At 42.7% G+C, this 254,646-nt stretch overlaps 5 protein-coding genes and 4 long non-coding RNA genes across 17 annotated transcripts in view; 6 read left to right on the top strand and 3 right to left on the bottom strand.

The window, feature by feature from the left end:
• Positions 1-18,414: 18,414 nt before the first annotated feature.
• Positions 18,415-73,229, bottom strand: UMODL1 (uromodulin like 1). The gene is made up of 21 exons (XM_010308192.2): positions 72,968-73,229; positions 67,939-68,181; positions 59,758-59,919; positions 59,259-59,365; positions 57,092-57,284; positions 56,034-56,171; positions 55,136-55,255; positions 53,452-53,706; positions 51,923-52,035; positions 49,579-49,798; positions 46,078-46,215; positions 44,791-45,525; positions 42,200-42,312; positions 35,319-35,532; positions 33,675-33,812; positions 31,312-31,769; positions 30,498-30,640; positions 29,077-29,313; positions 28,074-28,233; positions 24,920-25,004; positions 18,415-22,198 (listed from the first exon to the last, which is right to left on the bottom strand). Exons 1-21 carry the CDS (start codon positions 73,128-73,130, stop codon positions 22,011-22,013), a joined length of 4,323 nt encoding a protein of 1,440 aa, XP_010306494.2. The 5' UTR covers positions 73,131-73,229; the 3' UTR covers positions 18,415-22,010.
• An 8,164-nt stretch (positions 73,230-81,393) lies between these two features.
• LOC142600120 (uncharacterized) lies at positions 81,394-91,533 on the bottom strand. The gene is made up of 4 exons (XR_012833573.1): positions 91,225-91,533; positions 81,935-82,001; positions 81,557-81,736; positions 81,394-81,452 (listed from the first exon to the last, which is right to left on the bottom strand). It is a non-coding gene; the product is annotated as an uncharacterized LOC142600120 (long non-coding RNA).
• Positions 91,534-97,510: 5,977 nt separating this feature from the next.
• Positions 97,511-100,061, bottom strand: LOC142604650 (uncharacterized). Its single transcript, XR_012838503.1, has 2 exons — positions 99,925-100,061; positions 97,511-99,413 (listed from the first exon to the last, which is right to left on the bottom strand). It is a non-coding gene; the product is annotated as an uncharacterized LOC142604650 (long non-coding RNA).
• C2CD2 (C2 calcium dependent domain containing 2) lies at positions 99,965-175,739 on the top strand. Of its 2 annotated transcripts, none has more exons than XM_075772591.1 (14): positions 99,965-100,200; positions 139,904-140,002; positions 150,145-150,264; positions 150,689-150,790; positions 154,166-154,288; positions 154,595-154,715; positions 157,824-157,932; positions 163,133-163,194; positions 164,446-164,585; positions 164,851-165,022; positions 165,827-165,940; positions 168,365-168,492; positions 169,626-169,938; positions 175,282-175,652. In XM_075772591.1, the coding sequence occupies exons 1-14, from the start codon at positions 100,084-100,086 to the stop codon at positions 175,506-175,508; spliced, it is 1,947 nt and encodes a 648-aa protein (XP_075628706.1). In that variant the 5' UTR covers positions 99,965-100,083; the 3' UTR covers positions 175,509-175,652. The 2 variants fall into 2 exon arrangements, with proteins under 2 accessions (XP_075628706.1, XP_075628695.1); XM_075772580.1 differs by lacking the exon at positions 99,965-100,200 and adding an exon at positions 137,347-137,800 and having other exon boundaries at positions 175,282-175,739.
• Positions 100,096-121,632, top strand: ZBTB21 (zinc finger and BTB domain containing 21). 3 transcript variants are annotated; one of them, XM_075772548.1, is made up of 2 exons: positions 100,096-100,200; positions 118,304-121,632. In XM_075772548.1, exon 2 carries the CDS (start codon positions 118,317-118,319, stop codon positions 121,491-121,493), a length of 3,177 nt encoding a protein of 1,058 aa, XP_075628663.1. In that variant the 5' UTR covers positions 100,096-100,200; positions 118,304-118,316; the 3' UTR covers positions 121,494-121,632. The 3 variants fall into 3 exon arrangements, with proteins under 3 accessions (XP_075628663.1, XP_075628674.1, XP_075628683.1); XM_075772559.1 differs by lacking the exon at positions 100,096-100,200 and adding an exon at positions 100,965-101,105; XM_075772568.1 differs by lacking the exon at positions 100,096-100,200 and adding an exon at positions 117,347-117,464.
• Positions 175,740-183,065: 7,326 nt separating the features above from the next.
• On the top strand, positions 183,066-219,803 carry PRDM15 (PR/SET domain 15). Of its 6 annotated transcripts, XM_075772472.1 has the most exons (25): positions 183,066-183,131; positions 188,063-188,109; positions 191,495-191,588; positions 194,763-194,916; positions 196,271-196,523; positions 197,707-197,829; positions 200,404-200,502; positions 201,249-201,473; positions 202,271-202,406; positions 203,497-203,678; positions 204,384-204,478; positions 205,414-205,501; positions 206,974-207,141; positions 208,421-208,515; positions 209,626-209,757; positions 210,693-210,827; positions 212,795-212,958; positions 213,412-213,491; positions 214,094-214,213; positions 214,938-215,069; positions 215,574-215,657; positions 215,856-216,031; positions 217,233-217,313; positions 217,691-217,903; positions 218,412-219,803. In XM_075772472.1, exons 2-25 carry the CDS (start codon positions 188,073-188,075, stop codon positions 218,886-218,888), a joined length of 3,543 nt encoding a protein of 1,180 aa, XP_075628587.1. In that variant the 5' UTR covers positions 183,066-183,131; positions 188,063-188,072; the 3' UTR covers positions 218,889-219,803. The 6 variants fall into 6 exon arrangements, with proteins under 6 accessions (XP_075628587.1, XP_075628615.1, XP_075628593.1 ...); XM_075772500.1 differs by lacking the exon at positions 183,066-183,131 and having other exon boundaries at positions 187,399-188,109; positions 203,554-203,678; XM_075772478.1 differs by lacking the exon at positions 183,066-183,131 and having other exon boundaries at positions 187,399-188,109; positions 203,500-203,678.
• A 4,885-nt stretch (positions 219,804-224,688) lies between these two features.
• On the top strand, positions 224,689-238,912 carry LOC142600119 (uncharacterized). Its single transcript, XR_012833572.1, has 5 exons — positions 224,689-224,984; positions 229,323-229,476; positions 230,589-230,803; positions 234,789-234,900; positions 238,791-238,912. It is a non-coding gene; the product is annotated as an uncharacterized LOC142600119 (long non-coding RNA).
• Positions 238,913-243,817: 4,905 nt separating this feature from the next.
• On the top strand, positions 243,818-246,108 carry LOC142600118 (uncharacterized). Its single transcript, XR_012833571.1, has 3 exons — positions 243,818-243,923; positions 244,727-244,842; positions 245,447-246,108. It is a non-coding gene; the product is annotated as an uncharacterized LOC142600118 (long non-coding RNA).
• Positions 246,109-253,508: 7,400 nt separating this feature from the next.
• The window catches only part of RIPK4 (receptor interacting serine/threonine kinase 4), a 23,274-nt gene continuing 22,136 nt past the window's right edge, over positions 253,509-254,646 (top strand). The window contains exon 1 of the mRNA XM_075772525.1: positions 253,509-253,767. Coding sequence (XP_075628640.1) covers positions 253,586-253,767 — 182 coding nt within the window. The 5' untranslated portion in view covers positions 253,509-253,585. The remainder of the gene's footprint in view (positions 253,768-254,646) is intronic.

The raw sequence follows: 254,646 nt of genomic DNA, 5'->3' as shown, positions 1-254,646 counted from the left end.
CTCTGTAGAATCAAGCAGGAGATCAATTACTAAAATTTGTCCCCTGCTGTTATTCTTTTTGTCTCAGTTCTTTAGAATGCTCTTTTCTGTCCTCACTTTCTTTAATTTGGTCTGATTTGCTCTCCAGAAGGATATTAATTTCATAAATTTCTGTCTTACCATCTGACTTTGGAGACCTTCTCCTCCACCAGCCTTATCTGTGCATAGCTTTCAAAATACACATATAATAACCTGGCATCTTCATCTAGCAAGGATAGTCCCAGAAATGGTTGATGCAGTAAAGGGATCTTATTCTAAGCAAATTTAGCTAACGATCCTTCTCTAAAGCATAAATTCTTTCCAAAAATGTCTTCACATTCCTATATGAGCCCTGCAAAGGAAATAAGCTTGAGAAAGTGCAAACCAAAAATCAGACCCAGTACCTGGAACAGATTGGGTTTTTTGAATCTAGTTATAGCTACAGACCTCCTCTTGAATCCCTCAAGTATTTAAGCATTTTGTTGCTTTTTGAAACATTGGTAGTTTAGCAGAAATACTGAATGCCCTGTGCTCACTGTTATCACTATGACTTTGAAAAGTCATACCAGCTTACTGATAATGCCATAGCCGCTTCAGGGATCTAGATAACCTGCATGGCAACACGTTGATAGTGAGGATCACAGCTTAGAAAGGCACTGGAGTGTTTAAGTAAAGGCCAGAAGCACATGTTTACAATCAAGCAGGTACTGCTGGATTACAGCTTGACAGCACAGAGCTGAGTTAGGAAAACATTTCAAGCATAGAGTGCACAGGATAACAGTATCTATGATTGCTGGCAAATAAAACAATATTAAAATCATTAAAAATATTAACAATTAGCTTAGCAAACTCCAAGCCTTCCATGACAGTGCTGATATTGGCAAAGTCATTTGACTTCAATGCCTAAGGATTATGAAATGCAACCTTAAAGTTTGTATCTCTATAGCACCTGCTATTTGAGATTTTCAGAATGGTTTACAAACATGATTTGGCTACATTTTATAATGTGTCTGCCCCAAGGGTTTCTAAGCTTCATTTCTCTAATTTTATTAACAGAGAAAATGAGTGGTTAGATATCTGGCTCAAAGTACTTACACAAAAGCATTCCTGAAGACTATGAATACCACTACTTAGAGGCTAGAAGTCTGTCCATTTCTGCCAAGGATAGCTTTCTAGTTAATGAGTGCAGCAGAGCAATTGGTACTACAAGATATGGAGAACTGGTATGTTGAAATTTCAAACACTTGGAAAAATTTTTGTTTCCTTTAAGAAAGCTTAAAAGCTTTCCTTTAAGAAAACTTAAATGTGATTAAACAACATGAGGATATATATCCTGTTTATTTACTTCTGCAATAGAAATGCAAGTTGGGGAGAGCTGTAGGTAGAAAACCTTACTATGTGGCAGGTCAACAGAAATAGAGAAACTTTAGGAATACTACTATATTCCTATATTAAGAAAATCCCATGTTTGGTTTTGAGAAGAAAGCTACAACACTTACGATTTTTTTACAGTCATGGTGTGAAACCAGCCATTCCACTGAATGAATTCAAGTTTTAGACATTTCATTAAATGACTGACAACACAGAAATTTTGTTACAGTATGTACGATAATCTGTTTCTCTCAGGCATTTTATGTAAGATGAAGCTGACATTCCTGTTAGTCCTGGTATGAACCTTGGCTCTACAGGCATCCTGTTGCACAAAGATTAGACAGAGAAATTCTTTGTGGGACATTGCCTGACATAAAAATTTCACTTGAGACCCCACAATATCTAACTGATCAGATATGGGTAGAGACAAGCCCCTAGAGTCCCATTATCTGATTACAATGGATGATACTATAACAAAGCTAGCAGTATGTGATCTCTGCCCCTGTGCAGGAAGACTGATCACCGAAGTGATCTGAACATCAGTTCACTCTCAGCAAAGTCTTCCCAAAGGGTAATAGTAAGGTGGGACTGAAATGAGAGATCCTAGCTTTCAGAGAGCACTTAGCCACTCTAGGATTTTTTTTTTTTTTCCTCTTCATGAAGCAGCTTTTCTGGCATTTATTTCTCCAGCAAGGAAAGTAGAGAAAATCCAGATATTGAAGGCAGATCCCTCTAACACTCTTCTTTCAAGACAAGGTTTCCTTGAGGATCCTCTTCAAGTTCCAAAAGTTATACCTGAGCCATGCAGTTCACTGGTTTATGCATCCAGAGCCAGGGCATTGCTGCAGGCACTGGATGTTAGAAGAGCACTGTCCTTTGGTCACACAACAGACACCTACTTGAGGATCTTTGTGGTTGCTTGTGTCCATGCCAATACTAATCTCTATATTCAAATTGTCAAACTGGATGATAGATTCACTTGCTATGAAATCACTAAGCTGGATCAATAATCAATCATGGTACATTGCAGAAGAGGTCAGAATACTTCTATGGCCTCCCTGTAGAAGCTAGAAAGAGTTTCTAAGAAGTTTCTAAGGTCTTTATGGCATATGTGTATTTACAGTATACAAGTACATAGGAAATATATAAATATATGCACATGTGAAATATAAACCACAAAGAACACTAGCTGTTGATAAGTAACTTCCCTTTCTACGACACATATTACTGTATGGGAGACATTACTATATGGCTTAAAAAAAACATAAAACTTTTTTAGATCAGCAACTGGGTATTTCGCATACTGCTTCTTTCTTCCACTGTCACTTTTTATACTGAAACCTCTTTGGGGAAGGGACGGTCATGTCCTACAAAGTGTTCAGCACCGAGCACAGTGACTCTACAGTCAGTCTGGCCTCCCTGCTCTACTATAACACAAATTATTAAAAACATTTGTTTAGCATTTCTGTCAACCTTTTTTCTAGTTACTGTTGAAGATATGAAAGTACCTGTGAACTCAGTCTCAAGAAGTAGAAACTGGCTGCACAAACCAGCTGATTCCAAATCAATCTTGCACCAAGCTGCTGACAGCTCCCTGTTCAGCTCTGCTAAGTAACAAGGGTGGGGAAAATTACACTGGTGGTTGAGGTGAAAGGGAATGGGGAGACAAGCCAAAGAAGGAGCCTGTCCTTCATTGTATAATCCTGAGCACACACCTCACTTTGCAGTGCTAATAGTGAAGTGAAAACTGCCTTCTAACCTCTGCTTATCCTGTTAGTGACTCAAACAGTAAGTGAAAAAAAATTATGGGAAAAGATTTATATACAAGTGTAAAAGAAAAGTACACACCTGGGGTATTTAAAGAAATACAATAATACAAGTGTTCATGAAGTATACTTCTTTATAGGTTTCTAAGCTGACTGCAGGATTTGATGACCAAGTGAAAGTATTTTTATAAACCTGACTCCAAATTTTCAATATAGGGGCTATCCAAATAAGCAACACTACCTGAAAGTAGTGGATTTACTGATCACAAACCATGCCTCACCAGCCTTCTACAATGAACCATCTGGCTCTGTGGACAGGGAGAGTAGAGCAGATGTCATTAACCTGGGCCTTAGCAAGGCTTTTGACAGTTTCTCTCACAGCATCCTTGTATCCAGCCTGGGGATGTATGGACTAGATGGGTTGACACAAACAACTGTTTCCTCTGCTTGGAAGTTATAAGGCCACAGTAGGAGTTTTGTGTTCAGTTTTGGAACTCCCCAGTACAAAAGAGACATTGTGAGACTGGAGCAAGTCCAGCAAAGAGTTACCAAGACAGCTCAAAGGCTGTGCACATGACATTTTGGGCCTTGAGAACGTCCCTAATCAATAGGCACAAAAGAGTCCTCTCGACATTCTGCCAATAAGTTAGGTCTGAGTACAATGTGCTCACACGCTGTACTTTCCCCACAGCTCTGTAGGCAGTGCTTTGGTATGGGTGCTTCAGGCAGGGAAAAGGAGATGGAAACTGTGTCATCATGCCCTGCTGGAAGACATTGGCCTAGCCTGTGCTTTGTTCTTGTACTGGCAAATGATGTCAGCTCAAGGTGTCTCTTTTTTACCCAAGGGAGATGTACTTGGATACTCTACAGTGCAAGTGTGGCTAGATGAATATGAAGGTGCCTTAAGCTGGAAGAGCTTCTGTCCTTTTCCATGTAGCTCACTAATTCTAGTCTGAGTGAATCCTGGACAGGGGGTTTCTCCTTTCACTACTCCAATACAAAGAAAGATGACAATACTAGTGTACAGAAAAGGGGCATTTCTGTTTTTAGAGAAAGCAGGGAGCCTTAGTAGGTGTCTTCACTAAGGCCATCAGAAGTTCTGGTAAATGGGTGATTGCTATTCAGCAACAACTACATAGCCTCTACTGTTTCCCAGACACTATTACTCTCCAACTGAACATGTTTTTTGTGAGATCCACTCCCCCCTTCCTTCCTCCCTGTTCATCTGTGACCAACATTGGAGTGGAATCCATGCCTACTCACACAAAGAGCCTATGAGAAGAGATGTCAACAGCACAAAGATTAGGTATAACATAGCAAAAAAATTGTCTATTTTTCTGGATCAGTCAGTGCATGCATGAATTGAAAGAAGAAATATGAGTACACATTTATAAGTTATTTGTTCAGAAACTGTCTATTTGATTTGGTGTGTTAAAATAGCTTAATCCACACTGGCACTGCTTAGTCCATGCCAATTTGTGTTCCTGTTTGCACATCAATTTATTCTTTACAGGTCGATTAGCTGTCCATATCTATAGCCAGGCTTCTAGTTTTGCTTGTTTCCTGCATAGCAGTACTGGGAAGCAACACTCACTCAAATTACATTTGACTCACATCACTTGGAATTGATAGTTATTAGTATTGCTGCCAATCCAGAAGTAAAGGGGGGTAGTGGAGCGGGGCTTCCTTTTCTAACTGGAAAAGCATGTTTTCTTTCTTAGCTGGTCTTCTCTCTGCTAAGTTATTAATTCAAAGACATCATCTCATAGGATCCTGGAAAGGATCCATTCTTACGCCATGAAGCCTGAGATTTGACTCATTTTGGTTGGCTCCCCAAAATCCCTTAACTTCCCAAAGCTATTCCCCTTTTCTCCAAGTAAAATCTTCACTTGTCCGAGCTTCTCTCTGCAACTGAGAGCAAAACCATGGAGGGTTCTGGTGAGGTTTACCACCCAAACTGTGGCCTCTTACCACCACGGGTGGGTTCATTTGGCTGGTGTAGAAAATTTACCTGCTACACTCCAGCCCTGCCAGAAACTCAGTATTCTAGTTTTTCAAAGTATTTTCAGCCAAACTATAGTTGGTTGAAGGGGGAGAGGAGTCTGACCACCCCAAGAGAAAGGGGGGAAAGAGGGAAAAAGGGAGAGCTTTGAATCAGGAATGAAAAAGCAATTTTCAATAGTGATGCAATCACACAGCAAGATACCTCAAAAAGGTAGAGCTCTAAGTGCATTCCAGTTTTCATTAAGAAAGTTCCTGCTCACCTTTTAGCAGGTCAAAACTGGGAAAAAAATGAACAGGTGTAGGACAGAACTAACAACACACCTAATCTTGATGTTGGCTCACTCATACCTCTCCTGGACTTGTTCTAGCCTAGGGAAATTGCCTGTAACAATGTTAGTAGACAGTTAACAGGTTTTCCTGATGATTATCAACAGAGAAGTACAACTGAGTCATTTTGTCATCTCTAAAGATCAGTGATAAATAAATGTTTTATTCCATATAAGTATGGGAATGTGCAAAATACATGCTCATCCACATACGTGAACGCAGTAGCTGGAAGAGCTAAAATATTGCATATATGCATCAGGCCTCAAATCCTTTTTAGGCCATGGGATGCTTTCCAGAGAGGTCATGGGCAAATGAGCAGGGAATACATTCAAGAGCACAACAGAGGCAAAGCTACATCAAGGAAGGCTCACACTGTCCCTGCCCTCCAAAACTTCAGCCTTCACTTCTACCAGAGGTCATACTGTGTACTACAGAGGGCTGCATTTCCTCTTTGATTTCACCTCGTATGACCATAAATGCTCAAGTTGTGTCACTAGCTGCAGTAAGAGGAGTTCTCCAGGTGACTTAAAGCTATAGAACACGATCCATATTACAGAAGCTATTTCCATTTGAAGAAGTGTAGAAATGGCTCAATATGCAGTTCTGTAAAGTGATATGGCCTGTGATCTGTATGGCAGATAGATCCATAGATAGATGTATAGAATGTGTCATTCGTCACAGTACCAAAAAAAAGAAAGGTGCGGAGGAATGAGCGAGAAATTTTTTTCCTGAGGTCAGAACCACCAGCACATACCTAAAAGGTAGTTACAGATCAGACAGCTAGGGAAAAAGCTCTTTACATTTTTTGTGTGTGACCTCTGTATCACACATAGATTATCAACAATGAGTTTCTTGTGCATGGCTCTGCAAATCCCTTTAACAGTTAAAACCACACATTGAGAATTTACATAGATCTGTGGTACAAAAGAATATGACATATATTATGCAGCAATAAATGCACCCTGCCAAGACATGCCAAGTCATTAAGCTTTAAAATCTGCCAGAAAATACTTCAAGTAGTTTGTACTGGAAATATTAAACATGTTCACAACAGGAAAACCAGTTTTTGTTTACCTGTAAAGAATGTGGTAACCTGTGGTATTCTTAGCATCTCTATCTAGCACCTACTCAGCAATACAGGAATATTTAGAGGCTAAGCATTTGCTGCAATCCAAGTTAATGTAAAGCTTGTGAGGACACTCAGAGTTTCCCTGTCAGCAATTACCAAGTGAGCTTTAGAGGCAATTACCACTGGCTTTGACAGCCTTCCTCCATGTCTTTTAGGATTAATTAGCAAACATCTCATTAAGAGTACACCTCATTTTTGCAGGCCTTACAAAGACAGCAGATAGTCCCTTTCTAATAAGTATACATATATCTCCCAGACAGAGCTTTTAGTACATGTGCAGCTTTCTCACAAGTACAGGAATTCTGCCACCCTCAGCCTTGGTGATTGTTAAGCATAATGCAAAAAGTGATTCAGTTACAAATGGGAAGATCAACTTCTCCAACAAAGGTCCGCTTTGCTTAGTATTAAATGTTATAATATTTATATTAATTCATTTATCCACCATCCATATCCTATACTCAGAAAATGAAATTAAACATGCATTGATTGATATATTTTGGGCATGGTTTCAAACTACTTTGAACAGTTAGTTATATGTTGCCTTCTGCTTAGCAGATAAACAGGAATAACATGCCAAATCACTAGAAAATTCTCACTACAAAATGAAATACTGTAGTGAGAATGAAACAATACTTTCATTTCAGATACTGAACAGCTTCCACCTGCTGCTGGGAAGGAAAATCCATCAATCCAAAAATCACATGGCAAGGAAGTAACACAACAAAAACACTTTCTCCAGGCATAACTCATTACTGGCTTACCTTAGCATATGTAGAACAGTTGTGTCCCCTGTTATTATAATTATGAAATCTGGAAAAGAAAAGAAGGCAACTCAGTTCATAGGGTTACACAGTAGGGCAAGAATTAGACATAAGAGATGAGCTTTAAGGCTTGTTTATACTCCTGCTGATATGAAGGGAAAATTTAAATGCTTTCCTCACCAACCTTTCTCAGCTGAAGACATTTATCTTGATAATGCAAGTTTACTACTTTAACAGCCCTACCAATCTTTAACTACAACTTTGGGTCAATGCAGCCTCAGAGATGTCCCCTTGCTAACTTCTTTTAAACATGCTTATCACGCTGTCTTGTAAGTGGGATTAGTCACAGTGATTAGAACCATCATCATTATCTCCTCCTCCTTGTCTGGCTACTTTCTATGAAAAACAGCAGGATCAGATCAGAGGTGCCTAGCTTCTATTAGGGACTCCAGAGTCTGCATGCTGAGTAGACAGAGGATCCTCATACCAAGCTCTAACACAGATAACCAAACTGCAGAGAAGGGCAAGACCTCATACTGGTTTCTTCATATTACTTGGCTGCAGGCTCTAGGCCCTGCTCAGCATACCAGCTTCTTACGTTTTCCTCGGAAGGGACTGCAGAGGGTGTTTAATACCTGCCAAGGGTGGTATCCTGCCAGAGATACATACGTACATTTTAGCGCTTGTGACAACACCAAACACCTGGGCAGTCCACATATTCTGTTACATCTTAATGAGTACTGGTAAAATCTGTCCCTGGAATGAAGAAGGTGATATCTTACATAAGGGGATGTAAGATATAAAATCCCACACAGAATCTCATACTGTAAATTTCATGTTTCTGTGGACATGGCCCTGACAAAGTGCAGTGTTCATGGTGGGGCAGGCAGCTGAAAAGAGAAACTCTCAAGTCCAGAGGGAACCCCACAAACATCCACAGCGGCCTCTGCCCTGCCTGTGGTCTCAGGCCTCTCCCCATCCCTGCCTCTCAGAGAGCCAGGCGATTCCTGCTACAAAACCCTCGCTACACTTCTCCTCCATGGGCCCTGCCTCCTATGAGGGGGGAGATCTCCAAAAACATCTCCCAGGTCCTCAGAAGGGAGACAAAAAAGACCCTTTTATGTCTGTCCTGCCCCAGGCCAACAGCCCCTCTAATCTTGTACTGCAGGCCTCCACAGGCGCTTCCCATCCACCTCCCCACCGTGGCAAGCAGCAAGCAGACACCCTGTGAGCCACCCGGCAGAGTGACCTGGCCGGGCCTCAGCCTGCCCAGTGGGTCATTCACCCTCTCTGCCCACCTTTGGGTGCTTCCCCACTGCTGGCACCACCACACGACAAAGCTATGGCAGGACTCGGGTGAAAAAAACAAACCCAATACAGCTGGCTGGAGGGAAAACAACATTCATGTGGGAAGGCAGAGGAGGCCTTGCCCTCTCCCTTCAGCAGGAGCTGCTTGCTGCCAGCCGAGCATGGGCAGGGGTCAGGGACTGAATGGTTGATCCTCAACTAGGGGATCTCCAGGAGGCTGGAGCAGCCCCTGAGTCCTCGGCTGGGATGGAGGCGATGGTTCCAGCCCCTGCAGCAGACCTTATGGCTGGTTGCTGCAGGAACAGCCTGAGGGCAGAGCTCAGCAGGGACACTGATCCCTGCTGCCATCATGAGGGCCCCTTGTTGGGGTGAAGTGCCTCCTGCATCATCTGAGGCAAACCCAGGCTCAGGGCTGGACCCCAAGGCCATCGACAGCCATCAGCGCTCAAGGCAGGGCTGGAAGGCAAGTGGGGTTTGAGGAGGCAGGAGGGCAGCTATGACACTGCCAGGGCTGGCTTCGGGGTGGGCAACAGGTTGGCGTGAGACCGCAGGCAGGGACACCAGTGTGGTGTGAATCATTTGTCAGGACCAGTCCCTGGCTTTCATCCAGACAGCGGCAAGGGGGAGCAGCCGCTTGGCTGGTCTGGCTGGGGTATGGCCCTGTCAGCCGGTCTCCTTGCCCTTCTGCTACATGCGCGGTGATTGACACCAAACCACTCACCTTGTCTGGCAAGGCACTGCTCTGAAAGCAAATTGGGGTTTTCTCCCTCCTTTTTCAGAGGAAGATGTTGTATTAGCTGCCAGACTCCCAGCCTATGCCCGTTCAAATCCTTCTGTGTATCTTACATTCCAAACAGGTGCATACAACTGTATGGCTGTGAGGAGCTGCTTCCTGTGACTCTGAAATCTTTGTCCAGCAAAGCAGAGGCCAAAAGCACCACCGTGTGTCCCCAGGAGACAGCACAGAGAAATGGAAACAGGTACAAAACATTAACTCACTCAGTTGTGCTGAGTGTATTAGTCAAGGCTGCACTTGCAGGAAAAATGCAGTAAAACTTCCCATGAGGTTGTACTTAGATATATTATTAATGTATGGTTGGTTTTCAAGGGCACCATGAAGCACTTCCTAACTACAGCAGCTGTAATTGCAGATTTTGTATGTAACTAGATACATGCAAGTAACTAAACCTGTGTCACTAAATGTGCAGAGCATGGCTAAGTGATTCTGTCAGAAGCAGGTTAGCAGGGTCCATCTTACTCCCTGAGGAAGCTCTAAAAGAAAAGGCAGTTCCGTTTGTACCTTTATGGGGACTGGGGAAGAAAACAACCTCCTAGCAAGCGTGCATAGAACACAGATACATTTTGTTCAGCTGACAGTCACTAACACGTGTTCCTTAACAAAGGAAAAATAAGCCATACAATCATAGAAAGAATTTAAGGGCTTGTTCTGTCCTTTATCAGATCTCCTGTTTCACGCATCATCTACCAAATGCAGCAGGAACTCCAGTAAGAAGCTGACAAGCAGACTTACCTCAAATATCAGGAACTTGCACAGAGTGAGGTTGTATTTTTACTCAGCATCTCACTTTCAAAAAGTCCAGGCTCCATCACACTAAGTTCGATTGCATTTCTTACTCTTAATTTCAGATTTAATTTGCCTAAATGAAACTAATTGAGCAGATGCCTTCATAGGTCTGAATAAAGGCTTCTTTGAGGCAATATGTCACATTTTGCTCTCAGTGACAATTGGCTGAGGCAGTCACAGCAGTTGAATGACTATGAATGGCACTATTGCTTTGCTGGGGAATTGAAAGCAGTAAAAGCAATGATGCACTATACTAAGAAATGGTACAAATATCCATTGCTTGTATCAATGGGAACACACTACCGGTTGTGATTACAACAAAGGAAGGCAGTAAGTCAATAGCATAGGCCATCTTAGGTGTTCCTTTCTCTGATGTGTATTTACTCCATGAAAATACCAGTCTAAGAAACAAATTTTGGAGGAAGAGCTAGAAATAACAAACCTGGAAGTTATTAAATATATATCTTCCCAGGGAGGCCATGCAACCTCCAATGGTCTGTATTAGGGAGTACCAGAAGAGGGATAGTATGTTATCTTCAGTAGTACTGTCTCATAAGAGAAGTCCAGGATATAGAATATCCAGGATACAGGACAAGGACCACAGCCTGGACATCCTGGCATACTGACTTTGGATTTCATAAAGGTCAGGTGAGAGTCAGATGTCATTTCAGGGGAGACACTAAACTTTACAAAGTGGTGCTTCTCATACACCTGTAAGCCAACAGAGGTGCCTTCCTCCTATTTAAGAATAAGGTGTCACAGCTGTAGCCAAACAAATGAAAAGAAGGAAAACAGGTAGTCAAATAGATGCTGAGAAACTCAGGAAACTGGCAGCAGTATCTAATATCTCCTGAGAATAAATCAGCTAATTTTTAAATGGACTGCAAAATGTAGCCTCAAACAACCTATCAGCTGAAAATCTTTCTGGGACATGAAGAAAACACCTCCAGAAGCCAATAGCATCTTGTTCAACTGTTACTCCTGACTTATGCCTTACTGACATAGACAAGAGCTGTGGCATTTGGTTTGGTTTTGTCCTCCGCAAAAACTGTTCTGTAAAAATTAGAGTTGGATTCATCCCATTCCAAATTCCAGTTCAGCCTTATTTTCACATTCTTTACTGAGTAACAACGTACGTCCAGATATGATACAGTGTGCAATTAAATATGCTAGACTAAGCTTAAGAAAGCTCTTCATATATAACAGTAATTAGTCTCTCAAGGCTGGCACCAGAACAAACACAAGACCCTTCTGTTTCCACATACGAGTAATAGCCGTATCTGTTCAAAATATTGATGTGAAGCACTTCATCCTTTCAAATTGCCACATGCCAAAGGCAGCTAATAAACGGGAGCATTGAGCATTGTTTGTGGCTGGCATTTCATATCAAAGCTCTAGGCAGTACAAGAGGCAAAGCTAGACATTTCCTGAGTGGATTTGAAGAGTTTAAGTATTACTGAACATAAACCATGAAGAACCCACACTGTCAATAGTGTATTAGCTGCCAGCACATTCCCAAGGATATTGTTTGCTGGAAAGACTACCTAGATGAAAATTTTACTCAATTGTCTCTGTCAGGCAGTCTCTTCTTGGAATTCAGAGTCACCTTCACAACCCTGGAGCGAGCAAGGCTTCTTGGTGCTTTGGGGTGGATTTGTGTCAGACTGTTGAGAATACTGCTATCCCATAACCTACTGCACCACCTATGCCTGTTCCACTTCCAATTATCAGTGAAAGTAGCTCCATATTGCCACCATACTTGGAGTTCCCCAACACTCCTCAAGGCTTATGTCAAGCTTTCCTATTTTTCCTTTGGATTTTCCCAAAGTCTCCATCCAGGTGAGGAAAAAGTAAAATCTCCCATGTAGCAAGGTGCCAAATACTCACTGCACCATCCAAATGGGTGGTATATGGGGCATATGGGGCATATTTTCTCTTCTCATTGTCCTTAGGTTCTGATCCTCATCAGAGTTATCTGTAAGCAAGAGCAGACACAAAACAGTCAAAGAAAAGCAACTGTCAAGAGATTGTGTTCTTTATAGGATTAAACAGAAAGATCATGGAAGAGAAATGCCACTTTTCTTTTGAAATTGATTGCTTCCATAGTAAAGCAGGAAAAGAAGAAAATCACTATTCAAATAAAGGTTTATTACTTCATCTGTGCCTACAAATACTTGCAATTTTCCAGAAGTTATCAAATATTTTTATACCTGAGAAACTTGCATAGAAAAAACACTTCTACTAATACTTTCTCTGAAAGGACAGGAAGAGAAAAAGGGACAAAAGTGGGACCAAATCAAGCTCTCTGCACTGTGTAACTGCAGTATTCCTAAACATGCTGAACATTGTCTAACACACACCTGAACAAAGGTAGGTTGATAAAATTACTATTTTTTTTTCATTTCTTATTATTGCAACAAATCCAGTTTCTAGGTAGCAATACACATTTACCCTAACGATCCCAATACTTTTATAGCCTTCATCATAAGTAGGGCTGAGCACCAGCTGATTTAAAGAGAATAGTGTGAGTGGACATTTTGGGATCCATTGTAAACACTACACCGGTGATTTGTTACTGACACTTCCATACAGCATTTGAACTTCATTGTTTTGGTCCTTTACTGCTCTTTCCCTTGCCATTTCCAAACATTCTATATTTTTCTCGATTCCTCTTTTATACTTGTGTCATGATTGGTTTTAGTGTACAAGTCTTTGTGTCTTTGTGTCTGAAACACTTCTTTCTGTGGATTTCAGAGGAAAAATCTGTTTTAGGAATGAAGGGCAGGAGAAGCAGAAAGCACTTTGAGGGGAATTTGCTGCATGTGGAAAAGTGCTGCATTGACAAGTCTCCTGTGTTGCCCCCTGGCAAGGAGTGTCACATCCAGACTATGTACCCAAGAGTGTCTTTAGCACAAAGTGATAGGTGCCCACACAGCTAGAGGGGGATGAGTTGAAGAAACAGGCAGAGATTCCCTGAAAACTCTAGGCTGAAGTGCTGTCCACAGTGGGCCTTTTAGGATCAGGAGAGAGCAAGGAGAGAAGAGAAATCTAAAAAAAAAAAAAAAAAAAAGGGTCTTGAAAGGTAGTACTTCTACATACAGAGTGGATGCTACTCAGTCATAGATATGCCACAAGCCCTGCGGAACAGACCCCCAGGCAGAGTAGATGTTGCAGACCAAATCAAAGAAGCCATTAGGCAGCTCTGTGCTCTAGGCTTTTTACCAAATTGTAGCCAACATCATGTTTTTAGATCAATTGGCATTACACGTTTTCAGTTCCTTTAACTTGTTTCCTTCCGCAGCCTACAAGAAAACTTTCCAAATGGGCATTAAAAAGTCAGCTCCTTTATATTTTAATAGACAAGGAAATTTTTCAATTATCTCAGCTTTTTCCCAGGCCTACTGGGACCAAAGTTTGGCAATATTATAATAGGAGAGAAAGGACTAACAATGAGTGTTTTGCACCAGGTGTCAGCAGTGTTGTGTTTTCAGTGAACAATAGGGACATTGGGCACACATACCGCTGGTCTAAAGTGCTTCTCAGGAAACAATTAAGAGGTCAAAACTAAGCCTTCAGATTTTATTTCTACGCATTTTTCAGCCATTGTCTCAAATAATTATCTAGAGCCAGTGCTTCATTAACAGAAAAAAAAGTGGGAAACACCAGAATGGAAAGGGGAGATGGTCAGTGCTGCTCCTCTAGAAGATTTCTCCTTAGTTTGAGAACTACTTGTTTGGTGAAATCGCCTGATCACTGATGTGGGGAACTCACCACAGCAGTCTAAAATGAGCCCTCCAAAGCCAACAAACCTTGTCTGAGCAGCAGATGGGGTGAAACAGTAGGGACAAAGGGATCCTACTGCACCTCATACATTTCCTCATTCACAAGAAACACGTGTGAAATGCCACAAAGGAATTAGGGTGTGTTTCTCTAAAAAGGTGACACCATTGATAGCCCAAGCTATGTGCCTCTGTACCAATGCACTCAGAATGGGTAACAAACAGGAGGAGTTGGAAGTCTCTGTGCTGCTAGCAAGCTACTATCTAATCGCTATCACTGAAACGTGGTGGAACAAATCGTATGACTGGAGCACTGCAATCGATGGCTATAAAATGTTCAGAAGGGACCGGCAAGGGAGGGGGGAGTAAGGAGATTGCCCTCTGTATAAAAAAATTTGATTGACTGCACAGAGCTGCCTTTGAAAAACAGCAGTGAATGGGTTGAGAACTTATGAGTAAAAATGAGGGGCCAAGCCAACAAAGGAAACTTTGTGGATGGTGTTTACTATGGGCGCCCCAATTAACGGGAGTCTGTTGACAAAGCATTCTTGCTTCACATTTTCAGGCTCTGATCCTGCTGGGAGACATCAATCACCCTGACATCTGCTGGAAAAGCAGCACACCAAGCTGTAAACCATCCAGAAGACTCTTGGAATGCATCAAGGATAATTTCTTAAACCAGGATAGACAGCCCAACCAAAGGAGAAGCATAACTAGACCTGCTGCTTTACCAACATGGGTGAACTAAATAGAGATGTCAAGACTGGCAGCAGCCTAGGCTGCACTGACCATGCCCTGGTGGATTTCACAATCTTGAGGCATGTGGGTCAGGTGAAGAGTAGAGTCAAGACACTGCAAACTTTGCAGGAGAGGAAACTTTCAGTTGTTTAAGGAATTAGTAGATGGGACCCCGTGGGAAACAGCTCTCAGCGATAAAGGAACTGAACAGACCTGGCAGCTCTTTAAGGACGTATTTCTTAGAGCACAAAAGCTCTCGATCCCCACATGTAAGAAATCAGGAAAGGAAGGCAAGAGACCAGCATGGCTGAGTAAGGACCTTCTGGTCAAACTAAAGCGTAAGAAGAAAATGCACAGGCAGTGGAACCAGGGATGTGTATCCTGCGAAGAATATAGGGATGCCGCCCAGATGTGTAGGGATGGGATTAGGAAAGCTAAGGCATAGCTGGAGCTGAATTTGGTAAAGGATGCAAAGAATAATAAGAAGGGCTTCTATAGGTGCTTTGGTCAGAAGAAGTACCCCCTCCCCGCCCCCAGTAAATAAGACAGGAGAACTAGTGACAACCATCACAGAGGAGGTTGAGGTACACAATACTTTGTTTTGCCTCAATTTTCAATGGTAATCTGCCTTCCTACATCTCTCAAGCTCCTGAACCATAAGGCAAGGACTAGGGGAATGAAGTCCCTCCCATCGAAAGTGAAGATTGGGTTCGAGACCACCTGAGGAACTTGAAGTCAATGGGACCCAACAAGATGCATCCCAGGGTCCTGAGGGAATTGGCTGATGTAGTTGCCAAGCCACTCTCCATCATATTTCAAAAGTCATGGCAGTCAGATGAAGTCCTCAGTGACTGGAGAAAGAGAAACATCACATGCATTTTTAAAAAGGGTAAAAAGGAGGACCCTGGGAACTACCGACTAGTCAGCCTCACCTCTGAGCCCAGTAAGATCATGGAACAGATCCTCCTCAAAGATATATTGAAACGTAGGGAAGACAGCGAGGTGATTTGAGACAGCCAACATGGCTTCACCAAGGGCAAATCATGCCTGGCTAATCTAGTGGTCTTCTATGATGGAGTGGCTGCATCAGTGGACAAGGTGTTGTGGATTAGCCCCAGCTGGCACCATGCAGCTGCTCGCTCACTCCCCCCCTCCCTCCCAGTGGGATGGGGAGGAGAATGGGAAGGAAAAGGCAAAACCTTGTGGATTGGTATAAGGACAGTTTACTGGGATAGCAAAGGGAGAGGGAAAACAAAAAAAACGAACAAAAAAAACAACAAAAAAACCCCCAGTACTTAATAGAATATACAAAACTGGTGATACATAATGCAGTTTCTCACCCAACAACCATACAACTCAGACTGCACACTCAGACCAGTCCCAAAGCCGGACCGTCTCTGAGCCACGCGTCCTGGACCTGCTGTTGCCCCTCCCCGACAAGTCCCGCTTTTATACTGAGCATGATGTCACATGGTATGGAATACACCCTTTGGCTAGTTTGGGTCACCTGTACTGTCTATGTCCCCTCCCAACTCCTTGTGCACCCCCAGCCATCCCACTGGCAGGGCAGTGCGAGAAGCAGAGAAGGCCTTGACTCTATGTAAGCACTGCTCAACAACAACAGGTCCATTTAACAAAAACATCTCTATATTATCAACATTCTTTCCAGGACAAATCCAAAACATACCCCCATAATAGCTACTCTGAAGAAAATTAACCGTCTCAGCTGAAACCAGGATACAAGGGAAGAGCTACAGATATCATCTACCTGGACTTATGTAAGGCCTTTGATACAATTCCCCACAACATTCTTACTGCTAAATTGGTGAGATGTAAGTATGATGGATGGACTGTTAGATGGATAAGGAATTGGCTGGATGGCTGTGTCCAAGTTACAGTCAATGGCTCAATGTCTGAGTAGAAACCAGTATTGAGTGGTGTCTCTCTAGGGTCAGTACTGGGACCAGTACAATTTAATTTCTTCATCAATGACATAGACAGTGGGATTGAGGGAACCCTCAGCAGATTTGCCGATGACACCAAGCTGAGTGGTGCAGTTGACTCACTAGAGGGAAGAGTTGCCATCCAGAGGAACCTTGACAGGCTTGAGGAGTGGGCCCATGTGAACCTCATGAAGTCCAACAGGGCCAGGTGCAAGCTCCTACACCTGGGTCAGGACAATGTCCAGTACCAGTACAGACTGGGCTATGAATGGATTGAAAGCAGCCCTGCTGAGAAGGACTTGGTGATGCTGGTGGATGAAAAGCTCAACATGAGCCAACAACGTGTGCTTGCAGAAAGCCAACCGTATCCTGGGTTACATCAAAAGGAATGTGGTCAGCAGGTTGAAGGAGGTGATTCTCCCCCTTTACTCTCATGAGACCCCACCTGGAGTAGTGTGTCCCTTTCTGAGGTCCCCAGTACAGGAAAGACATGGACCTGTTGGAGCAAGTCCAGAGGAGGGCCACAAAAATGATCAGATGGCTGGAGCTTCTTTCCTGTGAAGATAAGCTGAGAGAGTTGGGGTTGTTCAGCCTGGAGAAGAGAAAGCTCCGGGGACACCTTATTGCAACCTTTCAATATATAAAGGGGGCTTATAAGAAAGACTGAGAGAGACTTTTTACCAAGGCCTGTAGTGACAGGACAAGGCACAATGGTTTTAAACTGGAAAAGGGTAGATTTAGATTGAATATAATGAAGAAATTCTTTACTGTGAGGGTGGTCAACCACTGAAACAGGTTGCCCAGAGAAGTTGTGGATACCTCATCCCTGGAAGTATTCAAGGCCAGGTGCATGGGGCTTTGGGCAACCTGGTCTAGTCAAAGATGTCCTTGCCCATGGCAGGGAGGTTGGACTAAATGATCTTTAAAGATCCCTTCCAACCCACACCATTCTGTGATTCTATGATACCTCAGCTGAACAATCTGTTCTGTGCCTCAGCATGAAAAGGAGACACAAAGGGACACAGTGCTGAGAAAATGGTGACTGTTAGCCACTGAACATATAGCATAGAAAATAATGACAAATAAAGAAAACAGGTGGCAGTTGTGCAACACTTTTGCACAGGGATGAGAAAGGAAGCATTTGGAGCAAGTGCTGGTGTTCCTCCCTGCTTTTCACACTCAGGTCCAGACAAGTCCACTAATGTCCTCAGGGTAAGCTTCATTGAGGGTAAGCTCTGAATATGCTTCTTTTGGAGCAGCTGTCAGAACTGTACAAATCAAAAGCCCAGGGAAGCTGGTGTGACACTAGTTTCAGATTGGATCACCACATTGCTGCAATACTATTATTGGGCTAGGAATGTTGAATACTCTTTTGGTTGTCTTTGCTGCAAAGCATGAAACTAAAAAACTGTTTGCCCTTTGTAATGCTGAAGAAAGAGACCCTTAGTAAGTATACATATGCAGTTGTTGGAAATTGCAGTCCATTGGTGTCTGGATAAGGTCATCTATTGTGTTTTGAGTGATGTTTGAACATTATACTGATACTTGAACAGTTCTTCAGAAGCTGCCACATCCACACAATGCACATCTTAATACCTGTGACTAAATCATAAAAGGAAAGTATAACAGTACAAAAGTCAACAATAAGTTACAAGAGAGCTTTTATTAAGATACTGAAACTCCACTAAGACTCAGATAGTCACAACAGCAGTTTCCACTGAGCATGCAAGGTATCAAATACAAACTACCGTTTTGCATTTCATCCTGAAGGCTGGTGCTCAGCTTTTGTAAATGGCATAGCTCCACTGAAATCAATAGGCAAATCTCTAGTCCTGTCACTTTCAGACAGTTTGGGATTGCAAGTACTAAAAACTAGAAAAATATTTATGGTAAAATAGCTTATCCTTTCACTGGGTGCAGAAGGCAAACACATTATATATTTGAGAGCAAATTGAGCAAACTCTTACATAATAAAAATCTAATGGTTATGTTCTTCAGACTATAAGATTGCAAAGATAATTTGCAGTTTCACTAATGAATTGTAACCAAATGGATCTATTGTTGTATCAGGATTTGGTAACTGATTATTTCAGCATGGAAAAGACAAGTCAAAGGTTTTTACTCCTTACAGATTTACTTAAATCAAAAGCAGAATGCAAATGATTATTCTGGAATTTATTGATGTATTTAGAAGGTGTATATATAACCTCTAAAATCAATCAGTATGACCTTTTGCAAAATGTAGAAGTCTTCCACCCAGTAATCTTATTACCTATCAGAAACTGGACTAGGGGGATAGAAAAGCAGCTTTCAAATGCTATTCTGTACCAAAATGCTATGGCTACTAAGAGTATTTGTGAGTTCAAGTTAATTACTAATTTCCACTGAAGAGTTATTTATAATGGTGTCCATTGAGCTTAAAGAAGAATTAGTTTGTTCACTGTAAATTACCGAATTACATGTGACCCAGACACAGTAGACTCTACCACTGTGTGAGGAGGAGAGTGTGCAGCAACCAGAACTAAGGGATGGTGGGGACAAGTTACCACATCGCTTTACTCTCCCATTGTCTAACACACTCACTGAAGTGGAGGTTTGAGGCAGCAGAGTGAAGAAGAGTGTCCCGGGAAAGAGTCCTGCAGGCAATGATTACTGTGTGGAAAAGAATTTTGTTCCAGTTTATCCAGCTAACCAGACTGTTGTTGTATCCAATGGACCATGTAAGCTAAACCTTTGCTGCTGTAGGGTCTTGCAGACAGGCAAAATTCAGCTCAAATTTATAACTATTCTGTTGCAATTGGAGTGCTCTCACTTAGGCAGGCAGCACACTGTGGCTCAACTGCACAGTCATTGTGGTCTAATTAAACAGAATACATAGGTACCAATTGACTTATCAGGAAAAACATGGGCTGCCAGTAGCAAAACCACTTTCTTTCTTCTTTTTTTCTTTTTTTTTTCTCTGAGTCCTTGTTGATTAAAGAATTTACAATCAAATCTCAAAAACTCATGCTGAAGAACACTCTGAGTAGATTAAGCCCCAGATTCATGGTGCCTTTTCTTTATTTGGTAGCAAATCCAGCTTCTGTATACTTAAGGCGTTGCACAATTAGGTCTTCAACATTGCTGCAGCTCAAAGTTTCAACCTCACCTTAAGTAAATAGCGAATTACAAACTGAAAAGGAGATGTCTCTAAGGGTTTGCTGATTTACTTTCTGGAATATTTAAACATGCAGCTTGTCAATAGTAGTGGCACAAGTGATGCTAAGATGGGCACATAGCAACATGGCACAGTGGGAGAGACAAATGTTGGAACTTGACTAGAGAACTATGAAGTCTTTCTTTTTTCCCGTCTGTTTTATCCACAGAAAAAACTGCCAAAATTCACTTCAACCTGGAGCTGCAGTCACAAATAGTTCTTAGGACACCAGGGAAGAGCCAGATTGTTAAAAAAAAAAAAACCAAAAAAACCAAAAAAACCCACCAAACCAAAAACGGATACAGAGGCCTTTTATATGTGACATTAATTTGAAGAGTCAGTGTTGCAAGCAGTCATGACCACCATTGTGAAGAGTAATGAAAGCCAAATTTTGAATGCAGACAAGCTTCAGTTTTCCATGTGAGGAGACATGATCCAACTAGAAAAAATAAAAAACAAACTAATCATGATTGAGAAAGGTAATCAATTACCTTCCAAAGAAATTAAATACATAGGAAAGAAGAGCCTGAGTAGTTCCAGCATCTAAAAGGAGCCATTAGCTGAGACTCCAACATGCTGATTATGTATAAGTGTTAGGATCCTGACAGTATCCTCTGTGCTACAACCTCATTGCACAACTCTGTAATTCCCATTACTATCAAATATTGCAATCACTCGTGACCACTCATGAGAGCAGAATGATGAATGAAGACAAGCCATTCTCTCTGTGGAGAGACTCAGAGGTTTCATATGTAGGTTTTAGCTTAATGGACCTAGACATGCCCTTTACACTGGATTATGGCTCCCTAGTGGGATCTGTACCACTGATACTGTACAGCTGCTGGAGCTGTACCAAGGAGTCCTGGATCCCTTCCCTTTGGGCTCCTAACAGGCAGCCCTGCCCAGCCTTTTGGAAGCAATCAGCCTCACCTACAGCGATTTCTCAGAAGCTGCCCCTCTCAGAAGCTGCCCGTAGATGACTACAGAGGGTGGTCTCTGTAATGTAAGACTAGGGGGAAAAGAGCTAACAATGAATATTCGAGATGTTACAAGCAGATAGCTGCGATAGTCTTCCCTGTCCTTTCTCCCAGATATATGTTAAGAGTTATTGTACTTAGTGAAGCAAACTAAATTATCTGGAAATACCATCAGGATGAGTCTAGTGAATTTACTGTGGTTGTGGCAGCTGCATTGTCATGTGTGAGGCCTCCATCAGCAAAGAGTTACTCGCTGACTCTGCTAACAACGTCAAATAAGCAAGCCTGTTCCCAGGAACAAAATTCGATCTGATCTGAAGTAAACATCCTTGAGTTGTGAGGCAATGTTAGGTGTTCTTTTCCATCAAGCCAGCTTTCTCACCTGCTTCTTTTCCTCTTAAAGGGACAAACATACAAATGGTGGTGAGCAGCTAGAACGCACTCATTTTACAGAAAAAGTGCTGAATCTTATGGCATTCTGGAAAAGAGTTAAATTCCCAAGTTGCAGAGTCAGAATGTGTTGTAGTGGTTAACACTCCTCACTGCTGTCTTTTCAGACTCCTTGCAGGCACTTGTAAGCACTGCTTATTTCAAGCTCTTTATGTCTAACATCCCACTATTTTCTTGAAAAACAAGCCCCCTCCCAAAAGAAAATTAAGCCCAAGCTTTTGTAGAAAGAGATAATAGCTTCCCTTCTGAAGCAAATTAGCTTCTGAAGCAGATTTATAAAAAGAGTGGTAAAGTTTCTCTACTTTATTATACTAATCCAAAACCAAAAGTGATATGTTTTTTGTGGAAATGGTTATTGGTGATCTTCTAAAGTGGTGCATCATTTAGTCTGACTGAGACTGAAACCATGAAGGAAGATGAGGAAGAGAAGGCTGTCTTTCTCCTCTGTAGTCTGCAGCATTTGAAAACAGGCAAGAATAGTAGGAATTTCACTTTTACTTCTATGACCTTCACCCACAGAAAACAAGACAGGAGGTTCAAAAACCCTTCAACGGAGGATGCTCATTTTGCAAGTATATAGCCATTTCAGGAAGAGCCAAACAGCTAAAAAAAGTAACTGATCATGATTCAGTATTTACATCTGGTAACCTGGAAACTGCTAATCATAGAACACTTGGTAGCTGAAGTTGTCAGATTTGATTCTGAAGTTGTATCTTCCCATCTTTCGCTGGTACTGGAACATGAGAAGGCTCACAACTCCCAGCACAAAACCAAACACAGCAAAGGCAATGAGGATGATGTATCCAACTCCCATCCCAGCCTCCTTCTCTCTCTTCAAATCAGATTCTGAAAAAAACAAGAGATGAGAGAAAAAAGCTCTGAAATTCCTAAATCTTTTCCTAGTGTAAGAAACCCACCCTACTTACACATGAGCCAACGTGCATGTTGAAGCACAAAGCTGTGATTACAGAAATGAATCAGCTTCTTGGGGAGGGTGATTCTCATGAAAAGGTCTGTCATCCACAGTCCATGTTCTCTTTTTACATACATGTGTAGAGTCCCTGCAGACATGAGTGTGATGTGTCTTTGGAATTTGACTCTACAATTTCTGTTAAAGTAAGAACTAAAGGATCAGCACTGGTGACTTTTTGAAATGCTGCCGTACTTTCAAAATGACTCTAGAGGTGAAGCATTCTCCCATCTTAATCCTGCCCCCATTCATCTATGATTATTAAAAGCCGCTTGATTTGCTTTTATCTTATATGTAATACTTCTTTAAACACAAAGTGTTTAGGGAAAGATTTTCTCCATGTGTGCTGGGTTTCTAAGCTCCCATTCTAGTCAGAGAGATCTGACTGGTGCAGTCAGTGGAGGCAGGTAAGTGAGTCACACTGAAGTGGTCACAGTGGGCTCAACCCTGTAGCCTAAGCATAGGCATCTAGTGCCACCTGAGAAGCCCAAGGGTGTCAACAATGTCTGCACAGGTCTGGCAGACTTGATCTGGGACCTTCAGGAGACCTGTAATCTTTTGGAATAGCATCCAGACACCGAGGGGAAGGAAAGAATAGGGCACCATGGGTCATGAGCACTCATTGCCTATGTGTGGGCAGGAGTCAAGTCCCTCATTGCCAGTTGTCTCCCTAGGCTCCACTGACCTTCGACAGAACATGTTCGCCTGGTTCACGTGTAGACACTTCCATGTGTTTGTCCAAATCTGCAAGCAGAATCCCCTCACCTTTTAACATTATGTCTCTATTCATGTTTGGACATGTAGTCTTGCACACTTCTAATTCATTCTTGTAAACGTTTGATGCACCTACAAAAACATCTGTTTGCATACATTTTCAGGACAGCAGTTATTTAGCCAAGCACTTGTGCAGTACCTGAGGTGCACAGAAGACAAATGCTAATACATACATGCCTGTAATTAAAGACAAGATCTTTGGCCGAAGGGCACTGTTGGCAGCTACAGAGGTATGCAATAGTGGTGTCCAAGCTATGTAACATCCAGGGCATCATTCCAAGACAGGCCAAGGCAGTGTTGCATAATATATTTAGGCTTATTTCTGAATTTCAGTATGAACAAAAAAGAAGATGCACAGTAGAAATGGCACCCTGAAGCCAGACACAGACAGAACAGGCACACCTGAGGACATGTGTCAGTGGTTGTTGCTATAGCATGTGGCCAAGCAATATAGGCAGAGCAGTTAAAGCTTTTCTCATATTTCACTGCAGCAGCTTACCTGACATCATAATTCACGTTGTCTCCTTCAACAGAGATGCATATCACTGTCTAGGTCTAGCCTCACAACTTAAAATGTGAGTATCCAAATTGGAAATAGGAGAGAACATCTAGTAGTGCCACCTTTGCCTAGATACAACACAAATAAAGCTCTCCTCGCCAGAGTTCCTTTTGTATAATGACCATTTTTCAGTATTACAAATGTATTGGGGTCTCCAGTGAAAACGGGAGTGAGATCTACTTGATGTCAGTGCTGTACAAAGAAAGCTGTACCAATTGCTAAGTTTTAAAAAAAGAACTAATTCAAAAATGAATACTGAAGGCCTATTCTAACAGACTAATATGCATATAATGCATATAATGGAAGAAAAATACAATACGCTAAGTCAGAGCCAGTTTCTAGGTCCAAAAGAACATTGTGACAGTCACAGCAGAGGAGAAAAAAATACCCTGAACCCACTAACAGTCCAGCATTAACTTATCTCCATAGTCAGAAGAGCATTAAGTGACTAGCAAAACAGGCAACCAGCAGGAGGAAAGGGGGTGACTTCTCTCTATTTGCAGTAGACGTGTTAAAACTCTGATACCAGTGTGTACAAGTACTCTCAATGAATGTTTTACGCTAATAAGATATCAACACAAATGGTTAGAGGAGGCCAAATGACTGAAAATTTTAAAGGCCACAGGTGCCCTTGAAAACATCACTTGGGGTAAATGCAGAAGATGCAGGTGCATAACAAATTAGACCTTGCTTGTACACAGTGCTGGCGTTCACTCTCTATTAACCTGTACTGTGCCACTGCACCCGATTAACCAAGGTGCTGTACATCAGCTGTGCTCTGCTACCTTCCCTCGCAATAGTAATGAAGTCAATACCAGGGAGTCTAAGGAAACACAATAATACAATCTCTTATCTCCTCTGGTTTTGGAATTCAGAGCTCACTATAATTGTGGTTTAACAACAGCGTAAACACTTGAAAAACTGATTGCAATCTGAAAGATTCAAGCTGCTTTTTTCACACTTTACAGTTGTAATAACTGTTTGATTTTGTGGCTGTTGTACTTGCTACCCTGTGCAAATAGCTACATGAAGCATTTTCTCCTCTCCCTTTCTACATTCCTTTGACAATCACTTCATTGAGGAGGGCACATGCTTTTCCACACTGCCACATGGCTTCAATAGAATGCCTGCTCCTCAGAAAAATATGCAGAGGGGCATGAAAACCTTGTATCACAGGTCTTCAGGTTCCTTTGCCAGTGAAAAAGAATCTTGAAATTATAGTTACTCTGTGTCCCCTTTTTGTAAACCTCTATTCATAACTCACCAGCAGATTTACATAGGGGTCCCCAGGGTGTTCTGTGCATAGCGATGGTTTCACCAGTCTTCAGGGATCGAACTGCATGGCATCTCTGCAACAATCAATTCAAACTCCAACAAGTAATATGGCTTACAAATTAAAAATACAAAGCCTTCTGATGAGTATGTGAAAGCCCAGTGCTATTCTCATTCATTGGGGTTTTTGTTTCTTAATGTTATGCTTTGTTAAGCTGAAATCAGCATCAAATGGAAGTTCAAAAGAAATATCATTAGGGAAACATCAGCACAAAATCTGCAATTAGTCACACTGGAAAGCACTGCTGTGAACAGACATTTCACACAGACAATCTCTTTCTTTTCATTAACTTTCTCTTTTAGAGAAACCTTATGGGAAAATAAACTTCTCACTATTTCTCTATGCCAGGGTTTTGCAAACATTTTCGTTTGGATGTTTCTACTGCCCATGATGGGCACAGCAGTTGCTACAACCAGCACCAGCAAAAGCAGCAGCAACTTTCTTTCCCTGCCAAGCTGTGTGTCATTTTGAAGACACACACCGCTCCTCAGTGACATGTGAACTACTGGGAACTACTAGCTTGAAAGCCCTGCCATGTGAAATGTTGGGATTAGCTGCTTTAGCTTTGTGTGAGAAACACTTGCAGAGTATATAGCACACTCATCTTCTGCACACTTCCTCTGTACCACCATTCAGTTTGTTTGCTACCTTTTTGGTTTAAGTTGCTGCTAAAGGTCTCGGCTGGAAACCATAGCTGTTGAGGTTATTCAAAAGGTACTGTGGCTCTCCTGGAAGTGCACATAAAAAGAGAGAAACTGCAGTACTGTACTACAATCAGCAAAAGAAAGCAGGGAAGTGCAAGGGTGTCTTACCAGCTTGCCTACACAAGACTATCTCACCAACCAGCCTGGTTACACTGAAACTCTACAGTCCACTGTCAGCAACAGCGTCTTTAGCTGGCTCAGCCCCCCATAAAAATGCCCATGTAGGACTTTGGCCTACCCTCAAATAGCTTTTCCATCTAGGCAGATCCATAAGAGAATATGGTTACATAGGTGCTCCCTGACGTCAATGATTTTTTCGGTTCCACGTGGCCATGAAGCAGCCACGTTCCACCACACATATACTTGGTGATGGCACATCGCTCCTCTTCCCATTCAAAGACATGTTTCTTACTCATTTCTTACTACATTGCTCCCCAGCCCATCTATTTTTTTCTACTCTAAACTTTAGAGCACTTTACCCTTTTCCACCAAGAAAACAATGAATAAAAAGACTGGATAAGAAGAAATAATACAAGATGTAAGTCTCAATTTTGTGGGCAAAGAGCTGAAGCAAATTTGCCCTGAAGCAAGTCAGTATTCTCCGGAGTAGCAGACAGATCAGAGGATGAAATCCCAGACCCTGTGCACTTCCCCAGCCATCTCACGTTATTTCCAAATATACTCTGTTCTTGCTCCAATTTTCCTTGATCTTTGCACGCCCTGCAGCTCCCCTCTGTTCTTTCTAAAAGCCATTGTCATCTTTTGTAGATGTGCCTAGCACTTGTCTTCTCTGCATAACATTTTAATCTCAATCTAAGATACTGGATTTACTAACTTTTCATAGGGGGTAAATTTTGCATAGGAGAAAGAACAATATATCTCAAATATATTTATATATGAATGATATGGAAATTAATAATATAGAATATATGAAAGAAGAGGGCCTAACTGATTACCTCTGCTGTGCCTTATTGACTACAGATGTCAATCTCAATCAAACCTCATCTTGGCCTAGCAGAATTACCCCATCACAGACCCCTGTAATTCAGATCAAAGCCAGTCCTTTAGTTAACCATGTTCCTATGCTCTAATCCATACAGCTAAAGCCTGCTCTAACAGCAAACCCAGCAGCTCCTAGGAAAGCAACTGTTTGATTCCTTACAGCAGCCATACCAGCCCATGCAGTCCCTGTCCCCTGCCTTGCACCTCCCACCACGTCCCTGCTCAGCTATGCAGGACACACAATGAACTTGGGGAGGGCACCACCTCCTTCAAAGGAGGGCATAGGCGGGGGGTTGCTGAAACAGTGATTTTTAACATGCAAATTCAGCTGTGAAAACTGGAGCCATCTTTCCATCTGTCAGTCATGTTTCCTGTCCCTACTTTTCTTTTTTTTTTTTTTTTTTTAAACTGGAGGAAGCTTTATACTTTGAGAAAGGAAACAAATATCTTCTGCTAGCCATTTTTAATCTTTTAGGAAGAGATCGTTTGCTTTATAATGGGCTTAAACTGAGTTATTTAGAGCTAGAGGAAAGTGTTAAACAATGGAGAAACACCAAACTGCTAACAAAAACATCCTTAATAGAAAAAGAGCCAGGAAGATTGGCAGAGGGAGAGGAGAATTCTTGTGTGTCGGCTACAAAGGGAAAAAAAAGGAATCAGCAAAACCTATTTTTTCTTATTTCTATGGTAGCAACACATTTTTAGATGAAGCAATGTGTATCACTTAGAAGTAAAATGAAGCAAAGCAATGCTTTGGCACACAGACAATTAGAAACTGAAGACAATTAGAATCAGAACATTGCTTGGTTTATTGCTTTAAAAAGCAATAGGGTTTTAAAAAGCCATGATAAACAGTCAGCCCTAGAAATTTAATGTCACTGAGCTTCCTTTCCTGGCACCTAAACTCTCATCTGGAGAAGCAAATCTCTAGGGGAAAAAAAAGAACAGAAAAACATCCCAAATCAATTTACTTCAGACTTTCCTGCTGACACTGCCAATATGGGTGCTCACTTTTTTGTGACATGCCCATCTGAGCTGACACATTTCTGAACAGCCTATCTTATTGTGATGTCTGTTCATTGCCTTCTAGTCACCCCTACGCAGAGGCAAAAGGTTCAGTTTCTCAGGTTCCCCAACCTTTTTTCCCCATTTCTGTGTAAGCTTCATGCTTTTAACTACAAGGATGAGGAACAGGAAGAAAGGTGAACACTTCCATATGGTTGTAGTTCTTCCCTGCTCCTCTCTGCTCTCAGCAGAGAATGAAGGAAAACTTCAAGAGCCATTTTAAACCCTGTTTGGAAACATTACTCCTTCAACTCCATAGCAGGACTGGATATAGCACGTCGGAGAAAAATAGCATATCAGAGCAAAACACTTACTGTTCTGCAGGTGCTTTCTGGTGTCTCCATACAAATACGAATTTTGCAGTGTAGGTAAACCACAGAATTGTTGACAAAGGAAAAAATTTTCATCTTAAACTGTGCTTTGCTTGAATTCCCATTCTCTAGCAGTGTGGTATACGTATTTGGGACGGGACAGCTGAAAAGGAAGAGAAAAAACATACATAGCAGCTAGGGCTATAGAAGGCATGTTGTGATTACAGCACATAACTCAGGCTGTAAGTCTTCTTTAGAAAGCCACAGCCAGACCCCTCGATGAAGCAACTCTCCAGCAGTGCTGGGGTGATACAGGGCTATTTACTGCTTTAAATAGAATAGGAGATTGGAGAAGTGGTTGGAGAGTTGGAAAAGAAAGGAAAGAGTGACAGAAAGAAAGATTTAAACTTGGCTTCACAAAACACAAATTGAAAGAACATCCTATTAAAAGGAATATCTTTTGTTACTGAGCTAAAGGACTATCCTGTATTTTAAGGTGGCAGGTGAGCCCAAGGAATATGACATTGGGGTGAGATTAGGGATCCAGACAAGAACAAACCTCCTCTTTTACCAGAGGCTGCCTTAATACTGTGTGTGAGTCGCAACATATAGGAATCAACTAACCTATGTCTTCATTGACAAGAGGCACGTAAGCTCTTGGCAAAGCTGAACCACAGAGAAATAGATGGAGCATGCACTTTTCAAATGCTCTTTCACTACTGACTGCCAAAACCTATTTCTTCAGGTCAAAAGTACAATTCCTTTACAAAACTATGGAGAAGACAACCAAACTCAAACAACTACCACATTACCCTTTGAAAACATTTTCTTTTCATACCTACCTTTCTTGTTCAAAGAAGGTGTGACCAGTCCAAATGGTAAGGGACTGTGTATATGAATGATGAGAACGCACATAAAAGGCATTTAAAATATAATACATTAGTAGTCAGCACGCCTGGAAGATCTAAGGTATGGCACATGCTATTTGCAAGTGGCATTGCTGTACCTGTTGCTGATAAAAACAAATGAGAGGGGATCCACTGAATTATTAGTTGGAGTCGCCCAGCAGTCAGTGAGGACCACCTTGAGCTTGCTGTCTGCTCTCTGGATCCCCACTTCAATCAGTACATCGTCACTGGCAGAGACGCTGAAATTTTTTGGTATTGGGGAGTTTCCAATAAACAACTGCATTTCTGTTCTGAAGTGTCCAGATCCATGCAAATCCTCAAAGATGGTGTAAAGTCTGAAACATCAATTAACCTCCTTTAAAGACCACAAATTTGACCGTGTGTTTCTATAAGTCATAAATCAGTGTCTGTTTCTCCACCTTTTGTGCATTTAAGTAGTGAAAAGTGATCTGCAGTCCAGGATGTTAGGACACTATTCAAGAGGAAAGGATGAAAATGCATCAGGTTTTTAGTTGGAAAGGTAGGGAGCATGGAAATGCAAGTGGGAAAATCCAAAGAGTGGAATGCCTTGGAATAAAAATAGAGCAGAGAGAGATATTTCAGTGGAGCAGAAGGGGAACAAGACTATAAGCTGTCTCAAAGTTCAAAATAAGGAGAGTAAAGGCTTAGTGCAGAAGAGAAGAGACAAAAAAAAAAAAAAAAAAAGAGAAGGAATAAATCTGAACAGTAAGTGAGGGACATGAGAAAATTATAGAGCTTAGAGAGAAGGGACCTGACAAAGACTTTGCAGGGGGATAATAAGGGAAATAAAATGTCTGGACAGAGTTAGGAAACAGAAAGTGGATTTGGTGATGATAGCTTAAGCATGGTGCTAGGCAAGAGACAGGAGGTGCATGTACGAAGGGAGAACATTCCCCATCAGAGCAAAGCTTGTGCTGCCACATTTTCTGTAAGTGTGGGCTTGATTTTCTATGAACAGTGGATTTGATTCCATCTTACTTGAAGATGGGGCCTTCCATAAAAATGAATTTGCATTACACATCTCTTTTTTTCCAAGTTGGTCATATAAGGATTTGTGGGGGTTAAAAATTGCCATCCTCAGAACTCACATAGCAGTCTGCATGCCTGCATCAGTTTAAAAGATACATCATTGTTATGTTCCAAAAGCAGGAAAATACTGTTATTGCTACACAGGATTGCCCAGGAAGGCAAAGAGAAGTCAGGAATTCTGACTCCCAAACCTGCACCATTGGCTCCCAAAGGTTTACTTTCATTTATGGTTTAGCTAGGTAATGGCCAAGCTTGGGGGCTGTTGGATCTATTGACACATTAGATGGAGTAGGAGAGAAGCACATAGCAAGGGTCACCTGAGCACACGACTCCCAGGATGGCAGACTACTTAGCATAGCAAGTACTGTCACGAGATACAGCTAAGGTCCCTGGGGATTTGGGGATTTTTCCAATGCAGCAGCTCTCAGTCGCACAACAGCATTTCAAAGCAGAGAGAGTTGTCACTTACCCTTGTGCAGTGTATCCAGAGGAAGTCAAGAGATTGTTTTGAAACACACAGTGAATGGGACTGGCAACTTTTAAGTGGTGGATTACTCCCTGAGCAGAAACATCATTCCGAAGGATGGTTTTCACTACAGTATTAGTCATGTTCTGCAATACAGAAAGAACAAAGCACAACTTGTGAACATCACTGTTTCTAGGAATATAGCAGAGCTACAGGCTTCCCAGCTTCAAGTGCTTAGGTATTCTCCATTTTCCTTGCTGCAAAAATCAAACAGATTAAACTTCTAGTATCTTAGTTACTGTAGAGTGAGACAATGAAAATCCAGCAACCTTCCTCCTCTTCCTTAGTCTGCAATGATCATTACTCCACAAGGGAATTTCTGTACTTTGGCATGGCCTGAGAATAGCCTTTGATTTGGGATCCAAAGAGACAGCCATCACTCTTTGTCCCCACTACTAGTAGTAATTGGAGTATTTGTCTAAATACAGTTAGGAAATTGCTTTTAAGAAAAGAGAAGCTTCTGACAGCTGCCAAAGGAACCCAGAGAGGCATGGGAAGTGACTCTCAGTTTGAAGAGGGCCTTGAGATTTGCTGCCTGATCCCAAAGATTCCCCTTCTCTTTCTTGCTTGCCCCAAACAGAGAGGTAACTTTCCTTCACAGGAAGGAGGTTTCTTTCTCCAAAGAAATGTCTAACATTTCAGCAACTAATGGACTGTACTTCTAGCTAAGGATCTGACATTGCCTCTCCCCTCACCACCCCCCAAGAGAAAAAAATGCTTCAGGACTTCTTCTCATTCACCAGCTTAAGGGACTTACGGTTTCAACTTCAGTGCCACAGTCACTCCAGCCTGCCTGCAACACAACATGAGTGCCATTGCTGATGCTCACGTTGCAGCGAGGCTCCCCCAGGTACAGGGAGGTTTCTGGGATAGACTCCTGCTCTAAAAATCTCTTCTGGACAGCAAGGACGATCTTCTCAATTTCACAAAACACACTCACTGCATCTTTAATGGAAAACTCCTGGGCAGGTTTAATGAGGGGGACGGGAGATGCTTGAGGAGAAAAATCAGAAGTTGACACAGGATCAATGGTGAGAGGAGGCAGCATCATGCTGGAGAACGTGGTGTCCTCCAGAGCTTTGTGCTCAGGAGCAGAGAAGTCCAATGAAGCAGAGGAAGAAACACGAGTTGAAGTTTGCAAAGATGTTGCAGGTAAAACTGTATTGTGTACAGGTTTCTTATTCATCACTGGAGGCTTCCAGCTGACAGGAAATGCTGAAGAGTGCCAAAAATAAAGATACTGTTGTAATTTACAGGTTCAGATTGATTTCATAAGGTAAAAGCAAACTCTTAGGACGAAACTCACAGTTACTGGCAGGAAACTAGCTTCTTTTGTTTTTTTTTAACCTGATCTACTTACTGCCAAAGCTGTGGCTTTTTTTAAGAGCCCAAGAGATACATAAAGTGCCTGTGAGTAAAGCTGAAGTGCTTTATTTCCTGAGAGCTGCAATAATTAGTGTGGTCAAGCAAAGCATGTATACATAGTGCTTGCAAGAGATGCCCAACTGTAAGCTGCTCAGCAAGTGTTCATATATTTTTCCCTAGTACTGTAGGAGACTGCACACTTCTGGATAGGGGATATAAACAGGAGCAGAGTTTGTTAAAAAACCTGGCCCCATTTGTGACCAGTTGGTACCCAAAATATGTGACCCTGAGCACTTTGGAAAACCTATTTTGGGGAAACTGCAGGACAAACCTCATGTAGCAGAATCACAGAATCACAGAACAGTAAGGGTTGGAAGGGCCCCTTGGAGATCATCTAGTCCAACCTCCCTGCTAAAGCAGGATCACCTAGAGGAGGTGGCACAGGATGGCATCCAGGTGGGTTTTGAATATCTCCAGAGAAGGAGACTCCACAACTGCTCTGGGCAGCTTGTTCCAGTGCTCTGTCATCCTCAGAATGAAGAAGTTTTTCCTTATATTGAGATGGAACTTCCTGTGTTCCAGATTGTGCCCGTTGCCCCTTGTCCTGAAGGCCCACATTGCACATATGTGTCCTGAGAGACACAGTGGGGAGTTGAACAAACGTGTTAGTAGCAATCTTTAATGGTTCCAGGAAGAAAACAAACAAGGAAAAAGGGGAAGCAGACATTGAGATCAATGTGTATGTCAAACACTTGATATCCAGCACAGGCTCGGGGTTACCCTATGGCTCTTTGCTGGTAGAAACAACCTAAGTATTCATCCACCACTGACTTAGAGAGTACCAAGATAATAAACTCCATTTGCGGTGAAACACAAAGGATGTGTCTCATCACACAAAAAAATCTCCTAAATAATTTTAATGGGTTGTACATACAAATAGCATCTATTTCCTAAACAACATATAAAATCTGTACATATATATATATATATATCCTTCCGGAACTCCCCAGCTTTTGGAAATGCTCCAAATTAAAAAGTTGCTGATTTGAACATAAAAGAAAGAAAAAGAGAAGTCTGAGCTCTTTCAGAGCTGAATTCCCCAAAAGCTCATTATCATAATGTTAAATACTTGGTTAAACAAAACTGAGCAAAGGTTAGTATCAGTTGACAAATCCTTGTGACTTCAGCCAAAGAGTAGCTTATCACTGTGGTTACAAAAACAAATACAAATTACTGAAGATGCCTAAAAGAATTTAGGAGCTTAAAGACCCATCATACGTCAGCTAACAAATGATTTAAGGAAATAGAGAAGCTAGATCAATTTACTCATAACAAAATGTAATTCGTAATACCAACATTTCATCCCTGCTGCCATAGAGGTCAAATCACCACCCAGAGCTTTCTGTTACCTTCTCTATTATCTCTGCTGTCCCTTTGCTACTGCTAATGAAAATGGCTAACAATCTTGACAATCCTATCTAATTTTAACAGTAAATATGAGAAAACAGAACTGTTAGAAGAACCTTACAAATACAGCATTAAATTTTAATATAGTAAATTCTCATGGCAGAGTATCACAGTTAAAAATGCTTAAAGTCTGCTGCAAGACTTTTCCCATTAGGATTCAGCTGAAAATAATGAACCAGATTCATCCCTGGCAACTTTCAAGACCTGTGGCAAGTGTGACCATGATCCAATAAAGATCAGATCACTAAGCGTTCAGTTAGCCATTACATAATAAAAAATTTTTTTTGCCTTCACAGCTTCTTCCAGGCCTTTCTGGATGCACATCAGCAAATCCTTCATTGCAGCTGCACTGGTAAAACCCAAGTGTGTTATGGCACGATGCATCTGGGGAGCAGTCATCTTCTTTGCTTTTGCACTCATCGTAATCTGTTGGGTATATTTAAGCAAAAGGCAAAGGTAGACAGTGTATAAATGAAAATGTGATAGTTCTGAAACTGTAGCACAGTCATATCATCATGATATCATGGTGAGATTACACCTCTTAGGTGTGATACTCTATGTGTCAGACAGCTGCTGGGTCTAGAAGAGGTGGGGAACACAGCCTAGAGGGCTAATTGCAAGGCACTGACAAAACCGTCCAGGAGCTGTGCTACCCATGTTGCTCAGCAGATACTCACTGAAATGTAGGCACCCTGCTGCAGAGCTACTACACTCCTAAACTGATCAACAGCCCAAGGGGATGCTTCTAACCCAGGGGGTCTTCTCAGCTGCCTCCCCTCATTCTGCACTCCTGAGGAGATGGTTAGTAAATGTCCAGCATGAGTGAAGCAGAAGGTTTGTGTGACTGGTCCAAGTTTCAGTCTAGTTGCTTTCTTAATTTTTACCTGGCCAAAATTTTCACTTTTGAAAGGATAAATATGCTTTACATCCCTTTCTCTTCCCAAGGTGCAAATAAGGACGTACCGCCATAGGTGGGACTCAGAAAGTAGCACTAACCACCTGCTGTATGGAGACCTGTCCCTGAAACAAACCATTTGTTTTAGCACAGGTTTGAGGGGGGCAGGCACTCTACAAAGCACTACCATAAGATAGTCATGATCTTACTAATTAATGGGATATGTAACTTTCCAGATTCACAGCTATAAGTGTAACAGGCAAAGAGAATGTACAGGGCAGACCATACACATCCTTCTGAAGTCATTTTGTGTGAGATTCTAATTGACAGCTTGTAATAATATTATTTGGACAAATGTATCATGTTAAGGGTATCAAATTTGCTATTTTTTCCAGAGATGACACATCAATTTGTGAAACAGAATTCAACAACAGTTAGTCAGGAGACTAATGTTTCTTGTTCATGACTTAAATTATGTATAAAGGAAAAGAAGTTGTGCAATCAGTCATTGTGCTGGTCTTGGTAAGGTGTGGACTTTCATCTGAACTCCCAACCCACAGGTGTGTGAGGGAAACATATACTCCCAGTGCATAAGAATTCACATGCTCATTTATTCATTTCTTAGGGTTTCTATCTCATGCAAAACTATCAGTGCAAAGCAGAAGGTAATGTATTTCAAAATTATTTTAAACAGAGCTAGTTATATCTGTTTCCACTGCTAGCTTATAAAACCCTCAGTTTGTGACCACTGTTTCTAACATGTCCATATCTTCTTCTCTATAAAATTAATGCTAGCTATAGACAAAAAGACCAGCCAATTTTTCCTTTTGGACCAGGAATACCTCACTTCTTATTTCATCTTTTGATGTTCTCTGAAAAAGCTTATTGGATGGATAAGCAGGAGCAATGTAAGGACAGAGAATGGCATTTCATCCATCTGTTTTACAGATACTTTCACCTTAAAAAATACAGATTAATAAGAGGCTCTATCATCTTTCTAGTTCCGAAGAACTATTGGGATACAAGCTGCTCCTTACCGTTTATGGAGACACTGCTCTTGTCAACTGTGAAATAGGAGCTGTGTTCAAAGGCATCACGAAAAGTGGTGATGATGTAGTAGATATCCACATCTTCTGCAATCAGTAAATTGAAACTCACTACCGTGCTCCCGTTAGTAATACCTGTTATTAACACTTTAATCAGACCAGCATCCATCTGCTGAAGAATGTCAAGGGGCAGAGATTTATGTACCTGGAATAAAAACAAAATGCATGTGGAGATGGACAGATAGAAGCAATTACATTTTAGGCTTTGTACACTGCCCAGAAGAGACCATTATGCATTACAATTGTGCTTCATACTCTGGAGGGAAGCAGCAAAAAATTGACCTTTTGCTTTATAATGTTTCCACTCTACAGCAGTTGAAGGATATGGTATATATTTAACCACGAATATTAAACAAACTAAGATATTAAGATACCTTATCTGTCATTTGACACAGGTCCTTGCCTCTGGTAACAGCAAGGGAGGGAGGAGACTGCGGGGAAGCTCCCATGTTCTGCCTTTCAAAATGCCTCCAGGGAGAGGGGGCAACCAAATACAAGGAGGAGCTGCTGATGGAAGTGGAGATGCCTCCTGACACTCCACGCTGCATATACATCTCAGAAGGCTCCCTCAGCTCAGGTATATTATAGCTTAGAGCAGACCACCCTCAAGCCTTTCTTCACAGGTGGTTTCTCACCAGAGCCAAGCAAATAAGCAGAATTCTCCTGCTTATCACTGAGTGTAAACCTTCCTCTTCTTAAGTGCCCGGAGCAGGGTAAAGAAATCAGAAAGGTGTTTCATGCCATCAGCACTGCAACGGAATTCAACCGTCAAGTCGGTCTCCAATTTGATTTCAGAAATATTTCATTAAAGTCTTCCCTGAGGAATATCGTATTATTTCTGCAAATTCTGACTGTCATTGAGGCACACAGTCCCGACTCTCAGTCCTCCTCGAGAGTCCAAGATCAGGGCTAGGAAATGGCTCTGCACTATTTTGAATGGGAACAGTCACCCCCAAAGTATAGCAGCACCAAATCACAGCTGAATTTAGGGCAGTCTGGAGAAATCAATAAAATAAACATTCACATTCTGTACACAGCGACCTTGGACTTCAATAGCAGACTGAGAAGAAAATGCCACTTTTTCAAAGCACACTGACCCTTATTCACGATAGCCCCAGAAGCAGCCGCCTTTACCACACAGGAGAGCAGGGCAGTCTGCTTTCTGTGGGATGGGAAGACACAGCCCTGTGTGAGCCTTTGCATCAGCTGGGCTGCTCAGCCTCTCCACCATTCAGCTCAGATGGAGACACCAACTGCTCTTGAAGAGATAAGCAGACTGGAGCTGTATGTTCGACCTCTTCCCTTTTCACCCTCCAAGGCTGGGTGGTACCTCTGGAGGGCAGCTGCCCATGGGAACATCTCCTCCTCCTCCCACAGGAGTGCAGTCCATGGGGAAAGGTACCTGGGCATACACAGGAGCTCAGGGCGGGACATGTACAACCACTTTTGCATTTCCAGCACCTTTGCCGTTCCTCTCCAGGCTAAGCAGCAGCCACAGCAGGAGCAGACACAGGTCCCATCATCTCATGGGACCAACTCCAGACAAAACACAAGGCTAATGTTATCTCAGCTTTAAAGAACATGTTGACAAAATATTATGCACAGAAACACAGGCCTATTTCTAAGAAACTCACCTCAAAGAGAAACTAGTAAGCACCCACAGGTGCTCACCTATCAGTCCTTTTCCTCTAGTCGCCCAGAGAAGGGGTCCAACAAGACTGCACTGGACTCCCTGCCTACCTGCATGTCCCAAGGGAAACCAGGGCACACACACAGGCGCATGCACACACACATACACAGGTTTGCACGTCAGGCCTTGCCCCAACATCTAACCACAATGCAGGTAGAGCGCATACCTGAAAATCAGATGCCAGGGTGAGCGCAGGCTGAGCGATACCATCTATCAATGTCGTGAATTTTCCCAGTAGAATTGTATATTTTCTGCTCTCCTGTTCTCCAGGAGATGCTCACTGATCCTCTGTTTCTTAGTATCTTTTGCACATGCCTGGGAAGTCTTTTTATATTCTTCCACACTTGCAAATAAAAAGTGCAGCAACAGAAAGTGTGGGACAACTTTCAAGCCTGCATCAGGCAGGTAGCACAGGCTGTTCTGAGCTATTGGTATTAAAATCGCTCTCAGAAACTGCCAGCAACAGTGCAACAGGAGACTGCCCATGGTAAGAGAGCAGCTCCCAGCAGCACACAAAGGACAAATTCCATGCCATTCCTGTCAACCCTTCTGAGCCTGGGATACACATAGCTTCCTCGTACATAGCAGCTACTAGCTTCAATGCAGGACACAGAGATGGAAACAGCCACAGAAACACCTAAATTTTTGTGATTTCTCAGCATACTTGCTCTTTGCCTTCACCCTCCCATGGCTGTCAAGCTCCCAGGGGATGCCAGCAGAGAGGCAGGCACAGAGTAGCAGAGCAACCGCACCGTAAGGGCCAGACGAGCAGCACTTGGCCCAGGTGAGAGCTGGTCCATTGCTGCCCTGCACAGGAGAGTTGCACCTCTTTCCCAGCACATTGCTCTGCTTTAGGCCCTCTCTTTAGGGTACATATCGCTCACTTTCTTCCCTAGCTCAACTTTCCAGAGAATTAAGGGGGGGCAGGCAGGAGTTACGTTGCTGTCACCTCCAACCCCTTCCTCTACACATCTTCTACAGGAAATATCTGGAGCAGCAGGGCTGGATTTCAGCCATGAGTTTAAGGCAGACCTTATGACAGCGGTGTAATGCTCAGCGATGCAGGCAGTGACTCCTACCAGGGAGAGCCCAGGGAAGAGGCAAGGCAAGGGTCAGCGGTAGGAGCCGACAGGAGAAGCAGCCTCATTTCTCTTGCGACCATGTACAGAGCTCGTGCATTTTGTGCTGGCTTCTCCTAGCTGACCACAGCTCTCGCTCAGCTACGTGCCAAGCCTGACTTACCTGTCTGCTGTGTGTTATCCAGCCCCGACTTACTTGCCTGCTATGTATTGTCCAGCCCTGCTGCCAGGCCCAGGTTTCACAGGTGTGCTGCAGCCCTTTTCTGAGCTGTCAGAACTGATGTGTGTTGCGTGTGCTCAGTGGAAAGGTAACATGCATGGGGCAAACCTCCTGCACACACCTGGAAAGGGCTCCCACGTGCCTGGAAGTCCCACACAGCAAACCTTGCAGTGCCCCATGGGGCACGCAGGCAGAGCTGGGAGGATGGAAAGAGCTAACTTCCCTACAAAAGCCTGGGCAGATCACAGGCTGCACTAGTCAGCCCCAAAATCTCCCATTTCACCAAGCCAGGGGGCTCTTGGGCCCCTTCTCCTCTCTCTTTCTGGTGTTTCACAAGCAGGAGGCATCCCTAAGTTTTAATCTTTCATAGTTTTTGTCTGAACTTCTGGACATTAAATACACACACCTATGCCATCTTCTTAGCCTATCCCAGATTTTACCTGTATTCCCCTCTCATCTGTCCTGAAGATTTTATTTTATCAGTGCCTCCTTTTACCTAAGGCTTGGGATTCTTTTTTTTAGTCTGTTTTTGCTTGTTTGTTTGTTTTGTTTCCATCCTTATTCATATTTCTCCTCATAAACCAGGACTCAGAGGCTGAGAAGTGTCAGGGGGACATTCACGGTATTTGTATTTAGCCACTAGGTGACACTACAAAACCCTTTATCCAGAAGGCTACATGATTTCACAACAGGTACCACACCCTTGGTTATCAAAATTATCAATTATCAAAAACCGTTATCAACGGTTATTGAAGTGGGGCCAGAAAAAAAAGGAAAAAAAAGAGTGAACTTTTTAGAAGGAAATATTCAATATACACTACCCTTGAGTATGAGGTTTTCTTACTAGACAAATAAATTATCTTGGGATCCATCATTGTATCTACAATTTCTGTAGTACACGAAGGAAACACTAGCAATGCCAGACCAGGAGAAATCGGTACACCAGAAGAAGAGTCACCAGAAAGGGAGAGAACATGAGCAAAATTAACATCAGCATCGAGGGAAGGGAATGTCCCTTGCTCAGGCAAGAAAAACAGGAGGCAGAAAAAGTCCAAGTTCAGGGCCAGATGGAAAGCACACTAAGACCCATTTAACGTGATGGGAAAGGCCAGTAGGTTTTTTGCAAAAGGAAAGCAGCAAGCTCAGGCAGCCAGGCTCACCCATGGGTGGCTGTGGCATGTTTGGCGGGTTTTCTCAGACCACCCATCCATAGGTCCCAGGCAAAACATCAGCAGCTCTTTGGAGCTATTGTGGGTACCTGCACAAGCAGCCTGCGTGGCTGGCAGAGCAGGGAATGCGCTGGCAGTCTGGAAACAGGAAATAAGTAAGCAAAACGTACATTAATTTGAACAGAACCCTGCATGAAGTCATTTTTTTTCACTCAAAGAGAAAAAAATCCTCCACACTGTCAGTACTTTGGCAGCACTTTCAGAGAGAAGGTACTAGAGCACACATCTCGCAGCCACCATCACCAGCAGCTTTAAGGATCTCCCAAACTGGGAATAAACTCAAATTACCAAAAGGGGTGAAATTGCACTGAAATAATGAAACTGCCTTAATCCCTGTATCAACAGTCATTCCACATTCAAATAGCTTTAACTGCAATTATTTTAAGATTGCTAAGCTACATCAAACAAAGTCTGTGCTTCTTCTGAATGAGGGAGTCACCTTGATAAGGTAATATAATTTATTAGTTTTACACTTTCTGTCAACGAGTATTTAAGACACCTGAATTCAAAACAACCTTTTCCACTCAGCAATTTAATGCACCTCAGTGAGTGCATTTTCAATTCAAACCTTTTGTTTTCCTGATTCATTTTCCTGAGGACAAGCCCTGGCTGTCACGATGTTATTCTTGGCTGTTGCAAAAGATGAGCTAGGCAAAACTGAAGAAGACTAAAATACTCTCTTGCCCTTAGCTATGTTGTTTTTCAGTTGCATTGCAAGGAGGATGGTGAAAGAAGCCTGGACAATGACAGTGCAAGTTGTCACATCAAGCTTTTACCTCATTCTCATCTACACGTTATTTAAAGGTTGGTATTTCCATTTGCTGTGCTGCCAATTTAACCACATGGCACTTAAGTGCTGAGGCAGCTCTACACTCAAGAACATTATGCACATTAAGATTTATAAATCCTCTGAATGGTAGATGGTGACTCCAAAGAGTTTAAGAAAATCTCCGGCAAAGTTTATTTAACTGGAACTTGATAGTGCTTTTAAAGCCCATGAAGCTTTCCTCACTCACTTTAAAGGATCAATTTCTGGCCCTTATGACCTGAAAAGGAAATATGCAGATCTTTTTGTTTTCCTAAACTTCCTTTTCTTTGGCATCTAGAAACACAACATTTGTAATAAAACACTGACAACCTATTTTGCCATATACAGTAGCTATGATTCTGTAGCCTACATACAGTGGCTCAGAGGTACATGGAATCAATACTAACACATGTCACCAGCTGATACACAAAACTGATACACTGGAAAAAGGAGTTAGTTCCTTATAATTGCAAGTGATCATTTTCTGCCTGAAACTTTGAGAACTGGGTAAAACTGACACAAAGCCTTACTTTAGTTTCTTTATGTAATCATTGTCCAATCTTTCCAAATATATTTGTATCAGTGATTTTCTGGATTAAGGTATCTGACTGAATAGCCCATGAAGAAAATATATTCATTTTAGTCCATTTTAATACTATGCTATTCAAAAATAGCCTCCAGCAGAGAGTGATGCTGAATGAGAGTGAGGACAATGGAGAATTGCTCCCTTTTCACTTTGCTAACCACATCACTCTGATTTTGTGATTATTTTTCTGATGTGACAGCTTGGGGCCAAAACAACTCCGCTAATACATCCAGAAAGGTGCAAACCGGTAATGACCAGTAGGAAACTTATTTGATATCCAAGAAAACGTCGTGCACAGCTAAACGGATTGTGCTTTTCCCTCCTTGCAGTTGTCTCTAATCCCACACTGGGCTGACCTCTGCCTGAACAGGCACCGCTGTCAGCACACCCGCTGCGGACAGCTATATTTCAGTGGCAGGTTGTAACTCTGTACACAGCAAGAGTTTGGAGGGGCTTCTGTGGGATCTGAAAATTCATATGATTGTCAGAGATGGATTTATCATCACAGTGATGAAGGCATCTAAAAATGCAGGCAGTTACGGGGAGATAGGGAAGGCAATAAAGCAGCCCAGCATAACCAGCGGTTTTCCAAGCCATAGCTGTGTTTGAGTAAACATCAGCGGGAACAAACTTCTGATAAATTCACTAAGAACTCAGGAGAGTGATACCGTCAAAGGCAATGCCTGAGAATTATGACACCGTTAGAGTTGCAGCTGATATTGCAGTGTGCTTTGATATCCTGCGCTCTAATTAGAAGTGAGGGCAGAGGTGACTTACAAGAAACCACTCCCTTTCCAGATACAGGGCTACAAAACCAAGGATGGCTATAAGAAATGTCAGCCTTAAGGTATTATGACAAAGGGTAATAACAATCAGACAGTTCATTAATATACAGCTGTGCAGGGCAAGGATATCAGAGCACTTCACGAATACCCATTAACTTTTCACCACACCCCTGGAGGAAATCAATAAGCCAGTATAACTTGGTGTGAGAAGCAGAGGATACACCAGAGAATCCCCAAATCCTGATCTCACTGTAAAACACAGCTGCACAGTCATCGTGCAGTCTGACAGTCAGGGGAACTCAGATCTTACAGGTGTGTCAAGGGACACATGTGGCATACAGCCTTCATGGGAAAAAGATCACACACTTGGTTTCATGGAGACCGGTAACAGATCACGTCCTACTTAGCCACTTACTTCATCAACAAAGAGCTGTGCAAAGGTTTGGTATTCCTCACTGCTTGTATTGCTAAAGCCCAGAGAGTATTTCACATTTGTTATCCGCACCATGCCACTGAGTTTCTGAACAGCTGGAAAATAAGAAGACGACAATTTAAATACACGCTCCACTGGCTGTAGTCCATGGAAAAGTGTGTGACAGTCGCTGGCTTGCCTGGTCACACAGGGTATGCATCAACTTGTAACAGCAGAAGGCCAGCCCTCTGAAATGTCGCCAAAATCTGAAATGCCTAAACATAGGCATCCAGCACCTTAGTCTGCCCTCTTGACCCTGGATGCCTCTGAAGAAGGGCACAGACCTCCTGTAGGTCTTGTATTGGCCAGCTCTGCCTGTGAGAGACTGCTTTCCTCCCTGCACACATCTGTCCTGATTTCAGCAGTATACAAGGACCAGGTTCCAGCTCTGAGACTGTCAGACTCCTATACTGAATTTTGGTCTCCCATATTAGCTGTTTTTTATGAAGCAGTAAGAATTGAAAAGCAGGGCTCTGCATAAACTCTGTGGATCACATTATATCAAAGTTGGTTCCAGTCACATTGGTGACAATAATCCTTTGAGCTGGGACAGGTTCGAGAGGAAAAGAAATAGTCATCAAGTAAAGCTTTGCAGGGGAGAGGAGAAAGTCATGACTGCTTAAAAAGCCACCAAAGCAAGCTTCCTTTATCCCATCATACTTCTGATCCCATAGGAATCCTCACCACCACTGGTCAGGTCAAAGGTTTGGGGCTTGCTTTTTGCTATCTCTTTTCCTGTCATGTGAACATAGGTATTTAGGAGATAAACTACATTCAGTTATCTGATGTTGAGAAGGGAAAATGTTCTGAACAATTTTCGAATAAAAAAAACCCAAAAAATCAGTCTTTAAAAGACATGACAGACTATGAAGAGTTGGTTGACCCTCCAGGTCAGAGGTCTTGCCACAAGGAGGAGCTCTATATTAAACTTAAGCAAACATGGATATTTGCCCTCTAAATTTCCTGTCGTGGGCTAGCGAGATACCACTATGGTGGCTCCTCCTCTTGTTCCCCACACATTCATAATCCCTTCACAGGCTTCTTTCCCAGCAAAAGCACTTGGCTGAATATTTGATTCATCAGGAAAAGAAAACAAGTTTTTATAAACTGAGCTTGTTTGTGTGGAATTCTTTAATTTGTTTTCCATCTGGAAATAAATGACCTTTGGTTTTTGTCAGTTAAAATTAGCTATTTTGGTGGGGTTTTTTTAATGAACATTTTTTGTTTTCATTTAAAAAAAAAAACCCACATTTTTTTACGCTTCCCTACATTGAAAGGGGGCAGGGGTGACACAAAGCAAAGCAATCAATGGAGCTTTTCAACGTCAACATGTTGTTCAGTCCAAAATTATTTGATTCGTCCATTTGGCCACCAAAGTCCCAAATGAGCTATTTGCCCAGCTCTGTTCCTGGGTCCCACCAATGCCAGGCAGAGCGAAGGATACAACATGAAGAAGAGAGAAGTCAGAAGCAGAGCAGAGGCATCAGCATGGCTGCCCAGAGCTTAGTGGGACTGGAGAAGCGGACACTGTGGCACTGGTGATCAGGACTGGTGGTACAAGAGAGGCTGGAGAAGCAGCAGAGCTGGCCTTAGGTGGCTGAAAAAGAGGTTTTCCAGGGAGAAAGGAACGAGGGAGAACCAGAAGTGGGTCTGGATGAGTGGTGACCCCCAAGAACAGGAGATTGCAGAGGAGGGGGAAAAAAGCAGACAGGAGTGCAGTTTGGGATCAGAGAGATATGGAGGGCATGAGAGAAAGAATAAAGACAAGCAGAAACAAAACAGAAATGGGTATGACTTCCTAACACACTAAAGAAAAAATACATTTAGTGATGGGCAGAGACAGCAGCATTCCTATCCCAAACAAAACCATAATTTAAAGACCAAATCTGACTCTAACCTTGACATATGATTCAGCTCCAACCAACAGAAAAATGCCCTAATTAACTGCAATACATCTACCGAAATCCAAACAGATGAAGCCCTCCCTGCCAGCCTACCTAGTCTCAATTACAGCTCTTGAAAAAGCAGCTCACAGGTTTCCATGCAGGTCCTGCCCCACAGGGGATTTGCGGGGCTCTGCCTAATCCATCCTCGGCTGAGAGGAATGGGAAGGCAGGTCGTTTGTCTTCACAGGTCTCTAAGGTCACCCTACAGGCAGCTGCTGCTGCAGTACCCTGGTGCCAGGGCACACAGGTGAAACCAAGATCCATGGCAAAAGGACAAGCAGCATATGTTTTGATGAGCCACACTCAGTGCACTGTATGATTTGCTTCATCTGCTTTGAGATGAAGAAATGTAACATCGATAAAACTAACTGCCAAATTACCAGAAAGAGAAATTATTTTGACATGTTGATTAAGAAAAAAGTACCAATTCCTGCAAGAAAATAATTTTGACAGAGACAAACTAGTTTCAGACGTCTTCATCCCAGACCACTGACTACAAGTGTGCATCTTTCTGGACTCTGAGTGAGGCTTTGCTTCTCATGCAGCCCAATTACCACACATACAGATCCCTGACGGATGCATACTCACTGCGGTCCATGGCTGGGCCTGGTGTCGGGCTGGGAGATGGAGCGATGCCTGGCAGAGCTGGTGCCCGCAGGGCTCCAGCGAATTTCTCAGACCAAGAGCTGTTCTCTCCTCCCACCTCTACATGTGCTCTGAGAGTGGCGTTGAGGGTGGGAACATCAGCATCCCCTGTGGCAGGCAGAGCTGTACCGGGCCCACCTTGAGAGCTGGCTTGAGACACACCAAAAGCTGTGTGACTTCTGCTGGAAGCAGAGGCTGTTTGATTTGGAAACATCAGCAATGGCGAACTGAGTTGCTCTTGCCCAGCTGTGCCCATGGGCACGTTTGTGAGAGCAGCCACCCGCTGCGATGCTCCGGGGGAAGCCTCTGCCACAGAGCTTTGCTGCGACGGACTTGTGGCCACCCACTGCTTTGTGCTCATGGCCAGTTCCTTGCTGGCTACAACCCCCGAGGCCGTGCGGCTGTTGTCCCAATCAAAGCCCATCTGTGTTGCAAGGCCTTTTTTCCAAGGGGTTGGAGGAAAGCTGGTGGGAGAATGATTGTGGGGCGCTTGCTTGTCACCCAGGGGTGGTGCAGCAGGAAGGTGTACGGTGGTGCTCATCTCGGAGCCTGCAGCAGCCACCATCTTGGTGCTGGCAGGGGAAGCAGGGCCTTCAGGGCTCACTTCTTCAGGACCAAACTCTGTGCTGTTTGTTACTTCAGGAGCCGTCATTTCAGTGAGAGGGTCCACAATCTCACCTGCAACACAACAAACACACATTGAAATGGGACCTCAAACTGGGTGAGGAGGCACCAGGGTCTGACCTGAAAATGGGGCTGAGACCACTCAGCTGTGCATAATGGCATTACAGAAACTGGTCTTGGATATTTCCTTAACACCTTGTAACACACGTGATTTTAAGATGTCGAATCTGGTTTGCACCTACACAAAGAAGCAGATTTGATTCCTGGGTCTCCTCTTCTGGCTGGGAGGGCATGGATCATTACAATGCAAGGAAATTAGCCACAGACAAGCCAAAAGAGGAAAAAGTATGTGCCATGTTTCTCAGCAGTCAGTCATTAGGCTAATCAAGAAGGATCTCAGAGAGATTTAATCTGAAGACATAAATAAGGTTCACCTTCATGTTCAGAGGCAGATAATATATACTCCTTCAGCCAGAGACTGCAAAGGTGCATCTATATACACCTTGTGCACTATATAAACAGTTGCAATAAAAGCAGAGGTAGAAAACCACAAATTATTACAAACTTCCATGGCAAAGAGAAATTACATGCCAGTCTTCTCCTCACCCTCACAGTTTCTTCCAGGTCGGGATGGATTGGTATCCATGATTGTCTTGCATCTGCACAGGTATGACCCCATCAAATTGATACACTCTGCAAACACAGAGCAGTCATTCTCGGCAAGAGAAGCACATTCATCCCAGTCTGTAAGACCAAAACCAGAACATCAGTCAGCCAGCCTTCCCTCTGACTGCATGAAGCTAGAAATAATCACGAAGCAATCCTTTCTTCAGTCCTCGTACTCTGAAAAATATTTTCTCCAGGTAAAGATTTTTTTAATAATTTTTTAAAGGTAAACATTTATTTGAAGTGAAAAAAAATATTGTAGGTTTGTACTATAGCTATATCAAAAGCATACATTATACCAAGTTCTGCATACAGTACCTCCAGATACATCAGGTAATGAATAGATCTGTTACCACAAGCTACCACTAGATGATAGAATATTAAATAGAGACCTAATCCAAATAGTGTCTCCTTCAAATAAGAGGTAAATGCAAGTAACTCCCAACAGAAACACTATTCAGTCTTAAAAGAGGAAGTGCTAAGGGCAAAAACTCTTTTTAGAAAATATTTCTTCTCACAGGTAGTGTTATAAAACTGTGACCCTCTTTCTAGTAGGCTCAGAAAAGAGATCCTGGTTCAAGGCATGAATATGCTCTAAGGGCGTTCCTTATGTCTAATTTCAGCTACTCTGAATCAGTTAGAGATGCTTCTTTCATGGAGTTACAGACCTATTTTATTGCCGAGTCTCTTGAGGGATTTAGATCTGGAGTCTTATATTACCATTCGCACCCTGTTCCAGCAAGCATGCAAAAGCTGAGTTAATGCTTTGGACATGAATAATCCCAGCAAATCCCATGCGAGCCCTCCCTGTGCGCACTCCCTTGTGCGTACACCTTCACTGCCTCAGGACTGTATGTGAGTGTGGGCAGAAAAACAGAGTAAAAACTGTGTCTTGGGACAAATCATTCTGATCAGAGGCTAGAAAATTATTTTGAACAATGCATTATCGTAAGTGCTTGTTCTGCAAACATGCAGAGATTAATCACTGTGATTATTTCTCTGAAATAAAGGAAAGTCCCATTCTAGGAACAGAAAGCACAGAGCCGGTGGATGCACGCCCATACGTGCGTTCATCGTTCTGCTTGCAGACAGCTTTCCCCTTTTACTTCCTTCCAGCTAATACTGCAATTCTTTTTCCTTTCTTCTCATTAGATAATTGTTGTATGCATGATTGTTTCCATTAGACAATTTCATGTGCCTATGGCCAGCTTCTGCCTATCGTGTTACAGCCTAAGCCACTTAAAGGGAATACAGAAGTATGCAGGATTGACTAAAGCATCAGCAATGAAAGTGCTCTCACTAATGCCTTACTGTGCTGTGAGGTAATTGTGACTCTTGATGGCTTCAAACACCATCTGAGAGATGCTCCCATGCCAATTGCCAAATAACTTACATTCACTGGCTTCATTGTCCCTGAGAGTTTCCTTTCTCATCACTTAGCATGGCTTTTTAAGCAAATTCCTTCACCACATTCAATCATGAATCAGGCCAAAACATTTATATTCTATTCTCAGCGCTCACTGGGCTAGTACACACACACTCAGGCACATAGACACACACACGCTGCACTTTCGCATTTGGCGAGTGCCTCCACACACACACACCCCTCCTCAACCAGCAGTCCTATTCCAAGAATTAAAAAAAAAAACATTCATTCTGATTACACGTTATACCTGCAAGAGGCACATGCAACCAGTAAAAATCTGTGAAACTCCTTGCCTAATGATGTTGCAGACACTAAAGATTTGCATGACTTCACAGGCAACCTGTAGTTCAAAGTTCAACTTGAAAATTCATGGAGGAGAAAGTCAAACAAATCACTTTGGATTCAGGGAGTCCTGGAGCTGAAAATAGTTGGTGGCTAAGAAAGTCTTAGTGAGAGACATCATCTACACTTGCTGTATTCTTACACTTCTCCAGGAACTGGGTCCCAATGTGATATTGTGCTAGATGGCTCTTGGGCCTGACTCAGCACACATCCCTTCGGTTTTTCTTACCATGCCTCACACAACAGACAGACATTTTAGTGTCTCTGTTCATCATGGCAGTAAACTTAATAATTTATGGGTCTTCAAAGAGAGATGCGATTGCTCCACTCCCTTCAGTTGTGCTATCCCTTCTGACTTCTCATCCTTGCTGTTTCAAAGTTGAATTCCCTGCTCTGCCACTGTCACTAAACCAAGCACATAACCTCTTGGTGGCCAGGCTCCACAGAGGATCCAAAGAGGTGCAAGAGGAGCTGTGCAGGCTTACTGCCAAAGGGCACGTCCCAGGGCTCTCAGGGGCCAGGAAGCAATACAGCCTACTACATAAACCTTTCCTTCACAGGCTGCACTCCTTCACCTTATTTTCCACGTTTGACGTTCGGAAACTCATGTCAAACAAATGCTTCTTTGGGCAGAGCTAAGAAATAGACCCCTCTTCTCTACCCCTAAGGAGGAGTGGAGGAGTTGGCTGTGCCCCTGGTGCTACCGGAAGCCACCTGGCTTTCTGCAATTAAAGTAACAGTCCTGAGCTATTGCCTTCTTTTGGTCCCAGGATCAATAACATTTGTAAAGTATTTTGGCACACATCAGGATCTTGCATTTCAGTATCTGCTGCCACTGTGGTATTTGTAGGCTTCGGGTGCAATTTGTCTCTCCTGTGTTTCTTCTGTCCTGTTCCCCTTAACCTCCACATGTTCTGCAAGTCCAAAGGGAGTTTTCCCTGATCGCAGTAAATAAGCTTTTAAGGGCTCAATGCACTGGGAGAGAAGAATAACCCATTCTGTTGGCTTTGGCAGCTCTCTGAAGTCTGGCTGGCTCTGTCAGCTGGGAAACCTGAAGCCAGAACTTAGTCCTTTGAAGATAAAGTGGTGATTACTGGAGATCAAACAAAGGCCCCGATTAACAAAAATTCCATACGTGTTTCTTTAGTCCTATACATTGAGAGGACATTTGAGAATTTCTCTAGCTGGATTTCTATAGTGAAGATGTCAGATTTCTTTTCTTAAACTCTGGCCCAAACGCAGCCCCACAGCCTTGAAGCACAAAACCGTCTAGAAGGCAAGTGTATCTAAAGGCTACAAATACTCCATATTAATCCTATCTGCAATTCTGTCTGAGAAAGATATGGCAAACTTGCAACTTCTCACAAAGAGGAGAAGGTGGAAAATTAATAGGGAAACCAAGGGTACCACCCCTCCTTAAACACAGTGGAGGGAAGCAGTGCCTGCAGGTAGATACCTGGGGACAGCCAATGCTCCTTCTTCTAACCCCTGCTGGAATTACGGATAAAAGCCCACGGAGGAGTTCTCATGTTGTGGTTTTCCCTCTAACAAACCACATACTTTGTCTCCCTATAAAGTACTTCTCATGAAGAATGCTAGTGATACTGTGTGTCATCAAAATAGAAACCTTGCTTCATTGTTTGGAAGCAAAAAAAATTTTTTTTTTTATTTACCTTCCACTGCAGTGTTTTGCTGATCCACCAAAAGCACAGAGCCATTGTGCAGGTAAGAAATCACTGGGACAAATGTGGAGGCATCGACTGGAAACTCGGGTTCCTGCACAGTGATTCTGAGTCTCACAAAGATGCTCCCGGCTTGCAGGGATTCAATCTGCACTTTCAGCTTCCCAGATTTGTATAAAGCAGAAATGTTGGGTGGAAATGAATTTTCAAGCTGAGCAAAGGGAGGGAAGCATTGAAATTAGGAACCCAACAGGAATAGCTCTTTTTAAAACTGAACTATGGTAGTTGTATTTTAAAGATTTATGTATACATAACATAGAAAATGTGGTAAAAAGACAGAAAAGTTTCAAAATGTTCAGAAATCTTATTCTTCAGAGATTATTGAGGCACAGAGAAGTGTGAGTCTCCTTGGTACACCCAGGTACCCTTGAAAATGTTACCCACCTGACCACTAGTCTTACAAACCAAATTTCATTTTGGGTCAAGGGAGCAGAATTCCTTTTGCCCCTGTTTGCCTGCATCACAGCTGAACTGGCCCGGTAAGTCTGCCATACAGCAGACCCTTGATGTTTGCTCTGTATGTCATGTAACACCTCTGCACTCCCAGACACTGGAACTTGGTCATCTCTGCTGTTGTTGGAGCAGACTCTGGCTTGATTTTGGCTGCTACCAGCTAACAGTCCCCTAGGCAGTACCCGGGCAGAGTCTGACGCTTAGCATCAGCCAGGGGCCAGTCCCAAAAGCCAACCTGAATATGACCACCGTATTTCAGAAGATCCAACTGCATGGATGTAGGCTGGTTTGTGCCAGTTGATGTCAGTGCCAGAGAATGGTTCAGAAAATGTTTCATTTACCAGTGTGGGCATAGCTTTAGCTCCCAAGGAGTATTTGAAACTCACCAGTCCAAGTCCAGCCTGCAGCCAAGTCCAATGATAATGAAATCTCAGGATGAGAGACAAGAAAAATGGGGGTGGCTAACTTCAAGAAAATGTGTTTGAGACAGCCCAACTTCAAGGCAATATCACAATTACATTATGTTTGATTGCCAAACTGGTAAGTAGACACATCAGTTGAACAAATGGTGTTACTCTGAACATTAAAGCAGGCATACAGCTGTCAGTATTTGAGCTGTGCAGGAGTTGGCAGCTTTACCTTACATCTCTCGGAGGCATCTCCTCGCTTGAGCCTTTTGTCCTACATACACCTCAAAGCATGCCTTTGAGCATGCAATGCAGCACCATAAATCAACACAGCTTTGTTCCCATTCAGTCAGACTTTGCTTCAAAAATTCCTACAAACAAGCTGTTTAACCGGTCTAAGCTCAGATCAGGGTGGGGAGGCAAGAAAAAGAGAGGAGAGAGCAATCGAGAGGGGAATGTTGTGCTCTAAAACACCCAAGGAGGCAGAAGTAACACAGATGGGCAATGCTCCTTTTCCCTCCCAACCCCATGATGCCAATTAGGTCTGTATTAGTCTCAGAGAAGATTCATTCACAAAAATCCTCCCACACAACAAAAGAGAACAATTTGCAGCTATGGGAAATAAAACCAGGTCAGGAGGTTCAATTTGCAATTTCTCATGAGCAAATGCTTCTTCTGTGCTGCCTTTGAAAGTACAGCTCCATTACTGTGGGGTTTTCCCTCAGATTTATATTCACGTATGTTTATGAGTCCCGTCTTTGTTTTGGGAAAGTCTTGTTTTGGATAAAGATCCCAGTTCCTCTGTTTGGGCCCTGTTCTCTACAAAAAAACTGTAAGAGATCTCTGCGTCTGAAATGTCCCCCCTGTTTGGGAAGCTGAGAGCTGATAACAGACTTCATGACTCCAGTTTTGTTTATGGCTGATTACACCTGAGCATGGACAGTGGCTACATGTGTGCAGGTAAAGAACGGGGCTGGAGAAGAAAGCCTGACCAGGTCACTTTTCCTTAAAGAAGAAAGAGCTTTGAGAGCAGTCAGACATTTATTGAGAAGGCTGCGCTGTAATAAATGCCAGCAATGTCATTTCAATAATCCATTAAAAAGTCTCAAGTCAATTTAGTGTGAGTTTATTGCCAAACTAAAGATCCAAGGAAAGTCGTCCCTGTTGCATGCCTGCATTTTTAATTCCTTTACTCTTCTGTAGGGGAAAATTCTCATTGGCTCCATTGCTAATAAGGCCAAGGGCTTGATCTGTCTAGTCAGCTGAATTTTGTTTTAATTATAAAGAAAGGTCACAGGAAACAGTATGATGATTTTCAAGGGATATTTCAGCCAGGCATAAAATCCTCTATTACATTAAATAAATTCTAAATTGGAAAAAAAGAAATGTATTACCCAGAGCTATTTTAGCATTACCTCTCTAAGCAACAATCTTGAAAATTCTTCATATGCTGAGCTACTGGCATTATGGAAATCATCGGTGAAGTTGTAGTTGAGAATCCTCATAGTAACACCAAATATCTTGGCCTCTGTAGGACACAATATTAAAATACACACTGACAAAGCAGAAGAGGAAAGGATTCAGTCAGAACTGATGTACCCAGACCAAAATCTCAGATGATGGAGAGAGAAATGGGGGAGAAGGTTGAGAGAGTTAAACCAAGAAAATAAAGCAAATATTCTGCTACAAGCTTCCTATACATAGACATCAGGTCCATAAAGATATTTAGGTGCCTAATTACAACTGCATGAGAACTAGGTGTACAGATATCCTTGTGGACCTGACCCCACATAACTCCTGCATTTGAGTTACATCCAAGGTTGAGTTGCCTGTGAGCTCATCTCTGGTCCACCAACCACAATCACTAATTATTTTTCCTGATCTTGGTAGCATGGATAGTAAATACATTCTTAAACTGAAAATAATAACAAAAACCAGTGCATGCCAGTCCTCTGTCTGGTAAGCCCTGACAGATAACATACAGAGCACGTGAAGGAAAACCAAGAGCCAGGGAATCTATAACCACTTTAACCTGTATAAACAATCTGAGGCTGTTACTCTTTGGATAACCTTTTTTTCCTCAAGGGCTCCAACTTCGTACTCTGAAGTTCAGCCCTCTGTTTCCGTAACCACTAGACCTCCTGCCTTCCCTCTACAAAGGGAGTAATTTCCTTCTGACCCAAACTGGAGTCACCCCTTGTCTGATCAAAGGAAGGCTCGTATGGACAAACATAAACAGTCGCATTCTCACTGTGGCCAGTATTGAATAGTTCCCTGCCTGCTTTTTGAAGAAAATGTGCAGAAATTTATTTCTTTATTTGCATGAAATTATTAAGAAATAATTTATGGATGAAGGAAAAGCAAAATTATGTTTGATCAACACACTAGGGCCTTGTGGAGCTAGCATCACTATCTAATTGAACAAAATTATGCAGGTATTCTGCAAGCTTTCTTACACAGCCCTTGCTATTCCCTTTAGGTCTGGTCACTTACAAATATTCAATCAAATCTGACCACCTTCTGGGCGCTCTTGTTAGCCAGCCAAGCCCTTGACAAACCAGTTGACTGTATTTCTCACTGGCCACAGCCATCAACCAGGAAAACTGGGGCTTGATGGGAGATGAGTGGCAGCAGAATGCAGTGCCAGCCACAAAAAAAAACTAAAACCAAAACCAAACCCAAAAGTATTCTAGCTTAGCCTGATACCTGTAACAGTCTGAGTCAGCTCCAGCACTGCTTTATCAACTAACTCCAGAGATCTCCTGCCTGATAGTCCGGGTTGCATAAATGCTGGGGTAGAGGAGAGAAAAAGTGCCAAAGGAGGAAGGAAATGGAGTTTGGTAGGACCAAATGGATGATTGCTGAACTGCAAGTGAGTGGAGAGGAAAGAGAGTGAAAGAGAGAGAAGAAAAAGAAATGTATTTATTTTAAAGTGGCTACTTACCTGTTTTAACATTTTGATGGGAGATGCTGGTTTTTCCACAGGTTTCATAGGTGATCTCTACTGAATACATCACACCTGCTTCTAGTCCAGACACATCCATTTTCATTTCCTCTGTCTTCAGGTTTTGTATTATCTCTTTGCCCTTGAACACTTGGACTTGGAAAGTATGGTTCAGAGTAGAAGCTACATGCCAGGACATTTCAAAACTGTTGCTGGTAACGCTGAAGATTTGGTGGTTTCTGACTGCAGAGGGATCTATTGCAGCCCCAGGAAGAGTCATCACAGAAAAAGCAACATTTCCTCTTTAGAGGATTGTGTTATCCTAAATCCATTATAGACAAGCACTTTGACAATTAATAGGAGAAGCTCCTCTTTACAGATTCTGCCCCCCTTACAGTACCAGGTACCCTCATCCATGAACCATTCCATTAGAGTGATTAATTAGGTGTTTACTCTTTTTATTTTCCTTTTATTTCCTTTGTGTTGGATCTCTGGTAACTCTAATAATCAGCCAGTGAGCTACAGGTTCAAGCAACAGAAGTAAGTTTTGCATAGTGAATCTGTGTACTCCACGCATGTTGACACCTGCTGTGCCTTTTGTCACTTTAATCATCAAAATGCACCTCTTCAGGCAAAGGCTGCCTTGATTTATGCCTGGAAAAACCCCACAGACCTCAGCTTTTACGGACTGGGGGCAGAGTGTCTGGCAGAATTTCACCTATTTATGCCACTCTAGTCCAGTGCAATCATTGTCATGTCAATGGGAAAAGACAGGACCCTTCGGAGATTATTCCTCTCCTCGAAGCAGGAGGAGGTGTCTAAATTGGGTAGGATGAATTGCCCTCCAGAAGAGCCTGTCTGTCTCCACTAACTAGAGAGAGAGCCTGGATGGCAAACACAGACTAGACACCTCTCCCGTAGACAGCTGGGGTCAGGTGAGATGAACATCATCCGCCAAGCTAACCAAGAAATCATGTAATGCTGCTGCCACATCTTAATTCTTTCATGCTAGTGGTTGCCCTGAGAAAAAGGGTTGTTTTCTTGAATTATTTCAGTAGGACATAGTTGTTTTCAGACCTCTGAATCATATGGCTGCCAAACACCCCCAAAGCCATACTGCACCTGCTCTAGAGGGACTTCAGTTTAATCCCTCTAGCTTCAGCTTGGATCAGAAGTTGTGGGTGAAGATCAAGAATATCCAGACTGTCTCTCTGACCCAGGCAAAGAACTACTTAAAACTATTTCCTCCTCCAAGATGAAAATGTCGTTAAAAGGGTTGTGATAACTCTTGTCTGAAAGGGATGAAGTCACCCATATAAAGACAAATCTCCTGGGGTTTGTTCCCACTGTAGTCCCTCAGACAGCTGTCATGTATAGCAGGGAGAGTATTCACAAAGGCTAACTCCAGCGCAGGGTACCTGTGGCCAACCTCCCTGGCTCACGTACCCCACCAACATTTTCACGGACTCGAAAGCAAGAGGCCCGCATCCCAGTGGCTGTGGCCAGGATGTCCTGTTGGGGGAGCCTCTCTCTTTCCATTTCCATAGATGGAGAGATCCACTCCAAAACTATTACCAGCTTCTGTGAACACCCTCCTGTAACTCAACCAGCCCCAGGAAAAGGGGATCAAAGAACGGCTCAATTAAAAGCAAGGCAATATTCATTCAAATCCAAGGTTACTCACAGCACCCAGCATCTGTAGATTGGTTAGTCATGGACAAGAGACTTGAATTACTTGTAGACGGAGAGCTATTGCTAGTGTTAATGAGATCCAACACTGAACTTGGAGTAGGTGTTGCCATGCCTGGGGGAAAAATAGTATTATCAAAGAGTTAAAGCATTCCTAACAAAGCAAATCCAAAATAATACCATTCATGTTTCCTGCAGCTGAAAAGCAGCAAGAGAAGTAATATCAAATAAAATGAAAATAAGCGTATTATGATATCACAAAAGCATAAAGTAATACATTATCTTAATTTTTGAGATTAAAGGATTGTAAAATTGTTTTCTAACTAAAGCATTGAATCTGCAAGCACTTATTTATCTCATTATCTTTAAGCCTATTAGCAGGCCCATTGATGTCTGTGGGCTGTAAGTACATGCCTCTATTTTACTGAACTGGTACTCCAAAGAATTATTTCACCCATTGCCAAACTCTGTCTGCCTTCAGCAGAGGACTCAGCAACCACCAAGTCCTGGCTGCAGTCATGCAGTCAAAACGGGAAGGAGACTTTGTGTACTAATAGCATCACTAATCTTATTTCCCCAGGAGGCAGGGGAGGTGTAATGACACTGAATGACTTGCTCTGAGAAGTAGTGAGGGTCTGAAGCTAGACCCTTTTGGCAGGTGAGAGAGGACAGCTGAAGGTGAGATAGGAGAAACAGCCAGGTAGTGTGAAGTAAATACACGGCATTTCAATCAGAAAGAGCTCTCAGCTGGCTTATGTGACACCTCCTCCCAACAGGAGAAGAAGTGGCACTGCATGCTCCAGAAGTCTTTGCCTTGCAGGTGACTCCTGTGATAGCCCACAAAAGTCCTGCAGAAACATTCTCAGTATGTAGGTGAGACCTACGTTTCTTACCTTCCTTTCTTCGGCTCAGTTGGTGAGAGATATCTGCATGTTCATGCTGAGGGTCGCAGCTGTAATAACCCTCCAGATTTACACAGGTGTTTTTCTCGGGACAAGCGTTGAATTCAGCATGGGAACATTCATTGACATCTAAGAAGACAGATATTGATAGCAGCATCAAGATTGATCTGCAATGTGTGTAGACCAGGCTCTGGATATGAAATTCAGTGTAAATCTGCAGTAACTCTGCTGAAGCAATTCTGGATGTATATGGGTGCAATGAAATCAGAATGCTGCCCTTCCCTGAAGCAGTTATAACCCTATCATTTTTTACTCCAATTCTTTGGAATAAGAGGCCAGTTAGTGACAGCTCCTGCTCACAGTTGCAGGATGTCATCCAAACCTAAGAGATGTCAGCAGGAGGAGGAAGGAGATCTACCCAGTAATTTCACTGAAAGTTGGATGAGTTTTCAAAAGTAAACACAGATTAAGAAGTGATGATGACAGTGCTTATGGATGCATTTCAGGAGTGAAAATGTTCAGATCACTACACAGTAATAAGTAGATTAAAATAATTTAAACCACATATATTTAAATATTTACCTAACATTTAAAAAGTAGGTTGTAATACGCTATAGTAATTAACAGACTATAAATATGACTTGCTTCATGCAAGCTACTGGAAGTAACACATGTCTATAAAAACAGAGTATATCTGCTTCCCAAGAAAACACTTTTTTTTAAGAGCCTGCTTAATACAACTAATGATTGTACTACAAATATGGACACCTTTGTTTTTTCATCAGAAGATGGGCTATGCTATTAAAGGTAAATAAATTTAATTGAGGAATTAGGAGTATTCCCCTCCAAACTATTCACTCCAAAGTAATTATTAACTACAACCCTCTCCATCCTGTAATGCAAAGGTTAGGGCCATATTTGCAAAGTTTGCAAGATCCACTACACTATTTTTGAAAACAAATTGATAGTCATATAGATGAAATCCCAAGTGACGAGGGATGAAGCCCCCTAAAAAAGCTTTTCCCCATGACAGGATCATAATAAATAACCTTGCACTTCTGTGTCAATCACTTCATATACACGCTTCACAATGTCCTTCAAGGAAGAAGAAACCTCCGCTAGCAGAGCTGGCTGGTGCAGTCCAATGAGAACCTGAGAGGCCACTGTCCCAGTGTATACTTCTGCACTGTTACTCTGGATATGGTGCACAGAGACGTTCAAGTGCTGTAATGCGCCAGTAATCTGGAAAACAGGGGAACAAACACTTCATTATCTCGTTCCTTTCTCAGCTCAACTGTATGCCAATGAGGCATAACCTATGCAATGATTATCATCATAATCTGAGTGTAGAAAGCACCAATTCAGAAACCATAGCAAAGTGGCAACGTTTAGTTCTGTATTTATGCAAGGTGAGCTCTTCTTATTAGCATCACATCTCACAACAGAGTTACAGTACAGTAAAGCCAAGCTAAGGGACATGCAGAACTGCATGTCAGATCTTTAATGCTTAGGCAGGAGGATGCAACCCAGGAAGATACGGGAAAAGTCTCTTCGGCTTGTAATGCTTAAACACCAAAAATCTGAATAGACAGAATATACATTAGACATGCTATTACAGTTATTCTGTAATAAAGCTGTCCAACACTTATTACTTTAAGCAACTAAAAAGACCACTGGCAAGGGGAATGGAAAGAAAAAGAAGAAAAGCAATAGACTGAGCAAGGAGTCTGGGACTAAGAGCCACAGAGAGACCCCAGGACTGCCCAAGTCATCACAACTGCGAGTCAGGGGTGAGAGAAGGGACATGGGGGTGGGCTGAGCATTATGAAGCAGTAGAGCAGACAAGATCTGGACGACATTCCTCTGAGTAGCAGCTCATTGCAAAGTTTCAGTTTATATTTCCTATTTCTTGAATGTTTGACTTTGCCATAGCTTGCTTTAGACCAAGATATAAAAGTTTTGGTAGGTCCTTGCCCTCTACTCCTACTACACGTGACAGGATCAAGGTTTCTCACTTTTTTAGGATATGAGAAGGGAGAATTCAGGTAGGAGGAAAAACTACACTCATGCAATATCCCCATGCTACTACTATCATTTCTATTCTCCTGCCCATCAGTACTAGTTGATGATGGGAGAAGGGTTTCCTTTGCTACTTGCCCACTCCCAGCTGGAAACTGGGGAGAAGCAGAAATGAGAATGGAGGGAAATAGGGACCTGCCCTCTCAGGTACCTTTCAAAGGCCATGTCCAAGCCTGGTTTTCTCCATGGCATGGTGATATGTCCTAGGGAAAGGCTTCGGGTTTATGGCCTGGAGGGTCTTTGTCCTAGTTCATCAATCCATTTCCTAAATACCACTGAGAGGACAGAGAGAGTCCTCCCATCTGAGCACGGATTTAGTTTGTAGCCTGGTTCTTCTGCAGACCCTCCTTTTGGGAAGCGTGCCTCATGCCTCTGTTAGGGCTGTGTTCTTCTTGGTTGCCTCGGACTCTTCCTACCTGCCGTGTCAGGGATAGGGAGAGGCACGTTGTGCTGCCGTCGCTCAGACATGCACGTGTTGTTGCCGTTGCTGCTGCTAATGCATGCACGAGGCAGAGCCTCGGTCCTACAGCAAAAGCAACACCCTGCTGTCTCCCTCAGCCTTGCTTATGTGGCAAGAATGACTACACCTTTGACCCAGACACAGTCCCCTACTGTAATCCTGGGTTTTCACAGCAAAACTTCTGGCACTGCTGAGTCCACCTGCTGCATAGGTCCCAGTGCCATAGATCAGGTTTTTCTGTTGAAAGGTTTAACTCAAAACTCTTTATCAGAAAACATCACGCTTTGCAGGTTTTGAAATATGGACCAAATCAGTCATAGACACAAAACTGAACTGAGACAGAGCTGGAGCAAGCATCACTTGAGCAGGAAACACCCCCCCCCCCCCCCCCCCCCCCCCATATTTCAGAATGTCTTTAAATTGCCCTTGGAAGAGAGCTGAAAAATTTACTAAAGAAGCTGATAAATCAATGTTATTTGAGCTTCTTGAGGATGAGGCTGACATTCACTAATCAGAAATAAATTAGGGCCAAAAAAGCCAATCTAGCAGAACAAAGGGGGAGTGACTGGCCGGCAAGGTTATGCCCAGCACAGAGGACTATGAAGCAAGAGGTGGTTACTGAGTAATAGAAACGTGGACACAACAAGCAACACACGTGTACACGTGTTTGTACATACCATGGAGTGCAAAAGTCGTGAGTGATTGAAAAGGTGTGAATCCACTCTGATTAATTCATTAAAATCCATTTTCACAAGCACTGTCACGTTGTACCAGAATGTTCTTCCTGAAGCATACAAAATAAAACAGCCAAGTCATCCAAGGTCTGATGCTACAGAAAGCAACAGAGCTATAGGAAGGCCCTGAGAAACCAAAGCAAGCTTTAACTTTGCAAATATGAAGGCCCACACACAGCCATCAGCTATGGCCTCGTTCGCCATATGCCTCAAGCAGCAGCACCAGCAAAGGAGAAGCCGAGCAAGGTCTGCTGGACCCATAGCACCCACGGTTCAGCACTCACGGGTGCAACACTGAAACTGAGTCTCCTGGAAGTGGTCCAAAGCAGATTCTTATATTTGATTTATGAAGAACTATGGTAACAGTTTTCCTGCCCACTCTCAGAAGGAAAAATTAAGTATATTTCTATTAGAAGCAGTCTTGAATTTATCAGTAACATACCCTCTGGCACTGGATCCACACAGCCTGCTCCTTTGGATGAGTTGCAGCATTTTTTAAGGCCTGGACATTCAGTATCGAACGTGCAAGGATAATCAGATGTTTCCATATTCTCCATTGGACAAATACCAGGTCTTGAGGCAAATATACTGGAGCTATTGAGTGCTAAGTAGAAAAAAACCAACCCATTTCTGAGAACAAAAATATAGAGAATTGTTTCCATAAAATTGTGCTATTTAATTTACAGCAAACACCTCCTCCTCATTTTAGAAGTGTGTCAGTTCTGAGGTTTTCATGGGGAGAAGACAGCAGTCTAAAATACCATTATGTCATTTCAAGAGTGTAAATGTTCTCAGATTTTTCTTGTTTGTGACATTTCTGATACAGAAATTTTGAATTGATAATTTTCCATTCATAATTACGTATGTATGTATGGAAGGATGGATGGACGGATGGATGAATAGATAGATAGATAGTTTCTAAATGTGGAGACATTGAAGCACTGCAAAACAGAAAATGTGCCTGATGTCAGCTATGACTAAACCAAGTCATATACAATGATCTAAGAAAACAGGTAATGTCTAAGCTAGAAATCGGGAGGTTTTATTTAACCTTTTGTTGCGACAAAGCTAACCTTTAGTTATAATGATTGAAGATGTTACACGAGACCAGAGACAAAACGCTGTTCTCAGGCCCGATTAGGTGGGTTACACAGAGGGGAAGGAGAGCAGAACCCAGCCTCTGGTCTGCAGACTGGCAGCACCGGCTCTGTATCAGCCAGCCAGCCACCCCGGGGAGGTCGACAGCCCTGCAGAGAGGGCAGCTGAGGCAGAAGGTTACTGCTTCCCAAGCCAAGGGCAGACAGTGGTCCTGGCTCAATGCCAGCACATACTCTTCTCCAGACAAAAAGAGAAAATATTTCTAAGCTGTACGAACATTACTTTCACCCGCGCTCTCAAACATAGCTCCAGGTAATGCTCAGCTCTCGTCTTTCCAATCAACCCAAATGATTTCTCTTTTCCATTCATTTTGTGCCTACAGGTTTTTGGTCCTACTAACTCTTGATGCATTACCGGGCAATTAAAGTCAGCCAGGAGAAAAGTGAAAATGATTCTTGCAATAGAAAACAGGTTGTAGCACAGGAAAGTCACATTCAAGATAATAAAATCCATAGCAAATGAAAGGTCTATAGCAAACTACAATCTATCATGAACCATCATTTCTATGGGTTTTCAATTTCTGTTATCCCAAGTCTCTGAATAAAAGTAAATCTGAGGTTTTGGAGAAGCAGAAGGAATCTAGGACTTTTGGCCTCAGAAAAGTAACCTTCTTAAACAGGCAAATTATCTTGATTAGTTAAGATTTAAACTAAATCTATGTAACTTGCTGCCGTGTGCACATTCCAGGTCCCCCTCTCTGCCAGTTGATGGGAAACTGGAGGCTATTGCAAGCAGAAAACCTCAGCTTTTTAGCACACTCCATAACAGATACCATTTTTAGTATTCCAGATCTCCAGCTTAATCTACAATCCAGGGATCAAGCTCAAAATATGGCATGCAAAACTCAACATGTCTAATTTTCAGCCACTTCTGCACCTGGACCTGCAGTCATATTTGCATAAAGAAATAGCCCGCTAAGACCAGTGGCTTTAAGACTATTGTCTGTGTCTTTTGGGGAGCCCACAGTATGCTTGTCAAGGGTCTCTGAAAGGTAATTAAGAGAAGTAAGCATAATTTAATGTTGGGGGTCCACATCTCCACTGGAAAACTTGCCAAAACCCACAAGCTGGAGAAGAGGGAAGGCACTGAGTTGAGACCTCTCAGCAGCATGCAGGTTACTTGCAGGTGTGATTTCAAAGATTTGCATGGAGAATCCATGGGACAGCACTTTCCCACACTTTTTTATATTTTATTTGATACACTATGTGTATACTTTGTGTTATCACAGTCAATGCTTTAACAGGGCTGTGAGCATCTTTCAAGTAGAGTTGGTGTTAGACCCACACGATCTCTAGGCAGCAAACTCAGACCCAAACCCCAGTGAATGGTTGACAGCCCTACAGGGAGCAGAATTCCTCCTGCTGCCTAATGCAGCCTACTGTGGGCCCCTCCATGCCTGCAAACCAAGGGCACTTGCCCTCCTCAGTCTTCCCCAGGACCAGCTCTGCCTCTAAAATTCATTTTGAGACATAGGCATAGGTTTGCAGTGGGAGGATGAGGAAAAAAATATCAACCCTATGCAATCTCACTTAAATTACTTCTGGGTCCAGCAAGCCCCAGTAGTCCTATTCTGCTTTCCAGCATGGACCAGGAACCTCTGCTTCTGGCTCTGGGGCTGCCACTATGGGCCATTCCCCCAAACAAGTCCTACTACTAGAAATTCCTGATTTCTAGTCTAAAGCCACAATAAGATGTGATGCAGCCTCAGTTGCCCTCAGATGAGTCCCACACACATTCCCAGTCTCACCCAATTGCTCCATCCCAGCCTCTCACACAGAGAGGCTAAGTAACCTCTCACACCTGGAGCCTGCACAGACATGAGCACCAGGGGATTTCCCTGTGCCGGTGTATCATCACCAGTGCTCCTTACTCTTCAAAGCAGGTGGATCTTGGTAAGTTTGACACAAGCATCTAAATCCCTCCAGCTCTGTAATGCAGTTCAAGCAGGTTTGAGCTTCAATGCAGTTTTTTCCACCTGGGTCTTTTTTTTTTTTTTTGGCATGTTTAACTGCAGTGTAAAAGATTTAATGGGTCACATGCAATCTCAGAAAACACTATTGAATCCTGGCTGAGTGCCACACTGGCCATTTATCTAAAATCAAAAGGTCATCATTTTTGCATCAGCGGAAACAGAGATGGATTCACATCACATTTCTACCTAATTGTACAGATGCACTTTGAAAATTTGATTTACACTCTCCACTTCAATCATCTTGAGGACAGTCACCTACCGAGCAACGCTGCCAGCACTGGGCAGCAAACCAGCCAACTCCTCTGTCAGTTGGATAAAGAATAGACTTTTCTCCTCCATTATTTGCATAAACATACAGAAGTAGAAATGCAGCATGCAGTGCTTAGCAACGAAAGCTCAGTTACCAGCTTGCCTGTATGAGAGCCCCCGGGTCTGCTGTGAGCACAGGATGGGGGGATCTCCCAGGAAACAGATGCTGAAGGACACCATTGGCTCAGCCTTAACCCCCCTCCTCTCCCTCCTTCCACCTGGAGAGGCTGGGTTTCACCCAGAGGGTGCGGCAGTGCCAGGGACTAAAACCCTGCATTCGTCTCAGGCATCAGAAGGTGGAGACAAATCTATGATATTATAGAAACAGCTCCTGGCAAAGCCTGTAACAAAGGCAGACTGGCAGTTTTCGTCATATGACCCTGTTTTCGGGGTCTTTGAGCACTGCTAGACTTTACTTGCTCAGATGGATGTTTTCCATCCTGATTGCCTATCTGGGGGTTAATTGGGATGGAGAGCAGCATCAGGATGTGCTGGTTCAGCATCTGACAAATATTTAATACCTTTCCCTATGAAAAGCCATATCATTCGCTAGAACATATTCAGGAGCTAGGGGCTGAAATTCAGCAAGGATGCACTTGTTGGACAATGGGGGAACGTGGCCTTCAAAGCACAACAATAGTCCATGCACACTAAGAATAAACTTAAGGAAATGTAGCCACTGCCACCCCCAACATGTTCATGCCGCTGGCAGCACCGTGCCATGGCTGTGCTCTGCCCCATCGGCGCTTGCAGGGGCCATCGGTGGAGAGCCGGCAGGGACCTGTGGTGAGCCTGTAGCTTGGATGTGACTCCAGGTACCCCTGCTCCCCCCCGGGGTTAAAGCGGCTGGGAAAAGCATGAGGTGAGTCACTGAATGGAGCAGATAACCTGCAAGGACAGACTACGAAAAAGGCTGGGACTTTTTGCTGCAGAGAGGAGAAGGCTGAGTGGGGTGCAATCAACGTTTACAATATCCCAGAAGGATGTGTGATAAGGTGAAAGTGGAGCTGGTACTCACCAGCGCCCACAGCAATAAAATGGGTGAAAGTATGCACTTCTTTACCCAAAGGGGAGTGAATTTCTGCAATTTGTCAGCACAGGAGGGTGTGGAGGCAGACCGCTTTGGTGAGCTCAAAAAGAGACAATTCCTGGACAGGAGGCCCCTAAGCAGACACCAGGGGGAACAGGCAGGGACGTACCCTCCAACACCCGTACTCCCATTTCTGCGGCTGCTGGAGGCACACAAGGGACCCAAACCACATGGCAGCCAGAGACATCTGCTTCTGGGTGAGGTCTCCCCCTTCCCACCCCTGGGGGGATGCTGCAACGCTGTCCGCACGCCCATGGTGACACCGCTGTCCCATGGCTTTCTGGGGACAGCCCAAGCAGGAGGGACAGCTGTGCTGCAGCTCCTCACTGCTCTGGTTAGAGCCAGCATGCAAACATCTGTACGCAGGCTCCGAAAGATCCCAGCGCTGCTGAGGAACTACCTGGTCACCTAAAATGAACGGGTTTTTGCTTTACAGTCATTTTTCTGAAAACCTTAGGAAGTTACGCACACAAAGCATGTTCTGATTAAAGCGTGGTCTTAACGTTGCAAATCAAGTGCTCTCAAGCTAAGAAACTGCAGGATTAAAGTTGTCTGGGCCTTCTTATTTCAAGACATTTTTGTACATGTGTGCTTAAAAAACAGCCTTCATCGCATGCTGATGCACTGTTTTGCTCCCTAGCTGGGGATCAAGCAGTGTTAGATGGCAGATAAGGAAGGTCTCTGGTTTCATCTTATTCAGTAAGGTGGAAGGTGGGCAGCAAACCAGTCACCAGAAGTAACCGTACCATTGATTCAAGCAGCTGGAAACTAGCCTGGAGAATTTGACCCTATCTATACGTGAAAAAAAATCCTGCAAGATGCTGGGAAAGTTTCATACAACAAACTTGTAACAAGCTTTCAGAGTTAGGGGTTTCGCAGGTCCAGGAACCTGAACGGCAGCCCTGTGATCTGCTTAGCAATCAGAAGACTGCTCGCAGTCACCATCGAGGACGTGAGGTTCTGCGCTCCAGCCGTGCAAGTTGTAAAGGCAGCGCTAAGCAGTTTGAAAACCAAAATCAAAATAAATTTAAGAAAAAATTAAAACTGCACCCTAGGTGTCTGAGAGTGGGCAAACAAAATGGTTTGATCTCAGTTTCTCTGCAGCTCAGTTGCCCAGCTGTGGAAGAAAGAGAACCTCCCTCCCTTCCCACAGGCTTCCTGAAGACAAATTGTTGTCTGTGAGTTGCCCCAGGATTGACCTTAAGAGGTGATAAATAATTCTGTGTTCGGAGAGAGGCTCAGCAGAGCACTGCACCACACACCGAATGCAGAGGCCAGGATGACATGCTGCTGGGGAACTCCTTAGAGGGGGTCCATCATCCCTGAGCACCACAGGGAAACGTGGTCCTTGGGGAAAGGCAGCGCCAGATCAGGTAATTAAAAGAGTTTATTAATCTGCGTGCACAGGCACAAAGAGAGGAAACAAAGATTGTTTTCATTTAATTCTACCCTTAGAATTCTAGCACTTCCTAACGTTTAGATACTTAACTTTTCAATTTGTGTTTTAAAAAAGTTAAAGTAGTTTGTGTGTGCTTGTGCAATACTATCCTAACGGATTGATGGGCTACTAGTGAGAACAACTGGAGTAACGACTAATGATCTAGATGTTTTTTCTCCAACAGTAAAGAAATAGGAAAAGCGGGGCCTGCCATAAACCAGGCAGGGATAAATGTTTCCTTCTAGGAAGAAAAGGTGGGGAGTGGCCAGGAGCAGGTTACCATGAAAGGTCATGGAGACCTTTCCGCTTCTAGCAGGATAGAGAGCATGCCAGCATGGATAACATCAAGAAGAAAATAAGAGTAGCTGAACAGCGTGATGTGCAGTAATTCCAGCAGTTCCAGTTTCTCTTTTCATCATTTATTTAAGACTGTGTCTAGACAGTGCATTACCATTCACAGAATTTATGACTAATGCCCTGAAAAGCAAAGATGCTGGAATAATGTAAACACAGAAATCACCTAGAAGCCATACAAATCCTTTCATGGTTTAAAATATTCCCAATTAACTCTGACAGGAAAAAGAGTCAAGGTGACCACAGTATTTCATGGACAAACCTGGCCAGAGTGCCCATTGACTATGTGGCAAGGGCAGAGCGGAAATTCTGCAGCTAAGCTTTACAGGAGATTTACAGATTTGTTAATGTTAGATGAAATCAACTCATCAACAGCTTTCAAGCCTAAAATATCCCTAGAGAAGCTTTTAAAAGGCATAGAATTATACTGGGGAAAAAATATTTAAAGTGTTACCAGGATGCCTTTTTTTTCCACCCAAGAAGACAGTCTTGATTTTCAGAGGTTCTGAAACACCTTGAAAATCCTGATAACTCATAGAGTTTCTTGTGCAAATAGTGACAACCATAACTAGCTAGTGGCTCTTCAACATTTAGCAGACACAGTTATTTCCTTGTACTACAGAATTAAAAAGCCATTTTCTCCAATTGCTTCTCAGGCTTGTCATTTGATACATATGTGCACACGTATGCATATATATGTATATCAAAAAGACCTTACTGAAGTGACTATTCAACACTAATTAGATCTACTGGAGATTTTCCCCAGCGTAGAACTGCTGCTTGGAAAATACATATGATCAACAGCGGGTCCATCACCAGTCTGAGAAGACTGCCTGGACATACTGTAATTGGCAGGTCAAATTTTGACACTCTACAACAGCCACAGAGCCAAACAATTGAAGGATACAATGAATGAGGGATTAAGTGTATCTAATTATGCTTTCATTCCTGTTCTCCAGCAAATCACTTTAAGAACAAGTACAACACAACAACCACTTCTGTGTTCCCGTCTTTCTGTTAAAGGAATTTTCCTGCTAGACACAGTATTCTACTAGTAACTATTAAGAAAATGCCTTGCAAAAATTGTTTGGAAGTTCATTTTCCAATGCTCTGAAGCATTGCTCTTAAAAGTAGGATGAACGCACTGTTCTTTACAGATCCCATGACGAGACAAATGGCTAATACCCTCATGTCACATTATATGATCCGATGCAGGAGCAGGTTTGGGGACATTCCCATAGAACTGAGTCACCCAAGTCTTATGACCCAAAGCAAGGGCCAGGGCTGAAATAGGACCTTTCCTTTTCAATCTTGTGTTACAGTGTTGAGACTATGTAAATTCCCAGGATGATAACTTGAAAAGGGGAAATGGAGAAAATGCAATGTCATACTGAAAATCAGAGACAAAATTATGTCCTGCAGAACATTTCTGGACGCTGGGGCAGTTCAGTGCTGGCTTAGCTAATCCAAGATGCCCATTCATCTTAAAAGCATGTGGCTTTATCCATTAAAAAAAAAAAAAAAAGTTCCTTTCGCCAGGGAATTCCTTCCACCTATGACTCAAATTCTGCTATAAATTAGCAATTTCTTGCTGACAACTGGTAGCCCTGATGTGGGAGGGGGAAAAAGCTTCCATCCTGAGTCAAAGACGATCAAGTCTTCCCAAGTAGAGTCTTGTTAAACTCAGAAGTTAGATCAGATTCACCAGTCCTCCACCATAGCCCTAGGTAACCAAGGAAGCCTGAGAAAATGGGCCCTAATGTAGTTTTGATCAGAAAGCAGTTGGTACCAACTTGTCTGGACGCCACAGGTTGTTTTAAATAAACACCATAACTGGGTTTTCATCCTGGGAATTGACCCTGCTCCAGATCAAAGGAGATGTTATCCTAGTGCATCCTGAATTACGTTAGAGAAGAAAGCTCCTACTGTAAATGCAAGCATGCTCAGAGCACACACAGCACGAGGCCAGGCTACGTGAGTTATTGCACTCGGCCACAGAACCAGGACAAGTAATGAGCACTCGTAGGGGTAACAAGCAGGTGCCTTCTTCATGCTTACCTGGAACTTTAGTGAATTTGTGGCTAGGGATGGCAAAGAGCAAGAATCATAAGCATTAGCCTTTCATGTCAACTCCTTACCATGTTGGACCAAGTCTTCTGTAGTGAGTCTTTGCAGACTCACTGATTTCAGTGAACAGGAACCTCTTGCCCAGAACTGAATTAAGCCTTTACATGTCTCAGTTTAAGTGAATCCTCTTCCATCAGAAGCATTTATTTCAACTATTAATCTGACCAAAACTTACCTAAAGAGCAGTAGAATCCAACTTGTTCATATCCTTCACAGCAATCTGTAAGAGTGATGGTTTCAGGGACTTCAACAGTATGATACTGCGTTTTATAGTACGTCCGGGGACACACCATCCACGGTATCCATCCTCCGCAGGAAGTGCTTTTCTCATAGGACTTTTGGTAAGCAACCAGTTTAAATACATTTTTCGTCAGGCTATAGTTGCACAGATGGTACCCTAGCAAAGAGAGGCCTTTTTCTAGGGGAAAAAAAAACAACAAACAACAGGAAAGAAAGGGATCAGCACTAACTAGTCACCCTAGAGTATAAGTTCCCTGCAGAATCAAGTTAAAAATACTGTTATGAGAAAGCAGTGACAGAACCAACACAGACAAATGATTTTCAGAAAGGCTGATGTTAGGAAGAATGTCACTTCAGAAAATGGGCAGAAGAGAGAATTAGTAGTGACTGCTTCGCATCACTTCCATCATAAAAGGATGCAGATTGGCAGAAAATTCGGAGAGCTCTCAGTGCCCTCAGGTGTAAAGCAGAAAGAGGTCAATTTAACTCAAGTAAGTATAAAGGAAATTAATATACATTAATAGAAATTAACAGTAGAGCAGAATAGGCACTTCCAGGGCAGAGTAATCCAAGTACTTTAGATGCCCACTCCAGGCTCTTGCTGCTGAAGTGTTCGTCTTTCTCCACTGACTGTAAAGGGAACGAAGGGCAGGGAACTCATGGGCAGATGAGTCACAGTAGATGTCTGGAATAAGACATCTTTCAGACATCACCCTAGGCTGAAACTGGGTACTCATACATCATTGGGAAGGACTTTCAGATATCTGACACAAAAGGTATTCCTGGAGTGCCTATGTTGCCTACCTGCATTTGTAGCAAAACGTATTAGACCAGGCCCTTTCAGAGCTGCTGTTGTTCATTGACTTCAGTATCAACCAAGTCAGTGATAAGTTCATTAACCACATAATTTCACATAGGTCTGGGAATGGGACTCAGTTTCCGGAGTTCTGAAACCAGTCATAATGAGGAGCGAACTTGTTACATGCCTTACTTAAAACTGAAATACTTGAGCAGGAGCAGGAAAAAAAACCCCAAACAACAACAGCAGCAACAAAAACAGATGGAGTTTAAGAATTAGCAACAAGCAACCTACAATTGTGTCACAGACGTCAGGGTCAGGCTGTATCCTAATGAGATGTTATAGAAGCCAGAGGGGCTGAGTCACCCTGTGTCCCATTTGGGAAATAGATGGGATAGAATTAAAATGCCTATATCATCCTTTAGACAAAGCAGAAGAAACTTTAATAAGGATAAATATGAATTAGCTGCGGAGATTCAAGTATGGCAGGATTGTTATTTCTGAGAGCTCTGAGGGGACCAGGGCCAGTCAACAGACAGGCTGAAGCTAACATAGTATACATAAGAGGCATACAATTAAAATATTTATCTTATTTGTACAACTTATCTCCTGCCTGAAAAGATGAAACATGTAAAAACAATTCAAGAAAAAAAGAATTGTCAGGTTCTGAGGAATCATGTGCTTTTATCATATTTATATCAGGTTTCCAGCTAAATAAAAGATATATGTGCAATTTGAATAAGACTGGTAAAAGAGCTTTGAACAGGACAATCCATTTGTAGTGCAAGGACAGTCCAGAAGAAAGCATGGGATAGATACTATAGGCCACAATACATCCCTCAAGCTGGCTCAACCAAGTCACCCAGAAGGTCTTCTTCCAGCCCTAATCCGAGCTACTGCTCAAATAAGAACAGCCTGAAAGACATCCCCTGCCTTTAGATGTTCAAAAGGCCACGAAGAAAAATGGATTTTCTTGGTGCAATTCCCAAACAGAGGCACAAACACCTCCCTGCGGACGAGGGCACTTTGGAAGAGCAGAAGAAAGGAGAGGGGGCTGGAACTGACCATGGACCACCCCCAGCATAAATAACTCACCTCTGACCGGACCCAGGGAGAGCATCGGGCCCCCGGGAGGCTGGCCCTGCTCTACCTAACCCATCCGTGCCTCATCCTGCAGCAAAAGGCAGAGTCTGATGCCAGGACATGCTCTGGAGAGCACGTGTGAGAGCAAGAGACCTCCCAGCAGGCTCCAGGGAGCCCTGTGCTGCTGCTTAGAGCCGGTCAGCAGGAAAATATCAAGAACAAGGACATATCTGGAAAATCGCACCCCCTGCTTCTTCCTCCTCCCCAGCCTCAAGCAGGACACCTCTGTGTCCAGTCCCTGAAGCTAGCCCCAGAGACAGCAGTTGACATGCCTTCATGTCCCTAAAAAGCACCGGTGCTGTTCTTTGTCCTTAAGAAGAGAATGAAGGGAGATGGTCATGAGGGGCAGGAAGCAAGACACCCAGCCCGTCTCAACCTGAGGGGCTGAAACCCACGCCCTGCCTGACCCAGGAGAGGACCCCAATGACCAGGATGGTAAAAGCCCGTACCCAGCTGTGGGACAGAGGTGGCTGTGCAGGACGGAACTGAAGGTGGAGTGAGTCAGAGAAAGAAAGGTAGTTAATTTTAGGACATCCCTCTGGGAAAGGGGAAAAGAGAATAAATTTGGCTTCTGGAGCAGAAATCAGAGATCAAGGGCTGCTTTTTATCCAATGCATCTGATCAATTACTACGTCACATAAGGCGCCAAATGCCTTACAAGAAACAGGTATCTGTCATTGTATCTTGTAAAGCATTCCCTTGCCACGTGTTAAGAGTGCTCCAAGAATACCTACCCCAGCAAATGCTTCTAGGCATGTAAGTATAGGGGAAAAAAAGAAAAAAAAATCTTGTTTCAGCTTTTTTTTTTTTTTTCATTAGTTTGGGATCTGAATCCCAATCTGATACCTAAAGTGGGATAGAAAGAATACCTAAATCATTTTGGATCTAGACTTTATCTGGAGAAAGTGCACAAACATCTGTTGGAGATCAAGGAAGGTGGGAACAGCAGGACAACTTTTTCCCTATGGAAACAAGAAATAGAAACTGTTGCACTAAGGAATCATACTGTTATAGTATAAAATTATATTAGAGGGGGTATGGCAGATAAGAGAGAAGAGTTCAGCCTGATTCCTCATCACTATGATCCCTCCATTTCTCCAGAGCTCATGTACTAGCACAGCTAGAGCAAAGCAGGCACTGGAAGAGAATAACCAAGTAAGGAGAGCACTGAAAATTCATGTTGTTCGTGCAGAGCTGTGGCTGTAGCAAGGACATAGCACTGGAAAGCTAAAAATTCCAGAGTCAGCTGAGCTGGCTTAGGCTCTACAGCAATGTGCAACATAAATACATGTATGAAACTGAGAATAAAATGGTATAGAATTAGACACAGTTTATAATTAGAAGCTACAGCTGTCAGGACAGATATGAAATCATATTTCATACTTAAACATTGATACTAGGTATAGAATGAGGCTGCCAAAGCTGAAAGAGAAGGTTTGAGATACGGCTATGGTGGTACAAAAAGATACCCTTGCTGGGAGAGGTTAGCCTGAAGGTGCAGCACCACCAACTTTACCATCGTCCATCACTTCCATCCAGTTTAAAACAAGTTGTGACACTCACAGACTTCAATTATTTTCTGACAGCAGTTTCCTGCTGAGCAATGTGGCTTAGATCAATTTGGGCTCTTTAGCAAATTGGCTTTCTGTTCTCATTACCCCCATCCATGGGATTATGGCACTATCAAATGGAATTAAAATGCACTGGCTGTTGTTTCCAGCAATACAAAGCTGAAGTCAATCGCAAAGCAGGAGAAGGCAGTCACTTGACACTAGCAGGGCTACCTTACCCCTATCATCTCTGGACTTTAGGTTTTTATCTTAGCAACCACCAGCCTTCAGCACTGTCAGGGCCAATATAAATTTTATTATGTTAAGCAAGAGTAGAAACAATTAAAGCAAATACTTTATTAATAGAAACAAATACTGAGAGGAAAGGCTGAAAGGAAAGTCTGCATTAGGAGCAGGCTGCTTGTAACTCAAGGTCAAACGCAGAGCAGAACCGAGAGCATGATCATAAAATCAGCAATAAAAAATGCTTGATAGCATTTATGCCACAGACTTAGCTGCATTTCTGGAAACTTCACTGCTCAAGTGCCAGAAAAGCCACTGTGAGCTGGGAACTGCAAAATCCTTTCTCGCTGGAGAACAGTGAGAGCCAAAGACAAGCTCCTTTCTTGTCTTGACGCAACCTTAAAAGTAATCTGTTGGAACAGGTTCAGAGAGGGCAGATTCAAATTCAGCTTTAAAAGGAGAAGGCTCTGAAACGTGAAGAAATTAAGCGCTCAATTTTTCTGGGTATTCCAAATTCTTTTTAAAGTCAACACCATTGACTTTAAATGCACTAGAATGGGGGTTCTGCTGACCCCCAATCTACAGAAACCTCTTTTCAACTGTGACTGACACAGTAACAGAAAAGTCTGCAAGGCTTTAAGAAATATGGTTTGTATTTTAACTGAGACTTGCAAAACCACTTAAGTAAAAAAATGGGATGAAAAGCAGCCAAAAGTCATGATCTTTTCTCATCTAAATAAATCAAACCAGAAATTAAGAGCAAATTAGGATTTAATTTAGCAGTTACAACCTAGCAATTGGGTTAGGTTTTTTCCAAATTACAGCCCATATCACAGATGAAAGTTAAACATGTCTTCTACAGCTTCATTTTATGTATCTCTAGGAATTTTCCAGGTACATTACTACATAATTTCCTCCAAAAGTTTATTTTAAAGACAATTTTCATTAAAAGTTTGCACATTACTGAACGCGAAGCAACAATCCTACTCATTCATTTCTGGCACAAAGGAAATGACAAGGCTTTTGCCTGGGGACAAAGAGTTGGGGACAAAGGTTGTATTTTGGCTTGGTGAGATTTTCTTTGTTTAATTATCAACAGAAGATTCTTAAATTGTTGCTGGAAGAGTGGCCACCTTGGTTGGTTTATTTCAAATAAAGAGATATCCCATATCCAAACTAAGCTGTCCTCATATCGGCTGTGGTCCTCTGACCAGGTTTGCATCACTCACCTGTAATTTCATTTCCCCTTCCCTGCCGTGTGGCTGCCCAGAGGACGAGAACAGAAATAAGAGTGATCCTGGCCATTGTATCGCCCGTCCTGGAAAAGCCCTTCATATCGCTTTGTTTCCAAGGTGGTAGAGCTCGACCGTCCTTACACGTAGACTTTTGCATTAGGGGAAAAGGTGCTCTGGTTTTTTTACCTTTTGCAGGTGAGTGATAACTACTGGCAACAGAAACAAAGAAGCTCCAGTGGGAATTTTGCCTGTTCTCTCTCCTTCTTGCTCTCCCTGGGGAACCAGCCTCTTCTGCCTGCTCTTCCCCACCCCCCACACCCCCACACCCCCCCCGGCCAGACTTTGAGAAAAAGGCATTTCAAAATTGCTGGTTTAGTCCCTGTTTATCCTTCTGAGCACTTATTCCCTCTCACACCTTGAATACCTGACAGCTAGGAGCCAGATTTACATACCTTGAATGTCAGGTATATATATCTTGAATTTTGTTTCTGTCCACACCTCAGGTGATGCTATTTTGTAGGTCTTTAATTCTGTACCTTGAAAACAAACTAAGAGTAAAAGCAAATGTCTATGTCAATGTTTTTTTCCTGAATTTAAGCTGGTTTACTAGCTGTTCTCTGGTGGTCCTCATTTCATTACAATTTCAGCATCACATAAACCAGAGCAATGCTAGCAAACAAGAACCTTATTAGGCACAGCATGAATCAGGAGATTTGAGAACCCAAAATCCCTTTCTTTTCATTGTGTAAATAATGAAGGCATGTTCCCGAGATAGATGTGCCTGCAGCTTTACGATGCAGGACAAAAACTTCAGTGCAGTATCACTTGGCTTGTGTAAAGAAAAGGAGTAAACACGATATGATATTTTATGAGGAGCTGACACAAAAAGTATAGAAAATCACAGGTACAATTCCTGGATCTGAGGCAATACGTTCAAACCAGCACTTGAATACATATTACAGTATTATAGACACTTCTATGTGGATGAGAGAGCCAGATGTAAGGGAGGTGGAACCACAAACTCTGTCATTTGTCTATGTTCAGAATATCAGTAATATTGCCTCTGTAAAACACTGACAGGCAATCCCCGTGTTGGCATTCGCAAGGTAGGAGAGCTGGGGCCCTGGAGAACATGTGGGGCCAACGGGGCAGATGCTGGATGGTTCAGATCCTCTGGCAGAGAGCAAAGCCAGGGCTCCGTGTAGGGTTGAGGCACTTGTGAGCTGTTCTTCTGGTTTGGAAAATAAAATATCAAGCTCATCAGGAAAAAAAAAAAAAAAAAGAAAGAAAAAAAAAGGAAAATTAAGATTTGCTAAGAATTTAATTGAAAAATGTTTTTGCAGAAAATGGGAAAATGGGTGGATGAAAACATTTCAACAAATTACAAACCAAACCAACCAACCAACCAAAAAAAACCCCAACTCTCAAAATATATTTTGGTTTGGAAACATTTCTGCTATGTCTAAGGAGAAGGCATACCTTTGCATCCCATCTCCTGCATGCACCGGGATGTCTAGTCAGGCCATACCCCCAGGTGCACCATTTACATCTCTTGTCAGCACAGGGAGGCAACAGGGAGACCCTGGCTGTAGGCTGTACACACGATGTCATCTGCCTTAAAAACCGCGCTAATAAATAATATATGTATGTGTATAAAAAAAGAAGACTTGAATCAGTGAAATTCAATTTGCAAATAGAAATATTTCTCTTCATGACCTATATTTTTTTCCAACAATCTAAATTTTCTGAAAAAAAATCTCTTGACTGAAATTTTTCAGCTAGCACTCAAAAAAAAAAAAAGATCTTTAGGCCTTTAAAATTACTTGGGACTTTCTGTAAGAAGTGCATGTCCTGGCCAAATTCAAATATAGGTAGTGCCAGACTGACATTTGAATTGGATTACATTTGAGGTCTCCCACAGTCCTAAATCACTGGATAAGGTTGCCATATGTCTTAAACAGTTGCCGCTTTCCAGAGTTAGCTATAAAACAAATGTAATCATCTTCACCACTGAGGACTTCCATGACTGAAGTATGATCCTCCAAATTGCAGAAAAGCACTAACATCCCCGTTCTAAAAGACTTAAGTATACATGTTCATCTTTAGGACTATTAAAAACCACAGATAAAACTTTGCATATTTACAGCTCAGTCTTCAGGCTGGCAGCTGCATCAGCTTATGTTCAGGGTGCGGCAACTCAGAGTGAGTTGCAACTTTACTGCAGTAGTGAATGAAACGGTTCCTAAATACAGACTATGCAGAACCCCCTTTTCAAACAAAACTGCAAGTAAAGTCAGTGGGTGTTTAATCTAAAAAAGAAATGGATATAGAAGTCACGTGTGTTTTGGGATTTACCTTGTAATTTGCAAATTCTTTGAGGTTCTGCTTCATATCTGCATTATTTCTTCAGTTACAATCATTTAGGCACACAGCAACCTAGTTTTTTTAGCAATGCAGATATTGGAATAGACCACCCAGGCAATTAAGTATGCATCCTATGTCCCGTACAACCATTTTGACATCTTCCAGACATACTCTTGCACTGCATTAACTGCAGTAAGTTTAAGACGATGCCCTGCACCCCAGGCAATAGCATGTGCTCTTCATATCACTGCAGCTGCTGTAATGAGTTGCGCTTACTCAGCACAAGTCAATACAGAGTCTCCTGCAGGGAAACTAGATAGATTCATCAATCATTTTGGAAAACTGACCACCTGTACATGCATGTCTTATTACATAAAATGGTATTTTTAGTAAGCATTGGTGTATTCCATAGAAAAAGTTTTGGCCTTTTTTCCCTTGTTCCTTTCAACTAGGTGCTATCTTAGGATCCCAGTGCAAAATTTGCTCACTTTTGCTTTCATGGTGAGGAAGTTCAATGGAGAGGAGCAGAGAGGATGTTTAGTGGAATAAAAGCCCTGGCTATGTGGTGCTGGTAGTGAGCTGGAGTGCACTCTGGAAGGAGCTCCTCACAGTCCTCCTGGACCAGTCGTCTGGAGCTGATCAGTTCTCCTGGCTCTGTTGTTTTTATTTTCTGCAGTTACATTTGTAATATCTGAACTGATCTAAAGTGTGCGATTTATACAAAGAAGAATTTCTACATGGCTAACAAAAGTGATGTCAAAATCCAGTCATAGGTAATTTTACAAGATCAAGAAGCAGATTTTTAGAGATGGGATTTGACTTTCCTAGACTGTACTACCAGCAATTGGAATATGTGGCTGATAGCAGGCTTTCTCATCATACTTTTTAGGCATTTGTTTCTTTAGAGAGATTCACTTTTGACTTAATTAGTCACTTAGAAGATCTTGATCTTCTTTTGGCTAGGAGTTTGACACAGAAAGGTCAGTTGATGGAATATTTTTGGTAGCTTTTCATTATTTTGTCTATGAAGTAATCACTACTTCAAGTGCCCCCAATGGTCATGATGTTTCAAGACAGACTGGTCTGCATGCAGGAAACAGGACTGGGCATTTGGGCTCCATGGGAATCTAACAAAAGCTGCTCTGTGCTCCAGAAGCCAGCACACCTTCCCGTAGATGTACGGGACCTAAAGCTTGAGAACCATTAAATCATTTAACTTGACCTCTCAAAATCAGCTGTCAGTAAACTTCTCCCAGACACCTCTTCCAGACTCCCACCATTTCAATCTGATTACAGCCTGTTTGTCTGAGAAAGGAATGGGTAGAAGTGCCACCAGTCCTGAGGATCTCACAGTGGAAATAAAGTGATCTGGGTCAGGAACGCAAAGGCAAAACCACGCTGCTAGCTGCCAATGAAGGTGACAAGAAGTTCAGATGAGACCTGATTTCCATCCAATTTCTGCCCCATGACTGCATTCCCTGGTGCCTGTGACTCCCTGTGAACTTTGTCTCACCATCAGGGCAGTCTTAAAAACTGCCCCTGCTGTGACTTTTCAGATATTTAGTAAGAGTTGAGCTCAAACCAGCCTTTCCCTTAGTGGGGCATTGCTAAGTTTTTGTTCCTCTTCTCCACTCCTGATCTCTGCAAAGCCTGCAGAAACTTAATTGCCTTTGAGACTGCAGCTGATCTGTCAAAACTGGCTTCAATCGGTCAGCAAGGCCAAAAGTTGTTAGAAGAGAGGAACAGGCTGATGTAGCCAGAAGTAAACTTTTTGCAGCTAAAGACAAAACAAAATAAATCGCTCCTGCCATCAGGATACAAACTTATTCCAGCTTCTGAAAATCAATACATATAATGCATAATATGTATATTATATATATAATATCTACCCCTACAGAGAAATGAACTTCTCAGAAACTTTAACTATTCAGCTCTCAGAGTTAAAATGCTAGCCTGCAATTCCATAGACTTGAATTCCCAGACCCTGCCATGGACCTCTTGTGCAGCCACAAGCAAGTCACACAGGTTAAATTTGCCACTGCAATGAAGTCATGGTGGGGTCAGAAAGCCCAGTATTTCAGACCTCGTGAAAGCCATGGCTACAATACTATACATATGCTTTTATTTATGTTACCTGAGAAAAACGTAGAACAGAAAAAGCACTGGTTTGCCAGCATATGCTAGACCTATGCTAGGACAGACAACAGCTAAACTGGCAAATTTTTGAAGGGGTCCTTGTTTCCCTGAGCTTCAGACACATATCTAAAAAGTGGAATAATAACACTTGCTTATTTCCCTGATGTGTTTCAGAGAAAGATGCCTTAAAGATGAAGGGACATACACAAATGACAGTAAAAAAAACATTCACTTAAAGCTCCAAGAGTTAAATAGCTCAACTGTGCAGGCAGAACAGTTCCTGACTGTATTCAATGATTTGTTCTGTCTCACCAACAAACTGTTCCTCAGGAAAATATTCGGGTTTCGGTTTTTCCCTGAACACGCACAAACTGTTTTAAAAAGTGACTCATGAGGAAAAAGTTCTTATTGGTAACAGGAGGAAAAAATATGAGTCAGGCGGAGGTCATGCTGAACCTCTGCCTGGCCTTGCTCCTCCGACTGAGCGCCGGTTGTGCAATCTCAGCACAGAGCAGCTCTTTTTTGCTCCAGCGCTTTGATGGCATGGTCCCTTCCCAGTGCCGAGTTTGGTACCAGATGAGACTGTTGATCACACCTCATACATGATTTAGCAGTGTTGCGGGGAAGTAAATCCCATCTGAAACATTTTGTATCATGCTTCTTGTTTTTAACTCTAAACCCAGGCATTTTTGAAAGAAAGTAGTCTGGGTGGCGGGTATCGCCATGATCGCCAGGATGAATTCCCTTTTCTTATCCCTCCTAAACCCATCCGACATACAGCTGGGATACAGGTAGGAAGGACAGAGGACTGTGCAACTGCCAATTCCCCTTATGAATCCATCTCTTGCACGCACACGCGCGCACATGCACACACACACACACAAAACCTGCCTTTGTTAAGCAGATTTGAAGCACAAATATAAACCAACCAAAATATACAATCCACTTTTCACTGTTAGTCAACATAAGATTTGGCCCTTACTTCCAGCTAAGAGACAGAGATATACACACAGACCCAAGTACACATTTCTGATGAGAGATTTTTCTAAATTGTTGCAGAAGCTGATCTACAGTCCAAACTCCAGAAAATATTTCACAATATGTGTAAGATCTTTTATTGATGCATTAGATTTAAATGCTTATAGGAAGCTTCTTACTTTGAAGGACCTAAAGGGAAATTGTTTCCGTGTGCTCCTGAGCCAGCTCAATTAAAGTAGAGAAGCTCATGAAGGAAGAGGAGCCTTTCAAAGCAGAAACTCTGGACTAAGGGAACCTACTGTACAGACAAGGCAAGTGATGGCACCCTGCTCCTCCTGGGTGCATACTGAGTAAGGATTTCAGGAAAGGTTTGCAAAAAACCAGCACATTTTAACGTGGTTAGAAGGTACAAACACTTGAATTGGTTTGTTTAGAAGAAGGAATGCAGGAAGTCATTTTGCGGAGGTGTATTGTTTCTTTATTCTCCCCATTAATACCTGTAATTGTGATCGACCCAAACACTAGATTACTAGCTACAAAGGAGGCAGGGGGATATTTAAGTGGGCAGAAAAATACCAAATGTCTAACAGACCAAATGATTAAAAACAATATGGAGTGGAAGTTTAGGGTAAAGGGAAGCTCAGGCTGCAAGGAAAAGAATAAGTTTTAATCTTTCTGCCAAAATATAATGACCAGACAAGTTATGAAACCAAATCTGTGCCTCTGAGGGAATCTGAACAAACAGCAAATTCACCTGTAGTTTCAGAGATCTCACAGTATACAGGGAGGAAAGGCTTTCCTTTTTTCTTCTCTTTTTTTTTAAAGAAAATCCTGGCCTGCTGTCAAGTGTAACTGTTGTTTTGAAATTATTTCTCATTTGAGACTGATACTAAATCATTAGTGTGATTAAAATCAAAGGATCTATGGGTTTTCCATGCCCTTGCTTGTACCCTTCCCCCAAATAAAGATTAAAAACTACTTGTAAGAACCCCTGCACCAGGTGTCTGTCAGAACCAAACCAAGTCTGAACAAATATTCAGACTTGCCCAGAAGGCACAACAGGGTTAAACCACCCTCTGAATTACTCAGCAGGAGGCTATTAGCGTCCTGCTCTGACTCTACATTTTGACACGTATACCTTCGCCATGGTTTCACCCACCAAGTGACTTCTGTCACCTGAAGCATCTGTTGAGTTCAAGCTTTTGCTTAAGCAGAGGAGAGCAAAGCTCCAGTTTGCACAGTGTTTTCCAGCACGCTAGCAGGATTTATTCCATCAGTACCCATGAATTAAGGGAAGAGTGGAAGTCTAACATTAGCCCATGGGTCTCTCACAAGGGGGGGCACTTTGCAGGACTGTGCAGCCAGAGGGAAACCTCCATCCTTGGAGCATGAATTTTACATTATACGGGGGAAGAACCGCATTCCACCTCAGCAGTCTCTCAGCGCTGATATTTCCACTTCTGATGCCGGGAAAACTGCTGCTCTTTCTACATCCTCTCCTACATGCAGCCCCTGCCTCAGTTAGATAGCACCGTCTGCTTCTCCAGGTACTCAGGAAAGGAAAATCATTCCTAGCTCCTCCATCAACTGCTGACACAAACATTGGCAGTTTCTCTACGATACCGTAGTGCTGAAAGGGGAAGTAGAAATCTAAATGCTTGGTTTGGAATAAAGATTATATTGCACCACCAGCTTGGTAATCCATAAAAGAAGCAATTGATTACCTTCTTTGCAAACCTAAAAAGGAAAGATGCCTGGCAAGGAGGTTCAATGTCTGGAGGGCAAAGAGGCTTCACACCAGGTTTTGGCATTCTCAGTAGATGAGAAATATGTGGTCATGCACTATAAAATAGGAGGAAAATAATTTTCTTTATTTTTCTCTCCTTCCAGTTTTCAGACCACAAAAACTCCAACTAAAATTATCTCATTCTATTTAACTAAAAAAAAAAAAAAAATCACATTATGCCAGATATTGAGGGTAGATATTTAGGGCTCAAAAGGAGATGCTTTTCAAAATGTTTATTGGCTTGTGAAAACAGGGGGTTATTTACTGAATCTGTTCTGGACCCTTAATTAGCACAAATGCCAGTAGGGAAACTTCCTGCGTGCTTTCTCCCATGCTGACCTTCCGCATGAGAAAAATTCCCTGGTGAAAATAGATTTTAATTCCCTCCTTGAAATCAAACATCTGGCTTTGGTTAAGGAGGCACATAACCCTATCCTTTGTGATATTTGGATTGCAAGTACTCTGGGGCAGGGAGCATTTCCTTTGTAATTTGCTGCTGAAAATGATAGAGCCTTCAGTTTATAGATATAATGATGATAAGGATGATGAGAACATGATTGTTTTCATGATTAACATTCATTTATCATTCAAATGCCCAGCAGAAATATCAGCATGCATATTCCATCATTCTTCAACTTTGCAATTGATTTCTATCGTATTCTAAAAGCTACTAAATATTGTCCCACTAGAGAGCCGGAGCTCATGAGCTGGTCTAATGCCTCAAATTCTCATTGAAAGGTGGGAGTCAAGGGTGTGTCAGTCTTCCCCAAAAGGTGGTACTGCTGATATAATTACATGCATCAGTTATATCAGTTTAATGAGAGATAAGAGAATGTGCGTGCACCTCTTAAAAAGTGGGAGGCAAATGAAATAGGATTGCATCTAGCACATTTTCATTTAGTTCACTGTTCTTTGCTTCTCAGAGATCCGAGAGGATGGACGGACCAGGGCCCACTGGTAAAGTCAGAAAAGACTAGGATGAGACTTTTAGGATGGGGCTTTGGGCAACCTGGTCTAGTGGAGGGTGTCCCTGCCCATGGCAGGGGGATTGGAACCAAATCATCAACCCAAACCATTCTGTGATTCTATGATTCTATGACTGTCAACAAAAGTAACATGCCTTAGCTGCAAAGGATTTAAGAAAGCAAAAGCTTAGCTGATGACAAGAGTAAACGAATGCTTTGCCTATATGCCTGATTCTAAGCAATCATGCACCTAAGAGGAAAAAACATTGAAGGGCAATGTCATTCCCTGCTTGCAAAAGATCTGCTTTTGATAGACCTTGTACTTCCAGAAGCAAGAGGGACAAGGATACTTACCACAACTTTAGGCACTGGAAAAGTTCACATGATGAGCCCTGAGGGCTTATAAACAGCAGCAGATGGGTAGACCCTTAATCATCAGTCTCAGAAAATCACCCTGATGTCAAAGCTGGAATTTGATGCTTCCTCCAGGGTGTGGTGAGCATGTTTCCTCACCAGCAAGGTGGAAACTTCATGCTGTGGAAGAACACAGAAAAGTATCCTCATGGTAACAAGTTTATCTTTATGATAACAAGGACCCAGTAAGAAAGCATTTATCATATGGTCCACAACTAAAGCAGTATTTCCATGTCAAAAATGGCATGGCAGATGCAGTTTTGCACTCTGAAGAGTGGCAGTGAGTGACAGAAAGCACCCAAAAACTCAGAAAGTTACCTGGAGTTTCATTTGGCACAAGGGTGATGTGGATCTGGAAAAATGGGCTCTGTGTAATTCTCTGGTCCTTGGGGCAGAGAAAAGGAGGAATAGTCAGAACATTTTTGCCTTTAAGATGCTGCTGAAACACCCTCCAAGGGAGATATGACCAAGAGGAGGCAAAGGCAAATTCTAATACTGCTATTCCCTTTCCTTTCGCTGTGCCAAGTACAAAAATGGGAGGTCTAGCTCCTTTTTTTAAAAGCAAACATCTGAATTTTGAAGAGTCATGTGCCAACATCATGCAACTACCTAGTCCCTAACAAAATGGGCTGATTTTCAATCTAGAATTGTCTAAAAATAAATTTGGGAGGACCGTTTTCCCAAAAGGGTAAGAGTTATGCACATAACTCAATGTCGCCACTTAGAAAAATCTTTTCTGCATTCCTACAAACAGCACTAATGATTATCCAAGCAGAAAGGTCTTTTTAATCTAATTTACTTTTAGGTTCTCTTCTGTCTTTCCCCTTTTACATTTCTATCAGTCTGAATAGTAAATGTGGATGAATATTTTGCTTAGGGTTTTTTCTTATCATGTCTCTGCCACTACATACATTTATTTTTATATACATATGTGTTTATATTCACACACAAACATATGCACATGTATATATAAACAGATACATACAGGTACATTCATACCTGTCTACATGTGTACACATGTATGTGTAAAGATGCAACCATTGCAAGACGAATTCTATTTGTTTCAACACTGTTAATATTTAAATTAAAAAATGATGGAACTATATTGGCCTGTTGAAACTTGATCTTACAAAACCCATTTTTCAACCAGGATTATTACACTCTTTAAGCATCACAATTTACACAGAAAGCAATCATGACAAGGAAGGACCAGTTCTGGCACAGGCAGATGAGACAAAAGAAGGAAAAAAAAGAAATAGGAGCAGTGGCTTGCATCACAGTCTTCAGCAACTGTGTGCAATCGGTGAGGAGGGAAATGGCTCCCTGCGCATTGGATGCTTGAGCTGGATGTTGTAAACACCCTCTAGAAGCTTTTATCTATCAGGTCAGTTCGAGCCTCTATCCTTAACAAGTCTTTACATGCACACCATCAAGACAAGTCCCATAGCACCTTATTAACTTGTTTATTCTTTCCAGCTCTCTGCAGTCAAGCTAAATCACATTTTGCAATTAGCTGCTATGAAAACAAATGAAAGGTATTTTGGTTTTGCATGTTTAAGGATCAGTTCAAAATCTATTCTCTTCAAAAAGTATTAAACAGACTGACTTAGGATCAGTTTGGTGTCTGAATTATTTTCCTGTACTATGAAAAAGAAGCTGCTGCTGAAGTTATGTTTAAAACCGTTGAGATGCTGCAAAAACAATCTGTGACTCAAACAGTGAATTTTGATGATTTGGACAACTTGATCACCTTTCCTATAAGAGAATAAATGAATAAAAGAATTCATAATTTTTAGGTAGTAAGTGTGACAGGGTGGTCTTGACATGCCGCAAAGCTCATCCTGTAGCATATTACTAATTTTTCCGTTGAAAAGTCTTGCCTCTAAATTTCAGTGTTCAAGTGATTCAATTACTAGCAACTTCTTCTGGCAAATAAAAGGCAGCACATCTCAGCTATGCCACATGACATTTATTTGTATGGGAAAAGGAAAGAGTTACCATGTAAACAAAAGAAAAACAAGAACAAAATCTCACTCGCTCAGTTGAGCTCATCACCAGCTAAACCTAATTTAGATTAGCTCTCCCATCAACAGCAGGATCCACTCTAATAGAATTGACCATAAAAGGAGATTTGGGGGGGTACTGTTATCAGAGGGATTGACCAAATATTATAATACCAACAGCGAGAAGAAACTCAAACTATTTAAAACTGTTGATTTTAGCATGCATTTGTTTTCTAAATGTGAAACAGGTCCACTGTGGCTGTCAGCAGAATGACTCTGCATGATTTATTTCATGACCTTCTTCATGGAGTCAGTTCATACAAGCCTGTTTCCAGTGTTAATGTATTCCCCCAAAAAATGCAGATTGAAGGCATACACTGGGTGTATCCCAGGTCATAGGAAAAAGTTATCCCAGCCCAAGAAACCACGAAGGTTTTTGTCCTCCTCTTATGAATATATTCCAGGAGAACAAAGACATTCAACTTCTCATTTTTATTGTTGGGGGATGAAGTTGGTCACAAAAAATGTACCAGTCCTACAAGTGATGATAAATACTGTTGTACATGGGGGTATGCAGCAGCTTACTTGCCTGAAATCTACTGTAGAATTGGGGTCTTTGTATTCTTCTATCAATCAAGCATAGGACATCATGGACATAGGAGGTCCCCTTTAAACCCAATCTCACATAGTGTATGGGTAATAAAATGTCATGTAGAGATACCTTAGAAAAATTCATAGTCCTCCTTGAAGAAAAGGGAAAAGATTTTTGCATGCCGTGTGAAGACAGGATTATTAAAAAAGAGTACATAAAAATAAACTAAAATTTAAATTATGCTATAATAAGTTATTTAGAGTAAGTTTAAACTAATTTCCACTGAAAATAAGTGGGATGAATTTGAGAAAATACAACGGTGTCTTTCAGTAAATATTTATGGAAATATAGAAAGAGGAACAGAAACTTGGCCATAAATTTGCCAAGTTCAACAGAAGGTATCATTAATGTTTGCTCTCTCTGTTTGAGCCATGGGTTCTTCCTCTTGGGGGAATCACAGTGGAAAATTCTAAACAATTTTTTCTGCACAGCATCATAAAATAAATTCCCAGCTCTGTATTCAGTGCTGGAGATATTGCCAGGCAACAGAAAATGATTGCTACATCTTGAGAGAATGCCCTGAATTTATTATTTTTACGTCATCTGTTAGTGACACAATGCTAAGTTTTGCCTAGGTTTTATTTCAATGAGCCCATACTTGAAGCTAAACAGATGTCCAGAAATTTCAGCAGATTAAAAACCACAAACGAATCTCTTCAGTTCGCTAAGATCTGTAGCTATCAAGTGACAACAATCAGTATGCAGTCTAGCAGGAATTAAGAGCGGGGCTGTGCCCGCTCAGCATTACCCTCCAGGCTGGAAGAGCTGCGAGGACCAGTTCCCTGCTGAAGCTTTCCCACGGGCTCCGGGCACACGGCACACCTGCGGGAATGTGCCGGGCACGTGCACCGCCTGTGGCACAACCTCCAGGCAGGAACCTGGTCTTGATGACAGGGAAGCCACCATAGCCCTTTGGAAAATTTTCCAGTGGTTAATAAACCTCGCTGTTAAATTAACCCTGCTTTTTTCTTCTGTCTTGAAGTTACAGCTTGCAGTCCTGGAAACTTTGTAGGGTTTTGCTATAACATTAATTACCTTTTTTGCTTAAAACATTTTCAGAGGAAATGCTCCTTGCTTTTCTAATTTTTTTTTAATTGGAGAGGAGATGATTTTGAAAGGTTCAAGTCTATCAAGCCAGCAGAAAAGGTAAAGCTCTTGGTAGAGGTTTAAAGCTATAAATTCGGTGCAGGGTTAATGAAGGACTTTGTGGGCTATTTACATGCAGAGGTGTATGACATGATTGTAATAGTCCTCTTTAACTTCAGAATTTTAAAACCCCAAACGGAGAGTTCTGTGTAAGTAGTAATGACAAATTACTTCATTTTCAAAAATACTTCATTTAAAAAGTAAATGCATACATCATCTTTGAACACAAATTTATTTGGCATCATAGGCAGCATTTTTAAATATTAAATACTTTGATGTTCACCATTCTTAGTGGTATATTATTTTGTTTGCCACTGGCTAAAAGTATGTTTGCAGCCAGATTTTTCATTTTAAGTGGAGAGCAGTAATCTGTTAAACTATCGTTAACTACAACACTTGCCACTGCCTCTCCATACCCACCAGCTGCATCCAACTGATATACAGAGATGCAATTAGGTTGAGCCCAGTTTTTAATCACTGTACACAGAAGCAACTGCTGTCCTCGTGTTAGTATGCACTCAGGTGGAGGGCTGTTCTTGGTGGCTGAAGGCACACCTTGGTGGGAAGAGAAGCAACCATGTCATCCTCTGTGTGCCGGGACCCGCTGCTAAAATATGAGTAGCAATAAGTGCTGACACAGTATCCAAAATAATCAGCAAATGTGCTGGTCCAGGACATCTCCCGACCTCCTCTTCCTGCAAGGGTTTTTGTAGGTACCCGGTGGTACCTTAAACCGGCATGAAAAGTCATGAGGACTTTCCTCTGAGGTAACTCATGGCTAAAGAAAACAAGTCACATTTTAGCAGCAGAGTGAGCAAAACCCTCCAGCTCACTCCCTGAAAAGCTGTAGTAGAATAAAGACAAGGAGAAAGAAACCACCTGGGACTGAGGAAGGTGAGGAGGGGGAATCAGGGAAAGCAAAGGATGGAGGAAGGAGGGAAGGAGGGATGGGAGGAAGAGAAGGAAAGAGGAAGGAAGGGAGCAAGGAAGGGAGGGGACAAATCTGTATATTGTTAGAAACAGCATTTGCCAATTCCATATAGCCTGTAACATCTCCGAAAGACCCAATTAAGGCAATGGAAATGCAGAAGCAGTAATGCAGAGATGAATCATCTGACCTAAAATAGAGGGAATACTGAAGCATATAAGGGAAGAAAGTGTGTCATTTTAGCTTTAACAGCAAAATAATTCCAGATATAATCTTTAAAAAATGTTCGGCCAGCAGAAACCACAAGACAGTGTTGGTTACTATAGCTATCCAGGTACAGCATCATCTCATCTCTGACAAGCTGTAGTTTGAAATGGAGAGCTCTGCCCTTCTGCAGGTCTCATAGACACAAGCCAGGCAACACACAAAGTACTACACGTGCCAGCCAGTCCCCAAGAGTGATGCAGTCAGTTAAGGATACAAAATAATTTAAAGATCAATTTATCAAGTTTTTAAAATAGGATGTCAAGTACGTCATGAATTACAGAATCCCCTCACTTTCTCTCTTCCAGGTCAGTGTTGTACTAATAAATAAAACGAGACCACAAACTAACTCTCGTTGCAATGTAGGTCTGCAGCAGTTCTGAAGTAATGGAGAAAAAGTTTCCAAGGCAGAGAGCCTACACATATTCCCAGAACTTTTACAACCCTAATTTAAATGAAAAAAATGTCCAGCTGAAGGGGGAAAAAGACACATCCAGGCAGCTGAGTGGCCTGCCAGAGAGGAGAGAACAGAATTTCTGGTCTACATCACACATTTCTGTAGACTCCTGTGAACAAATATGCCCCTTCAGTAACTCCGGAGTCCATTGGCAAGACTGCAGGGGTCAGATTCCTCAACCAGGGATGTGAGGATTTAAGACTAGTTCTAAATCACTCCCTAAACCTACCCTTTCCTCTAGTCTGGAAAATGCTGAACTCGCTGAACCTGCGAGTGTGTCGGGTTCCTGCAGCAATTCCCCCGTATGCCATTCTGGCAGCATGGCACCCTCTGCCTTTTCTCACTTCAACCACCTCCATCGTCCACATACAAAGGGAAATTTGTATTTTCACCAGGTTCTCTCCAACAGGGAACTTCCCTTTTGTATTTAAAGACAACTTTAAAACTACTTTGTGCTACACTGGAAATAGGAGGAGACCTCAAAAGGAGAAAGAATGGCCACATACACTGAAACACAATAGTTAGGTCCTTCTATGCTCCTCTGAGACTCTCAGTATTTTCTGTAATTAGCCACCATCTTCTAATGCTGTGTCAATATATACCTGCATAACCTTAAAGCCAATTTCAACCTAGAGGCCAATGTCAAACTAAAATTTCTCTCGTCCTGAGCCATCAGATATCATAGCTAGTGAAATGCCTTCTCATATCTTCAGGCATATAAACATCACAAAGTAAAAAAACTGTAAAAGCAGTTTAAAGCACAGATTTGTCTGTGTCTCTGCATCCTTTCTGCAATGATTCTGTTCAGCTTCATAATTTGTGCAGGAAAACATCAGATACTCAGTATCTTGTGGTGATGCATGTCACATGCACTATAATGCTGAGGCTTCACTGCAGTCTGCCTGAAAGTACATTAATTGTGAGGTGGAAGTCCAGAGCTCCAGCAAAATTGATGATTAGATACTGTGCACCGAGACACGTGCGGTCCACGTGCATTTGCACCACCACGCAACCCAAGCTCAGACTGAAGAGCTGAAGTATGCTGCCTGAGGTCCTCCTTTCCACATTTCCATCTCACTAACCCTGGCTCTTTCTGCCTCTGATGCCAAGTGAGGATTCTTGGTGAGAGACCAGCTGCTTAGTTAGCTGTGTAGGGACCTCCCTTAGGTCTTCAAACTTTGATTAAAACTCTGGGTAGTCTGGCCATTAAATTTTTTTTTTTTTTAAAGTATTGTAGTGTTGGGCTTTTTCCCCAAGAAGTCTCATGACAACACCAAGGGAGATGCTATAAGAAGTCATCAGATTGTGAAGAGTCTGGCAACCAAAGCGGTGCAGCTCATGTGTGTGATTTTACCATTGGAGTTGTTTTCAAACAGAAACACTTATTCTGTGGTTCTCCAGTAAGTATTGTAGTTGTACTGGTCACATGCGGTCTAGAGCTATGATCTCTGCCAACATAACTAAGAGAATGATATTGGAGAGAGTAAAGTTTGCATAATTGAGGGAGGGAAAGCCAATTGTGCAATGGCATGGCCAAATTTTACCTCTTTATATTCAGCATTCAAAATAACTTGTATATATAGCACTGTGTAAACACATGTACCTACCAAATCCCTAGAATATAAAACATTACAGCCAGTTAGGCCCCAAGCAAGATGCTCGTACTGGAGAGGCAATCAGCCGCTCTGTTGTCCATCTAGAACTGGCTCATACATAATGAACTGCCACAGGGAACTGGAGGGGAGAGCGTCAAATTGACAGAGAAGCAGGTCAGGTGGAAAGGCTTCTTCCAGACCACTGTTTCTGTGCTTCAGAACTGTAAAGTCACATTTACTAAATAAACCCCCATGCTGTTTTGGGTCTGAACTCATGATGCAAAGAATGTAATTGGACAGTACAGAATTGACAATAATAAATTCAGCCAGTAGCCTGAACATAAAGACATCAATAATTCTGTATCTTGGTTATTTTTGCTATGCCATTTGAACTTTCTACTCAGTAATGAATAAATCTGTATGGAGATGACATCAGCAAGGCTGCAAAGGCCATAGAAATGCAAAAGTTGACCCACACTTGTTACAGGGCAGTATTTCTGTATTCATGGCCTGAAAGCAAGTTTCAGTTCCTCATCTCAAATCACAGTCATGTCTTTATAGTGCACAGAAAGGCCGGAGAATAAGTTTAAAATTGTTATAAATTGCCAGCTCTACTCAGAATATGCATTTTGTAGTCTTAGGACCAGCACATTAACATCACGTATGACGTAACTGAGTGACACAACAGCACCCTTGGGTACAGTACATGCACAAATAAAAAAATAGCTTTTTGGCTGCACAAATCAAAAAATACCACCTAGAAATAACATTTCTGGCACTATTTGATGAAAAAAAGAAAGACAGACACAATTTTTCAGCAAGCCAATAGGTTTACTTCCTAAATTTTGCATTTTTAACTTGATGAGAACTTACCACAAATCACCCCTAACATTTGAATACAATCTTCTGAAAAGAAAAATAACCTACTCGACATACACAGTATTTTTTCCAGCATCTTAGCAATGCACAAACACAAATGCACTTGCTGCAACTCTGAAAATTGCTACCCATCTCTGTGTAATCTCTAACCCCAGAAGATTGTTGTTTGAGGCCAAACTGTCTGACTGATACTGGGGAATTAAAGGATCAAGCTGACTTTTAAAATATACCATAGCACTAATAGCTCTTTGTTGCTTTCTCTGATTCACTTATATAAACCTTCTAGAGAACTGAGGCTACAGTCACAATGCCTTCTGCCAAGAAACTTGATCCCTAAAGCCACATTTACAGAAAAACAGGACAATAAACATAATTATTGTACTAATGCAAAATTTTGCTCTATCATTCCATTTATTCTTCCTGACAATAAACTTTGCCAAACTTGAACAAAACCATGAGCCTTCCTTTTTTAATAACAAGCACAAGACACTTCATTTTTCTTTGCTTTTCCTTGCTTGGAGTTAGCATATGGAGAGAATTACACAATATGCTTGCCATATTGTCCATCTTTCCTTTTGCTTTTTCCTGAATTTCTTTACATACAGTTTGTCTAAAATAAAGAGCCAGGATGTACACACTTGTAACTAGGAAATCAAAGTCACTTTTCAGTATTGTCTTACACACTTCCACTGTAATCGGAATACTCTGGATTTTATTTTTAGAAGACTCAGACATCAAACTCCAGCTGAAGTTAATCAGAGCTGTGAAAACTGATAAGATGAAATTGTGCCCTATCTGCTGTACTGACAAACTTTGTATTTCAGTTGCTCCTGCAGCTTTTTATCAAGTTGTTTTTTAAAGTACCCATGAATGGCAAATGAAGATACACTATTCTTTTAACAACAATCATAGTACCGTGACCATCTGCCCACTTAGAAAATGCATGCCTTAATACTTGTAGCATATTTTTCTCTAAATCATCATACAACTGGTGGAACCATCACCTTTTTAAGTTGATATGTGTTTATTACCACTTAGTAGTTTTCTAGGGTAATATTACTATATAGCTTGTCATTCTCTGGCAGCGTTTATCTGAAACTGTCCGAGCTGCTAGGCATCTGGATTCTGAGTGGAAAGTATTAACTGGATTGTGCTATTTGCAGAAGAATGAGGATGACAGTTAAAAAAACTCAAGACTTTGCACTCACAAACTGCAATACTAAGAATGAAGACAGTTTTACATTATACTGTATTATAGTTATTTTCCTGGTAGGAAATTTAAATCTTCAGAAAGAGTTTGTCTGTACCTGTTGCACGTGGAGTCCTGCACTTCACTCACAAGAAAGAAGCAACAGTATGTCTACTGACATAAAACAGTGATTTAACACAGCTTGGTAGTAAAGGCAGCAGTGGTTTCACAAGATTCGGAGGCAAGGTACGCTTGATTACGTACTGCATAGAGGACAGGGTCACACAAACCTGTCAGGAAGACCCTCCCGGTGAGTCGGGACGTTCAGAAAGGCCCCCCGCTTTCTACACTCCTTCGCAGAGAGGAGTCTAGGCACAGCTGGATCCAATCCTAGTCCCAGACTTGATCAACGGTTTATGTCTAAAGGATTGTACAAGCGCAAACAATCCTGTACGTCACTTAGGTAAGATGTCAAAGTTTGTATTGGTCACTTACCGAGGATCTGTTGCAGCACGGAATCGCTCAGCCTGGAGGCGCAGCCCTGAGAGCCGTCCCTGCTCAAGGGGAGATCCCGGCCTGCAGCCCGCTGCCGTGCAGCAGAGCTCAACGGGCTCTGGGCCCTCCACTATTTTTGGAGTAAAATGATTGACTTGCAGTCAGATTTGCCAATCAGCAAGATGTCCGGGCCACTGTTCCTGGCAGGCCTTGGCTCCCATGTTGCCATCCATCCCCCAAAGTCCAGGGTAAGCCGGATGCAGCCATCACAACCTGCACTGGTGGTTATGGCTTAAGTGAAGGTGGGGAGCACACCAACACATTCCATCCCATGACTATAGTCAATTCATCTTACCTTCACAGAGTGGTGGTTCAGTTACCTCTTGCTTCTGTGCCATAAATACTATACTGATATTTTGTGCACTTACAGATCCACGGTAAAGAGTGAAGCACTGCTATTTGTTATTCGTTAATTTGTATGGTTTGAACAGTTGGAGTTATTTGTTTTATCACATACCAAACCTTTATATACAACATAATTATAAGCAATAGACATATTAGAGTCAGCAAAATCACAACTAGGTGAAGCATAAGATTAAACACTCCTGTTGCTGTTGGTGACCATCCAAGAAAAATTTCCCACCAATGGTCTTCTCGATCCTTCTTCACTCTTTCCAAGACACGATGTATGTCTTCTGTATCATGATGAATGGTGATCAGAGTTTTGTGTCCATTGTTTCAGATGCGTTATAGCAGTAGACACAGGTCATCGCATCGTGTTGTAGTAATTTCTTCACTAATGTAAGATTCATTCTGATGTGGGTAGGCAATAAATCTCGATTCAATGTATAATTGTAACACTTGATAAGATGTAACAGGAGCTGAATAATTACAGTTGCATCCTGCAACTTTAGTAAAGTTACAAACACAAATATTTGAGTGATTGCTTGCATCTACAGTAATGTAATATAAAATCACAAAGGGTTCTCATACAAATACATCTTTTTCCAATATATTTCAAGGGTTTCAGTGGGATGTATTTCAAAATGACAAACATTTTCTTCAGTGTCACTGGGCTTTGATGGTGTTACTCTCACAAATAAATCCTTGTGGTTCCCATACAATGCATGTGTTAACATCTACACTTTGCCATTTGTTTCCATTTTGTTAGGCCCACACTCTATGCTCCAATGGATATAGTTCCCTTGTGTTTTAATCCTAATGCAATGATTTGGTATATGGTGTATACTGAAGCATTGAGTATTGTTAAGACAAAAGCTATGGCCTTATTGATGATTGGGTCCTAAGTAAAATTGACTAAATACCACCAGGATTTGAATACTTTCTTGAATGTAGTTGCTTTATCCCAAATTACCTTTTGAATTTCAGTGGGTAAGGTGCCCCCTTCACCTTCTCTTATAATTGGTGCTACCATAGATTGCATCCACAATTGAGCTTGGATACATCTAAGAGCTAGAGAAACACGATTTTGGGTTGCACCAAGCGCATCCACAGTCAATTGATGGTCCCTTTCATTAATTCTTTCCCACTGAGGCAATATATCAGATAAGAGCCATCGGTTAGTTCCCAATGCTAATAGAGAAGACCGCAATGGGTGTAAGCAGCATTGTGACGGTTTGAGGTAGTAACATGGATGCAGCATTTCCGTTTGTCATCCTGCAGGGTGCTGTAAGAGAAAATAGAGACTTGTTTCAGAGGGGAGAGTCGAGCACGTTACCCCATTAAAAAGAAGTGAAAATCCATAGGCATAGTATTTTCTGATAGCAGGGTTTTGTGCAACTCCTTCTGGGGGAGCAGTCCCTTTTAGGATTGCTTCTAGTAAATTAAATGGTCCTTTAGTTTGCGCAGATTGTCCGTGATGTATTTTCTCAACTTGTTTAACTACTCGAACTAAAGATAAGAGTCCCTTTTCCCATTCAGAGTATGGTTGTTCTGTCTCTTTAAATGCGGTTGGGCTAAACAACAACGGTCTTTCTGGCCCATGGGGGCCAGTTTGGAACAGGTTACACTAAGTAGTGTGTTCGGTGAAACCCCTTTCGGCTATAACAGCATGGTGAGGTTGTACTGGTCCCAGTGATGGGTATGTTTTTAATTCTTCAGTTAGAGTTTTGACCGCCTCTTTATGTTCTGATTTCCACTCCCAGGGTATGCCTTTCTGTAAGACTGAGTATAATGGATGAGAAATGATAGAGAATCCAGGTACATGCGTCCTCCAATATCCTGAAGTTCCCATTAACTGTTTTAACTCTTTCCTTGATTGGGGCATTTGCAGCTCTTCGATTATCTTAAGGTACCTGGAGGAACCACTGCACTGCCTGCTATCCACCAAGCATCTAAAAAATTTACATCTCCACTGGTCCCTGAAATTTTCCAGGTGGAATCTCAATTTTTGCTTTATTTAGTGCTTGGCATACTGCTGCTGCCGCTTCCTCCACCTTCTCAGGGGAAGTTCCTCTAATCAGAGCATCATCTACATATTGGTATGGTTTCACATCTTGGGGGAGGGAGACAGTAAAAGTTCAACACGAACTCACGTTCATGAGCAATTTGTGGGTGAATGTTTACTCACCCCTGTGAGAGCCTGTTAAAAGTATATCGTATTCCCTCCTAGGTGAACGCAAACTTCTCTTTATTCTCCTCCTTCAAGGGAAGCATAAAGAACAGAGCTTTTTACACCTAGGGCCGCCATCCACGGGCGTGCAGCTGCTTGCCAAAGTAGCTGTGAAGTTTGCGATGTTCGGTGCAGCAGCCGGCAGCGGGGCACGCAGGCATGAGCGTTCAGGCGCCGATGACGGATTGCCAAACGCCACCTCACGTCTGGTCTCCGAATTGGCCGGACAGGTGAGTTGTATGGGGAGTGCGTTCTGCAGATCGTTTTGTCTTTTTTCCAAATCAGCTAGGATTTCGCAAATTGCATTGCGTGCCGCAGCAGAAATCCAGTATTGCGGTACCGTAGCAATCCGTGACTCGGGGAGTGCAGGGGCACCCCAGCCTCCCGGTTTCCCCCGGGGGTGGGATCCTTGTCCGAGCCCAAGGACCACACGCTGCCATTCGGAGGGCGCCAGATTCGTCCGTTTAAAAACATCGAAACTTAAAATATTATCGTGATGATCTTTAATTGCAAAAGGAGTCGTCGCCATGCACTTCTCGCCCCGGAGCCGTAAATCGGCCTTGGCAGTTTGACAGACAACACTCGCTCCGTTCACACGGAGATTCTTAACTCTTTGCCGTCCGGATCGCACGCCCGGCTTCTCGGCATCTTGTCGGGTTGGTACGGAAATTTGTGCTCCCGCATCCATCAGAAACTTCACTAATTGTCCTTGAGGACCAAGTGGAATTAAAACGTATGGGCTATCATCACTTACCCACCGGTAAGCCCCCGCTTCCCGGCCGGGCAGGCCCGATTGCCTTGCGGACACTGCGCAGTTTCTGGCTGCCCGCCCCGCAGTTCCTGCCGAAGGGGGAGGAGGGGGTCGTCTCCCTTCCCGGGGACTGGCGCCGAAGGAGATCGACGTGGAGATCTCCGGGGCTTCAGGTTTTGTTTTTCGGCTGGTGCAGCGTCCCAGCCCATCTCGGGGCTGCGGTTAACAGTGCCGGGCATTAAGCCTGCCCGTGTAGGGAGTTGCTTGCGGGCACTCTGAGTGTTATCACCTAGCCCCTCATTGTGTTCTGTGTCTTTCTTGATCTTATCTCGTTTTGCAATTAGATGGGCTTTAAGAATTGCCGGAGCTCCTCTAATCAGTGGTTTTAACATTGCCTTTGTGCGGCCCCGAGTTGCTTTTAGGTGCTCTACAAAGGCTTCCCAATTACACCAATTGCCAGGAGAGGTTGGGACTCGGACTCCCTCCACGCCTCGGTAAATCATCGGAGATACCACTTACCATCCTGCAGACTACGCCAATTTGTCGCTGATGGAGTCCTGCGCTTCACTCACAAGAAAGAAGCAACAGTATGTCTACTGACATAAAACAGTGATTTAACACAGCTTGGTAGTAAAGGCAGCAGTGGTTTCACAAGATTCGGAGGCAAGGTACACTTGATTACGTACTGCATAGAGGACAGGGTCACACAAACCTGTCAGGAAGACCCTCCCGGTGAGTCGGGACGTTCAGAAAGGCCCCCCGCTTTCTACACTCCTTCGCAGAGAGGAGTCTAGGCACAGCTGGATCCAATCCTAGTCCCAGACTTGATCAACGGTTTATGTCTAAAGGATTGTACAAGCGCAAACAATCCTGTACGTCACTTAGGTAAGATGTCAAAGTTTAGCACGGTATTGGTCACTTACCGAGGATCTGTTGCAGCACGGAATCGCTCAGCCTGGAGGCGCAGCCCTGAGAGCCGTCCCTGCTCAAGGGGAGATCCCGGCCTGCAGCCCGCTGCCGTGCAGCAGAGCTCAACGGGCTCTGGGCCCTCCACTATTTTTGGAGTAAAATGATTGACTTGCAGTCAGATTTGCCAATCATCAAGATGTCCGGGTCACTGTTCCTGGCAGGCCTCGGCTCCCATGTTGCCATCCATCCCCCAAGGTCCAGGGTAAGCCGGATGCAGCCATCACAACCTGCACTGGTGGTTATGGCTTAAGGGGGGGAGAGGAGCACACTGCCACACTACCTTGCTTCACACTGTTTACGGCAACACTGTGATTTTCCTAATATTCTCATTGTGTATCTTACTGCCTGGTTGTCTCTCTGAATACTGATCGTGTCCGTACTTTTGTGACAAGATAAGTGACAGACTTTAACTAGAAAAAGTAAGATTTCTTTTTACCTGCTAGCAGTCATTATGGGATGTTTCATGCAAATATATTAGAAAAAGAAAAAAAATAATCCAGGCACCTTTTTCCATGCACAGCCATCAGCAATGAGAAACTGGTAGAAAATTCTGTGTCTGTATTTTGGCAAGTCATTAAGTTACCTGTGTTTTGGCAGAATATCTGGAATCGATAAAGCTAGACCTCTAGTGTTTCCAGAAGCATTTTCTGCATTCAGCAGTGGCTGAAAGGAACCATTTCATTGAAGTGTTTTCTGTGATCACAAGTAACAGCATTTCACTTCCCAGAAGTTCTGGAATAGAAGCTGGTATCTGAAGGAAGAGCGTAACAGCCATAGCATGTCCTGCAGCATTAGCATTTGCTCCACTGATAAGATTTTCAGGGCCAACTGAGAGAGGAGGCAGTTTCTTAGAGAGTAATTACCTCCCTCTGCAGTATGTCCTTGGCCATAGTATTTCCGGAATTTTTGGTGGGAAACGAGATAACACTCTGTCCCTCGGGTACTGCATTTCTGCTATTACAGCACCTATGGGAGAACCTGAAGAGTCTGAGAAGCCATGCTGCCTTGGAGAAGGGATGCAGCAGCAGTACTTACTCCTACAGCTCCCTACAGCAGCCTCCCAGTACCTGAAGGGGCCTACAGGAAAGCTGGAGAGGGACTGTTTACAAGGGCAAGGAGTGGTAGGACAAGGGGTAATGGGTTTAAGCTGAAGGAGGGTCGATTTACATTAGATGTAAGAAATTCTTCACCGTGAGGGTGGTGAGGCACTGGAACAGGTTGCCCAGAGAGGTTGTGGAGGCCCCATCCCTGGAAGTGTTCAAGGCCAGGATGGATGGGGCTTTGAGCAACTTGGTCTAGTGGAGGGTGTCCCTTCCCGTGGCAGGGGGGGTTGGAACTAGATGACCTTTAAGGTCCCTTCCAACTCAAACCATTCTCTGATTCTATGATTCTACAAAGCTATCAAAGTACAGAATGGACCTCTCCATATGGACACAAGACTCAAAGAAAATTTACCAAGATAAAAATTTTAGCATCTACATCTAGTCAAGTTTCCCCCACTGAAATGAAGCAAAAGTAGACTGCATGACATTTCTTCTGAGGTGTATTCTTCTTTCTTTAATCTCTCTCCTTGTCATCCCCAAAAACCAAGCATTTTTCTGTAAAGCTTTGTCAGCTGCTAATAGAGGAGTGCCTAAGGGTATCAGATACTTCTAAAGCTCTCTAAAAGAAAATAACCTGATGTCATTAGCTTGAAATTAATCACACAAGGTCCTAACCTTCTCTGAAAAATGGTTAGGGGTCTATAAATCAAAAAGGGCTGAAACTACAGATCTACCCTAGCTCCAGGATATGACTTTATTCCAAATATTTTTATATTGAAAATGAAATAAATGTTAGCATTTAAAAAACCCCCAGAACTATTCAGAGTACACAACTTGTACTACAGTACAATATTTTTATCACAAAAAATAGTAACTTCTCATACTTACAGATACAACCCATTCAAGTGTTTTAGTTTTTACATGTAAATTTTCTCACAGTCATCCTTATTTTTAAAATACTTTGCTTCACATTCATGTTTTGCAGGGTTCAGTTTTTAAAAAATTCCAGTGATTAAGCTTGTTGGCAAGTATGATCAAAAGTTAATCTGAGCAGTTATTGGATACTCTGAATGGAAAACAAACCTTATACTCAACAAACATGCATCTGGTAATAACAGCTGCAACCACATACATACAGATGAAAAACATATCAATCTAAGCGCTCAACCAAAGCATTTAAAATTAGAAATGTTTGAAAAAAATATTAATAAGCAAGCTATTCTTGAAGAACAAGAAAGTATTCAAATAATTGTGAATAAGTCTATTTGTCAAAATTAACCTACTTAAGAGACAATTTAAATCCCAAATAATTCTGTAGCATGAATTCCTTGCCTAGATTTCATTAGAATCAAGAAAAATCTGATTTACAGGGAATTACGGCATCCATACAACTTTAATAACATTAAGTCAATCAGACTGAAATCATGAAATACAGTCAGATCAAGTCTTACGTCCAAACCACAAAATCTTTGAGAATTACGTTCAAAATTTTCTCAAATCATCTGCCTAAGGTAAAAACTACAGAGAATAACTGCTGTCTGGTGCCAGTATTATACAAGCTGCTATGTGGGCTCTGTTCTTTTGGCTGCACGTTCACTAGGGAAACCAACAAATTAAAAATACTGATAATAAATACCTGCACAGTAAGACAAACTTATACATGTGTGGGTGTACATCTTAAAGAACCAGGAGGGTAATTCCAGCACGGAGGTTCTCCACCTGTGACGCAGGCCCTTTCGGAGAACTGTGGACGAGAAAATAATTATGCAAGACCAGTTTGTGTCTTCTGGGCTGAGAAATAACTGAGTACATACGAAAAAATTCAGCAGGGCCTTGCTAGATTTACAAGCTCAGGTCAGTTTCACAAATGCTTCACTGGCAGCACAGCCAGTGTCACTGCATAAACTGGTTTATGCAAACAGATCCAGCTGCTTTCCTAGTTGTTTGTTCCCATTACCACACTAGGCCTGCTATTGTGCCAAAGCAGTTGTCTGCATACACAAGGCGCAAAGAACCAGATCAGGGAACTATTCCAGATGAAACCAAGAAGCTTGTTTGGTTTTCGTGACGGCTCATCACACAGCCACACTCATGTCAGGACAGAAGCGGCAATGGCACAAGTCCATGAACGAAAAAAAACCCCACTCCTTTTATAGGCAGCTTAGCAAACCCACCCAAAGAGCCAACAATTACGAAAAATAAATCTGGAGAAGTGAGAGATGAGCTGGACCCAGTGAGGTACGTTGCTGTTTTTCTTATACGAGATTTAGCCCATTGCAACAAATCTTTGGCAAAAAGGTTTAAATGCAGCAGTAAACATATTAGAAATTCTAGTAGCCGCTTCACAATACAAAGAGTATTTGTGACTTGCGTGGAATATCTAAAAGCAGAGTTTGAAAACATGTATGTGGATTAGATGTTAATCTCTAGAATTCGAGCTGTCCTCAATGAAAAGATAAAGGGCCAGATTAGCTCTCAACAAAAACAAGAGAAATCTTGTAATTCCAATTTCTATTTTAATACTTGTATTTCAAAACATAAAGCCCTATTCAGGTATTTAATTAAAAGTGGATAATTTCAATGAGAAGCAAGCCTAAAGCGATGATAATTTTTCAAATCACATCAAGATGAACACGTAGAGCAGTTACAAAGGGTCTGAGCCAAAATCCACCGGAGCCCGGGCATGTGCCTCCCTGCTAATACCGGGGGACGGCGGAGTAGCTTGCGAGGACACCACGTGCACGCCACTAGAAATCGAGCACCTTCGCAAACCACGCTGGACCTTCCTTCCCCCCTACGTTTTAGAAAAAAACATGGATTACAAGAAAATAAAACCAAACACAACATCTTATTAAATTAGAAGAACTGCAAACTAACGTTGCCCGCAGAGGTTTCCCCGCACAGACCCCCGCCCGCAGTACGCGGGGCCCAGCCCGGGGGGGGGGGGGGGGGGGGGGGCGGGTTACCACAGCGGCACCCTACCAAATCCTACCGGCGACACCGGCCACGCAACGGTGGGAGTGCGCGGCAGGGGTGGGGGTGACGGGGACCTGCTCCTCCGTGTCCCCTCCGTGTGCCGGCCCGCGCCCCACCCCTTCGCCCTGGAGCCTCGGCACCCGCCTCCCCCCACCCCCCCGCGGCTGCCTCAGTTTCCCTTCCGAGCCGAGCCGTTAACGGGCGAGGGGGGTGCGGGTGGCAGCCGGGGACGTGTCGGGGGATCCCGGCGTTTGGCGCCGTCCCCGCCACGCGGGCGCGGGAGACGGGAGACCCGCGCGCGCAGTGAGGGCTGCTGCTCGCCGTGCTACCTGTGGGGGAGGGGCGGCGGGTGGGGGATCCCCCGTAACCGTCTCTAACCGCTACCCTCCCTGCCGCTCCAGCGCCTCGCCCCCCGCTCCCCCGCCGGCCAATCGGAGCGCTGCGCACGTGACGAGCGTTCCCTTCGATGACCTCATCCCTGGTGTGGGATGACGTCAAATTCAAGATGGATGGAATCACGGCGGTGGCAGCAGCGCGCGCGGGCGAACCGTGAAAGGAGGCGCCGAGGGGGGCAGCAGGGGGGGGCGCGGCTGGCGGCGGACAGGGTGAGTAACGGCCGCGTCTCGCGCCCGTTTCGGGGGCTGCCCGCGCCGTATGGGTCTCCCCGTGTACAAAGGCGTCTTTTCCTGACGTAACTCTGAGGTGGTTTTTTTTTTCCCCCACCGAGCGGGGCTGCGGTCCCCGAGCAGCGTAACGCGCCTGCGCCGGTTACGAAACTCGTCTCCCTCGCCTCCCGCGCATGCTCCCTTCGCTTTGAGGAAACGGCTGGTGCCCGTTGCGCCGGCACACGCCCGCCACATAGACCTGCCGGCCTGCCTTCTGCGCATGCTCCGCGCCCGCACACCGCTTCAGCTGCCTCATGCGCTTGTGCCGCACCACCCCCTCCCTCCCCCTCCCTTCCCCGGCCGGAATCCCGCCGAACTGCGCCTGCGCGGCAGTTGGAGGGCGGAGGGGGGCAGAGCCTGCGGCCGCTCTCCCTCACGGCGCATGCGGAGTGGCGCAGTTTTGCCGGGCGGAGGCGGGGAAAGGAGCGGAGCCCAGCTGGTGCGGGGCGGTGGCAAGGAGCGCGCGGCCGTTCGCGTGCATGTGTCACTCCTACCTGCGCCGCGCCCGGCGGGAGGGCAGCGTCTCCTCAGGAGGCCGTTACCCCGCCCCGCCGCAACGGCCGCGTCAGGAGCGGGAGGGACCGGGCGCCTCGGTGGTACCGGCGCTTCCCCCCACTCCCCCGCTCTCGCCGCCTGCGGGGCCTCGGGAGCTGCGGCTCGCGGCTCGCCCCGGGCAGATATCACCTCGGATCTGAACTGTAAAACATGACAGAGGATCCGGGAAGGCTGTGCCTCAGTGTCATAGGTCCTCCCCGGTGTGTCTTGAAGGGAGAGCCACGGTAGCCTGCCAGTTTCAGGGCGGAAAGCAATCCAGCAAGGTTCCTGCGACGTATAAGTACATGCAGGTATTAAACGAAGTGTAGTTTTACTAGTCCAAGTGCTCTTTGGCTATATTATTCATGAGTAGGAAAAAGTACATCTTATAGTGTAGTGGAAAAGTCCTCTGTGCTGTGTACCAGCATGCACGATGCATTTGCAGAAAGCTGTGGAAGGTATTTTTACCTGATCACAGCTGTCAGAATTTTACTTTAATGCTTTTTAAAGTCCAAACTGGCATTATATGTCCAGATTGGATGCTGCTTGTGAAGTATCAAACCTCTGGAAAACTTAATCTAAAGGAGTTGTTATGAGACAGGAGGTATTGTGGAATTTCATTGTGAACAGAGTAAGCTGTTAGTAGTTAGATGGCACTTGTTTTAAAAGCTATTAATTTTTTTCTTGTTGGAATCACAGTCGAAGTAAGAGCTAGAGAGGCTGTAGGTATAACAAGGGGTTGTGATCAATTACATAATCACACAATTTTTTGTGAATACAGCGAAGATCTTGTGGTTAAGTTATAGTTAATATTTTTATCCTTAGATAAATGTCGATATGAAAATAGATTTTTTTTTAACATGTATTTTTGTGCAACAAGGCTTTTGACATTAAATCGGGAGTAGTAAATATGTTAATACAGGTAAATCTAGTATTGCTTTGTTTGTGTTGCCTGAACACTGCCAATTACAGTGTGCTGTTCTGACTGCTCAAACTGACAAACTAACTGCTTTGACTAAAACTTTCCACCAGGGTTATGCTGATGTTCTTGAGGGGAAGTTTTGAACAAACTTTAGCAACTTTCTATAAACCTTGTTTGCAAAAAACAAATTATGTGGCCATCTCTTGGGTGGAAGGGGACTTGACATCCCTTTCTCTCAGAAATTTTATTTCCCACATGCTATGCAGTTGTAATCTCATAAGAACATTTGATTTACTCTGCCTGTAGAAAGTTCACTCAACCTGACTGGACTGTGAGCACTTAAAGAACTGCCATTTGGATGTCCTCAGCAGGGATTTGCAGGGAGATGTCACAAATTACAACCTCTGGAGTTTTCAGCTACAACAACGTGTGCCAGATCAGGATTTGTCAAGGGGTTTTCCAGCTGTTGGCTCCCCTGAGCCTGCTGGAGCCACCATAACCCCTGGGGGTTGGAACTGAGAGTGAGTGACCATGTCTCTTGCTCTCGGTGGTGCTCTTGCTCCTCCACTAATTTCAACCATTGCCCCGTGATCCAAAATAGGGTTAAAGTCAGGGTGCGTGTTTAATGCTTAAGGTAACTTATCCTTTAGTCCATATTAGCACTCTTATTTCATGTAAAAAGAGGCAATAGCTTGTAAGAAGTTCCTGAAGTCCTCTTTGTGCTGTACATTTAATGGTACACAAGTATGATAAATGTGAACGTCTGTGCTTCCTTTTCCTACTGTGTAGGTTCTAAGTGGCAGGGTGATACTCTGTCAGCTGACTCAAATTCAACACGCTTCTCAGACGGAGAACCTGCCAGATCACTAGCAGCTTCATATCACTAAGAGATTGGGTTTTGTGAGCTCACATTTTATGTGTGTGTGATGCTAGATAATACCGATACACAGAGAATTAAATAGTTGGTGCTCTGATCATCTTAATAATAATGGCTGACTGTGCTTTCCTTAAAATTATTTAGAGGCATGCCAGCATTTGGGTTTAAAAGGACAACTTTAGAGAAAGCCATGAGCTTTTTCATACTGTATTGAAGTTTATTTTTGAACTTCAGTAGCTGTGAAGCAGTTACCGTAAAAAACATCGAGTAATTTCCAGTAATACTTTTCAAGGTTTTGAAAGCTGTTTTATCTGCAAAATAGTGATAACTACAGTCTATAAACAAGTGTAGACTTACAGGGTAGAGGAAGGAGGAGCTGGGGAGAGGAAGTTGGGCTGTACTGTAACCACTGTATGGTTTATACTGCACTGGGAGGTACTATGCTGTGAGTCACACACTACAGTTGCAGCTGTTTCCAGCTCTCATTAAAAGAAATTCTCAACTTTTGAGCAAGCGAGCTGTTTCATAATGAACTCTGCTACAGTTAATGATCTGAGTTCATTGGAAGGGGAAAAAAAAATCTAGAGGCAGCAAAATCACTTGTTGCAAGTGGAAAGACTGTGATATACCCTGCTTTAAAATAGATACTCTGTGCAGAGTGAGTTGCTTTCCCCAAATATTTATGGTATAGATTTAATATTAATCTATGTACTGTAATATTTTTCCAATTTTTTCCTTAATGATAATATTTGATAGCAGTTCTCTTACATTTGCTTTCATTCAGCAATGAAATAATCTGTTGACTTTGCTTATTTGCTACTTTATGTATTATGTTATTCTAGAATAGTTCAGGCATATTTTATGAACAAGAAAAGAAAGTGTTGAGCAACTCTTATACCTTCCTAAACTCATTTTCCCTCTGCCATTATCACCCTCAGTTCAGCAATCTTGTAGCCCATCGGAAATAAGAAAGTTGTAAAATCACCTAATCGTGATTGTTGAGCTGAGAGTTAATGAAACACTACACATACGCTATGCAAAATCTTTCCATACAATCTGTGATAAATAGACATGAAAAATCCTTTGGCCAAATAATTTCAAAAAAATGTTGTGAAACTTGTCCTTTCATAGTAATTTGTATACAATTAAATTACATTCTTCAGGAAAGGAAGAAATACTTTTTCTTTTTTTGTCTTGGAGCACTAATCTCCTTATCCATGGTTTATCCTACATCAGCACTTAACAGTGTAAGTAATCTTCAGGTTGCAATTCATTCTCAATAATCTCTTTGATAAGTTGTGGTTAGCTCAGGGAGAGTTCTTACACTGAGGACAGTGAGTGTCACTGCTACCCCCTTGCCCCTCCATCCCTCTGACTCACTGATTTCCCTCCTGCACAGGCCAGCGCCGAGCCTACCACCACAATACACTGGAACTAGGAGCGTACCAGCAGTCTTAGTGGGGTGGGTGCCCACCAGCTAAAAAACATTAGAGCTACTTTGGGGTGATCTATTTGGCATTCTGAAGACATTTGTGAGCATCTTCAGAGAATTTTTCAAAAATAGTGTACTTGGTACAGTAACTATGACTCACAAAAATCCTTTTATAGTAAATTAAGAAACATGGAAGGAAAAGCAGCAGAATTACAGTGATTTCTAATCACTGTTTGCCACGACTTAATCTACCTGTCACAAACAAAAGGGATTAGTTTATTTTCTGTCAGAACATAACTCTGAGTACAGTCTTTCAGCTATTGAGGTCAATGGCCAAATTCTGTAGAAGTTCAGTAAGAATAGGACCAGGTCCTTTCTTGTAAATACTTCTGAGGAATAAAGAAAAAGTACATAGTGTTCTTGTTCATAGAGGAGGATTTTTAAATTTATTTTTTTAAAAAAGTGAGACATTGCCTACCTCCAAATGCACATGGACTTTGAGTAAGCTGAAAGTCTTCCACGTGCTCCTACTCATGACCTTGTAATATCTTATGTAAAACTCATGTAAAATTGCTGTTGTCTTTCCCCTTTTACAGTATCTTGTATTATCTTCCCAGTATCTTGCCCGTAATTAATGATGCGTGAGTAGAGATGATAGCATTTTCTTTGGATTCCTTCAGTGGGTGGAAGATACCTGCATTCCCTGAATCATAAGTTTCTCACTTGGTGATTTTTTAGGCTCAGATTTTATATCAGTTCTGCATGTTTCAGATTAAGTGCATGACTTTTTCCTCCCATCTCTTGTTTTCTTATAGAAACCTTAGTGTAAGCACAGTTCTGTAGATAGAAAAGTACCTTATATGGGTATAAATGTCTTTTCTTCCCATCTAAAATATACTATGCCTGTAAAAAGCACCTTTATATTAATAGAAATATGCCCACAGTTAGGGTTTGTCATTTTCACTATACCAGCAAAATTAAAAGCAGTGTGTAGATAACATTTTATTGTGAATCAGGCCAGTTAAATAGAGTGGTTCATATAGTAAAGCAGATGACTGAATATTATTAAATTTGGTAAATATATCTCAGCATTACCAATAAAATAATAAAGTTAGCCTGTAGAAAGAGTACATAATGTATGGTGTGTGTCTCCCCTTCAAATTCTTGATTTCATGCATCTCTTAAAAAAAAAAAAATCATATTAAATATTTCTGGGGATGAGGTTTTTGTAGGTATTTAAACTGCATGGCCATCAAGCCTTTTGGTCTTGTCCCATCAGAGAATTTAATCGCAATGTTACAAAACTCAAGAGAATGAAAACTGAAGGACTACTTAGGGAAAGGGATTTTTAAACTTTTTAGTCTCTTGCTTTAGTGTACAGCAATTTGGATGATGCCTTTCAGTTGAGGCATTGAGACCAGGACAAATATTTTATCAAATGTTGATGTGTTTTAATCTTCATGAGCTCTTTGAAGAAGAATCAGAAAAGCTCCCAGCCAGCGCGCATTCCAGCCCTCTCCCTTATATCCAGTAGTTGTGCAATCCCATGGCCCGCTGGGTCAGTTTACTGCTCTGACAGCAAGCTGGGCCTTCCTCAGTGAGACGTGGGGCTGCGCCTTGCAGGAGCAATCCCTAGTTAGATTGGGCCGAGAGTAAAGTGGAATTGCACCCTTAGCTGCTGCTTGTTTGTAAACAAGAATGAGGACAAGTGGAGCTTTGTGGTGTTAGTCTGACATTTTGTAGTTTGCTGCAAGTCAGGAGGAGCTATTTTGGGTGTCAGTTGGTGAAACTACAAGTATGATCTGAATGTGAGAAGTAGGCTCTAATTTCTAAGAGAAATTCTAGTTTGCATCAGGATAAGTGCTAATTATTTGCCTCTAGTAGAGGGCAAAATAGAGAGACTGCACAGTATTATAGAATTTCTTCTTTTCCTCTCCCTAAATTTCTGCTTCTGTACGTGTGGAGGACGCATAGTTGAAAATTAATACGTTAATTTCACACACTAGCAAATATATTATTTACCTGATTTTATGCCTGTCTTCATACCAGTGAGTCTCTCCTTGCTGTTGACCTATTGGAAATTAAAAACATTTTTCTTGTCATGGAGAAAGTTTGCAGTATTGTCTGCAGTGGAAAACAGAAATAGCAGTTGAAATCACATTTCGTTAAATCCAGGAAGACAGAATCCCCAAATTAGCAGCAAGAGATTACTGAAATATTTAGTAAGAAAAAGATTATAGAAGTGCAAACAATCTTGCTCTGCAGGTTTGGAGCTTTTACATACAGCTTTTGGGGATGCGTAGGGGTGTGTGTAAATACATATGGATTGTAGGAGAGTATCTATGTTGCAAAGGCTATAGATGGGAGAAGAGGCATTTGATAAAATGTTATCAAACTCAAATAATAAAATCCAGCATCGGATACTTGAGTAGAAGTTTAAGCAGTGTAGGTTTCTTTTGTATCTGGACTCTTGACGAGTAATGGGACTTTTTTCCCTCCTTGTGTGTGAAACAGCACAAGAATTAAGAGCACTATCAAATCCTGTGCAAAGCACTTAAAACTGAGTGCAACGTTCCTGCATTTACCTGGGGATACCCCAGGAAGTCACTTGTATTTCTTGGCTGAGTCTTGTAATCCATGTTTCTTTAGGTTTTTTAGTGGGCTTGCCCCCACCACACTTCTTATCTACGTTTTCCCTGTTTAAACCTCTGTTCAGTCTCCCTTGTTGCCTGTCTCCTCTTGTGTGGGTTTCCTCCTCCTTCCTTGTATTCTCTGCTTCTAACTGTAGTTTCTCACAGTCCTGGCGCCTCCTTGCTGCAACATTGCATCTCATTAAGTGTTTCAGAACATGTCTTTCCCGCCGCCGCCCCCAACATGCTATTAACATAGCTTTAGCTGACAGCTATGTCGTTATAATGGAAGTTAGCAGGCAACATCAACATCTTATTTTAGTTGCTCGTCTATTTGCAAGTGTAAGCTGTTATGTTGAAATTGTTCACCCAAACGTCTGCCTGCTTCTATTTGTAAAATTTCAGCATCAGTGACTTCGGTGTTTCTGAAAGTGAAGTTTCAGGTGGGCAAAGCTGATTGAGCAACTTGCTGACAAAGAATGGGTAGTTCCATGGCTTCTCTTGCTGTGGCTCTGATGCTCATCTGATCTCTCCATGACCTGATTAAGCTCCTACCCTATAAAATAGCAAACAGATATCAAAAACTGGGTTTATTTTGTTTGTTTGTTTCCTGCTTCATTTTAGGGAGCTGAATCAATTTACTGGGAGGTCAAATGAGCAGCAGAGGTGGTGAAAGGAAGAGGAGGATACCACAGGGCTGGGAGGAGTGGGAGTAAGGGTCAGAGGAAAGGAGGGGGAACCACCACTTCAAAGGCAGGTAGCCTTTGAAGATCAATAAACTGCTGAGCCAAAGAATGAGCTTTTTCACCCTTTCCTTGTGAAGAGCTTCTCCAATAGAGATTTTCTTTTTGCAGAAAGGGATCTTGAAATAGCAGAGGTGTGGGGTTTTTTCTCTCCTTGTTCAAAAAAATAAAATAGATCTTGTATCAAATATGGTACTTAAGTCTCTGAAAGCTAATTTGCTGAGATCAGCAGAAGGCTGTTGAAGATTAACACTAAAATCTCTTCCTGGGCTCCCAAAGGAAGGCTGCAGTTGCTCCTGCTGGACTTGCCTTTCCTGGGTCTGGAGTCTTGCTGTCACTGTTCCTCCTGAGGGCCAGCAGCTGCTATAGCACATGGCACCTGAGCACAGACAATGGGAGATTTTCTGATATGCTCCAACTGTTTCCTTGATGTCACCCAAACATCATGGAAGAAAAGAGGAAAGAGCTTTGTTTCCAATTGGTAGTGAAGACAGCTGGAAAAAATGGTTGGAGAGAATAGAATCAGATTATCTGGAGGAAAGAGCTTAGGTAGTTAATGACAAAATAATCTTCAGCTGAGGAGATAGGATTCCTCAAACACCTGGAATCAAGTGTAGTATTACAACAGACCACTATAGTTCTCTTGTGTTTTTTGGGCTGAGTGCAGTCAGCAAGCATTGGCTTTCATGGTAAACTGTTGTAAGGAGTTCCTGCCTTCCTGTAGTTGCTCTGCTGCCACCATTTTTGCCTCTTCAGTTATGCCAGCACAATAATTCTTGAGATTGTGGTTTAATATAGAAGTTGATCAGCATTTGAAAAGAAATATTATTTGTTTTTAATTTATTGTCTCATCTGCTTTGTAATACAGGCCTGCAAACATTTATACTGGCACAGCTGAAGGAGTAGTGAACTGCAGTGTGCAGATAAGATGAACAAAAGAGAGCAGGAATGTCTTGGATCAACTTTATTACTGAAAAATGTAGTGTTTTCATGTAGTGAAATTTTAATACATTGTACATTTACTGTGGTAGTCTTTGGGGGTTTTTTACGTCCAAGTATTTCAGGCTTTCAGATGAACTGTGTAAATGTGTCAAAATGGTTCTGCAAACCAGTTCTGGTTTTGTTTCTTAAGGTATCATAGCTTATTTTATTTCTGACTGATGTGTTTAAATGCTATTAAGCTGAAAGTCAAGCACTTGAATTAGGAAATACCAAGATTAAAGCTGCTTTTGCGGGATTAATTTGGTCCCTTGCCATTTGTCTATGTTGCAGCCTTGGTTACTGTTGAAGTGTCAGAGTTACATTGCACCAAAGAGCTCTGTCTCCTTCCCTGCACAGAATAGACTGTGCTCTGAGAATGAAAGGGAGGCTGTAGTGAGATGCTTATCTCTGTCTTGTTTAATGTAATAAATTTGATGTGTTCTATGAATAAAAAAAGGAGAACATGGAAGGAAGGATGGGCGACTACTGGATTCTGCTTTAGAAATGTAGATTTTACACCCGTTTTCACTAATAATATTACTGTGTTACAATGGACAAAGGAATGCATCGTAATTACAGGATGTTTATTCTGCAAGTATCTTACTGTCCTGGTTCTGGAAAGGATAGAGTTAATTTCACAAGGAGCCAGGACAGGTGAGCCAAGCTGGCCGGGGGCTATTCCATACCATGTGACCGTCATGTTAACCATAAAAGGGGGCTAGTCGGGCAGGGGCAGGTTCAGCATGGCTCCAGGACAGGCTGAACGTCTGGTCTGGTAGGTCTGTCCTCGGATCGGTAAATTGTTCTCTGTTATCACCCATTGTGAATATCTGTTATCAGCACTGTTGTTGATTGTTTTCCTACTCCCTTGCTGTCCCAGTAAATTGTCCTTATCCCAACCCTCCAGGCTTTGCCGTTGTTTTTCTGTTCTCCTCCCCATCCTGCCAGGGGAGGGGTGAGCGAGCAGCGAGTGGTGCTCTGCTGCCGGCTGGGGCTAAACCATGTCACTTACACAAGGCCTGGGTAAAGCAGATTAAGATGAAAGATTTGAAAATATTTCAAAACATTTGACTAATATACTCCTTTCCCACTGTGTCCTTGAAGTATGGGTTCTGCAGCAACTTCTATTGGGTGTCTCTACAATACTGTTGTAGTTCTTTTCCTTCATAAGCACACTGTTGATCTGCCACCTCCACATACTATGCTGCAGCTTTGCATCCCAGATTAATCACTTGAGTTTGCAAACTCAGTTTCTTTCAGATTAAGCTAAAGGAAAAAGTACCAGTACCTAAAGGGGACCTACAGGAAAGATGGAGAGGGACTGTTTATCAGGGAGTGTAGTGACAGGGCAAGGGGTAATGGTTTTAAGCTAAAAGAGGGTAGATTTAGATGAGATGTTAGAAAGAAATTCTTTACTGTTAAGAGTGATGAGGCACTGCAACAGGTTGCCCAGAGAGGTTGTGGAGGCCCCATCCCTGGAAGTGTTTAAGGCCAGGTTGGATGGGGCTTTGGGCAACCTGGTCTAGTGATGAGAGTCCCTGCCTATGGCAGAGGGATTGGAACTAGATGATCTTTCAGGTCCCTTCCAATCCAAACCATTCTATGATTCTATGAAAAGACGCATTCCCGCAACACTTGTTCTAAATAACACTGCAAGTGTTACTTGGTGCTCAGACCATGAGACTGGATTAGAGCCAGTCAGACTCCACCACTTTAAATTGCAGTGGCATCCACAAAGGAGACAGGTAATGCACCCTCCAGACTGTACTTTTAGTCAAAACATAGAAAGCAAACCAAAACAGATTGTTGTCTCAAATTCATAGAAGCTTGACTGCTCTGCTCTTTTTAGATGGAGGTGTGGGGGGATTATACATTATAACTGAGTTGAATTAAGGATAAATTGTTGTTTATGAAATGACACTGTCAGGCACTGAAACACTCAGTAAAGACACAGATCTGGTGAGGAATCAGAATTCTGCTTTTGCTATTGCCATGACACTATTAACTCATTTGGTAGTTTCAGATGTAGGAGTTGTAGCTCAGTCCTATGATATGATCCATGTTCTGAGACACTGTATGCGGCACTCTTTAAGTAATTTCTCAATAATACCAATTTAGCCTTTAATCACTTATATCCATTAGTTGTAAGATTTGCCACCCTCATTTATTAATTATGGGGTTACAACTTCTTAATATTGTTTTTTATTTTTATAAACTTTTCAGTTTTGCTTGTAAGCTGATGAAAATTTGTCCTGGTTTTCAGCTGAGATAGAGTTAATTTTCACAAGAAGCTGGGAGAGGATACAGCCAGCACAGCTGACCCAGACCAGCCAAATGGGTATTCAGTACCATGGTGACATGCTCAGTATATAAGGGGTTGGGGGCTGGCTGAGGAGGGGGGGATCACTGCTCGGAATGGGCTGGGCATTGGATTCCAGGTGGTAAGCAATTTGCAATGTATATCACCCGCTTTGTATATTCTTTTATTAGTATTGTTGTTTTCCTCTTCCTTTGCTGTCCTAATAAACTGTCCTTATCCCAACCCACGAGTTTTACCTATTTCTTCAGATTCACCTCCCCATCCTACCACGGGGAGGGAAGAGTGAGCAAGCGGCCACGTGTTGCTCAGCTGCCAGCTGGGGCTGAACCACGACAGTCCTTTTTGGCACTAAATGTGGGGCTCAAAGGGTTGAGATAACGACAGAGCTGACCAGACTGTGTTAAAACGCAGTTGTTATATTAGATAAACAGTTGCTGGTCACAATGGTGTTTTGTTTGTTCACATGGTTGTGTTGTGTAAATACTTACTTGCTGTAGTATTCCCTGTGGTGCTGTTTATTGCCTCTGGGAGAGGGGTCAGGATTCTCATTTTGCTGAGCTGTGGTGTAATATCGACTCATATGATAACAGCACTGGTTATGAGGTTAAGCTGGTATTTGTATGTGGCATTGTTGTCATGCCTGTACCTTGGACAACATCTCTTGGAATTGATTAATAATCACTGCTAATCTATGGGGAAGAGAGGGGGGATACTTTCTCCCACTCTTTCACCTCCCCTTTTTCCTTCAGGCAGGTTACAACAGCTTTTGAGAATTTTTGGATACCCTTGGGATGTTCAAGCCAGCATGCTCCTATTACTATGTCTCCTGAGTGTGTTTCAAGTCATGTTTAGGGTTACAAAAAATTGTTTTAAGAATACCACCCAGAGATCTGCCCCACGGCTGGATAGTCATGGGTGGCATGGCATGTGGGAGAATATGGACAGGTATCTAGAGAGCTTCTCACCTCCAATGGTTTGGAGCTTCACTCCTGAACAACTACAGGAGCCTGATGAAGTGATAGAAAATTGAGAGGAAAATGCTGTGGCTGTTCCAAGGAGGCACACTTACCGTACTGTGCTGGGCCCTGGCCAGTATCTACCAAACACTACTTGATATCAGGCAGCGCCATCAGGGGGAAGAGAGGGAAAACAGACCGACAGGCACTGGGGCTACCCCAACCCTGGCAGCAGGCACTGTGGCTACTCAAACCCCTGTGGCAGGCACTGGGGCTGAACCAAAAAACCAAAGTCTGCTACTATCAATTGCCCCTATACAGAAGAAGAAATACACAAAAGCATCAGTTCACTTAGTAAGAGATGACAATGAACCAGGATGATCATGAGAACAGGAGGAAGAGGCAGAGCTAATCACCCAATCCCTGTCCCTGAGTGAGCTGCGAGATATGTGAAAAGGTTTCAGCCACCATCCAGACAAGTACATCATTACTTGGCTGTTCCAATGCTGGGATAATGGGGCCAGTAGTCTGGAATTAGAGGGTAGGGAAGCCAAGCAGCTGGGATCCCTGTCTAGGGAAGGGATCATTGACAAAGCAATTGGAAAAAAGACACAAGCCCTCAGCCTCTGGAGGCGACTTCTGTCAGGTGTGAGGGAAAGGTATCTCTTCAGTGAAGATGATGTATGTCATCCAGGCAAGTGGACCACCATGGAGAGAGGTATCCAGTACCTGAGGGAATTGGCTGTGAGGACAACCCGCAGTTACCCACAGATCCAAATGAAGTCCAATGCACCTGACCCATGTGGCGGAAGTTTGTAAGGGGCACACCATCATCGTATGCCAACTCATGGACAGTGATGGACTGGAAAGGTGAAGAGGCACCAACAGTGGATGAAGTGGCTGGCTGACTCTGGCAATACAAAGAAAGTCCCTCTTTCTCCCTCATCTCGGCTGTGGAGAAACTATCCTGGAAGGTCCAGCAACTCAAAGAGGGTATGTCCTATTCCCCACCTGTACGGACCAATATCATCTCAGCTCTTAGGAGCGAGTGTTCCTCTGCTCAAGAGAGAAGATACAGAGGGTACACACCACGAGGCACTGTGTGGTTTTACCTGCATGACCGTGGAGCAGACATGAGGTAATGGGATGGAAAACCTACTTTGACCCTGGAGGCATGGGTATGTGAGTTGCAAGGAAAAACAATCACAAAAGGGGATTCTTCCAGGAAAAATGCCGCTTCGGTTTCCAGCGGGCAGTTCCCCAGACCGAATGGGAGGCCTAATTGTACTTACGATGCTCTTAAAGGGGCTTCTAAGTCATTTTTACAAGAAGTGAGTAATGAATACGATGAGCAGGACTAGAGGGGCCCTGCCTCCAGACAGGTGGAGGAAAGGGACAGCCGGGTTTGTTGGACTGTGTGGCTCTGATGGCTTGGCACGTCAGATCCACAGGAGTATAAGGCTGTAGTGGCACCGGTGCACAGTGTACCCTAATGCCATGAAGCTATGAAGGGGTGGAACCCATCTCTATTTCTGGTGTGACAGAGGGGTCCCAACAGCTAACTGCACTGGAGGCCAAAATGAGTCTAACTGGGAATGGGTGGCAAGAGCACCCCGTTGTGACTGGCCCAGAGGTGCCGTGCATCCTTGGCATAGACTGCCTCAGGAGAGGGTGTTTCAAGGACCAAATACCCAGAAGGGTATTAATGAGCTTTTGACATAGCTGCCTTGGAGTCAGAGGAAATTAAACGGCTGTCTACTTTGCCCAGTCTCTCAGAGGACCCTTCTGTTGTGGGGTTGTTGAGGGTCAAAGAACAGCAGGTGCCAGTGGTGACAATACACCACAATGGTGCACTGGTGACAATACCGCTGAGACTCCCTGATTCGCATCCATAAGCTGATCCGTCACCTGGAGAGCCAAGGAGTGATCAGCAGAACCTGCTCACCCTTTAACAGTCCCATGTGGCCAGTGCAAAAGTCTAAAGGGAGTAGAGACTGACAGTGGATTATTGTGGCCTGAATGGAGTCACAGCGTCAATGAGCGCTGCCGTGCTGGACATGCTAGAACTTCAATACCAATTGGAGTCAAAGGCAGCCAAGTGATATGCCACAGTTGACATTGTGAATGCGTTTTTCCTAGTCCCTTTGGCAGCAGAGTGCAGGCCACAGTTTGCATTCCCTTGGAAGGGTGTCCAGTACACCTGGAATTGACTGCCCCAGGGGTGGAAACTCAGCCCCACCATTTGCCATGGACTGATCCAGACTGCACTGGAACAGGGTGAGGCTCCAGAGCACCTGCAAGACCTTGATGACATCATCGTGTGGGGCAACACAGCAGAAGTTTCTGCGAAAGGGAAGAAAATAATCCAAATCCTTCTGAAAGCCGGTTTTGCCATAAAACAATGTAAGGTCAAGGGACCTGCACAGGAGATCCAGTTTTTAGGAATAAAATGGCAAGATGGGCATCATCAGATCCCGATGGATGTGATCAACAAAATAGCAGCCATGTCTCCACTGACTAACAAAACAGAAACACAAGCTTTCTTAGGCTTTGTGAGTTTTTGGAGGATGCATATTCCAAATTACAGTCTGATTGTAAAGTCTCTCTATCAGGTGACCTGGAAGAAAAACAATTTCAAATGGGGCCCTGAGCAATGACAAGCCTTTGAACAAAGTAAACAAGAAATTGTTCATGCAGTAGCCTTTGGGCCAGTCCGGGCAGGACCAGATGTAAAAAGTGTGCTCTGCACCGCAGTTGGGGAGAATGGCCCTACCTGTAGTCCCTGGCAGAAAGCACGAGGGGAGACTCACAGTTCCTCCTGGCACCACGACTGCTGGTGCTGAGCTGGATGTTCGAAGGGAGGGTCCCCTTTACGCATCATGCAACTGATGCTACGTCAAGTAAGTGGGTTGCACTCATCACACAGTGGGCTTGAATAGGAAACCCTAGTCACCCAGGAATTCTGGAAGTGATCATGGACTGGCCAGAAGGCAAAGGTTTCAGAATGTTGCCAGAGGAGGGGGTGACACATGCTGAAGAGACCCCACCGTATAACAAACTACCAGAAAATGAGAAGCAATATGCCCTGTTCACTGATGGGTTCTGTTGCATTGTGGTAAAGCATCGGAGGTGGAAGGCCGCTGTATGGAGTCCTACATGACGAGTTGCAGAAGCTGCTGAAGGAGAAGGTGAATCGAGCCAGGTTGCAGAAGTGAAAGCCGTACAGCTGACTTTAGACATTGCTGAATGAGAAAAGTGGCTGATGATCTATCTCTATACCAACTCATGGATGGTGGCCAATGCCCTGTGGGGTGCTTACAGCAACGGAAGCAGAGCAACTGGCAGCGCAGAGGCAAACCCATCTGGACTGCTCCATTGCGGCAAGATATTGCTGCCTGGCTAGAGAAGCTGGTTGTAAAAGTACATCATGTAGATGGCCACGTACCCAAGAGCTGGGCCACTGAGGAACATGAAAACAACCAGCAAGTGGATCAGGCTGCTAAGATTGAAGTGGCCCAGGTAGATCTGGACTGGCAACATAAGGGTGAATTATTTATAGCTCGTTGGGCTCATCACACCTCAGGTCATCAAGGAAGAGATGCAACATATAGATGAGCTTGTGATTGAGGGGTGAACTTGATCATGGACGCTGTCTCACAGGTTATCCATGAATATGAAACATGCATTGCAATCAAGCAAACCAAGCGGTTAAAGCTTCTGTGGTATGGAGGACCATGGCTTAAGCACAAATATGGGGAAGCCCGGCAGACTGATTATACCACGCTCCCTTAAATGTGCCAGGGCAAGCACCATGTGCTTACAGTGGTGGAAGCAACCTTTGAATGGCTGGAAAGATATCCCGTGCCCCATGCCACTGCCTGGAACACTCTTCTGGTACTTGAAAAACAAGTCTTGTGGCGACATGGCACCTGAGAAAGAAATGAGTCAGACAACAGGACTCACTTCTGAAACACCCTCATGAACACCTGGCCAAAGAGCATGGCATTGAGTGGATGTATCATATCCTCTGTCATGCACCAGCCTCCAGGAAATTTGAATGATACAATGGACTGTTAAAGACTACACTGAGAGCAATGGGTGGTGGGACCTTCCAACATGGGGATACACATTTAGCAAAGGCCACCTGGTTAGTTAACACTAGGGGGTCTGCCAATTGAGCTGACCCTGCCCAATCAAAACTTCCAGATGCTGTAGAAGGGGATAAAGTCCCAGTAGTGCACATGAAGAACATGTTGGGGAAGCCAGTCTGGGTTAGCCCTGCTTCAGGCAAAGGCAAACCCATCTGCAGAATTGCTTTTGCTCAAGGACCTGGGTGCACTTGGTGGATGATACAGAAGGATGGGGAAGTCTGATGTGCACCTCAAGGGGATTTGATTTTGGGTGAGAATAGCCAATAAATTAAATTGCATGATGTTAACTGCTAAATAACCCTGCCATTGCATGTCATCATTACTATGATTGCTATATGCTGTATCAATGGTATTACAGTGAGAATCATTCAAATTAATGAAGGATGAATTTTGATGAAACAGCAAAGTGCAGTGATGATGGAACTACAAATGACTTCAGCAACTGGTGCCCAGCAGCTTCCCTGAAATCAACATCTTCAACATGCAAACCGTGAGCATGGGCCACACCAGATACACCAGCCACGAGCTCTGGATGCAGCATGCAACAATCCAACAGCACGCACCATCTCTCCTGCCCTGAGAACCTGTTGTGACAGATGGAGCCCAAAGTCATGGACTAACTGAACTCAATGGACATTTTAGAGGGATGGCCTATAGACTAAGGGAATGATATCTGCATATTTGTGTGTGTATAAAAATCAAACACAGGAAGAGTGGTGGTGAGTAATTGGAAAGTGTAGGATCTGGGCATGATGTAGATGGCATAGAGTAAGGAGTGGATAATGCCCTGGTTTTCAGCTAGGATAGAGTTAATTTTCACAAGGAGCTGGGAGGGGACACAGCCAGGATAGGTGACCCAAACCGGCCAAAGGGTATTGAACCACTTGACATACTCAATACGGGGGGGGGGGGGGGGGGGGTTGGGATGTTGGCCGGGGAGGAGGGATTGCTGCTCAGGGAGGGGCTTGGCATCAGATTCTGAGCAGTGAGCAAATTGGATTGTGTATCACCTTCTTTGTATATTCTTTTATTAGTATTGATGTTGTTGTTTTCCTCTCCCTTTGCTTTCCCAGTAAACTGTCCTTATCCCAACCCACGAGCTTTACCTTGTTCTTCGGATTCTCCTCCCTGTCCCACCAGAGGGGTGGGGGGGATGTGAGCAAGCGGCCACGTGGTGCTAAGCTGCCAGCTGGGGCTAAACCATAGTAGTGACACCTTTTTGTTGTAGTAGCATACATCATGTATAAATATCTAAAGAGTAGTTTCTCAAATTAGCTGTAAAAAGGATTGCTTTTCAGACACATCATTGACTTGTTTTACTACCACCATAGTGGAAGGTAGTGTAAAATTCTTACAGGTTAACTTGAACAGAATTGGAAGAGCATTTATGACTAAAAAGAAGACTGGATAATGCTGATTTCTCTGTGGGTGTGCATGTGCACACATATATAAATTTCGATTCATGCCACAAAAGTTGTTTGTTAAACTGACCTAAAACCTGATTCTCTTCTTTTGTTAAGATCTAATCAGGAGCAGTCTATTGAGTTATTGAGACATCCTGCCGTATGGAGTGGGCTGTGTTTTGAAGCATGTGGAATATGGGGATTTCTGCACTGCGGTTTAATTTGTGCTTATTGTACTCTTGGATGCATCTGAGGGTGACTGTTCCTCAAGTAGATGGGCTGTGGGCATGAAGTGCTCTTATGCTAATGAATAAGATGGGGAGTTCAGTTCTCTGGTTGCTTTTAAGCTAGAACACAGCAATGCGGGGATACTTCAAGTATAATTGTGACATTTCCAAGAAACCAAATCCTGTCAGTGCACTTATAAGTGACACATGTGATAGCTAGAAGTATATTTTAACAACACTTATTAAACATAAGCAGACATGATGAATTAATCTAGATTACAGACAATAATCCTGCTTCCTTCTCCCTTCCTAGTATTAAGGCCCCTTCCATCATCCCATTACATATGACAACAAAACCCCGCTGTTTAGTCAGCAGGAGACTGTCAGAGTTGCTTAGCCTCAAAAAGGTGACTTGGCATAACTAGGCTTTAGATATCTGATTCAAGAGTTTATCAATGCAGTTGTTGAGATAGATCTTCATAAAGCTAAAGCTGAGAGAAAGATGATCGAGAGTGAAATGATTGAACTCTTCCTTCATATGGACAGGTGTAGTGCGGGAAGATAATACAGCCTCCTCCTCCCCCCCCCAGTTAGTTAGGTGTAATATTCTTGTATAAGATCAACTGTTAACAGCATATTTGAAAGTGGGCACACAATTTGGTTCTTCTCATGCCTGTGCATCTATTGGAGCTAGCTGTATTGTTTTAATTCCCATACCTTTCCTCCAAACAAGCTGTTTTCTTCAGCACTGTTGATGGTGTTTTAGCCAGTTTGTGAAGTACAGAGGGATTAGGTGTGTTTGCTTTATCTCTAACAGCAGTTCACACAAGGCAACCTACAACTTTTTTTGTTGTTGTTCTTTTCCAGAAACATCAGAATCATGGAGGGGCTCTTGCATTATATAAATCCAGCACATGCCATTTCACTTCTAAGCACGCTGAATGAGGAGCGTCTAAAGGGACAGCTGTGTGATGTTGTTCTTATAGTAGGAGATCAGAAATTTCGAGCTCATAAAAATGTTCTGGCTGCCAGCAGTGAATACTTCCAGACTCTGTTCACGAATAAGGAGAACGAGTCTCAGTCAGTGTTTCAACTTGACTTTTGTGAACCAGATGCTTTTGATAATGTATTAAACTACATTTATTCTTCATCCTTGTTCATTGAGAAAGGCAGCCTTGCAGCGGTGCAAGAACTGGGCTACAGTCTTGGAATATCCTTTCTTACAAACATTGTTTCTAAGAGTCCTCAAGCTCCTTTTCCAGCTTGCCCTATTAAGAAAATACTGTATCAAGATGAAGACGAAAGTAGTTCTCAGAAGAGAAGTGTCATTGTCTGTCAGAACAGAATTGAAGCACAAGTGAAAAGTATGAATCAAACACAACACGATTTAAGCCATACTTCTAAACCTTCACCTTCTGTTACTGTCAAAACTAGCAGTAGATCACAAGTAACAAAACCAACTGACACCCTTCACAACTTATCACTGAATGAAAGGAGATGGCTGAAGGAAAGCCCTGTGAGCTATACCAAGCTTCATGAAACTTCTGGAACTGTGGAGGATCAGAGCAGAGGTGGTTTAGTGAAAAGGAACACAGTACTGCCTCAAATGTCTTTAGCAGAGAAAGAAATTGCAAGCGATGAACCAGGAAGCAGTGGTCAGCTTTTAAGAGGAAAGGCTGCAGAGATGTCATTAAAAAGACCGCGTCCACCAGTCTTGTCCCTGCGTGGTGCATCAGAATCTACATTTTTGTTGCGAGAGGCAGGAAAAGGAAATGGTCAAGGCGAAGACAGGAATTTGCTATACTACTCAAAGTTAGGGCTAGTAATCCCATCTAGTGGATCTGGTCCAGAAAACCAAAGTATTGACAGAAGCGGGCCACTTGTAAAAAGTCTCCTTCGAAGGTCACTGTCCATGGACAGCCAAGTTCCTGTTTACTCACCTTCTGTTGACCTAAAACCTTCACAAGTGTCATCATCCTCCTCACTGGGAACTAATGATTCCCAGAAGACTTTTAGTGTTGTATCTCAAAAGTCATCCTTGAAAGAGTCATCAGAGAAGTTAATCTTAGATGAAAAACCACAGGTAATACACCCACATCGCCTTAGGTCTTTCAGTGCCTCTCAGTCAACTGATAGGGAGGTTGCTTCCCCTCTCACAGAGGTGCGAATAAAAACCGAACCTAGCAGTCCACTTTCAGATCCTGCTGAAATAATAAGAGTTACAGTGGGCGATGCTTCAGCATCAACAAATAAAGACTTTCCTTTTAAAACTGAGGATGATCATAAGGAACCGAGTAGACTTCCAGCAAAAAGGAGATTTCAAGCTGATAGAAGACTACCATTTAAGAAACTGAAGGTGGATGAGCAGGGTTCTCCTGGGTCAGAAGATAACTTTGAGGAAGGCTCAAGCCCTACGCACCTTGATGCTGATTCTCCTGATTCTGATGTCAGTAAAGATGAATACAGCGAGATCGAAGAAGCAAGACCAAATAAAAAATTTAAATGCAAGCACTGCCTTAAAATTTTCAGATCAACAGCAGGTCTTCATCGTCACGTTAACATGTATCATAATCCAGAGAAGCCCTATGCTTGTGACATATGCCACAAGAGGTTTCACACAAATTTCAAAGTGTGGACGCACTGCCAGACACAACATGGAATTGTGAAGAATCCCTCACCAGCTTCCAGTTCCCATGCTGTTTTGGATGAAAAATTCCAAAGAAAACTGATCGATATAGTCAGAGAGAGAGAAATTAAAAAAGCTCTAATCGTTAAACTAAGACGTGGCAAGCAAGGTTTTCAGGGACAGTCTGCTTCACAAGCACAACAAGTCATCAAAAGGAATTTAAGATCGAGAAGCAAAGGAGCCTATATTTGTACCTACTGTGGGAAAGCTTATCGTTTCCTCTCGCAATTTAAACAGCACATAAAAATGCACCCAGGGGAGAAACCAATAGGAGGAAATAAGGCTCCTAAGCAGAAAGATCATATTCATATTGAAAGTCCAGCAGAAAATAAAGAGGTTTATCAGTGCCGTCTCTGCAATGCTAAGCTCTCTTCGCTTATTGAGCAGGGAAATCATGAGCAACTCTGTAGAAATGCTACTCTTTGTCCTTACTGCAGCCTTAGATTTTCTTCTCCAGAGCTGAAGCAAGAGCATGAAAGCAAGTGTGAATACAAGAAGCTTACTTGTCCTGAGTGTATGCGTACCTTTAAATCATCCTTTAGTATTTGGCGTCATCAAGTTGAAGTTCACAATCAAAACACAATGGCTCCATCAGAGAACTTTTCTTTACCAATCCTGGATCACAATGGAGAAATAACTAGTTCTTCAAGATTGCCACCTCAGTCAGAATCCAATAAAATGAACAATTTTGTTGCTGCAAAGGAAGATGGTGTATTCAGTGATTCGTCAGAACAAATAAATTTTGATTCTGAAGATTCCTCATGCCTACCTGAAGATTTAAGTGTTTCCAAGCAGTTTAAAATTCAGATCAAAGAAGAGCCTGCAGATGATATAGAGGATGAGGTCACTGAAACGAGCAGAGAACCTAAGGAAGTAATCTCCAACAAAGATGCTGGTTTGTGGCCCTGTGAAAAGTGTGGGAAGATTTTCACTGTACGCAAACAGCTGGAGCGTCACCAAGAGCTCTTATGCTCTGTGAAGCCATTTATTTGTCATGTGTGTAACAAGGCCTTCCGGACCAATTTCCGGCTGTGGAGTCACTTCCAGTCTCATATGTCACAGGCTGCAGAGGAGTCCACAAATAAGGAGGCTGAGATATGTCCACCAGCTAATTCCCCATCACCCCCACCCTTACCTCCACCCCCACCCCTCCCCAAAATCCAGCCTTTGGAGCCTGATAGTCCGACAAGCTTGTCTGAAAGCTCCACTACTACTGAAAAATTATTTGTACCACAGGAGTCAGATACACTCTTCTATCATGCTCCACCACTCTCAGCAATCACCTTCAAAAGACAATACATGTGTAAACTCTGTCATAGGACTTTCAAGACAGCTTTTAGTCTTTGGAGCCATGAACAAACACACAATTAGCTTTAACAGATACCTTAAAAAGCTGGTTCAGTGGAGGCTGTGCTCAGGATCTCAGATGTATGCCATATAAACTAGAAATCTAAGAGGTTCAAAACGACGACGACGATGAAAAATTTGGAATTTGTGATGCTGCTTGGGTTTGAAGATTAAGGTAAACTAACTTGGTTAGTAGGTAGAAAGCAGAGTAATTTAAAATACTGTGGTCTGGGATCTAATAGTAACAGATAATTTTTATTTCATTTAACACTGAAATACGATCACATCTGGATTGTATGCATGGATCTTCATCCTGTGATGTTGGAGTGTGTGCGTGTGTATTATATATAAAGTTATATATTAAACGAAAGAGCAACAACAATTTGGATTCTAACTGTGAGTTTATAGTAGTGAAATACTGTAACCAACTTCATTAATTTTTTTTTTTTTTAAAAGAAACCAACACACAAGCTCCATATAAATAGTTGCCATGCACTTGCAGTTAGGGAGGAAGTGGATGGAGTGTCTTGCTGTATTGACTTAGATCTTAGAAACCTTTAGCAATAACAAATAAACCTCAAGTTTGAGTAATCCTGATGTTATTGGATACGAATGCTTGATATTTTAAGGGAACATAGAATTGTTTTGTTGTTATATGGAACTTGTGCAAATTAAAATAGAATCTAAAGTCAGCAATATTATTACTAAGATTTTATATAAAAAGTAGCAGCAAGTCTGCTTTCAGCCATTTAATTATAAGTTTCTAAGGAAAATTGGGGGAGGGGGCACTTTGCTTTATATAATGTCCCAAAGACTTATTTACTGCAGATACTTCGGTAGCTAAAGTCATTGTATTAACAGCCATCATAATGCAAATGGTACAGTTTATAATATAAACTAAGATTGAATGGATGTCAGACAAGTTTCATAATTTTGTTTCCACTATTTGTACAACTGTTTGTAATTCTAACTACAAAGGAATGTATAACTGTTAAATCAAAAAAAAAAAAAAAAGAGAGCTCATTAAGGGATAGAAGATGAGCTGTGTTCCTACACACAGTAATAAGCTTGGCCATGAGTACAGAGATATGTTTTGACAGAAACTAAAAATGTAAATATTTATATAGACACCTGTATAAAAGAAGAAGTATGTATTTGAAATTTGTATTAAGCATACATATCCAGCTCAAAGCAGAGGAAAAACCATCACACTACAATCACTGCATATTTTGAATACAATGCATAGAATATTTCTTTCTGCCGCTATCATATGTGATACTGTGTTGCAATTTTCTAATTGGTTGAAAATCATGGTAATAATGGGCTGCAGATATTCTGTGTAGTTCCATTATTTTACCTCAAATCACAACTGCAGCATTTAGTGTAATAAGGATCATAGATAATTACCAGAAGCTGTAGTAAGGGTCCAAAATTATTCTGTAAGTAAAAGAAATATTACTCAGAAGTAGGTGGTAAACTAACAGCAAAAAATTGTTCCACAAGAACTTAATGGAGTGGTGATGGATTAAAGTGAACGTAAACGATGCAAACAGTATTTATGATCCTGACCAACTTTACCCCATGTGGGCTGGGAGAGGGGGATTGCATTCCACACTATGTAGTCAGGGCCCAGTCTGTGTTTGCTGAAAGCAACAGGAGTTTGGTCACCAGTTTTGGGGGGAGCAGGAGTGAGGCTTTAATTCTGTATGCAACCATGAATTTTTTTTCAGCATCCCAAACTCAAAAGTAAGAAGAATTACAAGCTGACACCAAGATGTAGCAAAATTAAGCACAAGCATAACTCTTAAGAGTCTGAGGATGGGCATCCCCTTAGTTAGGCACATGCAGGAGTAGATTTTTCTCAGTGAAAGCCTGAGTGTGCCACCATTTTTTCCCAACAGATTTTTTTATTATTATTATTTTTACTGTAAGTTAAGTTTAAAAGAATGGGCTCAGGATGGACCCCTGACTTTCTTTCAGCTACCAAAAAAATTGTAAGGTTAGTTCCAAGCCTCTTCTGTTTCATTTTTGATTTAAATCTAAAATTGTTACTAAACACTTCTAATAGTAATGTGTTGTTCTTTATGGTCCTCTTTCAGGCAAATTGTAGCTGAATATGATTACGCTGATCTGTTAGGATATCAGTTAAACTCTTTCAGTAACAATGGAATTAAAACAAGGTACTTGTTTTAATAGTGACATTTCTAGTTAACGACTTTTTTATTCCACCCAGTAAGACTACATTTCTTACTTACCAGAAACAATGTTACAATAAAATGATTATTCCACTTAACCTGGTTTAACAAAATCAGAAAAACATAAAGCTTCACTGAGTATCCTTTAAATGTATTTAAGAAATCTGTGCATATAAAATAGGAACATGTTTTTGTAAAATGGTTCCTGAGTTTTCAGCAACGATTCCTCTACACAACAGTCTGAAGGTTTATATGTAGCCTTTTAAAAATCAGTGTGCTTTCTAAAGGAAGATGGCAACTAGTTCAGCTATGTCAGTCATCTAACTTCTAGCTGGGATTCTGCTATGTGGTATGATGATAAATTCCACACACTTTAAATCAAAAGCAACACATTGTTCAACACATTTGAAGAAACCGTGACCATTTTCCTAGTATACTATGTATTATAAAAAAATCCATAAAATATTTCTGGTTTAAATAGCCTCCTTCTAAGTTTTTCTTTAGTTGTTTCATTTTTGTTTTTTTAAAAAGTTTTGGTTTTAACTTTGAGCATGTTCTGTGGGTTTTTTTAAAAATTCAGTTCCTGTTGTTTAGTAAAGGAATTCAGGATCTCTGAAGTTTAAATATGAGATGTTTATATAGCAGTTCTGGTTTTCTATTAGCTTTCATACAGTATCTTAAAAAGCCCTTGATAGAAGTGTTTATTTTGGAGGATACAGAATAAATATGCTTCCACTTATATAACTTTAATATATGTTTAAAAACTTCAATTATGGAAAAAATGTTAGTTGCTTGTTTATAAATAAAGGTCTTTTGAAGAGTGTCTAGTTTGTCCACAGCCAAAATAAAAGGCAAATTTATTGATACAAAAGCCTGTCTTCATCATATTTTGTTTAATTTTGTAGCTGTGTACTAAAGTGACACAAAGTTAGAGATCTTGTTGAATATAAAAAGTGTTTTGCTTTTTTTCTTAAAATTTGTGACAGGAATATGCAGATGTTTTAATATATAGACTAGAATCTTTAATTCTTTCTTTTTTTTTTTTTTTGCTATTTTTATAATCTGTAAGATAAATCTCAGAGAACTATCCTGCTTCAGTGGAAGTACAGTGGAAACTTCTATTGCATTTAAGAGAAGCAGGGTTGAGCCATGAAATGTATTTTTGTTTGGGACTTTTTTTTTTACTTTCAGGCACTGTGTTGGCAAAGCGTCTAAGCCTATGATTAAGTTTCATTAAGATGAGTCTTAATTTTTTTTTAAATGTGCTTAAGTTCTTTGCTAAATTGGGACCATGATCAACCTTGAAAGTGAGCAACGGCAGAAAAATACATACAGATTTTTTTTAAAGTCCTAGAACCAAAAGGTAAAAAGAATTTTCCTCTACATAAAAATTGCATATACAGCTAGGGTATAGTTCTGTAGTTTTACAAAAACAAAACATATGAACTAGTAATAATACTGTCTCTACTTTGGTTTTTTGGTAAGGGGGAGTGAAACACCCTGTGACAGGTAATTGAGCAGATAACCTGCTGAAGCGGTGAGTGACACTGGAGTTTGTCTTGTATACTTCAGAATGGAGATGTAGCCTTATTCATGAACGAAATCACAGCTGTAAGAGACTTGTCCCTGCATTTCCTATTTAGGCAGGCCTTCTAGTGACATCCAGTAGATTTTTTTTGTCTGATGTTGTTTGTTTTCCCCCCACGTAGGACATGCGGGTTTGGTTTGAAGCTACACTTACTCTGTTTTTGTTCCAAGCTTCCAGTGATAAAACTAGAAGTTTCTCACGTGGGATAAGGACAGACTATGCCTAACTTCTTGGCACTAACAGTGAGGGTGCAAATGTCTGGCATGAGCCTGTAAACTGGCATGTGCCTATACTGTTCAATAAAATTGTTTACATTTTCCTACCAGAAGATTTAGATAAAAATCAAAGCAAGCTTAGGGTTTGGGGTTTTTTTAAATGTTGCTGTTAATGAATCAGTGTTAAAATCTTTTTTGTTTTGTTTTGGTTTTTGTTGAACACAGCCTGATAGTATTTTTTGATGTCATTGATTCTTGTTTATTTAAAATGACTTGTGAAAAACTGTACTATAACTGTTGTACATAAAGGGACACTATCAAGAGAAAGGTTGTATACAGTAAATGTACTTATCTGTATTAAGAATACTTGATACTAATAAAATCAAGGAATTTAAAAACATGAATTGAGTCATAACACTTGAGCTGCTTAAGCAAGAAAATGCCTATTAAGGGCATCCTCAATTGTTGCAGGGATGTCTGAAAAATGTATCTAAATTCTGTGGGCTGAGCTTATTTTTCACATTGCTTTTTCTCTCACTATTCCAGAATAAAGGACTCAATCCGTTTTTCCTTTTCTGGTTTCTCAGCGGTACACATTACCTTTTAAAGACACAAGGTTCCCACTATTGCAGCAGCGTCTTTCATAAAAATATGTACATAAAACCAGAACAAACTTATCTTTTGTAATGTAACATGCAAAATACATATAAAGTACACATTTTAAGGCTTATTCTTGACAGTGTCCCTTTTTAAAAAGCAGGAAAATGGGATCACTTTTAGTGCTTGGGTACAGGGGATTAGTTTCCTACAGTTTCTAGAAATTGGAATTATCCAATGTATTTGCTATAGAATTTTCCAATTAGTTATACAAAATCACTTGTCATTTTAAAGGATTATAGAGGTGAGACAAAAGAAGCTGGTTTTATAATCCTATATACCTTATAGTCATCGTATATCAGTTCAATACACCAGTGCTGGATTTTAATTAAGGATGGGTTTTTACTTTTTTTAGGACTTGAGACTTAATAGCTTAGGGTAACTTTTTCTTTAATGTAATGTAAATCCATTGCTGCTTTGTACAACTTTTTCTACTGTGTGTTTTCTTTACTTAGATCTTGACTAAGAAATGTTGGCGTCCAATAAACTTACACTTTGTTTCTTTTGAATTACTGTGTCTTATACTGGAATCTCTTGGCAAAGTGTCATGTTATTGTACATACCATTGTGTCTGTGGACTGGGAATTTTGTTTATAAAAGAGCATCTTTTGATCTGTTTGTTGGAAGTAAGTGCTAGTTTTTACATTACTAAAATAATGGCTTTTTGTTTGTTTTAGTAAGTGCCTCACTGAATCTTTTACTGGAAAATACAAGAAAGCCAACTGCTCTAGACAACCTCTTAAAAACTTGAGCACAGCCCGAATTCTGCTTTCTGTGCAATCAGCGATTCAAATGGGACTTTGTGGAAGCAAGGTTACATCGACTGAGTATCTCTTTCATCTAAAGCTGGATTGAACCAGATGTTTGAAAAAACTCTGTCAGGAATGTTTATGGTATTTGGCAGTGCTGTCATTGAAAGCAGTTTTGCTGCATGCATTTCCCTCTTCAAAAGCCCTTATGTGGGAATGTAGCATGTGGATTCCCATAATGCATAAAATGATCTCTATCTTTTGGGAACGAGGTTTACTAGGCTCCTCTCTCCAAAGCAGATGAGTCCTACCTTTGAAAACTTTTAGGCCAGTTTTCTCAACTTCTTGGGACTCCACATTTGCTGTCCTTTGCCATTTTTAATTTGTGCAGTTTGGTTGAACCCATTGACCAATTGCACTTAGATTTAACAGAGGAGATAAGGTCTCAAGAGTTAATCAGCAAGTTTCATAAAAATCACTCACTGGATAGCAAAGAATGGTCTTAGTGGGAAGGATTAAATTTGCAGCGACAGCATATACCAAACAGCTAGCTGTGCTTTTTTCTCCAGATACTTGTCACTGTGTGCATGTGTACTGTCTGTCAGAGTAAGCGGGGCATTAGGTCAGGTGAAACATAGGGCAAAACCGAAGTACCAGCTCTGCCAAATTGTCAGAATCAAGGCTTGAAAGGGCACTCCACGGTCAAGAGGATTTGGGCCTTTAATGCTCCTTGAATCTCTTTGAAAACAGGGACAAAGGGCTCCTGGCCTGTCCCTCAGTGGAGTATCCCTGCATGGCAGAAGTGAGGTGAGCTGTGGAAAAGGCAAAAAGGACGGAGAGCTGCTCTCTGACTCATTCGCAGAGCCGTAAATCACCAAAGGTTTGCCTCCCTTTTTCTCCTCCCAGCTCTTTCTGCATCCAGGTAAGATCTACATACAGTCCTCTCTCTATTACTGTTCCAGAGCAGTTTAACCTCTGCTTAAATGCTTCACAGAAAATGTCCGCTCTACAGACCATACTACCTATATTTGACAGAAAAGTCAAGAAGCAAACCAAAATGATAAGCAGTTACTCATAGCCTATTTTCATGGTTATTTCTTGTTCTAATTCCAGCTGTCCACTTCTTAGACAGTTGCTCCGCAAGCAAATCCAGTAACTTTTACTTACTTATCCATTCATAGGATTTTCAGTTATCGCTCTTTTAATACACAAACACTAACAGGATAGTTTTTACTGTTTGACCTACATGGGTAATATTTCTATTTCCAGTCCTGAAATACTCTGGCAATAGAGATTTTCAAGGTGTTGGCTGCAATGAAGCAACATGCACAACTTTTATTTCTCCTACCTTTAACATGTGTTGAGTACATCAAATGCAAAGCCAGTTTCTCTTAACAAAGAGTTTGCTTTAAATTGCCTCTGCAGTTGTGATACAGCCCTTAACAATTTCTTAATGTCTTGTCAGTCCAGGATACAGTTCTTTGATGTCACGGAGCCCTGAGTGCAGTCATTCACTTAAGCTGGTATTTTAGGGCACAGGCTCTCATCCAGCAACATGTATCTCTCAAATGAAAAAATGAGGCAGTGAGGAAGCAGCATGACCTGCTGGGATTACTAGCATCCAGGGATGCTTCTGCTGGAAGGAAGAGACCATGCTGAGATTTGCAGGCTCTGCAAGCAGGTGTGTGGAGGAACAAAGGGCAACAAGCCAAAAGAAGAGGCCAAAACCAAGAAAAAAACCCAGCCTCTTTTTTAAGGTGTCATTTGTGATGAATACTGCTTTTCCTTCCCTCATGAACAGCTAGGAGTCCCTGGGGTTTGACACCTTCTAACTCTTTTTTGGCTGACAAGAAACTGCATCCATTCCTTTATGCTATAAAGTCTACGAAAGAGTTTAAGGGAAGAAAAACTTCCCAAAAGATTGTTTAATAGTATTTCTCCTACAGTATTGTGTTGAGGGAAGTTTGGGTCCTCTTGGAAAAGGCTTTGAAAACTGCATGTCGTGAGGGCTTCACCAAATGTGGCAACTATACCTGTGGAGATCCATTCAGTTTCCCCACCTCGCCACCTGCACCTATGGTTCCTAAAAACAGAAGGGATCTAAAACCAGAGGAAAATCTCTAGAACAGTAACTACAGCTCTATTGACCACCATGCTACTTACTCCTTCCTCGGCTGGCTGGGCCTTGGCTTCACACACTTCTCTTGTTCTTCGGGGCACACTGCCTGGAGCTCAGTTAATGTCAGAGTGGACACAGCTGTTCCAGCCCATGGCAGAAAGGTAAAGACTTCCTCTCTACGTGGCAGCCCAGGGCTGTGATTAACAAGACAGCTACTATTTGCTGTTGCATCTTCTTCACTCATCAATCAGCTGAGCAGCCAAATGCCACAAGAAGGAAACTTAGCTCTGTTAGCTTGGATTCTGATTACTTGTTTCAGGAGAAATTTGACTGAGGCATGTAAATATATTTTTAAAAGCATGAGAAAGAAACCCTGTAAAAATACCAAACTTTCACTCTGAATAAGTCTGGAGGAGAATCACTGATATTAAAAATGAGATTTGAAATTGGGTAGTTTTTAAGCAAGTATTAGTACAAGGCTCAGGTGGGGAAGAACCTTAGCTTTATGGAGATGATCCTATAATCTATTATGTGCTTCTAACACTGTGTACAGGCATTAGAAGGAGACAGAAACAAAAGGCTGCAACATCACATCCACCTGAAGAGCCACACTTGAAAGCATCACACAGAAAGTGAACCACTCTCTCTATATATATACAGTACGTATGTATGGATGTATGTATATAAAAATGTGTGAGTGTGTTTTAATATGGCTCAGTTACATGGCAATTGCTGAGTTTGGAGAAAATTCCCATTCAAAGGCATGTTACAATACACTTTTGTCTAAAAGCTGTCTTCTCCTCTGGTATTTCCTTCATTAAGCAGCATGGTTTCTGCCTAACAGACAGCTGGGAGTGGAGAGATGAGGTGCACCTCCAGACCCCTCAATCCTCGGCTCCCTGTTGGGACTGTCATGGAGGATGCCAGTCTATCCCAATGATTTCTGTAGCACAGACAGTTGTCCAAGAAAATGCAAAAGGATTACTCGTAGCTTAACACCTATTATGATAACGTATAGTCAACACACTTGAACATAGCGGGAACTCATGACTGAGAAGTTAAAAGCTTTTTACCCTTTGCCCGTGCCGTAATGCATTGCATTCTCCTTCAAGTAACTGTCAGGGTTTGCATAACTGTATTGTGAGTGAGCCTGTACCCCTGGGCTCCAGGTTCAAAGTGATTTAGTCTTAGCTCAGTACCCACGGGGCATGGTCTGGGATGACACGCACACAAAACTGGTACATCCCCTTGGATTTTCTTAGCCATCTAGCTGAGCTGGAGTGTTTTCATTGTTCTTCTAGAGGAAGGTGTGGGTTCTGAGTTTTTCAAAAGCCTTTCTTTTATTTCATACACTTGCTATTAATTTCCTACAACATTGCTTGAAATGCCTTTGATCTCAGTCTAAAACTGGAAGATCTTTTATTACTTACAAAGTCCCTTCTTCTTTCTGATGCCCAGCATTCCCAAAGCCAGCTGGTCTCAGTGTCCCCAAGCATGTGTCTGAGGGGCATATGAGTGTTTGTACTGCAAGGGAGAAGCATACGTCCCTGGGAAGTGCCGCACCTCCTGGGCTGGAGCCCAAGATTCAGAAGGAATCTCTCCAGTGGTTCCTCATCAGGAGATTCTTCAGGTCAGTCTTGGACATGGGAAGCCGTAACTACTTGGAGACAATGTTATCTCTGAGCCTAAATTAACCCATGGACGAGAAACTTCATGTAGCTGGTATCACCCACCCATCACAGACTAGGGTGCCGTCCTTGAGGAAGGCAGCTCGCAGTACTGCTTACGTACAGCGATCTGCACCCCAGCACCGTCACCTCCAGTGATACTTGCGCTCTCTAGTGGCGAGAATATAACTGGCTCCAGCAGCTGAAAATAAGAAAATAAAAGCAGCACGTCTGTCGTGTTTTAGTTGCTCTAATAGGATTGAAACACGGCTTTGCAGTTTTCTTTATATCTGAATACATTATGTGAAATTATGATTGGTCGAAAATAAAACATTGTGACCCATTTGTTTTGAAACGTTGCCAATTTGTCAACTTTTATATTTATGGGGCACAGTTGTTTTTTCAAGATTTTTTTTAGGACCATGCCTGTATATTAATAACATATAAAATAACAAAGCTGTAAGGGCAATTTTCTGATTTAATGAAAAACTCAGATCCTGGCAATATGCTTTCCTAAGGACGTACGAGATGTAGGCATTTGGGCAAAGAAGAACTAAGAAGTGACCTAAATGAATTGAAGTTTTTCTATTATGAGGTCATGATGGATGTATTACTCTTTTTTTTTTTCCCAATAGAGATTTGTGCTTGGATAGTTCGGATATCTTCTGATTTTGCAAAAGAACCAAAAATAAGAGCAATTAGTCAAAGTGAAGGTCTAATGATGTCATGATCTCAGAGTCTTTTTTTTATGGAGCAAGACTCCATTAAAAACAGGATGTTCTCTGAAAGACACAAGGTGGTGGGAGTTATTCCAGATCAAGAGCCAGCCTCCTTGCCTCCATGCTAGCTCCTAGTTGTGAAAGCTTCCTTAATGGCACCTCCTTCGGTGCCAGACTGCTGACTGTCTTCCAGCAAGGCTCCTCTGGCCATCCCACCTGGCCCTTGTTCCAGCCCTTTGCAAACCCATCACTCTCCTCCTCGGACAGCTGACGCAAAGCAGGGCACAGCATTTCTGGTATGTTGAGTCACAAGATGGATCACGAATGCTGAATCTCACCTAGAAAGGGGCTACAGAAAACAGTCTGGAGAGTACACATAAGGGCAGGACCAAATGGAGGAGCTCATCTTCTGCCTTTAACATTGTGACTCTTCTTGCCCCCCAACTCCTGAGCAAGCTTGCCACAGTCAGCAGGTAGAAGGGCATGCCTGTTACCTGCCTCTGGCACAGCAGGAAAGAGTGGGAGAGCGGCTGAAATGCCACTTGTGAAAGGGGAAATGGTCCCCTCTTCCATGGGAAGTAACACGCTGAGGGGTCACGTTTCAGGCGTGAAGATCAACAGGTCTATTTCTGCCAGCAGAGATGTCAATGAAATGTGGTAGTATCACCTCAGGCTGACTGTTATGCTAGCAAAATCTCATAACAAAGGCATGGTTATAGCCACCTCACAGGTAAAGATGGCATCACACAGAGTCCTGGGATGCTGGAAAAAGCTCTGCTGGCCAAAGTGCAGTTTTGCCAAACTAAGCATCACTTACATTACTATACCGTCCTGATAAAACACTTGTGTCAGACTTCATGTTACACTGCATGTATGGCCTCTTATGAACCTTCTCTTTTTGCCATGTGTGTAAAAAATACTCAGGAGCTCAGAGGCAGAAAATTAGTGGGAAAGGTTTGGATTGACTTTATCTCTGTGCATTGTAATTGTATAACTGATCACTTAATTGCAGTGATTGAACCTATCGCTTGGTTTTGGGTCATTGCTCTGCTTACAGCTTTAAAAATGAAATTTATTTAAAAACTACAATCTCATCCTGCTCTCTGATTATATCTATACCATGGGACTCGGGGTAGTCTCAGATCTAGCACTTTTTGGGTGCTAAATCTGTGTGCATACCCTGCTGTGTCCCAACACTAAGGCAGGACAGAGCCCTGGCATACACCGTTCCCACATTTGCCTGTGCCAAGTCCAAGCCACCGTTCCACCCACCTGCAACAAATCTGGAAATTTCAAAGAACTAGTCAAGGTCCTAAAATTCTACCCGCATTCTGTCTGTGGGGTGAAAAAGAGCATCTCTGAACAGCTGTACAAGGAACCTGGCAGCACTAGTTAACAAGTGAGATATATTTCTTTGTTGTTCATGTGCTTTGGGTAGCTCTATCAGCAACACATTCTAGCATAGACTGTATCAGAGTAAGGTACAGGTCTGCAGTTTTCTTCTTGTTTTTCCAACACAGAGAGTGAAATGGTTAACAAAATTCATACTTTGGAGCACCAAAACAGGACATGTGAGGTAACCATGATGAATGATGCATTTATAATTCTCTTGTTCCAGAACCAGTCATAAAATCAACTCTTTATCAATCTCACTCACTTTACATTTTTTAAACTTGCTTTGCAATCATCACTGACAGAGATACGTACTTGCTAATTAAAAGAAAAGCTGGGATTTGGGAAATAAAGAAGGAAGTTAATAGAAATACAGCACATAGCAGAGCCTAGGAGCAAGTCAGAATCACAGTTCCCAGTTTCAAAGTACATGGAATTATGAAAAACTAATTACTTTACTAATCACATCCCCAGAGCTATGCTTTGATGGGTAAGATCCTGAATGTTCAGAGAAGGCTATTCGAAACTCACAGGTGCACGAAAAAGGAAAATAATTAAATATTAGCTGCCACATATTTTTGCTATACTTCAAAAATTAAAATGTAAAATAGTTCTAGTTACAAGACAGCTGATAAAGTTCTGTAAAGGAAAACTGTTCTTAATATCTCAATGTAATCTTTTACTCTTCTCATTTCATGTTCACTAATTAGACTCACAAAATTCTTGCCAGTTAAACTCTCTACGTGGCACATGTGGGGAAGTGGAACATGGGAGAAGCTAAGGGCAGGTTTGTCTGCCACACTGCAGTGCTGTATTAGAAACTGCCGAGCTATCTGCAGACCAGCTGGTACAGCACCATACCATACTGAGCAAAGATACCGGTTTGGATCTTAAAATGAATGCGCCTGGCTAATAATAAATCTGGTCTCTCAGCAGAGTCAATTAACCTGTGTATGGTGCTGTGTACCATAGCAATATGGCTCTGGTTGTGGATCTCTGGGGATCTCAGCAGCTTGCTCCTTGGTGCCACATAGGTGTACTCTAAACCGCCCGTCTGGAGTCGGGCAGGCAGAAGGTTGGTCAGTGAATGGAGCGCAGGATTTCCCTGTGTCCCAGGCAAATACTTTGACCTCTGAGTAGCCCATTCTTTATACGCCCATACAGTAATCTAACTATAGCAGATAAAACCATGTTCTGGCATCTTATAGGTGCAAATGTGGACAATGTACTTACAACACAAAATGATCATATCGCTTCTCAGGCAACAACCTGTTCTTCCTCCCAGAAGCCTATCCCCCATATTCATAAATACTGTATTAAATGTTGATGTAACAGCTCTTCAGGAATCGCAGGCCCCGGAGACGAAGGTGAAAGTCCAGAGCAAAGAAGACATACCCTTGGTGGAAGAGGATCAGGTCAGGGAATACTTAAGCAATCTGGACATAGGTAAATCCATGGGCCCTGATGGGATGCACCCACAAGTGCTGAGAAAGCTGACAGATGTCATTGCAAGGCCACTCTTGATTATCTTTGAATGATCATGGCAGTTGGGAGAAGTGCCTGAGGACTGGAGGAAAGCAAGCACCACTCCTAACTGCAGGAAAGGCAGGACAGAGGACCCTGGGACCTACAGGCCAGTCAGCCTCACCTTGATCCCTGGGAAGGTGATGGAGCAGCTAATCCTGGACACCATTTCCAGGCACATGAAGAACAAGAAAGTTATCAGGAATAGTCAGCACGGATTCACCAAGGGGAAGTCATGCTTGACCAACTCAAGAAACTCCTAGGATGAAACCACTGGCTTGGTAGATGGGGGGAGAACAGTGGACATGGTCTACTTAGATTTTTGACACACTCTCCCATCAGATCCTCATAGAGAAGCTGATGTAGTATGGGCTGGATGAGCAGACAGTGAGGTGGATTGAAAACTGGCTGAACAACTGCACCCAGAGTGGTGATCAGTGGAACAAAGTCTAGTTGGAGGCCTGTAACTAGCGTACCCCAGGGGTCAATACTGGGTTCTGTGCTGTTCAAGACCTTCAGTAACGATCTGGATGGCCGGCCACAGCGTACCCTCTGCAAGCCTGCAGATGACACAAAACGGAGGAGCAGCTGATACACCAGAGGGTTGTGATGCCATCCAGAGGGACCTTGCCAGGCTGGAGAAGTGGGCTGACAGGAACCTAATGCACTTCAGCAGAGGGAAGTGCAAAGTCCTGCACCGGGGAAGGAACAGCTCCAGGCCCTGGTACATGCTGGGAGCTGCCCAGCTGGAAAGGAGCTTTGCAGAAAGGACCTGGGGGTTATGGTGGACAGCAAATTGAACATAAGCCAACAACATGTCCTTACAGCAAAGAAAGCTAATGGCACCCTGGACTGCATTAGGAGTGTTGCCAGCAGGCTGAGGGAAGTGATCCTTCCCCTCAGCCATGGCGAGGCCACACCTGAAGTGCTGTGTCTCCACTGGAGAGAACCCAGTGAAAGGCCACTGAGGTTATTAAGGGGCTGGAGCATCTCTCACATGAGGAAAGGCTGAGAGAGCTGGCAGGGGGAAAGCCAGAGAAGGCTCAGGGGGGACGTTGTTAGTGTATATAAATATCTGAAGGCAGGGTGCAAAGAGGATGGAGCCAAGTTCTTTTCAGTGGTGCCCAGTGACAGGACCAGGGGCAATGGGCATAGACTGAAACACAGGAGGTTCTCTCTGAATGTAAGGAAAAAACATTTTTTCACTGTGAGGGTGATGGAGTCCTTGGAGATATTCAAAAGCTATCTACCTGGACATGGTCCTGGGCAACAGCCTCTGGGCGGCCCTGCCTGAGCACGGGGGTTGGACCAGAAGACCTCCAGAGGTCCCTTCCAACATCAACCATTCAGTGATTCTGTCATGTACTCCCTTCCCTTCTCTTTTGACCTCTGCTTCTAGCCATGAACGTGCTTGAAAATGTCCAGCAAACAGGCATCTGCCGTTCAGTCTGTGAGCCCACACAGCTTCTGTGCCTCAGTACCTGCTGCCTGCATGGCTCCCTCAGGAGGCACGCCAGAGCCAGGCACTGCGGGACACCACCCCCCCCCCCCATAATTCCCCTCTGTCATTCATGGCAACACTCCAATGGTCTGGAATTCCAGTTTCCAGCAAGGAAAAGATGCTTCTGCCCTTTAAGGCTACAGTGGCGATAGTCTAAAACTGAGTGGAGCAAGAACTTACAATGACATTTCACTACCAACCTCAATGACTTAATCATTGGTTGTTTCAGCGCATGGATTGGGCAAAAAATACAAGTGAGGGTCATTGGCTGGGAGGTGCCATGGGGTAAAAGAAAGTCACTACGAAAGAAACAGGAGGCAAAGAAAAGCAGAAGAAAAATGAGGACACAAGTAGCAATGAGCTGATAAGGTAGCACTCTGAAAACCAAACAGGAACTTACTAAAAATTAATGTGACAGAAATAAATAATTATGAAACTCTTATTTATTACCAAAAGACAATTTCCTCTCCTTTATCGCAAACCTCCTACTGATAACAACAGTCATTCAGCATGGTTTGCAGAAAGTACTTAGTTCTGAACTTAGGTTCCAGGCTGCAGATCACGACGACACACAGGTTTGTTTTTTCCTCCTTCTGGTGTTTGAAATCCTCAGTAGAGGAGATGCTGAGGCACCAGGAAGAAAAGGGAAGCTTGCGTTCGCCCTTTGAAAGGAAGCAGAAGGAAAAATAAAATGTCTCGTCGTCTCCTGAGTTGTTCCCGCAGCAATGTGAAGCGGTGAGCGGGAAGGCCCCAATCACAGACCTGCAAGTAACAGGGGTGCCTTCACAAAACACCCGTTTGCTACTGAGGGGCAGCGTGGCAATATTATCCGCTGGGCTTTGTAATTCTGACATAAACTAGGTAAGTATGCCTCAGTCTCTTGAACACAAAGTTACATTATTTTTCTTTTCTGGGGAAAAAGTCAGGCCTGTTTTGTGTGCAAAGGTGAGAGGGGCTGTTCACTTGATTTTTCATTTGCAGTTGTTTCTTAGTGTGCAAATGGCATCACTAAATTACACTGATGTAAGGGGAAACCTTTTGGTAGATGAAAACCAATGAGAATTATTAGCTTGACACCTGTGCCTTTCCCGGGCCTCTGAACGCCTCTCCTGTCCCAGTGTCTCTATTGAAACCCTCTTTTTACCCATCTTTGTAAAAGCTCTTCTCGTCCCATCCTGCCCACAGCACCGCCCGGTACGGCAAATGGTTTCTCCGAGAAGCGCCGGCTCAGGGCGCACACGAACCCGCCCGACCGCAGCCTGCGCCCCAGGCACCCGCTCCGAGCCCCACTCCCTCCCGCTACAGCCGCCCGGGGCACCAGGCGCCCCCTCACCCGCTCTGCCGCGGGACGCCAGGGGAGCCGCGGGCCGAGCGCCCCTCCGCTGCCGAGCGAGGCGACGCCACCTGACCCGGCCGCGCCGGCAGAGCGCCAGCTCCCCGCCGCGCTCATGGGCAGGCCCGCCACCGCCCACGCTGGGCAGGGGCTGGGGCCGTGGTCGGGCTTCCCCTCCCCTCGCCGCCCCGCCGGCAGGGGCGGGCCGGGCCGGGCCGGGCGGTGACTGCGCCGTGGGCGGGCGGTGCGGCGCGTCCCCAGGCAGGCAGCCGGACGCTGTGCTGCCGCTCCCGGCTCAGGCCCTGCGCGGGCTGCGGTTGCCGCTGCCCGGCCCCGCCGTCGTGCGCGCCTTGGTGGGGGCCGGTAGCGCGGTTCCCATTATGGTCAGTCATGGCGTGGCTGGCGGGCGGGCTGGCCGAGCTGCGCTGGTGCGCGCTGGTCGCCCTCTTCGTGGCGGCGCTGGCAACTCTGGCCGTCTACCTGGTGCAGTATGCGCTGCTGACCCTGCGGCGGGGCCGGCCGCCGCCTCAGCCGCTGCCGCCGCCGCGGCGGGACGAGCTGCTAGAGGAGGGCAGCTCGGTGCTGGCCTGGGCGCTGTCGCTGGGCAGCTGGCGGCGGCAGTGGCGGCGGGCCTGGGTGGCGGCGCTCAGCGCCGAGGCGGCGGCGCGGGCGGTGAGTGCCGGGGACGCAGGTGAGGGGCGGCGGGAGGGCGGGCGGGCCGGGGCACGGGGGGCCGCCCCACCGCAGGGCCCGGCTGGGGAGCTCCGGGCGGCGCCGTCGGCTGCTCCGCCGCGTTGAAGGCGGGGGCCTCTGGGCCGTGGGGCGACTCGCCGGGGCGGGGCGGGCGAGGGCTCTTCTTGCCCGGGGCGAGGAGTGGCTGTGGGTGCATTGGGACTTGTCCCAAAGATACGTGGGGGTGCCGTCAGCACGCTGCTACAGTGCCTGCCGGTGCGTTACCGTCCCGCCATGTGCATGTGTGTGTGTATGTATGTATTTATATATGTATGTGTTTGGTGGCTGCTTGGCAGGAAGTTGAAGGCGGGAGCTGGACAGAGGGGCAGAGTGGACGCAGGGAAGGACGGTGGGGGGAAGCCATGACCTCCGCGGCCCCTGGCAGGGGCTTGCGCTGCCGATAACATTGTTCGGGTGCGGGGAGGAGGAAACAATGGAAACTTCCTGTCCTGGTCTGCGGCACGGGGCCTGCGGCCGGTCCTTTGGCAGATAGCTCCCGGGGCTGGCCAGCCCTGGGCTTCGGCTGGCTGAGGCCGTGCTGAGCCCGTGTGCGTGTCGGTGTGATGCTGAGGGGTAGCGTCCCCCAGACAGCTGTGGGCTTCTCGGGGTTTTTGTCAGTTTGCTTTTAACCTGGGTCAGGTAAGAAATGCACAAAACGTGGCATCCCTTCCCATCTCGTCCTACCCTTCTTGCAAAGGGTGCGGCATGGAATCCCACTCGGTGATTTGTAATGGTATGCCCAGGTCTAAGAGGTGAGGAGTTTAAGTGAGGCCATGGCAACCTAATTCCCTGGTCCTCAGGACCAAACCCTAGCTATGTCAGTGGAAAATGCTGAGGCTATCTAGGGAGCTGCATGTACTCAGCTCTCCGAATTTGTGCCGAGCCTTCTCCCTAGGTCTAAGGAGCTTCGTTTCCTGGCAGCCCCAGCGTGCTTTCTTCCTACATGTTGGGGGGCAGGCTGGGGGAGAAGGAAGAGCAGGCAACGTGTGTGTGTGAAAGATAAGGAAAGCAGTTTAACACTTTCCAGGCATCACCATAAGTTAGGGCAGTGAAAGAAAAGTGCTTCGTCTGCCCTTTCAAATTGCACAGTGCAGTGCAGAAAAGCATGGGTTGTGGTAAGAAATGAAGGTTTGCCTTGTGCTTGTGGAAGAGGAGAGCCCAGATGATAGCTTGGGCACAGGTGCTGGGAACTAAAGCCAACTAGAAACAAGCATCAGCTTCCCATCCCCAGCCAGAGACCAAAGCCACTCTGACTAGGGCACAGGCACCCTCCCTCCCCAGGAGAGCAGCTGGAGCCCTCTCTTGCCATGAGTTCGCTGCCTGGCACTGCAGCATGGCTTGGCTCCCACTGTCAGCCTCCCAAAACAATGTCAGCGGCACACTGCTAATGAAATTATTGCGTGCAAAACAACCTGGGGTGAGGAGGGAAATGACGCTGACCACTCGGTGTGGGTAGCAGGTGGAGAATGTGGGTGCTGATGTCTCTGAAAGTATGACCTCACTGCCAAACCAGGTATATGCTGTCTTTTCCTTGCTGCCTGTGTGAAGACTGAGGAGCTGTCATTGCTGCCAGCTGTCACACACGAGGAAGGATTGGGGAGGGGAGGCTTCTTTCCTCACCTCTGCAAGATGATATTTGTTTTTTCTTAGTTTTGGCATAGCCTAGTGCAGCAATATTATTAGGCCAAACCAAAAACGCCCTTTAAAAATACAGCACTGATTAACCCTTACTCAAGTACAGCAGTTTCACTGAACTCTGTCCCTGCTCATGGGCTTCATGCTGTGCTGTGTACCTTGATAATCTGCTACAGAGAAAGATGAGTTATGATTAGGCCCATAGTTATGTCCTAAGTACAGGTTTTCAGGCTCTACCCTGTATTATGTAGTGAGGTGTCGTGCAATTAATACGTACAAGTTTTGACATACTTTTGCAATTCTGTCTCTGGTTCTTCCGGGAACTTCACTGGCAGTGCATTTTTATCACTTGTTTTCAAGTGATGGCTTTGTCACCTAACGATGCTTCTTTTTTTTTTTCTTTCTTAGGATTCACAGTTGCTTACATTTGAGGAAGATGACCCACCAGAACCGCTTGAGCTAGCAGTTAAACAAGTTGTTAGTGTTGTAAAGTCAGCTCAAGAGAAGGTAAACTTCAGTTTTGTTTTGTTTTGTTTCAGTGCACTTCTCAGCAGGAAGCGTTAACTTTTCTTACAAGTGTCAGTGGGAGTTTTATTTGTCAATACTTCTGTACACTTGATCTCGGTTTGTCAAGGCTGGTAAGAAGCTGCCTCTCTAATGAACTTGTGCAAACTCTTGACATTGATTCACTTCTTTTGCAAGTCCTGAGCAGAATGCGCTCCAGGGCTTCTACCAAATGAACAATAACCAGAGTTATGCCAAGTTTATATGAGCTCATACAGCAGCCCTCTCCTCCCACCCCCACCATTGGTACAATGGTTCCCCATCCTACTGCTGAAGCATGGGGTAGGGAATTCATGAAGAAGGAAAGGGACACTTTTCCTCTGGGGCAGGAAAACATCTTTGTTTGCCTCTTGCTGTTTGTGTGGCTGATTACAGGTTTGCTTCCTAAGTCAGAGCTGGGTAAGGATCAATGGAACAGCTGCAAAGTCCTGAGGTTGAAGTCTTGACTGTGCTGAATCCTGTATTCAGTGAGGAGCGAATGGTCTCTTTCTTCCTCTCCCACCCCATGTACTGGGAAGTGGTTTTCCTCGTGCTTAGAGCAGATAAAATAAGGCAGAATGTGGCTCGTAGGGTAAAAATGTACGTACGCTTATTAGCAATGAGCCTCTGCGTGCTCATGCTAGTGACTGTAACTACTAATCACATCTGAACTGGTGCTCAGCTTTAGGCAACTGCATCAAATTAGCCTAATGCTTTTCTTCTTGTTTTGCTTTGTTATTTTGGTTTGCTTGTCTTATTTAGATGTTAAGCAGCTCTACCATGATTCCTTTGAAAAGTATGCATGCTTATCTGCCTGGTACACAACTTATAGGCACACCCTGATTGGTGGCAGCTGGGGATGGCCAACATGTAAAGTTGTTTGTGCACTTGTTATCTTTCCCTTTTTTTCCCCTTTTTGCTTTTTTTCCCCTTCCCCTACGAGTGGTCCCTGCCCCAGCAGAGGGGCTGGAGACCCTGGAGTTGATAGGGCCGTAGAGTTGGCACTCGTGTTACTCTGTGCCACTGGAAGACACCACAATGGGAAATGGTTAAGACCACTTAACCCACTGCTGGGTCTAAAAGTGGTGTGCTGTGTAATGTGTGAAGCCAGCAACTGAAGGAGATCTGCCACAAATAAAAACTAGTGACTACCAGCACAAAAAACGGGTATCTTGCAGTGCAGTGTCTAAAACATTGCCAGAACGTGGGCAGGGCTGCAAATGTGTTCGCACGGGAGGTGGACAGGAGGTTTGGGTCTGCTGGTTGCCCCTGGCCAGTGTCAAAGTTCACTGGCTCCCTGGGGCCAGCTCTGTGCGCAGGGTACCATGCCTGTGGCTGGACCACGATGTGAGCAGCATCTCAAGGCTCAAACTAGCTTTTGGCCTTGCCTGCATGCCAGAACCAAGGCATGATGCTGCAGTCCTGGATTTCCCTGAAGTCACTCTGTACCACTGGGAACATCTCTGCTGCACTGCTCAGCTAACTTCTGCGTTGTTTAAATGTAGATTCTGACTGGCGTAGCAGTGAGGTAAGTTAGTGCCTGCAGTGCCCCGTGGGCACCCAAACCTGCTGTGGTTAAGCTTGGGCAGCAGAAGGTAGCAAGTGCTGGCTCCGCAGCAGCCAAAGCCTGAGGAACTGCTGGCTGCTGTAGGGCTGTTCTTTTGCTCTCCTCTACCTGTTGCTTTGCAATCTGGCACCCTCCCCTGTGCAGTCTCTGGTCCTTGTCTGACCTTGGGTTGAGCCATTTCAGTATGTTAATTGAGCTGTTACACTGCAGCCAGCAATCTAATGTGGTTTTGTAGCAGCTTAAACCAATATAAGCACATTTTAAAATGTATTGGATTAAAACAGGTTTGCTTACGTAAACTGGGTTCTTCTGAACTGTCCTAAAACCCATTTCCATAATCTTGTGCACAGCTGCTGGAAGAATTTATCTGAATTATTCTTACTCCTTCAGTTAAGGTACAACTTGAATATTTATTTGGATTTCAGTGTATAATAACCTTAGAGTGGCACTCTGGTAGCCACTTTCTCTCCTTCCTTAAATGCATAGCTTTCTCTAAACACCTCAGGAGTTCTCTCATACAGTAATTGTCTCTCTTACGTATTCCTCAGGTAATACGAAGGGTCCAGAGGGGTTTTTTTGGTGATGTTTTCTTCTCCCCCCTGCTCTTCAAACTCCTAATCTATGCATATGAAATTGAAATCTCTTTCCACAGCTTGTCCAAACTCAAACTTCTGATACATGCTTGTAACTCACTACTGGTGTGGCTGGCTCTGAATGTAGCTTGTGGCCATATGCTGCGTGTTTATCAATGTTGTAGCATCCCGCAGAGCTCTGCACTTGCCTGAGGCATCAGGTGGTACAAGACTGTTTTCCTGCAACCAGTTCAACATGCTGCTTTACTTGTGGTCTGTATAACAAGAGTGTATAGGTGCTTTGGTTTAGCAGCCAGGGCTTGATTTATTGCAAGTTGTTTCAAATATGTATTTGACCTTGCATCAGGGAGGTTGTGGTCATCAAAGGAAGTGGAGGATTGAGGGTGAGAGATCAAAATAGCAGTAAGCAAGGGATGTGTAATACTTTAATGCAACTATATGCTGATAGAGCCCTGTGGTATGTCTTTTGTGGTGGGTGGTCCTCTGTCCTCTTGAAGCATGTCCAGGTGATGGGCCTGCCTGGTGCTGAGAAGACTCGCCTGCAGTCTTGCTCCAAAATGGGATTGCCAGCCAGACTGCAATTATTATATTACAGCTGACAGCCCTGTTTATGAGTGGGACACACACTGACATGTGCAGTCCTTACTCACATGTGCAGTCCTCATACTGTCCTTGCCTTGAAGAAGCTGAAAGTTGTGATACTGGTGTATGCTCCATGGTGCAGTGCTGCAGACATGGTTTGGGGAGCTGCTGGTTGTGAGCTTGGCCAAAGCCGTTGCGATGGGGACAGAGCTACTCTGTGGCTGAAGGTTACACCACACTGCTTCTTGACAAAGCCTCTATTTATACATTGCCTTCACTCCAATTTTGGGCCAGAGCCTAAAAATATAGAATGAAGTAGCCTGTTTTCATTGTGTGGTGTTGGTTGTTTTGCTGTAATAAAGTAAACAGTAGGAATATTCTTACCTAATTCTGCCAACCTTTCCCTTACTGCAGTCTATTTCCAGAGGCTTTGAACTTCACAATAACAACAACAAAGGCAACGAAAAAGATGATTCTCTTGCTGGGGACTTGGCACAGAGGGTTTAGAATGAGGAGGCTACAACAGAAGTCTCCCTTCTTTTCCTACTTCATGCTTAAATAGAAAGAGGTAAAATGCCCTCAGAGTGCCATTCCTTTAATGAGTGATAATAAGTTGCTATACAAGGAATGACTGTCTTGGATCACAACAGACAACAGCAAATATGAAAGCTTCATGTTAATTTTTGTATGATGAATCTTGCTGGGGCAAATGTTGGAGAGAAAGGAGGACTGTTTTGCAGGCTTGTGAGAGGTCCTGTTTTCCTATGAGCAGTACAGCATGCCCAAAGAGGCCTTATTCACCCACACGGCTGTTGTAGCTTCATCTTGATATCACATCATTTGCAGCCGCCCTGACCGTCACGTGCAGTTCCTATTGTGTTTTAACTCCCTATTTTGCTTGAAAAGCTACCCCAGAGCTTTGCTGCTTTAATGACTTGGGGTTTTTTTACAAGCCTAAATGGACTCATGGCCCACGCACCTTTTTTTTTCTTGTTTTTTAGTTTCTGTACTAGTATAATCCTTTATCGTTAATGTATTTACTTTTCTTCCGTGGTGCTTGCTGTTAGTAAGTACATCGTAGAGGAATTATATTTCCTTCTAGCCTTTGTTCACCTTGGCTAAGTAAATTGTTACTTCAGTCTCCTTTCATGATGTTGTCCTACCTCGTAAGTCACTCCTGTGCACCCATTCTCTGCAGTAGGTCCAGTTAAATCCATTTTCTTGAACTTGATGGCTGAAGTGACACACAGCACTACAGGTGAGGTCTCACCATGTAAGGAGAGTACTGCTTTGTGTCTCTGAAGGTTCCCTCTTGATGTATTTTAGGCTTCTGATTTGCCTCTCCTGTGGCTGCTTGAGACATCTCAGTCTCTCTTCCTTTGGTGTTCTCCCAGTGAGAAGCTGCCCTTTGTAGAAGTAGTATTTGTTAATTCTCATACACACTGTGTAATTTGAATTGCATTTCACTTCTAGTCTTCAAGGTTTTCCAGTTTTTCTGTGACACGTCCTAATGTTCCTTTGTATTGCTGCTTCTCCACTTGCTTTCGTCAGCATCACACTTTCTTTCAGATTTCTCCTGAGGGATTTTGGACATTAACTATGCAATAGAGTCGATGCCTGACAAGCTCCTTTGTAACTTGCTTCCAGCTGTCACCTCCCTGCTCAATGTCCTGTCCTCTCCCTTTCAAACACATCATCGTTCACCGTAACATAGGAATGATGGAGTACAAGCTGAATTATCAGTGTGGTGACCCTACTAAAACAGACAACATAGTTGTTAGGTAGGTTAGATCCATTGAGTGTCTTGTCAAAGGAAGACATCAAGGTTGGGATTTGTTTGCTTCAATGGAGATAATACTGGTTTTGGCATGTCAGGTAGCCTGCCCGTCTTGCAGCTGTTACCGCAGATGCATGCGGGCTTCCTATAGGCTTGTGCGCATCTGGCAGCTCGGCGCAGGGGTCAGGGATGCCATAGCACCCCAATGGCATGATGTGCCTGGCTCCCCACAACTGAATCTCTCTCCCTGTGTTTTATTGTCTTCTGTTGGTCTCCATGTCTTCAGCTATGCCGTCTCCCAAATTGTTTGTAAAGATTTGCGTGTTAGTGAGGCCAGACTAGCAAGTCTATTTCTGGTACTTATTTATTTTCCGCTTTCTTAAATGTAAGTGCTGCTTCCTGTCCTTGTACTGTTTGATATTCACTTTACTTGATAGGTGTATTGAAAATTCTTCCTGTCTTGTCTCCTTGTACTCTCTGCTTGTTTGTTTTATTCCCCCCTCCCATTTTTCCCCCCACTTTTTTTTGAATTTGTATGTCTGTCGGTCTCAAAGGAATGGATAAATTCACTTGTTTTATCAGTTGCTGCTTTGTTTCTGTTGCACACGTCATAACGCTCTCTCTCATGCACTCATTCCATCACTCACCCTGTCTTCACCCTGGTGTTTACCATTGTTTTGGAAAACTGGTCAGGGGTTGTCTCATTATAGTGGCAGGCAAACTCACTTTGATAACAGCTTCTAAAAATCACCCCTAGCTGTGGCCGGGTTAGATGTTGCATTTGTCTTCTTTTCTTCAGTTTGTCTGTGTCACTCAGTAAACTGCTTGGATATAGAGGGAACAGTGAAGAAGCTACAGAAACTCCCTCCAGAAGTTAATGCATGGGCTCTGGTAGCCAGGGAAGATGGTTTAATTCTTCTTCTGAACAGCTGAGCGTTACGACTGTGGAAAGGCAGAAACTTCTGACTGGAAAATTTTCCTAGGGTGAGGTTTTAGGCTGAGCACACAAGCTGCCTGTGTGTGTGGCCATTGACAAGGTAAGTCTTCCGTGACAAAAAAAAACGAGCTGCCACCTTCTCAGAATAGTACTCCAAAATAAACATAGGAAATGGCGGGGGTCCTAAATTTAATAGTGTACTGGTCCCCACAGTTGAGATCAAGGCAACTTTCACTGCATGGCTGCCTCACGGTGTATACTCATTTTCTTGTGGAAATGTTAAAGATTTGTATTACTTACATACTACTGAGTAACCTTGAGTAACCTGCTCTTTCTGGAAATAAATACCAAATGCAGTAAAACCTGTTCCTTTCCAGAAAAAAAGCAATCAAGGCTTGTAATGCCAAGGGTTTTACGAGCTTGCGTGATGCGGTTGGGGCCTGAGGAAGGTGAAGACGACCTTCCCTGGCAGAGCTGTCAGAACTTCCCCCGAAGTCATGGTCCTTCACCCTCTGTTGGCCAGGGGAGGGAGGAGTAACGAAAAGGCTGTGTGTAATGCACGAATCAGTGGGGTGCCAGTGCCTAAGCTTGAAACCTCAAGGCGAGAGGATGCTACATGTGAGGAGCAGAGGCACTCCAGTGCTCCTTGAGATGGTGTGGCTTCTGCTGATACTTCAGGAAGGAAAGAAACTGAAATTTTGCAGCTCTGTCCAGAGGAACTGCAAAGGACAAAAGTCAAGAAATAGAGGGGAAGGGACTTTAATAGGTGGGGGTACAGAAGTTTGGACACCTGAGTTTCTTAGAAAAATATTTCTCTTACTCCAACTTCAGTGCTTTTTTAGTCTCCTTCGTTCCTGTAGTTGATTATCTGAAACAGAATTTTTTAACTTTTTTTTTAGGATAATTGTACTTATAATTTTAGATACAAATAAGCAAGGTGTGCGGAAGTGTTACAGCATCTGCAGCTCAGCAGAGCTGGGTGCCAGTGTTGGTCAGATGGGGAACAGTGCACAGCTAGGTTGGGGAGTTTTGCCATGTCCCACACGGTGGTCTGATGTCGCCACAGACAGTGGCAGGAGAGGAGGCTGGAGGGTGTAGAGGAAACAGCAAGAATAACCCTTGCATGGGGGTCATCGAGTGCCAGGAGCCAGCTGAGTGTGGGGAGCAGTGGCAGAGGAGGAGCAGGAGCAAAGCCTTACTGGCAGAGACACCCTGAGGAAGGGCTGGGAACCCCTTCCATGGGAGGTCCCCAAAATGCACACAGAGACTCCTTGGATGGTGTCAGAGTGTTTGCACTGGAGGAGGCTAGAGGTATGGAGGTGCTTGAGGGAGAAAATACCTTGGTCTTGCTGGTGGAAGAGTCCTGGTTTATTTGTGCTGCTACTTCACTTCTCCTTCTTTCTGCTACTTTAGGAGGTCTTGCTTGTCCAGATGTAAGGTAACAAAAGAGAGCTGGGCTGTGACTCCTCTGGGAGCCCAGAATTACCTGGCCACAGCTGCTGTGCAGTAGTACAAGGGCTTAGTTTTTAAAGAGCAATTTGTTACAAAAATGACCAGATTTCTAGACTCTAAAACACAGTGTTGATGACTGGGAATGTCCCCGGTAAGGAGGGGTGGGGAAGAGAGATGAGGAAGATAAATAAAGTTGAAGAGCAGCTGCCTTCCCATCAGCCCAGGTGCTGCTGTTTTCTTGTGAACATCTATCCTTCCTCTTTCTCTCCTCTGTCAACCAGAAAAGGGTGCTTTGCCTTGCCCTCCCTTCTCCCACTCTTCATCTCTGCAGAGAAAATTAATTTGGGGGGAGCAGTTTGGATGAGGGGCATGGAGGAAGAGGAGCATAGTGCAGGAAGCTTCAGTATTTTTCTTCATATGACTTCTGGAGAAAATGGCCTATGTATTTCAGCTGCCGTCTATCAAAATCATCTGCTACACTTGTAAAGAAATGTCACTTAAAAAGGGAAGCAGCAGGTGCAGTCTCCTTAATTGACTTCTCACTGCTTCCGGCAGCATCTTAGATGAAAACAGAATCGCTTTCTCTTCAAATCCCAGCCCAGAATTCTACTACTCTTGGTATTCTGACTCCATAATCTACTCTGCTCCCAGAACAAAGGGATTCACCTGATGTAAAGACACGTTATTTTCCATTAACAAAAACATGGAACTACTCCTTTTTCTGATTGGATTCAAAATTAACAGAACTCTGTACCTGAAGACCACAGTTATTTCACTAGAAGTGAGGGGAGAAGGGGAGTAGGACTTGGTAGATGTCTTTGGCAGAAAATAAATTAGTCAGGGACACTAATGGTTTGGGCTCGTAAACTAAAGGTACAAATATTTTTTTAAAAAAAAAAGGATTTAGCATCTCTTGGCAAGGTATAGAAAGAAGCGTGAAAGTTCCACCACCTGCAATGTCTGTTTCCATCCTTTACTTAAGGTAAACACGATTAAGAAAAAGTTGGCACATGAGCTCATCTACCCACTCTCCTGCCACACTTTTATTTTTTTTAAAGCAGTAGTCAACTGTACCTGGCAACCTTGGTTCTTGGACATCCAGAAATTCCAGGCGAATGGCTCTGCATCACATGTGCAGCAAGTCCAACTTGTTATGAATGCATTGAACATCCTGTGCATGGGTGGATGAAGTGTGCATGGATGATAAACCACTGCATTTAGGACATGCAAGTGTCAGCAGCTTTTTTGTCAGACCTGTCCTCTTCCCTCTCTGCTCTTGAAAAAGAGGGAAGAATGTATTCGTTTTTGAAGTCTTTGAAGAGTCACCGTGCCAATCGATCCTCGTGAATGAAAGGAGCAATTCTGTGTTTTAACTCAAGTACAAGTAAAATAAGCAGTTAGGCTCTTTGGTCTTGTTAGCTATTAAAAATGTTTAAAAATTCTTTGTGTTATATCATAATTGTGGGTGTTCGTGTTGATTTTATGGGATTAAGGGTCAGAAATAACTTCTGAAGTTATTTAGACTTTGGGGAAGGGGAGAGGTGAGGGAAACTGATTTGTCCACTTCTAAACTATAATTTGCAGAACACAAACCTGAAAAGGCAAATCTTGTTGCTTGTGAGTGTGGTTGGGATTTTTATTTGTCATGTCCACCCCCTCCCCCTGCTCCTTTGTAATTAAGTCTCTACCTTAATGGATGTGCTCTGAAGCCCTTGATAATGCTCTGGTGGTTCTTAAAATGTATGCTATAGAGCCTAGGGAGATGAAATATATGTAAGGAAAGACTGATAAGGATCTTCCAGAAGGTACATGATTCATTTTAAAGCCTTCAGCTTCAATTCCAGTGCCCGTAAGTGAAGCAATAAGTGTGCAAACATAATCTAATAGCATACGTACAGAGTTTCCATCAAACAAATCTTGCAGCTAATTATTTGTCTGTGTGTTACATTAACCTGGATAACTTTGAGTCATAGAGTCACAGAATGGTTTGGGTTGGAAGGGACCTCAAAGACCATCTAGTTCCAACCCCCCTGCCATGGGCAGGGACACCCTCCACTAGACCAGGTTGCCCAAAGCCCCATCCAACCTAGCCTTGAACACTTCTGGGGGGGGGGGGGGGGCCAGCCACAGCTTCTCTGGGCAACCCATTCCACTGCCTCACCACGCTCATAGTGAAGAATTTCTTTCTAATATCTAAATCTACCCTCTCTAAGGAGGGCTTAGCTATCCTTTCCAATGGTGGAGCTGTGGGGACAGTAAGCACAGAGGGACAAGTGACAAGCAGAGCTGTTTGCAAAGTGAGCTTTTCTTCCTGGTGTAACAAGTGATTTCTGACTTCTCTACCTGTGGTTTCCCTGTACTGCCAGGTGCTTTCTGCACAATACTAGAATTTTGCATGGCACCTCCAGCACCTCAGCCAGTTTGCAGAGGAGAGGGAGGAAAAGCCATTTGGTGTTTGTAAACTCAGTGTGATAACAAGTTAAATTACCACTCGTAATAGTGAGGGAGTGTACTCAACGAAGTCTGTTGCAATCAAGTGGCATGTAAACTTTTCCTAGATATTCAGCTTCGTCACCAAATTTCATGGCGTTTCTTGGTTTGGTCAAAGACTTGAATAAATTTTTAAAGACTCCTGCCCCTTCCCACCCCACTGGGAGCTGGAATTATTCAGACAAAATTCTCTTCTGTAGTAGCAGGATTATGCCAAAGTTTCACATTTGTAGGATGCAGCCACACCAAATATTATTTGGTAAAATTAACTGTCCTATGGTACGCTACTTAGTTTGGAGCAGAAGAGGAAGAAAAACAAACTTTTTCTCTTTTATGCAAAATTGTGATATTTGAGCTTTTAATATATAGATTGTGAAACACAAAAGAGTCATTGTCAGGTGAGGACTTACTTTTGTATTGGATAACAATACAAAAGAAATTTTGGAAAATACCAGAATTTCCAGGTATTAAATTCTGTGTCAAGAAGTGAACACTTGACCTACCATTTTTAGAAGTGAATATAGAGAAGGAGTGAGGGATCTTAATGAAATTGCTTAGAAATCTCCCACCTACGGAATTTAGCATAATTCTGGTAGCTTAAAGTCCTTCCTTTTCTTAGTTCCTTTCTTGCCTTCACCAAACCTTCTTCTGAAGACTAATTTGGTTTTCCCTTCCTTTGTTTCCCCCCTGCCCCTTTCATTTCTTTAGGTGGTTTCTTGTAATGTTGTGGGAGATTCCGTTAAATTTGTTGTCACTGTCTCGCATACTTCACCCGCGGCTGCAGAAGGTCAGTCATACAGCGTGAAATTGTCTCCAGTTCACTTGCAGGTAAAGTGTTAAGTGTTGTTCTCTCTCTTCTTCCTTTTGTTACATCTCATCCCATGGCTGAGCTGAACCTCCTGTTAGCAAAATGCATACAAAAGCATGTTAACTCTGGTAAAATGTTTGATAATATTACAGTTTCCCTCAGGGGCAAGTGATAAATTCAGAAATTAAGCCACCTCTTTAGGAGACTGTGGATAAATAACACGTTAGGTAGACTACTTGGATGTATAGAACAACAGTTCCCTTTTTTGACTGGCACGCACTCTCAAAGCTTAAGTAACTTCTGCCTTCTTAGACTGACACTTTGAATTTACTTACTCAGAAGCTGGTATCATTCTTCCACTGGTGAGCCTTAGTGTGGAGCTTGACCTACAGGTTCTTTACAGGACACCAGAACACTCTCCAATAACTGCTTTCCTATCCACAGCTCCAGCTGTATGTGAAAGACAAAGGAGAAGACGTCAAAGTTGAGTGGTTCCTCATTAACACCAATGAAACCAACTTTGAAATCCAGCCAACAGTGCAGGAGGTCAGTCAGTAAGTTTTATTTGTTGTAATGGTAGAGAAGATGGGTCTCCATCCCTTTGGTGCAAAACCTAGTGTAATGCTTTAGGTTAGCAGTAGAAGTGTCTAGAGCAAAGGTGTCAGGTGAGGCTGGAAGAGCTGAAGCAAAAACACCCGTTTGTTTCTGCTGGCTGCCTTCAGCAGAAGTGTAGAGCAGGCACCTGTGGACAGTGCCGTCTTGAACTGCTTCAGTGACATCTGCCGTGGCTCATCCATCAAAACCCTACATGTCTGAAATCTGGGAGCATTTCTGAAGATTACTGAAGCATTGAAGATAAATTAAGTCTGTATTTGACAGACAAATGACCTGGCAAACATTCTTTATCCAAATTCAGAAGTGTGAAAAATGTCTGTTCCTAAATACCTTCTCTCGGACCACTTCTAAAATAATAAAAAACCCCAATTATAATGGTATTCCCATCAAAGTAATTACAAAGTTTCCTTTTCCTTAACTTGAATCAGTTTTGAAATCTGGCAACAATAGTTCAGAAACAGCTCTGAAAAAATACAATTATATAAGGAAATGATGGATGATCTAAAAATATTGTAATGCTTTTGGAATTGCACCTTATATTAGTACATAAACACTGATTCATTGGGGGGTTTTTATTGGGACATCCCCTGAAAGAGTTTCTTCATAACTGAGACTCTCTTCTGCCTTTGACACTTCACGATTATATTTTGGTTTTGGCACAAACATGGTGACTTAAGCCTTTCTTACAGCAGCAGGTGAACATTTGCTTGTGTTTTGTGAAGTTGGTTTTCCGACAGAAGGCCTTGTTAAAAAATAGGTTTATTGTATAGTAGAACTGCTTCTAAAGACTTGTACTGAGTGACCTATAATTGTAATAATTTATTACCATGGGGTTTGTACACAAAGCTGTGAAACTCATGGCTAAAGACAAATGAGTCTTCTGAAGTGTGTTTTAATGTAGATTTTACTGTGCACACGTAGCAGTGTAAATAGCCTTCACGTGTCGAGATGGCATGGTGATTATCCACATCTTGGACAGTCATTAAGTACTCAGTGACAAATGCAGATGACTCTGGTACAGTCACTGGACTTCACAACCAGCTTTTTGAGTGATGCTGGAGTCCAGGGCTGCAAAGGAGTTGCAACTTGTTGCACTTTGCCCACGTTTTTAAAATAAGCCTGTTAAGCTCTTGATAGTTAAGGGCTTTATTTTCACTTTTAAGTTTCTATTAGTGCTTAGGGAAGAGTGGAGGCAATAAACAAAGAGCTAAAACCTGTGAGCAACCTACACCTCAGAAAGTGTTTCAGCTCCTAAACTTAATGTCAGCTTTTGTATCTTGTTTTTTTCCTCTTTCAGAAGCAATAGCGTGTGTACAAATAAATAACTTTAATTGCTTGTGATTATTTACACAGCAGTTTTGTCATCAGTCAAATAAGGTCGATACAATAACCTATTTTCTGTTGATAACAGCTGGGTGAACCTGAGTTGCGTTTGGCAGCCTGGCTGACTTGGCAGGGCTTGGGTTTGCACGCGGTGACTTCATGTGCTGGTGTGCCCCGCGCCGGCCATGACAGCTGGCTGTACACCCCTAGCCCATGCGAAGCCCAAAGTGAAACGTGTTGTCTTAAGCCTTTCTGGTTGGCGATTAAGCCATTATGGCTTGCCTTGTAGGGGGTGTCGTGACGGAGCATTACTTTTCCAATCAGGATGGCTAAAAATGAGGTTGGGCTGACAGAAGGCTCTGTAACCAGACTGCTTTCCAAATAACTATGGAAACATCAGAAAATACCTATGAGCAGAAGTCCAATGGCTATTGTTGCTGTTGTTACCTTTGAATAACAAATATCAGCTTAGGTTGGTGGCAAAGCGAGAGTTAGCTGATATTTTGCAAGTTGACACTGTTCTTCATGAAACAGTGTTTACATAAGGGCAGGGGAGAGAAATTACCAAATAGTGAAAACTAACCACAGTTTATCTACTTCTTTAAATAACATAATAAAATTACTGAAACTGAGGCTTTAGACAGCCTAATTTCCTTTAATATTTTTTAAAATAAAAGAGTACTGTCTGCAAGTTGCAGAAATGTGCTGCTGCCTCTTTCCTTGGTGGCTGTTTGAGGGAGTACGGTGTGAACAAAGCAGAGTTTCTGTGGGACTGGTCAATGCTGTTGTATGTTTTGAACCGTAGCGACCTGTCATCATAGGGCAGTTAGGTAAGAAGGCAGTGAAATGGGATTTCTGTACACAGCATTCCTGGGATTTTTATGAAACACCCTAAACGTTTCTGTAACAGGTAATTGGGAAAGGGCTGTTACTCCAGATCTGTTTGACCTGTTGTGCAAGCTGCAAGCATACCTTTAGGAGTGCAGAAGTCACTGCACGATCATTCTCCTACACCTAAGAAAGGATGGAGGCTTTTGAAACAGCAGGTGCTGGGTGTCCAGGGTGGCAAAGCCTGCGCTCTGCTGCGTTCGCAGAGTGCAGGTGTTTGAGACTTGAGCTGGTACTGAAAAGAAACCTCAGTGAGATTTCTACTGGGCTACCTTCAGAGCAGTTGGGTATCAAACTGCCCTTTCTGCGATGGCTTAATTTAAAAATCCACTCCCTGTAGGTAACTGAGCAGAAGAGACTTTGAGCAGCATGATGGGGAATCAGGCTTCTCCAGGAGGGAGGAGCGGTTCACCATCTTCATACCCCTTACAATTAATTGTGTGGAGGTGCCTGTGTTAGCAAAATCTGTGATCTGTTCTGGTCCTTCAGAGATAGTGGTGTTAAGCGCAGATTCCCGTGAGATTTTTGAATGGACAAATGTATGAGTCAGCCCCCCCAAGCAGCATGACTACCTGTTCTTCCAGTGCACTTTTCAGCAAGGTTGAAGACCTCCAAGAGATGTTATAATAATTTTTTTTTTTCAGTGCAGCACAGGATTAGCTTGTTCTCAGCGGTTGCAAGCTGGCAGAACTCCCAATAAATCAGTGGACCAGTGCGAATCTGCTTATCTGATGACCTGATCTGCTTTCTCAGTGGGGTGCAAAGCAGTACAAAAACTTTAAAACACCATCTTAAGATATAAACTGTTAATGAAACTTCTGGTTTTGTGGGAAATAGCTGTGGCTTCCTAACTCTCAGAACAGCATGTGACTTTTTTAGTGTATATTTCTCGTTTTCCTTTAATGCTTAATATGGAAATTTAAGTAATTATTTGCATGATCTCTTGGTACGTTTTGTTGTTGGCAACAAGAACCATGTCTGTCTTGTACAAAGTTAATTTGCGATATCTTTGATAGTTTAGATATACCAAATTAATTTTTGCCTTAACTTCTTTCTTCTGAGTTTTGAGAAGCATGATCGTTTGTTTCCTCTTAGGGACAGACAGCAGGGACACGTGCAATATCTGAAACGCTCAGAGATGTTTTGAAGAACCTCTTTAGCTCAGTTTCTCCATCTGTAGTGTTGAGTACGAGGCCTACAGATATAAAGGAGGTTCAGGTAAGTCTTATTCCTACCTAAATCTTTTGAGAAGTCTCCTTCTGCTTAGTGTTTTTATTATTTACTCGTGACCTACAAACGAATAAGCTTAACACCATTTGGTGATCAGAAACAACTGGAATACGTTCTTTAAAACAACATAGCCTTTGGCAGTGAAGGCTTTGTGATCATAACTCCCATGTGGCTATTTGTTGATGTTACACCCCATCGCACGTCCGTCTGCTTCCCTGTGTCGATGTGACAGAAATTAAAAGTAATTGGTATTTGCATATGCACAATCCGTCTTGTTGTGCTTGCTTTTCACAGAATGTACAGAACATAAGCCTTCTCCCTCAGGGCACTAGTCCGCCTAAACCTCCAAGGGCTCATGAACTCAAACTGCTGGTAAAGAACATCGCGGCAAACCTAGCTGATCACAGTGCTGCAGGTAACGTAGCCCATGCGGTGCTGCTCATTTTCAAGCAGAGTTGGTGGTTGTTTGGGTTTTTTTTTCCTTTCCACTGAAATAATTTGGAAGTTCTGGGTTACAACCTTCTCTTAAAAGAAGATGTAAGAAATTGCTGTAGTCTGAGAAACAGACTTAGTCATGCTTGTACAAAACTGTGTATGTTTTAGTTTATCTGAGTATTTAAACATCTTTATCTTCTTGTAAACACATCCATCGTTGTTGAAAACAAATTGAAATGAGCATATTTAGAAACTTGGTTAATTATTTTCTGGATTTTAGTTTTAATTTCTAAAAGTTATCATTCTGGGTGTACCCAAGATGAGGGGTTGAAATCCCACTCTCCACTAACTGTTAGCAGTGACGTTGGTTTGGCTCAGTATTACCTTATTTTTACAGCTGCTTTTCTTGACTTCTGAGCAATTTGCTGATTTAGCTAAAACTCTCCTCAAAGGTGGTGTTTTGTTGTCAGGGATATTTTTTCCCCCTAATAAAGTACCTCTGTGGGTAGGGGAGGGAGAGTACTTCTTGCAAGTGGAGAACAAAGCCAAAAAGGAGGTCACTGCCTAGTTGAAGTTGCAGTGTTGGTTTTGGAAAGAAGCACCAAGTCTGTCTAGCAAGTATTCAGACTCCTTCAAGTGCAAGCACGCCTCCATCACTGGTTGAGGCACGAGCAAGCATATTTCAGATTTTGTCAGCGGAAATGCAAATTTGAGGCTCTGCTATTTATGGTCACTAACAGTTCCGTAACAGTCTTTTTAATGGAAGCTTGTGGCTGCTAAATTGGGCAAGGCATTAGTTTTGGATATGTATATCCTACTTGCTATACTCCTTTTTTTCAGTTAGATGTAATAGGTTTCTGCCCTAGACTCTTGCATAATGTTGCTTTGCTCATCCTGGTCAGAAGTCCCTTACAACTTTCTGCAGACTTTTTTTTTTTTTTTTTTTTTTTTAAAACAAATTATTTTTAAAGCAGTTCTGGAACTCTTTGCAGTGAAATGTCCTATATAAATAAAACTGTGCTGAAAACTGTAGATTGCAGGAAAAGTCATTCAGAATTTGTTATTACTCTACAGTTTTGTGGCGCAAACTAAACTTTTCAAAAGAGCAGATCATTTTGGCTGCCTTTAAAATTCACGAGATGGGATACCTTTACATGCATACAGTGCACACAACAGAATATTCATCTTATGGAAAGCCTCTGTGCCCCCTCCCTGAAAATGAGAGGAAGAGCGGACAATTAATGTGGTCCGCTTTGGGCATCCAGATATTGAGAGGCAAAATCACCATTTGCTATTCTAAAGGGAGATGGAGGGAATTTTTCTGGTTCCCTAGCAACTCTGGGAGTGTAAAAGCTTTGGAACCGAGTATGAGAAATAAAGCTTCATAGTGGGGTTTAGCTGGTACGCTCAAAAATCAGTGGAAACACTGTACAGCTGGGAAGATGCTAGCTTCTGGACATAGCTTGCTGCCTTTTAATTATTGTTCCCTTCCCTTTTCCTGACCTTGTCTTGCAGCAATAATTAATTATCGTGTTGCAACTCTGAGACTCCATCAGAGTGTGCAATATTGCAGGCTAACCTGCATAAATATACAGAGGGGAGGGGATGTTTGTATGTCTTGATCATTATCATCCTCTAAATCATGGATGCTAACGTGTTTTATAGGAGCTTGTGGCATTCCTGTATATATGTTAGTTCAGTTAGTGAGTTACCAGTAGCAGAACTGGTATCTGCTTATGGGCTGTGCCCACTTTTATCTCCTTAGTTTGTGTGTGTAAACAAAGATTATCCTAGATTTAGTACTGTATGGTCCACAGTGTATCATCTAGGGCAAAAGTGATTTGTGCCGTAAAGGAAGAAAATTGCTAGTTGTGTACACCAGGGCATGTGGGGCAGAAATGCCGAAATACCCAGTTCAGTGTCAGTCGGTCAGTGGTTCCGGTGTAATTTCAGGCAGAGCTATTACAGGCGTTTCTGCCCTGGGCTGCCGAGCGCTGCTGCCAGCAAGAGCAGGCTGCGGAGACATATGGCTGGGTTAACAGAAAACCGTCTCAGGTTCATTAACTCAGGCTCAGCTCACTGTGAAAGCAGCTAAACTACTTACTCCAGGGTTAGCTTGGATCCCAAATAAGCTGCCTGTACACACTGCTTTGTCTCCTCTAATAACCTTGCCAGGCCCAACCTGCTTCTGTGCCTGAGATACGGCTCATCCACAGCCCCAGTGCACCACCAGAGGACAACTGAGAGTTGATGATAGGAAATACAGACCTAGATTCCTAGATTCTTCTGGAGAACTGGAGGCAGCATATCTTTTGTTTGCTTTCTACTCAGTCAGTACTGAGCTTTTTGCCGCTTTCCTTGATGTTTTGGAATGCTGGGACTGAAATGATTTCTAATGCTGTGAAAGCCATACAAAAGAAATTGTTTTAAGTGGAACATGTTGTGCAAACTATTTCCCCTTGGAGCAGCAATATAACTAATATGTTGATTTGCCACACTACCAAATTCCAAGATCAAGGTAGAGATGATTCTGCACTAGTACTCTAAAATGCCATGAACTTGTTAAAAACCGGAGTCCACAAAGCCATTGTTAATTAACACTACTGTCACCATTCACTTGCTAGCAGAAAAAGCTTGCTTTGATGTCCAAAGAAACCACTGTGACAGCGGCCAGTAGGAACTTTGAAAACTTCTGGGTTTTTTAAAGCAGCTGAGAGCAACTTTACTCCCTCCCCGCCTCATACCCACACTGCCACCACCTTGCTGTTCGTTCTGCGTCCCCATCCTTTTTGATCTTTTTATGTCTGCGTTTTTTTGCTTCGTGCCAGAATTTAAGTTGGATCGTCATGTTTCACACTACGTAGAACAGCGCATAAGACAGCGATGATGCAGTCTTAACCATCTCCATTAATGTAGATGATATACAAACTGAGGGAAGAAATATATTCTGTGGGAGGGTGAGGAGGTGTTTGCAATAGTCTATTCAAAAGCGCAATATGTAACGAAGGGGGCTCTTTGCTTTCTTCTAAGTGTGCCTCTGGGTGATGGAATACTAATAACTGGATATTGATTTTTCTTGCCCTTACAGGCAGCACAAACCTTGCGTGTATGGTTCAGTTGAATGACCCTATGCAGAAGTTTTCCAGCTCTGTAGCCAAAAATGCTGCAAATCCCTTTTGGAAGGAAGAGTTTATCTTGTAAGTAACTTACCTACTGAGAATACTTTTATAGTAAAACTTTTTTTTTTTTCTTAAGCTGTGAGAGGTTTTTGAGGGAAGAACAGCATTTTGAAATATATCCAGTCAGGTGAGAAATCTGATATCTAATTACCCTCTGCATGGATATGAGATCAAATAGGTCTGTAGATCTTCCCTGGTAGATATCTGATTCTAGTAAAGGACAGCAGTAACAGGCATAATAAGTGACCCTGTGCTTTCATACAGTGCCAAAAAAAGTGTTAGCAAGGTTTTGAAGTCACTTTACCTTGAAAAACTGCATTTGAGGAAATCTGATGTCTCTCCATTCCCTCCCCTGAGTGGGAAGTGTAAACGTGCAAAAAAATTGACCATCTAAAAGATTGGTGGCAAAGGGAGTGTAAAACTACCGAGATTTTTTTTCTGTAGAACAAAAACGGGACTTTCAGGCAGCCTGCACGATATTCTGTGATTCACACAGCTTCTGTAAATAAGGTCAAAAGTGAGCAGTTCTAAAACTATTTTCATTTCCACTTTCTAGCAGCAGAGCAGAAATATTTGGTAGCTTCTGTATTGTATGAGTTGAGGAAGTGGAGGAGCAGGACTCCCTGATGGCGGGGTGGGTCAGAGGGGTGTTTCTCTAGTAGCTTTAAACACATGCACAGGCAGGCAGAAGCAGCTTCCCAGGGGAAAGGGGAAGAGATGCTGCCATGCTACATACTGCAGATACTGCTTTCTTTTTTTTCTACCAGATTATTAATGTGAGAGGCACTTCATGCGCAGTGGAGTCTCTGGTTCTTTCGGTAGCTTTCCTCTCCCATCTCAGTTCCATTTCTCTTTATATATATAAAAATACATATTTCAGAGAGTAATGCTGCTTGTTTTCATGTGACATTTTTCCTCACTGCCTAGTCACAGCCTGACATCCGCTGTATCTGTTCCTTCTCTTGCAATTGAGGCTTAGCTTACAAGGAGCTGAGCATGTATTCAGACCTGTGCCTGTCCATGGCGAGTGCTCTCTTCCTTGAGGAGTGGTGTGCACTTCTGCGTGCTTCTCCTCAACTTGAAGGAGGAGTGAGCATGCAGCGCACAGATCTTTTTCTGCCTCATCATCGCAGTCTGCCAGACTGCGCCTGTGAATGTTATGGAGCGTGCACTGGAGAAACAGGAGAGCTGAGGGGAAAAGCGACATGGGCTGCTTGGTTTGAAGGAAGGTGCCAGGATTGGTCATCACAAGTTGTACAGGACTTTGAGAACACTGGACCCCTCTGCATGTGTGCGGTGGGTGGAGATGGTTAAAAGTCACTATAGTCAGTGAAGAAAAATTGATGTAGAACAAACATTCTGCTTGGTAGAATACCATGGGACAGAGCCCTGGAAGGAAGAGGGGCCCAAGACAACTGGCTAATATTCAAGGGTCAACTCCTCCAGGCTCAGGAGCGATGCATCCCAACAAAGAGGAAGTCATGCAAAAACACCAAGAGGCCCCCATGGATGAACAAGGACCTCCCGGGCAAAGTCAAACAAAAAAAGGAAGCCTACAGAGGGTGGAAGCAAGGGCAGGTAGCCTGGGAGGAATACAGAGAAACTGTCCGAGCAGCCAGAGATCAGGTTAGGAAAGCCAAAGCCCTGATAGAAATTAGTCTGGCCACGGATGTCAAGGACAAGAAGCTTCTATAGGTATGTTAGTGGTAAGAGGAGCATGAGGGAAAATGTGGGTCCCCTCCAGAATGAAACAGGTGACCTGGCCACCCAGGATATGGAGAAGGCTGAGGTACTCAATGACTTCTTTGCCTCAGTCTTCACTGGCAAATCCTTGAGCCACACTGCCCAGGTCACAGAAGGCAGGGACTGGGAGAATGCAGAACCGCCCACTGTAGGAGAAGATCAGGGTCGAGACCATCTAAGGAACCTGAAGGTGCACAAGTCCATGGGACCTGATGAATTGCATCCGTGGGTCTTGAGGGAACTGGCGGATGAAATGGCCAGGCCACTCTTCATCATATTTGAGAAGTCCTGGCAGTCCAGCAAAGTTCCCGCTGACTGGAAGAGGGGGAACGTAATCCCCATTTTTAAGAAGGGGAAAAAAGGAAGACCCAGGGAACTACAGGCCGGTCAGTCTCACCTCCATGCCTGGCAAGATTATGGAGCAGACCCTCCTGGAGACTATGCTCAGGCACATGGAAAATAAGGAGGTGATTGGTGACAGCCAACATGGCTTCACTAGGGGCAAATCGTGCCTGACAAACTTGATGGCCTTCTATGATGGGGTTACAGCGTAGGTGGATAAGGGAAGGGCAACTGATATCATCTACCTAGACTTGTGCAAGGCATTTGACACTGTCCCGCACGACATCCTTGTCTCTAAATTGGAGAGACATGGATTCGATGGATGAACCACTGGGTGGATAAGGATTTGGCTGGATGGTCGCACTCAGTTGTGGTCAACAGCTCAATGTCCAAGTGGAGAACGGTGACGAGTGGCGTTCTTCAGGGGTCGGTACTGGGACCAGCACTGTTCAACATCTTTGTCGGCAACATGGACAGTGGGATCGAGTGCACCTTCAGCAAGTTTGCCAATGACACCAAGCTGTGTGGTGTGGTCAACACGCTGGAAGGAAGGGATGCCATCCAGAGGGACCTTGACAGGCTGGAGAGGTGGGCCCGTGCGAACCGCATGAAGTTCAACAAGGCCAAGTGCAAGGTCCTGCACGTGGGTTGGGGCAATCCCAAGCACGACTATAGGCTGGGCAAGGAATGGATTGAGAGCAGCCCCGAGGAGAAGGACTTGGGGGCATTGATTGATGAGAAGCTCAGCATGAGCCGGCAGTGTGCGCTTGCAGCCCAGAAAGCCAACCGTGTCCTGGGCTGCATCAAAAGAGGTGTGACCAGCAGGTGGAGGGAGGTGATCCTGCCCCTCTACTCTGCTCTTGTGAGACCCCACCTGGAGTACTGCGTCCAGCTCTGGGGGCCCCAGTACAAGAGAGACATGGAGCTGTTGGAGTGAGTCCAGAGGAGGGCCACGAAGCTGATCAGAGGGCTGGAGCACCTCTCCTGTGAGGATAGGCTGAGAGAGTTGGGGTTGTTCAGCCTGGAGAAAAGGCGGCTCTGGGGAGATCTACTTGTGGCTTACCAGTACCTGAAGGGGCCTACAGGAAAGATGGTGAGGGACTGTTTATCAGGGAGTGTAGTGACAGGACAAGGGGTAATGGGTTTAAGCTAAAAGAGGGTAGATTTAAATTACATGTTAGAAAGAAATTCTTTACTGTTAGAGTGATGAGGCACTGGAACAGGTTGCCCAGAGAGGTTGTGGATGCCCCCTCCCTGGAAGTGTTCAAGGCCAGGTTGGATGAGGCTTTGGGCAATGTGGTCTAGTGGAGGGTGTCCCTGCCCATGGCAGGGGGGGTTGGAACTAGATGATCTTTATGGTCCCTTCCAACCCAAACCATTCTATGATTCTATGAACAAAACTGAAAGGCCCCACCTTTTTATGTGGCCTGATGGAGGAGTGTGCAACTGCTGCTCATCCTGCTGTCGAGGGAAAACCAGATAGGAAGCTCTCTTACTTCAGACATGCACAGTCAACGACTTTTAAAATCTGATTTTAGTTATGAGGATCTACGGTTTTTGTGGAAAGCCACAGACCAGACAAAGTTCTTCTGTGACAGTGTGCTGCATTGCAATCAAGACTTAAGGATTTACGTGATGCAATTTCTTCTCCACAATAACAGAGGAGAAAAATGCACTTCTGTAGCAGCTTTTTGTTCTAGAGTATCTCAGAGTGCTTCAGCCACTGGGTCTATGAATCACTTCAGCCATCTGTTGGTAGAACAGCATCCATGCTTGGTGTTGCAGAGCAGAAATGTTCCCAGTGATTTCGGACAGGAAATTTGTCAGAATAATACCCTTTCCAACTGAAAGTGCAGAGAGAGGGCAGGCAGGATGTGATTAAGTTGACTGGAATTTGGCCTTGACACTAGAGATAATGCTGGGTTTTCCACGGTGTTGGCTGCCTTTCAGAAGTGCATGAGGTAAGCTTGGGGACTTTTACAGATCAGGGATCAGGATTTGGCTGCGTTCCTTCTTTCAAGTTCACATCCCCTTACTCCCCCTTTTTTTCTTCAAAAATGAAAATACCCACCAGTCTGAAGACCAGCGTACTGACCACCACATCAGGTTCTCCTTTAGCTTCATGGAAATGGCAGCAATAGTACCATCAAAGTGCTTTCTTTCAAGTTCTGGAGGTGCAGGAGGGGATGGGAATACCAGAGAAAAGCTTAAAACCTGCTGCATAGATGATGTCCTACAGCATCTAATGGAGGTGGGATGCCTGCAGCCAAGATCACACTATACTGAAACAGAGGCTTACAAAAATAAAATACATATATGCATGCCCTTAAGGTTTTTGGCAGAACACCTACCAAGAAGGTTATAAAATCAAGTTGTACTGGAAGGTTCCTCAGTAGGTACCCAGTTTGCTTCACTGTCTCAATTAGAGGAAAGGTTTTGTATCTATTGTGTAGTCCATCTTATGAAGTACCACACATGCCAGTAATTCTGCTAATAGTTCCTGTCAGTTCTGTCACACAGAAACTAGGTCTTGTTATCTTGCAACGTCCTTGAATCTTATTTTGGAAAAGTAATACTGACTCTTCTCACATAAGACTGTAACTACTTTTATTTATTTGCATTTATCCTGCTTTTGCAGGACACTTTCCTGCTTTGAAAGGATATCCCACAGCTTTGAATGCATTGTTAATTGGACCTGTTCCAGCATCTTGACTTACAAATTTGATCCTGCCAGGAAAAAATAGCTTCTTAGTGCTGTGGTGTAGCACTCAGACTAGGGACCAACATCAGCTTCAAGGGTACTGTTTGCCAGCTACTGGGGAGAAGAAAAGTCTCTGAAATTTTAGGAAATAGAACTTGAGCAACAGTGCTGGAGGGAACCAGGCCACGGTTTTCTCACTATGATCCCTTTAGTCAGTCTTACATGAGGTCAAAAAGATGCTACGCACGCAGCGTAGCCAGCACTGGTGGCATGTAGCGCTGCCTGCCTCGGTTAGCAAGTTGTACGGCCTGGCTTGGTGCGGGCCGAGAAAAGTTAGGGTGCTGGCAACCAGAACGGGAAAGGGGAAAACCTAAGTGGGAAGGAAAATCTGCTTGACTGCAAAGACCTAACATAGTTTCATTTACTTCACAGTGAACTAAGTGCCAAATCAAAAGCATTGCAACTCCAAATAGTAGAAGATGGAAAGTTGGATAGTAAGTATTAAAACTGAATTATTTTGCATGATCAGCTCGTGAGCCTTGCTAAATGTTGACATAAGTCCTCTTTTAATTCTACCTGGCTGTATCACCAAAGAAGAAACTGTCAGATTTCTGAACCTGCATTAAAGCTCAGATGTCTTCTGCTGACTTGTCCTGGTAGTGGACTTGGGTATGCCTCAAGCATGGCTTTAACAATGGCTGTGGAAGGGAGATCAGCTGAAAATAGCCAGCCAAACTTACATGAAACAGACAGCTTGGGGAAAATTTATAACTTAAGTTTGTGTTTTTAAACCCTGTAAGCCTGTCCTCAAATATAGGTCCCAGAATTGAAATCCATGGAAAATTGCAGAGTTCTTGGGCAATACTGATTGACCTGGGTTAAGTGCTGTCTGTGTACACCGTTACTTCCATCAGTAATCATAGACAGAAGAGAGAATACACTATTCATGTGTCTCTGTCCTCATCTGAGTTAAGGTTACAGAGAAACCTTGAGTTTCTTTCTAGACTGTCAACATACTGAGTCTTCCATGTGCTGATATCCTAATTTTTCAGCCTTCTAAACTTTTAACAAATCCACTGTGAGCAATTTTGGTTTCCAGTTAAGCTTTCCAGGTCTTTCAGTGGCTGAAGGGGAATCATGGGTGTTAATCCTAAATCCTTCCTTTTCAAGCCCCAGAGGCTGCCTAGCAATTACCAGGTATAAAACTCACTCATTCTGATTATATTGGATTAAATATAAAACATGGGGGCTGAAACATTTTTACTACTTGATGCTGTTGTTGCAGTTTGCAATTAGCCTTCAGTGGCAAGAAAAACCCTCCACTGAACTATTGTGTTTGGTTTATTTGGAGAAACATTATCCTTCCTAGTGGGGTTAAGGGGCAGGTGGTGAGACCAGAAAACATCTCGAGGTGTTTGTTCAAGAACCTAATAGTAATATTTCTAGGTGTTTTCTTTTCCCCTAAACGTTCTACATATACAGGGAAAAATAATGGCCAGAAATAGTGGCAAATAAGTAATGTTTCATGTCTCCATTCTTTCCTGTTGCACAGTATTAGGCCAGGCTGAGGAATAGTTGTAAAATGGGAAACAAGCTCTGAAAACTGCCATGTTTCTGCCCCATGGTGTAGAACCAGTTCTTGCAATTAGCCACCTGTGTTCTTCCTCCCCCTTTCCCCTCTTCTCACCCTTAAACATGCTGACAGCTCAGATGTGCACAGATTTTGTTCATTTTATTTCTTCTAGGTCCTTTATCCGCAAAGGTGACTGTACCTCTAGACTTGTTCAGGAAACAACCTTCTGGGCAGCAAAGCTTTGCACTGAACAGCAGGGCCAGTGAGAGCAGCTTGGAGCCAGGGCCCGGGCTGGGATCCATTAGTGCAGAGGTACTACTGTGCTTGGGTGCTTTTACAGGGGATCTTTTACTTCGGGAAGTACTTGCCAGCACTCATCTTGTGCTTTGGACTGTCGCTCGCAGCGCGATACCATTTGTGGCCGAGTTAGAGTAGTGCATTCAGATTGCGTGGTGACACTTCACACGGTCTTTGGCTCTTGAATGTTAGTAAAAATGTTAAAGGAGTACTGGCTTGAAATGTTAGTGTCCTCCTTACTTGACTGTCCTTCTAAGGTGAAATTATTTTGTCTTGCTAGTTCTCTTTTATAGAACCCAATGAATTAAAGACATGGCAAGTCTCTTCTCCAGTGCCAGCCACTAAGATAGAAAAGGATCGCACTGTGATGCCCTGTGGGACTGTGGTCACTACTGTAACTGCTGTGAAAACCAAACCTCGTCTAGAAGGGAGATCGTCTCCACTGAGCACTGGTGAGGAAGGCCACTTCTTCCTGTGTTTACTCTTAGGGTTATCTGTGGGCACCAGAAAAAATTGAGTGGGTGGGATGTAAGGAAAGGACCAGGAGAGGTTGGGGGGAGCAGGATGTAAGGAAAGGCGCCGTTGTCCCCGCTTCTCTGATGTGTTAGTGGGAAGGGCATTGCTTGTGTTCTTCAGAATCAGGCTTTTAATTTTCATGAAACCCTGTTCTTACAAGAGGAGTGGTTAATGCTCCTTTTAGTACGCACCGTAAGACTTCATGGTAGAGTTATAATACAGAAGAGTTTGGGTTTGGTGGATGGTTTTCCACATGACAGAAGTATGAGACTCGTACAGTGTTTGCTGATGACAGACCATCCTGTGCCTTCTATCCTTGATCTGTATTATAATCTCTAATGAGGGTTGGTGTCATCTTGTGACAAAGGTTTTCTTCAGCCTGTCTTTCAGGAATAGATTCTCTGATTTTTCTTGGGATAAGTGTGAAAGTAAAACCTCTAAATAGTCTTTGTGTGAAGTCTCACAAAGAGCTGCATTCTTTTAAGTTGTAAAAGCAGATCTTTTACTTAAGTGAGTGTTGTCTAGCATATTACAGTAAAATGTTTAAAACCAACAAATTCCTACACTTCACAAGTCTTTTGGGGTCAGGTTACCATCGAGCATGCATTGAGAATTTGTATTAAACAACTTTTGCAAACACTTATGATTTGAACAGGGTTTAACATTGGTATAATACATTCTTATTCTTTTTGTAATAAATGTCTTGAATAGTTTAAATAACCAAAAAACTTGGTTCTTAGATTCTCCTGTGAAAACTCCAGTTAAAGTAAAGGTGATTGAAAAGGATTTCTCTGTTCAAGCTATCCATTCTCATGGTGCTCCAGTCAGCAAAACTTTATCGTCTTCGGATACAGGTAATAGAAATGTTCAAAGCTGCTAGTAAGAATACGTCTCTCTCTGCTGCACATGGGATTAATGTAATCCTGTTAAAATAACAGCAAACCCATGTGGCTACTGCCTTTCAACAGGCACTGAGTTGTTTATGTTAGCAAGTACTGTGGTTAGGGATATAGCAGTCTTGCAGTAGAAGTCTGGTTTTAGTTGGTGATTTAAATTACTAATTTTCTGTAAATAACAATGAGCTGTGGTTTGGAGAGCGGAGGTGGCTGCAGAAAAGCCAGGCTGTCTTCTCTTTTACTTTTGAATGAAAGATTCCTCCTTTAGAAAAGCATGGGGGACAGTGCACAAAATGAAAACCCTGTGAAACTTACCTTTCAGACCATTGTGAAGTCCCCCCTTCTTTGAACAGAAGGGACGAGGCTGGACTGATACAAGGAAGACTGAATTCTCTTCCTAGCCCTGCCACTGGGCTTTTTTGTGCTAATGCAAATACACAATCTTGCTGTACCTGTTTGTCCACCTTGCTAAGTCACCTGGCATCCAGCTGAACTGTCTTCAGAGTGTCAGGTTGCATTGGTATAACTTTAATTACAAATTAACTTTGACTGTATTAAACCTGATTTTGACTCTGGGGCATTTTACCTTTTTGAATCGCAACTCTGAATTTTCTGCATATTTTTCAGTCCTTTGCGTGGTCCCCATGCGATCTTTCAGTAGCTCTGTAGGCAACAGTAAATAAAGGTGTGGCATGTGATGTGGAGTCCAGTTTTCTTTGCACAGATTTGAGTGAAGATGGGACAATCTGGAGATGATCTAGACTGCTCCTGGAACAGTCAGGCGGCTTGCTGAGTGATAGAAATATATTGGCCAAAAGACAGAAATATGGGGAGAGTGTGAACCAGAATAGCTGTAATGGCACTTGAATCTTTCCCTACCTCTAGACTAAGTAGTACTCTGATACTATGAAGCAGCATGGTATTGCTAAGCCAATTTTGGAAATGTTAAGATAGGGCTAGACTTCTGAGTTGACTCTCGTAACTGTTTATGATATTAAAGATACAAAGCATTTACTGGAAAACTCATCTGAAGACAACCTAGAGCGCACTGATATGGACAGTGTTTTTATGGGAGCACAGGGGAATTTCTGTGAAATGTTTATACAATGCAGCAGGAAGAATTACTCATTAGAATGAACGTTTAAGCCAAATGAAAGAAATACAAAGGAACATTTGGAATGGCAATAACTTAGGTGGTAGTTATTACAAACATCATGCCAAAACAGCAACAAGCACTATGGAAAAGATGCCGTGGCTGTGCCATAGTTCTAAGTGATGACAACGCTAAGAATTAGTAAGTGCCACTGATGCTGTCCTGGATGCTCTCAGCTGTTCCTGGCGACTTTGCAGTGGCTAGAGAGATGGAAAAGTAGAGGTTTATAACGAGTGTGCAGACGTGCATGGACATGCATACCCCTTGTGCACGCGTACTCTTAAGTTCCAAAAGTATTCGAGACACTTGGTGCAGCATAATTATTCAGGTCTTGTCTTTTATTGTATTAATGTCTCTGTAACAAAAGACACTGCTCAGTTTAATTAATACTGGTGCTATTCCTGCCTGTATTCTTGTGTTGTTAAAACTCTTAACAGAAAAGCCCACCTCAGACAATTAACTATGGGGATTTTTGTCTTGTTAACTTTCTTAGTTCCTTAGTTCGTTAACTTAACTTCTTTGTTCCTAAGTTTGACAAATTTGATTAATGCGTATTTGCCGTGCCCAAACTACTTGCATAGTAGATGCCAGAAATGGCCATGCTTAAAAATAAACTTGTATTTGTCACTAAAGAGCATTTTATAAAGCAGGTTTTGTACTCCTGTGCAATGTTTGGAGGGGAGAAGGAGGTGCACTTTACAGGCTTTGGAAGCAGCTGATAAAGAGCAGAGTGAGTGCTGCTTTGCTTTCCCCGTTCTATCACAGTGCCATAGCAAATCTGGAAATGCCAAACAAGGATGTCTGGAAAAAGAGCAAAATAGCTACCTGAAGAGGTAGTAGCACATGTCAGCTTTGTACCCTGTTAGAACTATGGCTCTTTGTGACTGTGATACACCATGCTCTGCCCACCACTTCTGGATTATAGTCACCTCAGCGTAGCAATGCACTGAAATAATTGGATGTTTTGTCTAGGCTTCCAAAACCTCCTCTGTGCTGAGGACAAGGGCTTGTAAGCGCAACTCAGATACCTTTTCTAAAAAGAATGGGTGACAGAAGGGAAAGGTGAGACCCAGTAGCTGGGTGGTGAATGGGGAGATGTTTTGGTATGCCTGGTGTTTACCATTTCTGCTAATTTCTTTGAATTTTAAGCCAAGAACAAACTCTGTCTCTCTTTGCTCTGTTTTTTCCTGTTTTTCTTTTTTCCCTCTGAAATAATGCTTTCTTTTCAGAATTGCTGGTACTGAATGGCACCGATCCTGTTGCAGAAGCAGCCATTCGGCAGTTAAGTGAGTCTGCAAAGCAGAAGCTAAAGTCACCTAGAAAGAAAAGCACCATTATCATATCAGGGGTGTCCAAGGTAAAGCAGAAAGCAACACTTATATTTAATGCTTAGTACTGTAAAGTCTTTGCTCCACTGAGTGTGATACTAAATGTGCATTCTGTTGTCTCTCATTCAGCAGTCTCTGCTGGCAGGATCTAGGTCTGTGTGCCAGTTTGTTTCAGTAACTGTTTCAAATTAAGCCAAATCAGGGTGGGTTTGTTGGGGAGGGTGTTGGGTTTTGATGGTTAGATTTGACAGCCTGACTAAAAATGCACGGTATCCTTGGATGGGAGTTGGGTGATTAGGGATTTGGGAAAACCAATTTAGGTGAGAACAGAGGATAATTAGTTCTTCTCTGTGTTTTGCCCATGGAGGGAAGATGAACAGAAAAAGTATGAAACATTTTTCTGGGTTTTTTTCAAAGTTGTTAAAACAAAACCCTCTGAAAAACATCCTCTGGGCTTTGTTACAGCAGGAGGGCAGACAGAAGACTGTTGCTCACATGGTGTATAGCATTCCTCCAGACTTTCTTCATCCACAGCCCCAGTCTCCCATCTGTTGCTTGGTGCCTGCCTGTAGTCCTTTCCCTGCAGGCTGCTGTATGGACACTTGCTGTCAAGTCTTCCTGTTATGCAGGGGACCCCTAAAGAGCGCTGAGCAAAAGTCGAGTCAGTGGGCATAGATCCCCTCGTGATCACTGTGCTGTGCCAGGGAGGGGAGTGAGAGTCAGCTGCCACAGTGATGGATGTATCCACCTAGGACATGGGGGCACTGGGACTGTGTGGATTTGTATTTAGCTGTCCTTCTACAAGATGAAACACTTTGATGTTTATTTTCTTACAAAGACCAAATGATTATTGTATGCTGATACTTCATTACAGCAGCACATGTAGGAAAGAGTCCTGTTGTTAGCAGTGGGGTGGGGCACAGCTGGGAGGCCTGTACTTAAATATTTTTTCCAGTCATTTGGCGTTAACAACATTATTAAAACTTGGCTATATGCTCCTCTTCTTTAGTGGAGCTAAGGAAGCCTCACAGTGGCTTTCTGATAGCCCTGAGCAATACAAGTAAAAGTGTAAAGAAGAGAAAAGAACTTTTGTAGGGAGGCTTGTTTTTTCCCTCCAGCAGAGCGGCTTGTGCCAGTGTCATCTCTTTGTTTTCACCGGCAGACCTCTTTATCTCAGGACAGCGAAGCTGCACTGATGATGGACTATGCTGCGGCCATGGACAGCTCCTGCAAAGAAGTAGATCCACGCACTGCAGAGCAAGCTGTTGCAAAAGTCACCTCAGATGAAAAGCTATCGTGTGGTGCTTCAGAAATAGTACCTGATACTGATCCACAGCAAAGCATCCATAAGGCTTGGGGTTTGGAGAATGGCAGCCAACAGTGGGACACCGACACGCTCTTAGACCAGACCTGTGAAGAAATATCTGGGAGCTCATTAAGTGTGTCAGAAACTGGGAGCATGAAAAAATCTAAAGGTATGTGATCCTTACCTCCGCTTTAGTGAATGACCGCTTTCTCTGCGTAATTGGCAGTGTCATGCAATGCTGTAGTAGTTCATCCTTTCTTAATGATTTTTGTCCTTAAATTCCTTGTGATTGGGGTGTTGGGTGAAGCTGTCTTACTAGCAGCCATAAAGAGTGGAGTCCTCTGGCTCTCTGAGCCGCGTCAGGCTCTCTTACACTCCCCTTCATCAGGAAACAGAAGGGCTCACCGTTAGAAGTTGAAGAGCAGCTCATTAAGCCCAACTCAGTTATCTGAGAGAGAAATAACTAGCCACATTGTCAGTTCCTCGATGAAAACCATGTTCTTGTAAACAAGGACTTGTGCTATATTAGCAGCCCCGTTACTAAGGTGAAAATGGCAGGGTTCCACTGTTGTTTTCTGATACGTTCCTTCTCCTCCTTCACATCTCTGAGCACAAGACTCCCCTGCACCCACTGAAGCATGTTTTCAGGAAGCACCACAGCTAAACCAGAAGTACACTCTCTCTTAACTGCCTTGTGAACAGTTTGTCCTCTGCACTGATTTCATTAATATGTAGTTTGCTAAAGAAAATAGAATAGAAGGTAATTTAATAAGTAAACAAGGGGTCAGATCCTTTTGCTTATGTAGTTACACACCTGGATAGCTGCAGTTTGAAAATGTCTTAGGATTCTTTGTGTTTCCATTAACCTCTGAGGCTGTAGCACTGGTTTGTGGCTAAGTGGTAAACACAGGGCTGTTAGGAAGTCTGGCACCAGAGCCAGTGCAGTGGACCGTGCCCTGAACATGCTGCACATTGAAGTTGCAAAAATTGTTGTGTTTCTCACCCATATCCATCCTTCTTTATTATTTTCTATTCTTTCCTTACCCAGAGATACTGTAAAATGGCTTACTACAAAACCTCAGAATATTGCTAGATTGTTGTATCCCCCCACGGTACGACAAGCACTGGACTCTTTGCCAAGACTCTCCCTTAGAGCATCAAGGTTTTGGGACCTTCTCACAGTTGTGTTGCTCCGCGTGATAGATCAGGATGGTACAGCAGCCATCAATTTGACATAGACGGTCAGGCATTGGAAAGTTTTGGGTGTGTTTGGGGCGGAGGTAGGGGGTTAGTTGTAAAAGGATTTGTGTCATTTGGAGCCTGGAGAAGTTTAGGAAGCAGAATGAGATTTTGTAAACCCTCTAGACTCTTCATTAACATGTTACTCTAAAACAAGCAAGTAGAAGTTTGTATGTGAGCTGTTGTCTAGTTTTGGTTTTCCCTGTGCAATATGTTGCAAAGAGATCAGGCTTCTAAAGATCCTGTTTACACGATGTAGTATAGGACTGTTAAAAAGCGCAAAGCATTTCTAATATTTGAGCGAGTTGTCTCCTCTTGAAAAAATATTTTTAAAAACTGTCTCAAATACCTTTCTTTATACACAGATCACTTTGTGAAAGTCTTGAATCTCTGCTTTGTCACAGCTAAGTAGCTTTTATGGAGTGACATATGAAAACATTTCAACTCCCCTGCCTTCAGTTAGCTTTGAACAGTTCAAGGTTTCTGTTTTGTCAAATGCTTTCCCTTTAAAAAAACACAAACACAAAACAACAACAAAAAACCCAAACAAAGCAATCAAACCCCCTTCTGCTTTAAAACGCCTTATGTATGTATTAATGTCTTAAAGTTAGCACTGTCTGGTTTTTTTTTTTTTTTTTACTCTTGCATATTTCTGTTTTTTTACCTTTCTGACTTCCTCTTTCTTACCCGTTCCCTTTTATAAACTTAAGAGGACTACTATGCCAACCAGAATTAATTACCTACACAGTAAGTTATTTTTGTCTTTTTTTTCAAGAAAATGTAGCTTTACAATGGTACGCTCATTGTAAAAACCAAAGCAAAACATAGTTCAGCACCTGTTTTCTTCTTCCTCCATCCATTTCTTTCCTCCCTCCAAAATTACCTTCCCGTGCTTAGGTGACTTAGCAGACTACTCTGCTGTAACAAATCATTCTGGTGGTCATTCTGTCCAGGTGGGTCATGCAGAATGGACAGCAAGGAAGGCTTGGAGGGGTGCTCTACATTCCTGATCTCTGTCTATCATGCCCATTCCTCTATTATCTGGTTATCAATCAAAATCTGCTCATGCAAACCGTGTGTGTGTGACCCCATAACTGGACATGTATACACAGAAAGCTTATTTTAAAACCTGCTGCTTATAGTTTTCTAGATCTCTTTTCAAGCCTAACTTGTAGAGCTACCAGGACCTCAGCAGGTATTTACAAAACCACCTGGATAAAAACTGTTTTGGAAGTTGGGAAGGAATGGAAAGAAGCAATCTTTATTCATATCCTTGTAGATGTGGAAGGAAATCTTCCTTCATTAACAAAAATGAGATTCAGAAGTGATCCTAGCCCCACAAGTGTTTTAAGAAGACCCTAAACTAGAGCAGAGGAGCCTATGAAGCCCGTCAGTCTCTACAGCACTCTTGACATGCTCTCTGCTTATCTCCTGGTGTTAGGGGCAGAGTTGGCATATGGATCGTGTTGAACTTGAGAAGTAAGCATGCAAACAGCACGAGCATCGCCAAGCTTGTGATTTGCCCTACCCTGCCTTCTCAGCAGGGGTGCATGCCTCCACAACAGCTGGAGCCACTGTCAGGCAGCACGTACCAAACTGGCTAGAGACCGATGGGTGGCAGTGGAGATGTGGCAAGCTTCCAGGTAGCAATGACCTCAGTACCTCCAAAAACACAGGGAGCTTTCATGTCGGGGGCGGGGGCTGCTACTTGTGCTGAGCCTGTGCTGCTCTCAGGGAAGCGCTGCCTGTGGTTTTTTAGCTGCAGCGAGTTGTCCCAGGTCACCGGCACAATTTTTGCAGCGTTCTTGGTTCGGTTCTATTTCCTAGTGTGGGAAATCAGTCTGAATGGATAGGACTAAATAGCTGCTTATGGGTAAACTCTTCTGTCCTACTCCTTCTGCTGGCACAGCTTCAGCTGCAGCTGCCAAGATTGCTGGGCAGAACAGCTGACTGCTAAAACAAAAGCCGCACAGCAGCAAGGCCTCATCAATCCCCCGCCCCAGCCTTTGCATATTAACAACTGTCAGTATCATGGGGTTGAACACTGTTTCTTTTATGCTGTTGACAACAGCTCGAAGTGGTACTGCCTTGCCAAAAAGATCCATCAGAGGGTGATGGGAGAGAAGTGAAGTTTCAAATCCACAAGTTCCAGTTGCTTTCAACTGACTTCTGCTTCTATCCCATCACGCCCTGTGAGAAAAGTCTCCGCAAGCAGCAAGACAAAACATGCTAGAATATCCTCCCAGGATATGAGTGCTTAGTCCTTAAAATACAAAGTTATTACTAACCCAAGCACATGTTTGTAGCTGCTCTGGTCTGAACAAAGAAGCATCTGGCTGCGTGCAGCAGAGCTGCCATGAAATACCTATTCTGCAGCTGTTGCTGTGCAAAATGACACGCAGCCTGTGTCAAGTCCTTCGGGGGACAAATACGTAATGCTAGCTATTGCACAGTATCGCATGAAATAATTGGTCTGTGTGTTGCTTTTTGTATCCATTTGCAATGGGAGGAAAAGCAGAATCAGGACCGTGCGATGACAGGAATTAATAGCTGAATTGAGAAAGAATCGGGAAACCCAAGAGCGGTGGGGGAACGAGGTGTGGAAGCGTTGCCAGGGAGATGACTGCCCTCACGTACTGGTCTGACTGCCAGAAGGCTCCTGCGTTGGCTTGCTACCTGGGTCCTCCTTCGTTCAAATTGGCTCCTGCCACTTGGACAACAACACTACTCAATTCTGCACAAAACTGTTGTAATTTTAACTTGGGGCTGATGTACTGACACCAGGTTGAGTGTTGCCGGTAGCTCAGAGAGGCGTCCCCGCCAGCTGCCACCGAGCTGCCTTACGCATCAGGCACGCGTGTGCGCATGGAAAGGGAAGGTGGAATTTGGCAGAACGGTGGCTGCAAAAACAACCCGAGCTTGCAAAGAGGGAAGAGGACTGGTGGCTGGTGTTGGCAACATGAGTCCCGAGTCCCTGGTGAGATGACAGTTGCGTTTGCCTTGGCTGCATAATAGGTTTGACATGGGATCAAGGGAAGGAACGCAACAAAATAAAGCCACTTAATTTACCGCAGAAGAGATTGGAACAAATTTCTGAACCTGTTGGAAGCAGATGTAATACTTATTTTTAATCTGCTTGAAGTGAATTGCTATTCCTAACAGGATTTTAAAATAGCAGATGCTTCGTGATTGTTACTCTAGGTGGTGCTACCGAATTTGTACAGAATACATGCTGTCTGGCTTGTATGGGCCTACTGCATGCAGGTTGACTGCCAGGTACTGTTCTCCAGCACCAACAGTGTCCTTCACCTCAAATTAAAATGCCACCTTCATGTTGTGCATCATGGGCTAATCTTTTCAGCTCGTTTGATCTCTGAAACAACAAAGAATAACATTACTTCCTCTATTTCATTCTTTTTATAAAATACTCTGTACTTTTATTGTATTGGAAAGATTGGATATGCCTGTTTAACGTGTGAGAACCCAGTGTACAACCCACACCAAACACTGTTGTGCATGTGTTTGAACACTACCGTAGCTTTCAGAAGAGCATTTGAAACTAATAAGGAGACTTCCATAAGATGTGTGGATTGGCTTTAGAAACTGAAATCTGAGGATTAATACTTGATTGCTCATAGGCATGTTTCACAGTAGCTTTCCTTCCTTTTCAACAGCATCATTTCTGAAAGAACTGAAGGAAAATTCCTTTTTTCTTTAGTGCTCCTCTAGCAATAGATGTGAGTTCTTCTCTCCCGAATGTTTCTGCTAACTGTAAGAGTGTGTGGATATGCATTGACCTAGAACTACCACAGCCTGTTGTGAACCTAAGCAATTCAGTTTGCATGATACTTGCATGGAATGAGGAGCAGCAGAGAAATACTCATTTCCCTGGAGTCTGAATTTCTCAGTGGTGGTCAGTTGGGAGACGGCTGGATCAAGAGTGGGGCAAGGAGGGTTCAGTAGCATGTAGTGTACACATGTGTGCCTCTGGCAGAAAGCACAACGATTGCTTATGTTTGCCAGCATCTGAAATCACTTGTTCCAAGGTGGAACTCGTACTGTTACGGCCCCTAGGTTACAAACCATCAATATCCTTGCTTTAAATTCACCATGCTCTTAGCTTTCTAACATTGTTTGATTAGTTACCAGGGTGATGCTTAAACTGGAAATGTTAAGACCATGGCTTTTTTCAGTCGTGCTGCAGTTGAGCTCCAAACGGAAAGCAGCCTGTTCTGTCTAAAGTGTCCTGCGCCTCTGCTGTTTGCTTCCACAGGTGGGATTTTGAAAAAAAGTGCGAAGCTCTTTTTCCGCCGGAGACATCATCAGAAGGATCCAGGAATGAGTCAATCGCACAACGATCTTGTCTACCTGCAGCAGCCACTGTCAGAGGAAACGCGCAAGAAGGGAGGCACACTTTCACGTATTCTGAACAGAAAGCTTCTTTCCAAAAACAAAAGCAAGAACAAATTGAACGGTGCTTCGGCAGAACCATACATATGAGACTGAACACTCTCCAATGGGATACTTGCACATCAGTTGACCAGTTGTTTACAGAGCAGTACTAGAGAATACAAATACAGCTGATGACTTGCATAAAATGATGTTCACTAATACAGTGGTCCAGGAATAAACAGAAAGCTTGTCTTTTTTTTGTTTATTTTTCCAGAACACTTTTTCTCTCTGAGTATAAAGTTTCTCCTCCAAATACAACCAGCGCTAATTGTACTGTGACAGCTTTTGGAGGACTGTGTGGTTTATTCTAGATGATGAGGGAGGGTGGGGAACGGTGTAAGTGGGGAGGACCTGCGTGCGAGCACCTAGTTTACATTAACAGGGAGCTAAGAACTGAAACATCGTACCTGCTATAGATGACAGAACCACCATAAAGAGAGAAGATACCACTGTGCTTCCTTACTGCAGCCTGGAATAGTAGCAATGCAAGTCTCGACTTGTTTTTCTAGTCAGGCTGAAAGGGAAAAGAGACACCCAGATCCAGTTTGTATTGTAATTTGGAAACGGGTAAGTTTTCAGAAGCAGAACTGAAATGCTGATTAAGATAGCCTACTGTAATAACTGTAGCCTGCTGTAATAACTGCTCAGTCCATGTAGGTGGAGAGATGCCTTTGACATTAGCCATAAACCAATAAATTATGCAAATACTTACACTAGCATATTGTTTAATGTTCTGTGCATAAGTTATGCTTAAAAAAACAGAACTTTTTTTAAAGTCTACTTGAGTTTACTCGCAAACAAAACATTTACAAATTCTTCTATGTAGCTTTTCTTCCCTGTGTGAGAAGCTGCGTTGCTAATGCAAAAACCTGTCTTAGGGGCTCTAATTCCTTCTCCCAAGTACTTGTTAGACAAGTATATTAACCATCATATCAAATGCAAAGCTAGGAGCAATAAGTGATGAATAGAGCATATTTAACTCTATAATGCTTTTCATTAGACAGCTTGTTTTACTTGCCAACCACTTACTGAGATCTTAGAAAACACAGTTGTGAAGAAAGCTTTTTCAAAAATAACAATTCCCTCAGTCATCTTTTGGTTTCTAGATCTACCAGTGTTGGCAGGTGGTGAGTGGCTGGGTGGTTGGGGGAGGTTTTTGCGTTTGTTTCCCCCTCATTAAATATTGCAGCTGGCTCCTTTAAATTAAAAGGAAAAACTGATGAAGGTAAAGGCATAGTTCTTGTTTTGGCTATTAAGAAGAATAAAAAGTCAGTATTTCACAGGTACCATCTTTCGTGCATACCTGTACTTTTCCATCGTATACATTCCTACTGAGGACAAAGGACCAAGCCTGTTCTCCTCAGCCAATAAAAACATTCATTCCATCTAAATTACTGACATGAATGGATGATAGATTTGTGCGTGCTTTGCCAACAGTGATTCCCCACCCTCCACCCCCACCCTGCTTTCCTCCTCTTAAAAAGGCATCAAATGCTTTGGAAGATATTTGGGCTTTCAACTTAAACCATTCTTCAAAAATAGAAGGTCGCTGACAAACAGAAACACATTTCAAAACTTCTAATGGACTTCAGATTCCTTGGTAAATACTTTTACAAAGAATGTAAAAGTAGAGGGCTTTTAGGTTTCTTTTTTACTAAGAAAATATTAGAAGAAATGAACTGTGCAAATGTTTAACTGAACCTACTGTTTAAAAATACTGTTTATGTGTAACCTCCTAAAATCCCTGTGGTAGTACAGCAGTCCAGACTATCAGTTTTATGTTTAAGCATGCTGCTTATTATGAAAACACTTGAAGGCATTTGAATATTCTGCATTTTGAAAATTGGTTACAAATGAGTCTTCTAGAGCTGTAATGTGCTCAGAAATCCCAGTTCAGTAGTACAGGCTTGTCTAGCTTGAATGTGCTTTAACACTTTCTGTTTATTGTTAATTGAATACAAAGTAGAAGTTAGGTTTCTTCATTTGTTCCATGTTGTGGTTCATGATATGAGCACTGAAAAAAAAAATAATAATTTTATGTTCTCTCAACATACATTTTTTTTCCCTTGACTTTACTCAGACCTCTTTGCGTAATGGGGCAGGCTGGAGATCAGATCCCTGCCATGGTTTAAATACTCAGTCTTGTTTGCTGAAGGAGAAAACCACAACTGGCCACCAAGTTCAAGAAATCAAAGTAAGACCGAGCTCTATTGTTAGCACCTCTTACGCTAAAAGTGAGGAGCTGTGGAATTGGGAATGTAAAAGGAGCATGTAACGCTACTTGAAGTCTGCTTAAATTACTGAACTGGGATTTTCGTTTACAGAAGCTTTATCATGTTCTGTAGAATGGAGCAGAAATAACACTGAATAACTTGCAGAATACAGGAGTAGGACTTGTTTGTAGCTTACCCCAAAGAACAGATACACACTGAAGTGGTTTTTTGGTTCCTGTTTATTAAGGTCCTGGTGATTCCCTAAATGTGTGTCCTCATGGTGGGGATGAGAACAAACTGTGTGAGGGTTTGGGCTCATGTATATTGAGAGAGAATTAATTCTTAAGATGAGGAAAGTAAGGCATTTGGGGTAAAAAGGGAATCTTGGTTTTTAATTGCCTTCACTCCTTAGGAAAATGTTTACATCGTTTGGTTTGATGTTTGACCTCCACATCTGGCTGGTGTGTTCCTCACCTCTTCCAACTCCTCTACAAATAATTCACGTCCTGTTGTAAAAACAAGCTAAAGAACTAACCACAGAGGGAGAATTGAGTTGCTCAGTTGTGACAGCCCTGAAGGCCCATAATATTGAATCCCATTCCCCCCTTCTGAGATTATTAGATCATCATTTAAGATCAGGAGATCTAAGTACAAACATTTTTTTGTGTACTAGTAATTAGGTCAGTGTGAGTTGGATCCTGACAATCAGCATGAGCCATGCCACCAGTTTGGGTGGGGAGGGCTGGATTTGTAAACTGGCATAACTCATGCTGCGACGTATCCTGTCAAGTGCTGCATGTTTCCTGTGCAGTTGTGTGAAGGATGCTGGAGGGAATAATTTTGCTCTTTTATGTTCTGCAATCTTCATAATTTTAATAATGACACATTTGAACAGCAGAACAAATGTCTGCATGATAATACACTGAAAACATCTTGTTTTCTCTCTTCCAATTTAATTACTTCAGAACAAGAGCTTGGAAACAACCTGTGAAAATCTTTCTTCCTTTTTGCCCCTTTTTTTCCCACTTTTGTCTGCACAGCAATGAAGAGATGGTATTTATTTTATGAGCATTAAGAGATGAAGACATGTTTTTCCTTTCTAAAGAATTTTTCTGCCCATAATTGAACCTTCTTAATCTGTGTTAGTGGTTTGTTTTCCTTTATGGCATTTTAGCTTTTCATTTGCCTTGATGGAGACAACCTGCATCCTTACCTAACCAAGATTTGCCTTGGCTTTAGTGTGAATTTTGACCAAGTAGTACAAGAATTAAATTTCTCTTTGTAGATTAAAGCAATAGAACTACCTAATACCTCAAGTGTGAGTACAAGCTAGGTAACTCTTTTTAAGTGACTGAGATCACTTTAAAAGTCACTTTAAAGAGGAGGGGGTCCTTCATCCCTAGGTCACTAGTATTTCATATCCAGTTCACCCCAGGAAGAAATGACAGCCATTCACTCCTCACTATATATGAAACGTGAATCTTGGGCAGCAGGAAGGAGAAGGAATGCCGTTGTGGAAAAAAGTTATTAAAATATATTAAAAGATACTAATTTAAAAAGCAGAATATCTTTGGCAAACTTCTTCAACTTAACGGACAGGTCATAAACTGTGCAGGCAGAAATACCGGGCTTTATTCTTACACTTTCTGTTAGATTTTCTTTTTTCCCTGTTCTTCCCAGGTCCTACAGACCTGTGGTTACTGTCTTGCTTTTGAGAGGACTTCACTTCCAGTGCTGCTTTTTTCCAGGTGTTCTATTGCCTGGTGACAACACCAGTTTTGAGGATCAGTGAAATTTTACAGCGTTTCCTGGTACTGCATCTCCTTGCTGGTTCTAGGTCATTTTCAAATGAAAGCTTTCTGCTGTGTATTTCTTGTAAAGTTTTGGTGTTCATGATATGCAAAGTATCGTAGGAAAAAGCGAGGTTGACTATAGAAAATGCAGCCAAATGTGTACAGGGAAGCAAAATAAGAGCCTTGCTCTTATTTTAACACCTTTTCCAGCTCTGGTAGCTCTAGGTGTTACAAGGAGCAAGAGCTCTGTACAAGGTGGGAGCTGCATGGCTTTTTCATTTCAGTTTATTGCAGTTTCTGAATTGTAGAACTGAAGTTTGAGCTAAGTTCTTATCCTGAATTAAGTATACTGTAGCTCCGGGCTAAGACATTCCCATTGAGAGTGGGAACAGCTGACCTCATGCTTTGACCTCCACAGGACCTAAGTGGATTTATTTATGTGTTTAAAGTCAGCAGATGCTTCTGTACATTGCTAAGCCACAGCCTTGGTGACAACTCAAGATTAGCTATATAACAAACGTGATTAAGTTAAGGGTGAGTAATATTGTTTCACTCAGGATATCCAAATTGCTACTATGCGAGGTGCTGGCATGGTGTGAAAATAACAGGGAAGGATGGGTCTGAGGTCCTTCTAAGACCGTAACTCTGTATTTTCCAATAATGTATTATGCTCTGATATTCCAGGTGTGTTCAAACCTTTTTTTTCTTGCATTCAGCTGTGATAGTCACTTCTTCTGTGGTGGGTTTTTTGTTTTTCTTTTTTTCTGTGTGTACACAAAATTAAGTTGGTGCAATTAAGAAGTTTATGATGTACAGATTTATTATATCACTAAAAAGCCTGAGAAGAGGATTTTTTAAAGAAATAACTGCTGCTGTACATACAATAAAAGCCAATTGTCTCTGTGTAGTGCGCTGTCCAACATACTTAGCCAAGCATAACAGATGGTTTTCTACTCTCCTTCACTAATTTGACCTGTTGCTTAACACAGTCCATTTACCTGTTTATTCAGGAGTGGAGTTCTCCACCTACACCGAGCTGACGCTGGGTTGTTTCTGATCACCCCGGCCATATCAGGTAGCCCCTTGTTCCCTGAGAAATCGCCTAAAACATGGACTGGGTGGGAATCTAATGGAAGAAAGAATTGTGGAACTCATTCTGGTTATTTGTTATTTTTTCTCTCCATTATGTTGTATTAGCCTGAAACCATCTGTAATCTGGGAGGCAAAGGAGGAGGAGTATTGGGGCCTAGATCCTATATAGAAGACACCAGTACTAAAATGAGCACGGCCTGGGAATAAGGTTCTCTTGCAGTCATTTTACTGAAAAAGTTATGTTCTGAATTAACGGTGCCACAAAGCCCTACCAGACTGAGGGGAAAAAAACAAAAAACCCACCAAAAATAGGTATTCATATGAAAATAGCCATGATAGTGTTTTTATTCGCCTCCCCAAAGTAGGTGCTCTCCCTTCTTTTGCAAGGAAATTGTACATCACCTTACTGGGAGGTACTGCCCGCATTTCTATGCATTTATTTAATATTCCTGAAGTGCTTAGCTGAGATTTCCTAACAGCCTCCCAGGAAACCTCCTTACTTTTCCTTCCTACCCTAATCTTGGGTGAGGTTTTATCTTGTGTGATGCCATTCGTGTACGCTAGCAAAAGTGACAACACCCATCAGAGCGAGAGCAGGAATAGATGTAGCATTCAGTCTGGCACCATACTCTTTCCTCCAGTTCATCATTCTTAAACAATGGAAGGGATCTTCATTTTTTTTTAACTCTCTACCCCAGCGAGCCTGGTGTGAGGTGCAAGTTCACAATCTGATGTTAACTCTGCAGAAAGGTAGGAATACTGACAAAAAAAAAAATAATTTTGGAGGTGCAGGATCCAGACTCATGTGCATTGTAAATCCAGACTGCTTCAGCTAGGAAACATACAGGTAACTATTCTGAATTAGATAACACTTATTCTGACAAAGTGAATGCACTTGCAAGTAGGAAAGTAGGATAATCATCTTTGTGCACTGGATGCTGGAGAAACCTAGGCAGAGGGCCAATGACAGCTTTGTGAATGGGAATATGCACAGAGATGTACAGGGAAAATAAGTAAAAGCAGACTATACCAAACTGCAGGCCAGTCGGCTTAGGTCTTTGAAAAAGCAAATGAGCTGTACATATGGTTAGACCCTTGAAAAATTCCTGTACTTATTAGTCCTGTGCTCACTGAAAACTTCTGGTGAGTCGTTTTTAAAGAAACTCATTGCCCCTCCTTAAATTAACATGGTTTTGCCAAGAAACATTTTCAAAATTCAAAAGCTGTATTGTTTCAGTTTACCCAAGCACTTGAGAGTCACGATAGTCTCTACACTTTCCTCTTGAAACTGGGTACTTGCGCAGAAGAGGACGTGGGACGGGTAAGGTGAGAGGCGAGAAAGGGCCTGGCCTTAGCCAGCTGTTACAGATGTAGCCGTGAGAAGAGCACGTCCCGCGGAGAGGACAGAGCTGGAGCCTGCTTGCCATCGTCTTTGAATTGTACTGTGAAGACTGGCCAGTCACACCACAGTGGCAGGCAGCACTGCATAAGGCTTTGGTGAGACTCCATTGTAGGTGATACTTCTTACCAGAGGAAAAAATTGGGGCATCTTGCTTGAATACATAAAGCGTAGGTACTTCTCGGCCCTGGCCTCTGGAGGGGTGTTCTTGGCTGCACGGCGCACGTTTCAGCTCGGAGAGGGGCGAGCACCGCAGTAACCTGAACCGGGGGTGTAAAACCTCTCGAACGGCAGGAACTGAGTCCACACCCTCCATTTCCTGGGCACCAGGTCTCAGTGGCAGCCCATTCTATAAAAAAATTTGCATCGCTGGTTGTTCCTGAACGGCGTATGTGTGGCCGTGCTCTTTGCTACTGAGCAAAGCAGGGCTGCGCCCTGGTAACACCCCGGTAGCGCCAGGCTGGCGAGACTTTGGAGCGCTGACCTTGTTAGCCTCAACGAGGCTTGGGCATGGAGGAGACGGGCAGTCAGGTACTTGTTCGGGGCTTAACTGAGGAAAAACCGTGGTGCCCAAAGCCTGCTGTGTGCCTGGTGGGGCATTTCTGCGACCCCTGAGCGCCTTCCGACAGACTGCCGATGGCTCTCCTACCGGGGCTGACGCTGCCCAGGAGGAGAAGGGAAAAGCCCCGGAAAAGCAACCTGGGTGCTCAGCCAAGCTCAATGGCAGCCATCCTCCTCCTCCTCCTCCTCCTCCTCCTCCAGCCCAGCCCAGGGCCGAAGAGCGGCGCCGGCGGCGCGGAGGGCGGTACGGGGGAGCCGCCGGGAGGTGGCGGCCGTCCCTCGCACAGGTGGTGTACCCGCCCGGGAACGGGCCCGGCTGGGGGGATCCTCGCCACGCGGTGCTGAAGGGCCGGCCGCCGCCGGGCAGATCGCTGCCCTCACAGGGCCGAGCCAGGGCGATGAGGGCGCCGGGCAGAACCGCCGCCGCCGCCCCCCGCTAACGGCGGCGGCTCTCACCGTGGCCGGGGCCGCGCGGCCCTCCCCGCCGCGGGTGGACTACGCTTCCCGCCGTGCTTTGCGGCCGGCCGCGCCGGCTTCCGGTGGCGCGTGGTTTCCGGAGCGGATCGGAACCCGGAGTCCGGATCCGATCCGGGTCTGGCCATTCCCCAGGCAGGTAACGCCGGTTCCCCGCGCTCCCGCCCGCCACCCCCCCCCGGCCCACGCGCGGGACCCTCCACGCGGGACCCACGCCCCGCCGCCCCACGCTCAGCCCGCGCGGCCCGGCCCGCCGCGCCTCCTCTCGCCGCCCCGCCGCTCCCCAGCGCGCGCGGGGCCGAGGCGGGGGCGGCGGCGAGGGCTCCCGGGGCGGCGGCGGCTGCGGCGCCGCCGCCTCCTCCTCCGCCGCCTCCTCCTCCATGCCGCCTGTTCTTTGTTACAGCGGCCGCGCCGCGGCGCGCGGAGGGAGGGCAGTAGGGAGGGGGGGGCGAGGCGGGTCCGAAGCAAAACCCGGCGGAGCCGCTCCCGGATCCCGGGCCGGGCCCCGGCGCCCGCCCGGGCTCCTGGCGGCTGCGGCGCGGTCCCACCGCTCAGAGCGCCGGTCGTGCCCGCAGCGGCGCGGGGCCGCGCCGAGGCCTCATACCCCGCTCCGCACACATACCCACACACCCCGCGGCGTCGGGAGGCTCCGGGCTCGCCGCTGGGCTGCACCTCGCCGCGCTGCCGGGCTCCGGCCCCGCCGGGGCGGTGTGTCAGCCGGCTGGGGCAGCCCTCGCGGCTGCGGCTCGGGGCCGTGTAACGGCCGCGGGGTGGGGGGGGGTGTCTGTCTCCACAGGCAGGGCTCGGCCGGTAAAGCCGTTGGTCCGGGGAGTGCGCGGGGCCTGCGAGGGAAACGGCCCTGTTGGGGCTGGTGCCGCCGGCAGCGGCGCTTCCCCTCCGCCAGCCCGGGCGAGGGGCTGCGGTCGCCGCGGGGCGGCCTATGCCGGCAGCTGCCTAGCCGCTGTCTGCGGGAGCGAGGAGAGCCTCGGCGGGGCACGGATTCCCCGCGGGAGGTGTTGGGGGGGGGCTGCTTCGAGGTGTGAGGGCGGGATACAAATGGAAGAGGGTGGGAGGAAGAGGAGGCAGGTCTGGTAACCGAGTATGGGAACCGGCCCTTACCGGCGACGAGGCGGACGAATGACCCGCTGGCTGGCGGCTCTGCCCTTGCCCTGCCCTGGGTCTCTAGGTGCCTGCCTTGTGGAATAAGGTGCGGTGTGTTGTTTCCAAGAGGAAAGCCCCAGTCTGCAGTGCTTCATACACACGGTTTTTCTGCAATATGTTTGTTTTCTGCTCACGTTCATTAAACAGATGTTCCTTATTATTTCATTCACCCTAGGCAGGGTGAACATGATAACAGGAAACGTTGGAGAGGGCCGGTGGCATAAGCTTCACACCCACTTTATTCATCTGTGCCCCCTCTGACTGGTACCGAGATAGTTCCCCTTCTCAACAGTAACTGGTACAACAGTCATAGTTACTTAGAAATATGAGGCCTCACTGTAGTTTACCAAATATTCTGCCAGATAGTTTCCAATGACTTTGAGCAGTAGTATGAACAAATTAGACTTAACATCATGAAGAAAACAAAGGGTATTTTTAAGTGCATTCTGCTTGCGCACGTTTTTCCAGAGGCCATCTGCTTGTGTTTTCAAGTTACTTACGTTAGCAGAAGTCCATTACGGAATTTTAATGCAAAGCTGAAGAAAGAAGAAACTTTACTATGTTGGTCATGAAATTCAGATTGATTTGGTTTATTTTTTTAATTCTTACCTGTTTTTTAAATCTATTTGTGAGATCAAAATTACCACTGGAGCCTGATTTCTTTATTCAGTGGTTTACTAGGGGAAGGTATGGTTTGACACCAGGTCTTACATTTTTTGATAGCTTATGGCTGGAGTGGTTCCCTGACGCTAACACTGCAAGTCATGCTTCACAAGCAGATACCTGTGACTTTGTAGCCCCTCAGTGTCTTCATCTGAATTCCCTCAAGTTTCAGAGTGCTTAGAGGCCCATGTTGCAGCTGGAGTTTGTGTGCTTAGCTGCGTACTCTGCTCTCGGGGACAAAATCGCTCAGTTAATTATACAAGCAGAAAATTCTGGTTTTCTGCTCTTTTACTGCAGTTAGAGTTAGGGCTTGTACTTGTAGTCTAATTTCTTTTGTGTAGCTTTTCACCTGATTATTTGCTGCTTAATCATTGTTCTCTGTTTTATATAAAAATATCTGGAATTCCCAGAAGCTTTGATTATCTCTGCAAGAGAAGAACATAATTATGTGCGGTAGGATGAGTGACTTAATGGAATATTTTTCTGATATGAATGCTTGAAAAGAAAAAATCAGACATGGCCTAGAGCAACAGCAGATGAGGGTAAAAAACTCTGAAGTTGTCTTCAGTGCCATCGTGTGAGGTAGTGTGGCACTTTGTGACTCAGTTTACCACCTAGAGTGGGTGGCATAATGTCATTTATTTCAAAAAACTCTTAGGAAATACAGTTGAGATTTGTGAGGAGTTTTGAAATCTATGGGCGAGAAGTAGTATGTGTTTGCAAAGCAGAATTGTTAAACCCACTTTGGTGCAGTTCTTCCTTTCCTATGCTTTCTGTAAAATACCGCGGGGGGGAAACACCACACAGGAGTTTGTAGCAAGGTGCAAATACTAATGCAAGGTAGTCCTCTTTTTGGCACCCGTGCGTTGAGGTGTGAGTTTATTTGATACATAATACATTATGCGTTCCTGTTTATTTCAGAGCATAGCAGCTCATTGTGCTGAGCATAGGAAAGACAGGTGACGAATCAGAAATTTTACAATGTGGAAAATGAAAGTAATTGCTACAAAAAGCAGTTTTTCTACTTTTTCCTCATCACCTTGAACAACATTTATGCTACTGTGATTTCTCTGCCCCTTTGTTGCTATTCTCATCTGACGGCCCCTAGAACAAGACTGACATTGCTCCTTCTGTAATGCCGCAAGTCATCAGTCTGCTGTTTGTGAAGAACGTGACGCAGCAAAGTCCTAGAAGGCGAATGCCTTTGACGAGCAGGTCACACTGCACTATTGCTGGTCTTACTGCACTGTCCCCTCTGCGTATCTGAACCATTGACCAAAAAGAGTATTTGTTAATGCAGCCATATTTAGGATTAAAGTCTTGTCAGGGCACAAACTATCTAAAAATAACTAGACCTACACCCCTTGAAATAGCCCAGACCATCCCAAAAACATCTTGGTTAAAAAGCAAAGCAAACCATTTTTTACATTAACCTACAAATCACCTTCTGTGGCTTGTTTCGCATGGTTATACTCTGAATTTCCCTAAATACCTGTTGCGTTGTTTACAGTGCTTTCAGGAAAAGAGCTTTCAGGAAATTCCCTGAATTGCTGCTCATGCTCAGCATTGAGCTTTTGTATAAATGTTTAAGTGGTTTATTTTATGAGTTTACTCCCTGAAAGGCTGTAGTCAAGGAAGGCCTAGGTTGTGCCACAGATGGGCAGTGCTGGCCCCTTACTGGGGAAGCAGGTGTTAGGGGCGATTGTGCTGTTGACATTCGGTGGAGCTGGGGAGGGCAGTGCTTGGGACGGGCCATGGGGGAGTGCCAGGCTGCCCAGGCTTGGTGATCAAAATCCTCCTTAAGCTGAGGAGATAACTGAGCAGCAGGATCCCTCCTGCCCTGACCAAGAGCCCCAGAGACCAGGTGTCGCTTTGTATTCTTGTCAGTCAACATGCTGGCTTTCCACCCAGCGTATATCCGTGTGGCAATTGACTGTCTTTTGCTAATTGGGAGTAGCCTACGGATTGGTGAAGGAACCTGTTTGCCGTTTCTGGTGGAGGCTTGAGGTGGAACGGGGCATGGGCGCAGCTGGCAGCTGCGTATCAGACAGACATAGCTCCCTGGCATGCCCAGGTGCCATCATGGCATTAGCAGGAGCCTTGGTGCAACTGTGGAGTCCTTCCTGAAACAGTGAAAGGGGTTGTGTGGGACAGGGGCTGCACTGCTGCTGAGAAGTCAGTAGAGCCAGTACCTGTGCAGAAGTAGCTGTTGCTCCAGGCTCCAGCCTGAGGCCTATTTCCACGGCCCAGCCAGGCAGAGCATATGCATCAGTGTTCAAGAGTAAACTCATAACGGGGACTCCTGCTCCTACACTGATCCTGAGTAATGGCTGCACCTATGCATGTCCTTGGCTTTTGTTGTTGTAGTAGCAAATGCTTTATCTTTTTTTCAAACAGGGCTCTGCTAGCTTAGTGTGTCTTCGTTCATGTTTCCTCTCCTCCTGTCCTCCTCCCTCTCATGGGTTCAGTCTCTTACTCCTTCCTGTTTTCTCCATGACCAATGTATTTGCTGTTTCTGCAGCCTCATTCTCTCCTAGACTTGGGTCATGATCTTCGTGTTGCTTTCCCTCTCACTGGATTTATAAAAGCGAATATAGATTATCCTTATGTTACCAGTGAAAGCAAATTGGTGAGTTACCATTTCATGGAAGATCAGTGACAGAGACGGGATTTGTTTTCCCAGGTTTTCTGATGCTTGTTACCACAGTATACCTTTGCCTTTGGAACAAATCTGTGATCGTATCTGCAGGTTTCAGGTTCTTAAGGTTATTGTGCTTATTAAATAAGTAATCTGCCCTTCAGAGATAATTTTTTAAGCTACTGTTCAGTAAATTGTTGCACTGAACCAGGTGGGCCCTGTTTCTGCAGTGGTTGTTGCTGACCTGGATTAGTCCTCTGGCCCCGCTTGTTCTGAGGATCCAAAGGAGCTTAGAGCAGGGGGTGCAGGGACACGCAGGAATGGCTGGAGGTTGGCGAGAGGAGGGATAGGGAGGTGCGTGAGACAGCATCACCTCAGAGAGAAATGCCTATGAATCTACAGACATTTAGGTTTCTTCGTAGTAATTTCAGCAACATGTGTAATGATACAGCAGTCACTGGGGGTTTTTTAGCAGCTTGAATTTCTTTAACTTTCCATTGATGTCATTGGGTATGCTCTGGGTCAGTTAGCATCGTTACTCCATAAAGAGATGTAATATGGAAGGTAAAAGTCATTCAGAACTAACTTCATCTTTTCTATTTTGGCAGGTTTAAAAAAATGGCTGAAGATGGAAGTGATGAGACTATGTTTATTTGTAAGTATTGGAATCAAAAATTATCTGTTTCTCATGATGTGACTTGTCTACCCAGAACGTTTGAAATTAAAGACTAAAACAGGCTAAGTTTTTGTTTAGAAAAATATTTATGCAAAGGAAGCTCAAACAGCTTATGGAGGAGTGGCGAGAAGGTTGCTTATTTTAACCATACACATTCTCCTGGTTTTGTTGGCAAACACACAAAGAGACATCTGAATGTGAGTTAGCAGAACAGCTTTTTCATGGTTGAAGTCAGTGAGATCGAAGGCCTAACACTAGTATATATACATTCGTTTATATAGCCAGCTTCGGCAACCAGAGGTGTCTGTGGGGAACTCTGACCTCTAGCCTGAGTTGAAGATCTGAATCTCTATAGGAGGAGGATGCAGGCTTGTTCTTTCTGGACAAGCTCGGTTTGAGATGCACCAACTGCCCTGATGAGCCTCACTCGTGGCATTCACTGTGTTTTCTTGTGCCTCTGCGGTTATGCCTGTGCTTTGTGCAGCTTGGCTTTGTGATCTGCCTTCTACGTAACCCTGTGTGCCAGAGTGGCCTCCGTGACCTGGGATCTGGACTCATGGGATCACAGTGCAGGAAGAGAGGCTGCAGTGGTGGTGTGCCCAGGGAGTGTGGTGGGCCGTGTCCCCTGTTTGATGGAGCTTGGCTAGTAGGCTTGTTTCTCAGTGGCATACTAGCCCTGCAGCCTCTCCTTTGTCACCAGCCTGGACATGCAGGATCTAGTGTTACATTGGAAAAAAGCTCAGAGATGTAGAGTGCGCTTACCTACTTGTATGAGTAGAGAGGGCCCAGATATTGTGGATCTGATCTAGGAAGAGCAGAATGGAGCATACGTCTTTGGTGGTATGCATCCACAGTCTTTTACCCCTGATGGCTCCACAGCTGCACATTAACCTTATGGCAACCATATCAGAAAGTAAGTTGCACTTTTCCCTCCACTGCAGATTCGACAGGGTTCCTTCAAAAATGGTGCTACTCAATAGACATTTTATTGAGTTGCAGATACCAGTGATGAAGTTTCTTTATCTTTCCCCTTCATAAAAAGACCCTGGTGGATAGCAACAAGGATGGGGATGCGATACCGTTCCCTAATTGCACAGATAGAAGGTGTCACACAACATGATTTTTCCCTTTCCAGTGGAGGCTGTGGTCATTGAATTTCTTGAGCTTTCTTTGTGCTCTCTGTAAGTTTTTCCCATGGGACGTTGGGATTGCTTATGTTCTGAAAAAGTGAGTTGTTATAAATGATATTGTACGCTCCCATAGTTAACATAATTGAATACATATTTCGTAGGCATAAAAGAGTTTTGGAATATTTTTATAGAAGTCTGTGAATATACTCCCCCCCAGGTTATTTTACCATTTATCCCCATGCTTAGTTTTGTATTTCTTCTGTGGCCATAATCTCTTGAAAGTGTCACATATGGTTAAGTGTAACAGCCTTGGGGAATGTCTGCTCTAAGGCATCCCTTAGATTTTGAGAGACACGCTACACAGTGGCATTATATTCTCCCTGCTTTGATCGTTCATCCGCAAATGAGTGAAAGAAATGCATAGCTTATTCCTGCATGTAGGTTCAGACAGTGCTGTCTACACCTCGTTGAACCTGTGCAGTGGCTATCTTTGCAGAAGTGAGGAGTGCCTAGGTGCAGTCAAAAGATAAGGGGAATGACTGCTTCATTTCCTTTGGCAGCAAAGCCAGTTTAAGAAGCTGTCGCTCCAGCTACTCCTTCCTGTCCCCATTGGTTATGACAACCCTTTGTGGACGATAATCCAGTTCTTTTCAGCAGTCTGGTTTACACATTCCTCTGTGGTTCCACCGCCCACTCTGGTTTTGGAAATTTATATTTAGCCCAGATTATTTCAGTTATATTAAGCATGGTGTGAGCTACAGGCACACCTAAAGGGGGTGGTGGTATGGTAAACAGTGTGGGACAGGGGATGCCATTTGGCTGTAGGCTTAGTTTTGGTGCTGGTGCTGTGTAGATAGCACTTGCCCGCTGATTCTTTGCTCTGATACAGCTGTCTGGTGCTGTACAGCAAACTGGACTGGGAAATTCATTCAGCTGAAAAATAAACTGATGGGAAAAGCTGGCTGTTTCGTTCCTTGGTTCACCAGAAGTCAGCACAAACAGCTGTACAGGATGCAACGGCTGGGCTTGGGGGTTGCATGAGCTGGTATTGCCGTTTATCAGATGTATGTGGATTTTCACTGCTAAACTGGTTTTGTTGCCAGAAGAAGAAACAAAGTGGAGCTGTGCATTGTAGTTTGGGATCCTTTTTCCACATCTTAGAAGAAATCCTTTTGTTAGTTCACTGGGACAAATACTGGGAAGGAGAGTTTTCCAGTTAGAAGTACAGAGTAGCTTTACCAGAGGGAACATACCCTGGAATGACATGGCTTTTGTCTTGTTCTCTTCCCAAACAAGGTGTAACCACCCTTTACTTTGTATCTTTACTAGGGTTACTTGACTTGCCCTTGTGAGCATGGAGCTCAGATGGAAATTGCACTATAGGAATATAACCCCTGCGCAATGATTTCTTAAGCTGTGTCAGCAGCTGACCAGGCAGGGCAGTTTGACAGCTATTTTTCACAGCGAAGCAATGTATATGCATTTAAAATCCTGTTAAGTTGGTTTATTTTAGAAAGCCTCAAATTATCCTGATCTGAAAATTGTTTCTTAGGAACCATTCAGTTCTGGGTAATTTACAGCCACTTAAACTAGAAGTTAATTTAGGTAAGCTGAGAGTGAATTAAGAAGTGTCCAAAGCATGTTGCACAGCCTGCTGACTTGTTTGGAAAGGCACCAAAAGGTATCTTGGAGGTATCTGTCCTGCGCTGTAGGTGAGGAGTGTGAGCAGGCCAGGCATGGCTCCAGGCAGATCTGGGCTTCCATGGCACACTTGTGCCCTGCTGAGGCCATGTGCTAGTTCTGCTGCTGGTTCTGGGCTTATGCCTTCTATTGCTAAAAAGACCATGCTACCCAAGCTGTTTCTAAAAGCCTGGGTTCTGATGAAGGTAGTAATGTGTGTTCGTTAGCTGCTAAATTTTATGGCACTTTATCTGAAGAATAATGCCATCTTTAAGCAGAGTATTTACTGTGGATGTAAGACAATTATTTTCCTTTGAGAGATAATTTCAAAAATTGTCTTCTGATAGTATCGATCACTGTGTGTTATCTCACCTACACAGGTGCCAGCTGTCAACTTGATGTTCAATTATACGTGTTCTTTTAAGCAATATAAATAGACTTCTGCCTTTGTATGTATGTATTTTGCTTGGTGCTAGATTTCGTATTTGGCTCTTGATGTTTCTTACAAAAGTGTTTTCCATCAACCTTTCTGTCTGCTGTCTGCTTCCTTGCAGGGTGCGAGGACTGTGGGCAGTACCATGATTCAGAGTGTCCTGAACTGGGCCCAGTGGTGACAGTCAAAGACTCCTTTGTATTGAGCAGGGCAAGGTAAAGAACGTTTGTGTTTATTCTGACTAACTCAAGACCCATGTTTGTTCTTTAAAGCATATTTGCTGTTTAATGGGTGTCATGCTGACAGCTTAAAAGTGAAGTCCCAATCTATGGAAAGCACATGGCCTTGATTAAATAGTAAAATTGATGCACACACTTAAGTGCTCTACTGAATTGAAGCAAAAAAAAAAAACTTGCTGCTCATCAGGACTTGGGGTTTTTTTTGCTGAGGTTTCTGACAAAAAGGCAGATAGTGCCAGATGGTGTGATGACTTCTGTTTTGGTCGAGTACCTGCAACTTTTTCTCCTCCTCAGATGTACTGTATTCATTTCAGAAAAGTATGTGAGGGTTTCTCATTTGTATGAATGGTTGTGTCCTCCTGCTTAGTATAACCTCTGTAGTTCCTCCACTGAGAAGCAAAACAAGTTGTTATTATTGTGAGTCTTTACAAATGATACAGGGTAATCTTCTGTCAGAAAATCTGTGACAGCACTGCAGAAACATTCATGCTTGCCAGAAGAAACAAATAGACTAAATCTCATTGGAAGAAAACAACACTGAGTAGTGATTTTTACAGAGAAAGGCAATCAGGCATTGTCAGCAAGATTCATATTAAGGTGTAAAATGTAAGGCCAAGGAAAAGAAACAACTACCATGAAGATACAGTATCCAAAAAGGGGAGAAAGTTCAAATGGCTTCATGTTTTATATAATGTACTTAGGGCTTCCGTATTTCTTCTTGGGAAGTCATGGTCAGAAAACATAGGCATGTGGGCAGCAAGTCTGGCTGTGTAGGCCACACTGTGTCTTCCCAGGATTTTGTAACAAATATTGAATGTGATGGGTCTGCCGTACGCGTGCCATGTCCCCTCTCTGCCCGGGCAGAGTGCTCTTGGTGTCCCACAGTGAACATTGGCTGCACGTGTGCACAAGCTGTAGCCATTTTTCTGGGCCTTCCCAGGAAAGGAAGCTCCCTGCATCTTCTGCCAGGCACCTGTGTCTGGAAACCTGCCATGGATGAACTCCTGCAGCAAGTGTTAATAGGGACTTCTGTCTTAACAGCCCTGACACCAGAGGTGCTTTGTTCTTGAGGGTAATTTCAGAATGCCCATAGGAATAATTGAAACTAGTGATGGAAGTGCTTTTCTTATACACGGAAACTGGGCAGTGCAGTAAGCCTCTAGCTCATACTAAGCAGATTCAATGACAAGTTAAACTATTATTTCTTACCTTTTATCTTTTTCTCTTTTTTTTTCTTTTTTTGCTGTGCAATTTAAAGCTCTCATTTATTTGTATGGTGGAGAATTACCATACTGTCCAGATATTCCAACTGTGAATGTTTTCAAATATGGTGCATGCACTGGTTTTCAGCCTTTTTTTGACATGCAGATGTGTAAGTGTTCCCTAGTGGAAGTGTTGGCTGCTGGATAGTGGATTTGAAAGCAGTGTTTAAAAATGGCTGTGTAACAGAAAAATGTATTTATTTTTCTGAAGAGTTCACAGCTGAAAACAGATAAAATAAGAAAGGGAAAGAAGAAATATAATTGCAGCCTTTATTTTACATCTGAGGGACGGTAGCAGAGAGAGTGAGTTGTCTGAGGTTGAGGGCAAGTTTAACCACAAACTGGATATGTATCTCTTAAAAAACAGTCAAGTTACTTAACCACACAATCATTGCTTCTTCTGTCCTACTGAAAAGATAAAATGGATGCTTTATGGTTAGAAGTGTTAAACATTTCCTGAACTTCACTTTCTCTAATACTGCATATTCTGTTAAAACTGAAAGCATTTTTCAATTCATTTGCTAATCACTAAGATTGCAGTCTTGTATTTCTCTTCATCTAGACAGGACAATGGATCTGCCAGTGTCAACTTCTATAGAGTAGTCAGTAGCCTGTCTGATTGTTTTCAGCTTTCCATCTGTTAGCACAGAGCTGAAAAAACAGTGTTGCCTTGTATTTGGGGCCCAAAATAGGAGGCAATAGGTAGATGGGATATAGCAAGTGCAGAGCAGAGGGGGACAGTCACGTGTCTCAATCTGTTAGCTGCTCCTGTTCATACTATTCAGGATGCATTTGGCCTTCTTTGCTGCTGGGACATGCTATGGCCTCATGTCCAGCTTGCTGCCTACCACCACCCCTAGGGTCTTTCCCCGAGCCAGTACCATCACCAGGTCTTCTTCCTTCCCAGGTGCAGGACTTTGCATTTGTCCTTGGAATTTCATATGGTTCCTGTCAGTGTATCTTTCCAGGCTATCCAGGTCCCTCTGAAGGGCATTCCTGCCCTCAGACATATTGACCGTGCCCCTCAGTTACTGTGATCTGCAAACTGAATGGGAGTGCACTCCATTGCCCCATCTAGATCATTGATAAAGGTGTTAAACAGGACAGGTACCAGCACTGCTCTACCCCAGTTGTTACGGCCTCCAGGTAGAGTAAGAGCCATTGACTATGACTCTCTAAGCTTGACCATCCAACAAGTTATTTACTCTAGTAGTTGTGTACCCAGTCAGACCATAGCATTCCAACTTGGATACAAAATATCATCATAAATACTGGTGAAAGCCTTGCTAAAGTCAGGGGAAATTGCATCCACTGCTCTTCCTTCATCTGCAAGCCTGATCATTTTATCCTGGAAGGCAAACAGTTTGTCAGGCATGAGTTGCCCTTAATCAATCCATGGTGATTGTTTCCAGTCACCTTCACCTCATGTGCCTCCTAAAACGTCTTGTTCCATGATCTTCCCAGGGACTGAAGTGAGGCTGACCAACCTGTAGTTCCTTGTATCATCCTTTTGGCCTTTTTTTTAAGATGAGCGCAACATTTGCCTTTCTGCAGTCATCAGACACCACCTCTGATGCTCATGATCTTTCCAAGATGATAGAAAGTAGTCTCATTATGGTGTTGGACTGCTCTCTCAGCACCCTCGGGTGCAGCCTGTCAGGTCCCTGGACTTACATGGGTTCAGCTCTCTCAGGTAATCACTGACTCAGCCCTCCTCCACTGCTGGTAGTTCTCCTCTATTTATAAATCCTCATAGAAATCAGAAAAAAAAGTTTTCTGCCACCAGAGATTGCAGAAATAGACACTGACTTCTTTCTTCCATGGATTTCTGCAGTTTTGTCCCATGTGTAATTGTTTTCTTTTTCTCAATTCTCTCTTCAATTCTTAGATCATCTCTGCCTTCTAATTTGGAGATAAGACAATTGGAAGATGGGACTGAAGGAGTATTTGCTCTGACTCAGCTAGTGAAACGTACCCAGTTTGGCCCATTTGAATCCAAGAGAGTTGCCAAGCTGGAAAAAGAATCAGTTTTTCCCCTGAAGGTAAGACATGGCACATGAAAAGCAATAACAGAGTCAGTTTTACCCATGATCATCTTATGCTGTCTACCACTATGGAAAAAAAATGTATGTAGGGGGGTTATTTGGGACATATTTTAGGCACGCCCTATAACAGACTACCTAAACAAGCATTCTCTGGGCAAAATACAGAAGACCAAACTAAAGGCTCCTTCTGCATGTTTGAAGTGAACATTCTTATAGGAGATAGGGCTCAGATACAGTCAGCAAAACTGCTTATCTTTCACCTTCTGCATTTGATGGTACAAGAGGGACAATGACTATGGCAGTTCATTTCAGTTGTTTTCATGAGCCTCTTCACTTTGATTGTATTTGCTTACTGAACGACATATGCATTAGTTTTATGGAACATGCAGAATATTTTTTTTTTTCTGTCTTGCATTTGTTTTATTCTTCTCTTGACAAGTTTTGGTAGGAAAAATGCTATGGTAAAAATTGAATTCAGTCTTACATTTTAGTAACTGTCCTGGTTTCAGCTGGGATAGAATTAATTTTCTTGCTAGCAGCAAGTATAGTGCTGTGTTTTGGATTTAGGAGGAGAACAATGTTGATAACACACTGATGTTTTAGTTGTTACCCGGCAGTCAAGGACTTTTCAGCTTCTCATACTGGCCTGCCTATGAGAAGGCGGGGGGCACCCAAGAAGCTGGGAGGGGACACAGCCAGGACAGCTGTCCCAGACTGGCCAAAGGGATATTCCATACTATATGATGTCATGCTCCATATATAACTGGGGGGTTGGCCAGGAGGCAGTTGGCTCAGGAACTAGCCGAGCATCAGCTTTGGCTAGTGAGCAATTGTGCTGCGCACGACTTGTTTTGTATTATTATTATTATTGTCTTCCTTTTCTGACCTATTAAACTGTCTTTATCTCAACTACGACTTTTACCCTTTTTTTCCTTTTTGATTCTCTCCCACATCCCATCGTGTGGGGGGGGGGGTGAGCAAACAGCTGTGCGGTTGTTTTAGCTGCCGGCTGGGTTAAACCACGACACTAACTCAGAAGTAAGGATTTAGAAGTGTGACTTTGGGCTGATGGGTGTTTCACAGCGTGCTGTTTGGATTCTCCTCCGTTCTCCTGTATTCACTCATTCAAATTTTGTGAGAAACTGGTGGCTATAGCAAGAATTCTTAGGATAGAAGTTCTGTTCCCATCCTGCCTGTTTCTCAATCTGTCTCTGACTTACTGCAAGTGTTGAGGCTTGCTTTGTCTCTGATGTACATTGGATGGGAGCAATTCCAAAAGCAGAAAATAAAAATCCTTCTTAACTTTGTATTATTTGCTAGGGGTTTATTATATGCCTATTTTGCTTGGCAGGTATTCCAGAAGGATGGGCCCTTGGTATATTTTGACACCTCAAATGAAGATGATTGCAACTGGATGATGATGGTGCGACCAGCCACCGAGTATGAGCATCAAAACTTAACTGCCTTCCAGCATGACAATGATATTTACTTCACCACCTCCCGGGACATCCCACCAGGAACTGAGCTGCGAGTGTGGTATGCAGCTTTTTACGCCAAAAAAATGGAAAAGCCAGTGCTGAAGCAGGTCACTAGTATTGCCAATGGTATGTGTGGGGGCCTTTTTTCCTTCCTAAGGGCCCAGTCCTGATAGGGACCAATAGTTCCCCTACTGTTGTAGTTGACAGTGCTGTTTATCAAATAGGCTCTGACCCTGAAGTTGTTAGCCTTTAGAGTCAGGCTAACCTGCATACATGGTTGTCCAACAAGAAGAAGGCATAGATTCTTCACCATGATATATCTGAGTTTTTGAAAATGGATGGCCTAGTTGATGATTCAGCCTCTTCAGAGTGAACAAACTAGATAAATAGTTCTTAACTAAAGAACTGGTGGCTGCATCAAAAACATTTTTGGGTAGAAGAGCAAAAGAACCTAAGTGTCAGTGTAAGTCTAAACATACATGCAGATTTTCTAAGGAAGCCATTCTTTTTTCAGTTGTAGTGAAAATGTTTTGTATTTGCTCAGAACCGTTATACAGTTCTAAAAAACTACTTCTATCTTATGCAGCCTTACGTGGGACCCACTAGAATAAGCTCAAGAGTGAACTGCCTTTCCACATGATTGCTTGTGCATTGGCAAAGAAAGGCAGCAGATTTTTTTAGAATCTGAATTAGAATTGCCAGAAGTCTTTTGTTCCTCTGCCCCTTCGTTCTCTTCTACTTTTGCGTTTCTACAGCTAAAAGGCATGATCCTTTAGCATTGCAAGGGCTTTTTCTTTCTGATCTTGCTTTGGGAGTACTCCAATGATATTATTGCTACGCTGAGTATAATTTGGGGTGACAAATGACTAGGGGAGAGGCCATTGCTATCAGTGTGCTGTATGCCTGATGTTGATGGTATGCAGAGTCTTAAATGCCACAGCTGAATCAATGCCATTAACAGGTTTCTGAATTCTAAGATGTTTCCATTTGGTATTAACTGAGAGGTTTCATCTTTTTCTTCTTTGGTTTAACCTGTTCACGTATTTTTGTGTGCATATGGGTGTTTAAAAATATTGTTTAAGTATGTCCTGCTTTCTCTGTTCAGCACTTTTGCTATACACTCCAGAACACGAAAGGCACATTGTATGAGATTCAGGCGTAAGAATGTCCTGGTTAGGATTTTACATGAGAATGTTTTTTTGCAGGCCTGCTGTAGGGCAAAACTTTCTGACCCTGGTTATGGCCCTTAGCACAGAGCAAGAGAGTCAAAGGGTCTGGAAAGTAAAACAACTATTTATCCTCTTCACAGATATGTGCTTGGTAGTGATGGATTCTGATAAAGAGGGAAATAAAATCTCTTCAAAACCTTCGTCTGCTGTCTTCCCCCATAAAAAAACGAAGAAATCCAGCGTACCAGCAGCTGATCCAGCAGGTATGCAAAACTACAGTATTTTTAAGGGAGACAGGACCTGGATCTAAAGACCTGTTAGGTGTACCACTTCTATGCAGATATTATGGTTATATAATTTTTACCAAATATTAATTTAGAGAGGATTTGAAAGTCTGGATTTTTATTTTTTATTTTTTATGGGCATGGTCCTTAAAATATGTATGCAGATTAAAGAGTGACAGAGGGGTCGATAAACCTTTAAGCAGATGATTTTCATGAAAAACAGAACTGCTTCTGTCTTTGGAGGAGGTTAGTATTGAGGTGGGGGCAATTCCAAATGAAATCTTTAGACTCTCTGTGCAAAGTGTGATAGCTCAAGTGATGAGGTTCTGGAAGAAAACATGAGTCTGTGAGTGAATGTAAGAACAGTGCTGCTTGGAAATGACAAGAACACTGGCCATCCCCAAATTACAGTAATACCAGAAGCCGATTAGAGTTCAGACTGTACTTGATTACAGGAACTCAAATTTAGATAAACTTGTAAGCAATACAGACACTCTTGGCAAAGAACATATGGCTCAGGAGATAACTAGTGTTGTCATAGGAACTCAATCCCCAAGGTTGATTAGGAAGCAATGCCCCTCCTCCCCCCCATAATTTCTGATAAGGGGAACAATGATATTAAGAATCCACTTAACACAAATTGCCATGTCCAAAAGTAAACTCAGAGTATGTAGTGTGAAGATCAGGATGAAAAGACAACCATTCTGGGTCTGTTCTTTGCAAAGGTTACTTTGCTAAATTTTGCCTACTAAAAGTAGCCAGGAGGAGGAGAGTTGTTGCAGATGCGTACAGAGCAATTAATTAGAAGATCCATTCATTTAATTTGGATATTGTCACTGTTAAAATGTGAAGTTGACTGGGCAGTTCTCTTTCAGTTTGGCATCACTGATTTTTTGGAGAGGGGGGCAGGGGAGAACTATAACAATTTGAACAGCTCCTCCTACATCCTTCATCCCACAGTTTGAAAGTCAAACTTCAACAGAAACAAAATGCTGCCAATTATACTTTGGGAACCCTAAGGTGTTCCCACTGAGGTAGTGTTTTGGTGTTTCCAGAACAAAACATGCCTCTCTTGATTCTGACTATTTGCCTCAAGTCATACAAAGCTGTTGCCAACTGACAGATCTGTGCTTCCAAGTAAACTGGGTTGCCCCAGAACTGCCCTGGAAGCCTGAAGAAGTGGGAACCTAAACAGGACCTGACTCTTCCTGGCAAACCAGTGCACAGCTAGGGTTTCTAGGTTTACTGCTTGAGGCAGCTAAGGAGCAAGGGAAGTGCAGAGTCAGGGACAATTTTCCAAGACAGACTTCAGTTTTACTAGCCTGCAACTTCATGAGACAGATACAGTAGCTTACATGTTACTTACCAATCTGACTTTTCTTTTTTAAAGTTATGCAGAATCTTGGCATTAGGTTTGCTGGTTTTGGCCTCCTAGATTTTGGCTTACAAGATAAGAAGTTCTTTACGTAGCCTGTGAAGAAGGAATTTCTGTTGCTGAATTGTCTAGTCATTTTTTATTTATTTGTTACAGCATGGATGAGATCATATCTCTGTAGTGTAGAACGTTGAATGTAATTTGTAGCAGGGAACAACCTCTGCCTCAGTGAATCTCTTATTTTGGTTTAAGAGCCAACAGTGAAAAGGAGGAACTAAGTTTATCATCCCGTTACAGATGGTGTTCTCAGGCAGGGAGAGATTAACTGACTTGCTAACAATCATACAGGAAATTTGTGGCAGAAACTGAGGTACAGTTTGAATCTCCTGTGCTGCCATTCACTTAACCTAATTTCTGTGTCATGCTCCTCCTCTGGGAGGGTCTTGTAAACTCTGAAATATTCAGCTTTGTGTGTACCAAAGATATCTCTGAACCAATCCAGATTTATCAGATCCTTTTGACAAATTCAGACATATCATCCAAGGACTCAAAGACAATGGACCGTAAACAGGGTAACTCTTTTCCTTTTTTTTTTTTTTTTTCATTCCAGTTCCATTTTCCCTTTAATTTCTTCTTTATTTTCTTTATCTGGTGTGATCTGATATGTTAATTAAAGCATGATTATAATGGTTTCATAGAACATCTAATTAATGAAACCACTCAAAACCAGGTTTTCATTGACCCACCCTTACTTCCATCAATCCAAATATTCTTACTTTGCAAGAGAGCAAGGATGCTACTCCTGCTTCTGTCCTCAGCAGACCCAGAAGGAGACTGGTAACCCTGGTTTTAAAGGTGCTAGGAATTGTTTTACATTGTGCTTTTGATAATCACAGTTCTTTACAAAATGATAAAGGAACCCTCAGGGCTTTACAAGACCACTGATAACTCTCTCCTGGCATCATTTAGTTTCTGTTTGGACTTCTCATCTGTTCTGATGTTTCAAGTGTTGGTGTTTGGAAAATCCTGAAGTGGTCCCAGCTGCCCCTGTGGGCCTTTTACTGCTTAAAGCGTAATTTGTGCTACTCAGGGAGTTATTGCAAGATAAACAAAGCTACAGGGATTTACTGCCTTCCCATTTTCAAAGTTTTTCACTGTTTCTTCTTGTTGTAATTTAGTGAACACTCCAGAAGGCAGTGGAGCTGCAGAAGCAGAGTCCAGCCAGTGGACATGTAAAGTGTGTTCATCTGCTTTCCAGGAGCCTCAGCTGCTGACAGGTAGGAAGTACTAGAAATTCATGGGAGAGTACTGAGAAGCATCAGAGGACTTCTGCTTTTCCAGAGCAAGACACTGGGAAGCCATACCCTGTCCATGATGCAGTAAGATAAAGGTTTTAATTTTTGTGTTCCTTTAAGAAAAAGGGTCACAGAGAAGGTAAAACAGTGATATTTTGGATATGGCAGTGATCAGTCTCTGGGCAAACAACTGTGATGAAGAAATAGAACTGTTGTCTAGAAGATGATATGGGAATGTTAGGAATATCAAGGATGGGGATATGCATGAGCAGTGCATAAGGTTAGTGATATTGTCTGTGTGGTATTTATGGCACAGGTTTAGTAAAGGTAATGAAATAATTTTTTTTCCTGCATTTCTTTTGCAGTTTTTTTATGCAGTTTTCAAAAGAGCTTAGAATATTTAAGAGCTCTGACCATTTGATGAATCATTTTTGTAAAGGGGACTTAGGCTGCTAAATAACTTGGGCATTTGGAAAAATGTACCCATTTTCAGGGGGTGCAAACTTTTTCCAATGACACCTAACAAATCTCTTAAAAAATTTGGTTCCTCTAAGTAATAGTTTCAGTGTTTAATAGGAAGGTGTTGTGACTGCTTTTGAAATAATTTTATGTGAGTCTCTGCTAAGTGAGGTTGACCCGATAGATGGGCTTCAGCTGGATCTATCCCTTTGAGTATTTCATGACAGTTTCTTTCCTTCTTACTCTCTTGTTCTTTCCCATCCACCCAGAGCACTTGCTGAGTCACCTGGAACAAGCTAAAGGTGTCCCCCAAGCCAGCCAAAATGAGGCTGTTGCAGAGAAGGTGGCAGAGGCTTCCCCTGTGGATCAGCCAGTAATTTCTGATGCTGCCAGTGCCACTACAGACTCAAGGAGGAAGGCCAGGCGGGGACGAAAGCCCAAAACAGCTAAAGCAGAAACACCTCTTGTTGTCGTTGAAGAGAAAGATTCTGCAGGTAAACCGAAACTTAAGAAAACATTAACCACATGTCCCTTCATATGTCTGTATTGATGCCTTCTTGGAAAGGCCTAAAAAGTAGCACAGAGGAAAGAGGGTGGTTTTTAGTTAGATCACTAAAGCAAACGATTTACAAGCTTCATTAATTACCTCTGAGGTCTTTGTCTATATTAAATGTTGCAGCACCTACGCTTAGATTACTCATGTTCTCCTCTGACCACTTTAGTAATAGAGGCGCAGAGAAGCACAGGATAGTGGTTATGAGACACCTGCCTAGCTTTCTGCAAGAAGGAAAAGGAGAGAAAGCATCCTCCCTCTCAAGAGGAGATACCTTCCTCTGCCTACCTGAAGGATTATTCTTGAAAGGGGCTTTTTTTCAGGGCCTTACCTTCCTTTAAGGGAAGTTCTAGTAGGAAATTTCATGATGCCTAGTCAACTGACCCCTTAGTAATAGGTTGGAAAAGTAAGAAATTACACTTCCATAAGAGATGTTGGCTACATCTTACTTGTCATTCAGTAGCCGCTTCCTCTATCTTGTAAGTGCTACCTACTCATTTGCAATCCATTATTTGTCACACTCCAATAAGATGTTTAGTGCTGCATCTCATTCCAGAAGCAAATTCCTGCATTTGAGGTTTTTTTTCTAGTGGAGGGTGTCCCTGCCCATGGCAGGGGGGTTGGAGCTAGATGATCTTTAAGGTCCCTTCCAACCCAATCCATTCTGTGATTCTATGATTCTATGATTCTATTTCTAGCTATCTACATTAACACTGGTTTTTTATGATGTGTTTGCAGTGGAACGTGTAGCTGATGTTGTAACTGAGGTCCCACCAGAAGAGGTAGCCATGCCTTCAGCTACAGAAGAGAGAATTATGGAATTGGTTTTAGGAAAGATGCCTAGCACCACAAATAGCATCAGTTCAGTGACAAAGTAAGTGCTCTGGTATGCAAAATTTCCTCTTAGGCTTAGTTAAGATTATGTAGCATGGAACAGCTCTGCTTAACTTCTGGGCCCACAGATGCTCTTTTTTATTAGCGTAAAACTATGTGATGCTGCTGCTGCTACACGAGCTGACTTTGAGTGTCACAAAGATGGCTCGTGCACTGGAGGATGGTGCACAGATGGTGAGATGGTGGTAGAATTTTGGAGCGTAAACCTTGAGAATTTAATTTTCCGTCATGTTGCTGCTTTTACTCAGTGTTATTCCAAAAGTCTCCCGCAGCTGCAAGGTGAATTATTACTCCCATTGAATGTTGGTGATAAAAGAGGCAAAGAAATTTTTGCTCAGAAAATTATGCTAACAGTTATTATTCAGTCTTGCTTGTCACCTTAACTCATGAATGACTTCATGTTGATTTGTGCATGTGATACTTCAGATTTAGAGCAGTGGGAGGGGAAAACTGTATAACAGAACCTCAGGGCGACTCTTAAATATAATTTGATTAATTTAGATTCTTTTATGTCTTTCTGTCTTGGCAAAATTGGCTTTTTGAATTATTTTGTGTATAATAAAGCATTTGATGGTTCAAAATTAGCTAGTAATGCTATATATTGAAGTCCTTAGCAGACACAGAGCCATCACAAATGCATTCCAGCGGGTGGTTGTGCTGGGAAATAGACCAGTACTGCTGCTTGGTGCTCTGCTGCCTTATCATGTACGCCTTTTGCATGCGAACCACTGAGCTTTCTAAGCTGAAATAGTGCTAATGGTTTCAGAGGATAGGCAGAACAGATCCTTTGTGTTCCTCTGAAGGGCCTGCACAGAGAATCGCTGAGGCTGGTGGCTGCTGCTTTTTTCCTCGTTTGTACTGGGTGAAGCTAATCTGGAGCAAGCCATGCTCTGACATCTGCTGCTTCCAGGGAGGCCCGGGGAGCACCTCGGCAATGAGGAAGCTCCGGGCCCCCCCCTCTCCTGCCAGAAGCTGAGCACAGCACTCCTCTAGCTTTTGCCAGCTGGTGGGACTCTTTCTTGCAACCTGTGGGCTACCTTTCAGTCCCTGCCTTTCTTTCTCTAATCCAGTAGGTTTGCTCATCACCAAAACACCATGTCCCTCAAAAGAAGTTTAATTCTCTCCAGTAGACATGGTATACGGCGGAAGCTGATAAAACAGCTTGGGGAGCACAAGCGAGTCTACCAGTGTAGTATCTGCAGTAAGATCTTCCAGAACAGCAGCAACCTCAGCAGGCACATCCGTTCTCATGGTGGGTTTGCATTTGCCTTGCTTGCATATTGATTTTGTCTTGCGTTGCTTCCACCTTTGAGTGAAAGAAATAGGCTATTTGTAGATATTGGGATATGTAATTTTAAGAGATTTTTTTCTTTCTTTTTTCTCTTTTCTCTCTCTTTCCCTTTTCCTTTCCTTTTTTCCCTTTTCCTTTCCTTTTTTTTTTTTTCCTTTTTCAACTGTCTCTAGGAAGCTCTTTTAGTTATGCAGGCCAAAGCATGTGATGATAATAGATGAAAGTTAAAATTACAGTACTTAAAATTTGAATTTAGGTACATATTTTAAACAAATGGGAGGATGTGACGGTCTTTCCAAAACTGTTCTTTGCTTTAAATTTATACGTTGTCCACCACCTTTACAGATACATGGATAACATTGCTGAGTAAATGTCAGCTGAGTGCTTTTTAGCTTGTGATCTGCAGTTCCAGGGGTCTGTGACCTATTTCTATGGATTCTGTGAAAAATAATCACTGAAAAAGAGTGGAGGAACCAAAATTGTGGTCAAAATTCTTGGGAAAGGTTAAAATCCACTGTTGGATCTCCTGAGTTACTAAAGCTTCTCATCACTAGCCTGTTTGTTTGCAGTCGCTTGTGCTTTGGTTTCCCCTGTTTTGCATGGAGTTGATTATTACCAATTGCTCACTACTTTCTTTTTTTATTTTATCTCGATTGATTCCCTCAGGTGACAAACTATTTAAATGTGAGGAATGCGCAAAGCTGTTCAGCCGTAAAGAGAGCTTGAAGCAGCATGTTTCATACAAGCACAGCAGGAACGAAGTGAGTGGAAATGACTAGCGGGCTCTTTCTGAGGTTAGGTGAAAATGTACAGCGAGCTTCCAGGTGCTAGCTGGGGAGCTTGGGTCAATTATATTTGAGTGGATATCCATGTGAATAAGTGAGACAAAACTGATAGGGAGAGGTAACATCTTCTGTTAGAACAGTTGATGAATTTGCGAAGTGTGGACAAGCTTTTGAGCATACAAGTCCTTTTTCATGTCTGAATTTCCTATAGAAAGTTGTTTTCAGGCATCATTTACAGCAAGACAAGCTGGAGTTAGCTGGACCTGCATGATCTAGAGGTGAGATCTGACCTCAGTTTATGGTACATAATAGGATTGTTCCAGTCTTGTTTGCTTGTCCTGTTTCATTGATCCCCACCTATACTGTCATTTAACATGTGAATTCTCTGGGTAAAGGCTGTGTCATTAAGGGCTATGCGCACATGTGTAAACCCACAGAGCTTACAGTAGCAGCCCCATGCCTGTTGCCAAGGGCCTTTCAGGGCTGCTGCTGTATAAATATTACACATGGCCATAGTGGGGCCTTACCAATGAATATGGCCACTGCTGCTCAGCATCAAGGTCCTAACCTCTCAGATTGCTGGCATCTGTTCTGCAGCTGGAGAATGAGTCAGATTCCATCTTTCTTCTCAAAAATTCTGTCTCTGTGTTGGACCGGGGGTTATTAGGAGGACTGTTACATGCACACAGATGCATAGTCTACTTTTTTTTTTTAGAGCTCAGATGTAGTAACATGGATGGCAGGATGATATAGCATGAGAATTTTGCATCAATGTGTATTTAAATATCCTGTTGAAGGAAGATAACTTGGAAAAGACAGAAAACAGAAAAAGTAGTTGAGATTTAGAATTTCTCTGTCAGACGTGACTTGTCTTTCTCTCCTCTTAAAAACTCACTGTTTGCAATCCTTAGGTTGACAGTGAGTACAGATACAAGTGCACCACGTGTGAAAAGGCCTTTCGAATAGAGAGTGCATTGGAATTCCATAACTGCAGGACAGGTGAGAATGGCTAACCATTTCATTTTGTGGGGATGTCAACAAATCCATCTCAGTATAGTAACTACAAAGAGGGAGTGGGCATTTAGATTTTTGTCATCATCACAACGACCAACCTGCCCATTTCCTTGTTCCCTTCCCTCAAAAAAACCTCCTTGTTGTGATAAGAAAAGTATAGCCATCCACTTACATATTGGGCTTTTTTTTTTTAATTTCCTGCTCACCTGTCTAATGTCCTCATTGGTATTTCATTTATATGTTCACAGATACCCTGTCACCATCTCTCTCTAACTTTCTTTCCTGAAACTAAGTTTCCCCTCATTTCTCTGAAACACAGGAACTGGAAAAGGGGCCAGTACTGTCAATAGTTTGTAGTTTTCTGGGATTACAGTTTTCTTCTGCTTTCTCATGCTTTCTTTGTACTTGCAGTAGTCTCTCTAGGTGCTTCTTTCTTGGTATCACTAGCACCTGTCCTTTTCTCCCATAGCCATCCCTTGTGGTTACTCATATGCTGAGTGATTTCATACTTAGAAAATTACATCCTGGTTACTTTTATGGACCCATGATAACTGTCGGTCCAGAATCACCTGGGTAATTGCCCCTTACAGCACCATTCAAAGTAGGTTTTCCTTTCAAAGGGTACAGCTTGTATAAAAACTCAGCCTTATGAAGAATGGAAAGTAATGCCAAGTAACCTCAGTAGTCTGTTTATTCAAAGACAACAGCTCATTTTCTGAGTTGACTGTTACCAAAATGAGCAGCAGTTTTTGCTCTGCTCTTTAGCACATCAAACTGCTAGTTCTTTGTGATTGCTGTAGCATTGGCAAATTCTGTCTCCAGGACTGTACTTCCATGTTTCAGCAAAAGTCTCAACTACTGAATACAAAACAAATTCACCATAGGCCTGTTATCATGGAATGATCTAATTTTTTAGATTTTATACTTTCTTCTAGAGTATTCTGTACTGGCTGGTATTAGGAACCAGTGGTGGAAGGAGCATTGCAGCACTTAGACACAGCTGTTTGTGGGATGTTGTGTTGCTGTATGTGCAGTGATTTTACCAACGTTAAAAACTTGAATCAACTGTGACAAAATCCACTCCACACATAATTTTTAATATATGCTAGTCCACAATGGAAATAGCCCGTGTGAGGAAGTTACAACACTAGATTCCATGTTCAAATTAGCATCATATATAATTTTTGCCTTCGAAGAAATACCCTTCAGTGTATTCCAGTGATATTTAAGCACATAGGCAGCAAAAATAAACTCAATGAGTTGTTTGATGTTTATTATCTTTTTAATGGGAAGACAAATTTTAAAATAAAAATACATGCTTTTGCATTTCCCTCCTCAATACATATAATGACGGATTATATATTAACACTCAGGTCTAACAAAAGAGCTACCTGTCTCACAAGCATACAAAACCTGTTTTCATCTGTAAAGAGCTGCGTGGTTTCTCTTGCTTACAGATGACAAGACATTCCAGTGTGAGATGTGTTTCAGATTCTTTTCTACAAACAGTAATCTTTCAAAACACAAGAAAAAGCATGGGGATAAGAAGTTTGCATGTGAAATCTGCAATAAGATGTTCTACCGGAAGGATGTCATGCTAGACCATCAAAGACGACACTTGGAAGGTAAGTATACTGCAGATGAACCTAATTATTACCCTTCAAATGGCAGCAGAGGTGGGAAGGTTAAGGAAATGATGGCGCATTAGATTCTTCTGGATGGTAGCTGTCATTTTTTTGTCAGTTACCTGACCTGGAGTAGCAGGTTTCAGCAAAATGTGACATTTATTAAAAATAATAGCAATGGAACCTGGAGGGGAGTTGTTTAATTCTATGAAAAACTTTCTAGGAGATGCACCTATCTTTTTTTCTGAGCCTCACGTGATTGGATCCAGTGCTACTAACTGTTGTGTGAAAATTGCTTGGCTTATGCAGTAGTTTAGACTAGCTGATTTTAATTACATCTTTTTCTTTCTTTGAATTCTGTTCTTTCTTTAAAAAAAAAAAAAGTGTGGTAATTTGAAAATTTGAGAGCAGAGAATTAACTTACAATATATGACTGAAAGTGACTACTGTGTAAATATAGTATAAATGGAATGCTGTGTGATGTTATCTTTCAAAATCTTGAGAATATATGAAAATGAGCTTATAAGAATTTACAGTTTAAAATTTCAAACACCTAAGGATGTTACAGGTACTCAAAGACTCTGGAAAAACTTGGGTGATGATAGATTGCTGAAGTATATATTAAAATTCCTTTAGTGATCTAGATGATAAGCCCAAAGGTGATTTTCAAAAAAGCAGCCAGATTGTCCACTTGGTGCTTTGGGCGTAGCTGACTGTCATTGGCCACTCTTGTGACTCAGACCTCTGTGCCATGAAGTAGCACATGGCTGGAGGTCAAGGACTTGAATGGCAATGGCAAGGTGTCTCATGTGTAGCTGTTAGAGAAGAGCAGCAGACCTCTTCCCTCCTGAAAGTAGCAGAGAAGGAGGTCTGAAATCCTCATCAAGTGTTAAAGGTGATGCTGGATGGGTTCCCTCTCTCCTTAGAGACTCTGAGGGGGGGAATTTCTGGGCCAGATATCTGATCAAAGTGCCAAGGCCTACTAGGTCTACCTGTTTCCTAGTAAATCATAAATAAATGTCTGTTTTCAGACATGTTACAGTCAGTGTAGTAACCATTAGGCCACAATACATCACCTTGGCAGAATGCTTTTAGATTCTTAAGACACCATTTTAATTTAGAAATTATCCTATTGTAAGCAATTAAATTCTGCATTGAGGCTCTTCCCAGTGTTTCACTCTGCTTTACAGTATTCACCTGAAAGGGCATGCAGATTGGAGTAGAAAACCATGGTTTATTTTTTTTGTTTTGTTTTTTTGATGGGGACTGTTCTGTTAAGGGGTGAGGCGTGTGAAAAGAGAAGACTTTGAGCACAGCACGGAAAATATGGTTCGCTACAAAAAGGAGCCTTCGGGATGCCCCGTGTGTGGGAAGGTAGGCGTCTTTGCCAGCATGTGCCTTGCGAAGTTCTGCATTGTAGCCCCAAGGATACTCCAGGGCTATTGTACACGTCAACCCAGAGCCTCCAAATGAGTTACCGTGGCATAACAAGTTACCCCCCATGTCTTAAACCACAACAGCAGCCTCCCTGAATAGGCACGTAGCCTGCCGAGAGGCTGAGGTAAAGGACTTGCGCTGAGGTACGTGCCAAGTCAGAGTACCTTGCAACTTGGACAGGCATGTGGTCAGCTACCAGCAAGCTCAGTCGTCCAGCCAGGATGTTAACTCTTTAAACTGCCTTACCTCCATTGTATATCCAAGCCCACTGTGGCCAGGGATGGTGGGAGCTGTTAGGACAAAGATAAGAACAAAAGTAAAGTTCAGACTAGACTTGCAGGACATGTAGCACAATGTAGAGTGTAACATGGCCACTGCATCCGTCAGTGAAATCTCATGGCTTACGTTATTTGGAGTGAAGTTTTTATGCCAGAATGTAAACAGCTGGAGTTGACTGATGCATTGGGAATCATTTTCTGTTAGAATTCAGAGTGAATTAATTGTGTAGTCATGGTGCTGTTGAGTTTGGTTGTTTAACGCTCATGATCTGAAGTTGCTGTTATCACAGGGTTGTGGGTTTAACTAGTGATTTTATGAATGTTTAATGATTCATGGTGCAAGATACACTCAAGCAACTCTTAAGTTGGTGTGTAGACCTTTGGTTTTGATGCTTTGGATATGTTACATGTCAGTGAAAGGTAGATTTTGTGGATGTGTCTTTTTAGAGATAGATGCAACATTCTTGATTCAAAAGATTTAAATATTTTTAAATCTACCCTATATAATTCTGCTGCAACTTTTCTGGAAGTCCACCTCTGATGAATGGCTAATTTCAGTCAGTTCCTGGGAACTGTACATGTGTATCTTGCTGTGCCAGCAGTTCTGAGGTAGTCTGCTGGCTGCATAACAAGACCTGTTACATATTTCTGGCCAGAATGAATAAAATAGGACAGTAAATATGTTTTGTGCTATCCATTGGATAACTTGCAAAGAATTGTAGCCCTGCTGGACATAATTCAAAACCCCTTCCTTCTTCTTTTCTTTTAGGTATTTTCATGTAGAAGCAATATGAACAAACACCTTCTAACACATGGAGACAAGAAATACACTTGTGAAATCTGTGGACGTAAATTTTTCAGGGTGGATGTGTTGAGAGATCATATTCATGTCCATTTTAAGGTATGGTGTTAAGAATTTATTAGAAAAGGCATGTTACTCAGCAGACATTATTAAACATACCAGTAAATATATTGAGACTGTTATGGCCACGTGTTCATACTGGCAACACAACAGTGATTATATACCCTGTGCAGTGACATTTCTGCAGCAGCCTAACATGGGTTGTGCTCTGATTTACCCATGGCTCTGTGGTTACACATCTGGATTGCTGCAGAGTATGTGGACTGTCATATTTAAAGTTATTTCAGCTACCACTGCAGAACACTGTTCTGAACACTACGGAAAAAACACCTTGGGTGAATCACAGAGATTGCTCAGCTTAAAGCAGCAGGAATAACTTAAGAGGAAGGCTGCAAACAGATACATTGTTCTAGCTGTAGTTTGGTTGGGCTGAGGGGTTACTGTCATCTCCTCTCTTTGCGTGAAAAAAAAAAAAGAACCCAATTGTTGCTGCCCTTTCCATGCCAGTGATTGTGATTCTCTTGTATATGCAAACATAACTGCCTGTGTGTTGAATTCCTCACCTGCTTTTGTCAAAATGTTCCAAATCACAAACCCAACCCTGTTAATAGTGCTTATTAGGTCATTTTGACGTAACTAGGTTAACGTTGAATTGAAAGAAATTGTATCACTAGCAGTGCCCGTAAGGATGGATGTAATACTGTACCAGTTGAATCTATTTACATTAAAGTTCCTTTTATACACAAAAAATGGAGTCTTATCTATTTGGATAAACAGTTGTTCCTTGTTTAATTCTGGACAGAGGAAGTTTGTTTACCTGAATTGAATGAACCAGGAGGATATTTTAAATAAATAATGTTTCAGCAATTGTTAACACAAGGCAGTCTGCATGGCAACAAAAGCTGACTAGATGTTACTTTTTGAAATAGAGGTTTACTCTGTTAAAACAGAATATTCTTTCCTACCCTACACAGGACATAGCACTAATGGATGATCACCAGAGGGAAGAGTTCATTGGTAAAATTGGAATTTCATCAGAGGAAAATGATGACAATTCTGATGAAAGTGCAGATTCTGAGCCTCACAAGTATAGCTGCAAAAGGTGCCAGGTAGCTTTAAATACTTTCAAATTAATTTGTTTTGGATTGGGAGGAGGGAATGTAGATGTCTGTAAATCATTCAGCATTTTAAATAACGTAAAGGGTTCACAAAGAGAAGGCCAGTCCACAGGTCTGCTCTCTTCTGCAGTGCTTGTTACCTCTAATCTATGAAGTGTTGCTATTTCATAAGACTTTAGGTGGTGTTCTGTAACTGAATGCTATACACTTAGAAAGATGAATATACATACGGTTACCTGCATGCAAGGAAGCAAGCAAAACTGGAGGAAGAAACAATAAAGGAACATTGAAATCTTACACTACCTTTTAATTATGTGCAAATTAAAATCATTATAGCATTTCTGAATGATACAGTCCACAAATTGATTAATTTTGATGCGATCAGGTGATCCTCTAGTGGATGTCCAGTTTGGAGGATTAAGACTGCTGCTTATGTTCAATGTGGTGGCCTGCTCTAACAGGATGGCATTAGAAGTACTACTGGAACATACTTAGCTGTCAGCTGAGAAAGGAAGATTTTTTTAAACCTCTTACTGCATGGCTTTTGCCATTTTGTAAAGAAGTAATGGGGAAGAATGGGTTCCTTAAGGCCCGTCTAGATTCTGTGCCCTTACTGGGCGAGCATGTTGTGCTGGGGCAAGTGAGATGCAAAAGCAATCAGGGAGAACAGCAAAACTGGCCAAACTGATACAGGGACGGGGGAATTCTGGTAGTTAAGCCACTGACTTGGATCCTGGAAATCAGAGCTTATTTCACAGGCTATACTTAGTGTGATGAAAGTGCTTAGCTTATCTTCATTTTAAAGACGTGGAGATAATAATACTTCGGTTTTCTGTTCTTATCTGCAAACTGCTTTTAAGTGCAAACTGCTTTTAAGTTTATGTCAGTAAGTATAAGAAGATGTGGTATCACAGCAATTAATCACATGCTTGCTTTCAAGGTGGTAATTTTAATGCCTGACACTTAATGGGTACATAAGTTATATATAATTGTATACTTGAAATGAGGGCAATCGTGCCATTCGAATTAGAAAGCTCTTTTTGGAAGCTGGGCTTTTAGTGTTTTTGCAGGTATTTGTGAAGTAAACAGTTGTGTAAGGCAACAGCTGTGGAAAATGAGTGTTGCCTGTGATGAGATGGGGAGGCTTCTTCTGGCTGAAAGTATCTGTTCATGCGCTCCTCAGGGAGAACAACATAAAATAAGTTTTAGTTAAATAGCTCTTCTGAGTTCTTAAGACTCTCTCTCTCTCTATTTTTTCTCATCCCAAAGTATACCTTCACCAAGCTGTACAATGCTGTCAGAAATACCCTGACTAGTTCCAAATTGAAGCAAAAGATCATGTCATTCTGGCACTCTGCCCTGATATGTCGGAGCATATACGCGTATGCAGGGTTACTTAGCCCAGGGAACTAAGTAGTGCAGCTCCTGTCTATTGTAGTTGTAGCACTTCCAGGAGCTGAGCTAGTATCACTGCCCTGCGATGCCTGGAAATACCACCTCTTCTGGAGCTGGTGCCAAAGTTCGCTGTGCAGACTAGAGCTTACTATGCCCCTGGAGCCCAAAAGACATTTTCTCCATCTGTGGCATCCTTGCTTTGACAGCTAGTGGAGGTTCAACATGGTTCTCTTCAAGGCTGTTCCTCAGTGCACAAGTAATTGGAGGTCTTCTCCTTGTGCAGTATAAGAAGCAGAGATAACATCTGAAGCTTGTTTTCCAAGTGACTTAACTGATGTCCTGTAACAATGTGCTTGGAATGGCCAGAGGTTCAGGCCTGAATCCAGCTTTCACAGATTTTTCATCTATTGATAGACAGCATATTTATGTCTACTAGCTCTGACTCTAGATCCCACTAGAGTCAGAGTGGGACTGACACAATGTCACTAACTAATGTGTTAGTGAATTGTTGCTGTTCCCGAGGACTTTTTTTCCCTTTCATTCACTATTGGTTCATTCCACAGCTGACTTTCGGCAGAGGGAAGGAGTACCTGAAGCACATAATGGACGTGCACAAGGAGAAAGGCTATGGCTGTAGCATTTGTAATCGACGTTTTGCCTTGAAGGCAACTTACCACGCCCATATGGTCATTCATCGGGAGAACCTGCCTGATCCTAATGTGCAGAAGTAAGATGCTGTGTTGGACTGATAAGAGAAGCTATCTTTTTGAAGTTACAGTAGCTCTGCCACCTAATGCTTTTAGAGAATTGGGCTGTACTAAAGTATCTGAAACTGTATAATAGGCGTTAAAATGTTTACTAAAAGCTTGAAATATGTATCACGAAGGATTCACTTCACGTGGATGATTAGTCAACAGCTTCCCAGTTTGGGCTTTATAAAGTATAAATCTACGATTTTGGTAAATATTTTTTACAAACTGATTTGAGGATGTAGCAATGCCAGACTGCTCCAAGCTTGCAGTGAACTTACGGGTTTCTTCAGGTTAATTTAAAAAATGCATTTTCAAGGAACTTTTGTAGTAATTAGTATTACCAAATGAAATGCAGTTACTGACCGAGATGCCTGAAAATCACCCCTGTTTCAAGAAAGAATGACAGGTTTTGGTCTCTTTGGTTTCAGATACATCCATCCATGTGAAATCTGTGGAAGGATTTTTAACAGTATAGGAAATCTGGAAAGACATAAGCTTATACATACAGGTAAAAATGTTGCGTTTCTTTATTATGATCAATATTTTGAAAAGAAATTTCTGTTGCCAGTGCCTGCCTTATTTTTTTCAGGATGAAATAAATTATGGGTTTTTACTGTAAGTTACAATAAGATAAATGTTCTATTTATGCTTTTAGGGTAGACCAGTTTTCTAAAGCAAATAGTATTAATGAAGATACTTGGTCTAGGCACACAGTCCAGATTCCTAGTTAATATGATGCAGGATTCACCTGCTAAAAATCCCAATTCTGCATTCTTTTCTTCCCCAAATTCCTATCCATGCCACCTTCTCACCATTACATAGGCTGAAAACTGCTATTGCAAAATCATTTTTAAAAGCTCATTATTATTTCATGCTATTCAGTGTTTTCCTACCTCAGTCTTTATCCTTTTTTTCAGATCTCACACAAAAAGCCAGCTTTTCTCTCCAAAGTCTTCTAATGTAGTTTGGGCTACAATACGCATGAAAGGTGTGGTTGGCAACACAAGTGGACTGTTGCCCTCTAATTCACCAGTTTAGTCAGTTTTTAGGAGATGCACATTTTTCATTAACATTTTTTTGTTTATTTTGTCTTTTAAATTTATTTTTAAGGTGTAAAAAGTCATGCTTGTGAGCAATGTGGCAAATCATTTGCTAGAAAAGACATGTTAAAAGAACATATGCGAGTCCATGATAATATCCGAGAATACTTGTGTGCAGAATGTGGCAAAGGTATGTCTAATGCCTTGTTTTCCATTAATTGTGATACTGAATAGCAGGTGAATATCTGAATTAAACCTACTTCCATTCTTAGAATATTGGGAAGGTCCTCAGAGTGCTGTAAATCCTGCATTTTTGAGAGACAGAAACTGTCTTAATCAAGAGTCTTATGGATGCATAAACTACCCCTAATTTTATACAGTTTAGTTTCATGGCCTGTAAGACAAAACTAATTTTAAAAAAATTTGCTTCTGTCAGATTGAGGAGTGCTTGCCTGATCCCCAATGCATTTGTAGCACAGAAGTGAATATGAGGGGTTTTTTTCATTCTAGGCTGTTTTCAGGCTTAAGAAATAGACTAGTTTCTCCCTGTAGGAGCCTGAAGAGTCAAAGTTGCTTTGACTTTTTGAATTGTTCGTGTTATAACTTGAACAGATCTGAACTGGTATTTTAGTGGAAGGCAGTAAGTCTGACATCTCTAATGATATTTTGTCTTTGCTGGTCCCTGCTGGTTTGCTTCTTCCTCAGTGGTTACTCAAATGTTTTTCAGAGCTTTTGCCTGGAATTAAAATAATAATGACAATGTGCACTGCTACCTAAACAATTAAAAATATGCAATTATGGACACACAGCAAATATAATCTTAGAGCTCTTGGCTAACAACGTGATCATCCTGAGTTCTCCTCTGAAGGTGGGAGTGATGGACTAATTGTCATGCTGTACCCTTGGTCTCACAGGTATGAAGACAAAACACGCACTTCGTCACCACATGAAACTTCACAAAGGGATTAAAGAATACGAATGCAAGGAATGTCACCGAAAATTTGCACAGAAAGTCAACATGCTGAAGCATTACAAAAGACACACGGGTGAGGTCTCTAAAGATGTACAAAATTTGCACTGAATCAGTTAAATGCTTCCCAAGAGAACTTATCTAGAACAGTCAGAAAGTATGAGGAACACTAGTAAAAAAATGTGCATATTCTGCTTTCTGAAAAATGAGATTTTGTCCTATCGTCACCGAGACCACCTGTTCTACAATTAAGATTTCTAGTTTGGTTGGTTTCATGTTTTGCTATTTTAAGAGAGGTGGTTCTGGTATAGGGTAGGTCTAGAGTGTTGGTTTTGGTTTAAGTTAGTCTTCAGGTTCTCATTTCCCAAACCAAACTTTTACCTCCCACATCAATTCCTTTTGGATGCATTTTCTGCCAGACATTAGTGGCATGGCTTAGATAAAAATAGCTGGTAAAGCTGGGCTGCTTCTACTTGTTTGGCTGTGATTTTTTTTCCCCCCCCCAATAATATGAGACTTGGAATTGTCCCAGATACCTGAGACTATTTTCACTCTGATGCTAAACGTGCTCTTCACGCAGGAATCAAAGATTTCATGTGTGAGCTCTGTGGCAAGACGTTTAGTGAGCGAAATACAATGGAGACTCATAAGCTGATTCATACAGGTAAATCCTCTAAAAACCAGTATCCAAAGACAATAGCTTCATTTTCTTCCTAGACTTGCTTATAGATTTGCCAGTCTTGGAACTAGTGTTACACATCATGTGACCAACATAAAATTGTTCCTCTTGCTGTGATGCTGACAATACAATACTCATCTTCAGGGACTGTTGCTAACAGCATTTCCTTCCATCTGCCTCCAGTAGGAAAACAGTGGACATGTTCAGTCTGTGATAAGAAATATGTCACTGATTACATGCTACAGAAGCACATCCAGCTCACTCATGATAAGGTAGAAGCCCAGAGCTGTCAGCTGTGTGGGACAAAGGTTTCTACCAGAGCATCCATGAGTCGACATATGAGGCGTAAACATCCAGAGGTGAGTTAGTTTGGCAGGTAGATTGTGGGGTGGTTTGTTTGGGGTTTGGTTTTTTTTATTATTTTATTTAAGAAATTTTATGGCCCTCAGTAACTTGAAAGAAATTACTTTTTTTTCCCTTCTTTTTTCTCTTTTTTTCTGATCTTTTGGGGCCAATTTTAGGTAGTGTCTGTTAAGCATGCATTTAACTGAATCAACCCTTTCATTATGTTATGTTTCAGTGATAAACATATGTGGTTGTCAGTCCCTAAAAATGAAGTTGTTCTGATTGTTTTAAATCCCTTTTCTTTTTCTGCCTTAGCTTAAATGTATATTTTTTCATGTTTTGTCTTCATCCATTAGGGAGTATAATTGATTCTTTTTCCCCATTGTGTTCTCTGTATTCAGAACTGATCTGAAGGAAGTGGTGAATAGAGAGGTAATGACGGCATCTGCTGATGATACAAAATTATTCTTAGTATTCAAGATGAATGCTGACTGCAGAGTGTCTGGATTAGAGGGATGTTTTGTCTGACCCCAGTGAAGCTTTTTCTGTGTTCTAAATTTCTGAATTCAGCTGTTGTGTTTCTCCTCAGCATTTCTTGTTTAGGTTGACTACGGTTTGTCCATTCCCTTGGAGGCTTTTTTTTTTTTTACACTACCACTTTATCTTTAGTATTGCTTTGCCTTGAACTATCCCTATTTTTTATCATCATGACTGGGAAGGAAATAAACAAAAAGCTTTGTTTATTGATTTATTGATTAAAAATGCAGCTGAATATCTGCAATCCAGAGGGCAATTTATCTCTGTTCTTTGATAAGCTGAGATGTATAGATTCAGCTGAAAATAATGGGGTAGGACACAGTTGATAGGTTTATAAATATAAATGCTAAAATAATAACTATTTTTCAAACACATTGTTTGTTTTCTGTAGAATTCATCACTTCCAAGTGGCTTGTGTTCTGTGTAGAATATGAAAATAAATGTATTCTTCTGTTGTTGTATTTAAAATTTGCTGGTTTTCAGCAAGAAGGAAAAGATTATATGCCATGGGGTTATTTTAAAAAAAGCCACAGTTAAATCCCTTGTGTTAAATGATACGTGTAAAACGTTAGATTACCTCATATTTGCTTTGTGACAGGATTTATTAAGGCAATGCTGTATTGTTTGACTGTGGTATGCACTGCTGCCGTTCACGAGCCGTTACCTCTTTGTCCACAGATTCTTTCTGTGCGGATTGATGATTTAGAGCAGCTGCCAGAGACAACTACCATTGATGCCTCCTCCATTGGGATTGTTCAGGTAAATTTCACCATTGCACAATTGTGGTGGCAGTGAGATTCCAGACCTACTGGAGGGTGAGGCAGGGACATCACTTTTTGGTACATATCATAGCTGGGCGTAGGCTGACGGGCAAGGAATGTGCTTTTTTAGAGTCAGCCCCAGCTTAACGTGTATAAGCAGATGCAAGCTGTTGATCTGTTAGGTTGTATAACACGGGTGCCGGTAAAACGGAGGTAATTACAGGGTGAGGTCTCATTCCCTGAAATCAGTTTTTTGCTAAAGTTTGTTTCTTCACTTGAGAATTGACAGTAAACCAGCTTCAGGTCATAGCCTCTTACTTGGAACTTCACTAAACAAAATGACTTGATGTCTTGTTCGGAAATGTGTTGCTCCAGCCGGAATTAGCTGTGGAACAGGGAGAATTACCAGAAGGGAAACAGCATATGAAAGCTTCTAAACGTGGCCAGAAACGAAAACAAAAGTCAGGTGAGGAGGAGGAAGCCCAAGTGCCTGAGGACCATGCCTTCAGTGAATACACAGAGAAGGAAGGTGAATTCACAGGGAATGTTGGAGATGAGACTAATTCAGCTGTACAGAGCATCCAGCAGGTGAGCTCCAGTAGCAGGGAGATGGGTAGCAGGTATTTCTTAGAGGGATAACCCTTCTGTTTTTCCTAAAAGCAAACGCAAAAGAGTGGTCGGAACATTTAGGTCTAATTTGAAAAATCGTGGTAATATGAAGATGAATAGAAACTTTAAAAACCCAAGGAGTTGGACCAGTAAGCTCCTCGTGTTTGTTTTAATTTCCTTTGGTGTTACCATCTCCTTGTTTGGCAGATACCACTGACTGGCTGAAGCTGTGACTACAAATGTGAAACTTAATTCAGTTGCTTGTTTTGAATGTTGTATATGCCTCCTGCCCATTACCTTCTTATTTCTGTGCTTGGAAGTTGTTATATTCCAAGCTTTCTGTGTTCCCCTCTGTGTGTATGACTTTTCTTGCTGGCAGTAGCAATATACAAGCCCATCAGCACTCAGGTGATCTTTCTTGATGCTTGGCATTTGGTAGTTAGCTGCCAAATACAAGGCTGAGATTACCTTTCTGTTTCTTCCACAGGTGGTGGTGACCCTTGGTGACCCAAATGTCACAGCCCCTTCCAGTTCTGTCGGGCTGACAAATATCACTGTTACCCCCATTACGACAGCAGCTGGAACCCAATTCACAAACCTCCAACCGGTGGCTGTGGGCCACCTGACTGCACCTGAACGCCAATTACAGCTGGATAACTCAATTCTCACCGTGACATTTGACACCGTCAGTGGTTCTGCCATGCTGCACAACCGCCAAAATGACATTCAGATCCAGCCGCAGCCAGAGGCAGCCAATCCTCAGTCTGTGGCCCATTTCATAAACCTGACCACCTTGGTGAACTCCATTGCTCCTCTCGGGAACCAGATAACAGAACAACATCCTCTGGCGTGGAGGTCAGTGCCTCAGACTGATGTCTTGCAGCCCCAGGCGCAGCCAACGCAACAGCCATCAGGACAGCAACAGGTTCAAACAGAGCAACAACAACAGATGTATAGTTACTAATTTATACTTTGAAAAGTTTTGAAATGGACAATACTTGGAGACAAAACCACACAGATGTTTGGAAAATTTCTAATAGGATTGTTTGCTGGATACCAGACAGAGATGGGAAAATGTTTATACAATGAAATGTAAGCTAAAATTGGCATAGCACCCTGCAACACCCTAATCTTGAGATTTTCATGCTGTCTCTAGACCTTGCACTGTCTTAAAAAAAAGAAAAAAGAAAAAAATCTCACCACAAATTTAGCACCCCCCTTGCACTGTGTATTTTGTGCAGATTGAGATTTGACAGGAACATCATAACACATCTTAACCAAAGCAGGGAAATCCTAAATGTGACGGCACTGGTGATTTACAAAACTCTTTTAGCCATCCCATGTCACTTCTTTTCAGTCTGGAAATTACATGAAGACCTTGTTCACGGTGAGGTGGAATGCATTTGTGGTCAGCTGGTAGACTGAAATGTAAAGACACAAATGGGCAAAACAATAATTTTATTGGGTTTTATCTTCTTTAGGTCTTGTATCTAACAACATTGGTAAAGTAGGTGGAGGTTGAGGCTTTTGGGGTGGGGATGAGTGTGGTGTGGAAAAAATATACCAATTTCACAAAGTATTTCCATTTTAGTAATGGAAGAAGCCCTGTACCCATAACACAGTGTTAGTGCTACTTGAATCAGATAGCTGGTCTAATGCTAAAGCAATTTTTATGGTCTTCTAGTCAAGTTTGAATCAAACCAGTTATGAACTGAAAAAAGAATGTGATACATTTTAATGTAATTTTTCAAAACCGCTCTTTCAATCTTGCTTTTAGCTCGTAGGCCTGAAGAGCAATCAGTCCCCTTTGATCAAGTTCAGGATGTGAATTTTTTTCAATTAGTCTTCTTTCATCACATAATAAACATTTGAGAAAGCATTCTTTTTATATATGTATACATATATATATATATATATAGCCTTTGTACTTTACTGTGTGTTCCTGGTGAGTATTTGTGTGGAAAAACAGTTACCAATATGACAATTTTTTTTTTTATCCCCATATTGCCCTTTCTCACAGAAGTAATGTATGGATTCTGTTCCTTCTGTTTCCAAACCTATTTCCAAAATTGATAGCCACACAAGATTGTGTGAAATGCAAGAAAAAAGAATGTCCAAAGCATCTTCTGCCACATGGAGGCAGTATGCCCTAGTGTATGATGGGCAAGGTTTGCATGACTATTGGGGATATAAATAGTGGGTTGGATCAAACACATCATTGCTGATACTACACTTTCATTCCTTTCTCCATACATTGATGTGCAGTCTGGACTTTTGCATGTCAAGAAGATAGTACCTTTCCCACAGAGAAAAAGCAGCTGATAGCAAAAAGGAATAAACTAAATAAATAAAAAAAAAAAGTAAAAAAGTTGCTGCCTGGAATCCTGAAAGGCAAATCTGTCCTTCTAGCTATGGCTGAAGAACAAGGTCCTTTGGGGCAGCAGACAGCCACAGAACTGTGCTAAAGGTTTTTGCTGAGGATAAAGCAGCTGCTGTGTTTGACAGTGAAGATAGATTAATGGTTGTAAATGGTCTGTGCCTATCGTATTTATGAAAATGTTCTATGTATTAGCAAAAATATGAGTAGGAATGACTTCAGCTTTGAAAGTCTGTATTAACATGGACTACTTGACCCCTAAAGGATGCCTTATAATCTCTACAACAAATTCTTCCAAAGTATAAACGTCTGGATATTAAAATTAACCTCCAATGGTTTTCTTGGTGCCATAGTAGTGTCCAGAGGCTCGCTACGCTAGGCTCTGTGTAAAGCTTAGTTGCAACAGGACGTGTATAGGAAAGGCGTTTCTGGTGGGACATTTTGTGTGACGGGAGCAGAACTACTTTTCTGTAAATGTCAACAAGCCCATAAAATGTCTGCATGGGAGGGACCTATGTTTGATGGGACAAAGATGCATATCAGAAAGAAAATATCTTTTACTGCTGCAGGAAAGAGAATTTTTCATTCCCTAGCCCTTCTCTCTTCCTCAGGTCCTTCTCACACAATACCATGAGAACCTGTAATTTTATTAGCCTCCCAATATCCTGAGAAGTGTAGTTTTATGTGTCTCTGACACCTGGATTATTTCATGACTGGCTCAAGCCAGTCAAGTTTCTCCTTAGCTATCCTGTCCACAGATGCTTCCCCTTCAAATCAAACCCACTGGTCAAGAGGAAGCTAGGTTTTATTTATGAAATATGTTGTTTGTGTACTTGAAAATACTTGAGACTTTTTTTGTGTGTGTGTGTTTGGTGCCTAATTGGTAAAGGCACATTATCTTTTTGGCAGGGTACTTTGAAGAAAAAAAAAAAAAGGGAGAAGGAAAGCAAATGTAGAGGTCCTAGGTCAAGTTGTTATGGTAAATAAAAGATGGCTAACATATTAAAAAATCCGTATATATATATATACACACACACACACACACGGAGTGTTACAGTGCTGCATATAGAGTTTCTAGAAGATCAGGGGTTTGTTTAGACATATGTAAATGGTGGTAAAGCTATTAAGTGGGGAAGAAGAGGTTTTTTGTCTTAGCTGCAGAGTGAGTACGTCTGTTCTGTGTTAATACTACTGATAGTAGCTTTCATGATGCATTGAATCAACCTGAGTCATTTTAACATGTAATTGTCTATTTCATAAGAGTTGCATATGGACATAATCAACCTTTATAGAGACCTTTCTGACTTCACAAAACCTCTTTATCCCAACATGATCCTCTGGTACTCTGCACCCTTCCGCAGCCAAGCATCCCTCCCATGCGAACTGGCCTGCATAATTCCATCCAGGCAAGTTAGCATCTTACCTTTCTGATAATGATTGATTATGGCTGATTTAAAGGGAACGGTCACACAGTAAATGCTTGCATGTTGGTGGTCACATAGAAAAGAAATGGCTCTCTTCAGTCTCCCAGTATACCCAAAATCATAGAACAGCCCAGGTTTGCAGGGACCTCGAAAGACTGTCTGGTCCAGCCTTTTTTTGGGAAAGGGAGCCTAGATGGGATTATCCAGCACCCTGCCCAATTGCATCTTTAAAACCTCCAGTGACAGGGACTCTACCATGTCCTTGGGGAGGTTGTTCCAGTGGATGATGGTTCTTACTATAAAAATCATCTTCAATAATATTCTGCTTCAGGAGGGAAAAATACAGCCACTGGAAGGGCTTTGACTAGGCCAGGCAATAGAACGTTCTCTAAAAGCAAATCTTCCCAGAGCACTCCTTTTAGAAACGATCTTGACTTTCCCTGGCACCTCATCATCTGTCAGTATGATTTTATTCTTACAACTGTTATTAACATCCCTATGAGAACAGAACTTTATCTTGGGTGTGCTGCAACATGAAAAAATTAAAAACATTATTTTGTTTGGTTTTGTTTCAAACAAATTATTTTGTTTGGAAATGTTAGAAATTGATGCCTTTTCAGACAGAGCTTACCTTGGACAAGTAGTGAATGCCAGCTGCTCTCCCAACTAAGCCTTTTTCAGATGAATACCAAAGTTACACTGATGCTGTTTCAAACTGCACAAGAAATAGAACTACATAAGGGATGTGCAATCTGAATTTCTTTTGCCAATTTGTTACTAGCCTTTTCAGCTCTAGGATGTGAAGGTTATTGTTTTCAGCCATGTGTTGGAGATTTTGCGTAACAACTGTTCAGTAACAAACTGGAATTACTTTGAGCCAAAGGAGTGATGTTGTGTAGTGTTGTATAATGTCATTGTTTATTGCTAAGACTATTATTTAATTGAATGCTGTCTGTGGCACGTGGGCTCTGAAGTAAAGGAGCATCAAGGTACAGAACCCTTTCTCTACTAGTGTTATTCTTTTCTGGTCCTTAATGCATCAAACATTTTCTTCAAATCACATAGACTTGCTTCAAAAGCAATAAGCATAAGCATTCTCTCATAGAACTTTGTACATCCCACAATATACAGAAACATGGGATAGTGTACTAAAATATTCTGTAGCTTGTTACTGGACAATAACAGAAAGCAGAGGAGACCGAATCCTTCTTGGCTATGGTCTGTGGTGAGTTCTCTCAGGAAAACCTACTGTGTCAAGTGCTATTACACTCTAAAATTAAACTTTTCTTTTTAGATGTGTCAGTATAAAAAGTGAGTATTTTTGCAGAAACTTAACAGTCTCCTATCTAACCAGCTACGTTTCTATACCTTTTTATTGTTCCAGAAATTGTTTGAAGGTAACAGCTAGGTAACAGTTGAATTTGTTTCTAGAACTGAATTTTTTGCCAGTTTGTCAGAGTGATTTACTAGTGTTCTGCATACATAAAGATGCCTCAATGGAAAAAATAGCATGCATCCAAATGACAATCATATAAAAACTATAAGTACTACATGAAAATGGATAGGGTGAATAGCTTCATTAGTATTGCTTTGTGAATTCTCATTTGGTAATGAGATTTCCTCAGTGCTGTTTAAAGTAATAATAATGTCACTCCTCCTAATTACTTTTGGCCTTACATTTATTATTGAGATAGGCATACCTGTTGGAAAAATCTTTAACCCTTTGTATTTTTGGCATGCCTTTTTTGCGGTGGTTGCGTGTTGGCCTCTTCTGGTGTAAAAGGAGAAGGAAACATATTGGAGGAGGATGCTGCTGATCGACACCATGGTGCAGAGCAAAGCTCTGCTTGGAGCAGTTTTGGAGACATGCTGCAGCCAAGTGGCTGGCATCTGTCAGATCAGTTACCAAGGTTTGTTTTCATGTAAGGGCTTTTGCCTTACAGCAAACCCAAAGTGTCATGTTGGCAACAGGAGAAAGAAAAGAACTGTTTCTATCCTGTTTGTCATGAACTCTTCTTCAGTACGGAGATGCTACTATGATATTTGTGCTGTGTATGGCAAGAAGCCATTCCATTTTCTTGATTAAAAATATTGGAACACTGTAAAAAGCCAGAGGTAATTCACCCAGACAGTGTAGCCATGGTTGGAAAAGATGTTTCTTGCCCTGAAATGCTTTGAGAAAGGATTTATTTTCGCTCCTGGGTGCTAAAGTGCTGTTGTGCCCGTGCACTGCTGCCAGCTACAAAGCACATAGGTCGGTTCAGACAGGAATTCAGTATCACAAGCCCCCGCAGTACAGCTAACGATGGCCAACACATTGGATCAGTTTTCCTGAGAGTCCAAGCTCACTGTTGCTAAACTTAAATTCCCAACAGCTGAGCTGAGAGGGGCAGAGAGGGCACACTTTGAGTGTGGCAGGGAAGGTGAGACTTGTCCAGGAGACTTCAGTCTTGCCCCTAGGGTCAGGATTTCATCAACGTTTGTCGTGACGATACTCTCTTTCTGCCTTATCCATGAGCTGTTCTGACCAGTTAGAGTGCCTAGTTAGATGCTAACACTTTTGAAAAGCTGGTTATTAGTTGCAATGGCTGTTAGCCATGTCAAAAGCAATTAAAATTACTGAGTTTGGGGATTTATTTAATCTGAAGCAAAGTTTTTAAGTTCTAATGTCTTTTTGCTGTCAGTCGAGTGCTTTCCCTTATTTTTCTGTTTACTTACAGATTTTGGTTCTAAAAGGTTTTTAAGGTGTTCAGTAAATGTAATGAAAATTGAAATGGCTACAAAAAAAAGTGTAGTAATGGCAGAGTGAGGAGTTGAAATTAGGAGACACTAATGATGCCAATTTTCTACAGATTTCCACTCTTCTCCCCACGTGAGTGTGAGGTTCTTGCCATGATGCTAGCTCAAGGAAGGAGATGGCACATGCTCTGGCTCGTTTGCCAGAACTACTTGTGTAGGGACTGATGCGCTGGGTTCTGTTGAGAGGAAATACCAGCTGTGTTCTGCCAGCCTCCCTCTCGAGCCACGTGCTCACTTCAGTATCTCTTCCTAACACAGCTGGCTGTTTCCACAGAGCTCACAGGAATGTGAGTGGCTCTGAGACTCGTACCTCTCACATGTAGTGAACTTCAAGAAACAGATTCAAAGCTGGAAAGAAAGGGACCTGAGAGCTGGGAGGCAATGAAGTAAGTTGGAAGGGCAGCTGAAAAAAAAAAAAGCTGGGAGGACACATACTTAGCCTGCTGTTACGAACGGTATGGTAAGTTGTGGTGGATGCAGTGCTGTTAACTGAATGTTAGTGATTATTGCACTTAGGTGCTTTTTTCCTAGCAGAACTTGTATTCTGTTACTTGAGAAAGCGTTAGTGTGTGTTCAGTTTACCATAAATTAAATTCAAAGGTAAAACACGCTCGGTGTGTTATATGCAGCAACATGCAGAAACGAAAGGGTAAGATGCTCAAATGATAAGAGAACGGAGCAGGTTCACATTTCACCACTTCTGGGAAGAGCAAAAGCAAGGTTGTGGGCAGCATTCTCTCAAGAGTGACTGTCCTTTCTCACGCACAGAACAGACGTGCTCTGTTGTATACGTGATATCTCATGCAAGTTCGGCACAGGAGTGTCATTGAGGGGGTGACACTGGAATAAAGAGGCGTGTTTTACAATCAAAAACCAAACCAACAAAATCAAATCAGCTCATTAAAGGAAAGGATGGGGAAGCTTTAACCCCAGTGTGTTGCTGTGCCAAGGAGACAGCGATAAAAAAAAATGCTTCTCAATCTGTTGCACTGGCTGTGTTGTGGGTAGGTTAAAAAAAAAATAAAATAGCTGCATGCGTGAGCAGCTCTTCCCTTCTCTCCACAGCCATGGCTGTGCTAAGGCCCTAGTATGAGCTTTCAAAGGAATAAAGACCTTTGTCTGACATACAGATGGCACCTGTGCCCAAGGGCCCTAGTTATATAGAATTCAGGATTGGCTTTCAAAGTAGATATGCATAAATAGGTTGGGGGTATTTGGGCAGGAGTGGGTTCTTCTTGGGAGTGTGTCTTAAAAAGTAAAGAATAGTTGATTTATTGCCCTCCTGTAAAGTCCATGCTGATGCAAACAGAAGATTTTTGCTGAAGAGACAGTGGAATCAGTGACAAAGCACCATTTTTAAAAATGCAAAAGGGAAGAGCTTAGATTGCACAATCAAAGAGAAAAATGAGAAACTTTGTCCTGAAGGCAAATGCACCTACTTCTCATTCACTCTCCTCCCTTTTCCACTACTTTTTTTTTCCCACGAAATACATGCAAATCCCAACATGCACTAAGTTTTCCTCCAGGCATGATATACTTGTGTGATTATTTAAGAAAGTGGGTTGAATAGAGATATGAAGTGTTCCTGGCAGAAAAGTCTTGGAAAAGAGTGCTCTGTTTACTGCTGTTGTTTTAAAGTAATCCAGTCGCCCTGAGAGCATTTCTAGTTAGTAAAAGGGTAGCTGTCATTGTAATTATACAGCATACACATTTTCTTCTCAATTTACTTTGTCTTCTCACAGTATAGCCAGTATTTCTGAGGTTACTGACTTAAAAGTGTCTAGAAATGAAGTGTTTTATCAAAATGAAGAGTGGTTTAAGAAGTAATTCAAGTAGAGCAAGAACTTGCTGTAATCAATTAATGCTTGCAAGAAATCACAAATTCTGGCTGCACAGGACGCTTATCAGAGTCTGGAAGCAGTAACTGAACATGTGTCATCTACACTTGGCTACAAAGACTTCCAGCTCTCAATGGAAGTGCTAATGCAATGCCAGCTAACTCACTCTGACCTGTAAAGGTGCCTGTGTTTGTTGTGAAGGATAGTGAAAATGGTGGGGTTTAGTCTAAACCAACAGCACTATAAATGGAAGAATTAGAGAGTAGACAGTGGTGAATTGGATTGTTCCATGGTAGCTACAACAGCAGTCAGAGGAAGATGTGTTTTAACCACCCTAAACGCCTTTGCAGCCCATTGCCTGCTTCACTTCTCCTCTGGACATGCGCCTACCACCTGCAGCTCCCCCATTCCTCCTCCTGAGCTGGCAGCTCAGCCTCGGCTCCAGCACCAAAAATGGGGGCCTGCACCGCAGCCTGACGGCTCTCCCTGGGGTCCTGCGAGACGTGCCCCTTTTCAGTGTCGAGGCCCTCTGAAACTGGGGGACTCCGTGAGCTGCAGGGCCTCGTTAGCCGGCACCGCAAAGGAAGCAAAATAAATCGAGCCCAGCGAAGGTGCATGTCCCCCTCCTGCCTACACACCTCTATGCGCAGCCGCCTGCACCGGACAATGTGTGCGGCCCTGCCCCGGCCCAGCTCTGGGCACCATCTGGGAAACAACGGGGAAGAGTTTGAAAACAGGGAAGGAAACCTCTGGGGCTGCCCCCGCGCTGACTCTGGCCTCAGGTAAAACCACGGCCTTCATCACCACGGGGCAACCCACGGTTCCACCCGCGAAAGGGGATATGCCGTGGAAAAGCGGCGCTCGGCAACGGGTCTAAGAGGCGCCAAAAGTCTGGCCCGGGCACCGCTCCGCTTTTGCTCGGAGGAGAAGGATGGCGGCGACCCAAGCTCGACCGTTTCCTCTTCTCTGTGAGGGGAGAGCCCAACCCGCTCCCCCGTTGGGTTCGGCTTCTGCGGCCGGCGCAGGTGTGTGTTCTTACCTGCCTCGCTCTGCAGCGTCTCCCCTCCCCCCGTCCCCCATAACCCCCCCCACACACACACACACGCTCCCCCAGGGCGGTTAGTGCCGTTGGTCAGGCCTGTGGAGAGCCTCTCCGACCGGGCAGGGCTGGCTTTCCCGCTCGCCCCTCGCCGTAAGCAGGTAAGGGCGGCTGAGGTGGAGCGTAGAGACAGTGCGGGGGGGGGGGGGGGGGCGCTGAGGCGGGATGTAGAGACAATGGGGGGGCTTGGGGCGGCTGAGGTGGGGTGTGGAGACAGCGGGGGAAAGGGGGAGACGCTTAGGGTCCGTGTCGTTGTGGACGGGAGGATTTTAAGGTCACTCCCAGGGTTTTTCCTCTGGTGGTTTTTGCCTCTTGCCTAGTCAGCTTGTTAGGATGTTGCGGATACCGGCGCTGGTGAATTAGAATAATTATAACTTGAAATATGTTGTTCCAGTAGTATTAATACAGTGTCTGGAATAACTTTAATAAAGTACTTGACAATGGATTATTTAATATGTAGTAGTATAAGTGGTAGTCATTTTATGTTTCAGCCTGTCTCCAGGGATGCCAGCATAGCCTGCTTCAGGTCAGTCAGGCGGGGGGTTGGTTGTAGCAGTTTAGATTAAACGGTTACGATGTGAGAAGAGTCCCACTTACAACTTAAGATGATCAGTTCTCTCAGGAGCTCTCTGGTAATTAACGAGCTGGTAGGGGAAGGCTTCCAGATTGGTATTTTTAGTAGCAGGAAGTACAAAGATACCGCCAGTTATGTTGACAGCATCTGCTTAACACCGTTGAGTTGGCACACTGACTCCTGCATGCTTTTCCGCTTGCACGCTATTTTTTTTTTTAACCCAGTATTATGTCAGTGCCTGACTTCTTTTAATCAATAGAAGCATCAGGGAAGACACAGTAAGACTTTTTGTACTGATGCTTTAGGCTGTTGGACAGAGCTTGTCTTCCAGATCTGTATATGTTGATGAGTAAATGAAGAACCTCCTCCCAGCTGCTTGTTACCATCCTCCTTCCAAAGTCTGCTGCTGACTGAGATCCATCAGCTGATCTGCTTGGAGGCTAGTTAAACCCTTAAAACTCATCCAGGTTGCTGGGAATAATGCAAGGAGGGAGTGGGCCTCTGAGCTGAACTGGCAGATCTTTGAAGCTAGTAACAGAGGGAAGAGGAGGGGCATGGAAAACCACTGAGAATGTGCCAGTAGTTTTTAATAAAGTTTGCTATTGTCGGATCTGTTCAGAGTCATGAAAAAAACAGTGGAACTATTTCAACTTGGTGTATATTCCTGTTGCTTCCTTTATACTGATGCAAATGTGCATCCAGTTGAGCAGAAAAGTGATTTAGCTGTCTGGCTATCATTCCCCTCAAGAATTAGCTTTCAGTTGGATCAGTTTTCTCATCAGTTTAGTGGCTGGCTGTGCCAATTCCATAACTGGATCTTAAGAAGAACAAGAAGGGGCAGATGGAACCAGCCCTGTTCAGCGGGAGCCCACGCTGATGTCAGGGTAAAGTGACTGTAGAATTGCACTCTTGGTAATGGTTACTTTGGCTTTCTGTGTGCAAAGAGGCTTTACAGTACTGCCATGGAACTGAATTACAATGAAGGCATCCTCAGCAGATGTTTGGGATGGTGATCATAGGACTCTTACTGTATGGTTGTAATGAAAATGTTACATCTGGCAAGGTGTAAATGGTTGCAAATATGGCCTTACATTCTTAAAATAATGTATCCAATAATAAAAAAAGAAAATGTATCCAATTAAAAAAAAACACAAACAAAAAAACAGAACAAAATGAAATGTTAATGTTATCTAGGAGCCTGTAATCTTAACTGCTATTTTTACAAAAGAAATTTACAGGAATCGTAATATGATAACTAAAACTTCTCGGTACTTTTAAAAATTTTAGGCAATGGCCCCTGGAAGCAAATTTAAGAACACTGAATTGCTATTACCATGTGAATGGAAAGAATGCTGCTTTGTTGGGAAATGCATGGAGGAATTTTGTAATCATATTGCGGAACACTTGGAAGAGTACCTACAGCACCCCTTGGAAACAGCAGGTCATTTACGTCTCATCTGTCACACAGATTACATTGCAGTTTGGAAGATTATTCCTAGCCTAGAAATTAATACTGACTTCAGTTTGCCTGCACCACAGATGTTCATAGCTTTTCTAAGGCCCAGCTGTATGAAGCCCATAGACAAGAGCTTTTTGCTTCGTATTTGATTGTCCTGTTTTTTTCATATCTGATTGTGCTGGATTTTTGTGTTCATGGCTATTACTAAAATGGAAAGTTGTCATGTCATTAGAACTTCTGCTGAGGATTTTTTCTAAGATTAGGGCCTCAGCAGGTGCAATTCTCTAAACCAGATTTTAGCAAACTGTTTTTGAAAAGCAGAGGTCTTCCCTTTCAGGGAACTGGCCTGCTGCTTAAGAAGTCGAAGTTTAAAGTAGGGCTTCTATGTATAGAAAAATGGACACTTCTAGTGTTTGGACAGTATTTGCCTTATTTGGATACATACACTGGTGTTATTTTATGACGAGTAGTGCATTTTACATCTTTTAAATAGTATTAAATGTACTTAAAAGAAAATTAAAAAAATCTGATTCTGCAGAAAATTATAGGCAGTCCCTGTGGATGTCATAGCAATAATATACTAGACTTTTTAATATAACTATTTTGGCTCTTGTGTATCCTGCTCTTTATTCTTAACACTGTAATCAAGTGTAATTACAGGTGTAGACATTTTAATTAAAGGTGAATGAGTTTTAATTAAAGGTGAAAAAAGTAGAATTGGACCAACATTAACAATGTCTCTGTGACCTAAGCTGAAGAGTGTCATAGTATATACCTAAGAAAATACTTATTTTTACAAAATTTTCCTATTGAACCTATGAAGCGCCTTTCTGCAAGAAGTTGTGTTTTAAGGTACAAAGCACTCTAGTATTGCTGCAGTTGTGAGACAGTGGAAAATCTGTTTGCCGCTGAGATTTGCAAATTTTATCTAGTGCAGTATCAGTAGATAGCAATTACCAGCTTCTCTGCTAATGTTATTTGCAGATTGTGAAGTTATTACACGTGTAATTACTGTTGGCATTCTCATTATTGTGGCACACAGGTGCAGATTTCATGTGGTGTTCTGTAAAATGTTACTTCTTTCTTGTGTTTAGAGCAGTACTGGTGTTGCTGGAGAAGTTGTGAATTTGGGGCGAAAGATGCCAGAGAGCTGATAACACATGTCAATTTTCACAGTTACCACACCAAACTGAAATTCATAGGCTCTCAGTTACGAGCGTTGCGCCACGATTTGCCAGCGTGTCTGCAGAACAGACATAGGTTACCAAAGACCTCAGAGGAGTTTGTTTGCCACTGGGAGAATTGTGATGTAAGTGAAGTACATTGTGATGTTGCTATTTTTTTCCCTTTCCTAACTTTACCTTAGCATTCTTTGGATTTGACTCACTAGTGGGAATTTTTGTTTAGTCCTACCTCTGAATAGTGTTTCCCACTATCTTTGTAAGTAATACATGATAATTATTATGGTAGCATTCACAAAAACGTAAACAACATATTTGTGTAGCATCTGCAACCTCAAATTCAAATTTTCTTTCTCTTTGTGGTGACTAAAATGATCTTTTTGACAAAGATACAACCTCTCGTGTTTGAAGCACATATATTCAAAATTTTAATATACCCAGTTTAATGATAAATTAATTAACTTGGTAATTTGTAGACAGGTCCACAGTGTTTATTGTTTGTCTGAAGAAAGGCAAGAGAATATCAGATGCTTCCTTGGTCAGTTGGAAATGTTTTGTGTTGGTGGTTTTTTGGTTTGGTTGTTTTTTGCTGTTTTTTTTTTTTTTTTTTTACTGGGACAGGAATCAGACATTTGCAACAGGCTGTTCATATAAGTCTAATGTTCAAATGTGGCCAAGATTGGTTTAAACGTAAAATGGTTTGTATCTGGACCACTCTTTGGTGTCCTGTATTAAATAAAATCAGTATCTATTCGGTTTTGACTGTGCACTTTCTCTGTCAAGTAAACCAAGATGATTAGCAGTTGCTGTCTTTATTTTGACAATGTGAACATAAATAGTGCTGCCTATATACATTTTTTATGCTTCCTGAAAGTGTTCATTCCTGATGAAAAGTGGCTTTGTATTGATAATGACATAGGGAAGCACTTTCTCTGTCACTGTTGGCCTCAGAACCTCAGCTGTTACTTATGGCTAGTGATCATTACCTTTGCATTCACAAGTGTGATGCCTTGCAGATGACATTTTCTTACCATCTTCTTTTGTGTAACTGTTGAGCAAGATAGTTTTTAGAGAAAGAAGTAGTGCAGGAAAATTGTCTATCTGATCTACCTTGACTTTTTTCATGTATGAGTGTTTTTTGTTTCCTTTTGAGTTAAGTGGTATGACTGAAAGCAAATAAAATATTGGCAAAGAAGAAACAACCGAAATGAGTTGTACTGTGGAAATCAGAAAAATTGTAAAACTAAACAATTTTGCAAACTTTGTATGTGCAAATCTGATGTAGGTTTAGTAATGTTGAACCACAAACCAAAACAAAAAAACTTTAATGTTTTTCAAAGGCCGTTGATCCTTCTTTCCTTATGTCTCTCTAGGCTTTTCAGTGATTCATGGGTTATCATCCTTAAATCCTAGTTCTCTATTATCTATGACTTTTTCATATCAAAGTTGTGATAAAATTAATTTATGTCATAAACTATGCTTTCTGAGGTTATAAACAAACACTAATGAGAGTGACAATATTTCCATGCGAGGGCATGTCAGACTGGTGGTGCTTTACATAGGTATTGCATCCCTCCTGTGCATCACATTGTTGAATTAGAATCAGTGTGATGTTTGAGTAAATATACTGCAGTGATGGAGTGAAATTACTTTTGTTTTCTGATGTTGGTAATAGCTCATGCTTTGCTAACCTTCTTCTTACGAGATCTAAAGTTATTTCCAGTTTCCTCTTAACATTTCAGCTTACAGATTGTTTGTGCCCTAGCATATATAAAAGGTGAGTGCCTCCTCATCCATATGTTATTACTGGACAGAATGTCTAGAAATATCCATTTGGCTCTGAGTTTAGAATATCTATACTCATATAATGCTTTGATACCTCTCTTTTCCTTAATTTTTCTTTACATGACATAAGAAATGACATAAAAAAACTGAGAGTGAAGGTTGTAGAGAAAAGTAATTCTGTTGTTGAGTCAATCTGTGAGAAACTACATCTCTGTAAATAAAAGCTTTTATTTACTAGTGGATTAAGTGTGGAAGTACTCCTTTCTCTTATCTTTAAAGCTGTAAGCCTAAACATATAATACAGAATGTTATTTATGATAACTTTTGGATTGTTTGCATAGTTTGATTGCAAACTATTGTTACAAACAAATCTTACTGCCATTATGTCTCATAGCTTATAGGAATCATATTTCTTACAGTAGTTCTTTTTTTATTATTAATGCTTTTTCATACATACCAATCAGTCTTGCATACAGCTGTGATTGGTCTATTTATTTTAAAAATGAAGAGGTTCAGAAAAACTTCAAAGCCCTCAGAATTTGATTTTGCTGCATCTGTCAGTAAGCACAGTCTTTTGAAAAACATGCTTAAAAAATGGAAGAAAAATATTCCCATTAATTGATTTCATGTTCTTTTTTTCATTTATTTAAGTGGGCAGTTTTGGCTGATGGAATCCTTTAGTCCACCGCATTTTGCTAAATCTTTTTATACATGTTTTTTCAAGTTCAAACTATGTTCTGAATTTTATTAATTAAAAGAATGTTTCCCAACTTAGTAGGCAGGCTAGACTAGACCCAGGAGGTGGGGTAGGGCACACTGTGAAAGAGGAGAACTTTGAGGGCAGGGAAAACTGCTTACCTTTCCCATCCTCCTGCAAATATGTTCCCACAGTTAGGAATATAATTCTCTTTGAAAATCACCCATACAGCTTCCTCTGACTCTTGTGGTGCCTCCTACTGTGTCAAGTTCAGTTTCCTCAAAGGTAAAGCTTCTGACTCAAGCAACAGCCCCAAAAACTTCTCTCCTATTTACATATAAAGAAATATTCAAGAAAGTTCCAGCAAAACACTTAAAGAGATGGTGCCAACAAATTTAAACAGGTTTAACCCCTATATGGTTACTCTGATTAAGAAGTGAAGAGGTTTTCAATCACTGTCTAGCTCAATACTTTTAGTTGATTCACCTTAATATGCCTGTAGGTTTTCATATACACAAGACCTTGGATTTCTCAGATCGTGTTTCAAGACCTTCAGAGGAAATAAGGGCTTGTCTCCCTGAGGGAGCTATTGTGAAATACATTGGAGTATGAATTCAAAATGCAGCAGTTTGCCTGCATTAACTCCTCGTGTGAGTGCTCTGTTCTGCACACAGAATGCCTAGCACCTTAGTTTAATCCACTCTACTAAGATTAGGATGATTAAAACCAGATAATACTAAATAAATAGGGTTTGGGTTTTTATTTATATTTTTTTCTTTAAAAAAACCCCAACAAAGCTGTTAAATCAACTCTACATTATCTGCAGTGGCAACATCAGCCTGAGGAGTTTCATTGGTTTCCCATTTCCTCTCCCCAGATTGGATTTGATTCAAGGCCAGATCAATTCCTTGTCGCAATTCAATGCGTAGCCTTACAAAATTATGCTGGCACAGCAGAGAGGTTAAGGGGTTAAATTATTTGGAACTGAGAGGAATACGTTGAACTGCAACTGATGACAGTATGCAATTGAATTACATTCCACATTACTTGAAGAAGGTGCAATATGCAGTCTACTTTCACTCTGCAGGTGTGGATTTTTGTGGAGTGAGGCAGAGGCTAATTAAGGTTTAGTCCCCCTTGTCACATAAGTAGTGACTCGTGGAGCACTGTGTCCGTAACACCTAATTCAATTTAATCATTGTGCAGCCTTCCCATTTCTGTTGGAATTACCTGCGCTGCCCTCATAGCCGCCTCGTGAGTAGGAGTGGGTAAACGTGAAGGGAGGGAAGAAGGTAAAAATATACCAAAGAAATAAATCAACACAAATACATTAACAGACGCATCCCTGCCCCAGAGAATGAGTAGCGTTCACTCAATTAGTTTAGACAGACTTTTCAATTTTTAGATGGTAGGTGAAAATTCAGGACCTGGTTTGTGTGGTGGACACTGCAGAATGTTCTACATTTTTGTACTGGATGTAATTGTCTCTGTGTTGGGGTGAGTTAATTAAATGTTACTGCAATATTTACTGGTGTCTGCTTGGTTTCTAAAAACATTTAATTCTATGTTCCTGTCAGTTGATTTCCTGCCAAAACCATCTTGTCTTCTCCATGCTTCTATTTTGTTTTTAGGTTACCTTCAATAACCCAGTGTGGTTTTATCAACATGTTGCTATTCATGCCTATGCTACTGAGGAGGAAACTGTTACAGAACAGAGGAAAGCTGTTTATTGTCACTGGAAAGGTAGTTCATATTAAAAAAAAAAAATAATTAAAAAGGTATTTCACTGCCATGTTTCTCTTAAAATTCACTTAGTGCTACATATTGCATAGGAACTTGTGAGAGATCTTCAGAAATTTTTTTGTTCATCTTAAATAGCTGCAGAAACATTTCTATTGTATAGGCACCATGATTTAAGTAGAATAGTTCATATTACCCATTGGCTTGCATGCCCTCAACTCCCAATTAGTCTAAGTTGAGAATTGTCAGTACTGAACAGGGTTAAATTTCCTCATAATTCTGCCTGTGATTGATAGTTCATATACCATTCAAACAGACTTTTCACTTACATTCTGCCACTCAGGATCAGGGATGTCTCCCTCACAATAATCTTTCACAGTGAGCTTACTCTTTGCTTCCTTTCATCTGTTCCCTGCAAATGAAGGGAAGCACACTTATTGCCATCCTAGTTTTTCTCAACTCTGTGGTGAGAAAGAGCTTTTTTTTTTTTAATGCATTCTCTATATTCCTGGCTACCTCTTGTGTTAAAATTACTGTCATGGCTTCAAAGCTGATGTTCTGCCCTTGGCTATGTTGTAGAAGCCACATTCCATTGATGGTCTTTCATAGCAGATGCCGTGATTGTTTGAGTAAGGGCTAAACTATGGACTGTCATTTGATGTGCATGCCATTCAGCTTCAGACCTACAAAGCGTATGAACAGAACCTCTCCAGAAGAAAAGACTTTCTGCTGGAGAATAATGAGACAATTTCTGGGACTCTGGTCCTGGAACAGATCATTCTGTGCTTGCTTATGCCTGTCAATTTGGCTATGTCTTGTAAAATGTGTCAATAAAGTCCAGGTTTGATTGGAATCCTCTTGGTGACACACCCCCACCCCAGATATGTGTCTTCTCAATTTATGGGTTAAAGTTACTTTTTGGGTTAGCTACTCACTGCAGTAATGACAAAATCCCATCAGTGGATGCAAGCTGACAGCATTTTGTTCCTTTTCACTCTTGAGACTAGCTGACAGATACGGGGGGTTTTTGGGTTTTGGTTTTTTTGGCTGGGGAACTCACTCCAGTGATCTGATAGTGTAGAACCTGTAGTCCTTAGAGGAACAAACCACATCTATCAATGTGATCATAGCTTTAGAAAATACAGCCCAGGGGGACAGGTGAGGGGACTCCTCTGACTGTATAGTCTAAATAGAAGGGAAATGTGGAAGAAAAGGAAAATGGTATGTCTTCAAATACATTTAAGAAATGCCCTGCTGTTAGGAACAGTGAAATCATCTGTTCGCCATGTCTGTGCTAGAAAGGATGAGAAGTAATGAGCTTCAGTTGTAAAAAGAGAGGTACAAGTTGTACGTTAGGAAAGCCATTTTAATACGGTATTTTCAAATACTGTAGCAGTTGCCTGTTGAAATTATGGAGGTTGTTTATCAGTAGGGAACTGAGATGACCTCTTTTGAGACCAAGGTGTAGTTGATCCTGACTCAAGACAGAAGGTCCTGGGTTTGTTTTACTGTTGTCTGTTGTAGTCTGTGATCTTGACATTCAGGGGAGTGGTGTACGCTTGGAAGTGACATGCAGAATCATAATGTCCAGGCAGTGAAAGACAACTGTTCATTCACACCCCCAAACTTAACATGCAAGCACAGGCCAATGAAGCCTCATCCCTGCGAGGAAGCAGTTGACAAGGAACTGGGACAACAGATAGAAAATGATCAGTCTTTTCCAGGGACCTTCAGTACGCTAGCTGGTGGTCTGAGTTGGTTTGAATTTGTGAGGGCACAGCAAGAGTGGGCTGCTCGGCAAGGGAAGGCAAACTGGGAGTTAAGGGTGACGGTTAGGAAGGCAGGGACCGCTGACAGGGTGCAGTCTCACAGAACCGGAACAAGAACAGAGCAGGTCTGGTGGTGCGAGCCAGGGTCAGCCACAGCCCAGTGATCACCAGCCAAGTCCACTGTGACAAGACAGGTCTGAGGTCAAGCCAGGACTTCCAGACAGCAAGTCAGAGGCATGGCCAGTGAGGTGCAAGGCCCTGTGCAGCCCATCTACCTATGGGGTGGCCAACTGCAGTTCCCAAGCCAGAGAGCACCAGGGTGTGCGAGTGGAGGCCCCAGATGAGGGTTCTCACTGCTCTTTCTCACAACTTAGCTGTTTTCACAGAACTGCAACTGAAGCTTGAACAGCATCACCATATTAGAGCAGGCCTCAAACACAGGCAACTAAACTCTTAGGTGTATGTGGTGGAATTGACTGCAGAGGAGGATTGCAGACAAAGATGACTACAGGCTGGGCAGGGCAACCAGAGGCTGTTGGTATACGCAGGGCCCTGGCAGAGTTCACAAAGGAAGGATGTAAGAGAGAAATTCAGTCTGATGTCCTGTATATCACATTTGAAATCGGGGCTTAAACAGACTCAGAAATCTTCATGTTGCATTAGAAGAATAATCAGTCCTCCAGCTTCTGATGGGAGCTTTTTCTGTGTCCCGTCCTGATCAGAAGTACCCTATACACAGTAGAGGCGAAAGAGACACTGATGATCTTGTTTCCTCATTATAAGCAAGGTGAAGTTTCAGGATTTCTTTTGTCTTTTACTAAGGAGCCGAGAGTTCTGTACCTTTACTAAGTATGTTAATCTGGAGTTCAGAATTCGTTTCAAGGAAATTGGCAATATTCTACCCTTTGGAGTGGATGTGAGTTGCTATCAAGGCTATTACATTCTTGTTCAACTTGAGAGAATGTACCGATGAATAGTAGAAATGGAACTCACTATGCACCGACTTGGTTAAATGAACTAGGCAAATCCTTTTTGTTAAATGAATTTTATGTATTTCTGAGACCTAAAGGTATCCAACCTGTTGTTGAGTTTGATTCACATGATTACTCTTATCATTTCTCATCCACAAAAAAATATTTTATCTTTCCCTACCTCTTCCTCTTGAATTTGAATTTAGTCCTTTTTGATTCTTAAGAGTTTTTGATTGGGTCCAGGCTATTATTTCACCTTTCTAAAAAGGTAGCTTTCTGCGTAGCTGTTGTCATTGTTAGGTAGATGAGACTTGTGGCTGCTTCTCCTTATGTGTAGGCTATTCCTTCACATCTGTCTGAAGTTTCGTCCTGGAAGTAGTTCTTTAGCTCCATTTACACCTATATATTAACCTCCTAAGGATTTTCCCCTTATGTGTCACACGTCAATAACCAGAGCTTTCTACTTGTGCTGTTAAAACTTGCACTGTGTCCACAGTACCAGACTGTTCCTGAGCTTGAGAGATCTGAGGACATAACTATTTATATGCAAAGATTATTTGGTGGGTAGCTGATTGCTTGCGGTTAACCACTGTGTGAATGCATATGTAAAGGTAGAAAATGTGAAGACAAAAAAAAGAGAGGTCAGTAAAGCAGAGTTCTTGGAGATGTACAGTTGACATGTATTCGCTACCCCACCTTGTTCTCCTGGTTCTCCAGAGACCATGAAGATCCCTGGAGTTCTGTGATGGGGGAAGGGACAACAGGAATAGTAATGAATATTATCTCTATTCTACTGTATGAGCATACACATGGAGTCAAAAACTGTGATGCATGAGGCTGGAAAGTATAGCAGCGTGCTCTCTGCTGATTCAAAATTGAAGTTTTCATAATGGGGACACATGGCCAATATGTCTTGAAGAATTTTGATTACTGACAAATAATCTGGCTTTGGTATGGATATTCGCGGGGTTAAATGTCATGTTATGTTTGTAATAGTACCACCCTGATTTTTATTTTTTTCCTAGAAGAAGCTTTTTTGTGTGTTTCTAAAAATGTAACAGTAAGACATAAGCATGTAATAGCTTTTTCTGTTTCTGCATAAGGAGGAGTACAGTACTCATGTGCAGCTTATTTTTCCATTTGTTTGTTTTAGATTGTTTAGGGGTATTTAAAGGAAAGCATAAATTGTGGGATCATTTGAGAACCCACACGCAAGAAAGAGTTGTAGCATGTCCTGCTTGCGGAGGAATGTTCTCCAATAACACTAAGTTTTTTGATCATGCAAAGAGACAAGTTTCAGAAGATAGTAAGTGGATATGCTCTTATTTCTGTTTATATTTCTAAGATATTTTGATTTAAGGTGCTTTGTGATAATGTGCATGTAATTTCATAAATATTTCTATTTTTCATGTAAGTCAGTTGCATGAAAGCAGGGTTTATTCCAGGAAGGCAGTTGTTTTGATGAAGCATAGAAGTTCCCTTGACTTTGCATGTCAGATGAATTAGGGTAATGAAAGTAAGCAACAGAACACCCTTAGATCTGTGTTTCAGCAGAAAAGCTGTTCCCTTGGCAGCTGCAGCATCACGCTGCCTCTCTTCCCTTGGTGCCTATGGCCCTGCATGACATTCCATTGACACTTGGAAACTGTCTGTGAATGGGAGAGACTTCTGATTATCGAAGAGAGAAACTCCGCAAGAGCCAGACTTGGATTATAAAATCTCTGCAAGTAATCCCAATGATCATTTAACTACTTGCAGGTTAAAAGGCAATTTTCTTCTCTTCAGCTTTGCTTTTCCAGTAAGTATTTTCTTCACCAGAACATTCCCTACCTCAAATGACCGTGTATTAGTTGGTAGAGCTTCCTGCATGCTAAAGAGGAAAGGAGGAGTGGGGTTTTTTTTCTGTTTTTAAGTGCTTAGAATATATTTAGGAATTGTGGCTGTTTTGGTAAGGGAAAGTAGGGGCATTCTAGGTGATTGACAGAAGAGCTCAAATTTCAAACTGTCAGTGTTTTGAACAGATTATTATTCTGTACAGGATAAAATTAAGTTACAATCCTTTTCATTAAGCCTAAACTAAATTTTCTTCTGAAGAGTATTGTTAATGAAAAAGAATACTGAAACTGTCTCAATGCTGTGTTAGTTTATTCATGAAACTGGCAGCTATAGGTTATTAATTAATAACTCTTTCATAAGTTATTTGTATTGCCACTAAATAATTTCTATTTAAATTCAGAACAAATATTTGTTTGCCAGAACTGTCAGAAACATTTTGCCAATGAAAGGCTGCTACGAGATCACATGAGGGGACATGGTAAGTCAGAGCTTTTAAAAATAAAACATACTTTTCTCAAGGTCACCTTATACAGAACTGTTTTGATAAACTACAGAGTTACTGTAAGTATTGTTATATCAGCTAAGAAAATTAATATGTGGAACTAGGACAACTGTGTTACAAGTACTGGAAAGTAGGCATTGCATTGCCAGTCCCTCTGAAGCATGGAAATTCCCTTCTTCATGCCTTCTGATCAAAGAGTTTAAGGGGCTTTTCTATTTTGCAGTAGCTCCCATGCAGATGCTTATTCTCCACTTGCATCTCTGTTTACTTGCTTTCATGACTAGGGGCATGGTTAACGCCAAAGCTATGTTTTAGCTTGGGCTGCAACTCTGCTCACCTTGCAGTGCATAATCAGCCTCACTCAAATGGTGTAGTCCTTCATTGACCTAACCGCAATCTCCCTGAGGTCCCCAAATTATTCCCACAAGTTATACTACAACAGCTATGACTTGCTGGGAAAGAATTCTACAGCATCTCAGCACAAGGAAACATGTGATATTGCTGTTGGACATACAGGAAATGCAGAAGCCAAGAGGCGGGTGGGTCTTTGCTTTGGGAGTAGGAATATTTGAACCATGTAGCGAGACCTGGGCACCAGTCATTTAGGTTGTATAAACATCGAAGTAGCTTCGCGCTGACTTGCTCAGTCAGGGTAGGTTCTACTTGCTAGTTGCATTCTTAAGGAAACATGATTTTTCACTGTCTGCAACTCAACACATTGATGCTTTGCAACTATGCATTTGATTTGGTGCTTACTGCAAGCTACCAGGACCAACTGTGTTCATATTTAAATAGTTTTATAGTTGACATGTGTCTGACTAAAATATCTTAGTGTTTATATTTTATAGTAGAAAATAGATAATTATTTTGGTTTACTGGATTAGTTTTATTCCTTTGTCTCAAGGTGATTTTGGATAGAAATTGGAAATAAATACAAGTTAAGATTGGTTTTGTTTTTATTAGCTAATGAAGCAGTTTAAATATGCTGTTGCTTTGGGTTTTTTAATTAAAGCATAACACACATTAAGATAGATTTGATATATTAAATAAAGCACATGGCTAACAACTGTTTGCTTCTGGTCACTCTGGCTTCACTTAAACCTTTGTGAATTGTACAATGTGCCTGGCTGTCCTTGTCCCCTGATAATTCAGACTGTGTTCTGCTTGCATAGTCAGGGAAGAACACAAGGTGGATGGACCTAGGAACAAGGATGATGTGAACCTGTGTCATGTACCAATAAGCCACAGCCAACTAGCTGCAATATGAACTTGGCTGAGGGAGCTGGAAGGCATTCCTGGGTCCAAGTGTTTAGGCACAGCCTAAATCCCTTCAGATATTAGAGCCAGTTAATCCCCCAGTTCATGATTCAGCTTTCTTTAAAAATTTTGGCAGCATACATGTCTGCATGTTAGTGCAGACTGCCAGTGCAGACATGACACTTTCGGATTCTCACCCCAGCGTATTTCTTAATAGCTTGGTGGTATAGGTAAATATTGAAATTTTCTTTTAAAGAGTTAGCCTACCTATAAGGGATTATTCTGAAATAAGCTGTGATGTGAATGGAAATGCTGTAGGTATCCTGAAATCACTCCCTACACAGACAATTAAGCTATTGGATACTCCCATTTCAAGACACTGCTGAACTTCACTGATGCAGTTTTGCAGACTGAGTTATTCCAGACTAGTTTTCCACATGAAGTTATTTATTTTAGGGAAAAAAAAAAATAAAAAATTTCCTGGTTTAAGACAAACTATGAGGAAAAGTGCCTATGCAGGGAGTGATTCCAGAATAGTTGCAGTACTTTATATTTACTTCCTCTTTTTGAGAAAACACAAGCATTTCAAGTCCATGTTTTTCTTAGTCCACCTGTAAAGCACTGGGCTGATTATAAGATAATGCATTGTTTCAAAGCCCTAAATTTAACAGATTTTGTCTAAATCCAGAACTTCTTTATCGAGACTCTTCCTACTGCATCAATCAGGTTGCTGATTTTGCTTGCAGCAAAGCAAGCATTTGTTCAGCTTAAGAAGTTACGGTCCTGGGTGCCAATCTGCCAGAGGTTCTACCCAGTTCCAGAGTCGTCAGAGCAAACCCATGTCTCAGCCGTTGTAGTTTGTAGTCTGGCAGCTTAGGAAGCACCTAGCATCATTATGCCTTAAGCAAATATCTCCGAATGTGAAACAGGGAGGCGGAGAACCAACGCTTACTCCGTCTGCCACCTTTTTAAGAGTGGTAATACCTTAAACACTAAAAGTAGATTTGCCAATGCTTGCCTGTCAGAAGGCCTCCAGGAAACATCCACCTTTTAGAAATCCTCCCAAAGTGCCAAGGGCAAGATGATAATCATCTTTTTTGTTAGGACCTAGCGAGTGAAATATGATCCTCTACATCTTTTTCCCTTACCATCTGTTTTTTTTAAAGCAACTTGAATCATTGTAAGATTGACCATTATTTCACTACTGTCTTTATTGTAGCTGCATTCTATTTTGCCCTTTTTTCTCTGTATATTTTATTCCCAAATGTATTACAATCTGTTAATTTTAATATTATATTTTAGTGCATTTTTTGTCATATGTCATAGCAGACAATGTCCTGGTGAAGTTGTGATACAGAACTGAAAGTATCTTTCTTTCTATCTTTTCTAGTTAATCATGTTACATGTGCCCTTTGTGATACGGTATGCACAAGTGTCTCCTCACTGAAAGCACACATCAGATTCCGACACTGTGATGAACGTCCTTTCCATTGTCACCTCTGTGACAGCAGGTAAGCACATTTGAGGCTCATAGCTATATGAGCAGAACTATAGGACCAAGTTACTGTTTTACATAGAAGTTAGTAAAGAAAGAAAAGTTTTCAGCCACAAAAATAACCAACTGTTCAATGAAGAAATCCAGTAGGTTTATCTGCTGTTCATGTGCCTTCAGGTGCTGAGATACGGTCGTTCATGAACTTCTGGTGCAAGTAGAACTGATGTGTTAAAAGGTGAATTTTCTTGGCAAGGCTATGCCTACTACAGAACAGTCATTGTGACAAATTGAGATGTGTAGCACTAGTGCCTTAAACTGTGGCTTTTGCCATTCTAAACAATTGCTGTCTGTTTGCTGGGGGAGTCACAGTCTTCTCCTTTGAGTGATTTTTCTGACACAGGCTTACTATACCTTCTGCTGTCTTGCGTTCTCATTTTTCTGTGTTAGTTTCTTTTCTGCTTTCACCATATGATGCCGCACAGCAGTTGGGAAAAAAAACCAAAACAAAACAAAAACCCAAAAGTGGCATTGTGCTGTGACAGACCAAGTTGCATATATAAACATTGGCAAATTATGTTTAACTTTGCCAGAGAAGATGAGAGATGTAGCCTTTGTATGCTGGAGGTGGGATAAAGTGAACAAATATTAAGTACTTTTGTCTTCATACTGTGAGTGGACAGAGGAAATAATCTGAATTTCTAGACCAGAGAGGATGAAGTGACGGATCGATAATGGACAAGAATTTTCTCTATGTGAGCAGAAAGAGAGGGTGATGCCTTGCAAAACAGTTGTGGAAAGATTACCTAGATTTGGGAATGGTGTGGAAGTGTGGGAAGAAAGAGGGAATGGAAAATGAAATTCAGAGCACATCAAAGAGATGTCTGTAGTATCCCCTTTTCACAGGTGGAAAAACTGAGGTGGAGAAGTGATTTACACATACTCTGCTTTCACTTGTCATTGTCAGAGCCAAAAATTACTACCTCCCAGTCCTAAACATTAACCACAAGACTACTCCTCTGTACTATTATATCTGTTATTTGTTTTACCTTGTTTTCAGTTTTAAGAACACGTATGATCTGCATAAACATGTTGAAACACACAATGATTCAGATGCCTACAGCTGTGATGTTGAAGGATGTGGTTTTACTTCACGGACTTTACGAACTTTGAGACAGCATTACAAGAGAGTGCATGTGGTGAGTATATTAAATAGCAGAATAAAATATATTGCTATAAAAGAGACAAGTTTCAAATATATGTGCACTTAGTTTCTTGTGAATTAATGAAATGTTTCATTTTTGCATCAAATCAGATAGTTATTTGCACACATTTCTAGGACTCTTGCAAGTATTATACAAATACTTGACTCATCCTTACCTATAGATTTTGTGTGCTTACCTTAGGTGCAAACAGTTGCATACCAACAGTCTTGAACTCTGGCCACACACACACTTTATTTTTTTGGAAAAAAAAAAAAGAACAACAACAAAAAGAACATGCCAATCCTTCTCTCAATAGCAAAATATTTCAATTATTAGAATCCAATGTCACCTTTCTCCTCATACTCCATCCTTAGAACTATGTTACCTGAAAATAGAGAAACTATGAAGTGTGTGAAGCTTACATCACTTTTAATCAGGTGAATCTGGCCACAACATTAAAATACAGTTTAGTTTATGCACACTTGTAGCCTGTTTCTTCAGCTTTCTGAGTTAGGATCACTGCTACATTGTAAAATGAATATATTGTAGTAGAAGCTATGTGTCACACTGCTGTTGGAGATACCTGCAGTACTGATGGCCAATGCAGAGAACTTCCGTGTTCACTGGGGTTCCTTAATCAGATGAGTTCTAAAACTCACAAATTTTAAACATTTTAGGAAGTTAACTTCAAAAAGGTTTTCAGCTGGTTAGTGTGGTTTTCCCCTTTTCAACAAAGGATTAATTTTCATCATATATATGTGCAAGACTTCAATGACAAAGCATTCTTTCTTTACAAGAGTAATGGCATTCTGAAATATAAATGCCACATCTGTCAGAAATGTTTCTCCTGGAGTTACACGTTGACCCTACATCTTCGAAGAGCTCATAAACTCAGCAGTCATTCTCGCTTCAGGTACGTTACCAGTTGATTCTTATACAGATCGTAAAGTATTTTTTTAAACATTTTGTTTAAGAGATCCAGATATTTAATTAAATGATATCTTAAACCAATTTACTTAAGTTTCACTATCACGATGGAAAACCTAGTGTGAAGACGGTTAAACCAAGGAAATAAAAAGATCTTTTTGCTTTTATAGCTTTTACCACTATGAAAATCTTGCAACCTAGACTGTTGGAAGAACTTTTTTGACCCTGCAGGTCGTATCCACCAAAGAGAGTACATAAATGTATCAACAGCTTCTGTAGTATAAACAAGCCATAGTCTCCATTTTGGGACAAAAAACCCAGCAAATAAAATATAACTACGAATACATATCTCTTATTTTCTGTCACATGATGTATATTTGATAAAAACTGCTTATTGGAACCCTCTTGCAGGTGTTCCTTCACACAGAGTGTCTTTTGTTTGAGTGCCACCTAATAGACAGCAATCTAATTCATGTTGTAATTGCTGACATTCTCAGTTTGGGCAATCTAATTATATGTTATTCTTTTTTCCTGCTGTAAATGCTATTTTTGTAACTTGTATTTTCAGAATTTTCAATTTTATTCCTTAGATATAAAGAAGATGATGAGGGTCACATGAGTTTGAATTTAGCAGTATATCATGCCGTCATGGGTTTAGGTCAGGCTTTTTATAACAAGATGGTAACAAGTAAGTCGTCACCAAGTCAAAACAGTTTTGGAAGAGAAGGAGGGGACTCTTCCAAAAGAGACACTTCAGCAGCAGAAGTACTTTTCACACAGCTTCAGCCATGGCCACAAGCTCCTGGAGAAAATGTTCTGGTAGAAATAGAGAATTCTACACCAGAGCCTGTGTATTCTGAACTTCAAACAGCTGCACAGCCATTTGAAAACTGTTGTACTTCCACTAAAGTTGATGAAGCGACATCAATGAACGCGAAGGAAAAACTAGTAGAAGTGGAACTGGGCTTGGGAGTTCAGATAGCTTTCTAGAAAAAAGCCTTTTTCTGGATTTTTACTGTGGAAAGTATACTCTTCAGAAAAGGTTGGGTTTTTTTTAAACAAAATATGTTTTAAAGTCTTCACTTTTATCCTTGTCAATCTAGTATATAATACTGTGTTTTCTCAGCTTTCAGAGAAATTATTCTAATGTGCTTAGAGAATATATGCAAGATACACACAATGTTATGCACATACAATACTTTCATTTATAGCCTTTTGGAGAAGTTTTTTTAAAGTTCTGTATATTCATATAGCATATATGTGTGTGTGTGCGCGCGCGTGTGTATTTCTTTCTTTCTTTCTTTAAGAAATATAGCCCATGGGGAAAGTGTTGAGCCAATAAACAGTTTGAATTGGTAGGTAGAACATACAGTTTTTTATTAACCCACTACGTTATTTATTAGAAATCAGATAACAACTTGTAAGATGTATATAAAAAAATTACAATTTTGGTTGGTTTCTTAGCTTTACTTAGTGACTTTAAAATTATTTCAAGAGTTATGAGAGAGACTTCATTATTTTAAGCGCCAATGTGCTGTGAAATGAATACATGTAAATAAAAAAAGGTTATGTCTAAATAAAACAGTTAAAGATGTTCATAGAGGTGACTTCAGGCTTTCTATACCATTTGGTATAATGGAAATTTTATAGTTATTTGTTGGGTGCTGCAGATATAATGACGAAAAAGCAAATGAATGATATTGGCAGCATAGCTAAATGTACCTGAGTATTTTCATAACTAATTCCACATAGCCATAGTTATTCTGACCTGTTGTGAAAAGTGCTCTGCAAAGACATTTATTTGATTCTTGCATAAAAGGCATAGGCAAAAAGGCAGGTATCTTTCATCACAGTAAAAATTAATTACAATGTTTGAAACATTTTTAAAAACAATGATCCCTCCAACTAAACTATGTAAGACTTGTTCACAGGAGAAGGTACCATTCAGCCAGCTAGAAAGTCGATTAACTTACCCTGTGTTACCTACTACAAGCCGCATCCCTTGAGGACACAGAGGCATCCTCTGAGAAGGGCTTGTTGTGCCCCTTTGAAAGCAACTTTCAGCGCATGTGCAGAGCAGTATTGCATCACCACAAGCGGCTGAATGTTCATTCCTTTATGGAGACAAACCGATACTGAGAGCCCAGGGAGAAGCAATCAGCCTGCACAGGGGTGAGTCCCCAGCCAGCCAGAATGGAGTATCAGAGAGACTGGAAGTAGTTTGGACAAAACCAGGCCATCTGGAAGGGAAGTGAGCTTGCCAGGGAACTCCAAGGATTCTGGGGCACTTCTATTTAGGAGGATTGGCACCGTGCATCTTCTGTAGAAAACTGTCTCTCACCATCAGTTAACTGCCGACCACTGTTGCCTGTGAGGACTACGAGGCCGTGCTAGGTGTGTGTGCAGGGCTGGGGGAAGGAAGAAAGTAAAGAGGGAAGGACGGACGGATGGACGGACACTTTCCCTCATAGCCCCACAGCTGGAAGAGCCAGTGCTCTGCCCAGGGCCCTCAGGAAGGCCGGTAGGAGCAGGTGAGGAGGTGGTAGCAGCACAGGATCTGCTACGCTCTTACATGAGCATTCCTGCGTTTGCTGTCACAAAGAGAGTAGGGGGAGTGGGCCAGCCAAAGGGTCTGTGCCATTTTGCTGCAGTTGTGTTATGAGTGGGAGTGGGGCTTGCTGGAGGGAGCCCTACATAGTGCCTCTGCCTGTGCGCCTGCGCTCAGGCAGCAGCGCTCACTGCTGACCTAGACCAGGCTGTCTACCATCTCTAGCAATCTTGGCCAGAGAGAGAAAAGGAGTTGAAGACCCCTGTCACAAATGTAGGCAGATGAAAAGTGACAGCAGTAAAAATCTCCTCCCATAACTGTCCACCTTGTTCCTGCTTTGCTCGCAGCTGAGATCTTTGTGCTCAGGCTTTCATGTTATTCAATATGCTGGGCTGTAAGTTGTGACAATTCAGCTGATGTTTCAACAGGAGTCCAGCCATCTGTGCAGTGGGGGCAGGTCAGAGAGATGTGGGTGGCAGCCTGATTTTAATCTGTCTTTGTGCATGAATCGGAGACGCAGGGTTTTTGATACTTTACAATACGGGTAAAACTGACTCACGTTTCTCTGGGCAATGAATAGGTACCACTAGAGCCTCTGGGATTTCCCCTGCTAAATATCAAAGGCCTGCAACAAACAGCAGAGGTGTTAATGCTTCCCAAAGAAAGAGTCCTTTATAATGGAAAGTATTAGTCAACCAGAACACAAGAGGAGTCTTTTCCAGATCTTTTACAATAGCCTACCAGAAGCCTCTAATCTGATATCCAGCGATTTACTCCTTTGGGTAGATTCCCATGCCTGCCTGATTGGGAGGTGGCTGCCTTCGGTGCAAGCTGCATTGCAGGTACCAAGCCTAATTTACACGAAGCCCATTCAGGGTGCCACCTGACGGATTTAAACATGGCATTATAGATTTGTACTTGGGCTGTGGAATCACACTTGCAGGACAAGGCTGTGACCTGCAAGTTTTAAATTGCCACAACTTTGTGTGAGCCTGTTAAATACGTTTGGGAAGACAAAATCAGTTGTGGGGGCAGAACACAGTGGGATGATAGTTTATTAATAGAAACCCATTTTTTAAAGATTTTATTTTAAAATATGTTCCCTTGTTTATGCTGCTTAATGATACTCTAGGGTTTTATTCTACTATTGCTTAGGTACCTCTTCCACTTTATTATTATTCACAGTGTTTGCATTCCCACAAGGGCCTTGCAAAGCTAAAAACTTACGTCCATTTTCTTGTCGGTTGTCTAGTTTGGAATTTACATTCATATATTAGTTTGTACACAGAGCCTTTGTTAACATCTGTGTATTTATTAGGCAATAGTAGTTAGTGACAATGAATTTCCAACTTGTTTTTTCAGAGATTTTTCAAATTTTATGTTAAGATTTTGTTGTAATATTAGCACTCCAAGGTGCTGGTTTGCATGTACAAAGCAAAATAAAATATCCATCCGAATGAAAGGACTTTGGTGAAAAGAGGCGGGTTTTTTTTTCTGATTTTGATACCAAATTAAAAATTTTTCATGCTAGCTATTTGCACTAAAATCTAGTCGGTTTTGAAAACTAGGTGGGGTTTTTTTCTTTAATTTTCATCATGATTCTGAAGCCACTTTTTCCCCAGTGAGTGCTGCCGAGTGCTCTTCCATAGAAGTGCCTATAGAGGGTGCCTGCGGACTGCGTGCTCTGGCTCACCCTGCCACCTTCTCCCACCGTGCCCTGTGACATGGGGTGTATGTCAAGCAAATACCGCCGTTGAACGCATATTTTATTCAGCGCCTCCTAGAAGAGAGAAGCTCTACGAGAAACAAGACGTTATTTGCTGGGATTTTTGTGGGACCCAGCTTGAAAAACAACTTCTTCCCGTGCACACCAGGTATGAGGTGGACATGAGTCATTAGGGATTTGTTCTCATGGAGCCAGATCATCAGATAAGGTCAACTGGCGCAGGTCCACTGAAGTCTGTAAAACCAGCGTAATGTCTAACTGCGGCTCTGGCACGGGACCTTTGCGGATTTTGGTGGGACCGGACTAGCCCTTGGCTTTGGGGAGGCAGGAGGAGACAGCTTGCCAGGCTGACAAAGAAACCCTTTGATAATGACCTCGGAGATGGTGCCCTGCAGCGCAGCTAACAGCAGGAAAAAAATGTACCTAGAAGATGACGGTGCCTGCCAGAAAGCAGAGCAAGACGGAGCTTGAGGAACTCATGCAGAACACCTTTTTTTGTTCTCAGGGGTTTGAGAATGAAAATTTAAAACTAAGCATTCTTTTCCTTAATACCACAGAAACGACCGTATTAATCATTCACTGCTTACACAAATGTGATTAATCTTTTTTTTTTTTAAATTCGTATTTTTTCCACTTTGTACAGGCTCTCTGCCATCCTAAACAGAGCTGATAATGAGATGTATGTAAAATTGGGATTGTTTAATACTTCCCAGTTAAGTTCCTGAATGCAGGGCTTTTTGTTAGCCTTACAGAGGAAGAATCAGCAAAAATAGCTCAGTAGTTTCTAGGAAAGCAGTTACAAAAAGGCACAGTATTTGTCAGTTGGAAAAAAAATTCTCAAAACTGGATCATTAAGCAGCACTATTATTTTCCACAGGCTTTAAAGTTTAGCGTCTGGGAGAGGAGTGGTTGCCCTGATCTGATTTTGGGCATACAATTCCATGAAGACATGTTAAAAGCAATCTGCAAAGCCTACCTAAAGCCCCGAAACAGTAATTTTCTTACTAGATCACATCAAATACAGTGTGTTCTGTTACTGTCTACAGTGAGGAGCTTATGGATCTCAATCAAATTATGATGTGCCTCAGTTTTCTGCCTTTAAAGAATACATCTCAGCTTTACAAGGAAGCCAGAAGACTTTTACTAAACTTGTATCCTGATTTGTTCAGCTGTTAGTCACCAGCACCTGAGCATGCTGCTGAGGCCCAAGCATGGTCCCCAACCTGCCTTTTAATTCATGGCTTACTTTTGTACATCCAAATCAAATTATAAAAGAACTGGCTCTCGGGGTGCTGAGCAGGCAGAGCTGCCGTTAACTTCAGCTCTGAACTACCAAATATTCATACGCATGCCTGACTCTGGGGACTAGTAGCAGCCCAGCTGCAGTGTGTAGTTGATTTCAGAAGGATTACCTAGGTTGTACTTTTTTATTATTATTACTTTTTATTTTCTTCAGTTAAAAATTTGTTTTAAGAATTCCCACCCTCTTCCTATCACTCCTTTCCACCTCCACACCACACTGCTCAGTTGTTTGCGAGGGTGTGCTTTAAATGAGATCAGCAAGGGACTCCAGCATCTGCTCCGATGTGTAACTATGTCCCTTTCATCACCTTCTTCGGAGGTAGTTTCCTTCCAGCCTACTCGCCTACCTTTCTGTTGACATTAACAAGCATCTGGTAAGTCAGGCAAGCTTTCCAATCTGTCTGAAAATGAACCAAGGGAGGTTTTTTTTAAGTGAGATCATTGAGCTGGTTCAGTTACTGTTCAGTCACGTGAATGCGAGTACAACCGTGCGAATACTGCAGCGACACAAAAGACGGGACGGCAGCCTCCTTCAGGGACGATGTAGTTTTAGATCTGCTTAAGCCAACTGCGCTATTGCACCAGTTGTGTATAAAAACCTAAGGATAGCTTAAATGTTTGCAGAGTAGGCGATTAGACGGGTCTTTATTTTACCTGTTGGAGAGTTGCAAATTAGTGCTCTTTTGTATCAGCTTTACAGCTGTTACAGAGTTGCCATCTGCTATCTCATCACAGAACACAGAAGCAAAACATTTTAACTCCAACGTACAGGACAAAGGTGCCCTACAACCTGTTAAATCTTCAGGTTGCTTGACTTCATGCAGGCCAAGCAACCCTTCAGAAGGATTTCATTCTAAAAATAAAAGGCTAACGCACTGGATTAAATCCTGTTCTCTGAAAGGACTGAGAAATACTGCAAGACAATGAAAGAGAGTGAGAAGTGAGTTTTCTTTGTGATGCCCCAGCTCATGTACACGCACAGGAGAGGAGGAGTTATACAAGACTGGTTACCTTGCCACAGAAAGACACATTAGGTTGGTTTCACGTGATTTGTTCTCAATAAACGAACTATTGACTGTTGGTTGTGAGCCTGGCTAGCTATTAGCATATTTTATTTATTTACTTATTTACTTTTAGTCAAGGATGCGACTGCTCTGGAATTCCCTTGCCACCTTCTTTTTCTGCCTCTTGAAGACAAGCTCTTCTGGTGCCCTTTTCCAGCCTTCCTACACTTCACCAACTAAAAGCTTAGTGGCTGGGCAGTCAGTTCTCTAAGCACCTTAAATGTGACTTTTATTTAGGCTTAGCCCTTTTGAAAGCACGTAAGTAACTGAAATTCTCTCAGACCAGCTCTTTTCATCTTCTGTCATGAGCTCTCACTCCTTTGTTGCTGGTGTTTGTTGAATTAATTCTCAAGTCACAGTGCAGGTGGAAGGTAGAAAATCTACTTCTTGCTTAAACTCAACTGCCAGCAAACTGGAAATTGGGTTTCATCTAATTCATTTAGTTTTACAACTTTCACCATCTTCTCAATGAAGCAGGAGTTTGAATGACAATATATCATTAGTGGAATAAAATAGCTGATGTGCTATTTGGAACTAAAAGTTGTGCACACCTCCAGAAGATATAGTGTCTAAAGACCCAGTTCTCCAAATCACCTCAGCTTAGGCAGAGCTCCTTGAGAGCACGGCAGTCTCTCCAGGCTGATCCAGTTACAAAGCAAGGAACACGTTAGGATGACAGCCAGAAGGAGGTCAGATAGAGGGGTATTGTTGGGTCACACGGGTGACCTAAGAGCTCGTCTCTACACACAGCTGTTTCTTATTCCTGATTTATTTATACATTGATGTTTTCATTCAGAGTAAGCAATGCTTTAGTTTAATCTGGAGTAAATGAAGCATGAACAAACGCATGTGGGCTAAAGCCCTGAGAACAGTCTTGGTGTCCCATGTCTTTTAAAAGTAATTAAATGTCTCTATAGAGTCTTTTTAAATGGATCTTTGCAAAGACAAGACTGACTCCTGCTATTATCCTAGCTTTAAAACACATTGTCCTCTATCTATTGCCTAATCCACCAGATTAAATGATCATATGCTAACTGCCTAGAACAATCAACTTGAGTCTGATATTCATTATAACAAACACGGGCTTTATTAACCTTTGGACATGTGATAGGTGTGAAGGTCATGATGCAGATCCAAGTAGCCTCTTCACTGTCACGTAACATACCAAAGGTTGCCGACTCCTTCCTTCCAACTGCAGCACCTCAGTAACAGAGTCAAGACTCTTCATCCATTGGTCCGAGTCCCGTGGTACCTGCAATTACATCCACAAAAGGATTCAGGCACTGAAATCTGCTGCTGGGATCATCAAGCTCCTACTCCCAGGGGCAGCCAAAACCCAGAGATGTATCAGTTCTTGGCAGTACAGTTTCCCAGAGGCTAAAACTTGTTGCTTTGGAGTGTGCCTGGACAGGCTCTGCCCTCCACCACCCGGAGCAGGCCGGCCCGAGTCTCTCAGACCCGAGCAGGACGCGCAGATGGCGGGTCTATCCTCCTTTGTCAGAGGGACGCGGCCCCGCTGGGGTTCCCAGAGCAGGGCCCTTGCCTAGAAGAAAAGGAAGGAACTCAGTTGCTGATGCTTCCCCTCCCCTTTATTTAATAGCTTAATTAAACACCGTGCGTGGCGCTCCCCTCCTGCCCCTTGCCCGAGGAGCTTTGGACACGCGTGCTGCACCCCGCTGCCCGGCTTCGGGGCGGCTGCTGCTGCTGCTGCCCGGGAGAGAAGAGGGGCGGCTGGAGAGAGCCCACCCGGGTGTGTGTGTGTGTGTGTGGAGGTGTCGGGGGAAGCCAGGACCTGGCCCTGGGGTCATCCTGGCCGCCTCTGAGGGACCAAAGACGGCGCTACGGACCCCGGCTGGAAGCGGGACCCGGGTACCTGCAGCCGGTCCGGGGCACAACCTCCTCCCGACAGCGCTCGTAACACTCAGCTCCCAGCGGCGACGTTGCGGGGGCGGGGGGGGGGGGGGGGGGCAGACCCGTCCCAGGAAATGACGCCACCCCGACACACCTGACTCACCTGGGCGGGCGGTGACGGCAGCGGCGGTCGCGCTACGTACCGCGGTGCCGGTCGGGCTGCGGCCGAAGAGCAAGCATGGCTCGGGAGAGCGGTTCGCCGTGGTCTATGGGGTTGCTGAAAACTTTCGAGGAGAACGAGTTCGGCAGCTGGGAAAAAATCGGCTCGGGGGGGTTCGGGCAGGTGTATAAGGTGCGTCATCTTCACTGGAAGACCTGGCTCGCCATCAAGTGTTCGCCAAGCCTGCATGTGGATGAGAAGTAAGGGGCTGATGGGGACGGGGAAGGGAGGGAACCGGGGGGGGGGGGGGGGAACCCTCTCCAAGCACCTCAGAGCCCTCGGTCGCCCCGCGGCTCCCCGGCTGCGCGTACGCGCAGCCGGGGAGCCGCGGGGCGACCGAGGGCTCCCACTCCATAGCCCTGGAGCTTAGAGATTTTTAAAAATTCTTTCACTGTTGTCAGGGTTTTTTTTTTTTTTTTTTTTTCCCCCCTTGTTTTTTCTTGGCTCAGCCTAGGCAAGGCATGCAAGTGTAGCTAACCGTGCTTAACAGCAGTCCAAACGCTTCCGAGACCAAACGATATGCTAATACTGCTCGCCCGGCTGCTGCAACACCTTATTTTTAAGAAACAAAGCGAGTGATATAGCCCACAGTTACGGATCTTGGGAGCGTACTCAAAAAAAGAACAAACCAACCCAGCCTCACGCCAACACGGCGGGAGCACCGTAGCTGCAGCCCTGTTTACCAATAGCAACAACAACGGGTACGAAGGTCTGACTAAACGCAGCAAAGACAGCCGTGCAATTAAATATTCCCTAGGCAAACGTGGCCTTTGTCACACTTAAGCGAAGCCCGGACCAACACCTTTAGTTATATCGTACATAATGGGTCTGGCCTCCCTCAAAGAATAAGCTATGTCGTTTAGCCACATGCAACAGGCTTGGAAAGAGCCGCCGCACGGCTGCAGTGTAGGTCTTACTTATTCCCTCGGAGCCATTCGGAAAGCATTTTGCCCTGCCCTGGTCGTGCGTGTATTGGCTTGTGCTAAAGCGTTACGCCTGCTGCAGCTCCAAAGGTCATCGAAGGCAGTCCCGAATGGGAAATGCAGGAGTGGAAATGTCAAATGGGATTTGGGAGCTTC

The sequence above is a fragment of the Balearica regulorum genome, chromosome 1 (assembly GCF_011004875.1).
Source record: "Balearica regulorum gibbericeps isolate bBalReg1 chromosome 1, bBalReg1.pri, whole genome shotgun sequence".
Taxonomy (NCBI): Eukaryota; Metazoa; Chordata; class Aves; order Gruiformes; family Gruidae; genus Balearica; species Balearica regulorum.
The sequence above is the reverse complement of the archived record's forward strand: the minus strand, read 5'-3'. Positions and strand labels throughout refer to the sequence as shown.

Coding starts and splice junctions, on each gene's coding strand:
- UMODL1 (XM_010308192.2), bottom strand. CDS start 73,130: ATGCAAAAGTCTACGTGTAAGGACGGTCGAGCTCTACCACCTTGGAAA. Junction 55,256..56,033: donor ACTGAGCCGAAGAAAGGAAG/GTAAGAAACGTA, acceptor TTTTTCCCCCAG/GCATGGCAACACCTACTCCA. Junction 52,036..53,451: donor CCATCAAAATGTTAAAACAG/GTAAGTAGCCAC, acceptor TGTGTCCTACAG/AGGCCAAGATATTTGGTGTT.
- ZBTB21 (XM_075772548.1), top strand. CDS start 118,317: ATGGAGGGGCTCTTGCATTATATAAATCCAGCACATGCCATTTCACTT.
- C2CD2 (XM_075772580.1), top strand. CDS start 137,519: ATGGCGTGGCTGGCGGGCGGGCTGGCCGAGCTGCGCTGGTGCGCGCTG. Junction 154,716..157,823: donor AGCTGATCACAGTGCTGCAG/GTAACGTAGCCC, acceptor TTGCCCTTACAG/GCAGCACAAACCTTGCGTGT. Junction 168,493..169,625: donor TCATATCAGGGGTGTCCAAG/GTAAAGCAGAAA, acceptor TTTCACCGGCAG/ACCTCTTTATCTCAGGACAG.
- PRDM15 (XM_075772472.1), top strand. CDS start 188,073: ATGGCTGAAGATGGAAGTGATGAGACTATGTTTATTT. Junction 188,110..191,494: donor TGATGAGACTATGTTTATTT/GTAAGTATTGGA, acceptor GCTTCCTTGCAG/GGTGCGAGGACTGTGGGCAG. Junction 209,758..210,692: donor ATATTCATGTCCATTTTAAG/GTATGGTGTTAA, acceptor TACCCTACACAG/GACATAGCACTAATGGATGA.